The sequence below is a fragment of the Platichthys flesus genome, chromosome 8 (assembly GCF_949316205.1).
Source record: "Platichthys flesus chromosome 8, fPlaFle2.1, whole genome shotgun sequence".
Classification (NCBI taxonomy): Eukaryota; Metazoa; Chordata; class Actinopteri; order Pleuronectiformes; family Pleuronectidae; genus Platichthys; species Platichthys flesus.
In genome coordinates, this window is record NC_084952.1 from 8,489,353 (window position 1) to 8,742,178 (window position 252,826).

Consider the following 252,826-nt stretch of genomic DNA (forward strand, 5'->3'; position numbering starts at 1 on the left):
GGTGCAATTGTTGAGATAACAATCCAGAATGGTAAGGAATCATTAGACTCAGAGATCTGAAGCCTCAAGATTTGGTATAATAAGTTAAATAGCAATGGCTTCGGCCAGAATTTGCTTGATTTTCCTTTCATCTCCTTTATTAATATGAATTTGATTGTTGCTTGGCAACAACTGCAGCTGTGCACTTTTTTGTATTATTTGTAACATGTGTTACTTGGAAACATTGTGACATAAATTGAAAGTATAAACAGAAAATAGTATCACTCTGCACTTGTCTGGCTCAGTGTTTCTGAGCAAATCTAAATTTACGTGGTTACATATCTGTTATCCAGGGGAAGTGCTTAGATTTGTAATCAGCTCTGCAGGGCCTCTGCTATGGCACGGTAAACAAAGGCAGCTCGCACACTGTAAGTGATTGACCCCAACATGGCCGCTTGTTGTTTACTTTATACAGAGACTGACAGCAGCGTGCAGGACGGCAGAGTGCTTACGTGACTCAGGTCACAAAAGCCTTGCTTGGACTGTGTAATAGGACAGGGCTGCGACTAATTAACTTACTTTCCTCTTCTTAGTTTTCAGGCCTGCTTCTCAGTCCTCATTATCTTTCACTGTATATGACCCATTGTCCCTCCGTAGACCACATTAGAAAGACTGGGGGCTCTGGAGGCTGGTGTCCACTGCCTGGAGCAGTTCTACTGATTTATATCCAGTTGATAACTCTGAATATCCACAGCAACTATTATGGTCACTTTAAAAATATTATCCTCTCCCCGGGATACAGGAGTATGTACAGTTCAACCACAAGTACACCCCACCAACCCCAGAGCAGCTATTTCCACAGATGTTTACTGTTCTGTAATCCCTCACATTGTTCAGAGCATTCAAACACTCCAGCACAAGTCATTAACTGTAATCTCTTTGTTTTACAGCGCTGTGTGTTTAAAATGACTGAAATCAAACAAAGCTCATCCCTGAATGACAAACAACTAAAATGATGCCTTTGCTCTGAGAGCTCACTGAGTTGAGGATTTCATGTTGAATTATTATAATTCAGTTTGTCCTCGAACTCTTGTTGGGCACAGATGTGACATTGGTGATGAGCCAGGCTCTGAGGTGGTGTCTCTCTGAGAAGCATCCATGTTCGGCCATGGTGCCCTGCCTTCCCCTCTGCCTGAGCTCCTCTGACTCACACACTGAACACTGTTGCCAGGGCTACCATTTATTAATATTGGTCCACAACTTTGAGCCTCATCACGGGGCTACGACATGGCCGAAGGTTGTCACCGGCACTAAATCACCTGACACACACACAGACGCTCACACATACACATGAATGGTTTGTGTCCAATTGATGAAGATTGTAAATCAGTGCACCTTTGATAAAACAAGATTTCCTGAGTAACAGGGTAGAGGGTGTTCACAGAGATTGGAGAGAGAGGAGATGGAATACATTGAACACTAGCCACCCCTGGTGGTCGTGTTTGGTGAGGAGGGCACTTTGTCTGTAGTTTGCGTCTTGGCACTGCTCAGCACGTTGTTCTGTAAATCCCAAATCGACACCACGTACTTCTGGTCAAGTGTGATAAATATTTATTCAATCTATCAATTACATTTATTGGTAAAAAGAGTTAGTGACAGCATATTAATGAATCATTATGGGATGACTGGTATATTCATATAATGAATTACTATCAATTAGTAAATTAGTAACTTATTATTTAAACAGTAGTTTATGTAATTAGTAATTAGTTTATCTTTTTTAAGTAAATCTTTAAATCAATTTTGTAAAGTTTAGCTGACAGTGATCTTCTTAAGATATGTGTTAATCGCAATGAAGTGAGATTTGTACATAAACACACAAATAGTTTATCCTCACAAGAAGTACCAATGGAGCACTTACACCCCCAGCTGGTCACTTGGTGTTACTGAACGCTAATTCAGACACTGTTTCAACATTTATATATTCAGTATTCTCTTTCTCACTGTCTGTTACGCCTACACTGTGGTTTGACACCGTGGAAGGACAACACTACACTGAAGGTCAATTTAGATCCAAGGCCTACAGGTGGATGTTGGGTTGGAGTTGGTGTTTTAAAATGTTTATATGTGGTTGTGCTAAAGAACCCAGTGTATCATGCAACGTAGTGGGTATAGAGTCATTTGCATTAAGTATATTGACAGGAAATTAATTGAGGAATAACATATAGTAAATAGTACCGGGACCTGCTGTTCATGTTGTATGCTCACAAATGAACCAGCATGGGAAGAGGGAGAGGAGAGGTTTTCAATTTGTTGCAGTCTGTAACCTCACCACTAGGTGCTGCTAAATCTTATACACTGATCCTGTGAATAAACCAGTCTATGGAATAGACCCGTGTAAAGAGGCAAAACAAGCCAGTGAAGAAAAAAACATTAATTGGACAATATTTCTCAAATATAGAAAACACACGTAAATACAGACTCACAGAACACAATAGAAATTAGTTTAAAAAAACAATTGATTTACTTAGTAGAAATAAAGTTTGTAGATTTTTCATTTAACTAAAACATTCTGATTCCATGATTCTGAAATTATGTTCCATCATTTGAATGATGAACTAAATCTAAAACTATCTGTGTGAATGTGCTTTGTGTCTTTACAGTTGTTTTGAGCTTTCAGAGCCAGTGGCATCATTTTATCAGAATAGCAGAGAATATTAATCCATATATTTATCTAACATATCGCCCAAATTTGTGGATGTTCAGAACATGCTTACCATGTTGGAAAAAGGAGTCAGGGAATACGCTGCAGGAAACGTCCGCGATTTTTCAGTGGAATTTTTTTTTATTTCTGCTGTCAAACCGAGTCATCTTTGAGATTCATGTGAACACCATGAAATCCAAGGTGACCACAGCTTCCTTTCGTGGGTGAATGTCACCTGTCATGATTCACCACACGTTGCTTCTTGACGGAGCACTCACTTTGTGAACAGGGTGCGCTGGATAAATGTTGCAAAGAATTTGACCACGAGCCCCTGAAGGTTCTCACACACTTTATGAAATGAAATGAAATAAAACTCTGTTTCCTACAAGTCCCTCTGGGGCCCAGACACCAACCATTTCCTAACAGTTTATAACCTGAGAGTTAAAGTTGCATAATCACTTTTACAGTCAATCTACGTCTCTCTTTGTTCTGTGTTATCAAACAGGAAACTTTATGACAATACTGACCCATGTGCAGTTTCAGTGTTCAATAACAGATGGTGGCCAAACATTAACAGCTGTATATCATAGTCCCCTCTCTCTCCTATGTAATACAGGTTATTTTGGTTCAAGGTCGAAGCAGCAGAGCAGATTTACTGAGCTCATTGTTTAGTGTGGTTGCAAAACAAAGGAATATTTTTCCTATTTTTATGTACTGGAATATATTTATCTATTGTATTGCTTCATAGCCCCGCTACTATCTCTGTTTACTGACTATTGACTGCTTGTAACTCAGGATTTGTAATACAGCAATGTAGGTGTATTCTATCACAGTGCTGGTTGTAAGCTGTATGAAAAACTGGCTCAGTGTTACGAAGGAGAAAGAGAAGCCAAGTTCAAGATCCAACAATTTTTATTGATTTTCAAACACTGGCCAAGACCTGAATATACTTCATACTGCAGAGAAAACCGGCAGTAACATGAAAGAGGCGTCCATTCAAACCCTAATTCATACATTGTCAGTCTAATTTGCTCCTGTTTTAGTTTGGATCTTCTTCTCCATTGCATTCATTTCATCAGCACATTACGTATATCAAACCCATCGCACTGCTGCCCCTCTGTTTTTGAAGCTCCTTCCAGCAAGAAAGCCTGCAGTGATTCCTCCTCTGTGGACCATGAGCAACTTGACCAAATTCCATGGCAAATCCTCCTATAAGTGTTGGGATATTTTAGTCAGAACAATGATAGATGCTCCTTGTTTTCCCTTAATGGGAAAAAGTCACTAGTGCATTTCAAGAGAAGGTTTAAGGATTACAACAGGTGATTCACTGTAGACGTTGCAACAAGGTGAATCTACGTAAATCTGTCATCATTCCTCTCTTTGTTTGCAGCACCGTCTCTCTATACAAAACAAATGCTGCAAATAAGAACCAGACAAAAATTATTCACAATGCAGTTGAACCCAGACTATGAAAAACTACAGATTACAGTTGCAATTATTGTCATTTAAATCAGCATTTTAACCGTTTTTCCTGGGGTTGATAGTTAAACCACTGTAATTGGTATTTTAGTAACACATTATTAAATTAAACCCTTTCATAAAGGATCCATGCAGTGATGAGCTTTCCTCCGAATCTGCAGCTTTATGTAGATAAAGCTGTTGAGGTCAACAGTTGGACTTTACAATTCAGTCAAGAATAGCTGGTAAAGTGAGACCTGAGAACACAGACACATACACAAAACAATATCGAGACAAGTAAGTCACACAAAACAATCATCAAACATGCAGTGACACCTCTTAAAGTAATCACACGTATTACTTACACCCCTTGACCTTTAATCCTTATGCCTTAAAGAACAGTTTGTGTACAGTAGGTCCAGGATGAATGTGTCCGTCTGTCTGAGCAGAGACACAAATCACAGGTTTATGTTCAGATATGCTCTCTACTTAAGATGCTGTTGGATCTAAGGCCTTGTTCAGGGAACGTGTCGAGTTCATCACCTGCTGCTTTTATCACATCTGTGCCTGTCACTGAGACATAAACCTGACACTCGACTGTTAACTCACAGTTTAATTGTAGATGAAAAAACTGTGTTCATGTACTTTGCAGATATATTTTTTAAAGTTTAGATGGCTCAATGTAATCTGAGTCTGTCAACTACACATGCAGCGTTTTTAGAAATGATCTACAAATGTAAATTTTTCTTACCGGTGATTTTAAATGTGACTCGAAAGAAGGACCTTTTCCTTTTCCTTTTAAAAGCTTCTGGTTAAGCCAATTGAACAATCTCCCCCAGTTCACAGTCAAAGTGAATCAGGCGTCTGTCAAAATGTAATTTCTCTCTTTGGATTTCTTAAACATTAGCTACACTGAGCCCGACAGATTTTTTTGAAGCTTTTGGGGGTTTTCACGCTGATTAAACTCATCATGTTTTACAGATTGTATTCATGCCATTTTATTGAATGAGATCTGGGTCACTTCAGATCTAAACATATACTGTGAGCAGCAACATAGCAGGTTTTATTTTGAAAGCTAACATTATTAATCTTTGACAGATTTATTCTTTTCTGTTATCTTCCCACAACATTAACTTCATTCTGTTTCTAAAATGTAATGGTTTATTTTCCCTTTACAAGAAAAAAATCTCACACTGCATCAAATAAAATGTTCATAATCCCCAGTGAATTGACATTCTTCCGACGTTTCACGTAGCGCCACCTGCAGGTTGTCATTTATGGTTTGAGTTTTTTCCATTGAATCTGGTGCAGGTTATGTATCCAGGTAAACGCTTTGATGTAGAGGTGCAAAGATTTGTCAATTAAGAGATTAATCAATAGTCTGACATCTGCACCCTGATGAGATGAAAGAGGAGCCGGGCATTATACTTCTCTCCGCTACCTTTTTCTTTGATTCCCTTACATCTGAGAACAGCCGAGTACAACACCATGAACGTCTTCTAGGAGGGACTGAACAAATGTCCCAGAATCCCTGTCTTTAAATGACACAGCCTCCTCCTGTGCCGTTATACATTTGGTTTGAAGACAAGAATTTAAAAATACCCAAAGCACAAACGTCCTCCATGGAAGTCTCTGCAGGATTACAGGCACTTGCCTATAATCTGTGGATCTGCCAAGATAACAAATTCTCTCAAAATTCAACATCTGTCCACAGACAAACACTCTCTGCTCATACATTATCATTCATGTTTTGTATTTGAACAGCCTTGGCCGTGTTGTTCAGTATATTCCTCCGTGTTTGAAATAAGAACTGGAACCTCTAATCCTCATCCTAAATAAAAATAGTTATAAATAAAACTATTGTATGAAAAGGTTTTTACTTAAGAAAAAACACATGTGCTGGATGTTTGTGCATCGTAGTGGGAATTTCTAACTCGCTGCCTCTGAGTTACTCCATGAAACAAAAACATGTTGAGCAATTTGCTCAGATGATGGGAAAAGTGGGCGGCCAGTGTGGCGTTACACAAAGTTATTTAAGGTCATTTTTAAGGAAAGAAATGTTTCCCAAGTCCAAAAATCCCTCAAAGCGGATGCACATGATTCCTATCAGAGGGCCGCAGGGAGAGGAGATAGTGAGTGGTGGCAGAGGAGGAGGAGAGGGAGAGAGAGAGGGGAGAGGGAGAGGGAAAGAGATAAAGAGAGAGAGAGAGGACAGTCGTACTTACGAGCAGACACCCACACACAATTTCTCACAAGACACCCACACACACTTTCTCACACACGCTGCATACGCATCGGGGCACCTGCTTTGTAGCCGCTCTGAGTGTGTGCATCTGTTCCTGAAGCCAAGATGCCGTCCTGCGGCTGGCTGTTGGCTCTGTGTGTGGCAGCGCTGGCAGGTGAGAAGTTCCTCTTTATCCTCACTGGCATGTGTGAAGACTTTGATCCAGCTGATCTGATCTCTAATTAGGATATTGTGTGAAATAATTTTTTATTGTTTTTTTTTGTATCCTGTATCCTGTTCTGTGATACTGCTTTGCAATTCCAACCAGTTCTATAGCGTGTACTCCAAATCCTGTGTCATGCTGTCTCATGAAAACACTTGCAAAGTGGGCATAAGAAATTGCCATCTGTTCTTTGCGTGCCTGTAGGTTAACTAATCAGGATTTTTTTGCATGAAATGTGTCTTGGACGACGACATGTAATCTGTTTGTCCCTTTATTCCATGTATAACAGATCATCGGGTGACTCTTGTTGGGCTACACAAGTTATTTTGTCCTTTTCACTTTGTCGGCCGGATGTTTTTGTCCACAGATTGCTCTGACTGTAACTGTGGCTAAACTTGGACCTTAAGTTTACACTGTTGTAAAAATGTGCTTGCGTAGCTCCGGCTTGCTCACCACTTTGTGTCACTTCCCGAGGTCTTTTACCGCTGTGTGTTTGTCATGCCAGGAGACTCTGCTGGTGCTGCTGCCTACGAGCGAACTGAGAGGAACTGCTCTCTGTCCCCGCCGGTGAGACCTGCTCGTCAATGAAAACATTATGACTCTGACAATAATTGACAGTCGTTATTGACTTTATCCATAAAATAATAAAAAACAAGTTATAAAAATTGACATCAAAGAAGTCACTCTGTATTGTCCTCTAATTTAACATTTAGCGTGTTTTTTATACAGTTACAGTTAATGATTAGTGCACATGCTCCATGGTTAATGATTACAGTGAGAGATACAGAAAGGGATGATTCAGCAGTTGCTTGGGTTTTAATTAAATGGAAAGACTTTTTCACACTCTGTGTCTCTCTCTCCCTTTGTGTGTGTGTTGTTGTGTGTGTGTATGTGTGTGTGTGTCTGTGTGTGTGTGTGTGTGTGTGTGTGTGTGTGTATGTGCATGTGTGTGTTACAGTACCACCGAGGCTCAAATACCACCCTCCAACTGCAGAAGTTACGAGCGCTAATGCTTCCCCTGAATATCAATGCGTATATTATCCCTGGCACCGATGCTCACCTGGTACAGCTGCTGTCCATCATATTTATTTCATCTGTGTCTAAACCATGGGTGTGTGCGTGTGCATGTTTTTAATCTACTCTGTTTCTGTGCCAGAGTGAATATATCGCACAACGGGATGCTAGGAGGGCGTTCATGACCGGTTTTACAGGCTCCGCAGGTACAATCCTTTTCTGCCTCCCCCTCTCCGTCTTCCTCCTTATCCTGGTGACTCAACTCCCCCACCTGAGTGCCGCGGCCACGCAGCTTCTCTACTTTCATCGCACATCTTCACCGTGAAGCCTATACCTACCTCTTTGTTCATTTGGTTTCATTGCCTTGACTCACTGCATCACTGCGTCCTCTCATTCTTCTGCAGTCCCCCTTTGCACAGTACAAGACCATTAAATCATGAGATCTGTTTTCACGCAATGATCGTTAACAAAATTAACTATCGTGCATATTTCTTCGCTTAGCTGTTGCAAGGATGAAGGGATGAGGCGATAGATGAAAGCTCAGTAATGTGCTGTTTGCGACCAACTCATAGAAAAAAAGTCACATTCCGTGGGCCTCTATAAAGGAGGTCTCATTTAGATTTGAAGATCTACTCATATGTTGCTACTGACGTTTATGTATCTCATGTGAGGGCACAACAGTGGAATGATAATGTAGGCCGGCCCTCATTATATATCCACCACACATCGGCACTTTGCTATCTCCTCGCTGTCTCTTCTCATTTTTCAATATTAGCTGGCCCATCACGCATTGTTGTAAGTCAACACAGACATTTATAGTCGTTTGTAATTCACAGTCACTGCTGCTCTCCATAACCCAGCTGCCGTCCTGCCTCTCTCCCCAGGCACTGCTGTAGTTACTCAGACCAAGGCTGCCCTGTGGACGGACAGCCGCTACTGGATTCAAGCGGAGAGAGAGATGGACTGCAACTGGGTGCTGGAAAAAGATGGTAAGGAGCAATGATACTGTGACTTCTTGTTATGACAACGCAGGGCAAACAGATTCAAATCTAAGATTTGTGGGTTTGATGATCTGGGCTAAAAATAGCCTGACAAATGCTGCAGCTATTATTGATAAAAATAGCTCAGGAACAAACAGAAATAAGTGCATGCATTGTCCTGCAGAATCAGAACATATGGTGCTGATGTTCACACATTTGTAAAAAGAATACTTAACAGAGCAGATTTTCTAATATTCGAAAAGGCAATTCAGCTTTTATGACTTGCTTAGTTGGCTGTTTTTTTATCTATAGTGGCCACAAAGTGATGGATCATTGTGTATTTTATGTCATGATTTTTGGTATAGGAAGTTTCTATAACTCATCATTAGTTTTCTTAAACACAACAACCACATCAATAGTAACTATATTATGTGAACTTGGTGAAACCGTCATACTGTCTAACCTTTTGGTTATTTTTGTTGTCTCCATTTTGTGTTTAATACATTTCTAACTGACAATAACATTTTGAATATCACTGTGATTTATATCTATATATATATATATATATATATATATATTCTCCGCAGGTATGCCACTAGATTTATTCTGTCAATTCTCCAAAGTCAGTAACGATTCCAGTCTGTCATGTGTGATTTCCTCCAGTGTCCATCATGAACATGGCCGAGTGGCTCATCTCCGAGGTTCCATCGGGCGGCAGCATTGGCTTCGATCCCTTCCTCTTCTCCCTCAGTGAGTCTCTCTCCTCCAATCCCTCCTGTCAGTCCAGGTTCACATCAATAAACTGCATAAGTAGATGGAAAATTATCAGCGGAGCCACCAGACGCCGCACAGACTGTTTACTTGTGATTGATTCACTTCGTTGAGTGTAATCATCTGCAATTTCCTCCATTAGAAACACAGGAGGACTACAGCATCAATCTGCAGTCGAGCAATCGCACCCTCAAGTCCATCCCTGGTAACCTGGTCGACAAAGTGTGGGAAGCCAGACCGCCCGTCCCACCTCACAACCTCACGCACCTGCCAGACAGGGTCATACGTGAGTTTCCTTCCTTATATGTGCGTGTGTCTGTAAGTGTGTCTGCACTGCACACACATAGGCCTACACACTGCAGTCTGTGGTGCCGTTTATCTTTGTGCTGACAAATACCTGCAAACTGAACAGAGGGCAATAAGTGGCTCCACAATCAGCCATAAACACAGGCTCATGTTGCAGGTCTGGTTGACAGATCAAATACAAACTGAGAGAATGGAGGAGCCTCTAGATAAGGAAGTTGTCTGGACGCCCATGAGCCTTATTCTTCTTTATGGTCAGACGAAGAGCATCATAAACCTAATGGTTAATGTGTGTGTGTGTGTGTGTTGGTTAATGTGTGTGTGTGTGTGTGTGTGTTTTAATGTGTGTGTTAATGTGTGTGTTTGTGTGTTTATATTTGACAGCAATCTTGTAAAAAGCATTCCATACAGGGGTTTCAGAAAGTCTTTTATAAATGCTGTCTCATGGCGTGGAAAGCTTTCTGTGTCAGTCTGAGGAGAGGTGAGCAGTTTTTCAGATGATAGAAGTGTCAAAGAAAGAGGCGAAGTTAATGGAAAAGCATTGATGTGCCTTCACTTAGTCAGAAGCATCAACAACACTGCTGAACACATCCTATGAGCGGCACTGATCAATTTTTTTTAATGCAAAATTGGTGAGATGCTGTTCAAAGTGACAAATCCACACAGAAATATCACCTGACTCTACAGTTTCAAACAACTCTGAAACATTTGAGCATCTTTTATTCAACTTGATTTTGTTCTGTGAATTTTGAACTGAGCTCAAAGACCTTCTAACAAGAAATATGAACAGTTGCTTCATAGAGAAGCTCTTGATTAGCAAGCAGACCAACGGGCACAGGTCCAGGTGTCACAAGAGGTCAGGAGGCCTGTGACTGTTTTGAATGCAAACGAGTGTCAAGTGTTTATTGGTTTGTGGGTGCAAAGAAAATCAAATATGTGTTTTTGCAGAAAGGTCTTGGCAGATGAAAGTGGATCATATACGGAATCAGATGAGGGACAATCCATACCAGCCCACAGCTCTTCTGCTTTCAGCGCTGGATGAAACTGCCTGTAAGTAACGCTGTAGGTTTCAGTCCAAAATGACTGAATTATTTGAATCTATAAGAGAAATATAAAAATACATTTCATCTAGACTAGAATTTGACTGTTGCTCTTCACCAACACAGAATTAGAATTTAATATTGCCCTCAAGACAATTGATTAAAAGTTTTAATTAACTTAATTTAAATTTGCTGTACTACATTTGACTATTAAGATAACTAAATGAAGAAGAATTTTAAACAATGCAATTACAACAATAATGCAAAAAGAAAACCAGTATTGAGAAGAATCTGGACGGATCATGTTTGTGAGATCAATGAAACTAATAATGTTTCAAAACTAAATAACAATAATAGATACTATCAGAATAGGATACTGTTTTCATATAAATGTGAAATGAATAGCCATTTAAGCCTCTGGCTGAATATCCAGTATACTTTATGATAACAAACAACAAAACAAAGTGCATGAAAGATTATGACAGACGCTCAGACAAACAAGGGTTTCTAAAAAAAAATAGTATTTGAACTTCAAACTTTTAAATAACTAATAATAAACTGATAATAATGCAGGATTGACGCAGTGTGACTAATCAGCTCAGCATCTGATAAATGAACAGTGTATTATTAAAAAGCATTCTCCTCATCCTCACACCGCTCCAGACTCCTGAGTTCAGAATTAACAAATCTGTTCCCAATGTCGGGGGCTCAGAGAAAGTCACGTATATTCGACACTAACAGAAGATACAGAATGTGTGTCTGTGCTCAGGTGGATATGTCAGATAATGTAAATGGATGCGTGAGCTGCTGCTGCCACTGACAGTCAGTGTTGTTGTGTATTTGTGTCTTTTTTTAGGGCTATTTAATCTGCGCGGCAACGACATCCCATACAATCCCTTTTTCTACTCCTACACTCTGCTCACAATGGATAAGATCTGGCAAGTGCTGTCTCATGGATTATATGCAAACACATCAGATTCAGTTTTTTCCCCTTATGTCTCTGTTGCTGTAATTTCCACCACAAACACTACAAACAAACCAATAATCCAATTTTTGTATATTCAGTATCAGGACTTACTGTACTTCCCCTTCTCCAGGCTCTTCCTCCACACAGAGAGAGTACCGGAGGAGTTGAAGTTGTACCTGAACGCCTCGTGCAACGGCTCCATGTGTGTGCAGCTGAAAAGCTACGAAACTGTTCGAGACCATTTAAAGACGTATGTGGCCGAGCCGGGAGTTAAAGTGTGGATCGGCACAGAGTACACAAACTATGCACTTTATGAGGTCATCTCACCAGAGGTTTGAAGACATCTTAAATCTTAAATCGTACAATTGCACTGCATATTTCAATATAATGATTATCATTATCATTATTTGAATTAATGTTGTTTCCCTGCGTTAATTAGGACAAACTGATGACAACCTCCTACTCTCCTGTGTTAACGACTAAAGCCATTAAGGATGACACTGAGCAGCAAATCCTGAGGGACGCTCACGTACGTAAACTGTGCAGAGACATACTCAGGTTATACATGATCAAACCACAATGGACATTAGACTGTAAATAAAGATGGATGACACACAGTGAAGCCAAAGCATCTTGATTGCCCCCTGGTGGCTGGCTGTAGTAAAGGTCACAAACTCTGCCTCCTCCATGTTAGCAGATGGGACCAAACTCAATGTCACAGTACACATCAAATACATTTTTCTCGAAGATGGTTTCTGTCATTTTAGGTGGTTATTGCTGCTCTAAACCTGGGCTGAAACGTCATGATTGATAGCTGTGACAGACTGATGATCAACGTCTCAAACACTGCTGCTTAGATTCTGGCTCCAGATTATGTCACTGGCACAAGATGGCAGCGTTTGCATCGGAAAAATGTTTGTTTAATTTGTAGATAGTTGGACGAAGTGGAGACGCGTCATCCATCTTTATAAACAGCCCATGATATACATGCAGTCACTGTATAATCACTGATAAAGACACATTGTGGTTGGTTACTTATGATGCTTTTAATTTTACTGTGAGACCATTATCTTTACAGGGTAATGCTCTCCCTGACTCCGATAACACTGATAGCTGAGCACTCGCCTTGATTTATTTTTATTACCTTGTCCAATGACGTCTGAACAGCTTTGTCACACGTGCGGTTTGATCCCGTGTGTCACTGGGGCTCTGTGCAGGTCAGGGATGCAGTCGCAGTCATCCAGCTGCTGATATGGCTGGAGAAGGCTGTGCCCGAGGGGAAGGAGACCGAGGTGACGGCTGCAGATTACGTCAACAAGTGTCGCAGGTGAATGATCAAGAGCCCAGAGGGAACACACAGCTGTAATGACCCTGAGGTTCAAACTCAGACAGATGTCCAGTAATTGAAATGAAAAACATGAAGTCCAGACATTGGATAGTTGAACATACAAGTTTTCACAGCTAATGTGAACATCATTACAGCAAACAGAAGGACAGCAGAGGCCCAAGCTTTGACACCATCTCAGCAAGTGGACCCAACGCTGCTCTGGCCCATTACAGGTAAGATTTACTTTTGGCTTTTTAATGCTCTTGTTTTTGACAAACAAGAGCATCTGAGGGTCAAGGAATCAATCTACACTTTTATAACATTTAGAAAATTGACTATTCAGTCTTGTCAAAGACTGACATGGTCCTTATTTTCCTGATACCATTTCCTGTTTGTTGCAGTCCATCAGCAGACACCAGCAGGAGGTTGACGGTAGATGAGATGTATCTGGTCGACTCAGGAGGACAGTATCTGTGAGTAAAAACAAACTCTGCTCACACTCTTTCTCCAGTTTCACTTACCCACACCCACATGTGAAATCAGTCATCCCGTCTCTCACTGCTGATACTGATACAAATACTACCTCCACTAGAGACGGGACCACTGACATCACTCGGACTGTTCACTGGGGAACCCCCACACCGATGCAGAAGGTAACAGTTTGAATTAAAACATGAAAGTGTGAATCTTTGATAAGATATTAACATTTTCTCTGTGAAATATCATCCACATCATTCCTGCCGTCATGTTTATGATAAATTGGCACTTTAATGATCCTCTGACGTCATTATGTGTTCGAGCAGTAAATCAACACTAAAATAAAACTGTACAGAACAAGCAGACAAAAAATTGTGTAATGAAGGGATTTAGAAATACATGACATAGAGGGAGAAAGTGTGTTGAGTTATAGCTCAGCATCATGTAAACTCAGGTTTCTCAAACAGTCTCACTCCTGTCTCACTTCGCAGGAGGCCTACACGCGAGTGCTCATGGGAAACATCGAGATTTCCCGAACCATATTTCCTTCAGGGACAAGAGGTGGGGATGGAAAACACTTTAAAATGAGATTAACGATTCTACTCTGACACTTTTCTCTGGTTCACCATGAGGGAGCGCTGTTTCTCCACTCGTCATCATCGTCTTTGCGACTGAGGCAGGATGTTTGATTTGAGCATCTCTGTGTTTTGTTCCTCAACAGGCGTGAACATAGAGATGCTCGGCCGCCGGGCATTGTGGGAGGTAGGCCTGAACTACGGTCACGGCACAGGTCACGGTGTTGGAAACTACTTTGGAGTTCATGAGTGTACGGCTCCTTTTACCTTTTATATGATCTTCAGTTTTACTCAGATTACTGTATTTAGCAGTGACGTCTTTATTGACCAATCAACTGTAAATTAAACAGAGCAGATTTTTTTTTTTTTTTTTTTTTTTCAGAATGGAGAACAAAAGTGATCCGAGTGTTGATCCCTGTGGAACACCGTATTTCATGTATTCAACCGTATTCAACTTCAGATAAATCTGGGTTATTTTGTGATGTTTTTACTTGTTATCCAGTGTTTCAACTCAAGTCCTTCCAATTCATCGGTGCTATTAAACAAAGCTGCGCTGTGTCCACACGTCAGCAGAGTAAATCAGAAAATAACCCTGTTGCCCCATGAAAACAACAGATCATTTTTTCTCAAGTTAATGCATAATGCTTCAGTCGTAGTTTAAAGATGTAATATTGTGATATTTCTGCTGCAGGGCCGGTGGGTTTTCAGGGCAACAACATTCCCTTCAGAGCAGGAATGTTCACATCGATAGGTGAGACTTTAAAAACCAATATCATGATGGTAAAGAGAATTAACTTCACATGCACATTTCATGGCTCAAATGCTAAACGCCAAAGTGTCAACGGTTCTCTTTCAGAACCTGGATATTACAAGGACAACGACTTCGGGATCCGAATCGAGGACGTTGCTGTGGTCGTACCCGCCCAAACGAAGGCAGATGAATTTAATGACAATATGTGACATCAGCAGACTGAGATCAGTTCTTAGTAAATAACCTCTACCTCCATGTTTTCTGTTCCCCCTCAGTATGGTCACAACTTTCTGACCTTCGACACCGTGTCACTGGTTCCATACGACAGGAAGCTAATAGACACGTCCCTCCTCAGCTCAGAGCAGGTAAGACCAGGGGTTGACGGCATCGTCCACTTCATAAAAAAAAACTGTTAAGAACTTACTAAACGTGCACATTCATTATTTTTAAACGAGTGACTAAAAAAATCGGACTAATTATATAAGCTCAAGTTTTCTTCTGCAGTTATAAAACTCTTGCAATTTGTATAAATGACTCTTTTTATAAAATGTTACTTCCTGCCTTAAAAGCAGGTTTCCTCTTCTAAAACTTCCCCTTTAACATGACACCATAGCTTCTCTGCAGCTCAGCGATCAAAACAAAACCACGTGTGGGGTTTTACATCTGCACTTTTGTTCCTGTTAATCGGAAGAGAAGATATTTTTAGTAAAATCATGGAACAGTAAAGAAAAAAGGTCGTTTTCTGAAACAAGGAGGAACTGTCTCATCTTTGGGCCAAAAAAAGTTAATTTAGTGAACATCAACCAACTGGTTTGAAGGTTTTGGTCTTGAAGTATTTCAACTTCCTGCTTAATGAGTACATGTACTTTTCATCATTATTGGAGAAAACTGTATAACTGTAAATTGTACTTGAGTAGAAGTTTGAATGTAGAACCTGTACTTTTGAGTATTCTTGCTTCTTGTTTTGTGCTATGTTGGCATTATGTCTTCAGGTTGTCCATCTTTCAGTCTGTCTGTCTTTCCCATTCTTATGAAAACAAAATCTGAAGAGCACATGGAGGGAATTTCTCCAAATTGAGTACAAACGTTAACTTAAATTTAAAGGATAAACTGATTCTATTTTGTTCGTCATGGTGATTTTGTATGAATCTGACAAAACCTGCATGTAGACTGAACTGCTATGTTTAGCAGAGCCATACAACCACAATGATTCTTGTTGTGAAGGTAAACCATCAGGACTTCAGAATGGAGAACAAAAGAGATCCAAGTGTCGATCCCTGTGGAACACCATATTTAATGTATTCAACTGTATTCAACTTCAGATAAATATGGATTATGTGTGTTATTTTTACTTGTTATCCAATGTTTCCACTCAAGTCCTTCCAATTCATCGGTGCTATTAAACAAAGCTGTAAATCTTTCATCCAGAGTTCTTCTGTGTGTCTCCAGCTTCAGTGGCTGAACAACTACTACGAGACGATCCGGAGGCTGTTGGGTCCGGAGCTGGACCGACAGAATCTCCATGAAGAGAAGGACTGGATGCTGAGAAACACCGAGCCCTTCACCGCATCCGGATCATCTGCGTCCGTCTGCTCCTCCTCGCTGACGCTCATCTCTCTGGCCGTCGCTCTCCTCCACAGCTTCACCTAAGCTTCTTCTAACGCTCACTCCATCCTCTGCAGACTTGCTCACTGACCTTAACCTCCTATGCAGTCTCTATTTAGCAGCTATGTCAGGTTGAGAGATGCACTGCCATGTAGTTTGTTTAATAATTTAACTCTGTGAATAAATTTCTGATATTTTCACGTTCAAGATTTAAAAATAAGCTTTTGTGTGATTTTTGTTTTAGTTTTTTGGTTTTTAAACTGGACATTTGTATGACCAGCTCATTGAATAAACAAGTATTTTTTAACGTGAAGTATTGATACTTTTACGTGAGTGGAGGATCTAAATACGTCTCCACCGCTGCCTCTTGGTTTCAGGTCTTCTCACGCATTGTTTATGGTTTTCACGGCTTCGTGATCTGCAGACACATCAGACTGTTGCCTCTCAAACAACAGGAAATTGAAATAGGGCACCGTCTTCTCGCGTGGTTTACTACCCCACCAAAATAACAAGCGTTGGACTTCCCTCTCTCCTTTAGTGTAGATACATAAGCACAGACATTTCTATGATGTCCTCAGCTAGTAGTGTGTGTAGAGGCTGCGTGTGTTAGACCTCACAACTCAATTGTGTCTGAAACCATTCCGTGTCTACCCATCCTCTGTGATGCTATGGCCTCTTGAAGCTGCACCTGTCACACTTCAGTTTCTAAATGTGTCGTCTCTGGAGGTCTTTCACTTCCACTCTTAAGCCATCCACCCCCAGCTCACTTCATCACTCCATATCAGCACACTTAGGATACCACTCATTAACTTCTCTCAGGTTCATGCAGCTGAAAACATCACCTCCTCCCTGTTGTATTTGTTTGTTTATTCCTTTCTTTATTTCTTTCTCAGCGGGATTATGCACAAAAAAAACGAGGGAACGGATTTGCATGAAACCAGATCAGGCCGAGACAGAAACCATTGGTTTTAGTCACGCGTCCAGAAAAAAGGTTCAGATCCAGGAAAATGTTTCCATTGTCACCTTTCACCATTTGTGAATCTTGATGCCTGAATCGGGGGAAATCTAGGGAACTGATGTGTATGAGTGTGTGGTGTGGAGTTAGCAGAGGTCTGAGCTCCTGTTGCTGTTTTAGTTCCAGCTGAGTGACACTGCATCATGAGGTTTGTCATCCATGAACCTTTGGGGCTTTTATCAGACTGGATGTGTTAAATATGACCAATCAGAGTCTGATTATTCACAATATGAAGAACCAGTGTTGATCATTTTCTTTTTGACCATCAGAAGTGACAGGTTCACTGTCAGTTCAGCTTTGACCCACAGTGAACTTCAGTTTCTCACACATGAGCCTGAAAAACACACATGTAACAAACCCGATGCTCTGGGTGTGTAAACCTGAGCCACACAAGGGTTTGCCTCTTCAGTTCTCTGTGTGAACATGTGACTTCCTCTCAGCTTGTGCAGCTTGGCTGCAGCTTCCTCTGAGTGTTTTCAATCTCTTGGCACAGCGACACAAACTCGGAGCGATTGACACCGGTGCAGATTTCCCTCCCGACCGTTTGTCCTGACAGACCTGACGAGCACGGAGCAAGATGTTGAGGCGAAAGCCTTCAAATGCATCCGAGAAGGAGCAGGTGCAGCCGAAGAAGAAGGTGAGCTGAGAGTTTCATCACTTTCTTTTTCTTTTAAACTTGAGGAAGAGAAGTTTGTCAGGTTTTTATAAATGTAAATATCTGTGATTATGAAGAGGGACCTGTCACAGATCAGGACGTCACCTCAAGACAAACACGCTCCAAACAAGTCCAGGAGGATCTTTTGTCTAAAACTGAGGAGTTTCATGTGCAGTCAAACCACCCTCCACTTATCCTTTGTGCTCTTTTGGTTCCTGTATTCTGGAGGATGAATCATTGCTGCAGATGTAGTTTGAGTCAGAAAAGGCTTTGTGGCTTCTGCTGCCGGCATGAAGCCTATCCTCCTACGCCCAACACCGGCACCTCTAGTTTCCATCCACATCTCCTCTGGTTGGATTCACACCTCCTCATTACGTATCTCACCGGCTTTGTTCTTCGCGGTCGTCTCCAAATGTGGTTTTCAGAAATAAAAAATGTAGGCTGGAGGAAGTCAGCATTTCATCATTTATCACAAAGCTTTATTAAGGGAGGCAGAAGAAAAACCTGACATTTAACCAAAGCTTCTGCTTCCTATTAGATGTTGTTTGCACTGTTGGTTTGATTCTTCAGGTGAGTCACAGACAGACCATCAGCCACCAGCTCTGACTGCATGGGTGCAATGATTGGCTGTTGGCAGCTGCTGGAGCTTTGCCCGTTTCCTGTGGTTTCAGAATCAAGAATCAACCACGATCATAACAAGCTCAGAGATGTGCAGAAAGTTTTTTAACAATTTACAACTGAACTTCAATGTATATATGTAGTGCAGATGCAGGATCCAGGATTTAACTTGAAATAGTTCACTGTTTGATTTCTTATTAACTAGTATCTATTTTCATGATGAGATAATAGTTTGTCCTTTTTCCAGCAAATCTCCATTTTCCTTGTCATTAATGAGGATTTTTTTTTTTATGTCGATGAATCAAGAAAACAATCTGTAGATGTATCTATAATGAAAATAATAATCACTCCTTAGCCTTATATCAAACTTTCCAACTCAGAAAAGAGGATTACATGTTTTCATCCGTCCCTTTTTCAAATTAAGAGTAGAAACGTGTTCCTGTCTCGTGAAATCAAACTCACATGTCACCAAACATCATTTCTTTTGTGTGTTCCACTAAACTGCTCAGCTACGTTTATAAACATGTTTCAGATGCAGCTTCACACAGGATTCACGAGTGTTTCTGTGATAACCGGTTAAGAAGAAACGGGCAGTTGCTTGTTCTGAGAAACAAACACATTCAGTCTGTTCACACATCCGAGGAGATAAGGATGTGTTTCATGTTGCAGCCAACAACCAACTGATGTGACACTTTCCTGCTGACGGCCCCCGAGGCTCTTTCACTGTCGACTGTTTGAGATCCAGAACGTTCTATCTAGAACCTCTTTGTAACACATTCGCCCTGTAACGCTTCTCCGAGCTGTTGTCATTTCTGATTTCCAGCTAACGCAGTTTCCTGTGTGTTTGCAGCTCACCCTGCAGAGGTCCAGCAGCTTCAAGGACTTCATGAAGCACAAGCCCACCTCTCCTGTTGTGTCGGAGAAGGAGTTCACACTGGAGGAGAATGTAAGCTGCACGTCTTTATACTCTTCAACAGACTCATTAAAACACACAAAATCACAATCAGTCGCAGCACGGAAGTCGTTCTTTACAGTAGAAGTTGATTGCCTTTAAACTTTGTATTTTAAGTTCCTGGAAGACAAGTATTTGATGTGATTGTCCCTCATTCGCCCTGAATCGACTCTGCATCCAGAAGAACTGGAGTTGCACAGAGGCCGAGCAGGAGCAGCTTCCTGATTTAACGCCCGGCTGCACATGTGTGTTCAAACTGTTTTTTGATCGACAGAACTTTGATAACTTCCCGGTAACGTTATTTGCGCTGTGCCTGGAAGTTGACAGACAAATTAGACAAGAGATGTAAAAGAGGAGAGGAAGTAAGAAAGAGAAGTGTTGCACAGGAGCAGATGACAGCAGCGGGCAGACAGGATGTCCTGCAGCGCTAGTTAGTCGAGCATAGAGCCTCTGAGTCAGACAGACAGAAGCTGTGAGTGTGTGAGTATGAGTGTGTGTGTGTGTGTGTCACTGTAGTTTTTGCATGTTGAAAATAAACAGCATCTCCCTCCACTCCAAAAAAGTGTATTTCCATTACGTACTTAATGTTCATGTTACAGTTTCACATGGGTCACATTTAACAAAGTGTTTTCTGTGGTAAATTACTGAGAATAAATCAAATAACTTAACAGTGATTTTGTGTGAATAAAGTTAAACTTATACATAAACATAAACATTGATTCACACGATTATGTTTATATTTAATAAATAAACACGGCCATTGAATCTGTAATTGAAATACACAAAGTCACTGTTTCAGGCATAATTTTTGCTTCATCAAGAAAACGTTCACAAAAAACTTGAAAACGTCGGGTTTGACGAGATAATTTCAGATTAGATTTCTGAATTAGAATCACAGAAGATAAGAGCTTTGGTAAATTCCCCTCTAGCTGTTTTGTGTCTCTAACTTTTCTTTAGTAGAAGCTGAAGTAGAGTTCAGCCGACACTAAATCATTTCCTGAGTTTATGTTGTAACAGCATTTCGATTGTATTTCCCTTCTGACCAAAACATTTTCTAGACATCAACTACCTCATAGCAATATTCAAAACGTCATTAGCTTCCATTAAGGAGCTCAGGGCCGTGCACCCTGCAGACAGAGTCATGTCAGGTAGCGTTCTCATAAACTGTGCGGCCACAAAGACGTGCAGGTGTGTGTATTTGTGTGTCTGTGTGTGGTGTGTGTGTTTTGCATTTGTAAATGTGGCTGTGTGGGATTCAGCAGTTTGTTTATGCAAACCTCACGACCACAAAGGTTTTCTCGTGTGAGAAGTGCCAGTGAGGCCACTGTGAGCCACCGAGACTGAGTTTATGTCATTGACACAGTTCTGGTATTTTTCTTTTTAAATAATCAAAAACTGTACTTGTGTGTATTTGTCAACAAGTTATTCGAATAGTTTTTCTTCGTTATTCTCCTCCCAGGTCACAGAGGATTTTCCACCAGAGGAAGCCGTGAAAAGTGGCAGCAAACTGGGGAAGAAATGGCGAAACGTCATCTCACGCACGATGACCCGCAAGACGTCCAAGATGGTGCAGAAGGCTCTGGCTGAGGAGGGGGTGAGGACATTTCATATTTACCTGAATGACATGTCAAAATGTATATATATATATATAAACCTATACGTTTACAACCAGAGGTTTTTTATGGTAGATATCTGGATGATTGTTACTGATACTACAACACACTTGAGTAGTGATGTTGTTCTCACAGGAAGATCAAACTTGTCTCCATCTAGTGGACAAGAGTTTGAGTCAAAGGCAGGAAACTCCCTTTGTGTGATTCTCTGCATTAGGAAATGTGCATTTACTCTAAAAATCTAGTACTAGTACAAAATGTAGCCGCTTACATGAGTAATTCCATATACATGCCACTTTATACTTTTACTCCACTACAATTATTTTACGGTTTCGAACTTACCAGTTACTTTACCAAGATTTACAATAGAGTCATAGAGAACTGACAGATGCAACTAGGCAACAGCATATCAAGTAACTTATCTGCACCTCGCCCAACTGTTATGTGACTTACACATTAAAGCAGCTCTTATAATAAATATTGAAGCATATAGCACACACAGGGGTATTTTCTGTTTTGATTATTTTTCTTTTGATACTTAAAGACACTTATAATTTTGACTCAAGTATCATTTTCAGTGCAGTACTTTTATTTATATTGGAATATTCTCCAGGAATGTTGCTACTTTTACTTATTACTACATTTAGATGTTGAACCTGATTTATTCCTGCTCACTCGTTTGTTCTGCACTGACAGAATTCATTAAGCTAGTTTAGGATTGTTGCTCTCCTGGTGTGACCTTGTTGCTCCCATTCACCACTGACCAGATAGAGAGAATTTCAATATTTCAATAATAAACTAATAAGGCTTTTTTCTTCATTGAATGTTTGTGTGTTATTACATTATATCTGAGTGTGCTGTTGCTTTTCCCACTGTGATAAACTTCTACTCGATGAACTGAGGGTGAATCAATAAAACTTCTGACCCTCTCTGTGTCTCCAGGGGGAGTCCGGAGAGGAGACGTCTCCCATCTCTGATTGGCTTCCGGTTCTGAGCGCAGGACAGAGGACGTCTGTTTGCTCCTCGGGGTCAGAGGACACCCTGCCCAGTCCCGTCTCCCGCCAGCTCTCAGGCAGTGAGTGAACATCTGTGTCCCTGTGAGGCAGAGGTCCCTTCAACACTGATCCAGGAACCTGTGGGTTTGAGAAGCCCTCTTGTAAACCGTGCTTTTGTCTGTCCCGGTCAGGTAGTGACAGACAGAGCCTGGACAGTGGATACTGTCAGAGGGACAGCATGAGGCTGGAGGAGAGCGGCGTCTCTTACACCGGGCCGTTCTGTGGTCGAGCTGTGGTTCACACTGACTTCACCCCCAGCCCCTACGACATGGAGTCACTGAAACTCCAGGTGAGGCTCAGAGGAAGCTCCTCGTCTTCCTCAGCTCTGATTCGTCCCTCGGCCCTCTGACGTTTCCCTGTGATCTTGTAAACCAAATGAGACAAGACGGGACATTGTGATTCATTTTTACCTGGTATTTAAAATATTCAAAGTTAGTCATCCTGTCTTCTGCTTCTCTAAGTTTTCCGTGCATGTGATCATAACAGTATTTTGAGTTTGTAAAAAGTAACTGGACAGATGATGGGTCAGGTTTTTAAACCAAAAATGTGAGATTCGCTAAAGAATTGTTTCTCTCGGGTTCTTTTAGTCCGTCCTTTCATCTGTGTCCTTATATCTCCTGCTCCGAGCTGAGACGTTCATGCATCATGTCTCTTACAGAAAGGAGACATCATCTACATCATCGAGAAGCCCCCTGTAGGGACTTGGACCGGGAAGCTCAACAACAAGATGGGCTCCTTCAAGTTCATCTACGTCAACCTCCTGCCTGACGAGAGCCCCCCGGTCAGGAGGAGACGCTGCGGCAGCAAAAGCCAACGAGTCAGGTCCAAACCCAAAACCCTGGAGGAGGTGCTGGACAGCATGGGCCTGACGGTACGAGACACCGTCTGATAGCAGAGCGAAGAACTGACAGTTTGTGTATCTCAGTCTAACACTTTAATTGTTTCTCTCACAGGAGCTGAGTTCTTTACTGTCCATGCACGGGTTCCAGAGTCTGGAGGACTTTGCAGGACTGAAGGAGTCTCACCTGAACGAGCTGAACATCACTGATCCAGAGCAGCGCTCCAAGATCCTGAGCGCCAGCGAGCTGCTCAGAGACTGTAGGTTCACACCATCTACAGTCTATGGTTCACACACTGTGAAGCTGCAAAGATCAGGATCTTTCACAATGACACAATAACAAAATATCTAATATAATTTCAATAAAATCAGGAGGAAACATCCCTATGAAAGTCAATGAGGCACTAATGGTCCCAGTACAGATTTCAGTCACATTCAGTCTGTGTAGAAATGTATTTCTGGGGAGTTTATGATGCCACCATCATATTTTTCTGCCTCAGCTCCATTATTAGATGAGCTCCATCGTTTCATTGCTCAGATGGCAGCATTAAACTCAAAGTTTGCAGTTCGTCGCTTGTGAGAAACTCGACCCGGTTCTAATATCTCGGCTCGTTTCTCGTCCAAATCATTAGACATGATTTAATCACTTTCTCCTGCAGCAACAGATACAGGGTTTTAAAAACAGCTCGTGGTTTTCAGTCCTCTATCGTGTCGAGACCATCTCTGCACCTACATATTCCATCAGTACCGGGACTGACCCCCAGGGGGCACCTGACATGAATTTATTACTCTTGAGGCACATTTAAATTTGATGATATGTCAATTTCACAGCCGCTGCCCCCAAGTGGCCAAACAGATCTGTTACCGCAGCTTTAGTGTTTATCTGACCAGGATGAAAAGGCCTGTTGGAGTCCAGCATTATTACAAAGGGATTATATTGAGACACTCTGTATTAAAACATGTTTGTCTTTGTCTCATGTAGCTGAAGATGAGTCGGAGGCAGAGGAGGAGGAGTACAGATCTGCAGAGGAGGCCAAGGAGCCCAGGGACTCGGGCTGTTTTGAGATCTTGGAGAACCTGGACAGTGGACGTGAGGAGGTGAAAAGAGAGGAGGAGCTGCAGAATGGACTTGAGGATGTGAAGAGTGTGGAGGAGCTGCAGATTGAAGCATCGGAGGAGCAGATGGATGAAGGAGCAGAGAAACACGAGCAGGAGGAAGTGGAAGAGGAGACACAGACAGAGCAGATGGAGGAGGTTCAGCTGGAGGGGGTTCAGGAGCATCCAGAGGAAGTTCAGGAGCAGCTTGAGAAGGTTCAGGAGCAGCTGGAGGAGGTTCAGCTTGAGGAGGTTCAGGAGCATGCTGCGGAGGTTCAGGAGCAGCTTGAGGAGGTTCAGGAGCAGCTGGAGGAGGTTGAGGAGCAGCTTGAGGAGGTTCAGGAGCAGCTGGAGCAGGTTGAGGAGCAGCTGGAGGAGGTTCAGGAGCAGCTGGAGGAGGTTCAGCTTGAGGAAGTTCAGGAGAATGCAGAGGAGGTTCAGGAGCAGCTGGAGGAGCTGACCCTGGATGAAGGATGTTGAGACGAAATGGAAAAATACTCCGACTGGTTTTATTCCTGCTTCTCTGAGACTCTGATGGAGATTTAACAACGTGACTGTAGCAGAGTTGGACTGACGAGAGCAACATGATGATGAAGATTAAAATACTCTGTTCTCCTCAGTTTGATGTTTAGTAAACTGTAATTTGTCTTTTTGTTATCACTCTTTTATATTGTGTGAGGTTTATAATGGTACAAATCCCTCGTTTCTCTTCTCTTCACTATTTCCTTGTCTCATGTTTTCATAAGGTGACTGTAAATGTGATGAATGTTAAATATTTTCTGTTTAATGTGAAAGTTCAGTTTTAAGTTTTGTCAGAGACTTTGCAGTGATTTTCTCTGACGTTTCTAAAGATGCTGTAAATAGAATGTGAATAAAACAGTGACGTGATGTCTGTCTCGTTCTTGTTGCTACTTATGTTTTTTCATCTCTGGCATAAAAACACAATTTAACCAATTGAATTAAAGTGTTATCTACATGATGACTCTTTTAAAAAAAGTAGGTAATTTATCTAAATCTATACTCAAGATCCTGTCATCATCACCTCTGAAGTTGAAGATGGACTGGAAAGCTCTGGAAAAATCCAAGAAACCAATCCTGAGTCAAGATTATTTTTTCCAGCTACTATTTACAAAGTTTAAGATTAAAGTTTACTTTGTATTATACTTATTATACTATACTTTACAGTATATGTGGTCACAATCAGGAGTGTCTGTGTATTATATCTGTTCAGTTATAACCGCTGCTCTAAAGGCAGATATCATTGTTTTTCCATCACCTTAGAATGAGTCTTTATATCTACACCAGGAGCAGGACCTTCTCCACAGAAGCCTCCGTGTTCCATTGGGCCTTTTGGTGCCTGTTCATTACCTGAAGGCCTCTAGGGTTTCTCCTTCATGATGGGAAGAGGAGGTCTAGGCCAGGGGAAATCGATTTGTTGTAGTAGCCTTTTTCACCGCTAGATGTCACTAAATCTCACACACTGAACTCTCTCAGGGCTCCACCCCAGAATGATGGGATGCATTCTTACTAACATGTTAACACGTGTATCTAATGACAGATTAGGAGATGCTGGCTGCAGGAAGTCAGTCTTTGTACCTCGTTGAGTCAAATCTTCATCTCACACAAACACTGTGATGGTTCCAAACAGATAACACTCAATTGTTCTGCCATATTTAAAAAAGAGAGAGGGTAGGTTTCCTGTTCTAAACACTAATTTCTAAATACCTTTTTTTATATTAGATATTAATATTAACGAGGAACTTTGGGTCACACCGATATCATGGCTAAAAAACATTCAACATTTGTGAGCAAAGCAAAAAAGTAAGTGATCCACCATATAAACTATATTGTTTTCATCCAGATGTTTCTTCTTCTTTCACAAGACGCCTCCTCCCAGTATAACAGCAAGAACTCCCAGCGAGGCCCAACAGTCCCATTGAATTTAATCAGGCTGCATCAAACATTACACTCATAAAAAAAAATCCCCTAAATGTGCCAGATCAAGATCCATGCATCCATTATTGCGAAATTCATAAAAATGAAAATGCCTGGATGTGCTGCCTTAATCAAATTACAACCATAAAAGGTTATGGGTTGTTCTGTGGCCCAACCCCGCCCTACCACCAAGCTCCAATAAAATCAGTTCAGTAGTTTTTGTAAAATCCTGCAAACATACAGAGACAACAAAATCAAGATCCTACAACTGTTTGTGTCTCATCCAGTCGCACAATCATACTCACATACACTACATGTGATTGTAGTGGATAAACTGAGAGAACAGAGTCACACAGGGAATCAAACAATAAAACATAATTAGACAAATAATAATAAGACAATATTGTTTATTTACCAGACACATTGATCATGTAAAAAGAAGTGAAGTAAATCAAATGAAACACGTCGAATCACAGTGTTGATACTAAAAGTGAACATAAATAAGAGCTCGTTCTGTGTCTGTTTACAGGATTCAACACATGGACCAGAGCTTGGTTCAGGTCTGATCCCAGGTCAGGTCATTTCAACACAGTAGCCACAGGGACGACAGTTTCGCTCGTCAGCCTGCAAAATTTGCACAGCTAAAAATAAAACAAGTTCAACTTTCCCTTTAAAATCTGCTTCAACACAAACGTCCCTTCTTCTATCGGTCACATACATTCTTGTTCTCGGTGACAGCGACTCGAAGCCATCGGTACAAACAGTCCTCAAACACCTTCGATGACAAATCTACCAAAGTGCTCTTGGTTTTTTCTTTTGGATTTCTGGAGGGAAACAAAATATTCAGTAATTACATTTACTTCACAGAAACAATACTGCCACAGACGTTACAGCATCTCCCAGTGGTCACGTCACCCATCCCTGCTAAAAGACAACACAAATAAATAAAAGGAAGTATCCAGAGCTGGAAGAGTGAGTTGATTATCAACAGAAAATGTGTCGACGAGTATTCTAATGATCAATTGTTTGTTTAGCAATTTTCCAACAAAATTATTTTTTACAAAATGCCCTTCCAGTTGTTTTTTTTTTCTAACTGTGAGTATTTGCTTATTTTCTCATAATAAAATGTGTTTTGGGGGGTTTGGACATTCACTATTATTTCACCATTATACAGAGCAAACAATCATTTCATCAAGAAAACCATCCACAGATGACTCAGTAATGAAAGACATGGTACTTTCAGGCCTATAATCATTTTTTTTAGAAGTATCTATCAGTCATGAGCTTCAAACGGCTCCATGAAAAATCTTCCTCCAGCTGCCGACGATCCCTTCTTCTCTAAATGCTTCTTCCTCGCTCGTGTGTCTGGAGTTAGTTCTTCAGGAGATTGAGGAGGACTTGTGACCGGGGCTCTGATCATAAATCCTCCCGGGCAGGTTTCAGAGTCCCACACGACGCCGTTGAACACACTAAGGATTTCTACACAGGTATATTTCACAAACACCAACTCTGTCTTGCATATAAACACAATCACTATAAGACAAACTCTCGCTATCTGCTAAAATCATTTAAATACTAAGAATTTCACTTTCTCTCAGTTTGCCTTGAGTGGATTTTCTTCTCCCCCCCCCCCCCCCCCCCCTCGAGCGAAACAAAAACGATTTCTCGATTCTCGCACCAAAGGCTGCGCTCCGTCTGAAAGACACAGATGTGTGAAAGGAGAGAATGTGTGCGCGTCTGCCAGAGACAGCTGCCGTGGAAGGAGTTCACTGTCACAGCGCAGATGTGTGAAGACGAGTATGAAAAGGCAGGGGGGGGAGAGAGAGAGAGAGAGAGAGAGAGAGAGAGAGAGAGAGAGAGAGAGAGAGAGAGAGAGAGAGAGAGAGAGAGAGCGAGAGAGAGAGAGGACTCAGATCGGCTCTGATGTGATGCAGGAGGAGGCGCTCGAGCTCACAGGCACAATAATTAACACTTGGCCACAATTCAGCTTCAAATAGGTAAAAAAACAACAACAACAACAACAACCTGCTGATGTGGCTCGTCTTCTCTCGTCAGCTGAGAAGCTTCCGGACACTTCAATCTACAATTCAAGCGTTTCATTTCTCTAAAATCAGTGATTCTCAACCGTGAGGACTGGCAGGATTACACACACACACACACACACACACACACACACACACACACACACACACACACACACACACACACACACACACACACACACACACACACACACACACACACACACACACACACACACACACACACACACACACACACACACACACACACACACACAGACAGACACACATACACACATACACACAACTTTATCTACTGGTCACAGGTGGAATTTTATCTTCCAGTTGTGAATTTCTCCTCGTTAAGATTTTTATCTTTCTAATACTTTCCCGGAAGAAACCTAATTCGTTTTTCATTATCGGGGGGGAAATAATCGTTTTAACAGTTTTGCTGAGATGATTCTGCATTTAAGTGCCAGCACCTCTCACTGTTTGTTTGAGTTGTGCAAATAATGAAATGTTAGAGAGTCAAGATAGAGCTCCAGTTGGTGAAACAACACATTGTAGTTTGTTGTTGATGTTTTACCAAGTAAAGAGTGTTTCCCCCACCCCAAAAAATATGAAACTTTCCCTTTAATCTCCTCATGATCTTAGATGTGTCTCCGGCCCCCCTGGTTGAGAAGCACACGACTGATCTGCGTATGAGCGGCTCTGACCTGTGAAGGGCGTCTCTGCTGCTCGACCCAAGTTGCATTTCGTAGTGCAACTGTTGCGATAAGGCACTGTTACTACAAGTGTCTACGATCACCAGAGGTCAGACCTTTCACTCAGCAGCTCCCGGGGACGAGAGCGTCGCTGTGCACGCAGCAGCCGCCTCACCCAGAGCACCGGTGTCACACTGAAGCCTCAGTTATAGAAAAAGTGGAAGGACAGGAGTTGGCCTGGATCAGATCACGTAAAAAAAAAAAAAGAAAAAGATAAGATAAGTAATAACAGTACTGATGCAGCAGAATCGGACTGGAAAGGTCGATTTACATTTGCCTGGAAGGAGCCTTTAGGAACAGATCAGCTGAGGACTGGCCTGCCCCCCCCCCCCCCTGCACGGACGTCCCGTCCACTCACACACCTTCAGCGGTAGCCTGTCCTGCCTCCTCATGGTTTGCATAGGACATGTAATGTGCACACAATGAAAGCCGACAGTATGTTTGGTGTTTACATGTCCAGAAGTATTATTGTCCTGCCAGACACTTGCAAGGAGTATATATATGAACTGGCCTCTCACGATAAATGTCAATATGCAACTTTAAATAAAGAAGAGAAGAGTCTGACAGAGGAGCCCACAGGGGAGCCACAGGGAAAGTCATTCGCTTTAGGAGTGTTCTTGTTTTTTTGCAGATTTCCCAGCGGCGTCTCCACCTGTGTGTCTTTTGCATGCAATGTTCCGGACTCAACATGAAATCCCCCCCCCCCCCCCCCCCCCTCTTGCAGGGGGTCAGTCAAACAGCTCTGCAGCTCCTGCTGAGGGAGGAGGGGCGAGGAGGGGCCGCAGCAGAGACCCTTCTGGTTGGATGTGGGGCCAGAGAGTAACTGAGTCACCCGCACAGTAACAGACATTGATTATTAATGTTCCACTTCCTGTCCAGGCAGGTTTATGGGGGAGGGGGAGTGGCCGCAATCAGGGCCCGCCCCCCCTCACACAGCTAATGGGACTTGTCCTTGATGTTGGGCGCCTCCACGTCGGGCTCTGGAGAAGCCAGGGGCGGGACCTTGGACGGCGGAGGGTGCTCCTCTTTGGGCGAGGGGCTCTTCTGGTCCGGGGCACCGAGGCTCGGCTTGGCGTCCTCGGGCGTGTGCTCGTTGAGGATGAGCGGAGCCGTGGTTTTCTGTAGGCAGAGGACAGCATGCTGAAAAGACGCAGACACACAGTGAGCCAAGGACCACAAACCGAATAAACATGAATATATCAAGTGTTTTATTTATGATATAACTCTATAATATGACATCAAATGTTACTTCCACCAATAATATCATGAGACTGAAATCAAACGGATGATCGGACAGAGATTTGAGATGCAGTGAAATAAACCAGATCAAAATGTGTGAGGCCCCAGAAGACTGGGAATTAAAGAGGGTTGAAAAGGCTCAAGGAATCAAAACTTCTTTGTTACGACTCCTGAATACATCCTGGATTCTTGCAAACCAATCAGTTCAAGTTCAAATGTTCTTTGGCTTCAACAAACAGAATTAACATATTAAAGTAAATATGTCACAAACAACCAGTGATGTAGTTCTTAATGCTTCAGAATAAAAATACACGCACACCAAACTGCCTCTGTAATGTATTTAGACTGAAGTTAAATTATATTTCTGCTGTGCATTCACTGATCTGCTTTGTAGCCACTTTAGAGCAAACCGGGTGAACATGGAGGATAGAGTGTGTGTGTTCTTGTGTGTGTGTGTGTGTGTGTGTGTTCACCATGGCTTGTGGCTCCGGGCTGCTGCTGCTGCTGTTGTTGCTGTTGTTCGGTGCAGCAGCCGACACAGGAACTGGCGAGTCCTCCTGCAGTCCTCTTCTGTCCAAGACGCTGGGAGGCGAGACAAGGCGATCAGTCACTAAGTGCATCCTGCTCGTGATTCGTTATTCAGCCGAACGAGTCGGAGGAGAAGGAGACTAATCTATCACAGCATCTCAGGCACAGATACAGAACTCCCCGATAAGCAAAAGAAGAAAGCACCACGATGAATACAACAAGGGAGATTCGGATTCAAAACAGACATTTCAGACTAAATCACTCAGGCCTGTGTGAGTCTGTGCGTGTTCCCTGCTTTACCTGGGGTAGGCCGGCCCACACAGAACCTCACAGCAGTTCTTGAAGATGTTCTTGTGGCTGTATGGGTTCTGGACTCGGTTCTTTCCAGACCACGACCCTTTAATCTGGAAAAAAAATAAAATACAGTGCATAAAACACATGGAGTCTTCTCAAGCCATCAGCCGACTCCCCGAACACACCCCGACTTCTTTACCCCCTCGCTCAGTTCTCCTTCAAACAGATTTTCCCTGGGCTTATACCTTATTCAAAAGCAGAGCTCCATTTTTAGATGTTATTCCCACAGGCTTGGCTTTGACCCAGTAAAAGGATCTAGTCAGGGATTTTAATGATTCCTGGTTTAATGGGGAGTCTATGTGCTGATGAGAGTGTGTGATGTGTGTTTCCTCTCAGTCAAACGCAGGCAGCTGACGAAACATCAGATGGTTCTTCTCCATCGCTTGATTTTCATCCTTCTGCATTATTCCCTTTAAAAATCATCTTTTTTTGACTTCCTGTTTTTGGCCTTTGGTTTGTTTATTTGTTTGTTTTGTGAGTTTATTCAAAAACTACTAAGTAGATTTCTAGTAAACTCTGCAGCAGGATGGGACATGAACCAAGAATCAACCCATTAAATTTCGGGGTTGTTAACATTGTGTTTAATCGACAATGTCCCTGATTTCTCAGAGATTAATTCCTGGATCTTTTACTAATACTATTTGTAATGCTGTAATAATGCAAATGGCCCAGTTGTTGCTCTTATTAAGGATAATCTTATCTTATATGATATTTTTAATTATCGCAAAAACTATTAAGAAGAAGAGAAATTAAGTTGATATCGGTGCAAATGTAACAGATATAATGATGCAGACACATTTTCATTTTCACAGCATCTGAATGGACTGACTGACCTTCCTGCAAGTCAGAGAAAAAAAGCAGTATATGTAGATGTAGGTCAGCGCTGCAGTGTGTGTGTGTGTGTGTGTGTGTGTGTGTGTGTGTGTGTATGTGTGTGTGTGTGTGTGTGTGTGTGTATGTGTGTGTGTGTTTGGAGACACAGCTGACAGACCATGTGGGAGACCAGAAGAGCTACAACACTCAAGGTGCCTTCTCTTGTTCTGCCTTATTCCACCGTTTCTATCCTCTTCACACTCTCTCCCTCCTCCTCACCCGAATCCACCCACCCTCACCCCCCTCCCGCCTCTGCCACAGCAGCATCTCTGGCAGCGGGCCCGGGCCCTGCAGGTATCGATGCATCTATTATTAGGCCAATCACAGATATTGAAACGGCCGGGCTGACAGCCATTGTTTCTCCTCCCGGAGCAACGTTACAGTGTAGAGCTGCATTTCTGTACGGGCGGGGGGGGGGGGAAATGAGGCCAAAACATCCCACAGGAGAGAAGAAGGAGAATAATAAATTAATCATAACAACAAAGTACGAGTGCACTCGCTTGCTTTCCGCCATCTACATCTCCCAACGTCTCCAGCAGCGCTTCTCGTCAGAGCCTCTGCTGTCAGATCTGGGCCAAACAAAGTCCCCGATAGAGTACACACACTTTTAATGCTGCACAGACACACACACACACACACACACACACACACACACACACTGCGAACTGGATTCACCTGCATCACCACCACTCATCATCTGCTTCACGTCGGCCCAGTGTGTGTGTGATGACTAAATAATGACTCAACGGGAACGCGCCCAAGCAATCAATACTTCATTTGGCATCAAAAAGCGGAGATTCAGAAAATCCAGCTGCTCTCGTTCGTTCTGATCTCAGCTCAGTTCCAACACTGATTCTTATTAATAGCAGCAGTTTTCAGAGGATTAGTTTGCGGCGTGCTGCGGTGAGAAGAGCCTGGATGCTGCGTTCAAATCATTTACCAGCTCGTTGATTGTGAGGCTTCAAACTCTATTCGCCACCTTTCCCTTGAAGAGAGACTCTGGGGCTGAACCGGATAAAAAAGAACAGGGTGAATCAATGTTTAAACCACAGCAGGAAATATTGGACACACCCAGCATGTGCTTCATTCTGCGTCACGTCTGATTTAGAAATAAAAACGTGTTAGAAACATGTGACATGACATGTTGTTTCAGCTGTTATAAATAATCTCTAGTAGTTTCAGTTAAGATCTTGTTTTATTCTTTTCCTTTGCTTATATTTGAGAGCTTTAATTTGTTTAGTTATTTCGCTTCCCGACATAATAACCTTGTTTAACAAGCAGCAGCGTTAACAACCCTCCAGTCCTCCCAGTCCTCCCAGTGCTCCGGTGCAGAGCGAGGTTGTCAAGGAAACAGCGCGGCGCTCCGAGGAGCTGTAGTGTTTACACCGCAGCCGTGTATGTTTAACTTTCCGGCCACGTGAGCCCAGGCTGACTGATCACAACGTTCACAGACGTTTAAAGCGACTCTTTATATTCACTATGTGCTGAACTTTGTCAAACGCGTGGATCTGAAAACAGATTTTAAAACAACTTACACCAGTGTCTGCATTTCATTGTCATTCCTACACGTGTGAGGGCTGGAAACCGAATCTGCACTCAGGAGGATCTCTGTAAATTTTTACATATGTGAACTATAAACATACATTTTTGTAAATATATTTACATCTAGTGTTTACCGCTAAGGCTGAAATAATTCCCACTAGAGTTGAGAAAATGTGGGCAGGTGATAAAATGGTGAAAACCAGTCAACAGCGCCAAAGGAGACCGGGGAACTTTTCAGTTATCTCCTAATTATACTTTGCCATTTTATTTGAACTGCACATGTTTATCTTTTGGTGACGTCTTCAGCTTCTGGTGCACAATCACCAACCATTGAGCTCAAGTGGGATCCACCCAAACGTGCACGTGGGCCACGCAGGCTGTATGTAAAGATGGACGAGGCCAAAGGTGGTGGTTTATGTACACGTGGGGCCAGGTGCAGTATATGTTATAAACCTCACTTCCCCCACGTTAGTGGATGGAACATGGACAGAAGTAAAAAGTCAAAGTACAGGTCCAATACAATTTTCTCAAAAATGTTTTGTGTGTGTTATTTTAGGTAATTGTTGTTATTATTGCGGGTAAGTTTGTTTTTTAATTAGTCTTTTGATGCTATAAAGAGACAGACTCATGATTGGTCGAGGATGCTACTGTGGGTCCAAGTCTCTGATCACTACGGCTCTAAATGTTCAAGATGGCGAGATGTTTCTGCTTTATTCCTGCATGGGGGAGGAAGAGGAGACGTGACGTCCATCTTTACACACAGTCTATTATAGGCTACATGACAACAGATGCATGCACGTGTCTAAATGTGAATCTATTTTAAATTAAGAGCGGATTAAATCACATCTGGATGTTGTGGTGTAAACATGGCCGAGGTTCACAATAAATTTGTGGAGAGAGCTCAACATGGGCCACCCTCAGCATTTAAGTATAATAATTAATATTCACATATTAGTAAACAAAGTGCAGATGTTGACACCATCATTCGTGTGGAGTCGTGTGTGAGGCAGCATGCAGTTCGGTGCACTTACGTCCTCGTTGGTGGTCTGGTTGAGGGAGATCAGGTAGGTGTGGAAGCCGGTCAGTCCCACCACTGACCACAGGGTGAAGAAACACACCAGCACCTCCAGCACAGTGGACACCAGTTAAGAGAAGAGTAACAGATGTTTGGTGCCAGACACTCGGTCACTGAGTAAACAGCAGGAGACGGCAAAGTGGAGGAGGAGTTATGCAACATGATGAAAGACTAATTAGCAAAGACTAATGAAGAGAACAAAGTCAGAGACGAGAAGCTTCTACTCTTCTAACTGCAAAAAATAAACAATGAGCTGGAGTTTACTTAATAAATAGTAAAATAATTAATCATTAAGTAAACTTTCCTTATTTACTTTTACTACATCTGTAAAATGTTCTACTCTTGCTAATTATGCTTCGTGACTCGATTAAAAATGTCTCCTCCTGTGTTTTAATGTCTCAAGCTAATATTTTAAATTAACAATCCTGTAAAACAGATTTTATTGCACTCTGGCTGCAGACATGTTTTCATCCTGGAGAACTGAGGCTGAAGATACACACCCAAGGCCGAAAGAAAAACAACCCACTTCCTAAGTGGTTGATATTTAAGTGGAGCACAACAAATAAACTGCATAACGCTTCCATGGGAGTGTGGAGGATATTACTCTGAGTATAAGAAGTAGCCTTTATTAAAAAAACATTTAAGTAGTACTATATTTTGCCTGGCTGTTTGGCAAACATATTGTACATATTGTTTATATTGTATATATTCTCTGGAAGCTCTAAATTCATGAGTTGCTGACAAATGCCATGGAAGTGAATTTTTTGTTGAATAAAAAGATAATATATTTAAATTTTACTCACATATAGATTTTCTTTGTAAATGTTATTAGTTAATATTCTCAAAAGTCTCATCACATGTCTGCAGTAATGTTAATTTGAGGTTCCATGTTGCCATTGCTTAGCAGCGGTGTTCTCACGACTTAAACACCAAGCACAACTTTCTATATCATAACTACTATGAGCTGCGTCCAAAGCAGTTTTGAAAGGATATGTTCCAGGTGTTTCTTTCAAAGTGTTCAGAAAGCCATTATGCACCGAGCCTGTGAACAGACAGAGAGGACAGTTGCTGTTTCATTGTATTCTCCTGAAAAGGAACAGATCTCACATATTACACAGTGTAAAGGGAGCAGAGCTAATCATCCCAATGAGAAACGTGTGTCTGTGTCCTGTTGGGTTTAGAACAAGGAAGCAGGAGAATGAGAACAGAAGAGGACTTGTGTCGAGCTGTCAGTTGCTGTTGTGCGTCGTGTCACGTATCAGGAGGAGCCTGGTCTGGATTAGGTTATGCTTATAGAACATGTGCCTGCACTTGCATCAACCCTGGGAGTCGCTGCTGACGAGCGGGTTTCACAGCTCGCTCGCCCTGTTCTGCCACATTCTTGCAGCTTGACACACGTCACTCTCTGCACGTTGCTTCTGATTGGACGGTCGGTACTTACGCATGACCACATGGACGATGTCGAAGGTGAAGATGTAAATGGTGAGCAGGGAGAGCGACAGGGTGAACAGGTAGAAGTATCGGTAGTTCCTCTTGCCCACACAGTTGCCCACCCAGGGACAGTGGTGATCGAAACGGTCTGTGAAAAAGAGAAGAAAAAAAAACAGGGTATAAAAATCTGTAAATCTGTATAAATATGTGAAATGTGGACTTTATTAGAAAACAAACTATTTTTGAAATCAAACAAAGTGTTAAAAATACACCGGTATCAGCTGCAGTCTTTACGTCGCTTTGTGCTTCAGCTTCTGTAAACCTGATGTCTAAATATAGTGATCCCTTCCTGTTCTATCAAACAGAGCAGAGCCAGATGGAAGTTAGGCCGGGAGAGAGGTAAACAGAGGTGAACGTCTTTTTTCTACTTTTCTCTGAACTTCCTGGATGGAGTTTCACAACAAGAGCGAACAGACTCACAAACTTGAGACAAGAAGAGGTTTGTAGAAAATGTCAAATGAATGGATCATTTTTGGATTTGCAGAACAAAGATACTGCATGTTTTATATTGTTTTAGAATTCAATTTGTTCACTGTACACTCGATCTGGAATGAGTCAGCTGTATAGGAAGTATGCTTAGTCTTGTTAATGGCAGTGAGATGGTGATGGTGACCAATTTGTGCACCACACTAACAATATTGTGGCTGCTCTATGCTGTTTGCTAAGTGTGGATATAAAAACCATTGAATTAGAGCTAAAAATATAAACACTTTAGCTACTAGACAATAAAACTGATTTGCCACTTTCCCAAATTGAATCCCATATCAGTGACACGTGCAGCGCTTCAAACATGTTAAACCAGTACCTTTAGTTTTGTATGAATAACCCAATAAAACAAACATACAGACTACTTTGAAATTCTAATAAGTCATTATACATGTACCACAAAATACTGTGTGTATAAGCAAATATTACTGTTATATAAGCTTTTCTGTGCCGTGTATTTGGACTTTCACCACTGAGAATGATGTTAAGCTGAGGAGGTAAAGATATGACTGCAGTAAAACAGGGGAGTGAGGCGTGTGTGTGTGTGTGTGTGTGTGTGTGTGTGTGTGTGTGTATGTGTGCGTGTGTGTGTAGCAGGTGCACACAGATGAACCAGTGTTCACAATGACGGAGCACTTATTCCCTCTCTTAGCCTCCACTGTCTACTCTCATATCGCCTGTGAGTCTATGCTGCGTTCAAACACATTCCTCAATCATCAGCAGCCAAATGACTGCAAGACACTGCGGGACTGAGAGACACAACAGCCAAACACACACCACACAGACACACACATAGACACACACATGGCAACACACAAACAAACACACTGCCTTCAAAATTCAAAGCACGTTCTAAAAAAGTCCACCCTGTGATGTTTTTCGTGAGTTTGTCTCAGTTTTCTAAAACCTTCTGTACCATGTTTGCTTTGTCTGACATTTATTTATAAATCTGTTTCAAATAATGTCATCACCGTGACAAATGAATCCAGGCAGAATATGAAGGTCAATACTCTGGTAACAATCAAGTCAGGAAGCTATTCTAACATTTCTAACCTTTTACTTCTGAAAAAAAGTCTCATGAACCATAATCCAATGAGAACAACGGGTAGGAAGTGATGTCTCACCGACACAGTTGTCGCAGATGCTGCAGTGAGACGCTCGAGGAGGTCTGAAGATCTTGCAGGTGTAACAATACTTGAGCTTGACGATCTGGTTGTTGATCTGGACGTTGCGGATCCGCGGTGGCGGCCGCTGACCCGCGGGAACGTTCCCGTTGGCGGCCTCTGCGGAAACAAAAGAGAACAACACTCATGAGAAGGCGTTTTAAAAGAATTATTATTATTAACTCTCTCACATCTTTAGTGCCGGCAGGAAGAATAAGCTTCGCAAAAGGTGCGATTATTAAGAGCGCTCTTGCACAGGAATGCATTGGATGTTGTAGCTGTTCACAATATTACATTCACCTGCAGTATTTCTCAAAGAGACCGGTAGAAATGTGACATCAAGTGACAAGGACGAAGAAAAAGCCAGATATAAATCTTGATAGTTGAACCTTGAGAAAATCATTGGATGACAACATTGGCTTGGTATTGATGCTGGTGGATTTATGTGTAATGACCGCTGAGCTGTTAATCTTATATATTAGCAACACTATGGTGCACAGTGTCCAGTTCTATGGGAGCATGAGCTAACCTTCCACACACCGGAGTGACTGTATTTCACAGTCGTATCATGGACGTGACGCAGCCTCTCTTTAGCACAGCAGTCGGCAACCAAATGAAATTCTCTTTTTCTAAGCAGCTCCGATTTTTCTTATTATGTTGCACTGCAGGAGCCATTAGAGAGGCTGGTTTATGACCAGAGGGCTGCTGGCAGGAGTCTGTCATGGGAAAAGCTGTAAGGGAGAAATCTACATGCTGCCTGTGGCCCAATGTGAATGTTGGACTCTCGGTTGGACACATTAAGATAAGGAAAATGTGCCAAACGTGGAAATTAGATTATCAGGGATTGAGAGAGTGCTTAGGGATGAGTGGAGGAAGAATTCTGCATTAGCTAAATTGCATACTTATCCTTATTATATTGCTCTAAATGACCAGTCTCTGTTATGTAAAAGCATATTAATAAATCATTGAAACACATCCACAATAGAAACTATCCATAATAAATCTACAGAGATGAAGATTTAGAAATGTATTTTATCTGACGGCACAAAATGTTCAACGTAATATTCATCTAAAGAATTCTGGGATAAGCGGCTTTCAGGATAAAGCAGTGGTAAGCGAATGAATGAGTCATCACTCACGGGGAATGATGCCACTCCCTCGGGTAGCAGAGCCCTGTCTGCGAGGGGCATTCAATATTCCAAGAGGAAGCCTCTCCTCGTATTAGCATTCCCCCCGGGACCAGTCGCTAACAGGCGGAGGGGACGGAGCGCAGGGGCTGTGGCGGCTTCATCAACATGCCGGCCTCGGCTTCAGAATGAAAGCAAACGCCCCATGCCTGCCTCCTGTGTCGTCGCACACACACTTATAACAACAACAACAAACCAGCCGTCCAAACACAAATACCGGCTCTTAGCTCTAAGTGCGGGATGGGAGTCGTTAAATCGAGAGCTTTGTTTGAGCTGCTGCAGTGAATTTTCTGCCTTTTTAGAATTTATGTAACGGATGTTTTACTTCTTTGGAGGTTGTGTAAAGTGGATAAAAAAGAAAGAAAGCACAGAGTGAAAGTGATTAATCAGTGAAAGGTTCTGGAAACTGCATGCTACTAGAGATTTATTCTTTGTTTGTAGTTTGCAGGGAAATCCTAAAATCTCCTGAGGTTAAGAGACTTGGAGAAGTTGGAAAATTCAGGAGACCATGATGAATACCTCGGCGTTAATAGTTTTTTAATGTGTTCCATATACTGTGTCCTGCAGTTAGACTATACTGTAGCTTCTGCCTTTAACTGAGGAAGCATTTCGGTCTATAAATGCTGTACAAACTGTAGACATATTGATTCCGCAGTTACATTTCAACTAATTCCCTCCAAGTAAATAATTAAAAGACCTCAATGAATGTGGTATTCATGTTTGTGTTAATGTGAATAAGAGCAGTTTTTAATAGTTTAACTTCCTTTATCAACTGGAAGTGTATCGATAAGTTGATCAACAGAAATTATTATTGCAAATATTCTCTAAAGGTCTCTAGTTTCAAACATTTGATTTGATTTTTGTGTTCCTGTGTTTGCCAACATATTCTGTATAATTGGGTTTTATACCATGTGAGTTCTGGGAACTCTTAAACAATCAAAACAAAATCATCACTGAAATCCAAACCTGTGTCAATACTGAAAAATAATCATTAGTTGCAGCTGTATTCACATGTATCATTTCCTCATATAAACTACAGGCAGGTGCCTGTGTCATCACAGCCAAACATGGTTCATCCAGCGAGCAGAAGGAGTCACATGATGAGAGCAGCACTGGCTCACCCACTCTCAGAGGAGCGAGCGCCTCAGCATCCCTCTCACAGTCCACCTCTGTCATGAGCAGAGACCAGTCTCCACCCAGGACTCCTGTGTGTAGTGGGAGAGCGATGGCTGAAGGACGCCATGAATCTTACACCGAGACAAAGGGTGAACACGGAGCAGCCACGAGAGGGAGGGAGGGAATGAGGGAGGGAGGGTGAGGATGCAGAGTGAGCTGTTGCAGTAATATCACAGAATGACTTATCATCCAGACATAAAGAGTCTGAAGAGCAACCGGAGCAGACGGGGAAACAAATGAATTTCTGATGAAGACAATGAGAGTTTGTCGTCATTAGTAGACAAAGCGAAGTATTTGTTTTGTATAATGAAACACAGACTCCTCTGAATGAATAAGTGTTAGACCGAGCTCTACATCCACCGCCGAGCGAGTCCAACCTTTAGAAACATAAAGTATAACGAACATGAATAAACCAGCAGGACCGAGGCCGTCTGCTCACAGCTTCCTGCCGACACTAAACTATTAATGCTTCCAAATACTGTCCCTTCCTCAACTTCCACAGAATCCACTGAACAAATCCCCGATGTGGTTTTTATACGAGACAAAGAGACGTGCTCCGCCGAGATGACGACAGCCTATCAGATCATGAGCTGTAACAACCGTTTGTTCTGCTGTTGACTTAACATTTGAATGGATGTAGATAAGAGACGTGTCTGTCGGCATTATGAGCACTGACTGTGAATTATAACTGTACACACACTTTAAGGACAGAAGGCCGACTGTCACCAAGGACGACTCGCTTCCTCAAACCTTCAGGAGTCAGAGCATCATCAGTAAACATGGACTTTACTTTCTCTTTTCTACTATTATCACGAATAAATTGACTTTTCGGTGGATCAGAACTCAAGACAACACATTTCATGCAAAATCATATGAATGCGTTTATTAATTTTGTTCATAACCTACCTATTTCCATCTCGATGAATGTGGCCTCCTCTTGGAGGGCCCGTGGCAGAACCCCAGGGTCACTGAAGCTGGTCCTCAACAACATGGCCATGACGAAGAGGAAGAGCACGATAGCGAAGACTGGGATCAAGGGAGACAGATGCAGAGCCAGGTATGGACATCTGCAGGAGGGGAGACAAAAGCAATATGAATGAAGAGAGATAGTGATTTTACTAATTGATACATCTTTTTATACAATTTTGAAGACAGAAAATGTCGAGACAATCTCTGGTTCTTGATTCTGTAAAACAAATGATATATTTCTGAACAAAGTAATTAATAAGTGATGTTATAGGATCAGTTAGAGGGCAGGTCTGTAAAACCACTTGTGGAGTCTGCCGGGTTAAGCGATCATTAGCTATGGCTGAAAAGGGACGACATCACCTGGTCAATTAACTTATCTCAGTAAGAAAAGGGCCGGAGTGGAGCTCCTGTAGGAACAGGTAACCGTCAAAAGGCCAGTAATTATGGGACACACCCCCGGGTCTGATCAGCCTGTGGTGGGGGGGGCCTGCCTCAGGACAGGGTGTCCTGTGAGGAAAAGGCCGAAACACCTAAGGACACTGAGGAAAACAACTGAAGATGTGTCCTAATATGCATTCTCTTGTTGCCCTTCATCAGAATATCCAGTCAGAGTTCTGATCCACAGGGATTGTAACACCCAGTTCCAACAACCAATAAAACATTCATGATCATTAGTTGCAGCCCTTCTCTCTTTGATTTAAAGAGTGGAAGAAATATTTATATAGATGTGACAAGCTTAATCGTGAGAGCCCTCTGAAAGAGAGCACGGAGGACATGACACAACAACACGATACACATTCTGAACTGTTGTTCTGAGCACAAGGTCGTGACCTGCCCTTTCTCTGGATCGTGCAAGAGTCCCGGCCATGAATAAACAACACCACGCCACACTCCCCTCACCTTCTGGAAGAGTGGAGCAATATTAGCATAACTGCGATTGCCAGGCCTTTGAGATTAGAGCCAGCGGGGCTCCACCGAGCAGGCCTGCTGCTCAACACGATAACAGATGTGAGCTGCGACAGGGAAGAGCGCAGCAGCAGAAAACGCTCCCGCATGCTGATATTAATAGTTTAACTGCACGGCCTCAGCTCCCTCCCATGTGGCCGGGATCATCTATTCAAAATGCAAAACTACTGTTGCACTACAGGGTTGCAGGTTGTTATGCCATATCCTGTACATGACTAACTTCCCCACCATGTTATTCAAAAAGAAGCTGCACACAGAGCTGACACACTCTGCTTTATTATGAGGAAGAAGAACTTTAGAGCTCTGATAATCCACTGATGTACATCATCTTTTTGTTAAAGTCAAAGTATAAAGTTGAAGTGTTCAGGAAATCCACTTGAGCAAACCTTAAATCTCAATGTATAAACAATTAACCATGTAAGTAATAAGTTTTAAACAATTCCATTTAACATCCTTGGGTTTACGACAAAACGTCATCTTGAAAAAATATCAAAAAGAAAATCATCAGATAAACAGTTAAAAAAATAATCTTTCAATGCAGCCCGAAGTTATTACAAAAAGATATACCAGCCACATGCATGTACTGTAACACAAGTACATATAAATGTGTGCTTTTTTTGGTGATCAAAACTGCTTAACCGCACAAACACATAGTATTTTGTATAACTATGTGGATGTAGCTGGTTTATTGGGATTTGTTCATTAGAAACAAAATGAATTGGTGTTTAATCAACAGAATTTGACAACCCTTGAAATACAAATGTTTTTGAAAAAGTAATTTGACCGTGAGAGAGTTTTGTTCGGGTTTCTTTGGCTGGTATTTCCTCCACTGTCTCCACACACAGCTGAAAGGAAGTTTAAAAACAGAGGAGAGTATCTGAGTGAACAACTGTCAGTCGGCAAAACATGGCAGTGAACAGAGTCCTGATAACTCTGTTGTACCTGGCTCATGATGTAAGCAAGGTACATCAACATACCTGAGCACTGACACACACAGACACACACACACACACACACACACACCTGCAGGACTGGCCTGAGCAGTTTCCCTGCATAGCCTCTTTTTCACACTAATGGAAATCCAGAGCAGATATCAAATCAATAGAACTTTCCACTGGAGGAAGCCTGTGAAGTCGCTCTGTCCCATTGGTAGTGCGGGGGGGGGGGGGGGGGGGGCAGTGGATTCGGACTGAGGGGAGGCAGTCTGTCGATGAAGTGTAATTCCCGTAATGATGACTGGTCGGTATTCGAGGCACACTCTATCATCGCTTCCCATCAAGCCTGCACGTCCTTCCTGGATGTGACCATTTCCTGTGCTGTTGAGGAGCCGGGTGGTGCTGGCACAGTGACGCTGGCTTTTCATCAGTCAGCACGGAGGCAGCAGAAAAACAGGACTTAATCCATGAGGAGAAAAATGTTTTCATCATCAACAAGTTGATCGATCAGACCGCCCAATGCCACAAAGCCCCCCCCCCCCCCGCCCCGCCAATACGCTCCCTGTAACCTCCCTGTCTGTGGGTAGCACATTATAAACGACTTCAAGTGGTGGGAAGTAACAAGTACATTCAAATACAACCCTGAGGTACTTGTACTTATACTTCACAACATTTAAATCTCTATGAGAGAGGGGATCAATACCAGTCTCATGTTCGTGCAGTAAATACGAGTCTGGAGTGGGTTAGCTCAGCACTAGGACTGGAAACAGCTAATGAAGAACAGTAACATAAACACAACAATCTGCTTTAGCTTCAGATTTACAGTAAAAAATATGAGACTGCAATCAATCCTCAGATCGTGTGTGTGTGTGTATTTGTGTGTGTGTCTGTGTGTGTGTATTAGATGCATCAGGGTGTGTCTACCCCACGTTGATCCAAAGGATTTCCCTTCTTAGCTGAGAACGAGATGAGAAGCTTCTAAAGTAGAAGTAATAAAGTAGAGTCAAATCATTTAAGTCTTCAGTAATAAAACCAGGATTAATATGTCAATGTGTCATTCCTTAGGTGACTCATGACATTTTACTTTTGTAAACATTTAAAGACCTTCCTTTATTAATACTTAGTGTGTGTAAGCTGTTGCCGAGCTGCATGAATCATACTACAAATGAATAATGGACGTGATGTGCAGGCAGATCCACAGTGGGCCTCAGTAACAGCCCTCTGTGATACATACGTCTGGAGACTGAGATCAGGCCTGTTTCTGGGGCAGTGATGAAGAAAACAAAAGCTCTCCTTCTCTGTCTGCTTTCTCTCCTCTTCCACACACTGATAGAACGATACTCCATGACTGAAATTTGTACATATTCAGATTAGAGGGGGTTTTTCAAAGGAGCCTCCACACACCCTTAAATTTCATCACATGACTTTCTAGGCTTTTCCAACATCGTCAGAATGTTCTTTTCTTTTCAGGAAACAAACGTTTAAGTCTAGGAATGGAACACAATGGTAAAACAGGAAGCTTAGACCTTAACAATGGACAACCGAGATAACTGTGAGGAAACATGTCATTCAAACCTCTTTGTGAGGTTGAGTTTAAAAAAGGTTACTCTGAACTTCAGTGGGTAAGGTCTGTTGTCTGGGTTAAATCAGTCGTCCTCGTTATGCAACATTTAAATACCATATGAGTGAGATGAAACATTAGAGCCGGGGTCGTGACCATTTCCCTCAGATTACAGCTCGGATTACAGATGTTGCATCATAGAATATTCACTAAGTGAAATGAATGCTAACGGTGTATGTGATGATTTAATTTCAGCAGCAAGAAAAACCACACTTGTACTTCAACAGCATAATTGAAGGAGAATCTATGTATATACACGTCTTCAATTCGTGCATCTTCATCAAACCGAACAGATAACGAACACAGATAAAATCCCCTCCCTGTGTGACAGAGGGAGGGGAAGAAATCTGCACTCTCCTCCTGCCACGGAAGCCGCCGGAGAACAAAGCCTGCGGATCACCGTTACTGTAAATGGAGCATGTACTCTGAGTAGAGCATAAATCATGTTATTGCTCATTTAGCCTGGGCAGGGAGCTGCTTTCTAATTGGCTAGCATGGAGACAGGGCGGGGTTAGAAATGCTGCGGGAGCCTCAAGGGTCGGTTACGAGATTTCTTCTGAATACAAATGCTCTGAGACCACTTGCCCATTCACTTGTAATGGGGAAATGGTCGACAGTGGGCCTGTGTGTACAAACCCATGGGAAAAGGATGAGTCTCTTTATATGCACATATGCCTCTCTAGCTTCAGGCCAGCGTCCTGGGTGGACACACAGATGACACAATGTCCTTGTGTTCCAGTTTCTTATTCCCTCATCCAAGCTCTATAGGTGGCTATCCACATTCACACATGCATGCATGCACAAACACACACACTGACACAAATGTGCAAAAGGGAACCAAACCAGCAAACATCCGACTGTGAGGAAGCTTTGTGACGTGGAAACAAACATGTCAGGCAGTTAACTTCCACAGCCTTTCACAAATCACCTCTCATAACAGAGTCTATCAATTCCAACAGGGTAAGGGACATGTCGTCCAAAAATTAATTCTGCCCGTAGAAGGGAAAGATAAGCCAGGCCCACATCCTCTGTGAATAATTTGTTTAGTTGTTCCTAATGAGTCTTTTCATTTGTGTAGTCAACCGGTTGTTTCCTCAATTTAGTACAAATTAAAGCACAAGGTGGTTTCCCTGCACGCGGTGCTGATGGCTGGTGATAAAAGTGAGAGGTCTGCTCAGAGGATATGAGACAGTCTGCACAAGGACGTGTCCCTGTCTGTCCTCCCGTCAACGCCACAGTGCAGCTCCCAAACACAATGAAGAACAAAAAAGAACAAACAAACAAACAAACAAACAATTAAGGAAACTAAACCTGCAAAGACTGAACGATAAACTAAAGCAAAATGCTAAAGAATCAGCCGCCACAAAAGGCTTTGTTTCAAATAATTAGATTATCTCATGCGTCAACTAACCGAAAATTAATCTGTGACTATTAAGATAACAACGTTTATTTCATGCATCTCTAGAAGAAGATGTGTGAAAGTTTGACATGGATTTATTATTAGACAGAGATCATTTGAGCGATAGACAAAAGGTCAAGAGATCACCAAGGTCATTATAATCAATACTGACTGGGGCCTGTGTGTGTGTACCAAATTTCATGGCAATCTATCCAAAAGACCTGGAGACATTTCACAAAGAAACTGAAATATAAACCTACTGGTGTTGTCAGAAGAAAAGCAGGATAGAGGAGGTATTTTTGTACTAAATGTCATGATATCCATCCAATATCTTTTTTCAGGAAACTCATTTCTGGATCCAAATGGTGGACGGACCAACAGAAGGATATTGCCGTCAATAGAGACACATTTCATGCTCCGTGTCTTTGTCACATATGATGGTAAACTTATTTTTTGGGGGATTCAAGACTGTTGCTGGGTCAAAACAAGCAACTTAAATAAATCACCTTGGTCTTTTAGAAATAATAATGGGATTTTGTTTCACCATTTTTTGACATTTTAAATAAAAAAGCTCGTTTAGGAAATTGTGTTGCACCTCTGACACCAGCTGAGCATATTCTACGAGGCTATAACACCAAAGTCTGGACTTATTGTTTTTATGCTCAATTAAATGTAATGTAATTGTGCAATTTGTGAATGCAATAAACTTCAGAGCCTGTGTTTCAGAAGGATATTGCCTCTGCCACAGATTTAAATCACATATGTATCAACAGGCCGTGTAATGCTGTGTTTGAAAATTTCCCTCATGTCGTTTGGGCCTCTCCAAATTAATATCCCCCCCTCCCCCTCCCCACGAGAGATAATTATGTTTCACTGTAATATGAACATAGCATGCTAACAACCCTCCAGCCATTAGGCACTGCAATGCCTCCTCTGGGCTCAGGATGTTTAGCTTGAGAAGCATCGTCTCTCTCTCTCTCTCTCTCTCCCTCTCTCTCTCTCACTGCGCTCCGAGCCAGACAACATCTCCTTCTGTCCGGACTCAGAGGGAAGAAGCAGGAGGCCATTAAAGTGCAGAGCAGATCGAGATGGGAAGGCCCTGGCATGAGTGAAAGCAGCTACCTCTCCACTATAGGCTCCAAATCCATTTGGCCTGGTCGACTACATACACGCCCACAGAGAGAGAGAGAGAGAGAGAGAGAGAGAGAGAGAGAGAGAGAGAGAGAGAGAGAGAGAGAGAGAGAGAGAGAGAGAGAGAGAGAGAGAGACTGTGCTGCACGATTTGTGCCTCATCATCATGTCTATAATCTGTCACTCCAAAAAACTGGAGAGAAAGCAGAGACGGGGGAATTTAAAAAAGGACAAAGACAGAAAGTGGGCGTACTCTGACTGAAGAGCGGCACCGCTCCATGATGATTTTTCACAGTCATGGTCTTCATTTTTTAAAAACAATCCTCTGCACAGCCTTGGCTGGCAGGATTTGGGTTCACAGGCAGCACCCGAGCCAGACGGCATCGTTCTCAGGGCTAATGAGTCCGCGGGGTTGTTTGAGTGCTGGATTGAGACCGAACTGCTGAGAAAACAAAAATGGCAGCTTTCCTTTCTAAAACCCTGAAGCTGGACAGCGAGGGTTATCAAATATTAAACACCTCTGTGTGTGGTCAATCATAAACCTCTTCTCTGTCAGAGCAGAGGAACATGAATGCAAAGTGTGTTCGGGAAGAACAGAAATAGCTTCATTACAAAGAAGAAGACAATATAACAAGTGAAATACGATAGAAACATGTGAGATGAGTCAAAATGCCTGAGAGATATTTATTTGAGTGTTTTTATAATCAATAAAAAATTAAATCTGATTTTCTGTTATCATTTTTCCTGTCATATATCATACTGTACACAATATATATTTGCGTTGGTTACATAAATCAGGATATTTCTATGCACAAGCTTGGATTCACTTCATTGACGAGTCTGTGTTTTCATAAAGATTCCAATGATCGTTGGGTTTATAAATAGCTAGAAAGACGACAGAACCTAAAGTGACATCTTCAAATGTTTTGGTTTGTTAACGCAAATATCCAAAGGAATTTAGTCAAGGAAGATAATTATTAGTCTACAAAAAACTAAATAATAATAACATTGGAGAACCTGGAACCACAGGACTTTTACATCATCTCTTAAACAGTGTCATTTACGTCATGTTTTTAGCATAAATATCCTTGGTGTAAATGACACAGTTTCGAGCCAAAATTAGAAAATCGGGCTTACAGACACTTGATGACACCACAGGAGCAGTATGGAGACATTTTGAGTTTTCTTTCTGTGGTTTTTCGACGTTTGGAGAAGTGGTCACCATTTACTTCTGTACTGGTGTACTGATTTGACTGCAACACTATTTACCCCTGCAACTCCAAAAGTGATTGTGGACTCACCCACCCCTCCATCGCCTTATGAGTAGATAATGAGGTAAACAACATATTTTGGGGTGACCTATCCCTTTAACTATCAAAATGGCTCTAAAAGAATCTCCTTTACATGAACTAATCTGTTGATGAACTTGGTTTTGCCGGACAGGGACCCTCACTGAGACACAGGCCCACTGCCAGCTGCTCTACGGGGATGTGAGGGTGCTGGGTGGAGGCACATGCGTCCTGAGGTGACTTATGGATTCAGATACAGTGGATATGAGGACCATCAGGATTCAGAGAGAGAGAGAGAGAGAAAGAGAGAGAGAACAGGACTTACTCGAAGGCGAAGAAGAGGGAGCAGGTCCCAACGATGAGGAACAGGGTCAGGTAGAAGACTCCTTTCTGCCGGGCCATCATCACCCGGCCGTCGCAGCAGAACGTGTTCTTCCCCGGGAGCTTCTCCCATTTTCGCACCTTTCGCGTGATCATCACCGCCGACATGGTGTCCTCTCGTCGGATCCGATCTCTGGGTGAACGTCAGCTGTTAAACTGTAGAGAAACAACAACAACAACACAAATCAGACAATGAGGGTGAACAGGGATCGGGTGTATCATTAGAAACACAATCCACAGCGCTGTGTTGCGCACAGATAGAAAAAGCAAGCAGGGCACTCACTGAGTGGTGTGACAGATTTCTGCACGGGAGGACCGACCAGCATGTTCCTTCCTCAAGTGTCGCAGTCACATCATCAGTGTCTCCGAATCCATATTATTCCCAGTTTCCAGCTTTTACCGCAGCATGTCATCCCCAGTGTGGAGCTCCCACGCTGCTCAAACAATCCGTTTCCCCCCCACACGCACCGTCCACACGGGGTCACACGGGATTATTATCAAGGATTATTATTGAATATTGATCAGGAGGAATTCACCCAAACGCGTGAGGAAGACGCAGAAGAAGGAGCCTGAGAATCCGGCGGATCGGACCTTGACCGGTTGACATTCATATCATATCTGGTTGAATCATAAACGATGGTTCGCTCCGGCCGCTTCTCGTTCCTCGGGAATCACACTACGACCCGGACGCCGTCAAATAAATAGTAATAATCAGGAATAACCGCGGTTCGAGCGGAGGAGGAACGTGGATGTGTCAGATGAGCAGGTTTTTCTTCTCCTCCTCTCTCTCTCCCTCCCGCAGGATCCAGCTCCTCCGTCAATGGCAGCAGGAAACACGCCTAGATTGAAACGTCCAACCTTAAAGGGGCAGGACAGGTGAAAAGAGAGGAACAAAGGAGCCACATCTCGGCTCCGCTCACGTCATGTTCTTATCTTAAAGATGCTGGAGATACTGGAGCCTCTGTGTGACCCGAGGAAGAGGCTGTGAGGAAGAGGATTCACGATTTGAATCCCTCTGCTCTTCCTCCATGTGTCATCTTCAGGCGCCACAGGGGAACACTGCAGAGGAAAATCACTGGATCACTTTACTTTTCTACTTTATAATTTTTCAGTTCATTTTTGCACAGCTGTACATTTGCTTTTGTATATTTGTCATGTAAACATTATTAACTATGTATATTTTTCTGATACTTTTAAGGTTACATATTTTTCTGTATCTATTTTGAAGATTACATATTTTTAATAGATATATATTTTGTATTGTTTTGTGTATTATGCATGTTTTTGTAGGTAAATATACAAACGGTAGCACCTGAATATTCAGTATCTTTTTTCTTAATCCCAGCAGAAATACAGATTTGACATTCTCACTTCTCATAATCTACAGTTTGTCATATGATGAATATTAACATGTGAAAATAAACTCGCATCTGAGGTAAACCATCAAGTTGGTTAGTTATACAACACAACACAACAATGTGACACAAATAAACATGAGAAATTTGGAGGTTTGATAACAGTTTGTGATGCTATCCTAGTGGTCAGGGTACTTAATACATACTGTATTTCTAAATTGAAATAATTGTTGAACAGAAGATTATATTTATTGATCTTTTCTTGACAATATCTGGTCCAACTCCATTGTTTAGAAACACTGCAGTCATCTTATGCATTTGTGTAACTGTTGTGACTTTAAAGTCTGCAGGAGCTTTTGATTTAAAGTCTGTGTGGTTATGTATGCATGGCCAGTAATAAAAACAGCACTTATATCGACCGGACAAGATGTATAATGGTCCCTCTAAGTCTTTTTGAGTACTGGCATGCATAAAGTGTTACTCTATAGTTCAGTATTGGCTCAACTCAGATGTGTGGCCATTAAAGCCTCCTTGTTTCTACACAGATGAGGGGAGATGGCACTTTATGAGATGCATGTGGTCGGGCCGGACGCTGAACAACCCAAAATGAACCAAACATCCTCACTCTCAGTCCGTCCTTGAGTTATTAATCTGAGGTGGAAAAAATGCTCTGGAACCTCATCAGTCGGGAGCCCTGCTGTTTTATACCCGGTCCAGAGGAGGACATTATTTATACATGACCTCTCAGGTGCCGCTTTGATGAACCTGCCAAGGCAGCTTCAAATGAACTCATGGCTGCAGACAACTTCAAAAAGTCATTATCAAATTCTGGTGCCACTTTTCATCACAGTGGAGAAAACCGGAAGAAGGATGTTTTATCTCGGGGTGAGAGGAAAAACTTCAGGATGTGACCGGTCTAATGTGTCTGAAAGCAAACAGATGGATAACTTCATCCCCAGTGGTTTCACACATGAAATACACAAAAACACAGCTCAGCATTCCACTAACAACGGAGAGACAACAAGGAAGAGACAAAAATGCCATCAAATCATTGTAAAACGAATAAAAATGTACACTATATTATCTACAATTCACTGTGTCCAGGCTGTGAGAGTTATATAATAATACTGTGGGTATTAGTCCAACTGAAGTTTGTCAAATCTCTTGTTCTAAATCTGAAACTGCTCCTATAAAAAAAAAAAAGTACTCTTAAAATGAAGGTGCTACTGGCTTTGATTTACCCTCATGATGTCATCAGGGGTATTCGGATCAAACCTGTCAACTGAGTTCATGCACATCTTCCTCCATTTAATATTAATTATTAAAAGGAAAAGCTAATTTTAAAGCACTGACAGGACACTTCTGACAATAGTCTCTGCCTTCATTTAACTATTTCTGATTCAAGTTGACCTTATTCACTGTGACTCACCGCCCTGACTTTTGTCTCCATCTGTTGACATCAGTTGGAAACTGGTCCAAACCAAACTGATGCTTTTCTACAAATTTAGCCCGAAACTGTCCATCACCGATTGAAATGTGGCACAAATTCAGTCTTAGCTATTATCGTGACAATTAGGGCCCGATGTCTCATGATCAGAGTCCAAGCATGAACAGCTCTATGTGTCAATATTTCCTCAGTCATTATTTATTTTTGCATGCAGCCCTTCAAAATGCATTTGCTCTGGCCCGCTCAGTGCTGCTTGGCAGTCCTAGAAATGTTAAAAATTAACATTTTATATATATATTTTTTTTTTTCAAGCAAGTGAATAGGCTTCTATAGGGCTTTAACGTGCTCAAATGCTCACCTCCTGCGCAGAAGTGGACTGCGCAGGATTTATTTAATTTATTTAATTTATTTAATTTATTTAATTTATTTAATTTATCTACATAGTGTAATATATTTTGCAATGAATAGGTGGTTGCACATATTTATTTTTTTACAATTTGTTCTCTTTTCCCACTCAAATATGTATCATATGATATAACGCCACTGTTTAATTTAACATAAGTCCGCAGCGGGAAATCTTTAATCAACAAAATCACGAACAATCCGCCGTTTGTCGTTACAATAAAGTTCGATGGGTTCAAATGTCCGTCGCGTTTAATGATCCGACTGGAAACACGTTCTTGTTTATGGTTATGGAGCAGCTACGATCCCTGCAGCTGATTCGTCGCTCCTGATCCTATGAAACCGAAACCCAGAGGAGTCCGATGTGTGCTTGTAAATGGACGGTTCGCCGTGCCTTCGTGTGTCTCAGTGTCACACACAACAGTTCAGGTAGATATTTATTGAGGGATTCGACTCTTTAAGCTAAGTTAGGTGCTAGTCACCATGGGAACCTTTGCACAGAGACAGTGTTTTGATTCATATTTTAGTGTAAAAACAATATATATATGTTAAGGTCCAGTGTGTAATATTTAGATGAAAGGGATCTATTGGTAGAAACTGAATACAAAATAATCCTATCGCTGTTTTCACTAGTGTGTTATCATGTAAATTGTTCAAGTTGTTGTTTTCTTTACCCTAGAATGAGTCTTTTATATTTAAATACTCATATTTACATCAGGAGTGGGTCCTCTCTAAGGCGGCTGCCATGTTTTTTACAGTAGCCCAGACTGGACAACTAAACCCTTTTGAGTTGTTATGACAACTGAAGGCTACCACAGGCTCTCTCTCATGTTTGAAAGGGGAGGGTGAGGTGTGTGTGTGTAGGGGGGGGGGGACTTGTGGTGGATGGGTTAGGGTTCACATGTTTATAAGACATAAAACTTCACAGCTCCACCTAATCTTTAAAATTAATATTTTTTGACAGGAGGTGTCTCCAGTCCATAGGAGCTCTAGATCTGAGGATGCGTCTGTTGAAAGACTCAGATGGAACCGTCCTCTTACCCATATCCCCTTCCTGTGTGTCACAGCTGGATCTGCACTCTCTCAGAAGCATGGTGGCCTCAGACAGCTTGTGTGAACTAGTCTGGAGACAGGTAAATAAAAAAGTGTTGGAGTTGAAATACTGTTTGCAACAGACAGAATTACACTGTCGTCCAGGTCCTTGTTTATGTCTCCTGTTGTCTATGTTCTCCGCAGGTAAATAAAGAGAAGGGAAAGACGAGTGGAGGTCAACTCGAACAAATCCTCCAGGATCTGCTGGAGTCTTATGGTGAAAGATGGACAGAGGAGATGAGGGCGGACCTCCCTCGCAGCTTCCAGAGGCACGGAGACCTGGTCCTGCTGGGGGACGGCTGTTTCTCCCTCCATCTGTGGAAGAAAATGGGTACAGTCCCACAATGTACCACACCTTTGTTTAGTTCTATATCTATACTGTCTAATCACATGGCTGTAGTGAAATGCATATGATCATGATAACGCAGGTCAGGAGCTTAAGTTAATGTTCACGTCACAGATCAGGATGTGGGAAAAAGGGGATTTCAGTGATTATGGCAGGATTGATGGTGACAGAGGAGCTGGTCTGAGTGTTTTCTGAAGCTGCTGATTTCACAACAGTCCAGGATGGTGAGAAAAACATAACACATCCTGTCAGCCAAGAACTGAAAGTTGAGGCTGCAGTGGAGACACAAACTCTGGAGAGTTGAAAGTTGTAAAAACACAGTCCAGGTCTACAGTCCAGGCTGCTCATTGTGGTGTGATGTTGTGGGGAATATTTTCTTGGCAAATTTTGGGCCCTGTAATGCCGACATATCGTGGTTAAAATACCAAAGGCTATCTTGGTATTGTTGCTGACCATATGCATCCATTTGTGGCCACAATATATAAATATATATATATGAGGTCAGAGTACTCCAGTGGTCTACAAGTCACCAGATCATTATCCAGTAGAACACACAATGTGCTGCTGAAAAATCTGCAGGTGTAAATATTGTCAACGTGGAGCAGAATCTTAAACAAATGTTCACAACCTATTTTGGAATCGAGGAAAAAAAGAAGTGAGGCCCTACCCAGTGAGCTGTTTCAAACAAAGCTCTTGGTGGGTGTAGGTTTCCAAAAGAATTAATTTGGGACATGTATTAATTTCCTCCTACTTGTTTAGATGGACGGCTGTGGAGAGCAGTGGCCGAAGGTCTGGGGGCAACGCGTTTGGCAAAGATCAGTCGAATTTCCAGTGATGGATTTAGGTCTCCGGCGGTGACGATGCTGCTGGGAGAGCACAGCTGGGTCAAACATGTGGACAATGGTATCAGGTAGGTGTCGGGAGTAATCGGTCTTGCACACCGGCTAATACCTGTGTGAAACTCATAACGTCCTCTTCACCTTTGTCTCAGGTATGAGTTCGATGTCACCAAATCTATGTTTTCAGCCGGAAACATAACGGAGAAGCTGCGCGTGGCTGGATTTGACTGCACAGGAGAGACGGTGGTGGATTTATATGCAGGTAGTTAAACAGCATCATGTGGATATTTTGAAATTTGTCTTTGGTCCAGGTTTAATAATAATTGTCAACTATGTTGCTTTTATTGCATCTCGTAATTAAAGAAATCCTGAAATCATTGTCAGGTATCGGATACTTCACTCTCCCACTACTGGTCCATGCTGGGGCCAGCCATGTTCACGCGTGCGAGTGGAACCCTGATGCTGTTGAAGCTTTACAGAAAAACCTGGAGGCCAACGAGGTGTCTGACCGCTGCACAATCCACCGAGGAGACAACCGAGAGGTAACATGTGCCTCTGCTACATGTGTTGTTTGACACACAAAAAAACATTAGCTGTGTCTGAGTGGAAGTGTTGACTTACGCTCTCTAGTGGTTGAAAAGGGAACCAGAGATACATTTGGACTCTCATGTCAACTGATCAATGAAAAATGATTATGGATATAAATATTGTAGCTGCAATCGAAATTGTATGTTTACAGGGGGATGAGCACTGGATCACACTGTCACAAAAAAGTGTTGTAACAGGAACTGCAGCCACATTTTGTCAGTTGAGAAATGTTGTTACAACACAACGATGATGAGATTGTTTTAACAAATTAATTTTATTTCAAAACTAAGTTCAACTTGTTTCAAAAGTGAAGTGTCGTAAATTCAGCTAATGGAACTTTCTAACAGGGTCATATACCATGATGGCATGCTATCATCTTAAGTTACTTGATTCAGAAATTTCAGGCTTTGTAAGTGCTATTTCATGTTTTGGGGTTATTTCTCCCCCTCCTTGGAATGATCTTTGACCTATGGGATAGTATCTGACCAGCTAAGGGAGGGGCAAAGATCTAGCAGGTGACTTCAACTTGAAGTTACTAAAAACATGTCCAAATTTAGGCATAGACCCTATGTGCTACGTCATTTGATCTATAGTTTTGTTTGGAACACCTCCTCTTTAAAAGGTCTTGCCTTGCAGAGGCGAGCCAGATCTTCACTATCTGGCCTGTGTGATTTCTCCGGGCATACCATGGTGTCCGTCTGACCTGTATACTCTTGTGTAATAAATATTATACTTGAGTCCTTTGAGAATTCATTCAACACCGACTTCGACAAGACTCTGCTGCCTGAAAGATTACGACAGATGTTCAACAACTAGAAATATTCTCCCCAAGTGGCACACTCATTGCTGGTAACATATAACATAAACTCCTCATATTTGTGATGAAAATGAAAAATCTTGATATTTAATATAAAATGAAATATTCAGTGAGCAATACAGTGTGAAGGAGTTTTGTTATTTAGTTTTCATTCAAGTGTTACGGCCTATCCTTATGATTATCATAACTGGTTTTAACTATACCAGCCAATCCTGACATGTCCCAAACTGTACTTTTCAACCCTATGAAAGCTATTTTGTCCACATTTAAAGATATTGGGTAAAATCCTAAGGATTTGTATCTTTCAAAAGGAGTATTTTGTGTCAATAGTGCATACTGTTGTACACAGAGGCAAAACAAAGACTAATCTGCATCAGTACGGGAATAAAAAACTGGCTTTTCATCTGTCTCTCATTTCTCCAGCTCCGGCTGTGTGACATTGCTGACCGCGTCAACCTGGGTCTCATACCGAGCTCGGAGGACGGCTGGCCTGTCGCCTGTCGCCTGCTGAAGAGGACCACAGGTGGCATTTTGCACATTCACCAGAACGTCACCTCACCATTACCGACCACTGAGGCCATTCCAGCAATCGATGATGCCGCCCACAGGGTTTCTGGGAAGAAGGCCGACAGAGAGGCGTGGCAGGCCTGGGCTGAGGATACAGCTAACCTCATTGCTTCTCTTCTGAGGGACATCAGCGGTGTATCCTGGTTCACAAACGTCCAGCACATAGAGCATGTGAAGTCATACGCACCTCATGTCCACCATGTTGTCCTGGACCTGGAGTGCAGACCTGTGTGAGCTGAAGAACACAGATGCATTGAGGACACAGGGACTCTGAACTTTTAATGCACTGAAGTTGCTTTTTTTAGAAGAAGAAATAGGTTGAGGATTCAAAGAGAACAACTCCCGCTTGTTTCTGTGATTACTTTTACTCTGCTGATGCAGTGTTTTTCTAAAGCCTCGGGCAGGTTGAGCATTAATGCAGTTTTTTGGTGCAATTTTAATTACATGGAAGCTGCCCAGCTTTACCCATCCACAGCCTTAACTGCCTCATCTGCCTTATCTGCTGACCGGAGAACTTAACTGGAGCATGAGTAGGTAAAGGTTTAAAGGAAAAACACTCACACACTCGTGAGAATTGGCTACGATGTGAATCATATGATCTGGTCTCTTCACGCATCAGATTTTAACCCAGTTGAACAGCTAAAGCAGATATTGGAATCCAAATAAGGGAAAATCTTCCGGTTGAGCGGCGTTCATCCTTCCAGTAGTGATCTATGCCAATGAGCACTGAGGCTCTGAAAATGACTTGTGGTGGAGTCACATGTTTTTTAAGACAGTTGATGCAGTTTTTCTTGTGTCATCCTTCTGCATCTGCTGTGGGGGAATCAGGAGCTCAATGTAGATCCATATTAGACTGATAGGGTTTGATTTATGAGTGTTATCAGTCTTATGGAAATACAGAGTCTCCAGGAATATCCAGGGCTATGTCTTTTTATAATGTCTGTATATTAGGGCGAGGCAATATGGCAAAAAATGGAAAGATATAGATTTTCCTATCTGTCCATTACGATAATTCTCACTATTAATGTCACTTTATTATTTCTTTTACGTTAAAAGGCTGTTTTTTTGCTCCTGAGTTAATGTTATAGTTTCTTCTTTATGGGCAGAGAATAACACTGTATAAGCATATATATTGTTATATTTCTATTGATGAAAATTATATTGTGATAATTCCTGTTATTGTTGTACTGCTTAGCCTTCTACGTTAGCAACTTGTAAAAGCTTTACAATGACGAGAAGGAACAATGTGGAAGAGAGTAGCTAATTTATAATTTTTGGGGAAGAATATATTTTGGGGTTTGACAAGCACTTAATTTAGACTTTAAGACTGTTGTGACTACAGGTATGGTGGCCCTGACGAGCCAGTCACAAAGGCAAACAAGAAAATACAAATATGATTTGACAAATAAGGACTCCGCCAATAAAGCAAACAATAATCCATGACGGCAAAACACAACAGTAAACGAGCCATCGAGGCAAAACACAACAGAAGGCAAGAAAACAATGATAAATAAGAAAACTATTTGTGTTGTGTTTTTTGATTTGTTGTGTTTTTTTGATGTGTTGTGTCTGCTGGTGTGTGTTCTCCTTTGTGGTTTGCACTTCGGGGCCACCATACATTGATGGAGAAGTGATCCTTGCTGCACTTGTCTGACTTTTGAGGAAAGAGAGAAATAAAAAAAACCTGCACTTCTCTATCTTTGCGTGTTTCCTGAACTCCCAGTGAGTCTCTGCTGAGGCAAACTGGGCTCACACGGGGAAGCACCTGTCATGGAAACTGTGGAAAGGCGCTCCTGACTCAGTGAGTGTGTGTGTTTGTGTGCGTGTGTGTGTCTGCTGCAAACTTTCCTGATCTTCCGGTAGCAGAGAGTCTCTCAGTCAACACAGCAGCAGGAGACGAGAGGAGGGAAGCAGCTGACTCGCACTGGACGAGCGGACACGTTTATTACACAGGTAAAGGAATTAGCTTGTGTTAGCAGTTAGCTCGTTATGCTACTTTTAACCTGTTTGTGTTTAATGTCGCAGTGACGCAAACTGAGTAGCGGTGCGACCACGACTCTAACAACAGGTGTGTGTGGTTGTGGGTGTGTGGGTGTGTGTTTTCTTTAATGCACTAATGTCCTGACTTCGTTTTATTTACGTGTCAAACTTTTAACTTTAACGCAAACTGGTTTCTATAGATACGGCAAAAGTAACGTTAATTATCCGCTGGCTGCGTGACGTCAGGCGACGCGTCGCCAAGTTATTTACACGCGTTAAAAGGGAGTTGCGTGTCTTTGTGTCTCTGCCGACATGTTTGTCAGGATCAAGTTGTGTAAACGTACACAAACCTGTGGTTTTTAAAGTTGCATTCAAACAACAGCATCTGAATCTGAATTGCGACTGACTCATCTCTCATTATTCGAGTTTGATATTCTTGTTTGATTAGTGTTATATAATTACAGATAATGGGGATTATTATATATATAAGTGGTAGTGATAGAAGTTGTCATATTATTAGTTATATTCACTGTTAACCCTCTGGAGGATGTTTTGTTTGTTAATCAAGGAAAGCGTTTAATTTACAAAACGTAAAGACAAAAAAAAACTGTTAAAAGTGCTTATGTGCGACTGTAAATCTGAAATCTACATGAAAGACTGTAAATATACATCATCATAGCTTTACTGGACTATAAGTAGTGTCTATAAGTAGTAGAAGTACAGCTACTAACTGCTTTGTACTTTCTTAAACAGACAAAATAGAAAATTTGACATTTAGATGAGTTTGTGTGGAAAAAAGGAAACTTTTTTCAAATGTGACATAAACCTGGATTACTGCTGAGGAAATTAACCAAAATGAAGCTCAAGCTCAAAGAATTAATGTCACCTACAGTTAACACAAACCGAGACAACTACCTCCACTATGTGACCTCACCTTCTCAGCTCAATGTGCTTTTAAAAAAGAAACACCATTTCCTCTTAAATGCCCTTTATATGTTTTCCAGTTCCAGCTGTATCTCTGGGTCATCTTGAACAGACGCACGCTCCGTTTCCTTAAAGGTTCCTCAGACAAGTAACCCAGCAGGTATTAGTGAACACTTGCTGGAGTTTGTTTGCCTCAGGCATTCAAACAATGAGGAAAAGAAGCTCTCAGTGTGTTTTTTGCGTTTAGAAGTGCAGCTTTCCTTCTAATTAGCTTCTTCACATGCATATTTTCCCTCTCACTTAATTCTCTTTGAGGCTGTTGGAAAATAAATGGAGCATGAAGTTCCAGATGGGAAAGTGACAGATGATAAGCTTAATGTCGGGCTTAAACAAATGCTTGAGCTACTGAACTCCACCCGTCCCTCTGTATCCTTAGAGGGTGGGAACCCAGTTGGTGTTGTTTTTGCCCGTCCCACTCAAAACAACCTTTCACCCGGGCAGAGGCCTTCTGTGGGATTTCTTAAATTCTCTGGCAGCCTGGTTCCTTTCTAGTCATTTATCATTTTTGGAAAACTTTATTCCCTAGATTTTATGACTGATTCCTGACCTCTTGTGATGGAAAACATGTTTCAATGTTTAATGTGCCGTTTACTATAAGTGACTATTTTTGTGTGTGTCTGTGTGTGTGCGAGTGCGTGTGCGTGCGTGCGTGCGTGTGTGTGTGTGTGTGTGTAAAAAAAAATTTGAATACAAGAAGGAACAAAGTTGCTCCATATTGTGTGAAGTGACATTTAGATAGTCAAATGAGGCAACTCCAGCATGGCGGAGTGGGGCTCCCACATTGGCGGCTGAGGCCTCACACAATGGTGGCCAACAGGAAGAGGGAGAGGTTGCTCACTCATCTGCCAGGCGCTTGATAAAGACCTTGCAGCTCTCTCTGCACTTGTATCCCTGCACGGCATCAAGTCACGGCTAAGACTTTCTTGTATTTGCTGCAGTTATTGTCATTATAGCAACACGTCAGACAGTTCTCACACACACCAGTGTACACAACTGGCCAAAGCTCTGCGTGTCTTCCATGGAATCATAAGAAAACAGGCTCTGCCTTAGTTAAGTCAAGAGTCCTTCTCACCTCTGTCATCTGTTTTTATGTTAACGTTCAGTTTTTAAAATGCAGTTCGTTTTGGTATGAATTCCAACTTTTCTTGCAGTGACACAGTCAAGAGTAAATTCCCGTCTGAGTCCACTGCTGACGTTGTGTTTGTCTCCAGGGGATCTTCTCGATGCGGCCGTCAGTTAGCTGGCGCTGAGGGTTTGTTGTGGAAGGCACGATGCCCCAGGCGGCTGACATGATCAGCCTCAGCTTCCTGTCTGACTCCGAGCGGGAGCGGATCCTGGAGGTGCTGCAGCGGGACGAGGAGCTGAGGCAGGGGGAGGAGCAGCGTGTGCGGTGAGAAGAGAACATTTTCCTCTTAATTGGGCACAATTGGGCAACTTGCTTTACTTTTTTCTTCATGAGAGTTAAGGTATCGCGAGTGTCGTTGCTTCAGAAAAAACTTAAACTTCATTGACGTGACAGTATCTCAATATCCAGTCGGCAAAGAGGAAGTCAATGATTAACAAGTTCATTATAATAAATACACATTAAGTGAATATAAATATGTGGAAATGCAAGTCTGCCAGCAGTTCCTCTTTTATTTGGTTGAGCTGCAGGTGGTTCAGCTCACACAACCCATAATACTCTCCACTACCCTCATATTTTTATGGGGAACGTAAGCTGAATGGTGTTAAAGGCACCAGCACAGTAGAGCCCAAGTTCAGCCAAATACAAATTTATACTGGTGCTCATATAGTGGACAACAAATATATCTTCTCTTAATATTCACATTTTTGTGTGGCCAGCCGTGTGCACAATATCTGGAGTTAAGGCTGGACCACAATTCAGTATAATCATTGATTGCATGGTCATCATGATGTGAAATTTATTAGTAATGTCAAGCTCCTCTCTTTGCTCTCAAAACAAACTCAATTCGTGGAGGTTGTAAACATGTCTATTAGTTTCTGCTTCACATGAGTTCATCACATCAGCTTCACATTCCACATCAAATGTGTGTTCTGTTGGACTCAGGTGTGGCTGTTTCTTAATTGATTGATTAGGTTTATGCAACAGAACCACTTGATAACTTTGTGACGGAACACAAAACCCATTATAATAATGGAAGTAGCCTTTAGAAGACGGTCACAAATGGATGCACTTGGCTACTCATGTTCGTCTGTTGACACCTGGCATTGAAATGCCCCTGTGACCACATCTGTGCTCTATATGCAAATACACACATCCCAAAAAAAATTCTGTTTATGAAACCTCACTCTGTTTTTACCCTGTCTGAGTTTACAGATGTGTCCATTGTCAATGTGTTTGTGTGGCTGCATAGTATCTGCATCATTTCATGCAGGTGTACAGGTTCCTCACATCAAAGTGAAACTCAGTCTCACTGGTCAAACCAAGTCCTTGGTTTAGACATATTTTTTAACACCAAATCTAACATGTAACATTTCCCCCTGGTGAGAAGATGAAGTGTACAGTGTGTTTCTGTGTCTGGTAATGCTTGATTCACCTGTTGTATATACGTAACCCAAAACTCACTGGATGATGTCATGATTGTCACAGGAAGTTGAAGACAGAGTTGCTGGACGTGAAGAGGAAAGGGGCCAAACGTGGCAGTGGAAAATACAGTCAGCGTATTTGTGGCCGATGCCTGGAGCCTCTGAGTCGACTGACTTTTTTCTCCACTCAGTGCAAGACGTGTAATCACCACGTGTGCAGCAACTGCCGAACGACCCTCCCCAATGGATCCTGGCTGTGCTCTGTGTGCGCCAAAGAATCGTGAGACACCATTTTCTACTTGCTGCTCCTCAGACCCCCCCCCCCCCTCCTCTCCTCCTATGACTAGATTCCTGGTTTGTTTATCTTGTGCACACACATGGTTTGTTGGTCTCACTGTGGTTTCGCACTATTCCAAACAAGGATGTGAATGACACCGGATTGAAATAGTCACAAACAAAAAAAAGTTGTAAGGAGAGAAATGTATTTTATAGAATATTTGATACGGTTGTTTCTATTATTTTGTCCTACATAATTATACAAATGAGAAAAGAGTAAATGATAGGAATGCCTCTCTGTATAATGTAATGAGATGAATGGAGATTTTAAAATATTTGGCAGCCTTTAACAATCCCAAATGTATCTGTCACTATATCAACATGTCAGTAATGTTAATAACAGTAATGCTCAGCATGTTGAAACACACTGATGAGCTCACAGTGTGTGGGGTAAACATTAACTCCAGTGGCATTCAGTTGTTGAATGTATGTTCATCCAGTTTCCTTTAAACCTTTAAAATGTGTTTGTTTCTTCCAGGGATCTGAAGAAAAGGACGGGTGACTGGTTTTACGATCAGAGGGTCAACCGGTTCTCTGAAACGCCAGGACACAACCTGGTGAAGGTCTCGCTCAAAAAGAAACCCCTGTGTGAGTACAGGAAGAGGAAGTGGGTATCAACGGTCCAACTAGGAATGTAAACAGCTTTCAGCCGAGCCCACGGTCACAGATATCTTTAGTTCAAGAGTGGAAGGAGAGAGATGTTGAAAAATGCATTACCATGAGAGCATTGTGTTTGACTGGTATGTGTGTGTGTGGTTTTATTCTGTGTTAAAGTGAAGAAGCGTGAGACGACCGGAGAACAGCTGCTGAGAAATACAGAAATTAACCCAGATCCTACCTTTCCCGTGCCTCTGCCCAGGCAGAAAAATCCAACGGACAACAAAGGGTTTGTCCTCATTCTTTAGTTTTATCAGTATTAAAAAAATTAAGATATTTCTGAAACACTTCTCATCATTTTGTCAAATGTTCTCTGTCAGACATTCAAACAAGAATTCAGGTGCTTCGAAGGAATCGTTTGAATCCAAGGAGGACATTGCGTCAAAGTTGACGTGCAGTGATACAGAGTCTGCAGAAAATGCCAGTTTGAGCAGCAATAAAACTGAGCCTGAGTCCGGCCGTATGACCCCTGAGCAGCCAAGGTAAACTAATCTACAGTTATTCTGAAATGAACAAACACTGCTAACCAACTTCAAACAACGTGTGAGGTGAAGATAATGCAGAGATTAGCCTCCCCCCCACGGCTGGTCTCAGTCCGGCCTGCTCCAGTGTAGGACTGGAAACCTTTAGTCTCTACTCTAATCATTTGAAATACGGTAAGGTTGATGACTAAACAAGTTACATTTTAAATTTATATATAATGCTTTCAATTATCAAATGATTTGCAGAGTAACAACAATACTTTTTTACACATTATTAATATTGGCTTGGAATTCTAAATGTCATAGTTTCCATTAAAAGGTGTTGTATTTGATGATGTTGAAAATGTTGAATCTTTTATTGAAGTTCTAATAAAAAAATCTGCAATATCAGTGGCCAAAAATATAAGTCATTTATTTAAAATGATGTCCTGTCATCTGATATTAATGATATCAACAAGCATAATTATTAAATAGACTCCACATATGATTTAAAGATATGCTGCGATTTCCAAATATTATAATGTGAATGAGGGGTGACATCTACGCTGTAAAGTTAAAGGCTGCCTGTTTTAACTGTTTTTGATTTAACTGTATTTGATTTTACCGTATGTTGTCAACAAGGAAAGGGAAGCAGTCTCTCCAGTCCAGTCCAACAGGCTCCACTGTTTCCAGTCTGACCATCCCAGTCAAAACACATGTCATCACCGTCGACACCAACACAGAAGAGAACACCGTGAGATGCTTTTAAATTAACGTGCTCTCAAATTATTGTATCTTTTTTCTCTTCTGACTGTGTCTCCCATTTTTCTGTCCCCACAGGCCCCAGAAGTAAAACCCGTCAGTCCGAGCCCGGAGTTGGACGTTGACAGACTTTTCAAGAAGAGCCTCAAACGAGGCTCTATTCCTCCTGGTTAGTATCTTCATCTCACCATGTGCAGTGCAGTTGATTTTATTCCTGAATCAAATGACAAACAACGTCTCTATACATGTGTAAAACTCACTGTCTTCACATTTAGAGTCCGTGTCGACAATCGACTTGCGCGAAGCAATCGAGGCACCTGACGCCTCGATGGGCAACAGGAGTCGCTCTGTACCAGGCTTAGAAGTTAAGGTGAGTTGTTTACTGAAAGCATATCTAGATTTTGATATTCTTATGCACTGCTTTTATATATTACATTAAAAGTTAATGTCTGGCATTTAGTTAAACATTGGCCTCGGTTATTCTTTCTTTTGTGAAAGAACCAGAATGAAAAACCTCAGTGTAGGGACACAAAACTGATCCTTGCGTGTTTAACATTTACAACCTCTCCGACACCACAACTTCTGAAGGATATTTGTGTTCAGATATTTGCAGGATTGTAATTATTGTTCTGGCAGTTACCTTATCATTACAATGACAGTAAATGAATGTATGTGTTTTGAATGTACTTGCATACTTTATTGTATTTCTTTTATTTATATTTAACATTTCAATTGATTCATGGAATGGACTCTGCAAGAAAAGACCAATACAGTTAAAAGTGAGCAAAACAAACCAACTACAGAAAGATTCTTATTAAAACGTTTTGTAGACACATTTATTCGTGGTCCACTGAGGCTTGTGCACTTGTTGAAATTCTCTGGATGAGGAGAGAAACCCTCAAACTTGGCCTTTACATTTGATGTTTCATATATCTCAACATTTTCCAACTATTTCACCACATGTCCACATGTCCACGAAAACAGTTGACTAAATTTCCATTCATGATAAACTAATAAAAAATAGGAGAAAAGGTCAAATATCCTGGGAAATGTTGCATTTTACATTATTTTCACAACTTAAGTTCCTCAAATATGTGAGTGACCGTTCAAATATGAATCACTGCAGCTGTTTTTTGGGGGGTTTAGAGATCAGCGATGCTTTCTATCCAGCTTGTGGTAAGCGGTTGTATGAGCTTCATTGGTTTGCATGTGTGGTTTTGTTCCACTATCTCCCAGTGGGTGCTGAATTCTCCACTTACTATTACTAGTTAAGTGTGATGAAGCGTATGATGAGGCCCAGTGGAAGTTAATCATCCAAAAATACTCAACTGTAACTTTGGAATTTCACATTGACCTGTATCAAAATGTATGAGTGGATGAGTAGAGTTCTAGAGGTTTAAAAAAAAAACTGAATAATGTATAAAGGACTATTATATGAATATTAAAACAGAGTATTAAAACAAGGAGACTGTTGTAAAAGACAACAATTGGTGGTAAATTACCAGATACATTTCTGGTAATCCATTATCTTAGATGTCGTAGAATCCTGGGTAAAACTAGTCCCACTGTGTGTGTATAATTTTAAATGTCCGTTATCTCACCACAGGAAGCTGAAGAGGAAGATGAAGATATTGACAGCCTGGTCAGCTTTCACAAAAGGTCAATGGCGTCCAGCTCCTCCAGCCTGCACAGCTCAAAGGTGAAGCATTGACGTTTCTCCCAGCTCTCGTTTACTCGACTGAAGGCTCCTTGAGGAAAAACCATTTCAGACCAAAGCTGATGTTGGATCATCTGAATGAGCATCTACAGGCTCAGGGAACTTCCAGCACATAAGAAAGTGTGAAATCGATGTGTACAGTCGACCAACATGTCTCCACAGTAATTAAAGCTGAGGCCAGGATGACTCCTGTTGTCACTCTGGATTAAGATATTGACAGAAACCTTCTCTCTGTTTGTCCCTGACTCATTTTCTCCACCCTCCAGTGTCTCTTATGTTACATATCATTTATTTGTTTTATGTGTTATTTCTCTTTGTTCTGCAGCATTAATCATTTAAAACACGTCTGTGCAATCGTAATCTAAATGTCAATATTTCGTGCTAATGAAACAGGAATTCTTCATGATTATCCACGTGTGTGTGTGTGTGTGTGTGTGTGTGTGTGTGTGTGTTTCCACAGAGCGCGCTGGGCAGCACGATGAGTATTTACAGTGAGGCAGGAGACTTTGACAGCGTGGAGGTGAGCGGGAACATCGTCTTCTCTATGAGCTACGACGAAGACAGCCAGAGCCTCCACGTCTTCATCAAGGAGTGCCACGGGCTGGCTTACGCCGATGCCTCACGGCAGCTTTCAAACCCGTAACTATCAAACTTATTGACTTAGCGTGGCTGTTGTGTGAATCTCCGCTTGGCCGAACGCGTCGTTTGGTTAGCACAGTTTGCTCAAGACTCAAAACTCTGCAGCAGCTGTGGCCAAACCCTGACTCTGAGAGAATCTTTTCCACTGAACACACACCCCTCAGTGATGTTAGCAAAGCTTTGATCAGTGTGGAAAAGAGGTGGCCATGTTTACAAAGTCGCGATAATCACGTCCCAGATGTGATTCCTGCGAGATTTCCAAGGGAATTGAATGTCAACAAATATCTTTTCAGCAGCTTTGAATCAGGAAATTTCATCAGAACACGGACGTGGTGCTCAGGAGGAAAAGCAGGTTGACCTACTTGGTTGATTTTTGTCTTTCAGTTATGTCAAGTGCTATCTGCTCCCCGACAAATCTCGCCAGAGCAAAAGGAAGACCACCATCAAGAGAAACACCATCGACCCCGTCTATAAAGAAACACTTAAGGTGGGGGTTTATATCTGGCACCTCTCAAACGGCACCGCAGCTGCTGACCTTATCCTGTTTACTGAATGACACTCCCTGATTAGTGACCTTGCGCCGTGCCTGCTGCAAACAACGACCACACCTACAGGGCCCTTACGATTGATATTGACATTGCAGATTAGAATAACTCTTGTCAAATATTGATTTTTGTCTTGGCCTCTAATGTAGAGTCAGCTTGAATCAAGGGGCAAAGAAAAGGGCTAGATATGCTAGATCCATTTGTAATTTTATATGTTTAGCTTAGTTTCTTCAGGAGAATTTAACTACAACTTCCAATAAACTCTATTCTTGTGTTAATCAATGTTACATGATTTAATTAAAACTCCCTCAGCTCCAGAGCATTATATTATAAACAGTGAGACTTCTCCATCACTGTATCATCTCTGAATCATCCACTCTTCTCCTTCTCCTCCTCCTCCTCCTCCTCCTCCTCCTCCTCCTCCTCCAGTACTCCATTAGCCGCTCTCAGCTGTTCACCCGCTCCATGTTAATATCAGTGTGGCATCACGGTCGCCTCAGCCGCAACGCCTTCCTGGGAGAAGTGGAGATCCCTCTGGACTCCAGAGACCTCGACTCCCCAGACGAGGAGAATGTGGCTCTGATGTCAAAGGTAGAACAGAACTTTGGTTTCTGTCTCATACTATGTGTAAGAGGTGTCCAATGGAGGGGCCCTAGTGTGTTTACAATCCAATGCATTGTGTGTATCTATGTGGTCCACACTATGATGTTGAGGGATTTAGTAATCAGATCCATTTCTCATAATTTAGTGTCCCAAGCAGAACTGACTCATATACTCATTATATTTTTTGATTTGGTAGAAATAAATGGTAAATTTGGTTTAGTATTAATTGTTATGGTTAATGGAATTTTTCCCCACCCTGTACCAGCCTTATGTTTACTGTGTTGTTGTGTGCGATCCTTGTGTGTCCTGATTCTCATGTACTGGTATCAAACAGGCAGCCTCCACTGCACAGACTTCAGCTTTCGCTCAGTATAAAGGAGAGTTGGTGATCTCCTTGAAGTACGTCACACCTAAAAAGCCGGCGACTGAGAAAACCAAAGGTAAAAGTCAGATAAGAAAACTGTGTTTGTTTCTGACTGTCTCATTCGCTCAGCCTCAAATATATCAGAGTGTCTTCTCTTCTTCAGTCAAGAAGAGAGAAGCGGCAACGGAACCCAGGGGAGAACTGCACGTCTTAATCAAAGAGGCAAATAATTTGATGGCAATGCAACCAGGAGGGACATCAGATAGCTTTGTGAAGGGGTTAGTGATCATCTCTCAACTCTCACAACCCCACTCACTGTATTTTCATTAAAGCATTTTTAAACCCACTCTGTGTTTTTGGTTCTCCAGATACTTGTTCCCTACGAAGGGGAAGAGCACAAAGAGGAAGACTCCCGTCGTGAAGAAGAACCTGGACCCCCACTACGACCACACGTTCGTGTACAAGGACCTGGCTCTGGAGCAGCTGAGGGAGATGTGTCTGGAGCTGACTGTGTGGGACAAGGAGGCCATGCTGAGCAATGAGTTCCTAGGAGGGGTCCGCCTCAGCTCGGTTAAAGGTAGGAAACTGAAAGATCTTGTTGACCTAGTGCTCTGGCAGATTAACCGTATCGTATTTGTATTGTGCCACAATAATACACCTTTTGTCCATATAAATATTGAAACTGTTTTATTCTTGCTACTCACGCTGGCTTTGATAAGATCCTTCTCTAACGCAATTTGAGTGTCTTGTGATGGGGACAGAGTTTCTTCTCCTTTCATTAAAAAGAAACTGTATTTAAAGCTGATGATGTTCTTTAAGCAGTCTGACTTAAATCAATGAAGTGCACATGTTCCAAAGTTGCAACTGTTTTAGCTGAAAACTCCCACAAATACAGTGGAACACAAACTTGGGAATATATGTGTGCACAAAACAAGGACTGGATTTTTCTTGAATCATTGACATTAGAAGCACATAAGGAAGTGGTCTTTGAATGACAATATGAAACAGGGGGAATGATCCCAGCAATAAAAGGTTTTGGTTTTGTCTTGAAGAACTGTGAAGCCGGCCTTTAATTCTAGTTCAGTGTTCAGATCCTGTTTTGGAACCAGTGTAGGAACAACTCTTTGACTTTGTTCAGCCCATTACAAAATAACAGTGGAATGAAGGTTGAAAAAAAAGTCTCCATGAAAAGAGAAAGTAACACTTTCTTTCCTAATTTGATTAGTTTTATTACATAAGCTTAAATTGCCTTTACGAGAAGGACATGCTTAATTTTGTTTTACTGCCGAAGCCCCTCCCCAGTGTGACAATTAAGAGCGTTAAAGGAGTTTGGCCTCGTTATTAATAACGGCTAACTCTGCACTAATGCTGCACTTATCTTCACCCCTGCAGGCACTGTAAAAATAAGCAAGGAGGAAGTGGAAATGGACTCGGTCGGCGAGGAGGTCAGTATGTGGGAGAAGATGATGCAGTACCCTGACTCGTGGGCAGAGGGAACTCTTCCACTGCGATCCAGTATGCGGAAGGAGGAGGGCGACTGAGGACGGCAGCGCAGCCCCGGACCTTCAAGGAAAAGAGACTGAAAGAGGAGACGCTGTGACCTCTGAGACGAAAGTGAGATAAATGAGGAATGTGGATTTGTTGTATTTCATCCGACTCATCAGTTTACTGGCCTCCTGAACAACAGACATCTGTTCACACCCCCTCACACACACACACACACACTGCAGACTGGTGCTACTGTAGGGCCAAAGCATACAAAACTGTCTTTAATCCAAGAGCATTGACACAGGCGTTTTATATTTTTTAAATTCAGGCTTCATACATTAAAATCATGCACAGCACTTAGCACAGAGACGGTGTCACAAATGTGTTTCTTTATAGCTGTATACAGAATGTGTGTTGTTGCATTCTACAAATTGTGGTAAGTTTAATCTGCAACATTTTATTTTGCACAAATATTATCAAATAAAATTATATTTATATAAAACGAATAAAGTCTAACTTGAAATTGTTACATTTGTTATTTATCTCAATTATATATGTTCAATATATATGTTTATATATCCTCAAGGTTGCCTTAAAAGTTTTGTCCCCCCCCCCCCCCCAGAGAAACCCAGGACAACAGCTCTGCATTTCACCTCAACACCTGCTGGATGTTCCTGAGTAGTCTTCTGTCGCATTGGTTATTATTCGTGTTAAAGTTCTAGTTAAATAATAGTTTAAATGATTTTAAAGTGGTGGCCTCCATGCCTTCAGCTGATGACTTGATAAAGAGGAAACTGTGCTATCTCTTCAGTGGAGTATAACCATCACATGTAAACAGGAGGAACGGCCTCCTCGTCCTGTTTTTCCCTCCTTCATGTTCCGCTGGCTTCTGGGTGTTTGTCCTTCCTTGTGTCGTTAGAGTTCTACTGATGAGTTTATCCCTGTGGCAACCGGAGGGACTGATTGAGTTAATCGCAGAAGTCTCTGTGGAGCTCGAGCCTCTCGCGCTCCTCCTCGTCCAGCAGGAAGCCGTCGATGTAGGAGAACAGCTCGTCGGACGCCATCGGGGTGATGAAGCGCTCTCGGTCCCGCCCGAGCTTGTCCAGCAGCAACATGCTGAAGTAGGACCTGGAGATTCTGAAAACTTGTCTGCAGGGAAACGTGAGGCAGCACTTATAGGGACAGTCCACCGGTTCATACTGTGATGTTAAAGTGGTTGTAGTTATTAATAAGTAATTGTACCATGAGTTTTATTTATTTAAGTTTTCTTTTGACAGCAAGGACCAAAAATGTCCTTGTTCAGTTACTGACTCATGTCTACTCCTCTCTACATTTCCCAGAGTGCTTAGCACTATACTGAAAGAATGTGCCTGGTGTGCAGCTCTCACTCAGCTGTGGGGTTTGTGTGTCAGTGCAGAGACCGAAGGGAGAAACTCTGGGAGAGATTTTCCAGAGTCTGGAAAAAGTGAGCAGTGCCCCTTACTCAAATTTCACAGTTGCTGGAAAGAAGCTGTATCTTTGCCTCTTGTTAAATGGATCGGTGCCGACATGGTTGTGTCTCCTGTCTGGTGCAGAGTGGATTTTAAAAGTCCCTGATTCTCATAGGAACTGAATCCAGATGTCTGCTGTTGATGTTGATGTGTCGGTTCTGTCAAAATCCCATTACGGTGACCCTGGAATGACTGTGCTACTAACACTGTTAATCTTTACAGTGGAGTTTTTCCTTTTAACCTCAAACTAACAAAGACTCACTTTATGTTAGGAGGCTCCTGACATTTAAATAGAGCGGTGGTTTTCAAGCTGAGGGGGGGGGGGGGAATATGAATCATGTGGGGAAATAAACCAAGAAGAGTTTACTGATGATGTAACGATTTCACTAAAAACTATCATCAGTTGCTTCCTTATCATTATTAATGATTGTGGGAGGGAGGGGTTGATCTTGAACTCTGCCAGAAACTGAGTTAAATGTTCTACTAAATTTACATTTCCCCCCAGAATGTACCATAAACCTCCTGAATGACTAACTGGTGAAGTATCTGACCATTACCTCAATCCCTCGATGACTTCAGAGCCGAGCAGACTTTCTTTAATGCGCCCGGTCTCTCGAGGCGGGGAGTCCAGCAGCTCGATCACCGTCACCTGTCGCAGGTCTAATCCACAGTCGGATTTCTGGTGGAAAACATAGAAATCAGGTGTTTTTTTTGGGTTTCTTGATGTTTGTTTAAACTTCCTCAGAAACTCTCAGCATTGTTGGGAGATGAATGTTAAGTCAACAGCAGGTTCCCTCACTTGAATCATGATGTTCTGCAGTTTGTAGTCGGTGTCAGAGATGTTGGGCGCAGACAAGATCAGCAGCCTCCTCTTCTCATAGAACTGATCCAGAAGAGCTGAAGCTGTTTTCACATCCGATTTAATCTCCATCGCTACGAACACACAATGAAATCCTGTATTTAAACCTTAGTATACACACCAAGAATACTGTTGTGTATCGTTTATGTCAGTGGTAGAAAGTAAATCAACTTTAAGGTTTTATACGTCTACGATTCAGAGGGAAATATTTAAGTTTTTACACCACTACATTTGTTTCATAGCTAAATACTGTTAACACTTAACTTTTTCAAATGCAGATTGATTGATTGATTGTAGTGGTGTATCGTATTTTCCCTTTGCTGCACTAATAGCAGTGTTGCATGTTAAAGGACCTGAGTGCTTCTTCCACCAATCGTACACACACAGTATTAGCATTGTTACACACCAACACACTCGGCTGGATTTCCGTCCCAGTTGCGGCTGAACTTGCAGACGCGACTCCGCACCCCCCTCAGCTCATACCCTCCGTCGCAGCTGTATTCACATGTTGCACCGTAGTTATTCCCGTCGGAGGAACAGGTGAGGTAACCATGCAGGGGTGCAGGAAGTACTGTACATCGTCTCACTGGGAGGAGAACATCATGGTCACAAAACAAAGATCCAACTGACATCCTGCAAGTTATAAAGCTGCCTCCAGTTTATCTGTTGGGTTTAAATTGGTACGGCAGCAAATCACAGTATCATATTATCTCAAGGCTTTTTTTCCATGAACTGTCTCATGAGTTTCAAGGTTTGTGATCTCACCCTCAACTCGGACAAGGAACTTGCAGGCGGCTCTGTTCCTGGCTTGATCGAACACTTTGTAGCGGATAACACTCACTCCTTCTTTAAAGTCAGAGCCCGACACCTGGTCCACTAATATTACTCTGCAGAGACACAAGTGAAGACCAAAAGGTTCAACTCCATTTTAAACGAGAGACGGAGATAAAAGGAACTTAGTGACCTACTCAAGGGATTTATCAGCGGTATCTTTGGCAGTGGGGGGGTCCCAGGTGACCCTGGCAGTGAGTTTCCCCGGATCAGCGACCTTGAGTCTGGACGGAGGACACTTGATCTTCGGGGGATCGGTATCTGATAGGAACAGTTTGAAAGGGAAGAATAACACTGGAGATATTAGAGGAAGGAAATTGGAACACATGGAAGCTCAGAGCAGCCTGTGAAGAGACATCAGAGAACAGGTTGAATAGAATAGAGAGAACAGAGGAGCAGGAAATAGGCTTGTTATTATGAGAGTGGACACTGGGACGTGCAGCTTGTGAAGGACTGATGGGAAACTGCACAGCAAAGCACATGGACTCAATTTAGGTCCATGTTATGACGGCGAGTTAAAACACAAGTCGACCGTTTGACAAAATATTCACACAGAGTTTCACGTGCACAGTAGCGGTGTCGTACCTATACAGTCCGGTTGCCCCCCGCTCCACGACCCCCCGTGCTGACAGGTGCGTGAGTACTCCCCCTGGATCCGATAGCCGGGGTCGCAGGTGAATTCACACCTGGAGTCCACCACAAAGCCCTGAGTGCAGGAGTATCTGCCTTGTGGGATGAGGGGCAGCACGTGGCAACGCATTTCTGAAGAAGAGCAGAAGTCAAAACTGTCAGTGAATCGGGGGGGGGGGGGGGGGTGAGGCTGCGTCAACAAATCCCATAAAAGAACAAAATCAACAATGTGTGGGTCCAACTCTATACTTCCAACTTCCCCTGTTTCAACCACACACCCTAAGAAATACAAAAAATCTAACTGCTATGTTTTGGCCAAGTAATGCCCAAAGTAAAAAACCCAAGAAAAATGTGGGAGATACTTTCAATGTAAAATAACAGCCATATACTTTATTTGTGGTATGTGCTTAATCTGTAATTTTATGGTTTTTAAATGTTACAGTATTCTGTTCTCTGCAGGTTACATTTTAGCATTCTTTGACCTGATTTTCTTTTACAGTGCAGGTCCAAGTCATTCCTACTGAGGATGTAAATCTTTATCAACTAGAATTTAATATAAAATGTTTCTAAAAGGATAGATACTTCCTAATTTCCTGGCCACTGTAGGTTTGACCAGATGTTACATAACCCATGTGATGCAGTTGTTATGTCTTTCCTCAAGGCAATGGTGGTAGATGCAGTGACACAATGTGGCTCACAGATGCCTTTATAATGGAGTTTTAGCATTAATGGAGTTCCATGGTGCAGAGCAATAAACTTTAATAGGCTTTGAAACCACAGACAGTTCTTCAGCAGCCTCACTTCACTGTTGCTTTTGGTCTTTACGTTTTGTGATGATAACAAAACACAAAACATCCCATAATGTGTCCCCATGTGTGAAGGTGAGGTCTCCACATACTGCGGCAGTAGGCGGTCCCCGACCAGCGGCGGCTGGCGAGGCACTGGAGGGAGCTCCTCCCCACCAGCCTGTAGCCCCGGTCGCAGCTCATCTCACAGCGGGTGCCCAGCGTGCTCCTGTAGGCGGGGCCCCGAGGAGAGTGGCAGGTCACCTCCCCATTGGTCAGACCCGGAGAATGGCACCAGTACGGTTCTGATAATTTGGCAAATAAAATGTCTGATTTTATCACAATGATCCACACGTTAAATAAAAATACTGACATCTATATGTATGTTTTAAACACATAAACCTACACAACATATTTCCATTTTTCACCACTTTCCCAGAAATGAATTCATGGATCTTGATGAAAACATCAGGCACACTAAGGTGACTGATACCCTCGGGTGTGTGAAATTTGGAGCAGCCTGACAGAATTGGACGGGGCCGTTGGGCCTTGGTGGAGGTCAAACTTGGTTACATTCTATAAAAGCCTAACACAACATGATGAAATTGCAAAAACAAATTCCAAATTGAGGTCACATATGTTCAAATTCAAGCTAGAGGGGTAAAGATAATACCAGGACTGTGCCGTTATATATTGATATTATTCTGATCCATGACCTGTATCCAAGAACTATCACACATATCACTTTATTACAGCTGCATGAATACCAATACGTGGACACCACTTCTGAAGGTTATATAGCCTAAATTAATATATGTCCTAATATAAATAGCTGTATTTATCACAATTTTTGTGTCTTAATTATAACAATAAAAAGAATAATAGTAACAGTACAGTTTGCCAGTCATCAATTCGCACACATACAATGCACAATCTGCAGCACTTTTCTCTAACACACTTCAGTCACACACCAGTGAAACAGCAATCAGTGATATCTTGGTCACATCCGCATGCATTGGGGGGGGGAAACACGCACCTTTGTAGTCTAGTTGCGGACCGTACTCGTCCTCTGTAAAGTCATTGTAGCCGTCATACACTGTTGTAGTGGAGCCAGCTGAAACAGAACAAAGACATGTGGGAAGAGGAAGCTTCTGTACCCAGAGTGTTGTGTGATTCTCCCCCTGCAACACAATCTCATTTCCATAGCTTTCCTCTCAGGTTTCCTCTCACACACACACACGCTCAGTAGCATTCCAGTGCACACACACCTGGATTTGTAATCTGGGACTCTGAGGGGAAGCTCCTGCAAGTTCACAACCTGAGAGGTAGACTGAGAAAACAAGTAACTCTCGCAAATGGGGGAAAGATTGTGGTTGTTTTCTTGAAGGGGAACAGAAAATAATGTGGATGTGAGTCGAGAAAGTGTGCAAGACGACTATTGTAGTGGTTTTCTGGCCCCCGCTTTATTGTGAAATGTAACTGGACACAGTCTTCACCACAAATTAGGACAAACTGCTTGTTTTGATTACTCTCTTGGCGACGCTCCCGCTCACTCATCTCTTTCCATGTAAAAAGAAGAGTTTTGTCTGAATCAGTCTTTCAGCACAATAAACCCTTGTCTCTGCCATCCCCCGCTCTCCGCTGCTGTGTTTCAGGCATTCTATTTTTTGCGATATCCTGAAAATGACTCTGTGTTTAAAGCCAAGAGCCAAATTTTCCAGTGTGTCGACCTCCACCCTCGTCTCCAGTCAGTTCCTGTGCTGCTTCCTTTGCTCCGGCTCTGTTTTTGCATGTTTTGTGGCACAATTGCCCTCAAACAAATCAAGTCCCCACAGGTTAACGCTGTGTTTCATTAATAATGATGCTTCATTTTACTATTCTGCTCTGGAGGGCTGCCCTGGGTTGTTCCAGTGACGTGTGGGTTAAAACTTCCATCAGCGTTTTGCTCATAATGAGCCCAGTGTTCCACTCAGAAAGCTCGTTCATAGAATTATTCACAGAGGAAATAAACAGACGCAGCCCATCACTGGGATGCTCTGCACTGCAGGGCTGAGGCACAGACGCTGATTGACCTGCACCAGCATGCATACAAATATTCAAATGCAGGTCAAACTACTGCAGAGATGGAGATAAATACTTGTACTTTACTAGACTATTTCATGTAACATAATATTTCTACTCCACATTGCAGAGGAGAATATTGTTCTTAATAAAACACTATTTAATTCGCAGCTTTAGCTACTTGTATCTTTTCAGATTAAGATTCTACCTGAAATATGATAAAACCAATGCACAGTTAAATATGAAGTTGTTGTATGGGATCATTGAACAGCCAACCAGACATATGTATATATGTCCAAGATATAAGAGCCTTCGTGCGGAGTGACCATTAATATTTCTTGTTTGACAATAGTAAAACTCATGAAGACGCACAAAGACACCCAAAATGACACAAGACAACATGTCTCTGTCATGGTGTTGCTTTCCTGAAGTTCAAATCACAACAACAAATAGGAAAACACAACAGCAAATAAAAAAGTAAACAAAAACACAGTGCAGCAAGTAAGAAAACAAATTGTCTAATTACATCCTGTATGTTTTCTTATTTGTTTTTGTTTTTCTATTTGTTGTGATGTGTCATTCTTTCAATAGCTCCCACTTTGATTTGACTTGTAGGGCCTCAACTAGCAACTATTTTTCATTCATATTTTGGTTCTGCACATTATTTATCAGTTTATCTTCATATCTACAACATTTCAGACAAAGCTCACACCTTCTTCAGATGTCTCGTGTCGTCCAAACCACAGTTCAAACCCATAGATGTGAAGCGTCCCCAAAGCAACCAATCCAAAATATGTCAAAACTAAATGGTGCAGAATACCACGACACTGACACACACACTGTGCATCAGACACCACTCAGAGAACTCCCACACATGACTCACACCAGAGGAAGGTGTGGAGTGGGTTTCATCTGTCCGTGATGACAGAGCAGAGATAATAACCTGCATCTTTTCTCCTCCATTCATCATCTGAACCTTGTGGGCGGATCTCAGGTCCCACCGTTGTCTTGCAGGATTAGATGGAGGCTGGAGCGTGCTCGGCCCAGGGGGGGGGGGGGACTCCTCAGTAATTAACTGCCACTGATTGGAGCCGAGCTGTAATTAAAGCGCCTGGTCTGAGTCTAAAGAGGGGCTCAGCTGCAGCCACGGCTTATTTCTGATTCTCCATGGCTGGAGTGTGGCCAGTTGCGTGTTGGGAGATGTTGTGAACGAGCTGCATCCCAGCTCCTCATTCCTGAAGGGATGAGTGTGTCCGTCTGCTTTCACCCAGTCACCTCAAACATTCTGCACATCTGCATCTCATCCAGTTGTTATTACAGCCGGGATGAAAGCAGGTCCCCAGAGGCCGGGATGTCACATGACTTTCTTCAACTGTCTCCAGTGAAACATCATACAATAGAGAAATGTACACCATCAAAGTACATTGAATACTTAACTTGTGTATTTATATGTCAAGCTAAGACTTTTGTTTGAGTATCCTTTGTCATGTTCTATCAGTTTATTTTTGTTTTTTAATGATTGTTGTTGTTTAAATAGATACTTTATAAATTCTGATTTTTGCATTTGAAGAGTTTATAGACTATGATTTATCCAGATTAACTTTAGGCCTATATCAAACTGAAACTAATAGGTTGTCCAAAGGAAATTAATTAATATTGTGTTCAGATTTAATGACTTCACCTTTTGAATTGTGATCATTTTCTGCTTTAGTCATTTTAAATTAAATTGATCGATAACAATGAACAAAATAATAATAATCCATTGCAGCCTTACATGAAAAACTGTAGTTAAAACCTCAACCAACACAATGATGCCACTACTTCATCCACATAACAAACCAATCATATGATACTGTAAAGTCCAAGTAGCCTATCACATCAGTAGTATATTTACTTTTTTACTTATATAAACATTTTTAACGTTTTGTACTTTTACTTAATTTAAGAATCTGGGTACTTTTTTCCACGATGTTACACTGTTATTGTTATTGAATAACGTGATGACTTGACTAAAGGGATTTTTCTTTGACTCACCTGTGAGGAATAAACTGAACACAGCAACAAAGCAGCTGAGGATCATGTCAGAAGCACAAAGATGAAACTTCTCCCGCTGAACCAAAGTTTCCCCTGAGGTCTGAGCTTCAGATTCCAGAGTCCCACAGATAATGGAAGGACCGAAAACAAAGATACGATCCACGGAAAGTTCACAAGTGAAACCAGACGCGTCTTTTTCTACAAACTTCACTTCTCATCGCTGAAGACAATGAGCGTCTGGTCACTGCAGAGTCTCCGCAGCTTTTAAAGAAAACGATCCTTCTAGGTCACGATGACGGTGAACACCCGCTGGGGGGCGCTACCGGACTTCTCATGTGTCTGTTTTCTCCTGACGTCTGAGAGAAGGGCTGAAGAAAAGAAAGGAAAAGAAAGATCAACACAGAACTTTAAATAATTTCTAGAAAGTGAAGATAGACAAACAATCTAAGATCCAATAAAGGTTGTGAGTCATCCAGGAGAAGTTTTCTGTAATATTTATTTTTATTTTATAGAAGCCAGAGTCAACAATATTGTCTATTCTGCCACATATACAGGACATGGACAGGATTACAATGCCATTTCTCTGTAGTGCCCGGTGTAAAACATATAAACATATAAGTACGCAATGATATTAGAAGGAATTGACTTTAAAAAGATACATTGGTGTGTTAAAATAAAGTGTTTTTAGTTCATGTTTTCATTTATAATCTGATTTGAAATGATTCAAATGTTTCTGCAGACTTTACTCTGAGGATCTGGGTCTGATTCTGAATCCGGTGTGAAAGTGTGGATCTGATTCTAGTGTGGATCCGGGTCTGATTCTGAATCCGGTGTGAAAGTGTGGATCTGGGTCTGATTCTGGTGTGCAAGTGTGGATCTGATTCTAGTGCGGATCCGGGTCTGATTCTGAATCTGGTGTGAAAGTGTGGATCTGATTCTAGTGTGGATCCGGGTCTGATTCTGAATCCGGTGTGAAAGTGTGGATCTGGGTCTGATTCTGAATCTGGTGTGAAAGTGTGGATCTGATCCTAGTTTGGATCCGGGTCTGATTCTGAATCCGGAGTGAAAGTGTGTATCTGGATCAAGTAGGGATCAGGATCTGGATCTTGTGTGTATCTGGATGTGGTGTGTATCTGGGTCAGGATGTTGCATGGATCTGGATCAGGGTCCGAATCGGGATGTGGATCTGGATGTGGTGTGGGTCCGGATCAGGATGTTGTGTGGACGTAGATCTAGTGTGGATTTCGGTCTGATTCTGAATCTGGTGTGAAAGTGTGGCCCTGGATCTAGTGGGGATCAGGATCTGGATCTTTTGTGGATCTTGATGTGGTGTGTATCTGGGTCAGGATGTGGTGTGGATCAGGATCAGGATCTGGTCTGAGTCTGGATGTGGTTTGGATCAGGATCTAGTGTGGATGTTGATCTGATTCTAGTGTGGATCCGCGTCTGATTCTGAATCTGGTGTGAAAGTGTGTACCTGGATCTAGTAGGGATTAGGATCTGGATCTTGTGTGGATCTGGATGTGGTGTAAATCTGGTTCAGGATGTGGTGTGGATCAGGATCAGAATCGGGATCTGGATCAGGATCAGAATCAGTATGTGGATCTGTCAGGATCAGGATCTGGTCTGGATGTGGTGTGGATCTGGATCAGGGTCCGAATCGGGATGTGGATCTGGATGTGGTGTGGGTCCGGATCAGGATGTTGTGTGGACGTAGATCTAGTGTGGATTTCGGTCTGATTCTGAATCTGGTGTGAAAGTGTGGCCCTGGATCTAGTGGGGATCAGGATCTGGATCTTTTGTGGATCTTGATGTGGTGTGTATCTGGGTCAGGATGTGGTGTGGATCAGGATCAGGATCTGGTCTGAGTCTGGATGTGGTTTGGATCAGGATCTAGTGTGGATGTTGATCTGATTCTAGTGTGGATCCGCGTCTGATTCTGAATCTGGTGTGAAAGTGTGTACCTGGATCTAGTAGGGATCAGGATCTGGATCTTGTGTGGATCTGGATGTGGTGTAAATCTGGTTCAGGATGTGGTGTGGATCAGGATCAGAATCGGGATCTGGATCAGGATCAGAATCAGTATGTGGATCTGTCAGGATCAGGATCTGGTCTGGATGTGGTGTGGATCGGGATCAGGATCAGAATCGGGATTTGGATCTGTCAGGATCTGGTCTGAATCTGGATGTGGTGTGGATCGGGATCTGGTGTGGATGTGGATCCGAGTGGAGGAGGGACGTTGCCCCCTGCAGGAAAGTGAATGTGGGTCAGTGACGACACTTCCCCCCCCCCCTCCCGGTCTCCTCTCTCTGTTTTCCTTTCCAACTTTTGTCCTCCTCTCCTCCGGGGCGCAGAGAAGAAGCCAACCCGTCCCCTCGTCTCTTTGTTGTCCTGAATCTCAGCCTCCGCCATGTCTCCTCCGTCCCGGCGGCTCCAGACCAAGCCGGTGATCACCTGCCTGAAAACCTTCCTCATCTCCTACAGCCTCATTTTCTGGGTGAGTCGCGAACTCGTGGAAGTTTGCGGGACGACGAGCTAAAGCAGCAACGAGCTAACAGGAGAAGCTGCGGGGCGAACACACGGTTCCCCTCAAATCACGACCCGCACCGGAGAGGACCCGTGTCCTCACCGTGTCCTCCGGTCCCGTGTTGACACCGTGTCCTCCGGTCCCAGCGGCTGAGCTCACACGGAACCACTTGTTGAAAACGTCGAAGCAGATGTTTGTTGTTCGGTCGCAGAGGAAAAAAAAAAAGCATCAACGTGTCATTTACAAGCAGCGGCTCGTGGACCTGTTGTGTGTTTCTCTGACTCACAGTTTAACTCGCAGTGTTGTTGCACTTCACACGTCATCCGTTCAAAGCTACATTCAACATGATCTGCATCTGTTGTGCTACTTAGTAACAAAGAGCTGTGGTCGATTAATCGGTCCACGTCGACTGACCGGAGGACCGTTTGGTTTGATCGCTGTGTCCGATCGTGGATTCAGTTTGTGAATCTGTTTTTGAAGCAGTTTGTGTGTGATTGACTTGCTCTGTAAGTAACAGTCAGTTTGAAGCTGTGAGGTCCAGCTCGCAGATCATCGCATCGACAGAAAGTTGATCAACTTTGACCGAATATTTGATGTATTTCTTTGAGTATAAATCCTCTGTTTCCGACTTTCGATGAATGACATTAGTTGGCAAGAGGTTGCCCTAGTTCAGTTTACTGTTACCATCTTAGTATAAAAGCAGTTGATGGTCAATTCTTGTGCTCTCCTAAACTATGAAAAGTGGTTTAAGATTTTTTTTACACTATTAATGAATATGCTGATTATTTATGTGATAAGTACATTTTTTTGGTTTGAAAAGTCAGAATTCGGTGAAACTGCCAGTACAGTCTCCAGTAGCTCAAGTGTCAAATGTCTTGTTTTCCTACAAGCAGATCTAAAACAAAGGATTCAGTCCAGTTTATTACATAAGACAAAATATTATAAAAGCTGGAACAAGCAAACGTTTGATATTTTAACAGTGTAAAGGTTATTTCGTCCTTATCAAAATAGTTGCAGATCCTCCTTTTGATAAATGTTTCACTTAGATAACAAGGATTAACTTTTCCATGCCATGTTTATTAAACGGGATATCATGAGGACATGAGCTTGGACTGTGGGAACTTTGAACAAGCATTTATTACGTTTTTCTAAAACTTTAATTACAACAACACGGTTAATCCAGACAGTAATCAGCAGGGTAACAGTTGGTTGAAGCATCTGCTGGCTGCAGCCCCCCCCGTTACACGTTGGTAAAATGTAAACACGAGGTGGCATCGAGAAGAAAATGAGCACTTAACGTCGCTCCGCCTGTTAATCTTTGTACCTGAGCAAACAGCCGTCTCAGGCTGCTGCTGCAAACACAAAGTTCAGGTCAGTGATTTTATCTGACGGTATATTGGTCTTGGCTGGTTGAGCTGATGTCTCGCCTCAGGCTAATGACGTGTGAGAGCAGCGGTGAAGGGAAAGATCCTGAGATGACTGAATCACAGGCCGGGGCCGTGGTCCCAGGTGCCTTTTGTTTTTATGTAAAATACTGACGGTAAATAGACAAACTGCTGCTCATCAAACATCTGTCTTTTACCGATACAGGAGAGTTCACTGAAGATGTGTTGACTGTAAACAATTCTGTAGACTAAATACTAACGACCCTGATACAGACGAAACCACAATACACTAACCATTCATTATCACATATGACTTCAATTAAAGCACATTTGCACAGTTCAGATGTGAGAAATATTTGGCAGTTTTGTTAGAAAAAAATATCTTTCACATTGAATTAAAGTAGTTTTTTGTTTATTGCCTGATTGATTATCATTCAGCTCATTATTTTCATCATCGCTTGATCTGCTTTACTTATGTTAGCAGAAAAATGGCTAAATATGTTCATCAAATCCATGAGATTGCTTATTTAGATTGATCCATGGTCCGATGACTCTTTATTTTATCAACTCAAAACAATTCAGCGTAAATGTGATAATTACAAATCCCTCATGTGTGATAGATTGTTACATATTCAGGGGGGGAGTGCCTTGGAGGCTTTAACCTCAGGTTCTGTGTCCGACCCTCCTCATCTTACTGTGTGGTTCTTTGATGCCCTGCTGTCTCCTGCAGTTCACAGGCGTGATCCTGCTGGCGGTCGGGGTGTGGGGGAAGGTGAGCCTCGAGGACTATCTCGCCCTGGCTTCTGAGGAGAGCACCAATGCACCATATGTCCTCATTGGGACCGGAGCCACCATCGTCATTTTCGGGCTGTTCGGTTGCTTCGCTACATGCCGCGGCAGCCCATGGATGCTCAAACTGGTCAGTGAAGGAGCAGCTCTCCTGAAAACATACCCCCCCCCCCCCCCCCCCCCCCCCCCCCCCATCCTTCTCAGGTGTGACCACATATAACGGTCCCCCCCCCCCCCTTGTGTTGGTTCCACAGTATGCCATGTTTCTGATCTGGGTGTTCCTGGCTGAGCTTGTGGCCGGTATCTCAGGCTTCATCTTCAGACACGAGGTGAGTCACTGGTGCCAAACATGGAAATGTTTCACAGACGGGTCACATCAGCTCAAATTAAATAAATTCTACCTTTTTTGATTTAATTTCACCAGATTAAAGCTAAATTGGGCTCGGCCTATGAAAATGCGGTGAAGAACTACAACAGCACCGACGGCGGCAGCAGCAGCAAAGCAGTGGACGCCATCCAGATGACTGTAAGTGACACGCACATGGTCGACTTTGTTACCGTCTCCATGGCCAATCAGAGAAGTTGAGCTTATGTCAGGATATTTTAAATCAAATCTAATATTACATCATGCTTTTTCATTTTTTCTTTTCTTTGTTATGTTTTATAGTTTTCTCTCTGTGTGTAAAGTTCTGCAAAGTTAAAGTTGAAAGACCGTGTCATTGTGACCTACATCTACAATGATGCACGCCTCAAGGCTTTTCTGGCCTTCTCCCCCTTCCATAGCCAGGGGCACGTTCCATCTTAAAATGGACCATTGCATAAGCAGTGTTTCTTCAGCAGTGACATGAATGTAAACCATTCTATGTATTCAAAAGACAGTGTACACAATGGAGTCTATATTACTATGCAAATGTGGCAGCTACTGCTCGGTGAAGACGGCACAGGCGGGGACTTTAACGTCGAATCTTAAAATGTCGAAAGTGTATTTCGGAGGAAACCTTCAACCTGGTGGGGTTTTTTTACTTTTTGTTAAGTAAAAAAATGTTTTGTTCCTTGTAGCTGCATTGCTGCGGGGTGAAAAATTTCACAGACTGGAAAGACACGGCTTACTTCCAAGAGAAGGGCGTCCCTGCCAGCTGCTGCAAAGACAACACCAAGTGCTCACCTGAGACCCTGAAAGACCTCGACAAGGCCGAGAGTGAAGTGTACACAACGGTGAGTTCACTGCCCACAGCATATAGCTTCAAATCAGTGATGCATTCAAATGATTTAAACATCTGTGGACGACAGGCAACGGCCACTGGTGAAAATCAAAAGCTGTCACTTCCTACGCCGCTCTGTAAATCTTTCTTCCTCCGCTCTGTAGGGCTGCTTCGCTAAAGTGACGAGTACAATGGAGGCCAACCTGGGAATCATCGCAGGGATCTCCTTTGGGATTGCATTCTTCCAGGTACATCCCACGTTCTCTCAGATGTATTTAAGAACGCAGAACAAATGAAGCTGCTATGGGCCTCTGGTGGGTTTATGTACAAATATATACTTTTTCCAGAATCAAGTATAATGCTTATATCTTTGGCCATGATACCTTTCGGTTATGGGAACAAGATCTGGGGATCCGGCGACAGACAGAAGTCCACAAGGGAAACATCTGGACAGATGACTTTGTAACATATGTCCAGGGACTACAAAATAAAATGTCTGACACATTTACACTGGTGTTTATTAATCTGTTCTGTCCCTGCAGAATAAACCAATAAATAAAACGAGAACAGTCGGATATCAGTGATTTTCCTGTTGGACGAGGGGTTCAAGACACTGTTACTGACCAACATGTGTGTGTGTTAACTCTATTGTTTCAACCTATTTCCTCTCAGCTCATTGGGATTTTCCTGGCTTGCTGCTTGTCCCGATACATCACCAACAACCAGTATGAGATGGTCTAACTGGGACCTGTCGCAGGTGAGACTTAAGTGTCGAAGAGATGAAATATTGGAGAAGTGAACGCTGCACTTCTTTGTCGGGAAAATTAATCGTGCGTCATTCAAATCAGCACAGATTTAAACCGAGACGCAGCGATTTAATGTTCGAATACAAATGAGCTGCTTTTATTACAAACTTTCTGTTGTGCGTTTGCAGGTCACTGATGTGCCGCTCCTGGTGAAAACGGACTAAAACGAATCTCCTGTGATTTTTTTTTTTATATTGAACGTGTGTGTATGTGTGCTAGGTATTACCATTTTAGCAAGGGAAAAACACTTCCTGTATTCGGTGTCATCTATGACAAACAAGCAGAAGGGAAAAATGTAATGGGAGAATCAGAACGGGACAAAACCTGCGGCGTTTGACGAAAGAGAAAAGGGACCTGGACATGTTTCGGAGGTCAGCGATACTCCTCGGACTGAATTACGGAATTTTCATTAAGATATAGATTATCCTTTTTTTTTCTTTGAGTTAATGAACTCAACCAGTTTCTCTCTGTGTGTTGCAGCTGCCTTATTTTGTAATGTTTCTATATTTAGTCTGTAGCAAATCCAATGTAGATGATGAGCTGATAAATGTTCAGGTTCTCTCAACACTAAGTGAATTTGTCTGTGAAACCGATTTAGCCCGGCAGATGGACAAGAGGTCGCCACTCTGAAATCAAATACGTGCGACTTGCAGTAAGGTCTGAGGGGAGAAGGGGGTGGGGGGGTGGAAAACAGGCCTTGCTAATGGTTGTGAAGGCCAGTATTGTTGAGAGCCTGTATTCTTTATTCATGTGTACCCAGCCACCTTCATTTCAAAGTTCTCAGTGTTTCAGTTGTTCTTCGTCTGTTGATGCATGTGAAATACTTGAAAAAAAATAAAATAAAGATGAAATCCAGGATCTTCACCAAACATTTTCAGCTCAGGATGCGACTGCTCCACGGCTGAAGGCGGTGTTTTGGCAGATGACTCGGTTAGTCTGGGCTTTGTTAAGGATTCAAATTACAAGATGTGAAAAGCATCTAGTTTTTTTTTTTATATGCAGGACGACTTTTAATTAAACATCAGCTTTATGCTTATAATACCTTAGAGCAGTGTGTGGTTGAAGTTGTGGTTATTGAATTATTTTTGGCATACTTTTTGATCTATTCAAGTAATTGTATAATAATTCTTAAATTATATAAATATATTCGAGATTTTTTATTTCTGTCTGATATTTGACAGAAATATGAGTGTATTCAGATATCTATAAACTATACTCTTTATGATCAAATAGCAATTCTCTGTCCGTTTATCTCAGTTACAGCAGAGCTAAGAAACAGCAAAGTAAGATTATACAAATGTAGAACAGACCATGAATCCCACAAGATATGGTCGATTACCATATTTACAAATCAACAGCTTTAATCCTATTGTGCCACAGCCGGAAATAATATAATTCATACCAAATAAAGGTTTTCTCACGAGTCTTCACACCGTTACTCTGATTTAATTCAGCTCAAACATTGATAGGAAAATGAATGGCCTCTCACCAGCGCCTGTGTTCACTCAAGTTGTATTTTCCTTTTATATCATTAAATATATCGTATTAAAATGTGTCAGCCATGTTAATACATTTCAGTGTTCAAGGCTGAATCACCGTCAGCTCCTGCTCAGGCCTTTAGCACATGTTGCTCATTTACAGTGTGTTACATAAAGATACCTGATGATCCACAGTGAAGGTTCTAAATAATAGCCTATCATAAAACATCACTCATATTCCCATTACACTTAAACAGGTTTTACTGGCTCCAATTGTTCATATTGTTCACACAGTTCTTTAAAAGATCGACTAAAATATATTTCCAAATTATTTTTCTTTTCTGACTAAAGGATTTATTCAGGAGTTTATCTGGTGTTAATATGAGGCCACAGCAGCTTTAGTAAATCAGAGGAATATCATCCAAATTATTTCACATTAAAATCCTGCAATTTATGAATAAATCGTCTTGAGTAACTCCTGAGTGCTGAGACCTCACAATAGTTTCACATAATCTCCAACACATTATGAAGTATTTCCTCCCATGTTTATTCAAGAGAGTGCTCTTTCAGTTTGTGCTCAGTCTGCCTGCACTTAAGCTTCAGCTCCAGCTCTTCTCCTTGCACTCACCCCGCTGCTGTGCACACATGAAACGTCTGCTCTTCTGTTCTCTTCCTATGTAAAGTCAATAGTATTTGCACAAACCAGACCTTTGTGTCCTATGATTACATTTTTTGCAGCTAAACACAAATTAACATGAGCAGTCTCTGTGAATCCAGGATGACAATGATTACTGAATGGACTTTAAGTTACAGAAAGACATAAGTGTTGTGATTTTCTTCTGATGTTGCAGATTTCCATGAAGTTGTCTCACCAACAGCAAAAGCACTGTTTCCTAAATCAGTGTTGGTTTGGTGTTTGTGAAGCATCAACCAACCATAGTGTAACGTGTTGATCCGCAGTGTCACGTTCCACTAACAGCTTCTCAGAAAAGTAAATACCAATGTCCCTCACGTCTCCAGAGAATAACAACCTACTTTATCAAAGAGAAAACAAAGGTGAGTGTTCTAATGACCCTGTGTAACTCACTTATACCGAGTTCAGACAATCTGTAAACACTGTGTCTATTTTTAGAGCAGGTCAGAGCTGCTGTGACCCTGCAACATGCAGCCTCACAGGGAGACACCTGCATCGATGAGGTACTCGTCAATGAGACACTTTCTACCTGCTGCTCTTGGCTTTAAAATACATCAGATTTACAAAAGTATTTCTTCTTGATAGGTGATTCGTTTTTACTGCAGCTTAAGACTCAAAGTTTACACACATTTTAAAAAGGCAAATTTGGGTTGTTTGAGATATCCACCTTTAAATCTGTACGTTGTGTTATACTGCTATGAGATAGATATAGACAGATAGATAGATAGAACAAAAATAGAACCAAAGGCCAATATTGTTAAGATTAAAACAAACAAGACAAGACAGATCACAAAAACGAATAGAATAATTTGTATTGTTGTTTAAAGTGACTAAAGAATATATTGAATAATAAAAAATATCTATATTTATTTAGATTCAGTAATTAAATAGAAAAGGATTTCCATGAACGACAGCTGTCCACCAGGGGGCAGTACTGGTGCACTAATAAACTGAGACAGCTGTAGAAACAGTTTGACTCTATTGAAATGATGAAATACAAGCGGAATAAAAAAAGAGCTCAAAATCTACTTTCTGACGCAATAAAACGAAAGATCGAAAGATTAAACTGTAAAAGAAAAAAACCTGTAAAATATAATAACTGCGTACTTTCATCGTTTGCCTTCAGGCAACAAACGGAACCGGAAGACAGAAGCAGCCAATCACCACACACCTTGGAGAAAAGCCCGTTTGACTGACAGCTGCCATGCGCGTTGCCATTGGTCGGATACGGATGAGGTGCTCGCCTGGAAACGCCCATCCTTCTCCGCGCTGGCCAATTGGCTCTGCGGGGAAAACAACACGAAGGGCGGGGCTGGTCGCTTCCTTTCTTCCGCCCCAGCCCCGGTGCGTGTGGTATAAAAGCCGCGTCCAGCTGAGAGGAAGCCGGGGAGATAACTGTGTTGCTTCCCGGCGGATGATGCGCAGAGTCTGAGAAGATTCGGTCTGATTTTCCCTCAGCTCCACTTCGTGGTTCAGGTCAGTTCTGTTTTCACTCGAAGCCCCAGCGGCGAGTTCTCACTGCTCCGTCCGGGCGGAGGAATCCAAGGTCACGTTGTTTGACGGATCCGAGGCCACACAATGTGGATGGAGAAGTGATCCAGATGTGGTGGTGCTGCTGTTTTGTGTTATCAGATATTAACTGATGATGAGAAACAAACTGCATCTGTTTTGTCATATTTCCTGGTGTGTGGGCGCGTGTGGGGATGTGTGTGTCGGGGTGGGGGTGTGTGTCCAGGGTGAAGACACTCGATGCCATTTTCTATATCACGGTGGTGAGAAATTACAGAAACTTCAAATTGGAATAAATGGTTAGAGCAACAGCATCAGGTTATGTCCAGTTGCTGGTTGACTTTCCTCAGCTTCAATCCGGGACTTCAGGAGAAACAAATACATTTTCAGACAAACAATTGTGTTTCCTGTTAAATGAATACTGTCTTTTAACGTTACAGACGCGCAGGACAGACTGTTCCAGTCCAGCCCCCACGTTAATGTTGGGCCTTTTATTATCGGCCGCTAGCCTTATGATAAACTGAATGCTAAAGTAGCTGTTTGCTAATATTAAACCCGTTAACCTTTCTATGATTTAATACTTAAGTGTTAGAACATCGTCCAGGGACTTTCCCTGCTCGTGTGCCTCGTATTTAAAATGCTTCCAATCCGTCACTGTAGTTTATTTTCATTTTCTACTCTACCTGTTGGTGAAGGCTCTTCAGCTGCAGCACCTTGCATGGGAAAGTTAGTTTAATGCTGCAGACTCTAGATCTGTGTGTGAACATCAACTAGCCTTCATGTGCTCAGCTGCTAGTTAGAGGTTGTGTCTAAAAGACCTGTTAGCAAGGGCCAGCTTTCACAACTGGGGACTAAAGCTGTGGATCCAATTGGGGAAACAACATTTTTGTGTTGGTTACATTCGGGTTGTTTATAAACAGTGGTTGCAGTTGGGTGTAAACATTGAGGAATTGAAACTAAGTCTAAATATTCATGTAAGTGACCCATGATGATTTGTGTAGCTTGTTTTTGCAGCCTGCTCACATTTCCTCTCCTCCTCCTCTTGCAGATCAGCCACCTCTAAATTGCCCCAGCATCCCCCCCTGCCTCGAACAACCCCATCTTTCCACTTTTCCACCGTAACTACGCCCAACTCAAAGCCTTCAAAATGATGCAGATTATCAACGACTCCGCCAGCAACAAGCACTCCCTCATCAACGTCATGCACCGCTTCATAGCGGCCGCCAACAACATGGACGAGACCATCATGGTGCCCAGCCTGCTGCGAGACATGCCGCTAGAGGAGCAGGCGGCCAGCGAGGTGGAGGCCAACAACAACGTGCCGCAGTGTCCCAACAAGCAGAGGGACATGTACGAGCACTACCTGCTCCTCAAGTCCATAAAGAACGACATGGAGTGGGGCATGCTCAAGAGGGAGATGAGCAGCGGCGCCAGCTTCCTGGAGATGGCGGTGAAGCAGGAGGAGCAGCAGCCGGTCACCGGGGCTCTGCAGACGGACGAGCACACGGCCCTGGAGCATCAGTTTCATTTTCACCTCCGAGGACTGTTTGGCGTCCTGTCCAAGCTCACGTTGCAGGCGGACAATCTCACCAACAGATACAAGAGAGAAATCGGAGGAGGAAACTTCATCAGATAGAAGTTGCCACTGTTTTCTCTTTCTTTCTGTTTTAACTCCCCCTCCCACTTCAGCCGGACTGCTTGACTTGAACTAGTTGGATGTGTTGAAGGGGCCCCCCCACCCCTTTCTTCTGAATAGATCTCAATGGACAGTGAACTGACCAGGGCAATCACTTAGTGACCTCTCACTCCTGTGTAGTGACACTCCCAGAATTCTTCTTCTTCTACTTCTTCTTCTTCTTCTACTTCCCCATGTTAAACATACCTGAACCAATGACGCCTGCACGTGTCAGCCTGGGCCTGCTTGTCAGTGCGGGGGTTGACACTTTGTGCTCGGGTGGAGGTTTACTGAATCCGTACTCGAGTCCAAATGAAGCACAGCTCCGGTTTATGCAGAAACTTGCACTTCCCCTCTTGTCTTCACTTTCACAATTTTAACATGATTTTGTGGCCAGATCGATGTGTCTAGTTTTTGAATAAAAGGTTCGACTGTAGGAGATATTGAATGCTGGTTATTCGTCCCTCCTTTTTTTTTTTTAAAGATCTGACGTGGTTCTAATGCTGAGCTGAAGGGCTCTTACCAGCAGAGGTTTTTAAATCTTTCCACTCTGTGTGACTGTAACATGGTGTGCCTTGACTTTTGTATTCTCTCGTGCCCTGTTCAGTTAACTCCCCATTGTCTCTGTGCTTGAATGGTTCAAGGTGTTTATAATGCAACGGCTCATTTAAGTGTCCTAGGATATTTCAAAACCAATTTTATATTGACGCAGTAAAAACTAAATAAATAATTTGAACTTATTCTGTGGCTCAGTTTCTTTTTGTCAACAGGAAGTGTGCAAGAGGCATTGATACCTGTTTCCTGTAACGGCTCATTCAGCGACACGCTGTTTCTGTTTCTTCTTTTGCTGCTCGAGGCCTGTCCGGGCACGATGGTGAGGCATTTGACACAACACGGTAATGAAACGAGACATGACTTGGTTCCTGGTTCTGTACCGGGCAAGTCATGCAAGCTTAGTTAAGGGGCTTTGCACAGGATTTACCTAAAGGAGATGTAAAGAGCTCACGGCTCTCCTCAAACACAACACATTCTGACCGTTGGCTTCGAACAGACCTTTAGGCTGATAGGCAAATATCCTGCAGTGGGGTTTTGGTTGCTTGTGAAAACAGGTGTGGTTTAAGCATTTTTTTTCTTTATAAACCTCACTTCAGAAAATGGTATACTGAATTCTAGGCAGCGTTGGATTCCGCATGTACTTCCTTCTATTTTTTTGCTATCGCTTCTAACCTAGAAATTGACAGTCCACTAATCTCAAACGGTGGGAACGTTGGCTTGAAACGGGGCCATAAAACGCAGATAAGTGCATTGACCGATCAGAAGTGATAAGACTTTGTTGCTGAGACAATAAGTGGCACCCTGGTGACACAGAAACCATGATCTTTAAAACCTCTGGAGGATATGATCAGGATATCAGTCACCGGTTCCTGCTGGTTTGTCACATAGAACACGACGGCAGTGGAGTATAAATGAAACCTCAAATTAATGTACACGTTGCTCACAGTGGTTGCCGCCACATCTGTCCATCACTGAGCCAAGCCCTCCCCTTAGCAACAGCTCTGCCAGGAGCAGCCAATCCGTTCGCAAAGCCCCCCCCCCCCCCCCCCCTCTCAAAGGCACAGCAGTGATTAAGAGATGGTCGTCTGATGAAGGGCATCCAGGAAGCGAGCGGTGGCCCATGGTCAAACAAACTGGTGCTCCCCGACCAGCAGGAGCCACGAGGACGCAGAGGGCACCGGGTTTGCACAGGGAAAGAGCTCCATGAGCCACAGTCCTCCTCTGTTCCCACTCACAATGGGCCTTACAAATGGCTGCAAATCAAAATGGCTGTACTGGCCAGTGTGCCTCAGCCCACTCGGATAAACTGGGTCAACCAAGCTTGTGACAGCTGGCCAGACAGTGCATGGGAACCAAAAGTGGGTTTGTGGTCCTTTTCTTTACAGCAGACAAATCTACATTGAATCGATTACTGAGTCCACATTTGAACCGGCTTGAATCAATATCATTTAGAAGTACAACATGAACACCATGTGACGAGTTGAGAGTCGCATGTCAGTATGAAAGTGAACCTGCAGTTTCAAAGCCAGTATTATCTCTTTGTTTAGCTGTCTGCTCCCCAACAGGATTTCCTCTCAGCGCTCAAAGCTGAAGAGCTGCAGCTGATCGCAGTGACTCTAAAATAAACTCAGTTAGATGACTGACGGCTTGACGTAGAGCATTTAGCAGCTCGTCAGACACCAAACTGGTGGAGACCAAAAGCGGAGCTAAAAGACAAGTGAATGTTTGGTTTAGTAATTGGACAGAAACACGACACCAAACGATCAAAGCCTCTGCATCTATGGAAATATCTATGTCCGTGAGAGTATGTTTGAAGATCGCATAACTGACCCAATAGCCAGCAGGAAGTTAGCTTAGCACAAACACTGAAAATATGCATAGTACACAAATTTGTATTGGTCTTTCAATGAGTAAGCAAATGATGCGAGGGAGTGTGGGAGTGCAAAGAGCACAATATAACACCAGATTAACTGGTTTACTGGCAGATATGGTGACAGCTGGCCAGACAGTGCATGTGAACCACAAGTTCACATGCATATATATATATTATTGGCACTATCACAAATCTCTGCACCTTAGCACCGCACGTGCCCATAACTCTGGTACTGTATATATTTTGTTCAATATTGTTGTTTTATGTTGTTTTTATATTGTTGTTTTTATATTGTTGTTTTATGTTCAGTGCACCAATGAACGACACCAAGGCAATTTCCAGTATGTGCAATCATACTTGGCAAATAAAAGAATTCTGATTCTGATATTATGCTGCTCTCAAAGAGTGATATCTCGTCTCTTCAGTCTTATGGCTTAGATTTGTACTTTCCATTGCACAGAGTCACCAAGCAACTCTCAAAGGGCTTGAACTGCGACAGTGATATTCTGTAATCGAGGTCTGACCGAACCCGCACGCGTCCCCCCCATGCTCACGTCCATGTCTTGAGAAACCTGAGAGCAAACGCTTGCAACTTCTCAGTCTGTGCGTTGCAGACTTGACTCAGCTCCGGGGTTGTGAGTGAGATGGTTTCATCACTCTTACATTGATGACATTTAGGAAAAACCGAGATCGAAGCCTCACACTGGTTCAATAGGATCGTGTGTGCATCTGCGAGCGAGATATTTCAATGCCAAGTTTGAGTTCAGTGTAATGTCACTGACATTGGCAGATATTTGGTGTTGAAAGGTCTGTTGGATCTCTGAGGTTGGCAGGTCTTTGCCCCGCTCGGCCTGCCAGCCATGCAGAGGCTGCGTGATACAGACTTGGCAGACAATGGCAGCATCTGCGTGCTGTCCCTCTTTCGGTGGAGCTGTAAAAGCTTGTGCCACACAGGCACCTAAACCTGCAGACAAGCAGACAGAACAGAGATTAGGACTTTATGAGGCGCAGATAAAGTCAGCATGTCTGATGCTGATGTCTAAGGGTCACTGTAACAATGATGTAAGTCACTTTGGATTAAAGCGTCAGCTAAATGAAATGTAATGTGATTCTAGAGAAAGAGACACCTCCACCCTCTCCGCTCTTATCGCTGGGACTGCCCTTATTCTGCTGCTCCCTGAGTAAACACCTGCACGCATGCACGGTTTTGTTTGCTTTAAATGTCACGTTAAGTCAAACAGCAGAGACCAGATATGAGAACTTGGAACTGCCAGTGAATTTGGCCTGAACAACAATAACATTTGATTATTTACCAGAGGCCTCCTGCAGGGTTTCAAATCACTGGAGGTGGCGGAAGGAAGATGGAGAACTCTAGATATACAAACTTTCAGCTTGACAGAATCGGATAGTTCATAGTTCTAGCAGCTAGTGAGAAAACCAGCAGCAGGAAATGGCTGAGTAAAGAATCTGAGGCAGGCAACCGCAAATGTTTTTTTATTTGTTTATTTTTTTTGATTTCCATTAATGTTTATATTTATTTTGCATCAACATAATGAACTTAAGTTAGGATTGAGAGGAAGACCCCCTCATCCACTTTCTTAAACTCTGGAGACTATATAAAAATATATTGGATCATTCAAACCTGATGACCCCCCCCCCCCCCCCCCTCGGACTTTGAAATGTGATTGTAATGCAGCTATGTCGTTCATTTCCTGCTTTATACCTCAGCCATTAAACGGAAGTTAAAATGTTTTTGAAAACAACAACAACATTGAGCATATGATACTTTAAGTAGGCTAACAATTTGAATGGAGTATTCAGTGGATTGCACTTTTCTTAACCTAAACAAATCATTCATGATATGGGAGCTGTTTGTGTAACATTTTAAAATGAAGAAAATCCTGCTAAACCATTAATAGCTAGTGGCACTTTCGAATTAATCATTAATAAAGTCTGCAGATGTAAATTTTTTAAATCTGTTTATGAAAGGATTTTAATCCGGACATCCTGCAGCCTTGATTCCAGAGGACAGGGGATCGACAGCAGAGGATGAATCAAAGATCTCTGATCTGTGGAGCGTTAGTAAATGTGTAATTAACCACTAATACATCCCCTGATCACAGTTTATAAACACTTCATAAAAGGTCCAATTCTAACAATATAGAACCTGCTAGAAGGGACCTCGAGTGTCTTACACGGCTCCAAGGAGACTGTTGCTTCACTGCGTTGTAAACCACTCTGTTGTCTCGGGATGTGATGCAGTTGTTGCTAGGCACTGCCTCTGCAGACGAGTCGACTCATGTGGAAGACGGCGGAGGCCACATACATCGCTGCTGTGCCCCCCCCCCCACCCCCTCACAATGTGCTGCCTTGTGCGGCACACGTAATTAGAACCGGCACGCTCGCTGATGCTGTTAACATTCCTGTGTGTTCGATGTTCTCCCGACGGCACAGGAGCAGCACGGTCACAGAAAAACCTGTGAGGAGGAGACGACTGAGATCATTCCAAACCGTTTCTCCTTTAGAATTCTGTTATGTCACAAGAAAAATGCAGCTGTCAGCAAGTGAATGGATGTTTTCTGGAGAATAATAACATATTGATGTGTTACCGCATGTCTGAAGTTCAGCCGACCCCTACTCACCTCTCACACAGGAGAAAAACAGGGTATAGACAAACAGAGCTGGGTCGTTTGTTATGGATTTGTGTTTCGTTGGTTATGTTGTGTTCATTTTCCCCTCTGTTTTGTCTCTTTGCAGTTATTTGATCCACAAGGGTCCTACTCTCAATAGACGTTGCATTTAATAGGTTTACTTACTATCAATCTATTGTTTTTTTGTATTGTCTCATGTTGCTTTTACAATTTCTCACGAGGCTTCTTTATATTTGTATTGTTTTAATGGAGTGTTGTTCCAAGGATTAGGCCATTTCCTCCACCGCTGATTCTGCAGAGCGTCATGCTGATGCCGATGTTCTCTACGGGATAATTTCCTTTCATGTTCACTTTTAAACAAAGCCTTTTAAGGCACAGTAACACAAACTATAATCGTCAGTTGAGGGACAAAAAGTTTCTGTCCCGCGTCTCAGCCACAGCTTCAGTCTCAGGTCTTTTGTCTTGTCAGCACATGAGACGCATCTGTGAAGCCGGGAACATGATGTTCCCTTTAAGCCGAGGCTTTCCCACCGAACCCCAACACCACAGAGGCACAACCCCTCCACACCCCCCCACCCACCCTCGCCCTGTTTGTTCCTTGACTCTATGATAACCTGTCACCTCTGTATTCTCTGCTGTTTGGGCTGCACGGGCTTAAAACACACAATGGTTATTTAGATTTTTCTTGCAAACCCCAGAGCGTGTGTCACTGGAAAGCACCACAGTGGGATCAGTATGTGCTGGTTCAGTGTGGAACATATAGAGGAGGCATGCATGAGGTTATGTAAGAGGCGAGTGGGGGCGTGGAGTCCAGCTGGAGCAGCTTACAGCCTGACACACAGTGACTCTCTGGGAGCGAGCAATCCTCTCAGCTCAGGCTTGTTTATATCTTATAAACCCTCTCACTTTATGTGAAGCTCAGGTACAGTAGGTCACCTCTATCCCCTATCATGCACATGATGTACAAACGTGTAGAGGCATCGGGGAGATGAACGTGTCACCGCTTCATACCACATCACACGTGTTCGTTCATGTAGCTCAGCATCTCTGTGGTGCTGGAAACATCACCAGATCTTTTACTGCAGTAATAATAGTTACACTTCCTTCCCTCACATGTAAAAGTCTTCATGGGAGTTTTTACTTACATGAAAGTCCAGAAGTTCTTCATTAGCTCTGCAGAGGAAGTTTTAATATTGTTGTCATGGCTGTTTGTGTGTCTGTGAGAAGGATAACACAAAAACAAAGCAAAATGTCCCAATTCAAAGTGTTGCTCCTGGTAGTATACGTGTAATTGTACATATTGTTTTGTATTTGAAATGACATTTTACAAAGTAACACACAGGAGTACTGTATTTACCACTGGTGAAAGCCTTAACTCGAGTACACTGCTCGGGTAAATTATACATAAAATGCATTTCAATTATCAACAGCTCAAATTATTCAAATGTCTCCTCTCTGAATGTCTTTCATATCTTTAATTATTAGATTAATATCAATATTGATGCATTATAGGCAGCGTTCATGTTGAAGCTGTTTAGTTTATGTATTATTGTCAAGTTTGACAGATAAGACCCATCATATTTTATACTGTTCACACTGTGCAGTCATATATGTAGTTAATCAGCAAACCAAACTTTATTAGTATAGCACCTTTCATACAGCTTCACGGTGCTTACAATTCACTGATGAGCAAAGATGTAGATTGTCTGCAAAATAAAATGCCTTTAAAACAGATTTTGAAAGCAATGAATATATATTTAAAGACAAAATAAATAAAGGGTGGGGGGGGGTCAATAGAAGGGGATAAAAACATAATCTCATAACAATAGCAGGAGGTGAAATGTACTTCAATTTCCTCTAATTATCCGGTGAGCATGTGAAGAAGGGTCATCTCTGGCAGTGCCGAGGTCACAGTGAGATAAAAGACACCAGGTCTCCGCGTCCGTCTCTGGACGACCACTGGGTTTAATGTAATCTGCAAGGAGGGGCTGAGACAATGCACCGGCTTCATGTGAGAGTGTCCACCGACATGAAGTCCGCCATTGTCAGCCGTGATCCTGGCAACCCACACAGACAATCCACAGAAAACACACAGATCTGATTTCAATAACCGGGTGTGTGTCCTCAGCACTTTTTTTTATCTGTGAACAAGAGGTTTTTACTGGTTATCGAGTGTTTTTGTTCAGTGGGAGGAGACCAACATGAGCTCTTGCTCCATGTGGGACTTTCAGAGACTGTTTGTTACGACCACAAGGAGGATGTGTTTTCACATGTTCGTTGGTTTGTTTGTCAACAGGATCACGCAGAAGCTACCGCGCAGATTGAGATCAAACTTCTTGGAATTCATTTTAACTTTCTTTATTATCACGAGATAGTGCGTTTGTTTTGTTTTTTTCACAGATTTCTATGCATGTATCTGGATTTTAAAAACCTGGCATATTTAGGGAAGTGATATCCATGAGTGTGAGCACGATGGTGCACAGATTTAGATGTGCTTTCAACATGGGGGCAGGATTCTTTGAGCTGCTGTGCGGTTATACATTTTGGCTCATATCAAGACAAGTGGGCAGATCTAGGAATATATGAAAGTGTATTTTAAAACACGAGGTATATCGGGCTGATTTCTATAAGTGGGTTCAATTGGGTTCATATAAGAATGCGGATCTGGATGTGGTTTCATGAGGGCGGAGGCTTTACTCAGCCGCTGACACGTTTTTTTTCTATCACATTGCGAGACATGGCCCTTGGCAGAGGTACGGGCTCTACTGATGTGATTAAACTAAAGTCTTTTTTTTTCAAACTTAAAGATTTCAAGTCCCCTGACATCCCACTGACAGTTTAACTCCTTTAACATTTCTGAGTCCTTCAACATTTCAGCTCTTTTCAGTGCTTCAACTTCAACCTCCTCTACTTCTCATGACCTTCACTGAGTTTCCAAACAGTAGCCAGATCTCAGAGTGTGTCTGGGTGACTGGGTTGGCGGCCTGAGCGTTGGCTGCACACAGAGGCTATCTCAGATGACTGGAGAAGGTCAGCATCCCTTGCCACATAGCGAGGGCCGAGGGGCAATGCATGACTGTGTAATTTTCCCCTGGTGTTTTATATTTAGAGCAGCGGCAGCTGCGGCATAAAACCAAAAGCTGCAGCGGATGAATCACCGTTGGAAATCTTCACATTAACATGGACGAAAGAGATTTCATGCTTGTGTGCAGCATGATATTTCAAAGGGGGATGATTTATCATAATGATTTCATACACACTGACAAACTGCAGACTCCTGCAGACATGTGGGGAGAGAACACCTCCATCTGACTCGTCCTGAGATCTCTGCGAAGTCTCACAGAGACACTCCAATGTTTCCCATGCGTCCAGAGAACCATTCTGCCAGGTTACATCACTTATCCCTGTGTTTAGCATTCTGATCAACCCTCTGCTTTCAACAAGAGCTGACAGAGGAAAAGGAAGTGTCCAGACCCAGCTTTAGATGCAAGTGAAGTGAGCAGGACTTCTCCTTTCTGTGAGGACTGTTGCATAAGCACAGCCAAACTCCGTTAACAACAGATGTTCCCAGAGAAACCAAAGGCAAAGGAGGAGGCGTTCAGACGAGCTCGAAATAATCAACGAGAACCTGAGAATCCTGTTGTAGGAGATGGGGCGACATCAGGGTTTGGTTTTAATAAAGGTTAATTAAAAAGAAGGATCATTTTTATTTTTGGTGTTTGGTTAAATGAGAGACTACACATCCCTCTCACTCACACATAACTTCATTTAATGTACCGTGTGTGTATCATGTCCTTTTGTTCTATTGTCTCTGTCCCTCTTTTCAATGTGTGTCTCCACACAGGAACAATGCAAATCTCTCTGGCCGTGCTTCCTCTTTCCATGTCAGTCAGTCAGTAGGTCGTGTGCAGACTTGCCCTCGTTTTAAACCAATCACAGCCCATTGGCCCACAACAGGAGTCCAATGAGCGGTGGGGCTCGACAGGGGCTTGGAGAAGTGGGCGGAGGATCCCAGAGCTAAACTCCATGTATGATGTAATAAAAGCTGGATTTACAGGACAGTCAGAATTTCCCAAAACTCCCCACAACCCTGAGACATGTGATCATATCTCTGGGAAACAGATCGAACCACATAAAGAGTACGAAAACACTGAACACGTAAAGCTTCAATTTCACTCTTTTTAAAAAGTATTAAGACTAAAATCTTTGTGTGCAACAAGTGTGTAATAAACCCTTCTGTGCATGTACGTGCCACAGGCTCATACCTGCAGCGGCAACATGTAATCACAGCTCAGGAGATAAAGACCAGACACAGCAGCGAGCGGCTGAACTGGAGTAACCTCATGGGGCCTGCACAGGCTGCACAGTGGTTTGGACCATCTGTGCCATGGGGCCCCGCGCAGGGCGACTACTGGCGTGTCACATCACAGGACAATAAAACATCTCTACACGTCACCGACACGCAGCGGCATCACACAGAGGGACCATGTGCTCCCAGGAAAATGTCTGATTACCGTGGAACCAACTGACTAACACCGGTTTCTATCAGCTTATCATTGATTTAGGTTCAGAACAGTGGATGCACTTTTTTTATTGCATTTTAACAACTACAAACTAAATACGAGATTAAAAAACAAGATAGGCTTCAGCTGAATGTGGTTTGTAGCCACTTTTATTATTGTTGTCACATGCGCAGTCATTGTAAGGGGTAACATTGCTATATTTGTTTAATTATTATGCCGGGTGCATATATCATTTTTCCGGGTTGTAGTCACTGAGGTCAGAATGTCCCAACCCCAGCAGCTGCCCTGCATGCTCAACAGAAGTCACAACATGTCTCACATGATGCCAGCTCCTGGTATTTGGCCCAGTTCCGTCTCCAGCAGCGACGTCAGAACAGGAGAGATGCAGTTAAAACACTGACAACAAACTGAAGAGCCTGTAAACTGAGGAGCTGACTGGAGCCTCGGAGGTGCAGAGGGAATAACATGTCTCAAACGAGGGAGAAGAACAGTCTCTCCTGCCTGTGGCTCCGGGTTGGTATCAGGGTATGGTGGTGGAGCATGTGTCCATCTGGAAGAACCAGAGGAATCATGGTGCCTCTGACTATAGGGTCAGTTTTGGACGATACCTCAGGCCGACTGAGAACTTCACTTTCAAACCACCAAAGGCCATCCACCCAGTCTGATCAATACATTAGCATCACATCCAGTCTCCTTCTTAATGGTGTGGATTTCACCACCACAGAATAACCAAGCACATGCTCGAGCTTCTAAAGATTGTTTTTAATGGTTGAGGAGAAGCAGACAGATGAAAAGGAAAACTGAACATTGTTGCCGCAGGAACACTGAAGAGTCACTTTATGTCATATGGCAGGAAACAGTGGGTGAAACCACAGCTCTTGTATTGTGAGATCTGTGAGTTCAAACAAACTCTTGACAACAAAAGATCCAGATCCCGAGCAAAGAGCTGGAGCTCGGTCGTATCTGCGTGTTTCCCACGTTTGGTCCGCTCCATCACATCTTAATGACGTTTTCAATGCTGATTTGGGAACGTGAGAAAAATTATGGGACTGACTAATAATGTGACTCATATCCTGATGAAGGGAGATATGATCAGTCAAAGTCACAGAGTGTTTCTGAAAATGGTTACAAATGTGTCAGCTCATTTCCCAGACACATGATTTTCCAGTTCCACAAATCCACATGACAAATTTGGATCTGTAACCGTGTGGCCCAATAGTTTGAGGATTCCCCACATCACGAGGCCTCTGTAGTTTAATGCAGTTTGACTCTGTGTGTGTGTGTATTCCACTGAAGCAAAACAATCATCTCATGTGACGTGAAAGAGTCGAAGTCATCAGCAACGTTTCATGCTCAGTGAGATCAGATGAAGAAACGTTCAGTCCTGGTTCCCTCTAGTGGATGAAATCAAACCATCAAACTGACAGTTTCCTGCCTAACTGAGCTGCTGTTGTATTTAGTCATTTAATAATAATTTGTATTATGATGGTTAATGTTTCTTTTTGAGTAGTTCAAGCTGCTTCCGCAATAGAAATTAAACTTTTGAATTCAAACAAAAGCCCCATCAACTCAGTGTGATCGAGATTAGAGACAGGTCACTGAGGTCAAAACACTCAAGTTGATTTTTTCGTAAAAAGACCTTGTTCAATAACTATATATATATGTGTTTTCTTCATAATTAAGTGCATGGTTAAACTGTAAAATATCAAAACTCAAATATTAATAACACATTTTATTTGTATGGCGCTTTTCAAGAAACCCAGACACAGTTAGATCGTTGTCCTGCTGCTGACATTTAGTGAAGTCCATTTTTGCCTCTAGTTCCATCCATTGTTCGATTAATCACAAAAACCAAGAGACAATTGTTCCCACCCAATGATTAACAGTTGTAACGATGCTGTGCTCTTCTGCTTTTTTTTGTCTCAAAACACCTTTGTGACTTCAGAGAAACTCAACTACAGTCGATTCCTAATCATCAGAGATGTTTTCTGTGCAGACTTTAGATGCAGTTTCCTGTAACAAGGTTGAATGTTGGGTTTCCATTTCCACGCCGACAGTGATGGAGCTGCTGCAGAGGAGCAGTGCACCATCGCTCCTGTGTCAGCGGAACCCTCCTGCAGCTCCTGTGCTCTCACTCGGTTCTCGGTTCTTTCCACGTCTCGTCTCGACTTTCCACAGTTCCCCCTGATCTGTGATTTCTTAATGAGATTTCAGGCAGTGTAAATTTAAACCTGGAAGCACCAGGAATTATATTTATAGCCTCCCCTGCTCTGTCGGCTTTAATCAGCTTCACCTCAGTCGGTTGCTAAATGGAGCCAGAGGTCGCTGAACGTAACCACGAGGATTATTAAGGAATAAGAAAACCTATCAGCACTGGAAATGTCACAAGAAGATCATTCATTCTGGTCTCACATGTCCCAAAGAGATAATGAGGTTGGACATCAGTGTTAGACATGTAGGGGCCTCAGATTTGTATACATATGCCATAATAACAATTTTAATTTTATGCTTTAAATACATGTTCTATCATCTGCTTACTTTAGTTGATCTATTTCACTCAGAAAATCCACAAACATGAGCAGTTAACTCAAACGTTTGCACACAAGTACATTTATTCTGTACATATTGACCAAGATGTCTGTTTGAATAAGATATATATTGAGTTTTACTTTTCGCAACTATGATTATCATTGTGGCAGATTAAGCTTTATTCAATATCTTGAGGGTGGGGACAGATTGGAGGAGAGCAGAGGGGATGATGGGAAACTGGAGGCCTCATGACTTTACATATGAGCCCTGAACTACGGCACCATGGCGAAGCCGATTTATAGTATTTGTTTATCATCCTTCTGATTCAGAAGTGTTAAAAATACAGTGAAATACTTCATGAATATACCTATTCGCAAAAATTCGGCCAGAGAGATATTCTGGAAAAACGTGTGAGGAAGCTTTACACCATGAACACTTGAATTCATTATGGTAAACGGACAGAACAAAGAGATTAAACTGATTCACAATCATGCTTTATTCTTGTTGATTTCTTATAAAAGAATCAAATAAAAGTATTTCAGTCTCGCCGTGTCCTGCTGCTCTTTAACTAAACTATACTTTTCTTTACACCGTAAGTCTCTTCATCTTAAATATCTTTTTATTAGTTTGTGACTTCAAACCAAAAACTTCATTGATTGTCAACACAAAATCTATCATAGCACCAGTACAATAAAACTGTACTCCTGCGGTTTTGAAATACTGTTTTTGAACCAGGGAGGAAAATCTCAGAATAAAGGGATCCTAATAAGTACATTTTCAAAATGAAGCACCAACCATACAAAGCAACTTTTTTTTTTTTTTTCATAGATAAGCTTGTCAGATACACAAGAGGTCAAATATATTAATGACTATTAAATAAAGCACAACAAACAGTGTAGAGAAAATACTGCAACACAAAGCACTCTAGGATCAACAGCACGTGGGGACGTGGGAGGCGGACGTGGCTGCAGATACGGGGGCGTGTCAGCTCCTTGGATCCAACGCTTCCTCTGAGAGATCCACAGGATTCTGTTTCAGTTCAGGAGAGAGTGGAGAACACTACATCTGTTTCTGTCCGGCTCTGGAAACAAACTTAATCTCAAAAGGTCCTGGGACAGTTGACCCAGGTTTCCTCAGTGAAATGTGGAGGAAAGATGAAGCAACCTCTTAGGTCCATCCAGTGACGATATCTGGAGCGTGATGAAGTCGAAAAAGAAGAAAGAAAGAAAATGGAAAGCATGGCTGTAATTGATGATTATGTGCCGTGGTCGCTCCTCTGCAGGTCTCCAGGTCTCACAGGTCGACAGATGTCCGTTCCTCCCTGACTCGAGAGTCTGAGCTTTAAACAAGAGTTCATCAAGATCAAAGTCTCCCATCAAAAAAATATCGCTTTCCCCTCAGGAACAAACTCAGAACAAAAAGTGAAACGTAATTCGGTCCTTGCCACAAAAATCTGTTTTTATAATCAAATGAGTTTTTCCCCTGATGGCAAGATATACATATACACTACCATGTACATACATTATCCATAAAAAACGGTTTGCTCAATAGTTCTCATTTATTCAAATATACCTATAGATAGGAACCTGAAAGCTGCTTTCCTGCACAGACCACTCCTGTGTGGTGCTCTCTTAGTCACCTTCTGTCTGAGGTCAAAGGTTATCGGTGGAGTGTCGAGCTGTTGCCGTAGCTGGAATTCAAATCACTGACGCTCGCTACAATGGACGGAAAGGTTTCCTCTGAGCTGCTGCCTGCACAAAGTACTTGATGGAGAAGTGCGATGCAGCGGAGGCTACCGGCTGTGAGGCTTCCCTGTGTTTGTCAGTGTCTTTTCCTCCTCTTCCTCCTCCTCCTCTTCGTCATCTTCTTGCAGGATGTGAATGGAAGAGCCCAGTAGTCTCTGGATTTCCGGGACACAGCGCACCAGTTCAACTAGTCCTTCCTCCTCCTCCTCCTCCTCCTCCTTCTCCTCCTTGTCTTCCTCATCTTTGTTCTTGCCTCTGTAGGGTGAAGCCAAAGCCGAGCTCACCTGGCTGACCGACACCTGTTTCCAGAGCTCGGCTCGCGGCAAAGTCACCACCTCCAGGTGAGGGTAACGCGCCCGGAAGATCCGCGCAGACATCTTCAGGCGCTTCAGGACGTCTGTCAGGAGGAACCAGTTGCAAAAGCTGCGTGAGAGAGAAATGACAACATAAGGTTATTGGGGGAGAGAACCAAAACAGAAAAGATTTGGTGAAACATTAACAGAGTTAAATACTACGGCCCAATACTGTTTGTTTGTGTAAAAGTCTGGGAATCTTTGGGTACCATGACATGTATCTATCTAATTTCTTTATTCTAACTCAAAGAAAATCAAAGAACATGTGTGCTCCTGCATATTCTATTAAAACCAAGCAGATGCTTTCTGTCTCCTAAACATCCTGAAAAATCTTGTTTGTCGATCTGAGCTGCGGTTTTTTGTTTAACAGTGTTACTGTTGTTTTTATGATTCTTGTGTAAACTACATAACCACAACAAACTCCATGAAAAGTAATGTAGGCAGCAAAAACAATGTTGTACAATACAGGTAATGCAAAGCACAGATGAGTCAGTGCGATCAGTATCTACTCTCATCTTCAATAACTTAAAATTGGTCCCATATCTGAAAACATTGTGATATTACATCAAAACTGAGAATACAAAAATGTATATGGGGAGTGTCACAGCATCATGCTAAATGTAAACAGTCTTAACTCCAGTTAAAAATATCAGACTCACTTTAACACAATTCATAAAGTTATCAGGTTCCAAAAATCAGCAATTACTGCACGACTGGACGCAGATGTTGATTGGAATCTTATTAAATTAACTTGTTATAAGGAATTGGTTTGAATTGATTGTACTAACGATGACTGGACTCACCCCTGTGTCAGTGACACCTGGACGTGAAAGCAGGGAAGCAGCGGCTCAGACGAGAACTCGAACAGGAGACAGTCTCTGTCCGAGTCGTGCTCGGTCTTCACTGGCAGATTCTCCTCCAGCTCCTGGTTCTGCTCCGACAGCAGGAAGTCCCAACATGGCTCCTTGTCCGTCTCTGTGGAGAGAAACTCTGAGGTGAGGAGAGATGGAGCGGACACACGGCTGCGCTGCTGTGATGCTCATGGAAAGGACGCCCCCTAGTGGACTTTAAAGTCACACCAACTATAATGAAGCCTCCGTGATTCTGGCGATGCTGATCAGTTATGGAAAACAAACTCTGAGTTGAAGTTAAGTGCATCCTACGCAGAGACATAAAACAAGACACATATTCTGCGTCTCATTAACTTGTGGAAGTTATTTTTCATTCAAGAAAAAAGTGATAGACCTTTAAGTGCAGAAGAAGCGTTAACTGTAAAACCTGCAAACACTCGACATGAGAGGAAATAGATTTTCTTTCATGACTTAATGTACTTTGGTGGAGATTTGTTCTTCTTTTCTACTTTAGGTTAAATATTTAGGTGTAACTTTAATATTTTAGTAGTTCAAGAAGTTTTGACAAAGAATAAAAGATTATTTGTCCTAAATTTTTCTAGTTGTAATTAAAAACATTGAACCTTTTGATTCTACACCATATTAACCTCCTCTCTATAGCTGCTTTCAAACAGAAAACTGCAGAACCTCTGTATTTTCTCCGGAGGAGGTGCATGTGTGAAAGAAAATGTCAGAGGGAGACCCTCCGCAGTTTCTACAGAGTTTCTCCGCCTGGCCTCCAGGTATAAAATCTATAGAAAGTCAGGGGAATTCTATGTGAGGAAACAGCGGGGGATCCCCCAGTGGATTCACTCCACTGGGGGATTGGAGTGGGGATTGTTGTGACAGGCACATGTGACAGGGGCAAAAATTAGAAAAAAAAGAAAAAAAGATAACAAATATCTCCCAGTGAAAAAGCCGTGAGAAGCACATTCAAGAAACCGACAAAGACAATTTGTGACTTTAAGAGCTGAAGAAGGTGATCGGGTGTGTAAACATGATCACGATGAATACGTCACTTCCTGCCTCTGTCTGCTCCACCCGGCTGCTCCACCTCTCACCAGAATAACGTGGAGGATTTGTTGCTGTTGTAAACGTGTGTGTGTGTGTGCAGAGAACCTCCAGCTGTGTTGTGGATGTGTTAAGTCAAAGTTTGAGTAAAGTCCGGAGAACTCGGTCCAGACTTTACCTGAACTTTGCCTTTCATGTCTGAAAACAGTGAACGTCTCCTTCTCTTCCTCCACTCAGATGGAATCTTGCTTTTCTTCCCCTGGTTCCCTGTGGCTGTTGCAAGAGGCAAACCGAGCCCAAGCCCAGCCTTCAAACTAACTTCTCCGACAAGCCTCAACTCGTCGGGCTCACTGACGGTTGAGGAATGAGCTAACAACCGCCTTTCAAACACCACATTTAAATATTCAAACAGAGATTTTGATTGACAAAGACAAACAGAGAGACAATCAGATCAGATAAATTAACATGTGTGAAGGTTTCTTACCAAACAGTGAGCTGCTGTAGAAATCCCAGAGTAAACTGGAGTCCTGTTCAGTTCGACCTTCAAGTTCTGTGAAATATTCTGGAAAAGAAACAGTCTTGTATTAAACGCTGACCCAAGTTAAGTATGCATGTTTTTACTGATACTGAATTCATGATCGTCATAATCCTAATGCTTGTGTATCTTTCAGAGCCAAGAAGAAATTCATGATGAGAAAAGTGAGAAGACGTATGTGAAAGTAACAAATCAGATTGTTTTTCAAAGAGATAAAAACATAAAGAAGGATGTTGGAAACAATGAAACAGCCACACAATGTGACTTGAGCTGTAGATGTGAAGTCATTCAAGCCTCATGAAGGTGAGCTCCACCTTTTACTCTGCTGTCGTCTCAAATCGTTAATGTCAAGTTCAACGTGGATGGAAGATTTTACGACTCACTGTTGTTAATGTGTTGTGATGGGAATGTTCACAGTTTATTTATGTGTTGAGACACTGCCTGAATTGTGATAATGAAACAATTCAAGAAGCTTTGTCCCAGCCTGTTGTGAACAGTGTCTTAAGTGACTGCTGATGATGGGAGGAATGACTTTAGTGTGTTTTAACTTAAATACCCTAATGAGGAGGGGGAATGTTTCAATTTATCCAAAGATAAGTTCCAATGATTACGTCACATTACATCCAATGATGGAAAAAAGAGGAAAATAATAGTTGTACCTGTGAGGAAAGTCTTCATGCCGAGACTATGTGCCAGTTTGACTGGTGTGTGTCCAGAGTAGGTGGCCAGAGTCGGGTCTGCTCCGTGGTTTAGAAGCAACCAGACTATTGGAAGGTTGTCACTCGCAACTGCATCATGAAGAGGCCTAGTGGAAGGAACAACGAGACATGAACATACAGCCTCCCACTGAGGATGTGAGTATTCATAATTTTTTGTGCTAAACAACTACTCTATAACCCCCAAAGAAAAAGGAAGGAATTTAGATATTAAAATAAATGAACAACCTCTGTTTCAGACAGAAAACGCAACAGGAACCAAACAGACCTGGGTATTTGATCTTTGATAATTTCTGATGTTAATAAATATAAAATATATAAGGATATTAAACGTACATTGTTTACAAATAACCAATGGCTCTCTTAACATGTATACATTATTTTATAAATCTATCTATTTATCACAACCATAACGCTGAATCATGCATCCTGTGATCTCACCGTGTTCCGTCCTGGGCGCTGCAGTTCACGTCGGCTCCATGTCTCAGCAGGATCTGGACTATCTGAGTCCAGCCTCTGGAGGACGCCTCATGCAGAGCTGTGTAACCAGCGTTGTCGCGGCGATTCACCTCCCTGATGTCCTTCTCCAGACAGTACTGAACCACATCCTGCGGACAGAGGAAGGACACGCGGACAGTGTCATAAGTCTCGAAGACGTACAGTGGCTACTGGAGATAAATGTTTTAAAAAAGTGGGATTTTACCTGATAGCCCAAGCGAGCGGCGCGTTGCAGCAAAGTCTCCCCAGCGTTTTTATTGACGATAAGTCGTCGAACCTCTGGAGGAATCACTCTCTTGGGAGGAGACTCTGAACCACTGCTTCTTCCTGATGAGGCTTTCTTATTGGATGGCGATGCTGGCAAAGTTTTGGGAGTGGGAGGGGGGCTTTCCGTCCTTTTTACATCAACACCACGATCACCCAGGGCGAGTGAGGCACCTCGCTTGCCCAAGCTGCTGCGTTTGGTCTTAATCTTAATCTGAAATAATGATTCATTGATTAGGACACGGTGAAGTAGAAGCTCTTGTGATGCTGGGATATGGCAACAGGTTCCACTTGTCAAAGACCTGTGCTGTAACAAAGAAGCTGCCATTACATATGTGACACAAATGGCATATGTCTAGCCACAGGGGGGCACTGTAAGCTTATATATACGTGGTACACCCTGTCATACATCAATCAACACTGTATGAGTTCTAATGAACTGTTATCCATCAGGAAGCATCAGCAGGTGACTTACCTTCGGCTCTTCGTTGTCACCTAAATGCTTGCTTTTGAACTTTCTCTTCCCTGCAGGTTTATCGCTGCGCTCCGGAGACACCTCGCCCTCGTGGTAGCGGACCGATCCTGAGCGGGTGAAGGAGGATTTACGTGGAGGAGGCTCCGGGCTGCAGTCAGTGGGACTCGGACACTGATCCCCTTGTGGATCTGTGATGACAAAACATTATAGGAGTTTGTGCCGAAGTGGCATCAGACGGTACTTCCTGCACCAATCATCGTCATCTAAGAACATGGAAACTCTCTTGATATACACCGCATTTGTCATACAGTGTTTCTCATTCATCACCTACACTGTGACAGCCTGCTTTAGTCCAATCTGTCCTACCACAGCGTCATATTGAACTTATGAGATCTCTAAATTTGAGTTTAGTATCATTACTTCATTGTAGAGTCACTCTCTTCCATATGATGACTCATTTGTCATTGTTATTCGGACTGGCCATCAGCAGCACAAGGAGAAATCCCACCACGGGTCATTAAATTATCAATAAAGTTATTACTGTCCACGATAGACAGACAGGCCTCATCATAATACCAGTTCTTTCCTCTGGCAACGGGCATTCAGTTCTCAGCGAGCGGGTCGACCTCGGTCTGACAGCTGCCTCCTCTGTGTACGTGTGACTTGGATCTGAGAGTTTAATGCATGTATGTTCACTTCATGTTCACTGCATACTCTGTAACTCAGCCTGTTATCATACGCTTATGTATGTATATGTATACTCTAGTTTCAAAGGGTCTAACAATGTTCTTTTAAACCCTTTCCAATGTAATTTTATGAAGATGTATATGCTCATAAAAAAAATGTGTTAGTGTCTATTTAATTACAGAGGCTACGCTTTCGTTTTGACTAACCGAAAGTCTGAACTGATATTTTTATGAACACACTCTGGGCCCAGAAATCCCTAATGATCCGAGGCTTATGCAAATTATATAATTATTAAAAATATCAATCAATTTTGTTTTGATATTTATCTAATCAAACATTCAGGCATTTTAGGCCACACAAACTGTGAGCATCTGAGCTTTTAAGCTTAGTCATCTTTGGTCTGATTTAAAAAAGTAATAATGTTTGAACGTGTACACAAACCTGGTAAATGGGTCAATGCGTTATTTCTAGTTCCGAAGACTCAGTGACACCAAATATCATGTGGCTTAAGTTGATTAAATCAGGAAATTATTAATTTCTTAAGGAAATAGTTAGTCAACAGACTTGAACAGGGCTGCAGCTTTTGCCAGTACAGACCCATTCATTAGATAATTTTTCCAAGAATGAATAATCACTAAGTCTATTAAAAGTCAGAAATTATGAGAAATGCCCATCATGAGGCAGCAGAGCCAAATGTTTTGTCACTTAGTCTGGTCAGCGGCCAAAGGAGGATTAGTATATAACAGTTATAGAGGAGAACAACTCAGGCTTATTTGTGAAACTGTTACAAGCTAATGCTACCAACTGTGTGTTTAAAGGATTATAACCATTATTTTGTCATTACGAAATGCAGTAATTTTTAATATAACTAATCAGCTTTTCTTTTTTTACAATGAACAGATTGAACGTTGTCTCTAAAATGACAGAATTCATGAAGAACATCCACCACCTGCTGTTCAGTCCCAGTCTGAGCAGCAGTCCAAAACTCGTCATGTTTATTTTAAAGTTATTTGAAACAAGAGATATTTCTTACCAGATAACTCAAACCACTGATCAATTAACTAAATAGCTGCAAGTAAATAATAATTGTGTTTTCCTGAAGAGCTGTTTAATGGTGACGTTGGCTCTGTAACGATTTGCAAAAACATACACATCACCCATTTAATAATCAATAATTAAACCAACTTATCATTGAGGCTCTAATTAAACTTTTGTGACAATTAGTTGCTCAATTACATTTTTATTTCAGCCCTGCATCGTTCAAAGATAAAAATAAGAATCCATGTTGAAATGTTATGATTCGCACTATAATTTTGTAAATACTTTTCATCTGTTACCAACAGACTTGATGAAAACTTGGGCCAGAAACAATTCATTAAATCTTTACTGATCTTTGGAGAGAAACTGAGAGGCCGTACCTGCTGGAGTTCCACTATCCCGCCTCAGGGAGTCAGATTCCTCAGGGTGATCTCCATCTTCCATCTTGTCTTTCTCAGTGATGTAGTCTCCAGTCTGATACTTTGTGCTCCGACATCGCCGGCGTTTCTTATGAGCAGGGGTGTAGCCCTCTGCACTACATGACTTGACCTTGCCCTGATGCACTCGCTCCGGCAGCGGGTTCGAGCGGGGCCTTCCTCTCGGACGGCGGACGGGTTGAGCAGGAGTCACAGGGGGTGATGGGGAAGTTGGAGGTGGAAGAGGCATCGGTGGGGGTGGGGGTGGAGGGGAAGGTGTCGCAAAGCCCCAGAGGTCGAGTCGAGCCTCATCGGCTCGCCGTCTTCCTCTCCTCAGTCTCGGGAAGGAGCTCTCTGTAACGTCGGTGTCCTTCCGGGAAATGGTGGAGCTTTTGAGAGAGACTGGAGTCTCCACACTAGGAGGACTGCTGCCACTATCTGTAACTGATTAAATCACAGTGGATTGTTTCACTCACACCAGTGTTTATGCGTAGAATCATGAGAGAGACATGAAAAACAGGCCTTTCAGAGACTGTGAGACATTTTCTAACTGCTAAATACACGTCGGGCTGCAGGCTGTTATCTCCAGAGCTAAAACTCTGAGAAGGTAGAGTTATCAAACACAAGCTTAATGATCTGCGGGAAATAACAGACATTGTTGCTGCTGCTGTGAGATTTTTCAGAGCCTTAAATGTCACGATAACAAAAACAAAGACTGTACCTGTTTTTTTCGGGGTTGGTTGCTCAAGCTTGCTGGGACTGGTCTTGTCCTTTGGAATCGACCCTTTACTCTGTGGGGAAAGTTCTCTCGCCGATAGACTCTGCTCCAACACAGGTGCAGGTTGTTTCTTCTGCTGAAATACACAGGAGACTGGGTGAGTGTGCTGTATTGGACACTATTGATCAGAGAGCTTTCATGAGATGGAGCATCTGACAGACTCAAAATAAACACTCATTACATACATCATTTTTTGTGGATTAATGTTATTAAAAGGGATCGCTGTATGGCAGATTCAACAGCTAAGGGCTTTAAAAGGTGATTGCTACCTTAATTATTTTTCCTACAATTCTATCAAAGGGAGATTGTGAGAAATGAAGGCAGATATTAAACATATAGATACTTCACCTTCTTTGCGCTGGGCACTTTGGTCGGAGTATTTTCTGCGTCTTGCTTCTTCTTTCCTGCCGCCTTCTTCGACGGCAGCTCTGTGGGCGACTTCTCCTTCACTGGTTTCTTAGGACTCGTCTTCTTTTGCTTGATGGCAGAAGCTTTTGCTTTGGCTGGCGACTCCTCTTTGGTTCCATTTGTTTTTTTCTCAAACTTGTCGCATCCCCTCGCAAACTGGCCTGTAAGAATAGATGCCACCATGCCCTCCAATTTGTCTCTGGGAGCTCTGTCTTCTGCCCCACTTTCTTTCTTCACTGTCTCCCCTTCTAACACCTGGGCTAGTTTGCTCTCCATCCTGTTCTTGTTTGTTGATGCCTTGCTCCCGAAGAGAGGAGACTGGCCAGCAGGCTTTGAAGAGCCTTTCTTCATTTGTAGTCCCGTCTGTTCCCCTTGACTGGTGCGTAACTCTGTATTATTCTCCAGAGGCTCAGTGGCGTTCGCCTTCTCGTGTCTTTTCATTGTGTGAGTTAAATCCTCTGGAGATGGTACACCCGGCCATTTATCCACAGACCAGTAAGGTGGGAATTTAGCCTGTGTATCTTGACTCCCCGCGATTGGTTTGAGAACATCAGCTTTTCTGGATGCAACAGGTGAAGCTTGAGTATTAGCCTCAGCGCTCAGAGCTGTCGTTTCCAGCGCTTGCTGCTTCACGATGGACGTGAGGTTCGACAGCGGAGACTTCATTCTCTCCCTCTTCTCCTCCTCCTGACTAGACGGGCTGTGATGACCGCTCTGCAACCTGGATCCCTCGGTACCTGTGCTGCCCTTTGTCTTTGTGGATCCGTGGGTGATTTTTCTCTGAGCAGAGGAGGCTTTAGGATGATGAGACGGCTGCTGCCAGGCTGGACTGACAACAGTGGTCGAGCATGGCACTGCTGTTTTGCCCGGTGCAGACTTCTGGGCGTTGGCAGAGCTTGACAGGGTAGTCGTTAGGGCTGCTTTAGACGGACAGTTCTTAGTTATGGTTGTGCTGGTGTTTTTAACATGCTTGGCGCTGTGAGCATGCTGGTTGCCCTTCATCAGACTGGATGGCTTCTTTCCTCCTGAGGCCAGATGTTCTCCTTGGTCTATTATAGATATAAACTCCTGCTTCGCAAAACTCTGACAGTCATCCGCAAAAGTCCCCTTTCCGTCTTTGCCCCGCAGAGTAGAAGCCAGTATGGGGCTTGCCACACCAACATAAGTCCCAGGGATGTTTTTGATGGGGTCTTGTGCAGATCCCTTACCCCAGGTTGGTTTGGACTCTGGGACCTGGTGATTCTGAGGCCTATTTATTTGCTTTTGATGGGACCCATTTCTGTGGGTATTGGGTAGGATAGGGTATTGCACGGCAGAGCTGTAAGTTGAAGGATGAGTCCTCTTTGAGTTCAGAAAATCTCGCTGATTTGACTCAGTGCTATGAGGCTCCATCAGAGAAACTGGAGGGTCATTTATGCATTTTGGACGTTTGGATTTCGCGGACAAATCAAGAGGCACATCTCTTGACTCAATGGAACAAGCTGTGTGGTCCTCTGACGCGGAGGGAAGTGCGGTTTTAAGAGAGCCCATCGTCGTCTTGTCTATGCTGTTGCCTTTCTCCACATGGTTCAGAAGTCTGCTTTGAGAGGTGATGCTGGCAAGTGCAGAGCCACAGCAAATGGCAGCAGTGGGAGATAGCGTGTAGTGGGTGGGTGCTGCAGAGGTTAATGACGGGTGCTGCAACGGTAGTGCAATAGCTGGTGAGGCTACCACTGAGGCTAAGGATTTATGCTCTCCTGCAGATTTGGTGTTCTTACTCGATGAATGGTTGGATTTAAGTTTTGAGGTTGATGTGCCTGCTTTTTTATCTTTAGCTGGTGACCGGCCCACAGAGAACTGGTAGGGATAGGTCCGAATGAGCGACGTCCCTCCGACACCTGAACTTTGAGGCTGAATTCCTTTCTGAAACTGATTGGCTGTGGCTTCTCTCAGCGCTGCAATCTGACCCAATGCTGGTGGAAGAGTGATTTTACAAAGTGGCGAGGCGAAATTAGTGGAAGGAAGAAAGGCAACAGGCTGGGCTGGTTTAAACATGGCGGAGCACTGAAACCCAGGGGAAACACTTTGCACCGATTGTGTTTGCGGGTGTGACTTCTTACTGGATGTCAGATTGCTGTGACAGGGGGTGAGTGAGTCCTCCCGGCCGACTTTCACTCCACTTGACCACTGAGAAGTAGGGAAAACGGCCGCAGCGTCAGCCTTGAGTTTAGGGGCCTCTGCCCTTTTGTCTGCTCTCTTCTCTGAGCCTGACACTGGCGCATTGTTGGGCTGCTGAGGTGAAGAAAGCTCCGGGCTGTGGTTGTAATTGATAGTGTCCAGGCAGGCTTTCGCTGTCTTACAGTCTGTTGCTGGAGTGGTCTTGTTTTGCTGACTGAGGGTAACATCTCCTCTAAACTCAGAGGGTAACGTCTGGGGGGGATTTCCCACCATAGTAGTGGACGCTTTACTTGGAGCACTGATCTCTCTGCTCACCGTGCCTCCATCCACTACATTCATTAGTGTAGGATCCACCTGAGCAATAAAAGAAGTTAATTAGGCCAGTGTCAATTAGATAAGAGGACCGAATGCTGTAATCTAGCAAACTAACTGCAAAAATGATAATAAATCAATTACCTGCATAGGTGTTTTTTTAACACAACATGCCTTGGGGGTAGCTGAGTCAGTCGGGCGAGTTTTTCTCAAAATTCTGTAATACGCTGCAAAACAAAAGAGAAAAAGAACACATAATGTAATCACTGTTAGTGCTGTTGTCGTTTCAATTATAGAGAAGACATTTATTTAAGCCCTCGTGAAGGAATAAGCCGTGTCCTATGCAACAGTAATTGGTTCAGGGTAACCTACATTGGGTAATTGAAAACTTCCTGTCTTTGAGACACGCAGGCAGATTTGCGACAATTTCCTCGGAGCACTGATGTGATATGGGTTAACAGAGAGAAGTGTGATGGACTTAGGAACGTGTTTGTTCTGTTAGTTTTATTTTGCTTCACACAGGAAAGGGACACATTCAAACTAGCTGTGTTCAAAATCCATAATGTGAAACGTCTTTACTAAAAATGAGATATTCAATAGATGAAATGAGACCTAATGCATCATGGAGGCATCATGAGTCAACGAGCTGGGGTAGAAACATGTGAATTTCTGTCGTTTATTGAAACCATTTCTTTCACAGTCTAAATCCTCTTCAAACATTCCTGCCACGACAGATCCACTCTGATTTCTCTTTGTAGAAATCACACACTCTAACATATGATACAAGATAATAAAAATAACTGTATAAAACAGATCGGTGATATAAGTTATTTTTTGTCGAGTAGGGATTAATCTGCTTTCAAAGATATTTTAACGTCCCCTCCTGGCGGCTTTTAGGAAACAAGAATACACTGCTTTCAACGATTATGAGTCTGATATGACCAAAGAGATCAAGTCACTAGTTAAGAATTGATGACACCACATGCACCTTGTCCCATTAATATGCTAATATTGTTCATTTCAAGTGTTGGACGCAAGCTGCCTCTCACTTCAATGAGAAGCCCATAAATTTTCTATTTAAGTGCATTGGAGGCGACATGTTTCCACATCACATAAGTTGCACGTTTGACCGTGATTGGCTCCAAGTAGTGTTGATGTCACAAATCATGCTGGTGCATGAATGTCTCAGACTTATGAAGTGAAAAAAGAAACAGTGAAACTTTCCCTTTCAGCAGATTAATGAGAAAACAGAGTTCTGGTGCCAAACTCTGCACATACATTATTCTGCACAGTGAAGGTCAAACTTTCAAATCAAGGAACAATAAGCCGATCACGTTTTTGAGTGGAGGGGGAATTTAAATGGCTTCAATAACTTTAATGCAGGTTTACTGTCGCTGAACTATGCCACGGGAAAAAATTAGCAAAGAGATAATAAATTAATACGAGATCGGTCTCTGTATCAGCAGATTCTCGATGTTAGAGTGTCAGGATTAAAAACACAACTGGAGCATCCTTAGCTTTGAATCAGCCCTGTGATTTCTCAATGAGAAACGCTTGCAGCAGACTTCAGACCGAAGCTCGTGCTTCAGGGGCCCTCGACCGCCTGGGACCCGGGTCTGATAGGCTCATTCAGTAACCCATCCATGACACAATCAACCATGATCGCTCAAATCATCTTTTTTACGAGTGAGTGGCAGCTTCAATAATAGAAACCTGAACACTCTCGTGAAAAGTGGGTGACTGACAGCGAGCAAAGATTTTGTTACTTGCTTATACAATTAAGGATTATCTATCAGTGGACAGATAACAATTCATGAGCACATCCACCTCTGTTACATGCAGGTTTAATATTGGGGGGGGTCATATAATGTTAAGTGCTCATCATTCTTATCTCAAATTAGACACGAATCCCCACACATTACTTGTGAAACTCAAACAAAGGGCTTCTTCACCACAGCGGAATGAAAACCTCAATGGAAACCGTGTAATGACTGACATCAGTTTGATGCCATGTGAAAACAAACATTTGCATCACTCTCATACACACGGGGCACAGCAGCGGAGTATGTGAGCAAGAGGTGAGCGCAGGGTGAGCGTATGCAAGGAAATGAGACGAAAGGGGAAGAGCCGAGGCACAAAATCTATATCGGAGCTTTGATGGGGGGAATGAAATCACGTTTCAGCCTCAACGGAGACGATGCACATGATGACTGACACACCGATCTGTGCTGGTATCTGCGAGTGTGGACTGGAGGGGGTGGGGGGGGGGGGTGCATTCATCACCGTGTACAACAGTTCTTTCAGCCATAGTTTGTCTTTGTGCTACGATCTGCTCCAGAACAACATGTGAATTCATCCTCCGCTCTGCGTGGTGTAGGCCGGTGGATGTGTATGTGTGCAGCGGCAGCAGCGGAACAAAGTGGAGCCCGATGAAAGAGCAAACGACCCCCCCTCCGGGTCTGATCTCCGTCTATCCAGCACAACAGACACACGTCCCAATGTCAAATCTGAGAAGTGCACGGTGAACCCAAATTGTGCTTGGACATCGGGACACTCGCGAAAGACAACACGTCTCTCCCCGGTGCACAGCATCAGCACGGAGAAACTCTGGATAGCTCCGGGTGCTCCGTGGAGATGGCGGCGTGTGGCACCCAGGTGATCCCGTCCCTCCACGGGCAAACGCGGCCACAAGGCCGGGTACAGGCTCCGTCTAATCCTCGAATAAAAACCACGGAGGTGTTGGGGGTTGATTTGAAGTGTGTCGCGGTGAATGGCAGATGTTTGAAGGGGGTTCTCCCACCGAGAGGCTGCGTCCGCGGAGTCCCGAGTGTCACCTCTCCACCGCCGGATGAGGTGAGTCAACACGGGTTCAAACTAACTCCGGACCACGGCTGTCCCGGTTCATCTGCCTTCCCCGACAAGTCACATCTACTCCGCCTGGTTTAACATACACACAATACTGGGTGTGAACCAATGGAGCAACGAGTTTCCCCACAAACATGGAGAAAGTAGCCATGCTGGACAACCACACCGCGGGGAGGGCGACAACTTATTGCTTGTGCTGCCGGGGCGGCCGCGACAAAGAGGGCGAAACACTGACCACCATCACCGCGGGTCCAGGCTCCCAGCTCCCAGCCTCCCTGCGCAGCGGAGTGTCCGCGGATCCCTCGCGTGGCTCCCGGTGGTTTGGACATGTTGAGGCGGGCACTGTTATTTATCCCCGGCCGACCTGACGTAAAGTGCTCGCCCGTGTCCGGCCCCTTTCGGACGGACTGAAACACTTCGGCGTTGGACGGCATTCACGGAACCCCCTCGCCGCCACCACCGACCCGCCGAGCCTCTCCGCCTCCCCACCTCCCGCTCCCCTGGACGACCCTCTCCTCTCCCTCTCTGGGAATTACTGAATAATCTGCCGGCGAGGTGAAAATAAAAGATGTCTCATGACACAAACACTTACGGAGCCGCTCGTCCAGATGGCATGTTGGAAACGACAATGCAGCCGCGACTCGGTTACGGCCGAGTCCACCCTCTTCGCCTCCGCCGATCTCGACGGTTCTCAAAAGTCCAGGAGGGGGAGAAAGGGAGGAGGAGGGGAGGGCATGGAGGGGGGGGGGGTCGCCAAGACAGTCCGTTCCGTATCTCCGGTCTCCCAGTCTGCTGGGAGAGCGAGCGAGGGGCAGGAGGGTGCACGGGGCCAGCATGGGAGATGTAGTGCTCGGGTATCCACGCCCAGGATTACACGCTAGAGAGGCTGGGAGGGGGGAGGACTGCAGGTACCGGCATGCAACGCGGGCCTCCAGCCGCTCAAGGGGAATTGGGGATCGCGACCAAAAAAAAAGAAGAGTGTAACGGTGCGCTAAACTGATAACAGAGGGGTGGTGTGGGCAAAGGAGGAAGGAGCTGCAGCGGGGTTTATGAAGCAAGGAAGGCTGCGAGTGTCACACAGCCCGGGGTTGTGCGCCGGTGTCAGGCGGGGCAGCTCGCAGTCAGCACCCGTGGGTGATGGTCGCTCAACGGGATGTCTGAGAGACAGAGACCCGGAGGAGGAAGAGAGATGTTATGGGTCCGCTGCAGGGAAGTTAACACGAGGAAGTCCGGGTGTGTGAGGGATTGAGCTCAGCCTGCGGAGGGCTGCGGACACACGGAGCTGCTTCCAGTAGATGGAGGGAAACACTACAAAACCTTGACTGGGGGATTTTTGTGCAGGATTTTCCAAACTGGCAACGATGTTATCTTTAAATAAGTTAGTGATCTGTGCAGATGCCATCGGTTTAACTTCACTGACTTCCCATGAGGCTCACAGGCCCCATGCATGCACTGACCTCCATCACTTCATTGACATTCAAACACATTCGCTTACAAGGTGACAACAAGCAGCCTGAACATCCCCCCCTCTGTTTCCTCTGGCTGATACTAAATGGACGCACACGTATTTGTACATGCCCCTGCAAACCTGAAGCGATTTTATAGGAATCTGTAAATTCTGGATCATTATCTAAGCCCTCAAATTGTTATTGTCCTTCACAAAAATACTACGGCCCACAATTTGTCCAAAATAGATGAAATGAGACAATTTGTGTAGACACATGACATCCCTTCTCCTTCGGATTTCATGATTCATGATTGACAACCACATCCCAACTGCACCATGTGATCCCTTTTCACCATTTCCTGGGTTTGGCCTGCACAGAGTTTTGACAGCATGAGGGGCAAAAAGAGAGAAACTCACTCACTCTGCACTAGATGTTAAGTTCAACACCATTCGCTATAGTGTTAGTGCAGTGTGTCAAAATCACATTTCCTGGTCAGTTCAGATTTGAACTGAACTCATACTGATGGGTTTCTAAAGACAAGATGACTGAATTTCAGTTGTAACCCATAGTCCTGGGGCAGACTTACCACACATTAAGACAAGGTGAGCCACTCAGGGACGAAAGCGTTCAGCCTATATAAAAGACAATAATCCATGTTCTACATCTGCATTTAACGCAACTGAAGACAGACAGGCTACTTTATAAAGCCACAACACAAAGAGCCAAGGGAAAGAAACAAGTCTCAATGATGTACAGAGGAACCTCCGCTGAGGTCAAACCATGTTCATATTATGTCTGAATAAAACCTTTTACTTCTAACTTTTCCCTCCATCTTCACTTTGAATAGATTCCCAGTCTTTTCCTTCATTGCCTGGCTGTCACAGGGAGAGAGGAGCAGAGGACAGTTGAGGTGCAACAGCTCATGTGTGTAGTTTTGAGGGGAATGACAACACATCTGCAATGTCCAGTCAGACCCAGGCGAACCGATAAAAGTTTTACCACACCAGTCCTCTTGGCACAGGATGCTCCCCCCAAAGACAAACAACCTCAGGATCCCGAGCTCCCCTGCTCCATAATCACACTGTGGCTCTGTAGTTAAGCAGCATGCAGGTTACTCTGCTGTAATTAGGCCACTTGTCCTACCTGGATCCAGAGAGCGGTGCGGGCCTGCTGTTTACACCGGGTATCCAGCGCTTTCGGGCCAACACATTTCCTACTTTTCTCAACACTTGTGGTGCTGAGGAAATAACCGTCCGCACGCAGCGAGGCAGACGAAGCCGTGTGCCCGAGAAGAGTTTGTTTACCACCGGGGGCTCGATCCAGGTCGATCCTCCTCACCAGCGAGGCGGTGCGGAGGGGCAGCGAGCCCCGTCCATCCAGCCGAGAGCAGCTCGGGCACAAACTACTTCGCCGCTTCGCTCTCGGGGAGTGGATCGGCGTGCGAGAGCCTCCGACGTGCCCTTCGCCGTTCGCGCAGTAATGGCTGCGTGCGAGCGGGGAAATCGTTGACAGATGGCCAAACGTGAAATGTGGGGAAGCCGAGGGAGAAACGCCGATCAAGTTCACACGCAGCGCAGGACGCGGAGGATCCGTGTCCGCACGAAGCAGGAGTCTCGAGAAGTCGGCGACTGACACATCGCATTGTGTCTGAGCCGGGGGTAACCCGGGGACCTCGGCGATCCCGGTAGTGACCGGCTGCTCGGGGTCTTCGCCGATCTGATACGAGTTTGCTCCACATCGCACCACTGAAGCTGTGGGGGGTTTAAATAACTTGTTATGCTTTCAATCATACATTAGTCGAGCAGGGATGCGGTATTCGACACATGCACTCAGATGAATGCGATAGCTCACATGGAGGCACACTGTTTATTTCGAAGGCCTGCCCCCCCCCCTGAAGTATGTCGTCCTTAAAGTGGGCACATACATGGTCCATCTATCTGCGAGCCACACTGGAGATTATCGACCCTATTTAGGCCGCCATGGTTTCCGGCGGCGAAAGGATGTCCCGTCTAAGTTGGTGGTTCACCTGGTCACTGCTGGGGGAGGACGGCGGAGTGGGAACCGAGCGCATTATCCTTCCATCTTGGCAGAAGTGATGAATTATTCTCCAACAAATCCGCAGGCAGGATGGCAGCCCTGCCGCGGGAGCAGTCCGGTGTCTGTGTGTGTGTGTGGTGTGGAGGGGGGGGGGGGGGGGGGGGGGCGGCTCTGTATTTGCCAGGTTAACGCGATGCTCCGTGCGGATGGTTTCAAAAGGGGGAAATGCATCACTTGCATGCTGTGGCGACCGTGTCCGCGTTCACACCGCATCCACAGCCGCCACAGCGTGGACAGAGGACCCGCACAGGCTGTGTCATCTCCGCGCACAACTTGGCTACATGTGACACGAGCCGACATGATAATGCCGCGGGAGAGCGGAGCGAGACGTGCACCGCGAGTCCTGCGAGACACCGACCGCTGGAAAAATACCAATAATCCAGGTCAAAGTTTGGCAGAGTTTTCGCTCGCCCTCGATCGCGTTGTGCAATGCCCCCTTTAATGCCCCCTGCTCGCCCGTAACGCCTTTGTTATTAGTAATCGCGTGGTATTGCACCGTCTTACCTTGCGCTCCGAGCCCGTCTCCGGCCACACAGCGCCCGCACACAGCGCAACAAGCTATTGTTGTCTGCTCGCAGGTTTCCGCGAGGGGCCGGGGATGTGATTTTGAAGTAGAATGAATTCACTGTGCAATCTTGGCTTGTCCTCGCGATCTTCCCTTATTGCCAGTTTTCGGTCTGCAGCAGCTGGAGATGAGAATCGCGCACCCTGGGTCCTAGCGCCGGATTGAAGCCCTACAGGTGAATAACAAAGCAGAGCCGTGCTCGGTGGGCTGGAGGCTGTCACTGAGGCAGGTTCACACGAAGAGTCCCACACTCCACCGGAGACCAACACATGCTGCCTGCACTACACTTAAAGGTTCAGTGTGTAGCATTTAGGTGAAAGGGATCTATTGGCAGAAATGGAATTTAAAATAATCCTAGTGATGTTTTCACTGGTGTGTTTCGTCTAAATTGTGCGAATTGTAGTTTTCTTTACCCTAGAAAGGGCCCTTTACATTTAAATACTTTATATTTTACATCGGGAGCAGGTCCTCTCCAAGGAGGCTGCCATGTTTTTTACAGTAGCCCAGACTGGACAAACTAAACACCTTTTGAGTTTTTATGACAACGAAAGGCTACCAAATGTTTTCTTTCGTGTTTGGAAGGGAAGGGTGGGATGAGTGGTATTCAGTGCAACATGCAACCTCACCACAAGAGGTCACTAAATTCCACACACTGAACCTTTAAACGTGTGTCGAATAAATGGAAGTGTATTCAAGTCCAATAACATTGGCCACATATTACTTCAAAGGGATAGTTCAGTGATTTAAATTCACTCACGTACCACTATGCTGATGGAGGGGTGGGTGAAGTGTTTGAATCCACAAAACGCTTTAGGAGTTTCAGTGGTAAAGAGCATTGTGGCCAAATCCAACACAATATAAGTAAAGGGTGACCACTTCTTTAATTTGAATAAACAACAGCAAAATAACGTAAAATGCCTCCGTTCTGCTCCTGTTGTGTCATCCAACTGTCAATAAGCTCAGACATTCAAATTCCACTTGAAACTGTGTCTTTTACACCATGTCTACGCTCTGTTATCCTAGACATGGTGAAATATGTTGTACATGACGTTTTGAGTGGAATTTGAATGTTGAGGATTACGGACACTTGGATGACACCACAGGAGCAGCATGGAGACATTTTATGTTTTTCTTACGTTTGAAGAATCGGTAACCATTTATTTCAATTGTAATTGATTTGGCTACAACGCTGTTTACCCCTGAAACTAAGGGACTAAAGTGAATTTTTTCTGTGAACTATCCCTTTAACTATATATTCACGCTAAATATGATCATTTAAACACTGTTTAAAATCCACAAACTACAACCTTTAGTCTTCCATTACATCCTCTATAAACAACTTATCACAGCCTTTTTCTGAATTCCCCAAAACGCGTTTAAGTTCCGTGTTCTGCTATTGGTAGGTAAAGCCAACTGGTTCATTAAAGCTGAACATAGGCAACGATTAGATCTGTGTTTCATATTTTATGGCTGCATTACTGATTGGAGCTGCCAAGTATATCAAAGGGGCCCAATAGGTCAGGGCCAACAGAGCCACAGCATCTATTTAAGCAGTCAAAATTATAAAAGTATAGATCTCATCTCTGAATGTGATTATCTTTATACCTAACCATGGTAATGACCAGCCTTTGCTAATTCTCAAGCAGTTTACATTTGACAGCTGAGTAACTCTGCTCCAGGAAAACATATCAGGAATCAGAGGTTTCTGCCGCATTTGTCCTATAGTATCATGTACGGTTCGTTTTGGAGGAGGTGTGAGTGAATTCGCTGCGACAGGAAGCTTTGAACAGGGGTTAAAGCGTCTCTCCTCAATTCCAGTGAGAAAAAAATAGTGAAGTTCAGGTGCAGCTTTTACCAAAAGGCCCTTCAGAGTTGTATTTCACCTGCAGAAATGGCACAAGCAGCATGGGTGTGTGTTGGTACATGTGAGGAAGGCCATTTCCCATATTCGTGAGCAGGGAACCATTTTATCATTGTCAGTCTCACCACCTAAGCTTCAAATAATGTCACAAGTGTCCACCTGCCTGTTGTGACATTTAAAACATGAAGTGTCTATACTAATGGATGTGTATATTTCATTTAATAAATAATAGATCTTAAATGTTTTTGAGGGGAGCTCATACGGCACAGTTCAAAAATAGCTTTTGCTTGTTCTCTTGGCAACATGACAGAGACGAAGTAGATGGGACAAACGAGATGTTCCAAAAGTACCGATATAGAAAATGGCCAAAACACGGACGTTTGGGCAAAGTCAATGAACAAATCAGAGCTGCTGATTGTGAAGTAAAGGACCAGGTTTTGCCAGGATATAAACCTCTTGATGACACAGGGCCGATGGTGTCACAATACCCTACATCATTTCCTGAAAATTTCCTGGAGGCACTGTGTGGTGTTGACTTCCTATCAACAAAACACAGGAATTCCACAGCAAAATTGTATTAATCATGTCCTGCCTCCTGCCAGCTCTACCAAGGCCCCACCATTCATCTGAATGTTCCAGAAAGGCTCCTTTTGTTGCCCATGCGTCTGACCCACACAATCTGCTACTGCGTGTTTCACATGTGTAAAACAAACCTCAATAAATACCTGGACAAAAGTTTCTGGAGTTAATGTCTGAAAACAGCTTTTCTGTGCCAGTAAACATTTTCCTCAAGCTGGAATTGAGGTAAAGATAATTTACCTGCAGATAATTTTCAGTTAATGTGGCCAGGTTTTGAGACTTCTGTTTCTCCCAATACAATGAGGTGAATTTAATTTTTCAGAAGCAATACTCCAGCCACTCAGGTTAATCAAAAGTTACTGTGAGAAATTTTCATTTAAAGTAATGAATTTTCCATGAGGCGACTGTTAACAGTGAGGTCTGTAGATTGTCAAATTGACCTGTGCTCACCTGTGGTGGATTCAGAATTCTCAGTTTTCAGTCTGAGGGCCAGTCAGTCGCTGGATGCCCATGATGGAGATATGGTGTTGACATATATATACAGAGGCTCTCAGGGCAGCCTCTCTGCATGGGGTTTACAGTTAGAGCCCCGTTTATCCATATCCACAGTTACTTGCAAAGATATTTCTTCTTCCCTGCCTTTGCTTATGCATTGCTGCTTTTCTAACATGTCTGCCACCCAGAGTCTGGTTGGGAACGTGATGGGTTACCCGCAAAAAATAACCAAAAGCAGTCTGGGCAGCGGCTGAAATATGACAAGGATAAATGGACCGAGATGGTTAAACTGGTTATCTGTGGTACATTGCATTGCATCAACAGAGATGTCTTGCACACTTGTTTGGTTCAGTATACCATGCAAAATGACCTCAGGGCCAGCCGTGATGTAAACTCTGTACAAAGTGACTGAAGACTAGGCCCGATGTGTTTTCATCTTTCAGAATGGGTCAGGTCATGGCACTTACAGGTACTGGTTGAATCAGGTCTGCCTATACTTAGAGATAATTGCAGGGAACATGTCGGTTCAATGCCAACTGCTGTGGTTGCAGGTAGGGTGCGGGTTTGCAGAGGACTTGTGTTTGCCTCTGCCGCCACCTTTAGATCAAAGGAATTGTTTAAAACTGTGGACAGGAATATGGATTGTGGGTGAAACCAGCCCCCCCCCCCCCCCCCCCCCCGCAAATTGTAATTGATCAAGCAAGGTTAGTGATGAGATTATATCACATTTGCTTTGCCGTCACATTCATTTGAAATGTTTACTTGACATGCCAAATATGACATGGGAGACCAGAAGATAATCATCACAGCTTTCTACCATTACGTGCACATGTTGTACGTCAGTTAAGTGCAGCGCCTGTGGAATAGATCTCACACATCTTGGATTTTGATCCTGCCCACATATGAATCTGCCTTGTATATTAATTCTGGCTGACTGCGCAGGAGCCAGGATCAGTGAGAATGCGAGCGCTGGCTGCCTCTCAAGGTGTGCTATTGTACCCCACATGATAAACAGATGCAGCTGTCATCCCCACATTTTCCAACGCGCCTCATGGCCCTTCCCTTACTGGCATCTAAGGAAGCTTCAGAGCTCCACACAAAACGGCTATAAATGGAAGAATGTGGCTCAGGGCAAAAACCTAGTAATGTGATGGATATTACTTAATAGAGCCAGACGGATTTATCTGGTGAATGATAGAAATTAAGCGATATGAGCCTTTCACAGACAAACCGGCATCAATGTTTGTTGGCTCACATAAAAACTTTTTTTTACAGAATGAGCAATGCAGAAAGATTGTGCATTATATTTTACATATTCTTTTATTGTCTTAATTCAAGTTCTATATATTTGTGTTTTATTTTTTCTATAGTTTTATTTAATAAACATTATTCTCAAGCTGCAATTACATTTCATTGCCACCCGGGTTTGATAATGACATCTAATGGAGTCATTGCTATATTTACAAATATTTTATAGACTCACTGCTCAAAAAAATTACATTGATAATTTCGTGATAACAAAATTATGTAACAACGCTCGATTTTAACCAAAATCATCAACCCAACAAGTGCTGGATTCAAAATCAGTACCAATGAATATAATGTTCCATAGGTGGTCAATTGGTTTTAGGTCAGGGCTAGTCAATTGCATCAATGCCTACATCATCCAGGAACTGCCTACACACTCTGGCCACATAAGGTCGGGCATATTCCTGTCCCAGGAGGAACTCAGGTTCCACTGCACCAGGGTAAAGTCTGACAATTGCTCTGAGGATTTCATCCCGGTACCTAACAGCAGTCAGGGTACCGTTAGGAGATGGAGGACTGTGTAACCCTCCAAGGATACGCCTAGCCAGACCATCACAGACCCACCGCAAAACCTGTCATGCTGGATGATGTTACAGGGAGCGTAACGTTCACCACGGCATCTCCAGACTGTTTCACGCCTGTCACATGTGCTCAGTGTGAACCTGCTCTCATCTGTGAAGAGAACGGGGCGCGAGCGGCCGACCTGCCAATTCTAGAGTTTTTTGAGGAATGCCAATCGAGCTGCACAGTGCTGGGCTGTGAGCACAGGTCCCTCTAGAGGACGTCAGGCCCTCATGCCACCCTCCTTGAATCTATTTCTGACAGATCGGTCAGAAACATGCACACGAGTGGACTGCTGGAGGTCATTCTGTAGAGCTCAGGCAGTGCTCCTCCTGTTCCTCCTCGCAAAATGGAGCAGATACCGGTCCGGCTAATGGGTTGATGCGCTTCTACGGCCCTGTTCAGCTCTCCTTTGTGCAACGTGCGGTCTCCTGGTATCTCCTCCATGTTCTTGAGACTGTGCTGGGAGACACAGCAAAGCTTGGATGTGCCCTCCTGGAGGAGCTGGACCCCCTGATTGGGCTGCAGATCCAATCTAATGCTACCAGTAGCGACAAAGACACTAGCAGAACACAAAACTAGAGAAGAATCAGTCAGAACGGATAAGGAGAGCATATGACTGTGGCCACCACAGCTCCCCTTTTCAGGGTTGTCGTGCTTTTGCCTCCATTGCACCTGTTGTCACTTTAATTCACACCAAAGCAATTGAAGTTGATTCACAATCACTTGTGCTCATGAAACGGACAGATTGATGTCTCTGAACCTTAACTGATTTGTACCCTTTATATTCAGCAGTGTATAGACCTATATATCGGTATCTGAGTAGTTTTAACTCCCTTATAACGGTATAGGCCAGGGCTACAAAAATCCATATCAGTATTGCTCAAGTGCTAAAGATTCAAATATATATATTCATCAACTAAATCCACTTTCCATAGTATTCCTTTTACTCCAAGTAACACTAAAGACCTTGTATGTAAAAAAGCTGACAAGTGGCCGATGGACGACGTGTAGGTCAGAAAACATCTGGGTCAATACGGGTCACAAGCAACAAGACGTTAGAGCTGTTGATGCATCAGCCTACACATTCCTTCACATGATATGTAAACTCAATGAAATACTACGTGTCGCGTTATGTTGTTTCTCTCCACCATGTTGTCTTGCTCGACTAAAGACCACACACACAGTGGTGTGTAATGTTTAAACCTCTGAGGTGGGCTGTGTCTCAGCTGTAAAATATCAAACATTAACAAACAACACGAACTAAACAGCACAGTAGCAGTTTTTGTCAACCACTTTGTGGGAAACGTAAAAGTTTAAATGGGGTCAAATCTTAACTGGATCCAGTCTTCAACTTCCACACTGAGGTGTCATCCTGTGTTTAACTATCTATCTCCAGTCGTAAATGGCCTATAAGCTGATAAAGATGCATCACAGTGTCTCCACCAGTTCATAATGATAAAATCAAAACGTGTGCACACTTGCTTTATGCTAAGAGGATAAACCAGGTCGCTTTTTAAAAAAGAGACACGGACACGTGCAGGCGACTCGTCCGCTGAGGTGAGTTCAGTTGCTGGGGTATTTTCGATGTTGGCTGCCGGGGGCCGAGTGATCGGTCCGCTGCAAAAGCGAAAACGTGGACGATGACCTCGTCTCCGCTGAAGGTAACTCACCGGCAGCTTTAGGGTGAAGGGAAAAGGTGAATAACCGAGCGACGTGACTCACTGGAGCTTGTTTCTGTGGATCGCAGCCGTCAGACGGGGAGGTGAGTCCGGGGTGGCGCTGCGACTGTCGGTGTTTTCTGCGTTCAGCGAATCGGAAACACGGAATCTGGTCGTATGCGAAAATACCCTGCATCTCCAGCACACGTCTTATATTTATAAAGGGAATCACACCCATCATTGCCATCATCTGGTTCCATAGTGTAGCGGTTATCACGTCTGCTTTACACGCAGAAGGTCCTGGGTTCGAGCCCCAGTGGAACCAGTATTTTTTCTTCCGTCCTGAAACGTCTACACTACTGACATAGTTATTTCGTATGTTCATTTAGATTTTAAATAAATATAACATAGATAGATACTTTTGTGAACCCGATGGAAATGTGGACATCGAGTAGCAAATATAACGTTCGAACGAAGAGCACAAGAGGATAACAACTCAATCAAATCCAGAATAAGTTCACTGCATTGGGATGAAAGTCTCGTCACTGTAAAGAAGAGTTTGCTAATAATTTACATTGCAAATATTTAAAGATTTAATTCAATGAATATGATATTAATGCAATACTGTTTTGATCTGCTACATATGTTAGAATATAGTACAAGGTGGTGAACATCCCTCGTATGTTTCCCTATTATTCTTGTACTGTACATACTTGTACAATATAAGTTCTACAAATATTATTGTATTTTGGTAAAGGACACAAACTCAAGATTCATGTTTCTAATTTAGGTTGTTAATGTTCAGAAAATGAAAGATTGATCAATGAATGGATTTGTGATTAATTACAAGGGGGGGGGGGGGTATTGTTATTAATCAGATACGCATTCATTTATTAAATTAGCACATTTAGATTGTATGAATAACACCTGGGTTTGAAAACACCTGCAGCAAATTGACTTTTTAATTGTTTTCAACTTCAAACGTTAAAGCACAGTTAGCAAACTAAACACAGAGTAAACTAACTTAACACTGACTTAATAACAATGTATTTACTTGTTCTATCTTTATCGTCCATGTTGACGAGAGAAAAGAAGAGAGTTGATGAAGAACTTTAGAAGAACTCCCCTCAGACCAACAGACAACCGGCCCCCGTCGCCTCCTCTCAGAGAGCGAGTGAACCACGGGAGATAGTAAACACGTTACAGATGATTAACTCGTGAGGAAACACTCACCAGCTCTTCACCAGGAGCCATTTGTCTGGTTCGAGCACCGCAGCCGCGTCAGTCCGTCGACACCAGGTCCGCGGGCTCCACTCGAGCGGGACAACAGCGCCATCTACATTCCTACCGCTCGAACTCTTTCCTTTGACTTTTTGAACGACCACCATCGATTTTTATTTCATCTTAAATATTAAATATTCAATCTTAAAACACAATTAGCGGATAATGTCCACTCTGATGCTGTTTTCGTTTTAAATAAATCTGACCCGTTTCCTCCCGCACTGACGGACATCGTCCCCTTCCCACTTCCTGGTGTCGCATCGTTTACTGTCCCCCTCAAAATGGCGAACGTCGCCGCTGCAGCTGCCGCCGCCGCAGCCGCCGCTATCGCCGCCAACAGAGACCCAGCCGTCGACCGGTCGTTACGGTCCGTGTTTGGTGAGTCCCCCGGCCCCGGTGCTCCCTCCGGTTCCTCCTGTTCAATCCATTAAACACTTAACAAGTCGATAAAGAAGCGGCTGATGAATGGACGCTTGCTAACGAAGCTAGTGTCGCCGTTAGCCGAAAACAACGAGGAGTCAAAACTTTACACTGCCATGGAAATAAAAACTGGAAAGTTGTATTTTATTTATTGTCACGTCTTTGTGAATTTAACTTATAATTCTGTATGTATTTTTTAGTGGGGAACATCCCGTATGAAGCCACAGAGGAGCAGCTCAAAGACATATTTTCTGAAGTGGGACTCGTTGTCAGCTTCAGGTGAGTGAAAGAGAAGCATCATCCAAACACTGGGCACTTAAACCTCAATTCATAAATAATAATATACTCGATCAAAGTGTCGAATATCAATATCACGTGTATTCCTTTGTGTTTCCCTGGACATTTTGTGTTTTCTCCTCACATAGCACGATTCATGATTTTTATCTATACACTCAGTTATCAGTTTATTAAGTACACAAAGCGTTAACTATAATAACAATAAATTGTATTTATACAGCACCTCTCATACATAAAGTGCTTTACATTAAAATTACATAAAACAGATCAATAAGAACAGGTTAGCAATAAAACAAAGACTTAAGGAATTAACGCTTAAATCTAGCAAAGGGTATAAAACAAGTTAAAAAAATAAACAAAAGCAATGGTTGTCAAAAAATTATATTATTTATTCAAAGCAAGATCATAGAGACAGGTCTTGAGTTGCATCTTAAAACTATCAACAGAAAATGCTTGTCTGATGTGTGGTGGTTATCCTGGAGTCACTGTTTCTATTGGTGTGCACAGTATAATAGGAACACCATGCAACAGCACCACTGACTGAAGATCCTGCTGAAGTATCACATATTTTACCTAATACTTCTTTATGGCAGTTTTACACAATAGAAGATTCATGAAAGTAGATCTACTTACAGGACTGTTTTATTAGAACACATTAGTTTGAGTTACCTTTCAATGCTATGTGTTACATGCTATATTCAATGTGAACAATTTCAGTGTGTGTCATCCTCTTCTTTTCCTTTTAGAAGTCTAATCTGCCTTATAACCAGAGTCCAACTATGAACCAGTGTTCTCTTTTTAATGTCAGACCTTTCTCGGTCAAATCGCCAGTTCAAGCTCCTAAGATTTTGTATTTCAAAGTTGAAGAAGAACCTTGCCAGCTCATGTTGGTACACTTTCAGCAAAGTGGCGATTGACCTCATTGTCATCGTCACTCTGGGTTTCAGGTTAGTATATGACAGGGAGACAGGCAAGCCGAAGGGATATGGCTTCTGTGAATATCAGGACCAGGAGACGGCCCTCAGTGCCATGCGGAACCTGAACGGGAGAGAGTTCAGCGGTCGGGCTCTCCGTGTTGACAATGCAGCCAGTGAGAAAAACAAGGAGGAGCTCAAAAGTATGTGTGCGTATGATTTTTTTTTTTTTACACTTTTTCAATCAGAGGTGCTGATTTCCTTTCAAATAGAAGATTTCTGTAAAATATCTACAGTGCTCTGAAATTTTTTTCATGCTCAGGTTTGGGGACAGGAACCCCTATTATTGAGTCGCCTTATGGAGAACATGTGCAGACAGAGGAGGCCCCGGAGTCCATCAGCAGAGCCGTGGCCAGTCTGCCTCCAGAGCAGATGTTTGAACTCATGAAACAGATGAAGGTTGGTTTGCTTTGCTTGCTTTCTCTTGCATTTTGTCAGGATAATACTGGTCTCACAGTAATGGAGACAGTTTCCTTTCCATTCATTTTCTTCTATACAATTTCAATTGATTAATTTAGCAATTTCCAAGCTCTAAATAAGATGGTAAGAGGTTCACTTACCAGTTCAGTTAGGTATGACCCAACCTCTGGAGCTGGCCCATCTGTGGCATTTATATATATTATAATGTCGCTATTATGCAAAATGTTTGTATAAACAACATATCTAATGAGGACTCACGGTCAAGCTATTGTAATCTTCCTTTTCACAAATGCACATTCTCAGGCTGCATGTTTCCTGCTGCTTGCTCTCTTTTATTTTTCAAGAAAAGATGTGCACAAGCATTTCTCTCTGTTTGAATCACCTGCAGGATGACAACATTATGGAAATGCTCTTCCTTCGCTTTCATTAACAGAGGCTGTGCAGAGCCTGTCTCTCTCAGCTCTGCCAGAGAGGCCTTATCTTTGCACAGCTGGCAGTCTGCTTCATTAAGCTCAAAGAAACAACACACTGCAGACATTTTTCTCCTGACTGGAAAAAGTGTTTGGTGCACCGAAGCCTGTGTCAGTCGGACCGCACCACATGCTGATCAGAGTGCGGGTGTTTGAGCTCCTGATCATAATGCGACCGATATTGTTGCCTTTGTCTAATGTTCTGTGCGGTTGCAGCACCTGTCCACAAACAACTTAAGTCTAAAGAGATTGTTTTCAACCTGTCAAGAAGTAAAACATCTCTCGTGGCAATGATGTTTATTTTTCTTCTGCCAGTTTTGATGTTTTCCATTTTGATTATAACATCATTTTACCAGATTCTGTTTGGTGACAATGTGGTTTTGTCTCTCTCCAGCTGTGTGTGCAGAACAGTCCCCAGGAGGCAAGGAACATGCTGCTGCAGAACCCTCAGCTGTCTTACGCTCTGCTGCAGGCCCAGGTGGTCATGAGGATCGTCGACCCTGAGATAGCCTTGGTGAGAGAAGCCAGATTGAGAATGAAGAGATTAGTTAAATCCTACTTTTATTCAACTGCGACTTTGTCATTCGACAGTAGCGATAAATGTTAGCGATAAATGTTAGTTGTCCATTTGCTCCGTATACAGAAAATGCTCCACCGTCAAACCCAAGTCCAGTCTCTGGCTCCCAGCGGACAGAGTGGAGGAGGGCCGCCGATCAATCCCCCTCCTATACAACCCAGCATGCCATTGCCACAGCCCCAGCCTCTGGTGAGTAGTCACTTTCATGCAGTTTCACACGTTCACAAAACTTCCCTGAACTTGGCCCGAAAATATGACACGTCACAGTTCTGTGCTGGGTAATAAATAGTACATTTGATCACAAACTGAAAATGGTGTTGGACAGTGATGCTACTGTTTGTCGTGTTTGTGTTATAATTTACTCAACATGTTGATGAAATAAAGTTGATCAAAGGTAAACTTTGCCTTGTAATTTTTTTTGTGTCGTGTCAAATCACAACATTAAGGATTGTTTCTGTAAAAATGGCTCTGATAAGGAATATATGTTCATTTATTGCTGTGTACTATGATATTTCTATTCTTTTTTTCTTTTCTTAAATTTTTGGAATATTATCAGCCTGGAATGCATGTTAATGGAGCCCCTCAGATGATGCAACCCCCCAACATGGGTGCTGTCCCAGGACCAATTCCTGGACCGGGTCCGGGACCTGGAACAGGACCAGTCGGACCTCCAGGTAAACATCAAGCTGCATCAGCAACTCAACTGGTTGTGAAAGCATCATCCTTATGTTCCAGATATCATTCACTGAGCTCATTGATAAGTGTGCAGCGTGTTTCATTGCATCTGTCTCACTTGACCACAAACTGATCATTGGTCCGTTTTAATTTTCCCTTTATTGATTTATTGTCTCTGATAAGAAGTAAAAGGTTTATAAGAATTGTAGGTTGAAGATAAGTTTTTCTTACTAATATAAAAAAGGCGACGCTGTATATTTTTGGTCAAATTAAACTTCAGACTTGTTGAGATTCAACATTTGATACCCTGTTAGTGTCAAATAATGATAATGATGAATATGGAAAAAGTCCGGTTTGTGATCTGGGAAATCACCATCATGGATTCTCAGAATTATTTTAAACAAAGGTACAGTCATCCATTGCAGTGGTTACAACTTCTCTTTAATTAAGTAGTTACATCTTTAAAAGTCCATGTTTTTAAAACACATTCGCAACTGAAGTTCACCCAAAAAATATAGGTAAAATACAGAAAAATATTCTTTTGCCATAGTTGATGCATAATTTTACCTCATTTTATATTGTAATGTCTCACTGGAGTCACTAGGTGTCACCAGAGGCCTGCGATTAGTAGATGTACTGTCAAATCAACTCTTGAGGATCTAGAACAGAAACTTTCTATTTTCCCTAAAAATTTGGTTTTATATTGTCTAATGTCAAGTTCCCCTCTTCAAGTGTGTGTGTGTGTGTGTGTAGCTGAATATGTTTGTTTGTGTATGTTCTTGTAGTTCTTTGTGAGGACTAATTTAACTATAGACCCAACAGAGGGAGGACATTTTTGCTAGTCCTCACTTGGGCTGTTATAGGGTTAGAGTTTTAATGAGGTTTAGGTAAGTGTTTGGGTTAAGCACTTAGTTTGGATGGTAAGGGGGCTAGGGAATATATTATGTCAATGAGTGTCCTCACCAAGATAGAAATACAACCCTGTGTGTGCATGTGTGTTAAATGAGCATGCTTCAAACTTGTCAGTGTTGCTTTGCTTTCTTGAGTTTTGTGTCTCCTGTTCTTTTCACTTTACTGCTGGCTCAGGAAACCTTCAGCATTCTCCCACAGGATCTTCTGGCCAGGCGGCCATCGAGCGTCCTCCAGGTATCACTATCCTCCCTCAGTTCAGTCCGGTCGTAGGACGGTTATTGAGCGGCCACTGTCTAAACATACAGCACATCTGAAATTAGGATGTACAGGTTTTTAGAATGCACGTCCACTTTATCTCATATGAACCCTTAAGACATTTAAGCCGTTATCGAGCCTGTTTATACAAAGGTAATGAAGAGTATTAGCGTAGCTGCAGCAGAATGTCATGGTTGTATGCGATGCAACAAATACAACTTTGGGCTGGGAGTGTCTTTGCATGATTTAGTTTGTGTTGCTGTTGAAGCCAAACGCTTTTATTTTAAATGGGTGTTACTGACATGCAGTGATTAGTGGATGATTAATCGCTTTGTTCTAAATTCACATGACTTTTAGTTCATTGTAAAGTGATACTTGTTTATCTTGTCCCGTTTCGTGCAACTAGATTCATGTGGAACATCAGTTAGTCTGTACTATCACATAGGAAATACAAATATACAACAGATTCCTCAGACAATAGTACTGCAATTAGTTGATGGGGAGCTGTCAATCGAGAAGTGCAAGAAACATGATTTAATTAGCACAGACAGTTCTCTGACAAGAGATGGATATGCAGTGTAATTGAAACAAGAAAATACAAACTTCTAATAGATACTTGAGGTAAATATTCTATGATTTAAATATTTAGCCAGGGTTGATATCAGAACTGTCGCCGTTGACGGACCGTAGACAGACAAAGTGCACACGTATATGTCACGTGCAGAAATAGCTCCTTAAGGATGCAAGCCAGTCGGTGCAGACGGAGCAGGTTTCGCTTGGAGCACTCCACAGGTCGGACTGCATTGTACGGCCTGAAGGTCGCCAGTTAAAGAGAGCACTTCACCTCGGTCCACGTCTGCACCTTAGGATTTTGTGAAGGAGGCTGAAAATTCCCCAGGGGGCCTCATCAGCTCAGCACAGCAGGTTGTCCACTCGGGCTGATAGTTGATTGTCCCTGTCCCTCTGCAGTGCTTGTGAAGGGATGACTCCTGTTTTCTCCCCAGGCAGGAGCATGTGGTGATTTTGATTCCCCTCTGTCTGTACTAGTTTCTGCCAGATTTTGGCGTTTTTTCATGAAAGATGGATTTTGCTGCAGTGATGAATCACATCCTGAAAAGTCTGTCTCTGCATCTTATAAAATCAAACTTCATGGCTATTTTCCTGTGATGTTGTTTGTAATCACCAGATTAATATTCATGTCAGATTCTGTGGGGGGATAGTTTTTACACCATGAGATACGTGATATGAAACTTTTCCTCCCTTTAATTTGACAGTCGACACAATTTCCTTCTTTCTTCTGCCCTGTTGCTCCTCCTCATGTCTCCTGTTGTGTTGTCGGGCTGTGGCAGTTTGCTATTTTTACTGTTCCCTACTTATCACGATTGTTCTAAACCATATATCTCCATCCTTGGCAAACACTCACCTCTTTATAATTTTCTGTGTGGTTTCACTTGCTCGGAATTCCAGCCCATTTAATGGATTAGTCATCAATCATTTCCTGGTCAGTGAATAGAGACGTGCCTTTTAACTTTGTGTATTCGTGTTGTTGAATATGTGTTTTGATCTGCTCTCAGGACCAGGCGGAATCCCCCCCAGAGGCCTGCTGGGTGATGGTCCTAATGACCCCAGAGGGGGAACTCTGCTGTCTGTCACTGGAGAGGTCATAGAACCCAAGTAAGAATTTAAATTAACCTCACATTTCATTGATAACTCAACTGGTTGTGTTGATTGTTGGAGTAGAGACAATTTGACTTGTCTTGAATATAAGTGCCTCAGAGTACAGACAATACCGTCCCGGCTCTTTGCCACATGTCTCCCTCACTGTCTCCCTCTTTCAGGATTTGGATCTGTCACATCCATAAATGCCACATTGCCTGAAAAACGTTTTGAGTATTAAATTCAGTGTTGGCCTCAGAAACCCTGTATCAGTTGCAGTGTATGTCCTGGCAGCAGCAGAAGGAAATGCTCCATTTCCAGTAACTTAATTCAGCTCTCAGTGACTCGCCGGCTTTGTTTTTCACAAAAATGATTGTCGTTATTTTTTTGCGTGCCCGTTTAGCCGCGGCTACATGGCTGCTCCGCCACAACACCAAGCCCCACCTGTACACATGTCCCCGATGGCAAGTGGCCCCCCTCCAGATATGAGAGGACCCCCGATGGACATGAGGGGCCCACCCATGGGTGAACCCCGGAACATGATCGGTGACCCAAGAGGGCCCCCGATGATGGAGCAACGGGGACCTCCGATGGAAACCAGAGGTAACTGCTCTGCAAACGCGCCAAGCCCAAACCTATTGGAGTTTAAATTATTTTCAGATGCAGTTTCAGACCTAATTTTCTCTTCCTGCCACTATGGTTACGCTTCAACGAAGACTAGTCTATTTCTTTGAATTCACTTCTTCCCTCATTTATCTTTATTGACATTGACGTCTACATGTGTGTAGAAGCAGATCACATATTCAGTTCTTCATGTACAGACCAGTGGTTCACTCAGTATTCAACCAGGTGGGGTTTTGTTTCATTCTGCAGGTCGCGACCCAAGGGCGATGGACACGCGTGGGCCAGTTGCTGCGCAGAGGGTTCCCATGGCAGGGCCAATGCAAGGCCCCCCCTCTCACAGCATGGGTCCTAACGCTCCTCCACCTGCAAGACCGGTAACAGCAACTCCCCGTGTCTCAGTCTGCCATGGCTGTTTTTTAATGTTTGCCGCTAATGTGATTCAAAAGTTTTGCTGTGAAGAGGATTCAGAGCCATTCAAGTCTTGATTGTTACAAAATAATCTCTTGGACCAACTGTAGGTTAAGCACAGCCTCTACAACACAAGTCAGATGAATCTTCACATCACTTATGTTTCTGTGGTTATTCTATATTTATTATTTAAATTTGATGAGGAACTACACTGCCTTTAATTACTTCTATTGTCTTATTGTCGAAATGTATTCTTCCTGTGTATTTGCAGTAGACAAATTCTATATTTAATTTCTTACAGCGAATCCTAATCTTTCCTCACTTGACCCTTAAATCTTCAGATCCCGGTTGAATAAACAGTAACTTCACATACAATTTAAAACATTGTGAAAATCATAGAGTTCTTGAGGGAAGAAAGATGTTTGAGGTAATTGTCCCCCTCCTGATGAAGAGTGCAGACTGACTGTGTGTGTTCTGCAGGGTTCTGGTGCTCCTCCATCGGGCGGCGGCGGCTTCAGTCCGGGTCAGAGTCAGGTCTCCACACAGGACCAGGAGAAGGTGGGTGTCACAACCCAACTCCCTAGCTTTCTGACAAACTGCTCCAAGACTCACTTACCTTCATCATCATATCCAAATATCTTATGTCTAAAACTAAAGAAAGGACAAAGGCATTGTAACACAAATATCAATAACCAGCAGGTAAACATCATCTGTGTCCATCTGCAGCTTGTTGAATCCCCTCAGAGGGATTCAACAAGGCGGTTTGTCATCCTGTGAACCTGAAGGACAAAACAGGGCTTGTGTAATCGAAGCTGGAATTTTCTGGTGTTACAAAACAACAAAAGGAATTCTGACTTTTCCTGTTTCCAAAGAATATAAAGAGGAAGTTTTCCTTTTCTTCTGGTTGTGTATAAACTAGGTGTGGACTGATTTTGTAAAGAAGATAACGTGACGCAAATTCATATTGTGATGCATGAAGTTAAATGAGCCGCGACGTCCTGACAAAAGACGAGCTAATCTTCCTTCACTTATATAACAAAACTCATTTTTCATTTCAGAATTATCACTGCAACGCATGTAAATTACTAAATTATTATTGTAGTTCAAACGTAAGCTGTATATTTTGTAAATATTAGAAAAGAGGTTCTTACTGAACTAAAAAATAAAATCTAAACCCAGTAGTGCATTTGGATTATTATCTCACCGCTGATTGAACGGTTCGTACAACTTTCACCTCCTAAAAGTGTCCCTTGTTTTCTAGGCCGCCCTGATCATGCAGGTACTGCAGCTGACCCCCGAACAGATCGCCATGTTGCCCCCAGAGCAGCGGCAGAGCATTCTCATCCTCAAAGAGCAGATTCAGAAGACTGCGGGGGGTGCACCATGAAGACCCGACGTACAAAGACCCACGTCAGGTGGAGTTTCTAATTATAATTTTTTTCGTGTCACTCAAACGTTAACCTTTTGGAAACGTTCTTGAATCCTCTCTGAGTAACTCATGATTTCTGTTTTCCTTCCTTTATAATCTCAGGGCTCCACACGAACCCTGTCCCCTGCAGCTTCAACACATCTGAAGAATCCTTTTCTTACAGTCTGGGACGTTGTATAGTTTTTTTTATCATATGGTTTGTTTTCTGTATGAAAGAGTCAAGTTGGAGCTTTTGGATTAAAAAATAAGCAAAACTTGTGAGCGGATAATGTTGAAAAGTAAGTTTCATTCGTTTCCCCCCCCGAAAGCTGTTTTGTCAATAAAAACAAAAAAATACTAGGATCTCTTGATTTGAATTTTTTTTATTAAACATGATTCAACAAAGGCAATAAATGAATCACATCAGTATTTATAACTTACCCCCACAACTTCCTTCTGGTTCACTTTCTGTTAATAAGGAAACGGCAGCCAGCGTCACCGGTTATAATCAACCATTGTTTCGAAACAAGAAAGCTTGCCCCATTTAGGGTTAATGATAGAGTGAGATTACAGGTGTAATTGACAGCACAGAGTCTGAAGTCAAGTGCACATTGAGGTCAGGATTCATAGTTTCATCATTTCCTGGACGCTGCAGAAATGAGGTCACGCCGCGCCTCAACATCATCATCGTGCTGAAACACACCCAGTGCCCTGTGTCCGGCAGCTCCGTCACCAGTACTCGTCTTCATTTAATCCACAGCAAACGAAATGCTTCTCTCCTGGCGGCTCTCTGCTCAGAAGTTCTCCTTGTTGAAGTAGAACTTGGTCTTCCGAGGATCCACGTCTGAGTATTTGGCACATTTCTTGTCCAGGATGGAAGCCAGAGCTGGAGGGCCACAGAGGAAAGTCCCCACCACGGACCTGAGGACGTCGGCCAGACAAACAGAGGGACAGTTCAATCTCAGAGGCCAAACTTTTAATGGGGAAAATTTCATCAATAGCAGCGATGGAAACATTTAAGTTCCTTTTATTTAATGTTTTAAGTTCAATTCTAAGTTTGATTTTATCCAAACTAATTCTTATATCAAAGATTATATTTGTGGCTGTCCATCTTTTGTGTTTACGAAAAAGCTGCTGTGACCCTTCGTTGTTGTTTCTTCATAACTCCGAACATTTTCCTTTAAGTTTTGGCAAATATAAAATGTCCAAGTGAGCCCACCCCTCGAACGCTCTCCTGCTGCCTTCTTCACATGTGAAATACAAACGTCAAGTTTTCCAACAACTTCAACTTCACTGTCTACTTTTATTTCCTTTCAAGACATCAACTGGCTAACCTGAGATGAAGGTTAGCCGAGTGTCCCACCTCTATACAAAGCTTTGTTACAGGGCAGGAAGGATCCAACATCGGACACAATTCTATAACAATTTAAAAAGGTATATAAATCTCTTACGTGGGGTTCTCTTTGCGGACTTGTTCGAACTCCTTGTCCCAGTTGGGTCTGCCGTACTGAGTCTTCTGTTTGAGTCCGGTCACCGCGTCTGTGTCCTCGTCGAAGCGAACCTTTACGTGATAGGCCTGGGACGACGTGGAGAGAAGAATAAGAGTTACAGACATTACTTATCTGGACTTTGCTCTTTAACTGTGGGGGGGGGGTGAATCCACTGATCCTGACATGCACCTGTTTCTTCATTATTTTTTAAATAATCTTGTCACATACTTGCAGTACTGACAATATTTCCTAAGGAGAAGTTATGTTTTGGGGGTTTTCCAGCTGTCCCATTCCTGTGGACGCAATATATTAAGAATGCCGGAAGGGGATTTCCACCAAATTTCCACAAATGTTCACTTGGACTCAAGGATGATGTCATTAGATTGTAAAGGTCATGTGTGTCTTAGCTCAAAGCTGTGGAGCAAACATTGACCAGTGCACCTTACAGATTCGGGAATTGCGCAGGGATGTTGGACATTTGATTTATGGCCCCCGGGTTAAGAAGAATTCCTTTGGACTTGAGTAACGTGACGTGTGGCTCGTGAACTCACGGTGCTCTGGTCCCATCCGGTCAGAAAGAGCTTGTAGGTGAGGAACTGCCCCATCCCTCTCTCCTCCATCTCTCTCTCCAGCACCTGCAGCAGGTCGGCGAACCACTCGAAGGCGTGTGTCTCTCGGCACAGCCAGTAGAAGTAGATCTGGAAAGAGAAAGCAGGACAGTTGAACAATGAGCCTCTTAGTTAAAAAGAAAAGGTTTTCACAGAGCTGCTGGTGACTCATCCTCCGACGTGGGCGTGTGTTGACAGACACACTTTGTACTGGAGACAATAACAGGCGAACGCTAGTCAGTCTCAGCCGTGTGTTGTTGTGAAATCGATGCTCAGGTGTAAATGTCAGTATCAGGTGACGCCACGAGGAAGTCTTTACCTTCCTGGTGCGCAGTTTAGGGTTGGAGTCCTTGAACTTGTACCAGATGGACTTGAGGATGGAGGCGAAGGGGGTGACTCCGATGCCGGCGCCGACCAGCATGCTGACCTCATAGGCGAAGACGTCCTCGCTGGCTGTGCCGAAGGGACCGTCCACAGCCATCCTGAGGACAGACGATGAAGGACATGATGAGATAACTTGGGGGGGGTGGGAAGAACTAGAGACTAAACCATGAACGAGTCTATGAAACACAAGGAAGTTGCAGGAAGGGAAACACAGTGAAGTGAAGTGAAGAAACTGGATGGTCTATTATTTTGATTTAAGATATATATATACATAAATATTTTAAAATGCATATAATGAACCACAATAGTTAATCTAGAAAACATTGATTAAAAAGTCTTTATCCTTTTTTTTGTTGAAAAAAAACAGTGAATTTTGGTGAAGATCCAGCCAAGGGGGCAGATATATCTTTCTTTCTGTAACATTCACAGATTTTCAAGGGAATATATCCTGGATCTTGAAGGGAACAAATTCCATCTGTCTGTATAATCAGCAGCTATATTAAAAAATGTCTATATTAATTGTGTATATTTATCGGGACAGATCTGCAGAATTTCACTTTACTGCCACAAACAAACATGAACAGTCTGAGCTGGTTCACGGAGCTCATCCCTTCACCGGCTTTTATTACACACAAGCTGTGATACAATCATCTTGAGGATCATTAAGTCGCTGCAGCTCGGCAGCTTTCGACCGTATCGTGGAAACATCCCTTCTTAACGCCGATAACAAGTCTTTAAGTTCCCCGGAATACAAACAAAGAAAAATTCCATAACAATTTGGACAAAGTGTGACACTGTGTGATGCGATCTAAAGCCGCACTTCACTGATCTTGTGTCGCTGTTGTTTTTTTCTGAGCTGACATTTGCAGCGGTGGCTTGAAATGATGAGACATTTTCACTGAAGGTGTCAATATTATTTTAACATTAAAAACATTAATGTAATTTCTGTGGATCATTATGCAAACTAATGAATCAACGTGATTTCACTTAAATCTGTGCAGGAGCCTGAAATGAATCAAGAGATTTAGATTGAAAAGTTTAAAGCACAACCAGAGAGTTGTTTGTGAGAAATGTTTGTTTTAGTAGTTACAAAAAGGGGCATTGTGTTAAAAATAAAAATAAAAAAACAGAGCTGGTGGAGTCCCGAGTTTAATGTTGTTCATTTACGGCATTTTTAACGGGAATTTCATCACTCGAACGCTGTAGGAATGAAGATAAATCCACTTTATTAAAAAATGCATGTGTTTTCTTTTCACATTTGTTTGTGTTCTGTGTAAGAACAACAGGGCCTCAAGAAAGATCTCCTGTAATTCCCCAAAAAGTTTCAAACTTTATCTTTGTTGGTTTTATTTGTTTAATTGTACTGTGTTAACATGGCCTCCTCCTCGTGGAACCCTGCAGGATCATCGTTTGAGCGTCTGCGGAATTATCTGATTTATAATGATCTCAGAACAACCAAATTTATTTTTGTGAATGTGTAAATCGTTCTCTCTTAAAAAGTGCACAAAAAAGGACAGAGCTGCCTCCAAACACGATCCCAAGGTAAAGAGTATTGATTTCCAACCTCAGCGGCTGCATAGTGAAGACATGTCTCTTCTTTGTACTCACTTTGGCCCCTGAGCTCCCTCTGGCAGCTTCTGCATGATGTCGATGAGCTTGTCGGTCCAGTCTCCGGCCGAGCGGATGTGCACGCTGAAGAAGTCCTCCTCGGGGGCGGAGGTCATGGTGAACGGGTGCCACTCCAGCTGAGAAATGGCCGGGCAGTTGAGGAAGACGTACTGACCCACCTCCATCTTGAAGCCGCTCTTCACCAGCTGCAGCTCCAGCACCTTGGACGGCCGCATCACGATCTGTGGAGCGGAGGGAGCGGAGTTAGAGAACTCGAAGCTGCAGAGTAACCCAGCGAACCGGCAGGCGTGTCGCGAATCGAACGCACCTTCCTGTACTCGACTCTCTGCATGTAGCGGATGAAACGCAGCAGACGTTCACATAGATACAGGATCATCGGACCAATCACCCACTTCCAGGTCTGAAAAAACAGACAGAAAAATTTGATTAAATAACCTACTGTTATCATGTGATGCTTTTCTTGTGCTTAGTTAAAAAACACAAACCCCAGGTTCTCCTCCTGCAAACTGAGGGACAGGACACTCAGGAATCAGTCCCCATTCGTCACTGCGGTCCTTACAAAAGGTGGCGTTGTGCGCTGTCGAGTTATGGCTCCTCACGATGCGTCTGCGGAGGAGACGAAGGAGTCAGACCAGCTCGCAAAAACAACAACAACAACAACAACAGCTCTCAAAACCACGTCTCCCCCCCCCCTCCCTTACCCGGCTCCGTGGAAGACGAGACCAGCGAAGAAGATGATGAAGAGATGATGTGTGTACCAGAAGACCTCAAAGTAGCTGCGTCTGATGACCTCCATGGAGGAGGTGATGATGAGGATGAGGGCCAGCGTGATGATGACGCCTGTGAGGCCGGCGATGGTGGTGAAGACAAAGTAGGTCGGGATCTGCTGCGGATTCTGAGACACGAGAGGAAGAAGAAGATGAAGACAGAGAAGAACTTGGACATGTGGACTTTTGTTTACATGATGAAGAGGAAGACCAAGATTACTGAAAGACTACTGGACAGATTACCGTGCAACTTAATGGAAGGAGGCAGTGTGGGTCAGGGGAGAACCAGTAACATTCTGGTGCGGATCCAGGAGTTTTTATTATTTCTCTAACATTGCAAGATAAGCTGTTATTCAATATCTTCAATGTCAGCTTGTCCACCACTTTAATCCAGAATGAAATATCTTAACTATTAGATAAATTGGTAAAAAAAATTCTCAGACATACAGTGTTATCCTGATTGTTTATTCCAGTTCCACCCTGAGGTTGAACATTTTGGTCAAAAGATAAATTACTTTCTAATTTAATTCCACAAAAGAACAAAAAATGCTATTTTCACTCCATTACAATTCTCTCATGGCTGTTTTCTGGTTACAGCTTGTTTTTATTTACCATCCGTGTGGGATAAATAAAGATTTTGTGATGTCAACATTTTTATACATGGGTAAAACTGTAAAAATGTCTTTACGCAAATATAAGAAACGAGAAAAAGCAAGAAAATATGAGATTATAATTTAGATTTTCCACATTTGAGAGTTGGTTGTATTTCATTGGGATAGTTTGACTATAATAAGAGGATGAAACTTACCTCTGTGTAGCGGATCGGGTTCAGGTAGGTGGTGTTTCCTGCGTCCTCCAGGTTGGACAGAGCCGTGCTGAGTTTGTCGTAAATACCTTGTCGGCTGCTGGTGAACCACTCCACGTTCAACAAATGTGCAATCACATGAACAGCTGCAGGAGCACAGGGAGGAGATGTGTTACATGGTCAGTCCTTTGCACAGATGCCATTTTTTAATGACAGTCGTATGAAATTGAAAAATAGAAATCCCTAGCCTTGTATTTTCCCAGATAAAAATGTGCACTTGCAGAACTCAAGGTCCAGATTTCCTCTTATCTTTGGCAAGAAATAAGCGGAAATTAGCTTAAATACACCCTGGGACAATATTTATTTTATGGTTCCACATTACACAGGGGTAGAATCATTGAAACAGATTCATGTCTTATAATCTAATAATAGTCATAACTCATCAACATGAGCGCCATCTCAAACAAAACTTTTATTTTATCTTTTCCAATTTCCTCCTCAGGTTTGAATTTTACACTCTTAAACAGTCATGTACTGTATGGTGTTCCTCAGGGAACGAGTCTGGGGTCACTTTTGGTTTGGCCGTACTGTATTTCCTTCCCGTAATCCTTGCATACTTTATAGTTTTATTTTCAATGTTATGCAGGTGAATCACAGTTTTACATCTGTGTGACGTTACAAATTTCCTGGTGTCCCGTTTTATAGCAGTTCATGTTTAGAGCAGCTTGTCACATGTCAAATTTTTTGTTTTTGAATCTCCTTTTTTTAAATCTCCAGAAGCAGTTTTACCTGATTTTATTTTCTTATTTCTTGACTATTACAAAAGTCCAACAACCTTTTTTGTGTCGTAAGCAACACACTTTGAAACAACAACAGAGTGTTCTCAACTCAGCTGCTCGGCTTCCAGCTGAATTCACATCACACTTTTTTTTTTACCTCTGTAAAGTGGCTCATTATCTGTTTTAGAATTTTAAGATCACATCTGAGGCCTTCAGGACCCTTCTAACTCAAGAGCCTCGGCCTGAGGTATGTCTCACTGAGACCAGGTTATCAACCAGAGGGGACACTTTGCACTCAGGGACCTGAAGCTGTGGAATGAGCTGCCCGAGGGAAACCAAGCTGGTGTGAGCCACTGTCATATTTTTCAACTAAGAATTTCTGTTTACCAGAGCTGTTTGTCTATTTCCCATTTCATTTTAACTGTTTGTTTTTCTTAGTCAAGCACTTTGTAAGTGTGTTTGAAAAGTTTCATATTAATAGTTATTATTAGTTTTTGGTTAAATCTAACCATGAGCCTTTTTGGCATTTTGACCGGGTTTTTTCCCGCCTAGCGTGGGTAGGAGAATGCGGAAAGAAAAGGTCAATCTGTTTCACATCTCAAACAATAAACATGGTCTCACCTGTCATCAGTGCTATCATGTACGCCACCAACTTGTGAAAACTGATGTTCTTGTCCAGTTGCTTCCTCATTGTTCTGCCGCAGCACTGATGAGATAAAAGAAGTGAGGAAAGTGGAAAGTCAGACATTGAGCAAGGAACACCAAGACCCACCGACACTGCGTCCAACACAAAGGTGGTTCTTATGAGACGTGAGGTGACTCAACCCGGAGGGGATTTTACAGTCGTATACCGTTAACTGGTTATTAATTAAGCTGATGATCTTGTGGTGAAATATCACAGAATAGCTCTTAAAGCCTCCCACACTGGGATTGCATGTTAATGACAGTAGCGTCTAATATTGAAAAAATGTAATATATAGTAACATTCAAATGAACCTAACCCTATTCAAACATTAGAATGAAACATGGCTTATGAAATGTATAAATACAAAAGAAAGACAGGGAGTGTCACTGTGGAATCATCACAGTTGTGTTTCAGGCACAGCGGTCAAACTAGTTTGTGGGTCAAATTTACTAATCAGGGCGTCGCTCCGTGGTTTGATATGTTATTACATGATGTTACCATGAAGGAGCCGCGGAGCAGAGACAGCAGGTTCCTGCACACCGGCAGCAGGATCAGCGTGCAGTTAAAGTTGAGCACGGCTGCAGGAGCTCTGGCCCAGGCCAAGGCGGACTGAAAGAAATCACACATATGATCCATAAATCAAGTAAAATTGTGGTCTCACACTATTTTTGGTTTGTCTCTCAGAATTCTGATTTGTTCCACCAAAGAGAGATAAACACCTAGTTTAATTTGAATAAACCTGAAAGGCAACAAGATTGAACTTTTAAGAGGAAAAACAGATACTAGAGAAAAATGCAGAGAACAGAACTTTTCCAAATGATCATCATGTCCCTCCAGAATTAAATTATTTTAAACTGGTTTCTAACAATTGAAATATAATCATATTATACAGCACAACAGTATCTATTAATCATATATCATAACTTCTCTGCAGAACACTAAGTAGTAATACTTTAAGGGGCATTTTTCCTGATACTTCAATATCTGTAGAAAGCAGGACTTGTAATATTGCTTTATTGAATTAGCACTATTGCTTCAGTAAAACCTCTGAGCACACAATGAACCACATCTGACCCGGTTCCTCTGCAGGCCGAGCTGCGGGTTTCCCCCGGACTCACCCCTAACAGGTGCCGCGTGTAGTAGAAGTCATCCCCCAAATCATAGAAGAAGTAGAACCAGAGGAACAGGAAGATGTTGATGGCCATCCAGACCACCTGCACACACAAACCACAACACAACATCAACACAGACTCACACAAGGTTGGGGAATGCTAATCCTACATGAAGAAGATTTGGCACTGACGCTCACAGATTATTTGGACACTTGGACATTTTTCCCCCGAGCGTAAAGATCAACTGTGCGCAAAGAAGGACTGTGGGTAAATTCTCGCTAATGCTTCAAACACGGAGACTCCTGACGCGTGAGTGCAGATAACTCACCATTATGAAGGAGGTGAGACCATGGTTGATGATGCAGTTCGCCATGATGCGCACGTTGTGTTTACCAACAGCCTCGTCGCCGCATCTTCCACCTGCCTGCGCGTGATTTCTTATTTTAACCCCTCGTGTCGGGACTCCGCCCCCGTGCACAGGTGACGTGGGACGTGGAGCAGCACGATCATAAAGGAGCTGAAGAACCAGATTCCTTCCTCCTGGAGCTGCAGGAATGAGGAAGTAGGCGTCACATCCCCACTCCTCTGCCCGGTAATGCAATTATCATTAATCTTACGGGAAAAGATATCAATGCAGTCGTGTTGTACTCGTACAATAAGGAAACACAATAAGGCTTTTAGACATTTCATTTTATTTTAGTTTCAAGTAACACAGGAGTAGTCAAATCACGAACGAACATGTGACAAAACGTACAAATTCAGCAAAAAAGTGAAATCGCTTCAGTAGAGAAGAAGCAGCTCATTCAGTGTCACTCTTCTTAAGGCCTCACCTAATGTAACTTTCATATTCCCTTTAGACAGAATATTTTTACAATGACCCGTCATTTTTTTTTTTTTCTCAATAAAACCTTAAAACCAGACCGGACAATGAACAACACAAGGCATTCATCGCAGCAGGTTTATGCAGTTGTCGGGCATGAGGAAGAAAAGGATTGTTGTGACCTTTCCCTGCCTTTCCGGCTTTTTGTTTGTAGTGCACATGCAGCCGTGTGCGAGGAGGAGACGGGAGGCAAAGTGGGGCTCGTGACCGTCCGTCTCTTCGGGCACTTGGATCACACTTGGCACGTTTCCCTACACACCTGGCTCGGGCCTGGACCTGACACGCTGCTGCTCTCTCAAGGCAGCCTTTGTGCATTGCTGCTTACCTCAACACATTACATTCTTTGGTAAACCGGGGCCTTCGTGGGGCCCTAAGGTGAATGTAATCATTCTTAATAAAGACATCAGGCATCGACCTCAATCCCGCACAGAGAACCATGCGTGACTGGGGGAAGTTTTTGTTTTTGCACTTAAAAGAATAAAAAAGGCAAAAGTTTGTTCTCTGACAACTCATTTACACAAAGACACAAACTCATTCTGGTTTTTGTGGGAGACTACTCGAGGTCTTGTTCGGGGGTATAGACCCCGCAGCGCCGCCGTCATGCCGTGCTATTCCCAGGATGCAGTTCTACATTAGAGAGGTTGAGTTCCGTACATGTGATTTAGCAGAAAGCCCCTCTCAGGCTGCTTCCGTCATGTCGTCAACAATCCCAGCATCCCGCTGCCCGACCAGGTGCTCCAGCGGCCCCTCCGACACCAGCACCATGGTGGCAGCGGTGGAGTAAGAGGACGGCATCCTCCCCGTCCCCGTCTCCCTGCCACTCCCCGAACGGCAGCAGACCCAGTGCAGCCCGTCGTGGATGTTGTGCTTGAAGAGGCGCCTGCAGGGGTGGCAGAACTGATAGAAGATCAGCATGAAGAGCACGGCCATGCTGTAGCAGACCAGCAGCTGGACACACAGCAGCGGGGCGCACACGTACTCGTAGAAGTCCGACTTGAAGAAGTACCAGAGCGCCACGAGGAGGAAGTTCTCGAGAAAGCGTCCGAAGTAGTACATGGCCAGCCGCTCCCAGTGCTGCTTCCTCTCGATGAGCTCTCGATGGGAGAGGTCCAGCTGCACCGCCGACCAGCAGAAGATGTTGATGCAGGCGTAGAGCAACGTGAACATGCACAGCACCACGGTGGTGCCCAGCTTAGAGAAGTTCTTCTCCACATCCTCGGTCAGCGAGCCCTTCTTGGCCCAGAACTCCCCCCAGGGCAGGAAGAAGAAGAACAGCAGGTTGGCCCCGACCACGAGGATCACCCAGTGCGTGAGCGCCGAGCTGAAGAGAACCAGGGCGGTGATCCGCACGGCGATCTCCAGGCCTCTCCACACGATCATGCACAGGTAGGCCAGGGGACGCAGCCGCACCTTGTAGTCGTCGTAGCGGATCTGGATGGCCAGCACGCTGCAGACGAGGGCCCCGTACGTGATGGAGATGAGGGTGATGATCATCAGGGCCACTGTGAACAGAGAGGGACATCACCTGTTAACCCTTCAATAGCAATAACAGAAGCACATTCAAGAATATGTTAATGAATGAAACCTCTGCTGAAGAGTGAATGCAGGGATTAGTGACCCCAAAAAAGGTCAGGTGGCTCCGGTTGGTCTAAAGTAAGAATACTCCTCATGAAGTAAAGAATATACTGCTCAAGATTAAATTCAAGACAATCAAATGTTAAACCTCGAAACAGAAAAGAAATTATGAAAAATCCAGGAGATCAGGAACGTCCATTTTCATGCATTTTAACAGAGGCTTACAAAAAGTGTGCTGAGGCTCAGGAGGTAAAGGGGGTTGTCCACTATAAAGACAGTCGGTGGTTCAATACCCAGCCCCTCCAGCCTGCATCCTGAAGAGTCCTTGCACAAATTACTGAACCCTAAATTGCCCCTGGACAGTGTATAAATGGTGGGCGGTAGAAAAAGCGTATAGTGCCACTGTGTCGGTGGGTGATTACACTGCAAAGCGCTTTGGAGCAGAAATAAAAGTGAGTCCATTTACCGGTTCTAAATACTTCCTGACTGCTTTGCACAGAGCACTATCGTGTCTCAGTTCACTATGATGCATCTGTCTCTACTTTATTATCTGATCAACAAAAAGCCACTGCAGACCCCGGCTTCCTAAGAGCTGCGGACAGAGATCCATAAAATAAATAGGGGTAACCTTATTATGAGGTAATATTAAGCTTTATGCAGTTTTGGAGGCTTTTCCACCGTAACAGTGGAGCAGTGGCACCTCAGCCCCTCAGTCGTCCTTACGTCTCGTGGGGAGGAAGTATTTCTCCTGGATGCTGGCGTACAGCTGCAGGGTCAGCTGAGGCGTGGAGCCCAGGAAGGCCTGGATGACGGCGGTGCGTTTGAAGGCGTTCCGGTGAGCGGCCAGGTTGCGCTCCGACTGGCCAATCTCCCACTCGATGGGCATCCTCTGGCCCTTCTTCAGGCTGATCTTCCTGGAGATGGTGACGTAGGGCTCCTCGTGCTTACCCGCCTTGAAGTAGACCAGGAGAGCCTCGAAACACCTGAGGGCGAGAGAGAGGAGCACCGGTTAAGCACCAACAGGGGGCAGTACAACGCCATGTTTCAGTTATCGGCAGAGAGGACTGGATGGGAGGATGTCTGGATGTTATCATCATGGGGATGATGCTGCGATTTGTGTAAAAACAAAAAGGGAAATGTTTTGAATTAACTCTACGACAAATGGGTTTGTGCGACTGTGAATGATGTGAGAGCAGTAAAGTTTACGGGAACAATTCCTGACTTTTTATTATTCGTATACTCTTGTGTTTTACTGTTTCATATTAGATGCTTTCATTTCCCTCGGGATCAATAATGTATCTCCCCCCCCCCCGTCCATCTAGAACAAAGCTAAAGATCAGGATGAACACATCAGCAGTTTGGTGTCGCAGCATGTTTTCAGTCTAAAAACCTAAAACATGATATTTCTAAATAAGTACATTTCTCATGAACACAATGTTTAAGTTGGAACCCCCCCCCCCCCACACACACACACGCACACACTGTTCTCTGTGAATCTCAGCAAAGCAAACACGAGCTGGGAAACGAGGCTCCAGCAGGGGGCAGTGAGAAGAAAGAAACCCCTGTTCCCTCAGGCCTATAGAGTAGATGAAGTGAAAAAAGCACTGGGTGTGGTTCTCCTAACATTTGAAAGGTAAATGAGGTGAACGCTCAGACGGAGGTTAAACGTGTTTTTCCTCCACAGCTGAGTAAAGAGAGTCAGTTTAAGAGGGACAAAGAAGAAAGAGACGGAATCCTAAAGAAATATAGGATCTATGGAGTTATTCCTACAGTTTGAACTTAAATTCTAAATTCACGCCCCCATTCCCAAGGAGCAACGAGGGAAACTATCTAAACTGGAAGTGCAAGCATTTCACCTGCCAACGACAACAGGGCAGCGTCCTAATCCCTTCGTAATACACGTCCTGCACATCTGCATTCAACACACACACACTCCCAGTCCTCTGAGGATTCCCACTTCTGTACAACATCTCACATCGCCGTGCTGGAATGTTTTTCCTTTTACCCAACAATCTCCAACTTTGGTCCCACATTAATCTGCTTCTCCGTGTGCTGTCCTGAACCCTATGGAGCAAGGGCTCAGACCCCCCCCCCCCCTTTGCTGCTTCAGCTGCTACTCACTGCTCTTTTTACTCCCAGTGCACAAAAACAGCACGGTGCCAAGCTTCCTCACCCTGAGACTGCAAATCTTCTTGTATTGTAAGCAGGGGCTTAATCGCTACACAAACTTATTCTCTGTCCCAGGCTGATAACAGACGGATGAGAGCAGTTTCAGTGGGCAAGGTTTATAACAGAGAGAAGGAGAAAGATCACAAAACCCTGATATGCTCACATCTTTCCCTGGATATGTGGCTGCATAACAGCCTGAGGTGGAAATACCAGGGTGCAGGCCTTGAGCATTTTTCTGAGAGGCAGACTGAATTTCACTTAGTGGAAGAAAAAAAAAAGAACAGCATGACTTGATGAATGCATTAGCTCAACAGAATCAATACGCTCGCTTCCAAGGCAGCATCCTATGGATTTATAAGAAGGGAACACGTCGTCTGCTGCTCTGCATTAGCCGTTTGAACCTGCAGCCTGTTTCCTCTTTGTGAAACAGAGACGTATGGACAAAGAGGAACTGAGACAACAGAGATGCTGAGATTCTCTGAGTCGAGGTCAGCATTCAGGAAATTCTTTTTGACAGCTCTTCAGCAAGATCATCCTGTTTTGGTCACCTGGGACTAAACCTCATCAGAGAACTCAGTGACACGGCCTCGACAGACAGTGGAGTCACGGAGTCGCAAAACAAGACACTGCGCATGTCGAGACTGGTTCGAGCTGGGCAGAGTAATTATATCGTTTCTGTCCCTGCTTGAGGAAGCGTGATGTTACACACAGAGCAGTCAAGTCAAGACAAGGTCCACCCTGTGGCACCCCTCCCCCCCCACACACACACCTTGAGTTTTCACAATGTCTGCAGGTAACATTATTACAATTGTAATCTTTAGAACCCATTTCAAGATTCGTTTGCTGACTGTTCAGGCTTGTTCCTCAACAAATGTCTGATCCTCAAATTTGTTTTAATTGTTTCCTATTATTTGTCTTCATTTTTCATTTAGTAACTTGTTAAACATGTCTACGAGCAGTTGTCTCCAAAAAGTGTGACTCAAGATTCCGCTTCTTGATGTCAGATGTGGTTTGTTTGGCTGTGAAGCCACAAGATCAGCAATTACACCACCACTCAGCCACCCAGGAAAACTCCCATCTGAGCCAAAGAGGAGCAGAGGTGACTTGTTTAAAAGAAGAAGCGGAAAAGAGGAAGAGCAGGGAATAAAATAGGAGAACAGAATGAAATGGACGGTAAACACAGTCTGGGAAACATGGAGTCTCTTCTTTCAGTTTCCATTTAAGTCCAGAGTGACATATTGACAGATATTCACATTCCTTTTTCTTCTTCCTCAAGTCGGAGTTGAACGAGTCTGAGGAGACAGCACTCTCGGTAAAAGGCCTCGAGCTTGTGTTTGACATTCAGGAGGACTGTACTTTCAGATCTGGTTGAACTAGAAACATTCATACCAATATATGCTGGAGTTCTTTAGACTTTTATAATGAACTTACTATTTATTCATCTTTTCTTTTGTCCTTCTTTGTCGTCTTTGTCTCTTATTTTTTCTCTCTCTCTGTTATGTCTTGGTTTTTTCTTGTGTTGTTGCTCTTAGTGTATTATTCTACTTCTGTTCAATCACTTACAAGTGCCGTTATTTTTGCTGATGTCAGTTCTACTGCAAGCTTACATTAAGAAAATCGTCCAGCCTCAGAGACGTTACGGATCAGTCGAACTCACGATAACATGTCATTGTCCTGGCTGATTTAAGACCCTGGCACTAGCAAAGCATTCTTCAAGTGTGCAGAGACGTGAGCAGGATCCAACACCAGCGTTCACGTCTGACACAAGCAGCTGCTTCTGGTTTTGGACGCTCACATTATTCAGCTGGACCTGAATCCTTGATATTAGAGTTTGTTCACGCTCCTTCAGCAACTGAGACTAAACTTTCTGGTTGAAATCTTTAAACGAGCTCTTGGTTATAGAAAATCTGGATTTCCACAAAGCAGCAGGTTGGAAACTGGTTAGAAGCAACTGTTAGTCTCATTGGGTTGAGTTTCACTGTTTCCTACTTGTTTGACAGCAGAAACAGAAAAACATGTAAATGAGAGCAACAGATTAAGGCCTGAAGCCAGATGATATAAGACTGAGTGCAAATATGAAGCAATGATGTAACGGCATTGACATGCTAACCTGTGCTTTGTCAACCGCTTCTTAAACAGGTTTTACCTACTTCCCACCCGCTGTCTACACGTTTCCAACTACATCCTCCGTTCTAACCTTGTTACTCTTAAATGTTGTTTTTTAAAACATCTTTAGTTTGACAAGCACTGGCCCTGTATCTCTGTATCGTCTGACCAGAGATAACTGATAACAGATTGACAATATATCTACCACTAGTGTTGTTCATCAAGTTTCCTCATATTCAAAGTCTGACATAAATACAAATACATTCCAGAAAGAGCAGAAGGCTTCATACTTGAGGATGAAATTGACCCCAGAGCGGCACACAGGTTTATCTGAATGACTTTCCACTGGGTGGAGGGAGGGGTCATGGGCGGAGAATGAACCCATTAAATGTCATGTTGATCCAGGGTGGACCCAGTTTGTTCTTTAGCTGTTACCATTGTGAGGGAAGATGGTTATTTTTTTTTCATTTTCACAGATTTTTAAAAAGGACTGATATCTATGAGTGTGTGCGAATTCAAATAAAAAACGTGGACCGACTAGGGACTGTTAGGTGGGAGGCTGCGCTCTACTGAGTTTCTAATGTGTTAATTTCTAATGTTCCAGGGCTAAATCCCCCTACTACCCTGACCTTGGTCCAGATATAGCAGGAACTGTAGATGTGTAGAGCATCTGACAGGAGAGTAAATACTCTGAACGTGCTGAAAAAAGCAGGAATTGCACAGACACAACCACACACACACGTTTCGATACTTGACACAACAATAAACTCAGATCAAAACTGCAGCTCAGCACTTAGATAGGGGACTTCCTGCCCTTTGAGAGGAATCACAAAGAGCTGTTGTGTTTCTTCTGTAGCACTCAGGAAGCTTATCTACATCTTTATTTCTACGGCTGATAGCAGCTGTTAAAATATTTTCAACTGGTATATTTTAAGATGCAATGACAAGAGTTATTCGTGTGCCTTTTAGCAACACTTTGTCCTGCACAGTATTTCTCCTGTGGCAATTAAACTGCAACTGAAGACAAGGCTGAAGCTGTTTTTTTTTTATTTTTTTTGCCCTATAAAAGAACACACCCTTCAGGTCGCTCGGTTATTGGCTCTGTGAAATCAGAGCAGCACCTCTGGGCGTACTGTTGACGAATCGAAGTTCAGAGAGAAGGTGTCAGGTCCTCGCCTACGTCTTCCTACGTGAGTCACGGTTCACCAAACCGGTCTCTCAGCTGAGATCACGTGAAGCCGGGGGTGTTCACACAAACACCCTCCTGGGACACAACGTAAACTTCTTCTTTAAACACACACCTATTGCGACTTTTCCCACACATTTGCCGATGCATCGCATTTGTGTTTCCACATTGTGGCCTTTCAGACAATATCAATGACCTCTTTTTGACCCCACTCCCCCTGACCGGCCTGTAGCAGCCAAGGCCTTCGGGTGCCATTATCCTCCGATGAGGTCATACAACTGAGTGGTGCACAAGCTATAAATATGAAGGATGTGTTTACTAGGACAGAAGGCATTTGACGGACTGATTGTGAGTCTCGACTGCGAGGAGCTCCGCTGTGATCAAGACGACGTGATTGGGGAAACTTCAAATTAAAAGCAGAATATTACTGCCTGCTCTGAGGTCGATCCATATCTCGACGCTTGTGATGTGTGGGAGGCTGTGACGTTCAGTATCCCTCCTGTTCTACACAGTCGACTAGACTTCCATCTGGACTGTGATTGAGCTCAGCTGCAGTGTTCATTCAGACCAAGAACATTTGTTCAACCAAAGATATGGTGGAAAATTACAGAAAGATAAAACGCCATCCACAGCTTGGCAGAGCCAAAGCTGATGGTGAGATGAGATCTAAGACATCAGCAATAACTCAGTAAACATAAGGCAATATAAGTATTATATACAAAGTAAATAACAAGGATTAGTGGTGATTACTACTGAAGCATCATGTTAGCACCATCTAAAGCTCTTAGCTGAGATGGTCAGTTTGTATCCCATTGAGTGTGCGACACTGTAAACTGAAAACTGGAAGCTCCATAGAGACACACTGACACAATCTGAGGAAGGGCTGTAACTGAGGATTGTTCTCATTGAACTGAATCGGTCAGTTATTCTCTCATTTTCCTACGTTGTCTCCAACACATCAGCGAATAGTTAAGTGATGCAGATTTCTGAGAATTCAAGGTGACGCCCTGAAATTCCCCATATCCAAAGATATTAATCAATGTAGTTTGCTGCCCTGCACAACGTTGGATATATTGTTTGAAAAATGACAACAGTTACCAACAAAAGTAGCTGGCTCATTGATTAATCTTCTGATTGTTGCAGCTCTACTATCCCATATATTGATGAAATGCTGCAGTATCATAATCACAATTCAGAGTTAACTGTGGCTCTTTAATCCACTCAGCCCAGACGGCCAAGTTTGTAGCCCATTAGCCGTCCTGCGCTGTGAATGGAAAATGGAAACATCAGCTCCGGTAAGTGGGACAGAAAAGCACAGATGCATCAGTGAGATACAGTGCAGGAGTAATAAACATTTATAGGGAAAATTCAAGTCAGTCAGTAGGGACTAATACTTAGTGAAGTTTGGAGATTCTTGGACTGAAAAAAGAAAAGAAAAATCCTAATGTATTGGTATAGGCTGAGATAAGATTAACTGAGTACTGAAAATCAAACCAACCTTCACTAACTGCAACATTAATGTGAGGGAAACATTAATAGGCCTAATTCCTATCTTATTGTTTGATATACTGTGAATCACTGATCTGAGACTTATATAAGACATCTGTCTGATACCAGCTCTGTTCAACTCGATTCAATAGATTTATTTGAAGCATCCTCCTAAAGGTGTTTGGTAAATACTGTATGTGGTTTTGCATGATGAGTGCTTTTGTTATTGTTATTTTAAGTATATGTTGGTGCAGATACTTGTATTGTGCGTGCACATGTTTTATCACTTCAGTAAAACTGGGAATGTAGGACTGGCAGCAGAGCTCTGGTATTCGTTAAGTAACCGTTCTTCTCACCGCCTCGATTCGAATGTATAAACTGCTGCGTGAAATGTAAACACACTGAGGAAGAACACAACAATCTGAGGAAATGACTGATCATTTAAAGGTTCAGTGTGTAGAATCTAGAGGTGAAGTTGCAGCTGAAGACCCCTCACCTCAGCCTCTCCTTCCAAACAGGATAGGGAACCTGTGGCTTCAGTTGTCATAAAAACTCAAAAAAGGTGTTTAGTTTGTCCGGTTTGAGCTACTGTAAAAAAATGACATGGCAGCCTCTGTAGGCTAGAGAGGTACAGCTACTGATGTAAATATAAAGTATATAAATGCAAAGGGCCCATTCAAGGCTAAAGAAAAACAAATATTTATACACATCAGTGAAAACATAACTCATATTATTTTATATTCAAATTCTGCAGAAATATATTCCATTTCACCTAAATCTGAACACACTGGAACTTTAACATGCAAAACCCGAGCCTGTGTTTGTGTCGCACCCACCCGACCCCCCACGCACCTGATGACCGGGCCGAGCAGCAGCAGGTGCAGGAAGAGCACCAGGGGCCGGTCCCGACCCAGGTCCCTGTGGATGAAGGTGAGGGTGAGCTGGATGAGCACGGCGGGCAGCAGCATGAACACGATGGTGAAGCTCATCCAGGCCACGTCGTGGGACTTGCGGTACACGCTGCACAGCCAGGCGGCCGAGATGAACTCGGCGCAGTAGAGGAGGGTGGCCAGCACCACGCTGAACGGAGGCCGGATCCGGCTGTGGTTGACCACCAGGATGACCCCGTTCCCCGTGATCGAGGAGCCGTCCTGCTGCTCCAGGTCCGAGATCTCCCGCTCCTGCTCCACGGACACCTCGCACATGATGTTATTATTTGTAACTCAGGTTTCTGCGCGGAGAGAAAAGTTTGGACGTCGTCGTTAACGTGTCCCGATCCCCAAAAACCCACTTTTGGCGTTTGTTCCCTGCGCTGCGTCGTTACTCCGCAGCTTCCCACCGAGTGGATCACGGCTGGTTTATCGTTGAATTCATCTCCACCGTTCGGCTGTGTCACTGCTCCTCTGCAGGCTCTCCCTCTCGCCCCCGCGGCCACTTGTTGTGTGACACCAGCCGCTGTGGCCCCGGTTAAGCCCGGAGGAATCCGCCGCACGGACCCCGGCGCCGCTGCCGCACAGGGATCCGGATCGGGAAAGTTCAGGCTCGTTCACGGAGTCAAGTCAGGACACAAATAAACCACCGTCCTGACCGTCATCGATTGGGCTGAGCTTAAGTTTGAATACGTGCGTTGTTGCGTGTTTGAAAAAAAAAGAGCGAGGACGAGCGCTGTAGCGGCTGGTGGGTGGTGGCTGTGCGGGGTTAGGGTGCCTCCGTGTCGGGAGTAAGATAACAAATCATAGCAGCTCCAGCTCGGAGAGGCACTTCCGGTGTCAACAGAAACTGCCTTGACACGGTGTGTCAACAAAGGCACCACAGGCCGCTGCCTCCAGACATCAGTGGCAGTTTCAGGCTGTGTTGTTACACTGTCTGGGAGAAACTCAAGCTACTTGTGGTTTATTTAATGATATATATATATGTATACACTGGATTATGAAAGTTTACTAGAGTTTGACAGCTGGGGTTGGATTTCAAATGAATCAAGAAAAGTTGACCATGCATATGGATCTGATAGATGTGAAATCCAACTGGTTTATGAAAGTGTATTAGATAGTTTGTTAGCTGGGGTTGGATTTCAAATTAATAAAGAAAAGCTCCACATCTATCAGATCCATATGCATGATCAACTTTTCTTGATTCATGGATGTGATTCATGGTCTATGGATAGGTAAGAACTCACCGAAAGAACCATTCAAAGGATTATCCTTCAATTCCACATAAGATGGTGAATAACTCAAAGATGCACAGAGATGTAGCAATTTATTAACTGCACCAAAGTAGATGGAAATACCTCAAAGGAACAAAGTCTTAGTAAAGGCAGGACCAGGCACACTCTCCATTTATATGTATGTTCTCTGTGGGCTGAATAAATGTATTCAGTGATTGTGTGTAACAAGACCGCAAAGAGAGACTAACAACATTTTACTTTCCAATTGCATATAAACCATTTACAGTTTTATTTACTCTCATAAGTTGACTTTGGCCCAAATGTTTTTCCTTATGCTGGGATCTCATAGGCAATCTCCAAGGACTCTTAAAACTCTAAAACACACTAACATCCATACGAACATATAAAATAGACTCATTGTTACTCCTTCAACTTCAAAATATTTTAATATAGCATTGTCTCTTGTAATGGCATATTGTGTCATTGATGGTAAATGTTAATTGAACCTTAAATAGGGCGACAGAGCTGCAATAACAGACACAAACAGGTTTTACATGTGTCAAAGAGAGCAAAGGTATTGTAGTAAGGACAAGGTTAAAGTGACTTTAATATTAAAACATATTTGAAGTTCTCAAGGCACGAACACTAATTTGCTAATGATACATGAATAACAGCTTCTCGTGATCACGATCTCTTGATGTTTTTTTTAGTTGTAATATAGCCAACACATATCCAACACTAATATCACTTCATTTTTAAATGCAGTTCAAAAAACACAATGACAAAGCAATATGAGGAACAATAACAAGTTAGTAAACGTTTTCAAACTATAGTCCAAATCTCCCTGAATAAGTCCCAAATCTCGGCAGCTGCCTTCACATACCAGTGGCAGTTTTTTTCTATTGCCACCGGAAGTGCCTTTACGAGCAGCCGCTGCCACGATGCGAGCTCGCTGCCTCTCCGGGTCGGTCCTGCAGCCGCTGCCTGGGCGTCTCGTTTCCACTAAACCGTTTTCAACTTCAAAAGGCTACGTATACTCAAACATAAACAAGCAGCGATACCGGAAATGATGGGCGCCGGTTTCAGAGGTAAAAGAGAGCAGAGATACAAATGAGGGTTAATTCATCCTTAAAATAATATAATCTGATAAAACCTTCTTATTTATGATGGTTTACATCTTTGTATATCACCAAATCCATGGTAAGACAAGATGCACTTTATTTAGAGTTTGCTGTTAAGACTTTATTAGTCACACTATTGGGAATTGTACCAAGTTAAATGGAATAGTGAGCTAAACACTGAGGAAATGAAAATGAAAATGAAAAATACAGTATAAACACAAGGAGCTGTATGAGATCCAGAAACATGTTTCAGTATGAGATTTAACTTCTCTGGACTCAGAGGTTTAAGCCAAATACAGACTGATATCCAACATCCCCTTGCTGCCGATCAGCTAAGCATTGCACATCCATAATATGGAAATTGTGCAGATGGAACACTAGTATTGCACAGTTAAATCAGTTGAAACACCAAGTGAGTTATAAATCAAATGCATGTTAGATTAGATAGAACTTTATTGATCCACACATCAGGGAAATCTACTTGTTTACAGCATCAGGCAGGTCAGAATGAGGAGTACCTGCTGTGTACTCAACACATAGCAATGCAGCTATACTCAACACTAAACCACCAACGCTCACCACTATACCACCGACTCTCACCACTATACCACCAAAGCTGGTTGACAGAGCATCAGGAAGGAAGGAAGGAGCTCAGTCTCCTCAGCAGATACAGTGTTCTCTGGCTCTTTTTGTAAATTACAGTGGGATCATCATCAAACAGGTGCTTTTCAAGATAATCCGCTGATCTCAAACTTCAAATGAAGGGTTAGCTAAATAGTTTTGGCCCAGATTTGGCCCACATCCCACGTGTCACACATCCTGACCCCATAGCCTGTGGAATGACAGCAGTTGGGTGGTCCGCTCCTGTTCACCAGACCTGGGCATGAGCCATAGTAATACCACATGTCAAGGTGCCAAAGATAGCCTGAATTATATATATATATATATATATATATATATATATATATATATATTCACCATTTACCACTTTAGGTTAAAAAACATTGGACCTACTCTAGAACGCATTTTTGCCAAAAAAGCCAGAATTTGTTTTGGGATGTTTGGGCTACATTTGCTATTTTACAAGTTTAGGCCCACATCCATTTTGTTCGGATCACAACAAGGCCAGAGGTGCCGCATCATTGCCTGAAGTGGCCCACATCCGTATGCTGTCTGGGGAGTCTGTAATGATGTGTCTCATTAACCTAGTGCACACAATGTTACACACTCATCTATGGGCACACTCACAATGATAAATCATGGTAAACACATTTATCTACAGAGATGTTGGTTTTCTCACCAGTTCAGTTGTCAAACAGCTTTGAAGTTGTGACTCCAGCTGCAGGAAACATCACAAGTAAACGGAAAACACCTCAATCAATATTTGTTGTCACCACCCTTCGGCTTAAGAGCAGCACCACTCCTTGGTAAAGTTTTTAAAGGATTCTCTGCAGGTGGTTTGTTCAACACATGTTGGATAACTTAGCTCAGTTGTTCAGTCTCTTCATGTGATCCCAGGCTGACTCCATGAGGCCTCACCATCATTAGAGCTCCTTGTTCATTATGAGTCCTGCTGTATGTTTGGGGTTATGGTTGTTGTGCTGCAGTGTGGTGATCCATTCTCCATGCCCTTAAAAACTCCCACTTCAAGACCCTGGAATTTTGTAATTCATTGTTTTTAATCTAAACATTTGAAGTTCCCTAAAACGTTGTCACACTAATGCACAAGTGTACTGAGATGAAATATACACGTGAAAATAAAGATGTATATATCGGACGATGACGTTTAACCTAGTACATTAACCGAAGTACTAATCTTGATTAAAAAAGTACTGTACATGCTATTTCCATGGAGATATTGAGTCTCACAGTCTATATTTATTTGTAGTTATTAGTAAATACTAGTCAGATTCACACATGATAGAAAATAACATAATAACCAACTGAACAAAATTAGATTGAAAAATCAATTCTGATGTATCATGTGGCATATTAAATAAATAAACCTTTGCACCTACCATACAAAAATAAAGTGATGTACCTATTAATGCAGCAATAATTATCATCCAATATATTTTATTCACTTTGGTCATTGAGTATGTTCACATTTGGTACTTTAGGTACTTTTTGCCGCTAATACATTTGTACTTCTACTCAAGTAAAATCATGAATGCAGTACTTTTGCTTTGCATTTGAATGTATGAGCTACAATATCACGTTAAAACAAATTAATTGTAATGAGAGGAGAATCTGGGTTACAGAGTTGAGAATATTCCAAAGTGCAGAAATAGTATTGGACATACCTACAGCAAGAATAGAAACAACATATTAAGACTGTGTGGACCAGTTTATTTTTACTTTCAGCAGCTCAAGATGTGGCAGCTTGTACACACCACTGCGGCTTCGAGGACAACAACAACTATAACTACTGCTACTTTTAGAGGTCAGAGTTTTAAAATCTCATGTGCTCCTGAGTCCAATTCAAATTATCAGCAAAAAGAAGATAGAAAATTGAATAAATAATCTATTGTGAATTGATTAGAGCACTTGGAAAACTGTGTTTTCTCACAGCATATTCTCCGATTCCTCAACATCAGTAATTCAGTGTAGTGTTATCACATACAGTGTTCGTCCTGTCCGAATGGAAACACTGTAGTGGGCCAGCGAAAGGATATCAGTTGCACTGCACATCCATTTTTAGTTTCCAGAAGCAGAGTGGACTTGGTCTTGTTAAAGTGACCTGCAGGCCTGTGAGAGAAGCAGCTTCATGAACAGGTGCAGGACACAAACCACACACACACACACTCACTCACTCACAAACAAACCCACTGAATCAGCCCTTCAAATTCACTCAATCATCTCATTCACTTTTTTACACCATCAGTTCCTCCTTATGAGATGATCCGTCACGGCTACATGATCCGGGAGAACAGAACTAGTTTGTTCAGCTCCTAATGCAAACACAGATCGTCTGTTTGTAAAGTGCATGAGAAGGAAACGTTCTGCGGTGGCATACGCAACGTTTCCATTTCAAAACACTGTGTTGCGTGGATCAATATCAACATGACCTTTCACCATCAACCATTGCCTGTGCTATTTTTTTAACTGGAGAAGAAGAATTGATTTCTGAAGAGCTCACGGGGCGACAACAAAACTGCATAAATAACTTTTTCCTGTTCATCTCACTGCGGATGGTTGCATAGCGTCGCCACAGCTCGCCACAAACCTCCCGGCCCCCTCCTGTCTAATCACATCTCATCTGAGTCAGTCACAGGAGCGAGACGTTGTGAAGGGGGTAGATGAATCCCTACGAAGGCTTGTCATTACTAATGCATGTGGCATGGGTCGCTGACTTCAGTCTGCAGAGGCTGAATGCTCTGAGGAGATATGTGGAGATCCGGGAGGAAAGGGAAGACGATAACCTCATTACAAAGCACCAGGCACGTCCTGTACTCTCCGGAACCGAGCCAGTGAAAGGAGCTGGATGTCAACAAGGCTGAAATAAACAATTTGTCCTTGATTTGATTGGTTTTTAAAGGAGTGGTTCCAAGTTTTTGGGGCGTATGTTTTTGCATCCGTGCCAAGAATGAGATAATATGCCACTCTCATGTCTGTAGGACAAATATGGAGCTGCAGCTGGTTAGCGTAGCTTAGCATAAAGACTTGAGGAACAAGAAGGTGCACGATCACAGACTGTATATAAAGATGGACGACTTCCCCAAAAGTGAAGCCAAAGTGTCTCAATCACCACCTGGTGGCTGGCTGCAGTATAGGTCGTAAATCCGTCCGTCTCAATGTTAGTGGATGGGGCATGCACCAAACTGAAAGGTTTAGGTACAGCTCTCAAAGATGATTTCTGTAATTTACGATAGTTCTTATCAATGTGATAATGTAAATTTAGTTTGAATTAGTTATTTTACGCTATAGAAACAGAAGATATAACATCTGAATCAATTAGCTTTAAAGGGTTTGCCACTGTTTCAGCTTAAACTCACATGAGTGTGGTTTTCATCCTCTCATGTATAAAGCTGCAACTGCTCATTATCCATTAACTACACAGTAGACCAAAAATTAGATTAAAACAGAAATATCCAACAGAGATATGCAGGAAATCGACATATAAAAGAGGCTAAAACAATTAATTTGCAGAGAGTCACTCATACGGGACAAGCTTGACAAGTGACGACCAAAATAGTTGGTAATTCCTGTATAGATCATTACAAACAGAGGCAGATCCAACTCGAGGGAAGACAGTGAAAATGTGTACGTTTCTTTCTGGTCAAGAAGCTGTTCAGGAGTCGGAATGTAACTAAGATTGCACAGTCAGCAGTCGGGGGTCTCTGAAACACATTCGTAATGTGGAGAACATGAGCAGATGGTGGTGTGGTTCTCAGCTGCTGCTGTTTTTCTCTGTGTGTGTGGGTGTGTGTGTCTGTGTCCTCGCAAAACCTTAAACTTATAGACTAGTTTGAGTCTATAACCTACGGAGTGAGGACATTTTGGGAAAGTGAGGCCCTTTTGCTCGGTCCTCACTTTGTGACCTCCCTTTAATTGACTGTTTGGGGGTTAACACTTAGTTTTTAGGGTTAGAAGTAGGTTCAGGTTAGGTTAAGGGTTAGAGTCAGGCATTTAGTTTGGATGGTTAGGGTTAGGGTAAGGGGCTAGGGAAAGCATTATACCGATGTCCTCACTAAGACAGCTGTACAAACGTGTGTGTGTGTGTGTGTGTGTGTGTGTGTCAGCTGCCAATGGGCGGTGGTCAGACTCTGGGATGAGTCGACTCAGCAGAGAAGGGCCGAGCCTCATTGGACGTTGGTTTAATGACATAACAAGATAACGTGTGCTCACCAACCGCTGCCCCTGCTCTCTGAACACTGTCACCAATCAGGTTTATCAGTATATAAATTATTTTCAGCTGCAGAAACTCGAAGAACTGTCTCTTTGAGCCCTATTTCCAAACATGGACATGAAGAAAATAAATCTTAAATCTTAAAAGCAAAACCAACAAGCATATCTTTAAAAAGTGTGTATGTGTGCGTATATTGTAATAATATATAAAACTATAACTTATATGTAATAGTATAATGGGTAAAAAAAGAGGGGGGGGGGGGGGTCATACGAGCTTGTCTCGTCACCGACATTATTTAATCCACAGAGACCATTTGATGCACACTGAGAATACATCCTGTGACTGCAGAGCCATCTAGTGGCTGATCCTGTATGTCAACGTGTGTTGAAATGAATTAATTGAATTAACGTTACATTATACAGCAGGTTGATCCTTCGTAAGATATTACTACAGCATCCTTGTTCTGCAGCTCCTTGAGCAGTGTTTTTTTTTTTCTGTTTTCCATCTCATCACTTCATGTAGATATTCATTAAGGTACTAATCCCTGGTTCCACATGTCAGGTTTCAGCTCGTAGTTTTTTGTTTGTTTTCTCTTTATTGATTGTGTTTTTTAAGTGAAGACAGTCAGGTCATCTCTTACTTATATCTTTTATGTAGAGGACTCTGAAATGTCTCTGTGTATTAGTTCTAAATACGGAAACACGCCAGGCTGAATCAAAAGTTTCTTTAAATCAAGATTATAAAACTTATTGGTATCCCACCGACACCGCATTCCCTGATTTTATCTAAATCTAGTTTTTATTATTGTATTGTCAGGTCATTTCTGTCATATGTTTAGTATTTTCAGTATTAGGGCCCGAGCACTGAAAGGCGCTGACAGACAGTGAGTTTTTTTGTTTATTAATTAATTTTTTTTAGTTTTATTTACCTGCTGCTCAGAAGTGGACATCGCATCTCCTGCGCACCTCATTCATTACATTTTATTTTATTTCATTTCATTTATGTTTTTATTCGTTTTTATGTTTATTTGTATTTGTTCACTTGTGTTTGTTTTGTTATATTTGGAGCATTTTTTTATGTTGTTTTGGGACATTATTAATATTATTATTATAATAAATGTACCATATAAGCATGGCTGGTCATGTTCTTATCCATATACTCATCCATACTGAGCAATATGGATATTGTTATTTGTGAATGTACCTGGTAGGGCGAGTGTAAGCTTTAGTTCTAATCAGTCTCATCTACATCGTTGTGTGACAGCCCCTTGCCATCACCGTGGTTATGATGTCACTTTCTCCCTGGTGACTAATGTTCAATGCCCAAATCCGTCCGAACTGCTCCCCTGTCCAGCCCTTGGCGTGGAAACAGAGATTCCCTCACGTCACACATCACACCACACCACACATTCAGTTCTGCTGGCTGGATAAATGTGCACCTTTGTTTGGACTATTTAAAGAAGACCACCCAATCATCCAATAGGATCACTGAGTAACACAGAGGCTTCAGGTATTGGCTGAAACACCAATACAACATGGGGTGACCTAAGGCTTAGTGTGAGCCTGATTATTTCTGTGGCTACTGGGCACAAGATGTTGTTAGAGTTGAGCATCCAAACAAATGCATGGATATAGACTTACTTCTGTGAGTATACTTTCAACTTCTCATGGCTTTTTAGAGTTTGAACCTTTCACACATCAGTTTTCTCACGAACAAGTCATTTAGTGATCAGAGAATTTCAATTCTAAGTGTTAATTGACGGATTCACTGCATTTTACTGCTCATGGACGGTTGTTTGTGAGTATTTATGACCAGCGTACCTGTTGTGCATAGCATTATATAGAATTTATTTAGTTATAAGAGATATATAAATATAAAAATAGCATTGTTTATATTAGAGGTGAGCACAACGTAAATTCATTTGTAGATTAACAGTTTAAATTAATATGGTTGTTTTTACCGCTTTTTAGATTTTCCATTTGTTTATTTTCTTTCGGAGATCATACATCAATTTACTTTGTATAATATAAATTGATTAACTATGGACCAAAACAAAAACAAATATTTAAAGAAAAACAAAGCATGATTTCTATATTTCATATAACACACAACATCCATCATTAAATCTTCATTAATTTAGCAAACACATGGATCTTTTAATTCAGACCTTCTGAGCACACACAATGTATACATTCAGTCCTGTAACCAATTCATATTGTTCTTTAAACATTAATGTGTATTTAATAATGAATATCAATCCATATCGACACTGTTATTCTTACTTGCTCTGAATGTCCAAACGCTGCGATTTCAGGTGTCTGTAAATATTATGAAACGATGTTGCTTACACTGTAGTGGACAAGGTGGTGACCTAATGTGGGTCAGCTTGTTAACAACTCTTTAAGAAGTAGTCACTCTGAACTGGCTTTAGCAGATTACTGAGCCTGAACAGATGCACAAAGGTCTGAATGATCTGCTGGTCTTTTTTAGTGCATGACGACAGACACCTGCTGCGTGTGTGTTACCTTGACTTGGAGGAAAGCTCACACACTATCAGACTGGATAATACAGGCTGATGACAAAACGGATTTTTTAAAGAATTGAGCTTAAAGTTCAAGTTCTGATTATTTTTGATTTAAGATCCTGTAGAAAATAAGCTTTTAATTTAAAGATAGCTGAAGAAAGCAAGAGCTAATTTTAGAATGTCCTGGGGTAGAGAGACGTTTACCATCTGTAACAGTCTCCAAAGCTCAAAGGAGACACACACAAAGCATCTTTGGGCGGGCCCCCGCTCTGCGTGAGTGTGTGTATCTGTGAGTGAGCCATACTCAGGTTAACGTCTCTTTGCAGGTACCAGTTCCAGAAAAGATGGTGGCCTCTGTGCTCACCTTCCTCATCTCGAGTAAACATGTTCAACCTGATGAGCAACTGCTGCAACTGGGTGTCCAAGATACAGGAGCCAATCAGGTACAAACAACCAAAAAAGAAGACTGAATGAGTAGAAAAAAGTGAAGTGATACATGTGCTACAATAGACACAACTTCTGTTTAATAAAGTTGTGTTTACAGCCACAATGACACCTCCTGAATTCACATATTGCCAGATATTACTCCCACTATTTATATTTGTATGATTTTATTCCAAATGAGTTCCACTGAGACTTGAACTCAAAGTCTGTTCTCTGTGTTTTTCTCTGCAGGAAAGTGACTATTGCTGTGGTCGGTCTTGACAGAGCAGGAAAAACCTCCTCCATCAGGGGGATGTTTAAATGTAATCCAACACTCACTGATTCATAGTACTGTGCAATGTCAAATATGACAAATATTCAACCTGTACATTACCGTGTGTGTCCTACAGTGAACCATGTCGTGGACGTAGGACCCACCATTGGCTTCGTGCGAAACGAGCTGCGAGTGGATAACTACCTGGTCTCCCTGCTGGATGTGGGAGGATCAGCGGAGTCGAGAGGGGGCTGGAGGGAGCTGTACCCCGAGGCCCACGGGATCATCTTCGTGGTGGACTCCAGTGACAGGCAGAGGATAAAGGAGGTCAAGGAGGTTCTGGCTGACCTGCTGAAACAACCCCGGGTGGCAGGGAAACCGATATTAGTGTAAATACACTCAACATACCTGAATATGAAAAGTCCAGTGTGTAAGATTTAGGTGAAAGGGATCTATTGGCAGAAATTGAATATAAAATAATCCAAGTGATGTTTTCACTAGTGTTTGATCACCTAAATTGTACGAATTATTGTCTTCTTTACTTTCTTGTCTTCTTTGGGCCCTTTATATACTTTATCTTATTTGTCTGGAGTGGGTCCTTTCCACGCAGGCCACCATGTTGTTTTTTTAAAGATCATCACGCACAGGTGCAAACAGTGCTCTCTGGTGGCTGAGGAGAAAAATACAGTGAAAACGAAGACACTCAGGCCTGACGTGAAACGTTGATGTTTCAGGTTGGCAAACAAACAGGACAAGATGAACGCTTTGCTGGGAAGTGAGCTGATTGAGATTCTGTCTCTTGAGAAGCTGGTGAACCAGAGCCGCTCTCTGTGCCATATTGTGAGTACTGCTCTAAAATTCACCATTGCAGGTCACACTAGAGTACATGTGACCTCCTGTTAGAGAATTGCAGAGATACATGTTGACACACACTTTAAACATCAAGACAAACTGACCTCTACCCTCTCCCCCTCAGGAGCCTTGTTCAGCCTTAATTGACATGCGACGTTGGTCGGAAAGAAAGACTCTGCGAGGCCTCCGCTGGCTGCTGCGCGCCGTTTGTATGGATTATCCTGAGCTGTGCACCCGAGTAGCCCAGGACAGCAAGAGGCCTCTGGAGACAAAAGAGAGGGAGAAGAACGGGAAAACTGAGAAGGTCCGCAGGAAAAACAAAGGGGAACGGTGAGAAAAACCTTTGTGTTCAGAGGATTAACGACACCACCACTGCTTAGTTCATGAAGAAAAACATTGGAGCTACACTCTGACCTTTTATATGCAATATCCTCTCGCCTCAGGATGCGATCCAGCAAGTCCGATCTTCGTCAGGTTCATCGGCCCAAAGTCAAGGAGGGGAAGAGCAAGGGTGAAGGAAAACTGCAGCCCATTCGAAACATGCTGCAGAAGGTCAGAGAAACATCATTTTCTCCACTGTTAACATGATATGATGTCTGTCTGTCTTGTGTGTCCTTCATTACCTTATATCTCTACATTGTCATAATTGTGAAATCTTCCATTATTATAAAATAAAAGTCGCAAACAATAAATACTTGTTGACTTAAGCTCTTGTGTATTTTCCCAGGAGTCCACATTGAAAAAGACGCTGAAGACAAAGAAGAAGAAGACGGTTAAGGTCAAGAAGGGTGAAAAGGGCCAAGAGGAGGTGATTGATGCCAAGGAGGAGGAGGAGGAAGAGGAGGCTGAGGTTAATGAAGGGGAGCAAGAGAACTCCAGTCACAGAGAGAAAGCCAGCAGTGCCCTGATCACGCCCAAAAAAATCAAAAAAATCAAACGCAAAGCAAAAGTAAAAGTAAAAGAAGAACCTCTGGACCTGCAAGAATCTCTGGACAATGAAGAGAAGCCGCTGAAAGGTTGGAATCACATGCTAATGGCCTATATTTATTTTGTAACAAGCTGTTGAGAATAGAAATCTGATGTTTCTTCTATGTTGTGTTTAGCTAAAGGGGAGAGGAAGAAGAAGAAGAAAGCTGTGAAAGTGAAAAGAAAGAACAAGATCAACACAGAGGAGATGTCTGAAGCCTACTCTCAACCCGTGGACCTCTCTGCGACCTTTGGTGAGCCTCATCAACTTCTTCCTTCTGCCAATCTCGAACGATAACAAGTTGGACTCGAAACATGACAAAGTATGCTTAAAAAGACGATGACCATGTCTCCTGATAGATCTTTACCGGAAAGCGATACTGGCTCTGAAGGAACGTCAGGGCCAGGAACAGTGAGTCCTGGGTGTGTTCTTCCACCTGCAGGATGAGGACGTAGTGCACTGTGGCAGTTTCCAGCCGCTCCACATCACTTCACGGACTGCTACACCCTTCCCACCAGTGGAAAGACAGTCTGAGATTAACATCCATCTTGAGGGATCCCACAACCAGTGGACAGATGCATCAAGGACCCGTTTGAGGTGTGATCACTCGGACCCCATTCTGAGGGGGTCTAGGACACATGTAGCCAAATTGTCTGAGCTGAAATGCATTCTGGGCCATATATTAAGTGATCAGCGCTGACGTTCTCTCTCCCACTAAAGTTTCATACTGAACCAAAAGTATTTTTACATTTCCATTGAACTGTCATGTCTTTACCACTTCAGACCTGATCCCTGAACCTTTGAGAAGCTTAAATTCCAGTGTGTTGTGAAGGGGCAGGTCTGTATAAACATGTTATCATAGAAAAATAACATTACAATAGAAAATATTTGTGAGTGCTTGGCCAAATTGTGAAATGAGATTTGATTCTACTTAATTTAAAGGGAAAAATTATTTTTCAACCGAATCCTTTTTTATGATGATTTTAAAAATGATAGCAAAGTGACCAACACCTCTTTGAAATTGTATAATAAACATTTTATCAGTACGTGTGCAGTGTATTTTGTGTTTACATTAGAGCAGCCGCAAAAAGTGTTGTCACAGCAGCAAACATTACAACAGTGTATATCCTGCAAGCTATTTAAACATATGATATACACACCAAATGAAGAACATTAACTTGATTTATAAGAAGGATTCTGTTTCAGTCTTCCTTCCTCAGATCCAAGTCAACCTGTCTCTCATCCATAATCCAAAAATATTTCCTATATCTGAAAACTAAAAAACTATATTCACTGGGTATTTACTGCTGCAGCTTCTGGAATGAACAGAGGTATTTTTTAGCTTCATCAATACCATCCAAGCCAAAGCAATGACAAATATTGTTAAATTAAATAAAGATGGAGGGTTAAACGAGGGTATATGAAGTCAAATTGAAAACAATGTGGCTCAAGTGATAACTGGTGATTTTCTGACCTTATTTTAGAAAACAGTATAAAGTGTAGTTATCCTACAGATCAACGTAAAGGTTTGGTTGGTAATGTGTGGAGTATCATTTTGAACTGTGACACAGGGAAACCATTGAGGTGTTGTGTAAAATTAGATTAGATAAGGATGAAGGAGCAGAGGATGTTGGAGCAGAGGATGATGGAACAGAGGATGATGGAGGAGAGGATGATGGAGCAAAGGATGAAAGAGAATGATGGAGCAGAGGATGATGGAACATGGGATGATGGAGCAGAGGATGATGGAGGAGAGGATGATGGAACATGGGATGATGGAGCAGAGGGTGATGGAGGAGAAGATGATGGAGCAGAGGATGATGGAGCAGAGGATGATGGAGTAGAGGATGTTGGAGCAGAGTATGAAGGTGCAGATGATGTTGAAGCAGAGGATGAAGGAGAAGAAGATGAGGAGAATGATGGAGCAGAGGATGAATGATCAGAAGATGATGTAGCAGAAGCTACACCCCTCCTCCTCCTCTTCCTCCTCCTCCTCCTCCTCCCCCTCCTCCTCCTCCTCTTGCTGGATACGCGCAGGGCGACATCCAGCGCGGCGCCATTTCTGCAGTTCATCCTCCGGAAGCTCCTCCCCCTGGCGGCGGTGTTAGTGGTGCACCTCTAGCGGGAGAACCGACCGACAGACGCTCATCCAGTCCGGTGAGGGAAAGCGCCCTGAGCTGCTGCAAGCCCCGGTCCAGAAACATGGCTTCGCCGAGGACAGTCACCATCGTGGCCCTTTCCATCGCCCTGGGCCTGTTCTTCGTGTTCATGGGAACCATCAAACTCACACCGAGGCTCAGCAAAGACGCCTACAGTGAAATGGTGAGTACGCGGCCGCGGCGAGAGGCCATTGTTCTCGGGGGAGGATGGAGGCTCTCAGGCTCGGGTAACGCGGGGAGACGTTGACCTTAATATGAGGAGAGACGGTAACGTGAGCGCGTGTGTGTGAAGGCTTTGTCTCCCCTGAACGTGAAAGAATCAGACCTGAGGTCGGTTAGCTCACAGGTTAGGCCTCTGTGTTACAGGATACACCTTTTTTAAATGTGTCTGGATCAACACACGAATCAGCATCGATGCATACATTTCCCACAGCAGCTGGTCAATGCAAAAACACTAAGAATTTACCAGGGTTCATTCATTCCCATATTCAAGCTAAATACCAGAATAACACATTCCGTTATTTAGCTTCAATTTCCCAATATGTGTTCCGGGTATAAATAACAGATTTCAGAGTTTCTTTAATGTCTGTCAAATGTGTATAAGTTGTTAAACTACTCGTTTAAAGGTGGAAAGCAAGTTAAGGATTTTAATGGCGGCATATTTGAGCAATTTCTTTTATGCACCTGATGGGTCCTGAGTGGGGGATGCTAGCTGTCCTGCTACAGCCCAACGAACATGCTAACAGGCCAGCTTCCTGTTCATTCAAATAGGTTCAATATTAACTGTGGCAACTGATAAAGTTAATGGATTTGTTTTAAGAATGGAGTACTAACAATTCCTCGTGGGTGTTTGCATAACCTTATATAAAAGTTGGAGGTATCTCAAGCAGATCTCTGAATTCTTCTCCCCTGCAGAAAAGGGCCTACAAGAGTTACGCCAAGGCACTGCCGGGCCTGAAGAAGATCGGGATCAGCTCAGTCCTGCTCCGCAAGATCATCGGCTCTCTGGAGGTGGGCTGCGGTGTGGTGCTCACCCTGGTGCCGGGCCGGCCGAAGGACGTGGCCAACTTTTTGCTGCTGCTGGTCATGCTGGCCGTCCTGTTCTTCCACCAGCTAGTGGGAGACCCCCTGAAGCGGTACGCCCACGCTCTGGTCTTTGGCATCCTGCTCACCTGCCGGCTGCTCATCGCCCGCCAGACCGACGACCGGCCGGAGAGAGAGGACAGCAGAGAGGAACAGCAGGTGAACGACCAGGAAAAGAACAAGGTCAAGCAGTCCTAAGATCACTCTGCCACTCTGGTCCAAGCCACAGCAAAGGGAAACTGAAGCGCCTTTATGGATTGTAGTCATTTGAATTTTGAAGGAAACAGTCACTCCCAGTAATAAAAGCCCTCACACATCCCCCCGTCTCATCCAGCTGGCTGACTGAATACCCTCACCCACTCCTCTGCACCATTAATGTGAAACCAAGAACCCCTGATCCATACGTCCTCTACATAAACATGGACAATCTTACCTTTGGAAACTCTGAAGAGCTCAGCTCGCTGTAACAATAGTCTATCCCATGTTCCCTATTTATTTCAGTCCTACACTGTGTTAAAGTTACTAGTATTTTTTTCTTTCTTTTTTTTGAATGAAGTGTAAGTTTCTTTAATGTGACAAGTTGATTTGAGAATGCTGTTTTTCATGAAAGAATCTTTGTAGCTTGTTTTTTCTAATTTGTTTTTATACTGTATGTAGGAGAGACTGGTAATTTATGAATTTTAATATTTCAAGCATGTTTCATCTGGTCAAGACAACAGAACATAAAGCAAACCGAGCACTGCTGAAAGGGTTTTGTACTAACCAACCATACATTAGGAAGTATTACTAAGCCGCATCTGACTTTGATGCAATGTGAACAGAAGGCTATTTTAAAATGAAAAAAATATATACATCTTCATTCATTGTTCCTCTCTACAGGTTTTTGCAGATGTACAAATGAAAGCCATTCTCCTAAGGTCAAATACGCTGAATTCCCCTTTTCTCCTTTTAGTTCAGTGAACACAGTGAAGTTGTTAAGCCGGGGAAGGACAGCAGCTTCTGCCTCAGGTGTCTGCTGCCTACTCGTACAGCTGAACATCCAGCCCAGTCTTTTTGTCCGTTAAAATTGAGCTTGAATTTTGGTTTTTTTAATTCACAGTTTTAGGATTATTCTCTGTCTCGAAACGGCTCTGCTCAACCCTTTGGTTTTAACGTTTTCCTCTGTAAAGATTTTAATATCCTCAGGTTTGGGGATGAAATGTCATCTAAATATTCTGTCAGATTTGAGATTCAAAATATTTCTGTAAATGATATACTTCAAATAAAGAATTGGAAGTATGACTGGCTAAACATTGTTTGTTTATTAGCACTCTTGCGTAGCTCCACTCAAAACACAAAATACTGAGGTGGGATTTTTGTGTTGGAATCTTATTATATAAAGTCACTCAGTCCCTGTCACATTCCTTCTCATTAACACTGTTTCAAGAGCCCAAATATGCATAGCTAGCCTCTATGCACCTTAAGGGATGTGTTTCTTATATTATAACTGGTTCATCATCATCACATGAAATTAATGTAGTCACAAGGAAATTATAAGAGAAATGACCTGATCTGTGACCGGAAATCCCCTTATTCTGTAAATATAAGCTGAAAAACAAAAAACACAACACAGAGAAACCACCAATCTTTATCAGAACTATATGATTAGAAAAAAACAGGCCCTAACACTGGTTGTGAGGGAACAGGCATCACAACTCAGACAGTAAGGGGCTCTGAAGAGACACTAAAGACACAGTGAGGTGATTTTGCTCCTGCTCAGACCATTTGTATTTGCAGGGTTTGGATATGTCATAAAGTCTTTCTAATTACAATAAACAATAATTTTAAGGCGAAGGCTGATGTCAGACAAAACATTTAATTTACTTTAATGGGCATATCGTAAATATTTTAAAATTCTTCGATTCTATGGACCAAAGTATTAATAATTTTAGAATATAACTAGATTAATGATAATATAAATAGTCTGGCCGCCCTATATATGTATTTAACCACAGCTACATTGGGGTTAATGGAATTTATTCAGTCCTCACTGTGAACAGTTACTTTTTATTTAATAATAACATTTAATAACCTGACAAGTTTATGTTCTCTGTGTAAAAATCCAAGTATATTTTTATACACATTTTTTTAATGACGTGCTTACCATCTATTGCCGTGTTAACACAACTTGCTAATACCGCTTAATAAAGGAATCTTAATATACTGTTTTTCTATGGTTGGAGCTATGGGTGTGAGGTGGACTACAACCTGACTACAACTCCCAGGAAGCCCGCGGACGGAAGCGGTGAAGTGCGCACGCGCAGAGCAAACGGTCGGGCGGTGGATTTGATTTCGGTTTGAATGGCCGCGGCGGAACTCAGTGTTTTCAAGTGTTAGCGATGCAGAAATGGCAGCGAAACAAAACGCGTCGGGGTCCGAGGAGTCAGACCAGTCGTCTCTAGCCGAGCAGCAGACGAGCCGGAGCTTTAACCGGAGTGTTCGGGTGGCGGAGAAGGAGCGGAGGAAGACCGAGGCGGAGGACCCGTTCGTCCCGGCCCTCAAGTACTTCTCTGACGGTAGGAGGTGGCCCGGTTGCTCCTAGGCAAACTGTGACGTTAGCTCAGTTAGCAACCGTGCTAACCGTCCAGGATTCAAACAACAAAGCTTTAACTCGTGTTACCTTCTTATGTGAAGTTTACTGGTGGCTAATGTTTGCTAAGTTACAGTTAGCTGCTGAATTAGATGATGCCACAGTCCCAGGCAGAGCTGGTGTTGTATCAGTAGCTTTATTTACTGAACACAGACACCATCTGTTTTTCAAATAGACTGAACCAAAAGTTCCCTTGCAATGACGATGTAACGATTAATCGATTACATGATCAGAAACTAAATACTCGTTAATAGTGGTCGAGTATTTATTAGAAAAACACCAAACATCTGATGTTTACAGCTTCTTAAATGGGATGATTTGCTTTTATTTTCTTTGTCATGTTTATTATTTAGGACTCGAAGTCACAACAAAACAAGATTAATCGACAGTGCAATTCGTGGATGCTTGTGTAGGTTTAGTCTGATTCTGTAAGAATGTTAACGTATAGATTTTGACATTGGAGGTAACGTTTACTTGAAGAATGATATTGAATATTTGTTATTACTGTCATATTCTTATGTGAATTATGTGGGAATGGTAATTTACACAGGCACATCCCTACCCTTTATATACAGTTTACATATACTGTTGGGTAAATGTAACCAGGAAGGATGCTCACCAGTTCGAACATCTCCTACATATGCAATTCTTTGGAAAAGTATTAATTTAGTGTGAAGTATTAACTCAGCTTTCCTTGCCTGGCCTGAAAACACTGAAAACACTTTTCTTTTTGACACACAATAATATCCTGTGTTAAGATTTCTATTTTGAATAAATTATCATCAAATTCTGTTTATTTGGTGTTCAAAAAAGAGAATAATTTCAATTTCATTCTACATTTGTGATATATGACGTCCCCTCTCCTTCCTGTAGTTGAAGCAGGAACTCCATTGCAAGGGAACGATGAGTTTGAGAGGAACCTGGTGCTGGTGGAGAAGGTGGCCTACGCTAGAGGACTTTCCCCGGAGGCCATCTCTATCATGCTGGAGTTTGCCATGAGCCTCCGTATGGGTAAGAAGATGATTCACACAGTCTCTGTTTCTCAGGGCAAGTGAAAAACCCACAGGAAACAACCAACTCCACACAGAAGCATTCAAACTGACTCTCACAATGGGGGTGGCAATGTTATACACTGAGACACTGTGCTGTCCAAAATGCATACTAACATTATTTATGTTGTAGATATGGTGTTATACTTATCAATCTAATGTGAATACACTTTTCAAAAGGCAGTGTCACATTATAGCAGAAATATTGTTTATGCAAAGGAATTGCGTTCTGTTAATGTACTGGGCAGTTAATTGAGTTTTCTGCACCCATCTCGATGTAGGGACGAGTCCATGTGTCCGGATACTGAAGTGTCTGATTCCTGCCACCGTGGTGCCACAGGAGGCTGTGGTTCGAGCGGTGGTTTGGCTGGGTGTTGGCAAAATACCCATCAGCACCCAAGTAAGTGCAATTCATATTGCTCGCACTTATAAATTGGCAGACTTTAAAGACAAAGTTTATTTTGTGTAGGCGGTAGTTACTTTTTAACTTCATGATGGTGGGCAGTAAATGTTCATATCATTTTTTTAACCTTTTTTCTGTCCATGAGTAATTTTCAAGGATGTTGAATTCAGGGAGATGCATTACTACCTCGTAAAGATTAATTAATTAATTATATTATAGTTTAGTTGGTAAGATGCAGTTTTTGAGACAAGCTTTGTTTACCTGATTGTTATTATGTTTTCTCATATTGCTGACATTGCTCCACAGTGAATACATTTTTGCATTTTTCTACTATATTCAGATTCTCTTTATAAAGTGGGTGTTGACTGTCTTTGACATGATTGACTCAAAAGAGCAACTTCGAGCTGTCTATGGCTTCATCTTCAGCTTTGTCACGGAGGAGAATCTGGTAAGTGTACTCATAATATGCGTTGTTGTAATAAACATTAAGCAAAATTTGCTAGCATGAATTCAGATTTTCCAGTGTACTATTAATTTACATCTATTTTTGATAAACACAAATTAATTTATGTCGGATACATTACAGTTCATGTTTTAAGGAACAACATGTCAGGACCCTGTTTCCAAAAGCAAGTCCACAGAATCATCTGTATAATACTTTTAATGTATTAAAAGATGCAAAATAACAGATCTGTAACTGAAAGGGATGTAATACATTCAGGGTTTGACACTGGCTCCTTTCCAGTGTTCTGAAATAACCAATCTGGGATCCACTCAACAGCTGTTGTCATTATGTCTTGTCCCATTTTTTTCCCAGTGTCCCTTCATCTGCCATCTTTTGTACCTTTTGACCAGAAAGGAAAGTGGTGAGTCTTTTCACATTTTCACTCCTGAAATATGATCCACGTTTGTACTGTGCTCTCCTCAATTTTCTCTGGTTTACTCCATGGTTTGCTCTTTTCAGTATTCTCATCACTTCTCTGAGTGTTATTGATTGCTTGATTTACTTTCTCATTGTAGTGCGAGTGTTCAGAGTGCGGAAGCTATTGGAGCTTCAGTCTAAACTGGTAAATATGCTGCTAATTAAATATGATCTCTAGAGCCATTTATCACGGCCGATTGAATATTTCCTTACTGACTTTGAAAATCGGTTTGATGATAAATTGCATAAATAGTTGTTTTTTTTTGTGGTTCACACATTGTTCCTATAAAAAGTTCCCCATACCTTACTATATGTTGTTGTGGTTTATTTCATTAGAGGGAAACTACAGAAAAGTCATGAACAGGGTGCATCATCCTGAGTGTGTTGACATTTGCTCTTGTGTTCTCAGGGAAGGCAGCCATTCCTCCTGCACCTACTGTCCCTTTACAAAGTGTTTTGTCCTGAACTTGTGACTCTATCCATTTCTTCACGAATGCGGGTTTGTACATGGACTGTGAAGTTAATGCTCATGCTGCTGTTAGAATACCAGATGACCATTATCTCCAATCATCAGTTAAATTACATATTTTTCGGTCCCACTACAGAGTGGGTTTAGGAACCACAACTCCCCCTGGAAGTCATCATTGATTGCTGTACAGAAGAGGAATGGTTCCCTGCTGGCCTCCAGCGACAGTCTGCCGCTCACAATAAAAGATAAGCCCAACTCTCGGAAAAGGGTATGAAAGTCTTTTTAAGTTGTCAGCCGCACTGTTTACTCAGTTTGCAATCAGTCCTGCCACACTGCTGTTACTGCTGCAGTTTGCAAAGGCCCTTCCAGCCATTAATTTGGCCCACATCCACCCTAACATCCACCTGTACGCTTTGTGGGTTCTCTCCAGGGGTGAAACTGTTCGGTTATCATGCTTGTTTATCGTGTGAAATAATGTATTAGTTTGTTTGATGTTTTATTATTGTTATTATTAGTTTTTCTCAATTAAATCCTTGAGATGTTTAATTGATCGTTAAATTCAAATCAGAGAATTTGGTATCTGTAATGGAAAAATTATCATAATTGATAGTTACCAATTATAATTTTTTCTCGATAAAGTAACCAATTACTCAACTAATTGTTGCATCTCTAGCCAAGTAACAGTTTTTTACTGTTCTTTATTTTTCAGAAATACGGTCACCTGGAGTTGCCAGTTTTGAATTCGCTCGTCAATAAACAGGCTCAGGCTGAGTCGCCCTTCAGCAGAAAGTTGGTTCCCCTGGTGCAGCTCAGCTCTTTTACTCAACTCCTGGAAAATATACATCGAATAGAGGTAACACCTCAGAAAAGAGCTCAGATTCTCTACACCTACTGGGTGCTGACACTGCAACTGCTTCATTTACAGTGTCACTTCTTCTGTGTCTTTCTATGTTTCACTATTCAGCTGTTGGTCTCATAACACCAGCACCACCAGAGTTATTTAAGGATTAAGCATGGGGATAATTTATTATTTAAGCAACAGAATAAAATGTATGCCAGTTTGTCCATGCCATTAGGATGCTTAACCACAGTCTGTGATGTCTCCTCACAGCCACTGGGTGGTGCTGCATCACTGTTAAAATGTTGTCTCTTTATAGTTTTAGGCCATTAAGAACTTAAGTCCTACAGACAGCCCAGCAGAGGTAGCCTCAGGCTGTAATTTGTTTATTAGATTAGAGCATAAACCAGTTTCATGAGCAACCGTGCTCGTCGTTTGTCTTCTAAACAGATTGTGGCTACTTTTACAGATGTCATCAGTTGTTTATCTATCCTATATGAACAATGAACACTGGAAAGAGACGTATCAGAGTAATGCATTGGACAAAGTCACAAAGCAAATGGTTGTTTAAAGAGCCCCCTCCATAAATGTCTATTTGCCCTGTAGATTCAGTGACCTGATAAAGTTAATATGGGGCCTTTTAAATGGCCTGCAGACTTTTATGTTTCTTGCCACATAAATCTACCTCTTTCCTTTCCCACAAAACCAACATGAGCAGTCAGGATTTTCGACGGCCTCAACTGTGTTGATTATTGAGAAAGCTCCCCTCTGCTGTGTGTTAGGAAAGACAGCCGAGACCAGTCAATCCAACCGTAGAGCAGAGGCATTGACAGCAGCATTGATTAGTTCCCTCATCTCCTGTTGTCTGAAGGAAAATAGGGCTTTTCTCAGTTTAATGATACAATTGTTCCATAATTATTAAGGAGCTGTGCTGTGTCCGTCTTCTTAGTTTAATGTATTTATTATACTAAGCCCGTATCCACATTGAGAGGAAGCTGCTCATGCACAATAAAGAAGGATATGACGGAAGACATGTCCCAGTGCTGAAATTATGGAGATTAGTGGAAACTGAAGAATCGGCTCAGTATCCCCTCTTTGAATTTATGAATATTTGGTTATTTCAGCCGCTCAATTATACTGTTTCCCATTTCTTCATTGTACCTCCACCAGCTGCCGGCTCAGATGGGCTCACTGCTGGGCTCCAGTCTGGCCCTGCAGTACCTTGACTGTGTTCAGGATGAGTCTGCTCTCCTACGCCTCAACTTCTGGCTTGGCTACGCTCTCCACGAAGGTACGCGCGTGTGTGTGTTACCTAGCTGGCATATCAAAGAGCTTCTTTCAGAGATGGGTTTAAGAGGGACTGGGGGGGATTTTACTGTGTCAAGCTGCATCACATTTGAAAACTTATGCTGTTTTCTTTTTGATTCCTTTGGCTTTTTCACTCAGTAAATACCCTTTTTTGCTATTGCTGTTAAGAATTTCTCTTCTGTGGGGATGGAAGAGCCTCCCAGAATTCAGATGAAGCTCTGCAATTTCTGGACAAGTTGCTGTCCACACAGCACTTTCTGCAGGTGAGCCTCACCACTCAAGCCCTGATAGCTACCTCTCTTTCTGACAGCCATCACTCACTTTCTCTGCAACATGTATAGTTGACTCCTGCCGCAAAACCCCAGCAGGTTACATGAATGTTCTCAATTCACATTTCTCCAACAGGAAGCATTTTCCAGTTCAGAGGCTTTCCTGTACAAGTTTCTCAGCGTGTGGGATGGTTCCCTCCTCCGCCCACAGATCCTCAGCCTCCTAAGCAACATTCCTGTTGTCCCCAGTTCCCGTAAGTTGTGCTTCCGCAGCCTCTCTCATTGACCACTACCACTCTTTAGTTTGCCTACCTTCTCACTCTTCCTAAATGTATGATATAATCGTGTTGTTTAAGGAAAAAACACATTTGATTAGATTCTTGGGGGGAAAAAGCAGCACTGTCACTGCAGTCTCCCTCGGAGTTCTCCCCTCGGCCTTGGCTGCTGCACACAATGCACCGCGTGACAGACAGGGGTCACACAACGTCACTTTCATTGATTGAAAATGAAATGTAATCTGTCAAACTGAAATGAACAATCCGTTGTAGTGTAACCTTGTTGTAACGGTGGCAGAGAGTTCACAATTCAACCTGGCTACAGAGAGCATGACCTGTACTCTGACGAAGCGAATCGCCCTTGTTTGGAAATACTGGTAAATGGTCAATTTGTGGAACCTGGAGATAAAATATCTAAGTGCTATAAGACTACCATGACCTGTTCGAGGGCACATCTCGAATATATTCACCAAAATAAGCAGCGCTGATTGGTAACTCCACCTAAACAAAAGTTGTGTGTCATTCCCTTTAATTGTGGTGCTTTTATTTATCTGCCGGAGCTGTAACCTTTTACTCCCCCACTGCAGAAATCGGAAGGCTTCTCTTTGAGCCCCTCATGCAGCTCTTCTTCACATCCTCCCTGTTTTTCAAGGTAGGCTTTCCTCAGAGGCTCAAGAAGAATAATCTTGGTACCGCTGCTGTGTTTAAATTACCAAACATCCTGCTATTAGTATGAATAAAACACTCACTATGTGTCCTTTATGGTGTTTAAGCAACTGTATGCTTAGTGCTTTTCCACTTTTTCGTGTGTGTGTGTCTGCAGTGTGGACTCATGGAGTGCCTGAACAATATGCTGTTGAAGTGGCTTACCTGGCATTCAGTGTACGCTCTGGAGGACGACTTAGACATCAGCCTCAACAGCCACACCTCTATGTGAGTCTCACAACTTCTTCTCTCTTTGTGTTTATGCCCTGAGCATAAACAAGCAAAAGACCTGAAACCAATAATTTACTTAAGAGCGTAAGAGTTGTGGTTCTTTTAAGTTTTTACCCTCAATCCCAAAAAATCCTCACACGTAGGTTGTAATGAACGTCCTCAGTTGCTGCCTCAGTTTTACTTACTTCAACTCAGTGTAATAAAAAGACTTACTCCATTATAGAAGTCCCAGTTGACACTTTTTTCAAATTAAATGTTGTATTGATTATAGCAGCATGTTGGACTATTTCATATATCAAAGTTTGAGAGAAACTCAACATTTATCAGCTAAGGCAGAAATGTGTGTGGACATGTATTCATATTTTATAATCGAAATTAGTTTTGAGACAGAAACACTCGATATCCAGTTAAATGATTTTCCAGCTTTCAGATTAGTAGGCGGAGTTGGTGTCGGTTATGTTTGAATATCTGCGTCATCCCACAATAAATAATCCAATAAGTGGAGAGAACCAATTTTCATTCACTGCCATTCCCAAACTCACCCAATGTAAAAATAATCGATTATGTGTTTGTGCACTCGTTCTCATGTCAGAGCTGATTCAGTGTTAGTTGTTTTGGAAATGTAGTGAACTGCCACTTTGACTGATGCAGGAGCTTTTTTCTATCAGAGAGCTCAGTCACAGAATAATGAGTGACCTGAGTCACAGAGTATTGCTCCACGGGCAAATCAGCGGACCGATGTTACACAAGAGTGTCATTTCCAAATGTTAGTAGTCTCTGGGTCTGACTCTGCTCTTCCTTCTGTCCCAGAAACATGACCCTGTCAGGGTTCAAAGACTCTGTGATGGAGCTGGTTCACTTTGTGGGTCGTCTGGCGTCCGTGGGCCTCCAGCTCGAAGGCTCTCACTCACTCCTCCTCAGCTTCATCCTGGACTTCTACGAGACGGTAAACTAAGCTGATCTCATTAAACCAAAGATGTATTTTTTTTATCATTACAACACTTAGAAGTTTGACTTTTACTGTAAAAAATAACATGCATGTATTTTGACAGTAGACTGACATTTTCACATCTATCTAATGATGGGGAACAGATTCTCTGTCCTCATTATAACTATTTTAAAGCATTAACAAGTTAACAACTATCTAAGACAAAGTAAGTAGACAGCAATCAAAATTGACACGGGCAACAGGACAATGTAAGACTGATGAAATAGCAGCAACAAACACACTATAATAAGGATTATAGACACAGATATGCAGTGGATACAAATCATGATAAATACATGACATTGACAGGTAGACTGCTTCGCTTCCAAATCAAGGAAATTTGATTGAAAGGAATAGTTTGACACTTTGGGAAATTTTGTTGGGAGTAAGATTAGAAGATTGATTTCTCTCTCATACCTGTAATAATATGGAGCAGGCGCCATTAGCTTAGCTTAAAGACTGTAAACAGGGGGAACCACTTGCCTGGCTCTGTCTGACTGTAACAAAATCGGCCTCACAGCACATCTGAAGTTCACCAACTAACACAAAACTAAAGCATAAAAAACATCCATTTGCTGTTTTATGTTAGCCAAACTGTTTATTTGAACAACTGGCCTGAAGCCACATGACCATATGGCCAACCCATCTTTGTCGAAGCCCCTTTGACACGTATGTGGATTCACATGATCTGTAGGTCTGTTGTCAGCCTCCTACCCACCCTCTTAAAATGCTTGTGAGCATAGTTTATGATGATCCTGATGCAGTCTCAACAAAATGCATCATCCCAAGTTCAGTCTAGTTATATGCTTAGTTAAAGCTATTTACTGCAACTGCTGCTGGGGTTTCGACCTCTGCCGAACAGTTTCTCTGCCAGGACAAATAACTTCCCGCTGTCTCTTCTGATTGCTTGGCAACTTTTCATCAAGTCTTATGTCAGACTGACGCAGGTTTCAATCAGACGGAGCAGCATACAGAGACTCTTCTTTTTTTATTATCGCAGTACACCACTTAAAAACTCAAAACTTTTGCTGCACTGCATGAGCAGTAGTTCTTGGCCTTATTTGACTCAAAATATTCCATAAAGAAGAAGATAAGATCCCAAGAGCAGCAACATAGATCAGCGTGTACCAACTGTTCCCAAAGCTCAGTCCTATTTAACGCTTTAGAGGGGAGATCTACTCCATGTGGTTGGAGTATCCACGTTTCACTTGTATCTCCTGTGGGTGGGTGTTAACTGTCTATTTCTCTCCTCCTCCAGGTGTGTGACACATTTCTGAAGTATGGGCTCCCCTTGGTGGTGATGCCCCCTCCAGGAGTGTTTTACCCAGCCCTGTTTTCTCCCGACCCCATCAGCGTGGACCGACTGGCCTTCATCATGTACAGGTGCGGACTCCTGGTCTCAGTGTTGCAGCCTGCCATCAGCTAATTTAGATGCATATGTTAGCTATACGCTTAATGTGGTATGTCACATACTTATGCATATTTGATGACTTAAGAGAACTTGAATCAAATGGCTGCATTGCACTAATGTACATGTTAATGTATGATTTATGATAATGAGAGGCAAAGGGGTGACATACTTAAACCCTCTTCTCTTCTTGATGTAGAATTCCAGCATCATTCATAGCTCCAGCCTCTGATAACAACAAATCCTTACAGTGCCGGCTAATTGACTACACCTCAGGGTTCTGAAATAATTTTACCAATGCATAAAAATGTCACGGGCAAAGAAAATTGGAGAGTTAATAGCATGAATTTCTTCTGATGGGCTACAGAGAGTTTTTACAGAGAGTCACTGTTTCTTTTTTATCCAGGTACAAGGTGAACCTGACCTCCGCCAAGAGTCAAGAGAAAGTCACAGAGGTAAAAAGAAAACACTTGGTTCTTGTTGCACACATATGTAAATGGAACATACTCAGATTTTCTTTGCAATGCTACTGTAAGAGTATATTTTCCCCTCTATTTGACAGAGGGGATGTGGTGCTTTCATACACCCACACGCATGCATTTCATATATACACTTATAATTAGTTCTTATTGTAGGTTTGATGTTCCTGCTCTCCTCTCACATTTCTTGCTATTTGTGCACCTTTTGTTACACTTCAGTAGCTTTTATAGATTTTACACGTCTCAGTCTTCCTCTTTAGGAATCCAGCAGCGTCAACTCACCCTTAATACCCTCTCAGATGAGGACTTGATAAGTTGTTGATTTGAAGGCAGCTTCCACTGCGAGCTGTGAATTTACATATCAGGCAGCCAGCACTCTCCCCCTGAAAATGTCAGCGGCAAGTTTTTATTAGGAAAAATGGACTTGGTAAATGGCATGAAAATGTATCCGCACAACAAATATCAGATGTGAAAGTCTGAGGATGTAGAGTGAGGTTTAGTTTGACTCTCGTTCTTCATCTCAATCTGTTTCTCCCTTTTGATTCTGTTTTCCAGCAGGCCTTTCACATCAGCCGCCAAACGTTTCGTGAGTTCAACAACTACGTGGTCGTCATGGTCAACTGCCTGTGGAACTCCAAAATGTTTCATCCTGGAATGGGAGTGCAGCTGGGAGAGGAGCTCCTCCTCAAGAGCAACGTACCGCAATACGGCACGAGTTTTGACCTGGTCCACCACCCTGCTTTCCTGAGCTACGCTGTGGACTTCCACCTGAGGGTGAGTGTGAATCATCTCGGGCGTCTTGATTTGTGTCTTACAGGGAGATGTGAGTAGGATGTACCTGCTGCAGCCAACAAAATGCTTCTTCTACTGAGCACGTCAACGAACAAAACCTACTTCAAAGCTTTGGCTCATTTTCAAACTGTAAGAGGCACGTGATTTATCCGCGTGTGGCCGATCTGTAGAGTTTAGGTAATGTACTTCAAGCTAAGTCAAGGATACAAATGTGTTATTAATGTAACTTTCAAATAAGATACATTAATACGGAAATACATTTTATTATTAATGGCTGCAGCATGAGCCGTGGTTCTCATCATGTTTAATAATACACACACACACTCTTTTTTGGTACGGTTCAACTGCTCCATTCAGCAGAAATCTTGAGGGATCTAACAGGGTGCTCTGAAAATTAATATTAATGTTCTCTCTTTATCAGTGCTGGCCCGGGAGAAAGGACGTGGACCTCAATTCCATAAAGGTATACAGGGGTCTCCTTTTCATAATAGAGTTCACATGTAGTTTGATGTGCATCAGTCGTATGTGAAAGATTGAGAGATATTGCTTTGATCATATCAATCCTCAGATGTTGTCCATGTGTTTCAGCATTCCAAGCCATGGAGCTGGTACCTGGAGTACTTGTACAGTCAAGGATACGACGGCCTCAAACAGTTTGTTCCAGCCCTGTAGTCGGAGGAGACAGTGTGGACATGCATTTTACTTCCCCAGACAATTCCTTTTTTGCGTTCACTGCAAATTGAAATCTACAAGAACTAAATGAAATAAGGTCAATATATCGATTTCATTTCAGCAGTGCTGTTGGATGGAATTCAGAGATATATTGATGATCTCCTGGTTTTCATGTAACTCCTGTGAGAGGCTGCATAACCTGTTGCATTGTGATCCTTTTGCAGGGCTCACAATATATTTGTCAGTGGTGGTCTTCTTGCAATATCAGTTTCTACATACAGTGGATTTTTAACTTGGCTAAAACTAAAACTTTGTGCCAATGCATGGCCAACATAGTAAATCACATCTAGTTAAGATGAAATCTGAGTCATTGCTCACGACAAAAGTGCTGTTGTTTGTTAAAAGCTGAATTTGAAATTTATGAATCCAGTCCAAACACTCCTGCCACAACCAATTAACAGACCACATGTCGGGCACTTTACAAAGTAAATGTATGAAAACAAATGATTTTGTGGACGGCAGGGACTCTAAGAGTGGGGGTGCAATGGGCGTTTCTGCAGCAGCCTCACCACCACAGGTTCTCGCTTCTTTGAATGAGTGCGACGACTCGACTCTGCAGCTCTGCCTCACGTGCAGCTTCATCGATCCACGCTCCTCAGTGCACCAAGACTTTAAAACATCGCAGTGGACGCGCCAAATTTTAATTGGCCTCTTTTTTTCTGAAATCTTTTTGCAAATTAACTTTTGTGGATGGAGGTGGCAGTTAGAGGGTGGACAATCCACCCCATAACTGCTGGAATCAGTGGAGAGGAAAACAACCACTTGCATCTTACTCATTTTTTAAAAGACTTGTACATATTTTATCTCCTCTCTTCCAAGTGAGCTACTTGCAAGCGCTCTGAATTTGTTTTCTGTACATAGACTTATCTGTGATTACTGTGCTTTTCTCATAGTCTCAGCAGCACTGCCCTGGTGGACATTTGGTAGAAGCAGTGACCGTAGGTCTGAACACAATGAAAACACGTGTTACAGAGAAAATGTGTTTAACACAAACAATAGAGAATAAAGTGAAAGTGTCTCTTTTTTTGTGCCAATTCAATCAGGACCAACCCAAACTCTGTTTGATTTGACCACAGTGACCTGGAACCTGTTGTTCTGTTCAAAATGCATTGTAGCTTCCTGTTGTGTTTTATTCTTGTGCAGCTTAACGTCTGCAAGAACCTGACTCTAGCACAGTGCTGAAAATAAACAAGTGTGAGACTTTTACTTTCCAAGCTATTAAAATCAACCTGTGGAGTCTTTTGAATTATACTGCAGCATGTCACTGTTAACAGAGCAAATAGCCTGGACTTGTGTCCAACCTGAGTCTTTGGCATCAATTGCTTGAGAAGCTTTTATACAGATAGATGTTCTTGGTCATTGTCAGTTTGCTGAACCATCTGGGAAACAACATTCAGTTTTAATAGAGGGACCCATCTGGATGATTAATAGGCCCCTGGCTTTGTGATTGCTTTTGATGTCTGGTTGAAATCACTGCGTACACACAGTGACCAGTTTTCTCCTCGATGTAATCTCATGATCAAGAACATATCAAACATGTAATTTATGTCGTGCCTGTGCTTGTATTTTGGCCAGATTTAATAATTTCAGTGTAATTTGGAGGAAAAACAAGAGAGGGCCTCACTTCAAATAAAGTTCAATGACCCCACAGATATCTGGAACAACAGACCTGTAGTGCAATGTCAGCGTGCCATAGATGTACTAATAATTTATCCTGTCAAGTAAATTATTGAGTATTTTTCAAGTAATTGATTCATTTTCAAAATTGTCACATAGCAAACATATTGGACAGATGTTATGGGGCAAAACACAAAGATACTCAATTTAAAATGATTTAAACTATTTGAATAATGTAATGAAATGTTATTACAATTACTTTGCTTAGTTAAACCACTCGAACAATTTGTATATTTTCCTCGACTAGTTGCTGAAAATACTCTAAATCTAAGTCTGTAAATTCGTTTTTTAGCCATTTTTACATGTATGTTATTAAATGTCATTCTCAGGCATAAATTGGCTTCTTGTCATTTGGGGATGGTTTGATAAGTAGGATAAGGACTAACTTTGCACAAAAAAAAAAAATGAAGAGAGTGGACAGCTAGCTTTATTTTTGACGTGTTCTAGATTCGACATAGTCCTTCTCCCCACTGTCAGATGATGTCGAGCATTGAAGGAGCTGCTCTCTCAGCCTCGAGCCAAATATCATCCTGACAGCTTTTTGGACGTCTCCCCGTAGAGCTCTGACTCCAGATCCTCTCTCCTCCTCCTCCTCCTCCTCCTGCTGCAGCATCCCAGCCTGCACGGAACTTTTCCTCCTGCTGTGTGATCCTCGACTCTGACCGGTGACACAGTAGAAACCAGTGAAATCCCGAGCAGACGCGGAGCCGGTCTCCATCCTGTGTTGTGTGATCGAGCGGAGCCACCTTAAAGGAGGCTGCGCTCTGATGTCACAGACTCCGCCGCCGGTCCAGCGCTGCGCCGCGTCGCCGCCGCCGCTTCAAACCTTCATCTGCTGCTCCTCTCCTCTCTCCTCCTCTTCCCTCTCCTCACTTTCTCCAGCCCGTGTCTCGTCCACATCCACTGGAGTAGCTGCTTTCCGCCAACAACACGTCCAACCGAGCCGCGCCGGTGCTACCTGAGCCAAATCCTCGCCTTAGGGAGAGAGAAGAGGTAAGATAGTGCTGCTTGTTTTTATTGTGTGAAGTGTGCTTGCGGGAGGTGTGTTTGGGCAAAAGCCGGGTAAACCTCACACGCGTCCAGGGACAAGCACCGGGACAAGGTGTGACAGTGCTCCGGACTCCGGCGCTCGGTCAGACCGAGGAGCTGCTGGATTCTGCAGTTGTGCGTCGCTCTGCACAGTTTTGAAGCTGGATTTTATTTTTTATTTTATACAGACGCTGTGGTTGTGATGGATGTGTTTGTGCCCGCTGAGCCCCTGGAGAACTATTGTGTCTATCTGTGTGTGTGTGTGTGATCGTGCCGTGTCCGTGCGCGCCTCCAGTCTGGCCGGTGGAGACGTCGGAACAAAAGGTGCCCAACAGGACGTTTTTGGCCCCGCTTGGCAGCAGCGTGTTCCCCGCGCACTTCATCCTGATGTTCCCCTCGTTCGGACCAACTCCGCGCACAGCGAAGTGACACGCACACACGTCACAGCTTCTCCTTCCACTAATTGCGGATCAGAGGGAGTGAATTTCCCAGTCACTGATGAAGTGTGCGCCCCGGTGTGCGCTGCGTGTCTGGAGGAAGAGCTGTCCTCCGCAAGTTCCACCGCAACTCTCATCCCCTGCAGAGAGAAAAGAAATAGTGTTTCTGTGAGGTTGTCTTCCTCCTCCGTGTGTCTGTTTGTGTGCGTGTGTGGGTGTGTGTGAGTGTGTGTGTGTGTGATGGCAGACTGAGCTGATGAGTAATTATAGCCTGTGCTCACTGTTACGCACCGTGCCTCTCATGACTCCTCGTTTTTTTTGAGGGCCCCAAGGATGCAGCACTCTGTGGGATAAGTCATCCTGTCTGCTGCTGTGGATGTCACCTCTTTAATCCATTTAGCACGATCCTTGATTTAAAAACATGATCCGAACCAAAAGATATATTTGAATCAGCCTTACATTTTTCTTTCAGTGAGTTGAGTTGGAACTGATTGCCCCCCCCCCCCCCATAGATCCTCACTGAAAGGCCGGCGTGATATTTGTGCGGTGACAAATGATTTCCACGAAATGCATCAGTGCTAGTGGCACATTTGTCAGTGTTGTTGTGTCCCAATGCCGACAGTATGTTTATGTTTAGAAGAATCAATCCCATGCACAGTCATAAATCCCCTTCATGAAGATGCAATCAGTTTGGTGTGGAGCATTGGGAAGGCCCCCTGTCTTCCTCTGCCTCGGATTCTTCCCAGGCTTGTTTTGTGTCTCGTCATCGTGGTAGAGTGGTGACACTTCAGTCCAGGATGGAGCTCTGGTTCTGTGGCAGCACCGAATGGTTTACTTTGCTTTTCTTTACAAAGCAGCCGAATGCTTCTCGGAGGAGGTTTAAACAGACAAATCCTGCCTCGCACGGGAATTACTCCGAAAATGACTTGTATTGCCACTCTGACCTTTTCACTGTCGCCAATCTGCGTCCGTCAGGAAGTCATTTCCGTGGAGGGTAATTTCTCTGTACCTAGAAATCACTTTCCTCGGAACAGGAGCACGTCTTCGGGCGCTCCGGTCTGATTTGGCGATAGGATCACATTTCTTTAAACTGGAGGACTGCAACAGAACATCTGTAGGACATGAGAGGAATCATTAAGTGCAGCTCGGTGGCCATGATAGCATACAGTGGCTTCCTTTACGATCAGATTTGGCATTTATAGGGAAGGAGCGTTTTTCAAGGCTCCGAACGATTATTGCGAAAGACACTTAAAGGATTACGAGGATGTTTTTATGCCACTGCCTATCTCCGTCTATGCCCCCCCCCCCCCCCCCCGTCCTCTTTTATGTTATGCATCTTCAACTCTCTCCCTCCAGCTGTGCTTTGGAGGAGATGCTATAGATTAAATTGTACAGCGGTCCTCCCAGTTTAATGTTCTTTATTAATTCTCAACAGGAGAATATACGGTCGCTTGTGTCAGATAAAGAGGAGGCGGATGCTTTCTGAAGGAACCACCCAGTTGACCTAAGATAACCTTTTATTGACACAACAACCACTTTACAGAAGGGCTGGTTTGAATCCATGGATAGCATTGACCTCATGTCAAAATGAATATTGTACTTTCAGGTCGAATTTAACACCTGTAGCGTCAGTGGAAAAAGTTTAATCCATTCAGCTGTCATATCCAACAATATCTTTTACTTTTAGCAAACTATGTTGTTTTCCATGTTACATTTAGTCAACCATGTCAACTCTTGACTTTGTGTTGTACTGCGTTCTGAGTACTTAATATGTTGCGTTCTTATATTTTCTGTCTACTTATTTGTTTACACCGGGGATCAGAGAGAAACTTTTAATTGAATCCAGTGTGTCTCCTGCACTAATCACGGAATTGACAATAAAGTTTACATTCACTTCTCTTGTTAAATAGAAATCAATTTGAAACTTTAGCTTTAAATTTAACCCAGCTGTTTGAAACATGAATTCCTTCCTTTTAGCGTTTGTTACTTTTTAGCCAGTTGACGAAACGTTTCTCTGCTTCCCTGCTAATTCAAACACTCTCAGCTGCAACAACGATTCTTGTATCGTATATATTTAGAGCAAATAAAAATAAAAATGTGTTGCTCTACATCACGACAGTTGTGCAGTCGTTTAAAAATGTTTTAATCTTTTAACCTTTAGCTTATTATCGTAACTTTTTAACAATTAATCCCAGTGGGTTTAATTAACCATTTTATCCAATTAAACTAGACTAGAACTGTTTATAACCTTAATTGATTTCTTTAAGCTTGAACTAACTTACAGCCATTTGATGAACGTTAGACTTCCTTACTAACTCGTCTTGTTCAAGTGTTACAGCTTGTTACGGTATTTAGTTGAACAGGTAAACTACCTGTGTGACTCTGTTTGTAGGCTTTTCACAGTTCTGAGAGTGTAATGTCGATCTTGAATACTTCATGCAGGGAGCTGGTCGTTATTTAAACTGTTATGTAGGGAGCAAGCTGCGTTAAAGAGCGTCTCGGGCATGTTTTTCCTTCCCTCCACCCCTTTATCTTTTAATTCAGGAGAGTGATCTGAAAATGTCATCCTCTATTAAAGTCTGCCCGGGGTCTTCAGTAACTGTAGCGAAGCGTTAAGAATTAGCAACCGACCGGTGACATCACATATTCTTACTGACAGGATTCTTCTGTTATTCACAGTGAAAAGGTGAGGGCCGTTCAGGGGCAGTGATTTCACGGAAGCCCTGAGATCATCAACAGTTCGTCTGGTGCGATGTTTTTCTTTTTCGGGGAAAACAGCGATGAATTTAAAAGTCGCGACCTCGGTCATCAAACTGCTCCAGTGATTCGATAACAGCTGACCTCGGCTCTGACCTCATTGATTTGTTCCAGGGGGCAGAGACTCTGTGTTTCCTTTTTGCTTATTGCACGACTGAATGTTTACATTATAAGAGCGTCTGTGACTCAATTTTTCTGTGCAAAGGATAATTGTTGCTTTTGACATTCGTCCGATCTGCCCTTCATCTTTATGGTGTCATTAGCGATAGTGTTGTATTCCTGCTGGAGTCCCTACACAGTCAACACAGCTGGAGATATCAGCGCTCATTTTAAAACCCTTTTAACATTTATATCTATTTACTCTTTCACAGATCTTCCACCAACCTATTAAATACAATTGAGTTTTAGGAAGGAGGTTTATTCAAAGTTTCTCTGTCGCGTTTCATAATCTCATGCTGGTTTGATGTTCCGAATCCTAACTATGCATGCAGAGAGTTCGATCACATCAGACCGACTTGGTAAATCGGCCTTTGTGGAAACATAGAAGTTAGAAACGCATAATTCGGTGTCTGCATCATTTGTGGTTAAATTGGACTAACACTGACAAATTGAAGTAGTTAAGATCTCTAGTAGTTTTCTCTAATCTCTTCTTATTGTTATTGAGACTAGTTTGCGGCAGGTTTTACTTTAAATTGTTACTTTAATTAACCAAAGCTGAATCCATCGCATTGACGAGTGTCTGAAAAGCCAAAGCTTGAGACAACTTCGGCCTCTGTCATTGACTTCCACTGTTAAAGGAATTTTATAAAGAGATGAAATGCTGTTGCTCTGGATGACATGTTCCTCTGGTCACTCTAGTTTATTTTGGGTTGGTCTCAAACACTTTGTCCTGCTGATGTTAATTGAAGAAACAAAACCTACAACCACACATTGCGGTGATGTCACAGGGTCCTGGAGAGCACGTGTCAGATCACTGCAGCAAGATAAGATGATAAACCACTGGAGGTCAGCAACAGCAAGATAAAAGTCAGAATATTAACTAACTATATAATATTAGGTGTTTAGTTTCACTTTCACAAACTTGTACTGTGTCACGTTTTCTTCTTTAATAATCAAAACAATGAATTGGAAATTGTTTCAAAAAATGACTACTGATCCCCCAGTGTTTTCTACACATTCAGGCTAGAGAGCAGTTTAATGGGGCAGTTTTCAACATTGCTGACCACAGACCAGCTGTCTCTTGTGCATCCTCTCTCCCTGTCCAACCAAAGTGCCACCAGTCACATCTCCACACCCGTGGCCCGGCTGGAACCGAAATATCTCGGTGTCCTGTCAAGTGGCTGCTGCTCCTGAGACCCAGATGTACGGCTGGTTGCTGTGCACCTTGAGGTTTCCTCAGCTCCAGCTCTGAGGCTGTGGGACAGGTGTGCTCAGTCAAGCCGGCTGCAACGGGCCCATCATCTCCCCGCACCCCTCCATCATCCCCACCCCGTGCTGAAAGATGGCACAACCGACAAATGGGGATAGAAAAGCAATTTGCTAACTCCATAAATTCCTGCGCTCGCGGTACCGATGCTCGACCGTGGCGACTCCGAGCTATTATTTAGAATCTGGTAAACGATGCTTTCCTATTAACATTAAATGGGTCGGCGTCTGCGGGTTGTCTCCCACGACACGTTTATGCTGGTTATTTACTGCGCGGTCAGGCAGGCCTTGCTCTGGGAGCCACTCTGAGGGCCAGCTCACAGCATGGACCCATGTGGCGACTCATTCATAATGTGGCAGGATGGGAGGGTGTGTGTGTGTGTGTGTGTGTGGGTGGGTAGCCTGGAGCAACCAGTTGTGTAATTTACAGTTTGTTATTAAGGGCGGATGAGGGAATGCTGTTGTTGTTAGAAAAGAGGATGACACAGAAATAAAGAAGCATGTGAGTGATGGATATTTAATTCTGAATGTCAGCCTGTGTTTTTAACCCCTCTGAGGGATGGAAACAGCATCACTTCACCCATTTGATCCATATTAAAATATCTCAACAATCATGGATGGATCACAATGAATGTTCATTTGTACCAAGTGGCAACCCGCTGTGAAATCACCCATTGGGTTAGAATTAGAAATTTTAAAATCTTGAGTTTGGTGGAGCCGGGGGGGGGGGGGGGGGGGGGATGACAACGACGATGACGACGACAACGACCCAACTGAGAGCTTAACAACAGGGCACACCCACCTACACCTGCGACCTGCACCCATTGGATGATACTTGCTGTCAATCATATGAGTGCCCCAATGGCTCCAGTGCTTTATCGTCCAATGTCGCAATGGCTTCATTTAAAGGACCCAAAGTCTGCATCCATTTTTAGTGTGTGATATCTGTATATTCATCTTCCCCAGACAATTAAATTCTACTGATGTCCCAGTTTCCTCTAAAATCCCCATCAAGTCCGAGTTTTCACTCATCCAGTGAAAGATGGAACATTTGATATGTATATATTCGTGGTTGCTGTGAATCCTAATGACTGTGGTGGTCAAAGTGAGCAGATTAGCTCGCTGACAAGCTCACTGAGCCCAAAACACGGCACTAGACTTTTTTTTCCTCTTTTTGAATTCTCCCCGTTGAAAGGAAAGAGATCAAACATTTCACCCTGAACCAGGCAGCGGTGCAGCGAGCTACAAATGTGGAAGTCGGTGTTTTATCTCAATCCTGTCATCCGGTGCACTAAAGATGCTGGCTTTCGTTTGTTTTGCTTTTATCTGCGTTTTGGTATTTGTGTTTACAGATCGTTTTTGTGTGTCTTTGTGGCGTCAGGGATGCTTCACCAGTCAATTCCAGCACAGAATTAACAACACATCTAATCAGTTCTTTCAGGTTGAATCTTCAGCCTGTTGAAAACACTCTGGTCAACAACCTTACATCAGCACCGTCCCCTGAAACCTTTAATCGGAGTTAAAGGCTCCTACACTGAGCTGGACATTGTTCTTACAGCTGCAGCTGACTTTGTTCCCCTGGATGCAGCTTCTTCTCCAAATTGTTTTCCGAACGACTAAACTGCTGCTTGACGGTTTCCAGTAAATTCTGTTTGCATGTGAGCCGATCCCTCTGGTGTGTATGTGTGTGTGTGTGTGTGTAAGGTCTGGTTGGGCTAATGCAGTGTGCGCTCTGTGCCGGTCACCCGTCGACTTCCACACTTGTGCTGACGTGGTCCAATTAAAGGTGACATGTTCTGATCAGCACGCTGTCATGTCTGGCTCTGTGACCTCGGGCTGGGTTCGGCTGTCCTCCCGCTCATTCAGTGCCATCTGTTTTTCGGTGGAAGAAATTGTTGCACTGGTTACTTTTTCTCGATTCAGGAAATTGTCTTGTGTAATTTGGAAGACGGCAGTGAGTCTTCTGGCTTCAGGTCATGTTAAAAGACATAATGAAGTATTTATGGCAATTCAAAATCCCTCCATGCCATATACAAGGTGATGAACTAATTAGAAATGACTTCCAATCCTCCCCCTCCACAGTCTAACCTTCAAGCTATGAAAGACGGGAGAGAGCACTGCCAGGGAGCATTTTCTGGCAAGTCTTCAAAGCAGATCTGAATCAAACCTTTTCTATGAATTGCTCACTGGTAGATGATGTGTAGTGTCATCGTCTGTGTAGTTGAAGGTGACGTCCTGCCTCTGCTTCCTGCGTTGCACAGAAATAAAGTTAAAGTATCCGGGGAAAGGCTCCTGGCATCCAGCACCTCTGTGGTATCAAGGCCGCTAGACGTGCTCATCCAATCCCAAGCTAGTGTCAGATGTATTTTTTTTCCCAAGCATCAAATAAATAATTAGACCCTAACTCCTCAGATAATTTAATTTGATACATCATCTGGTTCCATAGTGTAGTGGTTATCACGTCTGCTTTACACGCAGAAGGTCCTGGGTTCGAGCCCCAGTGGAACCAGTATTTAAAAATCCATTTTAAAAACCCATCAACTAACGTGGAGAAGGCAAACCTCCCTCTTTCATTACCTGCCCTGCAGCCAGCCACCAGGGGGCGATCAAATGATTTGGCTTCACGTCATCCGTCTTCTTATGCAGCTGGAACATTGTGATGTATTATATCTTTACTTTTGGTTTTGTTAACATTTTTTGGACCCATGTGGCGACTCATTCATAATGTGGCAGGATTTTTTTGTCATTTGATCAACAACATTCATTCTCTGGTGCCGTGATTACCCAGGGAGCACATCATTTTCTGTTTGATATGATCTTTCTACAATGGTTGTTGTCATATTTCTCCCAGAACTGATTCTCACTGTACGGCCCCAGGCTTCTCTTTATGTACAGCGTCTATAGGATCATCGTCTGTTTCCTCTCTTTTGATTTAGGCTCTTTGTGTTCGAGTTCAATCAAACGCGGGCGATGTGGAGGGGAAATTATGTGCAGAAAGCCTCATATTGATTCTGATATGTTGTGTAATCAGCCGCTGCTGCAGGGTCTTCTGTGATCTGAACTGTACAAAGCAAAAGTGAGACACACAATAAAGCTAACAACAACACTAACAATGCAACATGTCTCCCTAGGGACAGAGATCACTTGGAACCGAGTCATTGTTGTGTCTTTTATCCTTCACTCACTGTACAACCACAACCATGTGCTCCTCATAGTTACCACCACAGCAGAGGTCACTCTCCTCTGGGTTGGAACCCGGGTTGTTATTGAAGTTGGAGGATGTGTTGAAGTACGTGAACATTTTAGCCTTCAGCTGCTGTGACGGAGCCACTTCACACACACACGAGTTCATAACCTCATATTCGACACTATTAAATAGCTAATGAACGCTTACTGCTTTGTCATGATGAAATAACTTGGAAATCACCTTTGACTCTGCAGCCCCCCGTTTCACCTTGGATATAATTGCTCTTCTCTAAATCTGCGATGTGTTGTCTGGCTCCTGATTGCTCACCACGTGAATTTTTTTTGCATTCACAAGCTGCAGATGAATAATTGAGCGTGAACTACCTGCTTCGTTCGAAAGCCTCTGCCCCGACATTGTCCTGCAAAGCAGACGAAATGTGGTTTCCTCTTAGAATGAACCAGAAGAGAGACTAATGACTGTCTACCTTATTCACAGACCAGGGACCAGTGTGGCGGGTGGCGCTTAATTGAGCACCGCGGGAATGCTCCTCTTTACTGAATGATGATAGGAATTTGATTCTACTCAGACAATGGAGCTCCGGTGTCTCTCCTATTTCAAGCGGAACAGGACAGAATAAAACAGGCCTCTCTGTGTGTGTGTGTGTCTGTGTGTGTGTGTGTGTGTGTGTGTGTGTGTGTGTGTGTGTGTGTGTGTGTGTGTGTGTGTGTGTGTGTGTGTGTGTGTGTGTGTGTGTGTGTGTGTGTGTGTGTGTGTGTGTGTGTGTGTGTGTGTGTGTGTGTGTGTGTGTGTGTGTGTGTGTGTGTGTGTGTGTGTGTGTGTGTGTGTGTGTGTGTGTGTGTGTGTGTGCCGCGAGCACAGACCGGCCAGGTCGATATGGCTCTAGATCCTGAGATCTGACATCATTCCTCAAAGCTGAATATTTCCCATCTACAAGGCTAATGCCAGTCTCTTAGGCTTTATGATTTATCATACAGCAAAGGTCACCATGGCAGGCTGCAATTAATCCTGTCTGCTTTTATTTGGCGCTGCTCAGGAGTGCTCGCTCCATTAGTGACATATGTCATTACAGTGCCTGTCTCCAGGACGGGAGCAGAGCAAGCAGTGGTATTTATATACAATAACATTGTTCTATGCTAGGGGCTGAATGCTCATGAGTGCTTGGAGCTCATTTACACTCGATAAGTTTACAAAGAGAGCAGACGGTGCCTTCCCTCCATGATCTGCGTTTATTGTGCGTGAGTTCTCCACGTCTGCTGAAAGCTACAAATGAAACCGAGCAGTACCACTGGACACCATGAGGGGCAGTAAAGCTAATTATTAAGCGAGAAATTCAGGACAAAATTTCACTAATGTCGGAAGCTTTTGAGCAGAAACTTTTCACAGAAACAGGAACAGCCCTTTGCGTCTTTCTTAACCGGCACATTATCGTAACTTCCTCCACCATCAATATGTTTTCAGGAACTCAACTCTGCGCTGCCCTCTAGTGGATGTATTGCTTAACAACCATGTGATCGCAAAGGACGCATGGAAGTATGTGGTGAGTGAAGGTCACATCATTAAAAAAAGCCACATCTCTTTTTCTACATTTTACTCTAGCTGTTTGATGACCTGCTGATACGCCGGAGAGCAGCCTTGACAAAGAGTGAATTATTCCTTTTAAACCTGATGAACTGAATTTCCAAACAGCTTAGCATCAGTTTTGAAATAGATATAAAATCCAACTGATGATGATAGAAAAAAGGGTGAAACAATGGTTGTAGGACAGAAAAAGAGATTTGGTTTCCTTTGAGAAATTAAAAAAGACCAGGAGTCCATACAGCAAGAGGGGGGGGGGGGGGGGGCAGGGACAGTGTTCTCTTCAAGGGCTATTTCCATACGCGACTCACAGCTGCTTTTAGCCAAAATCACTGGAACCAATCCCAGCCGACAGTGGACCAGAGGAAAAGATTCAAGCGATAGAATAATAAATGATTCAAATACGTTAAGTAGAAAAACAGAATATGGCCGGAGACACTGTTCCTCTAATGTGACCCTCCTCAGAGGAAACAGACAGAGAATAACACGACTCAAATAAACGTTCCTACACAAAAGTCAAGTAAGTTAACTTGCCCGTGGTTGATTCCACCCCCCAGCAAATACAGCAGCCACATTCTTCTGCTTCTTCTCATTTCACTGTTCTGTTTTGTGATGGCAAAGACTTTCCATCTTAGATTAGGCCCCGTGCCTCAGGCAGTGTTTATTTTTGTGATGTTTGCGCTGTAGAAATAGCTTGCATGATGAAAAAACCTCAAGTTATTTCAACATGTTTCATAAATCTAGGTTATAATCCCTCATAATTAATGCCCAAATCTTTCTTTTGTGCCCGGTGGCTGTGTTCCGAACATAAACAGTCTTGCTCGTGCACTTAAAGCGTCTCATCAGTCTGCCTTGATAGCCTCCGTACTTAGTTCCTATGGAAACTGCAGTGTTAAGAGTTCAAACTTATTGCTATGCAGACCCATCCAGTAGTCGGTGAATGGTACAATGGTTCTCCCCGGCAGACTGTGCTTCTTTATATTAAATCCTGCTTTTTGACATAGGGCAGCAGGTCACTCGACTGAGAGCAGCAACTCTTAGCAAGCACTTTCACTTTTTTCCCTAAAGATCCTCGAGATGCGGAAATAAACATCGACCATATGATTCCTACAGCGGATCATTTTACTGGCTTGACCTTTTCGGACTCTCTCCAATCTCGTTGACCTTTCCGTTTGCTGGTGGATGCTGCTGGAAGCCTCGTGCTCTTAAAAATGTAAATCCTGACACGCACAGAGATCCTTGTTCACGTCGATCAGATCCTCTCCTCATGTTGCTCTCCACGTTCCTCAGGTCATTCTGGCTGGTTCTTTGTGAACGACACCTCGGCGGCCGGGTCGAGACGCACAGTGAAATGCTGATGGTGCTCTGTGCTTTTTATTTTTAGAGTCAATCTCCTGTTGGTGCTCGGTGTTTGTGAAGAGGCTGAACAATATAACCAATGAATGTGAAATGCCAAACCCCGTGCGATGATATATATGGCTCGGTTGCATTTATACGCTTTCTCTTTCCCTATGTGTGATACCATACGTGTGTTTGATGATCAGTAAACATCCCGGTGGATTCTGCGCCGGCTTTGATTTACGGTGTTTTGCCGTGCCGTGACTATCGGTACGGACTAAATCACTGGGCTTCTTTTGGCTTCTGCATCACAGATGAGTTGCGGCAGATTGTTCGCTTAACCCTTGAGACGCCCACTCGTTCATCAAACTGGTTTCGCCTGTTGACTCATGTTTGCCTCTCACCATGCAAGTGTTGTTAATGTCAATATATTTAAATCACACACTTAAGAGGTCTTTTGTGTGAGATTTAGGTGAAAAGGATCCTTTGGCAGAAATTGGATACAAAATAATCCTGGCGATGTTTTCACTGGTGTGTTTCTTCTAAATTGCAAATTGTTGTTTTCAGATGTTTTACAGATGTTAGCAGGCGTTTGTGGGTTTTACGACCAGTGGAAAACAGGCTTTACACTCAGGAATGAACAAATTAGATAGAGGTGAATTATGAATACAAAGATGAATGAAAATTGTGGTATTAGTCTCGATGAGATGTTAATTTCTGTGGGGGAGGTGGTGTGCTGTTTATATTAATGATCCTGGTAATGTGTCCTGAGTGTTACCTGGTAAGATGATCACCTTTGGCCATCAGCTTGATATTGGACAGACTCAACTCACCTAAATCTCAGCCATCGAATAAGTTGAGTTGAATAAGTCCATTTCAGAAACAACCACATCAAGACACAAAAGCAGCCACTGGTACAACGGCAAGAATCTTATGGGAATTCCTGTTCTAACAAGGTTCAGTAAAATGAATCCATATTATGTTCCTTAGTTGCTTGAACCACTACTGATCTTTTCTCAGAAGCACATGTAGAAAACCGCAAAAAAACAAACAGTCCAATCGATTTTTCTGTCAGAAATCTCTGCTCCGGGTTTTCAGTCTGATCAATTTTAAGATATGCTTCTCATTTACGAACCACTTGTGGTTTCGAACAAAACTAAAATCTCTAATGCAATAAGAAGACAAGGCCGTCTCATTTCGGTCGACACAGTTCACGACTGAATTGAATTGTAGCTGACTCTTGGGCTTGGTGGAGGTGTGTGTGCTCTTCTGAATGCCATTACACTTGCTCATAATTTTGCAAACTCACTTACATCAAAATACATCAGGTCTATAAATATTTTGTGCTGTTCTACCCCCTCGATTTGTTTGCTTTGACAATCTCCTGCTGTTTGATTAATTTTTGCTATTCTCTATCTCACGCACTTTGAACGACACTGTGATGAAAGCTTCTGTACAACTGAAGTCGTCTCATCTTTTCTCCGATGAGAAATAATAGTAATGAACTTGAAACTCTTCACAGCTGGCCCTGGTTGTGTGTCCCTGTGTGGTGTTCGTGCGAAACGTCTGTTAACAGAATGCACTCAAGGTTTTAACTCTGCGTCTGATACATCGCAAGAACTGAGTGAATGTGTCAAAGAGTCATTTGTTCTTACATCTCGGTCTATGTGCAAATGAGGCGTGCAAAAACAAAATACTTAAACTTTGGGTTTGGGCATCGATCAATCACGGCTGTTTAATCGGCTGAGTGCTGCGGGAGCTGAACGCAGACGGACGGATGACGGACTGAAGCAGGTGCTGAGACACTGACCTCAACGCTACCCGGCTGTTTATCTGGGGCTGTGGAGGGTTGCCGTTTTTCCTGTATGCCAGCCTCGTCTTTGTTGCGTCGTCCGAAACTCTGATTGCGTCTTCCTCCGACACAACCTTAACATCAAGACTTATCTCTGGAACTCAGACTGGCAGTCCTTATCCCTGCACTCTTTCATGCTCTGATTCAAAACACAGGGGATTTGGCGAGGCTTGTTTCCCTCCTGCTCTTTAATATGGTCCTGGGAGGGAATTCAAAGAAATGCGCGAGTGCCTTTGTGTCATCCTTTTGAGTAAGAGTTATTTTGTGCCCAAGCATGCATCATCTGCAGAAAGAGAAGAAGGAAGGAAGAGGAGACAGGGACAATCCTGGATTTATGCAGCTCAGGAGATGGGGTCGGTTTGCTTTCTGATTTCGAGGCTGCCTGCGTCGGGTCTGGTTAGACTCAGATGCACTTGTGAGAGTTTGTATGCAAGTGTTTTCACTGTGGCGTGAGGAAGCTCATCATCTGGGTCGGGGGGGGGGGGGGGGGGGAGCCTCTGGCTGTCCAGGTGAAAGATAAAGTTTCGGAATGAGGTCGTCCAGAGGAGGAGGAGATAAAATGTGAGGCTGCAGTGTGGAAGATATTAGTTATTAGTACTCACCGTGCATGCTCACACATTTATAAACTTCTAATTACATTTGGATTACTTCTACGCTTCAGAAGGTATAGCCGGAAAACGCAATGTCAATTTCCAGACTATTATTTGGATTATTTGGCTCCATATTTCACAGACTGGTGGATGGTTGATGTTGTTGATTTCAGCGAGCGGAGAGGAAAAGCTGTTATTTGCATATATTCCTGGAATTTAGTGGGATCTGGTAGACGACTGCGGTCACAGTCCTAATTACCTGAAAATCCATCCATTCATCCTTCCATTCATTCATTTATCCATCCATCCATCCACATGTAGATAAAGATAGACAACCGTAACAACATTAGCCAAAATGTCCCTGTCGCCCCCTGTTGGCCAGCTGCAGAGTCACTAATGCTCAGTTGAAGATAAACAGGAGAAGCCTGAATTAACCACAGGGAACACAAAGAAAGTAACACCCTCAGTAAATACACAATGAAATAAATATGATGTAGCTCTTCTCAAAGCATTTAATACAAGATATAAACCCAAAGGCTGTAAACCAAGTCATATCAATATTAGTTTTTGTATTTATCATAAATCACTACAAGCTGTAGGTATCAGAGGACAACATGCTGAGGAAAACAGGAATCGAAAAGAGCTTCTTGTTTAAGAAAATAAAATCATATTGACCTCAAGTTTCAGTGCAAGTCAGATGTAGAATATCTTAAAGGAATGTGGTTGAGGGGATTTATCGACCGCCGTCCTGTGATGGAAGTTTTTATGATGAGTATAAATCCAAGTTAAAGGGTCTGAACAACCCGGTTAAAGAGGTGATAATTCTTAAGGGTTTTAACTTAAGCTTAGGCTGACAGGAAGTGGACGAGTATTCTGGAATGAAGCAGAAAGGATAATAAAATATAATTTTTATTACAGGGTTCTCTGATCATAGTTTGATTGTAAACTGACTAGAAAAACACTTTATTTTTAAACATAGGTACAAACTTGAACATTTTATAAGATCCAAAACTTCCCGGCAAACTGAGCAGATATGGCCCCCTATGAGAAATAAGGACTTTCTTAAAAAACAGCTAGATCTCTATAAAAATCTATGATATAGCTATGATTTAAATCTTGTCAATCCTATCTCAATATCCTTTCTTTGGACATTCCTTAATGACTCCTTTAAAATCAGTTCAAGACTCTGCAACAACTTTCAGACCAAGTGCTGCTGTAATGAAACCAGCAGACTTTAAACCTGATCCGTTCTTTGACTGGGTTGAGTGAACGAGACAAAATGGAAATAACAGCCTATCTTAAAAGCTCTGGAGCTGAAAATGTCCTAATACTTGAGCAACTTTATGCTTTAATCTAAAAATGTTATTTGCGCAATATTTTATTTTCATCACAACATCAGTTTTTAATTACAGTTTTCATGACCTGAGTTTCTACCAGATCCCATGAGGGGATTTTGGTACCGGGTGTGAATGCCCCTCTGGCTGCCTCCCTCTGCTTTTCAAGCCCAGTGACAGGGAGTCGACTCCAGGGCACACCCACAACACGCTGCAGGGACGACAACTCTCTCCTCTGACTTTTAATCACTTGAGATGCAGCTGAAGAAAAGTGTCTTTGGTTTGCTCTGCTTTATATTTCACCGCTGAGGCTGAGAACCGGAGAAATTGGATAAAATTGATCAAAGAAAATTCTAGCTTTCTAGTGTGTTTTGAGCTTTAGGACTTTGTGTGTGGAAAAGCCCAAAGAAGCACGGAAACAGTACCCCAAGAAAAGACTGCTTCTGAATGCCTCGTCGTCATGTGACATTACAATATCCCACATTTTATTGATGCACAATAGCGGGTAGTTTGACCCCCCCCGCTCCTAACAAAGCCAGGTAGAGCTAGAATGAAGGTCGACTTTTCCTACGAGTGATGGAAGTCGTTGACCAATCAGTACTGAGTGGGAGAGCTGGTCAATCACAGCTTAACAAGAGGGGCCACTTAAAGAGACGGGAGCTAAGAGCAGGCGTTAGAGACAGAGGCTGAAAAGAGGAGCTGCAGCGATGGACAGTTTGGGGAAATGCGTTTTCTGAACATTAGAGCATTACAACCTTTTTCAACTAATAACCCAAATTGTAATTATGAACCTAAAAATAAGAACATGATATGAGTCCTTTAATTAATATTTTTTAGTAAACACGTTTCCACCAACCTCAAATCATCTCACTGGTTAAATTATATGTAACTGTTGTATTTGTCGCAATTACCAGTGCTGAATTATGATTTCCAATGGCTCACAGTTGTCATTTATCTAGTGAAAAGCACTTTTAATCTTACGTGTGTTTAATGCACAGACGCAATCACTCGCTGCTTTCTGTTCACACCTCTGTCTGGAAGCTGCAAGTGGCGAGAGCAGCATCACAGCAATTATGAAGTCATATAAAGTATAAAGGTCATCGTCAGTGCTCAGGTTGCTCAATTTAAATGTAATTGAGGTGTATGAAGAGGTTTCTCCCTCTCTCCTATTTCCCACCTCGTTAATGTATCATCATAACCTGCATGGCTGCGCTTCCTTCACCTCACCTTTTGAGCCCTGAACCTGGACGTGGAGATGTGTTTTTCTGTTCCAGCTCCTTGTTGCTGATATGGTAAGTGAGAACAGGGCAGACTGAACTGGGGGGGGGGGGGGGGGGGGGGTTGTGTGTGTGTTTGCTCTCCAGGCGAAATGAGGCATCACACATCTTTTCATCCTGGTACCTAGCAGGTGCAGCAGGGCCGAGAATGGATGATTAAATCAACACGCAGGCAGCAGATGAAATGAAAACCGTTGGAGGGAAATGCCAATGACAAATCTAAGGGGTGGAGTTGAGAAAGATGGAGCTCTGGGTCTGCAGTGTTTGAGATTTCAACCCACGGGTCCCAAACTCACACACTCCTCATTTACCAGCTCTTGACGTCTTTGCACTCACTGTTGGTTTAAACAGATGTAGGCTCACCGCCATCGATCCAGCAGCTGCTTGGACAACAGGTCATTGTTAGGGGTCGTTGTAATAGAATGTGCATCTTCCTTTTTTCTGACCTGATTTCTAGGTAATGTAACATAGTCACTTGATAATTCTGATGAAAACAGATATTGGTGAGTAACAAACATTTTCAGCCCAAGGTCTTGAATCTTGTTTCGCTTCCCGCTTGCCCCTCAGGGTCATTGCTTCAAATCACATTTAGCGTGTGGAAAACCACCTCATCATTAGAGTAGTTCTCTCAATCAGCCCGAACATGGACACAAATCAGTTTCCATGGTAGCATTTTTTTAACCTTCGGATTGCATCAGTATAATTTCAGCCCCCTCGCTGCTTCTTGAGGAGGCAGCTGCGTGATGGGAGGGAGCTGCCGAGGATGAGGAGGCACAGAGGCGCAGAAGGAGGATGATACGAGGTCTTGAGTGGGGTGCATGTGCCCTTATCAAAGTCTTGTCGCGTTTCGAGGAAGAAAGCGGTGGAGACGAAGCTCCAATGGTGCTGAGTGCTCCCCATGTGTCCTTTTCATCAGCCCCCTCCTCTCCCCGCCTCCCGCCCTTCCTTCTCCCAGTGGTCTGTGAGTAATGAGCCTTGGGCCAGTTTGGCTAATTGAACCTGACATCATACCACAACTCGCTCACCGTGGGTCCTCTGCTCTTCTTGACCCATTTAGATATTCATCGACACACAAACACACATGCAGAGCCAACGCATGGACACACAAGCACGTGTGGGCGCCTGTCAGGTACGCCAACACCTCCTCATGTTTCTGTGAGTGTGTCGGACCCCGTGCTCCTCAGAGCGCAGCTTTCGTCTGAGTGTTAAACACTCGTGTGACTCTTTTCTCATCTCCCTGAACTGTCTTCAGTGGTAACCGCCATGCGAGCCACCCGCAGAGGGCCGCCAGGAAAGGCGGGGGAGGCAAGGATCAGAACTCTGAGCTTAGAAAGTGCGAAACTTGTCTCGGAGCTGAGGAGTATTCAACAATAACTAATTGGTGCAACTTAGTCGGAGGGTAAAAATCCTTTTAGAGCAGCCGTCAACACCAACATGTAGAAAAATAACCCATTATAGAGACACATTTATGGGCGTAACACTGAAAACGTTCCCCAGCTCCTCTCTTCTGGAAAACATGTATAATGTTGCACTTGTCGGTTCATATAAAAAGTGATGAAAGTAGTTAAAGAATGAAAAGAGCTTTCAAAGCTGATTTTCTCACCTACCTGCTGAGTGGCGATGTGAGATTGTTGTTTTTGAAGAGTTACAGAAATCCTTGGATGCAGTGCCTCCAGATAGTGAAGCCGGAGTGGGAAGATATCAGACTTATTTTGGAACATACTGGTATCGATGGTTATGTCCTGTATGATCACCATAATTAGAGCAGTGTCACATTAATATAGCTGCTTTCAGACATTCACTGAAGATTTCCTGGAGGGGATTTATGTGCGCACACAAACGTCCATGTCAGTCGCTCTGGAAATGTTCCTGACACCCCATGAATGTCCGAGTGAGCCCATGTGAGAATGTTCAGCTGGAAAATTCAAATCAAGTGAGAGTGGCCTGTTTCCAAAACAAGACAGACCCAAAACTGGATGAGTACAAATATGTCTCCCTGAGCCGGAATATTTCTCTTGCTGTGTTGTGGAAAACTGTGGATATTTTCTTGATTTTTACCTTTAGCATCTAGAATGGAATACTTCAGAAACGCTGTTGGCCGTATTTCAGTTTGAAACCTCAGGGGCGGCGTTTCAGTGTGGACGGGCAGAAACAGAGAGGACCTTCGGAACGATAACGCAGTCGCCCATGTTCTCTCCCGAACACCGTGACCAGTGGTGAATGCAAAGTGTTGCCAACACTAACGCTGACTAACACTTTGTCATTCTTAGTATTTTCTGCAAAAAACAACAACAAGGGAATAGACAATCTGCTTCCTGTTTCTCCTAAAATCCTTTGAAACTACAACGTACCAGCGTTGACGTAGCTTCCGTGGCTGCAGACTGTGCACTGAACTGAAGTCACCAAGAATGACGTCCATGTTTTCTGCATGCTGCTGTAATGCAGTTTAAAGCTATGCAGAGTGACACACCATCTGGTTCGGAAGCGAGGAGGACACACCTTTTAGAGAGTTCATCTTTGGGTGAGGGGGAACTGAAATGTTCGGCCTGCAGGGACCGTTGTCGAGTTGTTGTGACAGGTTGTGTGGAGGCTTGGAGCTTATTTGAATCAGCCGTTGCAGAGCTACTTAGACACGTGTTGTACACTGGAGACTTGACTGTTCAATCCGATGCAGGGGAATCTCGAGCGCACGCATCTGTTTGGAACAGGTGATGTTCCATAAACCCATGAGTACGCCCCTTCGTCTGTATATTACCTGATTTATTCTCCAATCCAAATGTTTACAGTGGGGAAAAATAGGACTAGTGAGGATTATTGCTGGAAAAAGGCTTCCGGGATTTTCTTCATTAAGACACTGATATCATTTAGTGGCAGTGCTGTAGGGATTTCATAACGTGGACACTTTCATCACTGGTGTTACCGACTACCATGTACAGTTTACCAATAAGATGTGTCGGCAGTGTTACCTCCAGATCTACCTTTACCTTCATCAGACAATTTAATAAATTTGATCGTTATTATTGACGAGCTTCCTGTTCCTGAGTTTTGGGGAAATCAGGAAATGATGATGCCAGATATATTTTCATTTTGTCACTAAATCCTCTGCCCTGCTGGTCGACTCTCCTCTCCTGCATGAAGACTCTCTCCACTGAGACCACTCTGTGATGGGATTGTGTCCGACTCCTCGACTTTATATAAAAATGGACGATGACTCTTTGTCCAACAAGTGACACCGATGTGGACGTGCCTGAAACCTGACTGACAGATGGCCACTCCACTGGTTGCAAAAATAAGTCAGTTTCTATAAAAGTCATCTGATCATTTTAGGATTGAATTTAGAGTAAAATGGGCTCTCAGTCAGGCTCAACCTCTCCTCCATATATGGCTTCTTCTAGTTTCAATAAACCAAGATGACTCTGGACAAAACTACAAACTTAAGGCTTCTAAACATCAGCTCAGGACCCAATGGGTGACGTCACAGTGGGTTGCTACTTGGTCCGACTGAGTGTTGATAAACCAGTATTTTACAAATTTAACTTTTGTTTTTATTGATACATTTGATCTCGAATTTACTGAATTGGTTCTAAGGCGCAAATTATCACAGCAACTCTACAATCCTGTAGGAAGTTCAGTGCACAAAGATAGACTGTAGAAAGATGGACGACATAACAGCTTCCCAAAAGTGAAGCCAAATGGCCTTGACTGCCACCTGGTGGTTGGCTGCTGTATAGGTCATAAACACCACGACTGTGTTATTGAATGGAACATGGACCAAACTAAAAAGGCATTTTACAAGTCAAATACATTTTTCAAAGATGGTTTAATATCACGCACACATATCGATGGGAACTTGCTCCATTCCCTAAAGGCTACTGCACAGACTCTGGCCCCAAATGCACAAGATGACGATGCATATATCAGCACTATTTTAGCTTGACGTCTGGATAGTGGGAGGAAGTGGAGACGTGTTGTCCATTTTTTATTTACAGCTCCAGACACACCGTTGAACCTACAGTGGGAAGGCAGGTTGTTTTCCGTGTGAAAAAAAAAGTCATCCCACACAGTACTCACACAACACTTAGTGAGAAGTTAAACTGTGGAAAGTTGCTTTTTAAGGTCGGGTTTTGTGATTGGACTGAACCAGTTTGTACAACATGTGTTGTTCAGAACGACTTCACTCAGAGGCAGAGTGCAAAGCCGGCTGTTGTTTGCATGAACCCTGGAAGATATAGTGCTGTGAAAGAATGAAAGCTGGAGAGAAAACCCTGGATCGTCTCTCGGCTGTGCACGAGCTTTCGTGAATAATCTTAGAAAATAACTGAAGTTAGTGTAAAATGAATTGAACTCTGCACTAGTGAACTCTGACCGCACCCTTTGACTCACAGCATGAAGAACGCAGCAGGAGATCATCTAGGTCAGACACATACACCATGATGGTGAAAACTATTCTGGAACATCCAGATGAGGATTCCGCTGCAGAAATCACAGGTTTTGGTTTAGAGACCCATCATCCCTGCCGTCGGCTCAAAAGCTCTTGAGTCTTATCGTCTTTCCAAGTTTACATCTTCGGCTCCATCTTCTATGTGTATGTCACCTCTTTTCTATCCTTTGATATTTATATTCTTCAGGAGAATTCCCTGAGCATTCAGGCGAGAAACGGTGGTGCCTTGGTAGAGCATTCAGGAGGCAGGACATGATACTTTTCTGCCCAGGATATTATCTAAATAGCAAAAAAAAAGCGGTTGACTCTCATCTTTCGCTGGTCTCTTCCACGTCGGGCTCTTCTTTTTATCCTGAGATATTTCTATTCTCCGAGGTAAAAGAAACGTCATCAACACGTCTACTTATTTTCTGGGAATCTACCTGATGTATTCTCACATGGGCTCACTCGGACATTATACCTAGGGGGTTGGCAGACAAAGTCAATGAAAATGTGAGGAGCAAATTTCAGGAAAATGTCCTGACTTCAGGGCATTAAAGTTGCTACCTCTGGTTTTAATGGCGCCGAACTGACAGCTTCTGTAAACCCGTGGTTTTTTTGTGTTTCTTGGTAATCTTGGTTTCATTAATCACAAACAAGATCACAGACAGCAGCTTTATGGTCGTCATGAATACTGATCGCTGGCTTTTATTTTGCACTCGTAACTCTCTCGCTTGTTCATAAATTTATTGTGAAAAGTTGCTCTCTCTTAACGAGCTTCATCAAACAAAAGGTCTGGCTTCAGCAAGTCTGAATTTGGAATTGGGACTTGCTGTGATATTTTTTTCCTTTCATCAAGAATCAAAGCCTGACGGTCCCTGAGCCTCAGGAAGGAGACTTTGTGTTTTAAAAGTTATTTTCTGTATCTTGTGCTTCGAGCTGTTCCAGAGGTGATGTGGTGAATGTACTCTCTCTGCTCACCAGGTGGTAAGCAGCCATGTCTAAGCCGAGGACTATGACAACGCTGAAGCATTACACTGTGGATTCCGCATGACATGACGACCTGTCCCTGTAATATCTGTGACCTCCATTCTGCCAGCTGCCACCCGCTGGATATTACAGCTATTGATTTATAAAGTACAGACTAAATCACTGGTAGAAGTGTGTCTCAGCATCTTGAACGCACCACCCCTGGAAGAACAGTAACTTGCAGTAAAACAGCACATGAGGTTCTAGCTAATGAAGAGGGGGAGGGCCAACATGTCGGTGAGAGATAATGTGTTGTCCCGGTGACTTTGCTCTTTGAGCGTCTCAGGATAATTGATCTGCACCGAGGAGCCGGAATGCAGTTCATTCTTCCATCAGAAAAGGGAATCTAATGACTGTGACAGTGGCCATCGCAGCGCCATTGATTTCTGCTGTGCTGTCTACAAAGACCCAATCAAGAAGGCGAAGGGGAGGTGTGTGTGTGTGTGTGTGTGTGTGTGTGTGTGTGTGTTATTCTACCGTTATTCTATCGTGCAGTACTCATTCTGAACCTGTGGGGGAGGGGGGGGGGGGGGGGGTGTGGGGAGAGAAGACGCCTACGGGAGCATCAGCAGCTCCGGGACACAGGCAGGAGGGAAGGAGGTCGGTTCAGGCAGGGAGAGAGGGGGAGGAAAGGGGAGGAGAGGGGAGTAGCTTCTGCTCCCGGTGATAAAGGTGCACCTCCTGGGGCCTGTATCTGTGAAAGAGGCTGGTACCTGGTGGAATAGTGTGCTTGTCGCTGGTGGTGTTGCAGGCTGAGCTACACAGGATGTGGCAGTTTATGCACAGGTTTGAACATTTTCATGTATCTACAACACAAAATGATAAACAGGCGGTCTTGTGCTTGTTTGCATATCATGGTTTTGTTTGTGTGTGCGTGTGCGTGTGTGTGTGTGTGTGTGAGTTCTCGGCTCACCGCTCTGAAGCATTTCCAAGCACAGCTCAGCCGTGGTCATCTCTATAGCAACTCTCTGCTCCCGTCAGGACTCCTCGATGTGCTCAATGTAATTAAATTGTGGCATGTAGGAGGGAAGACACTCAAGTGTTTTTAAATGAAACTAAATGTTCTAATTGCGCCCTATGCTTTTAAACACAACAGGGGGAGATTTAATTAGAGGGAGAGGCCTGTGCTGTCCGGGGGGAACGCGCTGTGGAACTTGAAAGCGATGTGTTCTCGCTCTTCCTTCATTCCTCAACCTTGACACGACTCTGATAAGGCAATGAAATTAACGTTTGGAATAAATGTTGGTGGAATTTAATAAAGACTACCCCTTCCCTCTTTCTCCACCCCCCCCCCCACCCCCCAGCCCCTACCACCTTTGTCCTTTCCTCTTACATACACTTTCTATTTATTCCTCCGCACTACAACCCCCCCCCACCATCCCTCGCTCAGTTTTAAAACTGTGACATTAGGTTTGTTGGTTCCTGCTTCACTTCGGAGATTACTCTCTCCGCTGTGTGACTAAGACAAGTCATTGTTCAGCATTTTTCTTTGTTTGTGTGTGTGTGTGTGTGTGTGTGTGTGTGTGTGTGTGTGTGTGTGTGTGTGTGTGTGTGTGTGTGTGTGTGTGTGTGTGTGTGTGTGTGTGTGTGTGTGTGTGTGTGTGTGTGTGTGTGTGTGTGTGTGTGTGTGTGTGTGTGTGTGTGTGTGTGTGTGTGGCCGGGAGTGAAGATGAGTTTCAAGTTCCATTTTCATAAGCCCCAAACCTTGTCATCTCACGGAGCTGTGAATGAGCTATGGTGGCCGATGGGGGAGCTGCCAGGCAATGGGGGGGCTGCAGTCTCCTGCTGTACATTTACAACAACAACACAAAGCGCCTGCTTCTCGCTGCTTTATTGAGAACTTTGAAGTTGAGATATAGTGGCTTATCAAATGTGAATGTCACACGCCTGCTGCAGCGGAATTGCATTTTTCATTAGGAAATTAGAGTTAATTTACGGCGCGCTCATTTGCTCAACTGGGACGTGACGCTGGGATTCGCTCCAGGAGAAACCGATCGACTGGCAAAACATCTTAAACGGGAGAGAGGAGGAAAGAAAAAAACAAGACAAAACAAAAGCGCACGTGGCTGCAGGGCTGAACAGAAACACACTGCAGATAAAATTCAGTTCATGTTATCGTAACGCAATTACTTGAATTCTGAATTCTCTGCTCCCAGTCAGGGCTGAGTTCGTTCCAGTTACTTCCCCATTAGACATTCTCGTCATTTCACCGAGACAAATGTAATTAAAAAAGGATCCATCACCTTGTAATAGGAGCTGAGGAATTGAATCCAAACATTGGCAAAACCTTTTCCCATTGCACCACCGCAAAACACTAACACAAGAACTGAATGATGTTTAATCTGATAACATGACAATTAATAAATATTAAATCCAGTCCATTAAAACCAGTTTTATCACATTTTAAAGTGTTATTCCATCACGATCAGTCTATTTTACTCACTGCACAAATGTTTGCAGATGATTATGTAACAATACTCTGTGTAGATCATTAATATTAATGTATTGCTGTTAAAAAGGCCGCAAATGCAGACTTCCTCGTGGGATCCCACTTGTAGTTGGGTTGTCCTCATATCTTCAGACAGTTTCCCTCTGGATCTCTGGATCTCTCTCTCACAGGATTATTTGTAACAGTGCGACTTTATTATTTTGAGCCTTTGTGCGATGGACTTTTTGACATTTCATTCTTTACCCTGTCACAGGCATATTTGACAAATTGTGGTTTTCTCTCAACCAAGTCCAAATTCTCTCCATCGAGAGACGTATGAGCCGTCACTGCATCTTCTATCAAAAAGAAAGCTAAAGAAAAGGTTGCTCCATGGTCTGTCATCACTTCATCAATTCGGGGGTTTCACTGTCTCATCCTGCTAAAGTTCATCGTCTTTTGTGATCTCTGTCTGTCTGTAGTGGTTGGTTTTCACAGCTCAATCGTTCATCTTATCACCTTCAAACTTGGAGTGTGAACTGTTTAAATCCCAAGGATTTGCAGTTTCTGCTTCTGGGTTGAGCTTTACCCGACTTTGACTACAACAGGTGAACAGCTTTTTGTGTGGCAGCTTCAGGGTTCTGCAGCTTGCGCTCTGCAGCCGGACTTTACTTGTCCTGCCTCAATTACTGCAGGTCACCTCTACATGAAAGAAAACTGCAGCCAGCGCCGCCACAGGCCAAACAACCCATTACAAACAGACAGGTTCAGAACGAGGACTGCACAAGGTAGAATAACACAACTTTGGCCATCATCCAACTTTCCCCTTAAAAAAAAACAACCAAGATGTTCTCCACGGGGTTACAAGGATGGCCCGCGGTGCCGGCTAATTCGTCAAATGCTGTATGTGTGATGGCTGAAAATGTCACCTTCCATGTTCTGCCTTCCCCGTCCCCTCCCCCTACATGGCTCTCCTCCTCAATCCCACCCTCAGGTCACTGTGGCACCAGAAGCCCCTGCTAATGAACAAATCAGGGCCCCGTGTGCAGTGTGCCGCAAAAAACAAAATAACGCATAAAAATGTGATAAAAAGAAAAAACGTTGCTGCCTGGAGCTGTGAAAATGTAAGCTAAGTGCTGACCTTGGTGGCCTAATGGCTCTAAATAGCATCTGAATGTCAGCGTGGTCCAGAATAGGGCAGCTCCTGCCCAAGGGTAATGGGAAGAGCAGCGCTTTGAAGTTGTGAGAGGGAGGACAAGGCGGTGGGGTGGTCGCTGTAGATGTATTAGGGAGAATGGAGCTGACTGCGGTGGGTGTGGAGCCAGCAGGGTGGTGGTGCTGGTGGTGATGGTAGCACTGGTTGTCGCCTTCAGGAGAGCTACAGATCCACCGCTCTGCCTCAGAGAAGAATCAAATCATAGCATTAAAGCAACACAAAGGCAGAAATAAAGTGTTTGTGGATATAATTTCGACTGCGGCACAAAATCACTTGTTCCATTAACCCTGCTATTATATAGAGAAGTGCTCAGCAATGTTTTATAGCGCGACCGTATTTCTTTTATCCTGCCACATATTAAATTCTCCATCCTGTTGCTACTAAAGAAATACAAAATTGTTTTCACCTGGCACAGGAGGAGAATTGAGTTTCTGGTAAGATTGTGGCAACACCATCACCATCAGTGTCCAGAGGCATCATGTTCACAGGTAGTTTATCCTCCGTCCTTCCCAATCCTTTGAACAGGATAGCTCAGGAACACCTTGTGGGAATTTCTCAAAATTTGGTACAATGCTCTTACCGGTTCGAATGTTCAATTGGAAGATGAAGTGGTTTGATTTTAGTGTCCCAAGGTCAGAGGTTAAAGTCGCTTTGATTCCACAAAACATGATTTTGGCCTTGTGAATGCGATATCTCAGGAAGACCTACGGGTATTCCATTCAAATTTTTTACAAACATTCACTTTGATGCGAAAATTAACTGATTTGATTTTGGGAGTCAATGGTCAAAGTTCAAGTGCAGGGTAACCTCGCGAAACCATTTTATGCTGCGAGAATGCGCTTCATCTTGAAGACACCTTTTGAAAATGATATCTTAGGTCTTTTGGGAATTTGCTCAAAATTGACTAGTTGTCATATTAACTGATTATATTTCATAGTCTGTGGTTAAAGGTCACATGACTTTTTTAATGTTGTGCCTTGAAATCATAGCTGATCCTCTTAATTAAGTTATGATCAGATGACCACTGCTCAGGTGAGGGGTTCAGTGATCAGAGGGAAATCAGTACAAGATAAAAAACATTCCTGTCTTTACTTTGTTGTTGTATTCACTGTTTACCTGTTTTAATGAGCCTTTGTCGGGATTTGGCTCGACACCTAAACTGGGTTTGGAGACGACTTCCCAAAGTGCCTTTTAATTAAACAACCTTTCATATCAGTCCTGAGATGGCTAGCGAGGGAAATGGTCTACAAACCACAGCTTGTGAATTTATTCCGGGCTCTGGCAGTAAACATGATGCCTGCACTGGATACATGATGAGGTTTGCAGATGTAAAATCTTAATCAGAGGGAAGGCATTTCAGGAAAACACAATGAGGTGGAGGCCCGGTGTGATATATGGGACTCTCTCTCAGTAATCCATCTCATTTTCCCCTCGCATGAGGCAGTAAAATCAATCTTTTATTCCACAACAAAGAGCTTGAGTGAGACATGGAAATGAAGTGAGCCACCTTCATTGACAGAAATTGAGTGGGGTGTGCACTGGAGAGCGACAGGTGCAGGGTCGGGTGCCATTGTGCCAGATCCTCTTCACAATCCTTAATAGACCCGCTCACAAACAGTGCTCAGGAAAGTGATGCTCCCACGGTGCAAGCGATTCTTTTTTTTGAAAGCCAAAGTACAGTCAGATAATCATTCGGGCTTCAGCCGCGCACGCAGGCGGTTTGTTTGAAGTGTGTGTGGGTGTTTGATGCTGCAGCTCTTGTTTGGCATTTTATGTTCCGCGGCTAGTTGGACTTGGTTGTATTCGGGACATTGATGAAAAGGAAGTGGAACAAAACGTGCCTCTTCCCTGTCTGAAGGCATTGTCTGTGTCATGGTGCTTTTCAAAGTGTTTTATCAGCAGAGCGCAAAATGCTTGTGTGAAATTTGCTGCGCAGGCTTTACTCAACAGGCCGTCCAAGAAGTGTATTCTTCTCCAGATGTCTGGCTCAGGGGCGTGGAATTATCCCAAATGCACTTTGCTTTGCTATGTATTTCTTATTTAAATGAAAAAACCTATTGATGTGGATCTCATTGGGCCTTCAGACATGGAAGGCTTGTTTCATGCTTTGTGTCTATCTGACTCCTCACTGAGGACTTTGAAGTGTGACATTAATATGTAAATCGGCTGCCAGGACCTATTTATGAGCAGGATAGTTTCTCATGGTGAATTGCAAAGTCATATTACACGAGTATCACAGTGAGATTGAACAGGTGTAGTTGTTTAAAGCCTGAGGAAAATAGCTCGGCATTCTGGGAAACATGTCCAATTGATATCAAACTGAAAGGCCATTGTCCATTAACCCAGTAAGATCAAAAGGTTTCTTCAGAACAAATATTCTTAAATTGTTCAGAAACAACTTTCAAAAACCTGCGGCTTTCCTGAAAAAACCTGACATTCAGTAAAACCTTTATTTCTGAAATGAAATGAAAATTATTTCAGAGTTGAAACCTTCGGCCTTTATTGGATATTTTTGCCCCAGCCTTGGAGACTGGATATGACTGAACGCAACAAGCACATTTGCTTTCATTTTGATTTGTTGAACTTTATACTGCAACGGAGGGAGTTGGGTACAAACTTACAAATACATGTGTGTTCATGGGTTAAGACAAGATACAGAAATATAAAGACGTAAATAATGACAAGGTAGTTATTTCCAGATGTTGACATTGTCTCTTAAAAGATATCAGTTCCCCTGCAGGGAGAAGCATTCAAATAAAACATCTGTCAAACTCACCACAGGTGGGAAATCAGATAAACGATAGAATTTTTTCTTTGTAAAGCGAATAGGGTCCAATATTATTCCTCCATCTGGAACCTGCTTTTTCTTCTGGAGGGCGATAGATACATTTTCCCTCTGATCATTCATTTTGGGACTGCTGTCCATTTCCATTTGTAATTTAATTAAATCTGGAAAACACCTACCTTGAAATATGTACGACATATGTGGAAACTACTGATAAGCAGGATAACAACATACAAACACACACATTGATTGAGAAGCATCAGACACAAACGTGCACTGAGAGGCCAGAGTGGCTCATAATGTATCTGAGTCTGAATAAGAAGTAACCAGGTCCTAATGGACTATGTTGAATATATATATATATATATATATATATATATATATATATATATACATGTATAATATAAGCAATATACCCTACTCCGAAAGTGGTTGAGAAAAGTCTCCACACTGACAAATACCTGCCGCACAACTGGTCCCCATGGTAATAGGAGCATCGGGGAACATTATCTTGTCTCACCATTTCTATGTGATGGCTGAGAAGGTTTTATTGTCATATATAAGATAATATATAATGATAATTTAAAGCAAAAAGTTGATTGTCCCTTTATGTGATAATCAAAGGACAGCAATGCTTTATTAAGGCTGATGGCTCCAAGCTCCTTTATTTATGGTCTTCTTTAAAAGCTCCAAATCAATTTCTGCATCAAAATAAAAGCTCCTAAATATGTTTCATGTTGGAATATCACTTTGTTTCGTGGGGGTGTAGGTGGATCTCAGGGAGCCTTGTGCACTGTGTCTGTCAACATAACTCAGCTGCATTTGGCCCAAACACAGTCTGTTTCTGAACTCTGGCATTTCAAGGACCCAGGTGTAAAAGTGGAGGCATTGGGAAACATATGACGGGTTGCGAGGGGGAGATAACCTGGTGATTTGTGCAGGGAGCAGCCTGCAGGAAGTCTGGTAACAGCAGTGCTTTAGTGATAGCGAGCACATTTAGCACAAGGACGAGGTGAGGCAACTGTGTTTGTCCTGAGCCCGACTCCTGACAGGCTCAGGTGGGAGGTGGTGGGAGGAGGTGCAGCGGCCTGATAAGGAGCAGCTCATTTCAGATTCAACATGACAGCCATGATTGGATTTAGACGTTAGAAAGTAAATGTAAGATGAGGACTGTAAATCCCACATAGCAAACATTCTCTGTGTGTGTGTGTGTGTACGGTGTGTGTGTGCATGTGTGTGGGTGTTTAAAAATGAACCATGTGCTAAGATTGCCCCTGTTTCATTTCGCCAGCTTTTGAAGGAGAGCAGTGGAGGTTGATGGATGGAGGATTACTTTTTATTTGTAGTTCTTTCTCATGCACACAGTCTGAGGATGTGACCAAACTCAGGAATAGGTGATGAAAACGTAACTGTGCTTTCTAAAGTAATTAAAGAGTTATTCCGGATAATTATTCTGTTCTAGTCTTTTGTCAAGGGGGCATACATTAGATTTTAAAAAGCCAGAAGCAGGGCCGTTGCAACAGGGAAGGCTAGACAGGGCAATAGCCAGGTCCCCCCCCCCACCACCTGAGACTGGCTGATCCACAGAAACAACAGTTCTGTGAAAACCCCCTTAAATTCTATAGCTGTCTATGTACAGGAGACTGCATCTATACCGTGGTCTGAAATCCCCAAATGAGGCACCATTCTGTTGGATTTCTTGCTTTGTATTTTTTGAAGTTTGGTTGAAGACTAGAATGTCTATCATGTGTTTGTTTGAGCTCAGTTTGGTTTGAAATAGGGCCCCCCCTAGGTTTGTTTGCCGGAGGCCCCAAAAGTCCCTTGAAACGACCCTGCCCCAGAAGAACATCTCGATGTATTGCTCACTGTAAAGTGAACTCTGAAGCGTGTGCTATGTAGGAGGCTGTGGATGAGGGAATGACAGACCTAGATGCTGCTCCTTGAAGACTGAATTGCTTTTCGCATTAATATAATACAAACAGATTCATCATAAGGCATCAACAGTATATATCTGCATAAGTTTTAATATTTCTGCATTCCTGATGTGCATTACTAGGATTTTACATACTATTACTCAGAAAATTACCGAGGACATTAGCGCTGTGTGTGTGTGGTGGGGGCTGTTTACTGAACTCTGATCAAATCTCTCCAAAAGACGTCACAACTGTGCGGTCAAAAGATGAAATGTGAAAGGATTTGAGGACTTTGATGGTTTTGTAGCTGCTCCTCGTTCCACAGTTTCCTCAGCAATACGATTGCATTACTTTACATCCCTCCTTCTGCCCTTGTCTGGTGAGGAGGAGGCCGTCTCTGCCCTGGATTCCTCCAACACGGTGCAACAACACTTCCTACATCTTGTTCTGTCATTTATTACATTCTGTGGAGGAGGAAGATGACTGATTTTCTGCATCTAATTCTTGGAATCAGGACAAGCTTTTCTCACTGGCTTGTTTCCTCTCTCTGGGGTTGAGGAGTGTGTCCTGCATAAATCAGGCTCTTCTACTTATTGCCCGGTGACCATTATAATAAATGAACGTGGCCTGCTGGTTCGTAGCAAACACAAACAATGGACACAGTGAGGGAGCTCCCTTCCATTTTCAACAACAACTAATACCAACAGTAAGTGGTTCGCTGACATATATCTGCCGCATATTGTGGGTAATGTGGCTATTAGCGACAGTGGAGTGGTGCTGAGACCAAGTGTGAAAACAAATAGGAACAGCACAGATGGTTTCGGTCGTGGCGCTTGCTTGAATCCTGCTCTACACTTGTCAGGTGGTTAATGTTGTAGCTAATGATTCAGGTTGTGACACATGCCAGTTGTGTCAATGATATGAATCGTGTGATATTTTAAAATGGTTTGCAGTAGCAACTATTGAAAAATATGTTTATTTATTGTTTGTGTGGCCACCGGGAGAGGGTTGTGGTTGTTTTATAAGATTATGAAGCAATCTTATTACCAAAAATGAAAGTTGATACTGGACAACTCTGCAAAATGTCTTATTATGGCCTGGGGAAACTGGTGAAAATGTTAGTGTTAATGTTGTCCGACTCCACACTAAACCAACCAACCACATTACACAGGTCCTGGCAATGCTTGACCTATATTCTTTCTCTGCTCCTGGGAGAATTGAAGTCACTTTTAGAGGAGTGATTTGGTTTTCCAGTCTGCAAAGTCCATTCTCCGACATTTGACCCTGTTTTAAAAGCATCAAATAACTGATTAGAACCAAACTTACTGAAAATATGAACACTTGAAGAAAATGTCAGTGAGATGAGAACAGAAACCATCTTTGAAACATTGCCCCGTCTCCGCTTTGTCAGCAGAAATCTTTCAGGCTCCTTGGCAGCTACTTACTCTATTTGTCGGTCAGCTGTTAGCTACTGGGCAGGTAATGTCCAGTCATTTTAAAATTGATTTTCCTTTTTTTTTGCTGAAAACACTTCACCTGCCACAGTAAACTAGGTCGGAGAATGGACTTTGCAGACTGGAAAAAAAAAACCACCACTCCTCTAAAAGTGGCTGCAATTCTCCCAGTAGCTGAGAAAGAATATATTGGATGATTCTGCAAAAACCTGATTTACATTTGAAACCAGATGTCTGATGCCAATGATAGTAAAATACTCACTTTCCACAAGTTATCGTTTGATATATAGTGGGGCCGGGAAAAAGAGACTGTGGTTATCTTCTGTCCCTTGTATGAATGACCATCACACACCGTGACCTCGACAACTGTCTGACCTTGTATATTTAGGTCATAGGCCTTCATCAGTGAGCACTGAACCTTGGTAATGGACATAATTCATGAAGTGCAGAATCTGTCTGATGTGAAAGTGCCTCCTGGATATATATTGATTTCTACTTAGCTCTAAGTATCTAAGTATCAAAAGGTGTATGTCAGTTTCTACTTTAGCTGTGGGGAAGAAGGTCATTTTGGTTTTGTTTGGATTTTTGCATTTGACGACTTAATCCTCTTAAAACCTGAAGCTGTTTTGTCCTGTGTCCTTCCCTCTTGGACAAGGGTGGTGATTAGCTATAGTGAAGCTAGATTTGTTCTTGATGTAAGGCCTTGTTGCTTTATGTTTTTTTTTTTTTTGCTCCATTTGCCCTCGATTTGGGAAAACACAAGAATCCGTATTAACCCCTTTCCTCTCAGGTCGATACAGCCTTGGGATAGCACTGCACGTTGTAACCCATCAACCAGAGCGAGATAACAGTCTACCAGAGTCAACAGAAAGCCCATTACAGCAGCATGCTCGCTGATAATAAGAGAAGATAGGGGGGTCTTAAAGAAAGGAGTTCTCCTCCAGTTTCTCAGTGTGATCATCCCGGTGCAGCATGATGTTGACCTGCGGGGGTAATAGACCTGGATGACCTCCATGGATGAGCGGAAGACGACCTCACACAAAGCTGGGACTTCTCCTAGAACTGAAAACCTTCTCATGGATTAAACACTGCACGCTTATATATGAGCTTCATAAAAAAACAATTACATCTAATGGCTTTTACGGTATAGGCATGAATTATGCTGACATGGGCAGCTTATCTGTGTCAAGGTTTGTGTAGTGCACCGTTAGAACTTACCTCTAAACCGGGTTTTTTCAGCTCATTTAAGGTGCATGGTAAGGGAGTCCATGTATACAGAGCACAAAGGCCGGATGGGAGAACATAAAAGGCTCTCCCTGATGGTTAATGAAGAGATGTAGGCAAGGTGAGCTGATACTGGAACGCCGCCTGAGGCCAACATCTTCCCGAGGCTCACGGTGGGGAGGGAGCGGTTCCCCGTGTTGGCCAGGAGAAAACACAGTGTTCAAGTGAAAGCCATTAAACGAGAGTTAAAAGAAGAGGTGACGAGAGGGATTCACTCCATGCTTTCAGCGAGCTTGGCAACTTTACTATACACCTGCCACTGGGGTACATTGTTATTCAGCTGCTGTGTATCAGGGGCCTTTTATTGTGGTTGAAAGCAGATTTAACGGTCCTACTTATCGGCCGAGGTATCATGGGTTGGACTCTCAGTGGGTGCAACGACACATGGAGTCATCATAGTTATTCATGAGGAGCTGTAAAGTTTTGTGGTTGTGTGGCAGAAGTGGAATAAAAAATGTATTTGAGACGGACAATCAGCATGAGGAAGCTTCCTGTGGATCCTGCGCCCCTGGGGGCTGCTCGGTACTCAGACAGGGTTCATTACCAGAGAAGATGGCCTGTGAGTGATCTCTACACTTAACCCTCTGGAGAGCCCCAGTTGCCACACACTCAAGGGCAAAAGCCTCATGTCTGAATGGACACATGCGCCGCATGTAATATCCTCACATTTGGAAGCTTAAAATGCTCAAGAGTTCAGGCACAGTGTGGCGGCAGAGCCAGGGCTCAGTCAACGTATTCCCAGAGGCCTCTGGTACCGAGACGACAACTGAAGGAGCGGAGGCACACCTTAAATAGTTCTACCTGTAGGCGCCAAGCTCAAAATCACAAATACGCTCCTTTAGAGTTTATAGCAGTTGTCGGACATTAACCTTTCTTTGTTGCCTTTCACATATGAACAACGCAGCAGGAGAGTGTCCTTCTGTATAAGCACAAGGTTTTGGTTTATAGAACAATCCTAAGATATTGTTATTATTTCGCAAATTAAAAATGTCATCGACACGCCCACTCTCTCACGGTGAAGCCTGTTGTATTCTCACATTCACTCAGGGGGCTGGCAGGAGAAACTCTGGAGAATGTCCACAGCAGCTCACATGCTGCCCCTTTACAGATAATTTCAGGAGATTATCTGGAATGCAGTGCATGTTTGAAAACAGTTTATGATCGGCTGTATAATTCCACTATTCAAAACATCTTTATCCAGAAATTGAGTTGTTCCTTTTTCAAAAATTCAGTGAAATCATCTTCAAGTCATATGACCAGATGACAGGTTTCAGACATGAATTATCTGATGATTGTTTTTTGCTCCACTGCCAATTGAATATGTGACAATAACACTAATGAGACCGAAATTTTAGAGAACGATGAAATCAAGCTAAAAACCAGAAAATCTCAGAAGAAACTGGCATTAATGATCAAGTGGATGACTGACTCACCGGAGCTGAGGGTGGGTGGAAATACACATTCAACCTTCCTTTCTCTGTGTTCTTGCTATAGCAGCTTCCAATGACGTCTCCCCATATACACTCTAAAGAAACATTTTCCTCTTATTGCACCAAGCATGTGTTTTTGAATTTTGAAGAAACTGAGCTCCTGAACACCAGACACTCACAGCGTCGCGGCTGGATTCAACTCTCTGCTGGTGAGCTTAATGTGTAGAGCATAACGCCGAAGGTTGTGATTCTGAATCACACCGCGGCCATCCATGCTGAAGTCTGTGCACCATATACTGCCGTTATTCATCAGGCTCTGTAACCAGAGGGCAGACCCCCTCCCCCCCGCTCCTATATGGCTTCAGCAGCACCGAGCAACTCTGAGGCCGTCTTGTCTTTACCTTCGGACGACTTTAAGCCATGCCGGAGTATGAATAATAGAGAGGCAGCAATGTGAGTGCAAGGGCAGAGAAATGGAGAGGACGAGCTCAGAGATGGTGACTGTGCGCGGCTCGCCACCTCTGCTGGGCACCAAGCTGTTAGACTGGTGGGGGCAGATATTTATTAGATTCTCTGCCAGTGGTCTGAGCGCTCTGTGGAAGTGGTGCTGTTGATGAGCTGCTTCATTGTGCTGAGTGACCTCAGGATTTCCTTTACATACTGTATGTTGCAGATACAATGTTGATAGTAAACGTGGATTCTGCTCATGGGCGACGAGGTTACCGCTGTCTGTGATTACTCCACATTTCTGCTGCCTGGCAGGACTGACGACTCGGCAACTGTAGAAATTGATTGACGCTGATACCAGAGAAGGGAATTTCACATCTGAGTGCCACGAGAGAACAAAGCGTCCACAGCCCATCACTGGCTCTGGGCTGCTTTGTTTACGATGGTCGAATTCGTAGTTTAGCGTGTTAGGATGGTAATATTAGGTATTTTAACACGAATCAGGAAGTACAAGAATATCATCAGTTTAGGTATTTGGCATTGATGAAATATGAAAATGAATGGGACATGGAAGAAATTACCTTGACGCCACCCACAGCCCCACACCACCATCACCTCTGCACAAACTCAAAATTAGTTTTAAAGTGCAAGATGGTGGCATCTGTATCCAGGATGTTTTGGCTTCATTTTCATACAACGGGAGGAAGTGGAATCTCGGTGTCCATCTTTATGAAGTCTATGATATTTGGTCATAAACCAAATTATGAGCCACCAAACAATGGTTGTTGCTTACATAAAATATATTTCTATTTGCAGAACTTTATATTAACAAAGGTATGATGCTCTTCAGTTGTTACTATGCAGTTTACAGACTGTTTCGCCATGTAGACACTGAAATGCTGGGTATTGTTTTCCAAAACCCAAACTGCTGGAACTGAGTCCACTCCAGATGTTCCTGTTCAGCTCCGTCTCTCTAGGGCTGTGTGGTCTGCATAAACTCAGAAAAGCATTTCTCTACAAACCACGCTTTGTGTAGTGTTGTCATATTAATAGAGCTTTTTCGCCACACACTTAAATATCTAAAAATACCACCATTGTAGAGCAACATTCATATTTTCTTTCATTAAAACTATAATGTTAACACGCCACCAGCGATGACACAGTCCTGCACAACTAGCTCTATTAAGTCCACAACATCAATACAACAGTGTTATCTTTACAACCGAATTACAGTGAAAGGAAGAAACAAAAAAACATAGACCTGAAGTTACTCTCAGCAGATTTGTATTTATTATTTGTTTTGGTCATCGTGCTGTGTAGCTCCACGGCTCTGTTGTGTTTATCATGTGGAGAAGAGTTTGGTTCCAGTGCTCCTGGGCCGGGCTGCTGTGTAATGGTAAAGATAGTTCTCATTCCGAGCAGCGACTGCAGGGATCTGCTTTGGGATCGCTGACACACTTCTGAAATGAGCGAGAGTGACAGCGAGTCCTCCCAGCATTTCACTTCACATTCCATACACCTTCGCTTAATAGGAAGTGTTGGACCAAGACTGCTGCCATGTTCCTGGGATCTCTTGTTGGATTTGCTCAGCAATTCTCTGTCTCTTACTCCCGCTCCCAGAATATAGGATATCCGGCCTTTTCATTTGTCATGCTCTTTATCCCTGATTCTCCATTCCCTATTTCCACTTCCAGAATAATGCCACCATTTCTCCGCTCCTGCCCAAGCACGAAACTTTCTTTCTTTAGGATTTCATTCTCTTTTTGGATTGATCTCTTTATCATCCTCTGCACTGGGCTGCACCAGCTGTGTGACAATTAATTTGAGTTGTGTTGAAAATCTCAGGAATAAACAATGTATATCTCTAGGCTTAGGGTTAGGGTTACAGAGAACAGTTGGTTTTGTCTTTGTCCCCAAACTGAATTTAACTTTGACACACATCAATAAGAACAGCAGCAAACCCTCAGATCCAGAGAGTCCTAAAAATGTCCCACCCCCCTAAAACTGTAGTAGTGTGTGATTGGTCCTGTCTAATTCAGTGTGTAAATGCATTTTCTGTATAGTTTCCTAAAAAATTCCACAGTGTATTGAAAAAGAGTAGATTTCTTTCAACAAAACAACCTCACGTATAAATATTTTGTAATTTAAATCTTTTACACGGAATGATTAGTGTCTGAAATGTCAATTTCCTGCTCATTTCTGAGAAAGATCCAGTGTTTTATCTGGAAAGTAGTGAATGAGAGAGAGAGAGAGAGAGAGCGAGAGAGAGAGAGTGACTCATGTAACACAAGTGCCAAGAATAACAACAAGAGGTCATCTGACAAATGAGTCCTATGTCATTTTTACAGTAAATATAGAGAAGAAGGAAGTGTTGAGTGAGAAGACTAAACTGCTACCACTGGTAAATGTCACTGCCCTGGTTTCATTATTAAGCAGCATTTTTACAAACTGTTATATCAGATATGTCACCCATGACTTGATTTTATTCAAAAAGACGTTTGTTTTTTTGATTAAAGTTACATCATTTTAATTGGAAATATTTAAAAAGAACTACACTGCGTATCAGCTATTTTGTGTGGTGCCTGTAACGACTTGTGTGTAAAATGTATCTTTGAACATACAAACTGTAAATGTGAGCAACTCGTTGACCGTCCTTGTTTTAATTTTCTCTCCGTCCTCGACCTTTTGCTTTCCGTCCTCCCTCCTCTTCCTTCTGCTATTCACCACTTTAAATTCTGCTCTTTTCTGAGGGAAGAAAGTCCACGATTACCCCCATGTGTAAATGGCCCTTCCTCCTTGAAGACAGGCTGCCCCCCCCGATCGCTTCGGACCAACAACCAGATCTTAATCTGTTGCACATTTCCATACATTTCATTCAATTAAGTCAAACCAACCCAAAAAGCTATTTCATGCTTCTGAAACATTACTGAGACTTTTCTGTTTGAGTGCACACTCATTCCAAATGACAAAATGCTTCATTATCTGGCCAGCGTGAATGTGACAGAGAGAGAGGGGGGGGCAACACTTTGGATGATGAATTGTGTTGTTGAAGTGCACTTCACTGTGCTGTCCTATTTAAATTGACAAGCAGCTGCTGCAGCTATATGACTAAACGCTTGTACCCTTATCCTGGGAGGGGAAAGCTGGAGGATGTATGTGAATTGCTCGGAGCGACGAGTGCCCTCTGGAGAGGGACACGCTTTGACAACCTGCTGTCCTCCATGAAACGCCTGGACAGACCCAGATCCCTTTTGAAATGTTGTTGTTTGAGGCTGCTAAACACTAAGGGTCACTCGGTGGCCACGGGGGAAGTGAGGAGGAAACAGAGGGAGAAAGTTGGTATTCAGTAACACTTCACGTTAGTGTCAGTGTTGTGTGTCGGCGAAGGAGTGACAGAGCTGCACTTAAGGTCTCACCATCGTTCTGTGTGCCTGTCTGTTCGTCTCCCTGTCTGTCAACACAAATCTGTCAAGGACACAACATTTGGCTTGCCCACGTTCCTGAGGCAAAAGGTTTCCTGGATTCCAGAAAAAATTAGGAATAAACTTTCAGAAACTTTTTCCAGAAATAAGGGCAGTGATACTCACTTTCTGTTGAAGTGGGTTTTGCAGGATTCTGCTCAGTTTGTTACGATATTTTTCAGAACAAAATACATTTCCATCCAGATTTGGTAGAAAAAAAAGAAAAATTGGCCGGAAATGTTCATTAATAAGTTTTCCCACCCACTGCTCAGTGAGGTCACTGAGGTCGCACACACACACAGAAACACAAACATACACACAGACACACACACACACACGTTGAGCCCTTTACAGATTTTTCATCTTTACCAGTGTACTTCCAAACTTTATCTCCCACGATTCTACGAGACAAGGATTTTTCGAAATTTGACTATACAGCTCATTAACACTGGAAAAGTTCAAGTGAGAAGAAGCAATGAAACAAACGTCGGAGCTGCAGCTGCTTAATAAACAAACATCATCTTGGATAGTTGATTGAAATGTCAAGATCACAGATTGCTACATAAATAGATACTCAATTATTTAAGGAAAGTGGCTTGAAGACACAGAGACATTAAAAAAACAAATTGTTGTTTGACCAAATAAAATGATCGTTCATTGGAAAACTGACCCAATATTTAAACCAGTATGAAGGAGTGGATCAGTTTCAATCAAGGTCAAATAATGAGTTAATTACTTATTCATTTAATAACTCATCCATAAATCATGTTGATTACAATCTAGCTTCCAAGTACTTAAAAGGATATTAGACAAAGACGGCCAAACACTTTAGAAACGTGCTCTAAACTCAGCTGAGTTCAGGGCCGGCTCTGAAGCCAGGAAAACAGCAGAGAGGTATAAAGTATTAAGTGCTTCAGTGGATGACGCTGCGTTGCGCTTCAGTAAAACTGGAGCCAGACGATCCAGAATTGTTTTCCTTGAGTCGGTGCACCAACAATCTGGCTCCATTCAAATGAATCAGAGGGCTGTTTTTTTGATTGAGAGCTTCTGTGAGTCTGAACGCAGTCTCTGAAAAGCCTCGTATACAGTATGAGTCAAAACAACACGGCTGGTGATATAGGATCACCTGGTAACAGAATACAACAGGAAAACCCAGATAAACAAAACTATTCAGTCCCTAGATGGAAGACTTGTGTGTGAGTGTTTGTGTTCAGTTAAATCTGTGTTTTTGTGAATTGTTTTTTATACGAGACACTACACATCTCAGTTTTTTAAATCAAACTCAACAGAACACAACACTTCCATTCACATTCGGAGCAGCGCAGCGTATATACAAATAAGCCCGGCTGAAGATTGAAATCCTCCTTGACTTTTTAGTACTTTATTTGCTCTGGGGTTTTTATTATCAGCTCCGTCTTATCATGGAAGATACACAAATCAAATGTTAAACAAAAGCTATTTGCTGCCATCTGTGTATTATAATGGAAACCTCAGGGATCTCTTGTGGTTTTATTGTCTGATTCAGTAAAGTGGACATTGGGTCTATCTATTTTCTTTACTGTGGTTATGATTTAATGTTCCTGTTTGTATTTGAAACGAAGGAAGTAGCAGGAGATTCTCTGATCTGCGTTCTCACATACAGCCTCTCTGGACCATGTCAGGAGAAGGTCGGGAGTTCAGTGCAGATCTGAATGGTAACTTTGCGTTGACACACTTTAGAGATGCTTGCTGCATCAAATGTATACATCTGTGTGCCTATGAAATCTAGCAGTTCTTAGATATTTACCTCCGCCAATGGGATAATGTTTTATCAGTGTTTGTTTGTTTGTCGATGGGACAGGTTACCACTGAACTCGGTTGAATATGGTCCAGGAAAGGAGCCATTTCAAATGTTGGCTCGTGTCCGGATCGCGATGCCGACCCAGGGCTGTTTTTTCCCTTTCTCTAACATTGCAAGATTTTACCATTTTCACTGTTTTTCCAGAGAATAATTCATGAATATAGAGGAAAAACATCGAGCTTATCAAGGGACCTGATGTCGTTTGGTGCAGCTTGTTTGAATTTAAAGAGACTGCTGGTGTGAGCGCTAATGATTTGTATTCTAGTTTCATATTTGATTCATTTCTCTTTGTCTGGACAGTTTTTTGCATTTGAGACAAACAATGATGTAATGGCTCAGTGTATCTTCCTGTTTCCCACCTTGTCCGGACATATCTGTGTCTCACATGTGCAGGACATCCTGATGCAACGCTTGATTTCACACTGTGTCTTCTCTCTTTCTCTTTCTCTTGTGCCCCCTGCTGTTTCCCCCCCGCTGGGTGGTCCGGCTATAACTAAATGAATATCTATAGCAACCTTTGATCATGTTAATATCCGCACATTATTTCAGCTCTTTATGAGCCGTGAACAAGAAGATTTGGTTCATTGAGTCTGGAATAGTTGTGCTGGGTTTGTCTGTCTGGTTTTGGAAATGAAAAGCTTCTCACACTTTGCCTGCTGCTGTTGTCGCTGACGTAACGTCAGGCTGTTCCATTTCGATTTCATTCTGAAACCCTCACAGGCTGCCGCTTGAAATTCTTGCATATTCAGTCTGTTAAATAAATGAAACATTCTGTCTTTCATAGGAATGTAAATACACACACGCACATACACACACACACACACACACACACATACACACACACTCAAACGCAGCTCAGCCGCCAGTGCTGCACATTGTCACAGGCAGTGTACAACACAGAGGAACAAGACAATGAGTAATAAGGACCCTTTTATTTGCTCATATAAACCTATAATGTGAATAATGAATGCAACTTACTACTCTATACTCTAGTTCAGCTCATTTCCTTTCTGTCGGCGGCTTGCTGCTAGCTCGGCATTAAACTTTTATATCTGTTTTGAACTGTTAAGGAACCCTCTCGCTTTTTATATTCTTTTTTTTTTCTCTCCTGCAAACCTCTGCAGTGCACCCCCAGATTTATCGGATGTGTAACAGATCTCTGAGTCAACCTGTTTGCGGACTAACTTCATTTTCTTCGAGCCCTTGTTCCCAAGCCCCATCTGTGCTCGATCTGCCGCTGCAGACTGCCCGGACGGGCCGTATCAACACGCATTAATGTGGTTATTGGTGTTGGTTAATGATCGGGATTACAAGCTCGGAACCAGAGAATAGACTCCAGTTGCCTCTAACATGGCTATCGCACCAGAGGCCAGGATAGAGACGCTTTGCAGGGGCAGCATTGTTCATAGGAGTGGCACATGAAACCGGTGGGAGGAAAAAGGGGGACACTCATTGGCATTCCTCCTGCATGGTCTCGCTCCCCCTGTTTCCTCCCAGCGGCCAGCACCCAGTGTGTCAGCAGTCAACAGACAGCACATATTCCAGTGTGCTGTCTGTTGATAATAAACAGCCCAACAATCGGGGCCAGAGTCAAAGAAGGTTTGCGGTTGGATTCTGGCCGCCGTGCTCCGTCTATCTGCCAGGACGGTCTGGGCAAAACCGTTTGCTTTATGCTCAATGTCAGCGCACTGTTACCGCTCTGCTGCCGGGTTCTGAATGTCACTGGGCTCGCAGGGAGGAAGGGGAGCTGAGGAGGGACTGGGGTTTAATAAAGGATTAAACTCCAGAAGACAGCTGTTAAACGGTGTGCCATTTTCCGCCTCTTATCAAATCTCCCTCAGTTCACCAGGGAGGAGTCTCTGACCCTGTTCCCTCTGTTGTAGGTCCCCCCCACACTTTGAGGGGGTTGCTGCTGCCGCCGCTGCCACCGCCACCGTTCCTCCACATCCAGGCCTCCCCAGCCCCTCCTCCCCCTCCAGTGCAGGGCAGCCACAGAAGCGTCGGCTCGATTCCAGGGAAGCTTGGATCCTGCAGCCACGTCAATCACGTCTTCACCGCTGGGTAACTATCAGGCTGGCAAACACATGGCTCGTACCTTTTGAATCTCTTTGAGTGTGAGACACAAAGACCTTTGAGATTAGGCATTGTTGTTTTTGGGAGAATTTTATGGTTGTTTGTTACTTCTGGGCTCACTCATGTGTACGTTTTCCATGTTAAAAGAGGCATTTTCTCCAGCCACGCATGCAGCACTTCTCTCTCTATCTTCAAAACACACACACACACACACACACACCCACACACACACACACACACACAGAGAGATGCTACAGGGCTCATGCAGGAGGAATCTCGAGGGGCTCGATCAGAGCTGCTGTGTCTTTGTCTTTTCATCGACGAGTTCGACTCCAGGTGTCGTCCACTGAAGTATGTCAAACTCGGCAGCTGCTTTTCAAATCACGGGTTGACTGAGGTGAATAAAAGAAGAACACAAACCGGCACCGGCGTGTGAAATCTCCCTCCGCCTGAAGAGAATATAAAGTAACGCCACAGTCCTACAAGCCTCGTACACTGTTGGGCTGAGTCTTCAAAGACAATCGATCAGTTGTCCATTTGCAGTGTGAGAGAAATTTCAACCCGACAGTTCAGCTCTACGGAGCAATTATAGGGTTTTTAGTGACTCAATTTTATATGACACTGGGCGACTGTTGCTCGGGATGTGGAGCGGGTTGTCCACTGGCAAGGGTTCAATCCCCACCTTCCGCATTCAGAATGCTGAAGTGTCCTTAGGCAAGACACTAACCTCAAAATTGCTCTTGACGGCTGTGCCTGCAGTGCTTGAATGTGTGGTGAATGTTAAATCTGAACTGTAAGGCACCATCTAAATACAGACCATTTCTAACGGTTAAGTTTTGTATTTACTGTAGTTACGAACTTTAATTTACCGTGGATATACCACGTCCATAACCTTCCTGTAGAAAAGCCCAATCTTCTTGAAAACAAACCATCCAGTGACCTCTTAATTAACTTGTATTTTAACTGGCATAAGTTCTCACTGGCCCCAGACCATCATTTATATCAGACCCTTTGCTGAAAGTTAAAAATCTGTTTCAAACTTGTGCTCATCCATTCCTAGACAGTTTGAGTGCAGGGTCCAGTGGAGACTGAAATGTCCTACTGACCCTAATGTCCTGACTCCTTAGCTCATTTCCACTGGAGGATGAGACACTAGACTCCAATTTCCATCTAGTATTTTAATGAAATTTCGTTCTCTATTTTTTTCTACCCTAATTTACTACCACCTTTTGCCCGTTTCCTATTTCTAGGAAGACCTTAAATGACCTTGGTGATGTTAGGCCCCTGTGGGTTTATTAAGTATTTTTTTAAGCTCACATGAGCTCAAAGAGTAATGCAGCCATGACATCCTCTTGTTTCCCTCTGTGCTCTCCCCTCCAGCTATGGTGCATTTCATCATCAGGTCCGCCTACACTGAGCTATTGCTGTTGGCCCGTCGTCCAAGGCTCCTCGGAGTCAAATGAATGCGTCCTGGGTTTCCCGCCGAGTTGTCATTTAGGTGTGTTTGACCATCTGGAGCGAATTCAATCACTGTCTACTCACAAGTCATCTCCTCCGCCTGCCCTTATCTGGGGCTGCAAATGACTGAGCTTCAGGCCCGGTCTTTACGTCAGAGGGTGAACGAGGACAGAGCTAAGAGGAGGTCGTGAAAGGTAGACGTTGGCCAGAAAGAGAAGTCAGGCGCTCGTGTATACATACACGATGAGGCTGCAGCGATTCTGTGGTTGCGGGTCCAGCTCAGTGCGTCGAGTTTGTTAGGTCGGAAATTAGTGCTGTGCAGTGCTCACTCAGTCGTCCAACTGGTGTGGCACGAGGGGAACGGTCCCTCGCTTCGACCTCTGCACATAAGAGATCGGGCTTTAGAGTTGCGGCCTGTTAAAACGTTTGTAGCTCCAAGGCATCTGAGGGTTCACTCTTTGTTGGCGGCGAGGGAGATTTTCTCAACTCTTCGCTCCGCTCTTATCAGTGGGCCGCTGCAAATGTAGTCCACGCTCCTTTTTAATTTCTTGAAACCATTGCAGCGTCTGCACCATAGGCTCACGGCCTGACGTGTTCATCTGTGTTCATCAGCCCCTCCCCTTGCTCCTGCTGCACTCCTCTGTCACAGAACATCCCCAGCCGAGTGTGCACGACCATAAGCGAACGTGGCAGCACCCACGCCGCTGTATTCCTATATGCTAATCAACAACAGTGTAGCATGAACAGCAAACATCAACATGTCTCCCGGAGGTTTATCCCCCTTCAAAGCTCCCAGCCTCTAATTCCCCTGTCTGTACTCTTTCCCACGTTTTTACCATATAACCTTATTTTTTCTGCTTTGTATCATAATCTGCGTGTTAATAACGTATAAGCCACATATACAAGTGGCTAAATACATCAACGTCACATTAGTGCTTTAGGTGCCGCAGGGCTCAGTGTAAACATCCCAGTCCTGTGGCTCGGCGCTGATCTTCGTTCCAGGCAGCTAAGCCTGCTCTCCCACCCTCAGCATCCCTGAGTGTGTCACAGTGTCAAAGACCCCACATGGTGGCTGCTGGGAGAAACATCTCCCACATCCCATGATCTTCCTCCACTTCTCTCCCTTCTTCCTCCATGGATCTGTATTTCTCCTCCAGATATCGATTCCTTTACCTGGACTTTGCTTATTGGCTGATATTAGCTGTTTCTTAATTCAGGGGGAGGACGCGGCCCACCCATCCCAAGAAGACCTCCTCCTTCATGGGTAGACCACGGAGAAATTAGAACATCTGGTCCACTGAGACTTCTCCTGCAAAGCCATGACAGGAATTAGTTTTAGTTGCCTCCTCGTTCTCACTGATTGGACGTTAATGAAAGTTCGGCACTGAAACGTGTGTGTGACTGGGCCCTTATCTCTGGGAAACTACGATACATACATTTAGGAAGTCATCGATATGCATCCTCGCATTTTCACCATCTATACTTCTTTCATATTTTCATTAATTTGAATCGTATGTGTCCCTCTTTCATTTGTTTGGTTCTCCCTGCCTCCCCTGGTTTCCCGTGCTCTGTGCGCCTGCAACATGCTCGATGCTGCCGTGCATGCGTGTTGTCCTCCAGAGGACAGCCTCCTGGTGTGTAGCAGGGCCTTAGGATGAGCACGTGTGGCCCTCTCCTATCATCCTCTCCCTCTTTTCGCTGTCCCATCTCCCACTCCTCGTCTTCACTCCTTTATTACCCATTTCACTTAGCATGTATCTCCCTCACTCTCTTTGCCTGTCACCTCTGAGGCGAAGGAAAAGAGATGTAGCATCTCGACGGAGTCAGCTCTACCATTTTGTTCTTCTTCTTCTTCTGATGTGTGTGTGTGTGTGTGTGTTTATAGTTGTGTGTTTTACTGAAGTGTAAATGGGTAAATGGATGGTGGTTAGTATTTACGGTGGTGTGGGAATATGTGGGAGGTAAAGATGTGTTGTTGATGTTTGCTGCATCTCAATGATCCCATTTGAGGAAATGAGAATTTATGTTGTGTTTCCACGGGTTGAGTGATGAGCTGTGGGGTCATTGGCGTGTGAGGAAGCGGGTTTTGCATATGTTTTCCTGCAGATGTGGCCCCGAGGTGAAAAGCACAACAACACATTACAGAAAACCAAGTGCTTCAGATAATGCATTTTTTGTTTTTATAGATTTTGTGAAGTCGTTACGAAAAGCTGTTATGTCTACCATTTATTATATTTTTTTATTTGTGGTTCTTATGTTTTCTAATTTATGAACGTATTTTTTCCCCCATTCCTTTATTGTTTTTTGTTTAGTTTTTTTTACCAATGGCAGGGAAGATGTTTTCAACCCTTTTTGTTTGTTTGTTAGCAGTATAACATAAAAAACTATTAGACAGATTAACAAGACGAATGGTGGAAAGAAGCTTTACGTGTCAGGGAAGAACCCATTAAATTCTGCTGCAGATGTGAATCAGGGGACGGATCCAGGAATTTATTTTCTTTTTTCCTTCACATCTTATTTTAAGCTTTTCCTTGGATTTCTCAGAGAATAATAAAGTTCTGGTTGAATGTGGTTTCATAAGGTCACAGTTTGCAGAGGTATGGGCTCGACTGAGTGTCCTTCTGGCTTTGATTGTGTTTTCCTGTGAAATGTTACAGCGTTTAACGCTGCATGTGCTATAAATGCATATGCATGTGTGCGTACAGTCTGTCTGGTGCTTGCTCACACATGCACTCGTGTAAAATTAAGTCCACGTCAGCAGGCAGCCGTTCAGATAAGATTAACAGGACCTGACGTCTCCTTGGTTGGAGACAGATGCTTGCTCCAGTTCCTCACGACGTTCCCCCCTCTCCTCACCAGCCTCATTCCAAATTACCTTTCATCTCTGTCCGAGGATGCCCCCCCACACGACTACCCTGCCTGCCCACCGTTCATTTGATTTCTGATATTGTTGGCCAGTGTGATTAGAGGAGCATGAGTCAGATTAAAGGCTTGTAGTATTGGAGCCAATTAGCTACCGAGTTCACACTTTCCCCTCAGTAGACCGCAAACGCTGATATTATGTGCGCTGGTTTAACTGATTTCTTTCCAGCTGAGGCCCGAGGGGGAGGCCGGTATCTTTGTCGTTGCAGTGTTTACACAAATCTCCATGAAGGTGGATGAGATTAAAACTCATCTGGCGGGAGTTTAATGGACGTCCCTGAGAATCACACAGTGCTTTGTCAGTTAACTCTGAAATTGCAATACTATTACCTCGGCCTTACCTGAAGTACAACCGCTATGATTGGATTTTAAAAATGGATTATGTTACTGTACAAGAGGCCCCTCGATGAAGCTATGATTGAGTCAAAGAATTACACACAAATATTAAATGCCTGGGCATGTTTAGCCCTCTGTAAAGTGATAGAAAGATTTATGCAGATATGCAGTAGATGAGGAGGCCATACTGTGGGTTGATGAGTAACACTTAAATAGATGTGGACATCATTTATACATAAGCACAGTAGATGTCACAGGGATGTCACAGAGGGCCACAGTGAGGAAATGTGATTATCATTTATGCATAAGGACTATTATTGTGTGGGAGCAGCATTCGGTGGGGGGGGGGGGGGGGGGGGGGGGAGTAATAACATAAGTGTTTTAAAGCAGTCGGAGCAGGAGCAGTTCGTTCATGTCTCTTCTGATAAAGCTTCTTCAAACTATATATTTTGGACATTTGCGTGTTTGTGAAGTGGAGCTGAGGTCGGGAAGTGACAAGTAACTGAGGACATTAGCTGCTGTGCTTGTCATTTAACTGTGATCAATTAACGATCTACACGCTTTCTTATTGCTTCGGGAAATTGTGCATTGAATTTCTGCTTATTTACTGGTAACAGTTAAAGTATAATTTCAAAATTCTTTGCAATTTCACCTAACACAACCCCTTAATGAATAAAACACAACCAAGCTACAATATATAAACACTAAATAAGAGTTTAAGTGATTAATAAACAAAATACTCTCTGCTCCAGTCTCTGCAAACACATCAAACACAAATTTGTCGGTTCGGAAATGCTTTGTTGAATTTTGTTGATTACTTGACTTGTTGACTTAACCGATATTTCCCCAAATAAACAAAGATAAGAGTCATGTACAGAAAGTGAATACAAATTATTAGATTTCTCTTCTGTGCACAGCGTTAATCATGTGTTATATATGTGGATATGATTTTGTGTCTCCATAGTGTCACTGGCCGTTAGTGGGGCTGTGAAACCGGAGCTCAGAGGGAGCAGTCATTTTGTGTATGTGTGGGTTTCTGTGTTTCATACATGTGCTCCTATAAGAAGACACGTGCAGTTGTTTAACCTCTGCAGCTGTCAGGCTATATGATGGTGGGTGTTGCTCCGCCTGGTTGTACATGTGCGTAGTCATTATCACACCGTCAGTGCTAATCCCGGAGCCCAGTAATTGTGAGGGTGAGGGACATTGGGTTTTCTTTTGGTCCTAATACCGGCAGTGAATTTTCCCGTCATTAGAAAGAAGTTAATCCCTGCTTACAGTGGTGGAGGCAGACTCAGAAGAGCGCTCTGCTGAAGACAACACATTGATTACTGCCTAACCTCTGCTGCAGAAGGGCATTTCAATGAGGTGGTGAGGACAAGTCGGCTGTTTTCAGTCGGAGGTCAACAGCAAGGTTTTTCATTCCAGAGGCGTAGCTCCTCGCTTTGCGCTGCAGGTCAACAGTTTTTAAAACAGCCATTTTTCCAAGCTCGAATTGAGTGAATAATCTTAAATGGTAAAAAGGTAAACGTTAAACTGCCTGGGGTAAAAGGGGAAAATAAAGATTAGGTCACAGGAAACTGAAGAAAACAAAGGCTTGTTTTCGTGGAGAAATACTAGTAAATTCAGCTCAGCTTTCTCCTGCTTAAACTGTAGCAGCTGAAGCCTTGAAAGATTATGCAAACAATTCCTGCAGGAGCCACAACTATTGTTGATGACTCGGTTCAAAGGGGAGTGTGGCAACAAAACGTGTTACCACATCCTCTGATGCAATAAGGACAGGGTTGTACCCCGGAACTTGTCTGGAGGGAATTTAGACAAGTCATCTGGACTCAGGAATAAACTGATTTAGAATTCGATGGTGGAAGGTCGTCACTGTGACCTCACAAAATATATTGTATAGCACTTAACTGGTGAAGGATAAGTAGCTCTGGGAATTTATTCATATTTCATCTGTAGCTTTCACATTTGAGTTGTTTTCTACCATCACGGCTACAACTTTGTGTTCAACCAGAATCAGCTCAATGTGAACACTGTGGAATATTCAGTTCCTTTACAACATATATTATGTGGGTCATGTTCAGTGTGTATGTTACCTTCAGCCTCACTGGTAGGAGAGGCTACAACAATTGGTGAATTTAATCTCTTTATCAATGTTACATAGTTTTTTTTAATGAGATAAATACATCTGGTTGTCATCATCTACAGGCACCTTTCACACCTGGTAGTCTGGTTCAGACTAAACTGAAAGGTTTGAGGATCCAGACCAAACGGGGAACGTGTGAAACTGCCCTGAAACCTTTGTCTGATTTTTCTTTTCTCGTTTCCATGAGGCCTGAAGTCCAGACCCTCTCTCAGCAGTGAAACACTACAGGCTGCTTGCCAGTTAATCACAGCGCTAATGCGCAGCATAAAACATATTCACATTCATATCGTTCCTGTAGGTGAACCGGAGCCTCTAAACTGAACCTATAAACCTGAGAAAGCTCATATTTAAATTCCTGCAAACCCACACACACACACACACTGCTGTGCACAGATATAACAAACAGTGCAAACATTTAGTAGCAATATATAAACTGAAAGGTTTACAAAAATTATGAAGTCTATTTGTGGGGAGTTGGGAATTACGTTTTTTTTTTCTTTATCGGTTTACTTCATCTGTTTACATGGTCGGGCAGGTCAAGAAATCCCTCTTTCAGCACATAGACAAGCAGGAACTAATGGACCTCTGCCAATCTAAAAACTAGAACAAAAACCAACCTGTTGATTTCAGCACCTACTGCAGGAAACGAGATGTTTATCTCTTTGTATCGTCTCAGCTCGAGCACCAGCAAAATGTCAAGGTGCGATGAAACATGGATGAATCTCTTCCATCTCCCCCAAAATTAGTGAGATGATTTGTCATGTCTTGTGATACAGAGAGGGATTTGTTGGTGTTCTAAAAGGCACTTCAAGTCTGGGACCCCTTTCCACCATGTTACAGGAAGGAGAGCTGAACATGTTCCCACTCACAGGAGCGGAAAGAGATAATCAGCGATATCTGAATGCATTGAAGAGACATCCGGAAATCTACTCGTCTCCAAGTATCACTTAGAAAGACCTGCATCTCCTCATCACTAATTAATATACTGCAGATTTTCATCTCAAAATTACAGAATATAGTTTTTTTCACCCCAACAGTGTCAGCCATTCTTTAGCACCACCGCCAAATTTCTCATTATGTTCACACAGATTATCCACCGCTGACTGGATAATCTGAGTCCCAGCGTTTTGTACGCGGCTCCAGTCCCAACGCCCAGTGAGGTAATACAGTGAATCAGTGATTTGAGTGGTATCACGCTGTGGGAGGCCCGGCGCTCACGTTACCCACAGCATCAGAGAGGCAGAGTCCTGAATAAGGCAACATTGGGTGAGTGACGGCTCACCGTGGCTCCCTCTAACGTCAGATTAAACGGGGAGCGCTGGCGGTGGGGCAGCTGCGAGGGGTCACATGTAAATCCATCAGCCCTGGTTGCACCAGGTAAACAGCCTCGCAGACCCCCCCCCCCCCCCCCCCCCCTCCACTGTGTCAGCAGAACGCCGTCGCACTGGAATTCACTCGTCGCCCTGAAGGATGAGGGGACGCATCTGAGTGGAAACGCACGTCCCCCCCCCCCCCGCCTCACAGGCTCTGCTGCTTCGAGGAGTCCTGTGTTTGTATGTGTGATGGCGGCAGGAGTTATGTGGCTCTGTGAAATTGAACAAACAAGTTAAAAAAATCCCCTGGCTCTCTGTTACCCAGGAGTGTGCTGGGGCTGACAGGCGTGAGCTGCTATGTGTGGCACGGGTCGTTATTTGTGTGGCGGACGTCTCGGACCCCTCCGGCTTTCGTCCAGAGCGCTGAGCCGCCAAGGAGCAGGGACTCCCGGTGACTTAATGTCTGGATTGACTGGTGAATGGATGCCTCATCGGGGCCTCAGTTGGACAGTGGGTTTGCCCGTGTCGCGGTGGGGTCGGAGGAGCAGACGGCGCGGGCGGCTGTGATGGAGAGCGCTGTCACAGCACCTGAGGTCACGGCCTCTGACGAACTCCACCGGGGGCATGAATAATGTGCACAGTGGGCCTGAGTGATGGCAGTGTAACAGCGCCAGGCAGAATAGCGTGACCGGAAAACTCTGGTGACGGCCAACATCTTTACCAGCCCGCCAGCCAACACACACACAAACACACACATGCCTACCAGGGGAGAGATGACTTTAACTCGCAGTCTGCTTCTGCGCAGTCTCGAGAGTGCGGCTTTTAGAGTGAAACTGTTTTGCTTTCCTTTAACATCTGAAATTTTTATGATGGTTTAGAAACATAGCCAAGCGGCTCAGACGAGTTGGGTCTTAGAGTTGTTAGGTTTGATGAAGTGGAACCCGGGAAAGCAAGACTCCTGGGATGAGGCAGCTTTTGCAAAAGAAACAGGGACTTTTTATCAGATGTTGGTCAGCGCAGGTAAACAAGTGTGGAAGGATAAAGACACACAAACCACAACACCAGAAAGTGTTACACGAGATGCTGCAAACATTCAGGATTCACCACAACGGGGGAAAACAGACAATTTGGCAAAGAAACCAAGAGACTCAAGGAAAGCTCAGAAGAAAACAGGTTTGTACGGTGCAGTCACCACATCTGAGGCAGAAATGTCTTTATAGCTGCTGTTCACGTCCTTGGTGGAGGTGGAGTGAAAAGCCTCAAGTCTCAGAAAAGGGCAAAGACGCGTTGGATGGTACAAACAGGGATGTGGTTGAAACAGCCTCTGTTCAATGTCACTTCCACAAGCAAAATATGTCTCTCCACCGCTCAGTCACACATTTTAAAACGGAGAAACACATTCAATCCAAAGACGTGTTCAACCTCGAGCTTCTGTGAAACTTAAAGACGACACTGGTTACCAGTGGCTGCTCGCATCCGGTTCAAAACACTAGTACTTGCGTACCATGCTGTGAACGGATCCGGTCCAGTCTACATCCAGGACATGGTCAAACGTTACACCCCACCCCGTTCACTCCGCTCTGCTTCGGCCAATCAGCTCGTTGCTCCCTCACTGCGAGCTAAACACTCATCAAAAACACGACTGTTTTTCGTCCTGGCTCCTAAATGGTGGAATGAGCTCCCCATTGACATCCGGACATCAGAAAGTTTACACATCTTCCGCCGAAGACTAAAAACAAACCTCTTCCGACTTTACCTTGAAGTCGGAAGAGGTATGTCGGAAGTGCTACTAACCTTTAGTAGCACTTAAATGGCACTTACTTATAGCACTTTGTAGTTTTGCTTTATTTGAAGAAATTGTATTTGCTTGATTCTTGTCGTCCTTGGTATGTACCCTCGGGTTTGAATGCACTTATTGTAAGTCGCTTTGGATAAAAGCGTCAGCTAAATGAAATGTAATGTAATGTAATGTAATGTAATGTAACAATGAGATGAAATCATCAGATTCATCTTAAGAGATAAGGACACTACTGCCTTCCATGAATGCAACATTTCTATCATGTTTTTCTAAGTTGGATTCTTTCATATCTTCGTCCTGTTCTTCATATTCTGCACGTTTGATAATGGACCCATACTGAAAAAACATCACCAGCAGGAATTTATAACCAACCATCTGTAACTAGCTCTTCATATTCATATAAAAGCTGTGGAAGTCAATTTTTTTTTTTTTTTTAAATCGAATTGGGTTAAATTGCAACGCATTTGCTAAAAACCTTCCTCTCTGAGGTGTTTTTCCCCAGTGGACATTTTGGCTCATGAAGGTAAAAGGAAAGCGGTGGCTCTGCTCGGCAGGACCCTGAAACTGAGGTTTGCTGAATGGAAATCCTCCATCGATTTTATTCTCACACCTGTGCTTTTCCTTTTTCATCAAACATACCTTTGCTAAAGGCTTATTGACATGTTGGAGTCTGCATCACATGACCTTGTTTTTCAGTGTCAGTGCTGAATGGGAAACATTCCACCGGAGATATTTTACTTCAGCTGATATGAATAACACAAATGGTTTAAGGCCTCCAGTTTCAAGACCCTGGTATTGTAATGGCAGAGGTTTTGACAAGTCGTAGTGAGACCTCAGTAATGTATAATGTGGAAGAGTTATGAAACCGGTGTGTCGGAGAAAGACTGGAGATTAAACAAAATACTGGGGAAAAAAGCGAGATAAGAGAAACTAGGAAAGTCAGAGAGAGATGTGACGCCAGTTTGTTTTATGTGACTTCCTGTCTCAGAGAACTAAGGATACAACATTGTTTTTGTAACAACACTTAAATAACGTGTGTTTCTTTGCTTAATTTTCATTCTCTCTTTCTTGTATCATCGTATGATCTCTTTCATTCTCCTCCTCCTCTTCCTCCTCTATCATCCTTATAAAAAAGGCTTTGTGTAAGTGAGTCATTTTCCTGGATATGTTGATCTGTTTCTTCAGAGAACGTGCATCCTCCAGTGGGGCTTGCTCTGGTTGATTACTGATAAGCTCTTTTTTGCTCAGTTCCTCGTCTCTCATCGACTGTTTCGCTGTCGTTTCCATCCTCTCCTCTCTCGTCGACTCCCCCCCCATGTCCCTGTCACTCATTGTCTTTGTGATACTTATTTTCCCACTCTGTGCAGCAAACAGTCAGGCTGATGTCAGGTAGTTTGCGACAACCCCAGGCTAATGGGAATTAAAAAAGGATTTCGAGAATGACGAGAAAACCGTCCTCCCTAACGTCTTCCATCTTCCTGGGAAGTGAGTAAAAGATCAGGAGGTAATGAAGGAGAAGAAAAAAGGAAGTGGTGCAGATAACTGAAGGAGGACGGCGTCTTTTTTTTCAGGGGTGTTGATGGCAAAGCAAGCTCTTTGCTTGATGGCAGCAGTGGGATCTTCAAAGCCTCCTCTCCCGCAGTCCCTCCTCACTCCCTCGCTCCCATGTTGTCTCTCTAGAGAGAGGCGATATATCTGCTGGCTGCAGGTGTCAAGCTGTAGCTTTACACTTCTGATCCTTTCATTACACCATAACCTTCACTTTGTCACTTTGTTAACAATGTCCCTGTTCTCTTTTGCTTAATTTTCCTCCATAATAGTAAATGGGACACTTGGAGAGCCCACACATCCACCAAGGCTGTGTGTTGAGATCAGATACATTTATCTACACCAACATGTTCTGCTAACTGCCTCCAACTTCACTTGTTTGTAGATATTAGCGCTGCATATGTCTGATGCTAATTTCTATATAGTATGTTGAGAAATTGGGAAAAAAGTGACAAACAAAAAATCCTGGATTCCACTGTCTTAACGGAATCCACGGAAATAGTTGATGGGTTATTTCTTGGCCCAGCCCCCACCATTCAAACAAGATACAAGAAAATACTTTTGAGTAGTCTTTGCTTAATCCTGGTGAAGGTAACTAGAACGCTAGTCAGTGGATTGCGTACTTCAGTCCTTGTCAATTCTGAATAAAATCTGCAAGGTTTGTTTGGCCAAAGTCCTAAAACGATTGGAGATGCGGTGGTCTAGTGGCAGAAACTTGGACTATGGGCAGAGAAGGTCTCTGGTTCTCTGGATTGATCTGTCCAAAAATCCAAGAGTCTCCCTACCCTTTCTAGTGCCCCTGAGCAAGGCACCTTACTCCCCCAACGTCTTCTCCCCGAGCGCCGTACATGGTTGCTCACTGCTTGGTGTGTCCTGCACCAGATGGGTCAAAAGCAGAAGTTAAATTTCCCTACCTGCATGAGTGTGCATTTGCATGTCTGTGCATGTGTTTGGGACTAATAAATGCATCTTAAAACTTAATCTTAATATAAACTGATGCCCAAACTGCAATGTTAGAGAAAGTAATGAAAACATTTCTGGAGCCGCCCTTTGTCCTGATATATGCCAAAATGCAATGGGCTCTTTTTTGGCTTATGTCCCATCCTCCCACTACGTTTTGTGGAAGAGTTCAGTCGGATTTGCGTAAACCAACCAACAAACAGACTTGAATTGCACTCAGCTGAGAACTCCTATGGTCCAATAGTCCAACAGGAAAACAGTGAAAATGTTAATGTTAGAAGGTGATAAATGAGAAATGTGAAAATTCTAGAACTTTCTTTGTGCCAAAATAGAATGGTTTCTTTCTTGGCGAGTGTCCCAACCGTTCACCATGTTTTATGGAAATTCGTTTAGCTTTTGCGTAATCCTGCTGAGAATCAAACAAGTCGAACTGGGGCTGAAAACACAACCTTAAACAATATCAAGGTCATGTTGTTTTTACTCACAAGCACAATGGTGGCCTTTGCTGAAAAGATAGAGTTTCATTCATTAATGTCTCCATGCCAACCGTCACAGCACGTTGCTCCCTCACTTCTTCATGGCTCAGACCTGTCTCCCACAGGCCAGCGCTTTAAAAAGAACGAGACATGTCTCCATGCACCAGCTCCCTTTTCACCTCTTCTTCACTGACGTCTGGCCCATAGAAGCCAGATGTGCCACTGTGGCCAATGCTCACATCCAAAGCAGGGCCACTGCCTCGGTTTGTCAGAGAGGAGCGAGGACTTGCTTTGAAGGCTGTTTGGCTATTTCTGTGCTCCGCAGATACCTTCCAGTTCCATTTTCAGCTTTGAAAATCCTCTCGTTTTAATCCAGTTACCGCTCACTGCAGGGGAAAATAAAACAGGAAGCAGCATTCCTCACAGAGGTGTCACTCAATATTTATTTAATCAAAATGAAATATTGTTCCAGGCCTGTGTACAAATGTTAATTGCATGCATGCGGTAATATCTTAATTCGGGATCTTGGCAGAGTGATGGTATTGTTTACCCAGCAAGGTGCCTAAGGGAGGCCTCTCAGGATGTTTTATGAGTCTGCTTAGACACTTGATTAAGGACGTGCTTTCCACTGGGGCGCCGTCCCCGGTGAAACGCACAAAAGACACAGTGAGATTAAAGTCCTTCATCCATCATTTGAGTGTGCAATAGTTACAGGGCCTAAATTTGCATGAAAAGGTGGGAAAGCACAGGATTGAACAGCATAATCTGACAAGTGAAGAATGCGTTTGTGTCCATTGCTTACAGTCGGTTCCCGTTAGATGCTGGAGAGGAAACACCGTGATGCAGTGAGCCACAGCTTAGTGTTTAAGCGATCTTTACAGGCGGGCAGTGTCTGTCATGTTTTCACTCTAAGAGCCACTAGTCAAAGTCGTAAACCTTTTATCCCTCCCTCCCTCAGCCTGGAGAACCGTGATCAAACTCCAGAACAGAGCTCCTAACAGAATCCGTTTGCACCGCTGTTAAGACGCCGGGGTGGATAAATAAGAAAGTACCTGGGTGGATTCCCTGTCCTGCTTGAGCTCTGTCTAGGTTTGGCCCTGGAATCGGAGCATAATTATTTCATGAGGACTTGTCAGTGTCGACCCTAATGTGCTCCGTGTGTGTTAAGACTTCAGGATGAGCTGGCACTGAGAGGGCAAAGTGTACTGTTCAGAAAAAGAGCAGCGAGTGTGTATGTATTTCAACAGTGATTGGTTCCTTCACTGTCAGGTTGCATTTAAAAGAGCTCCTGTCACCGGCGTGGCGTTAACGAGCAGTGGGAGGTATAGATTAGAACTGGCACCTTAGTGCTGCACAGGTCATCTGGGCTGTCACCGGACACAGTGTGCTTAATGTACCTGTTGAGGTTGTTCAGGCCACCGCTTCGCTCCACACTGAAATACAGTATCTCAACAGCTACTGGATGGATCGCCATTAAATGCCAAACAGACGTTCATGGTTCCCAGAGGAAGAGTCTCACTGACATGATCCTGTGACTCGTCCTTGAGGGAATACGCGAGGTGGATATTTGTGGGTTTGGGTGAAATACCACAACGGCTGCCGGTTGAAACCGCTGTGACATTTACAGTAGCCGTAACTATGTTTTATGCCTGTTTGCAGTGTGCTTGTCGGAGCGTTGTTATTGGGGTAATGGGCTCGTTTTTCAAATTCACAAAGCAACGATCTGTGCGGTCACTGCGAAGTCATCCCGTCGTAAACCTGCCAGGTTTGAAGTGTGCCAGGGTGAGCGGCTGTCGATGAAACTGAAGGACAGACGCACAGCAAGATGGAGATTTTCTAGTTTCATCAGTCGTCTATCCAATTCAGAGTCACAAGTCTTTTCTTTGACTTTTCATCCCAGCGCCGTAAGATAATGTCTATAATGTTGGTTCATGTCCAAAAACTGTTTTTATCCGCTCCAGATTATTGTCACAGTTCCTCTGTCACTTGCAGTGGGTGCATATGGGGGGAGGGGAGGGGGGGGGGGGGGGGGGGGAGCACTTGTTGTGACCCGTGTCTGTACTTTGTTTCCGTGCTGTCTGCTGTATTGTGTTGATGTCTGTTTGTGAGTGTTTGTTTTTTTCCGATGAATTGACAAGGTTGTGTTGTCCTATTTTTAACTAATTGTTGTATTGTGGTCTGTTTCCATGGATTGCTGTTCCCTGTCTGCACAAACAATTTACCCTTGGGTACGAATAAAGAAACCTAACCTAGCCTAACCCACTCACACAGCAACATCACTCAATAGAAGAAACTACTAATACAATCAGTCCGATAAAGAATTGGTACAACTGGCCTGTTTACAACCCTTCTGATAGCCTCTTTGTGTCAGTTATATTAATCCTCAAACGTTGTACTTTCTACTCTGCAACATCTAACTATTCATTTTATTTCTAGGGTTATTCAAAAACGAGGCGAGACAGAGGACACTCACAAAGATCTGTCAGTATCTTGACCTGCTTTGTTCATTCAGCTTGTTTTGTGTAACACAACTAACCATCTGATAACTGAGCCCAGAGAGGTGAGAGTCCGTGAATCCATTATTATTGGTAGTAGCAGATTCCTTGTTGTTTGAAATGCAACTGTTCAACAAAGAAAAATAGTGAACCCACGTTGACTTCACTCACTAATGAGACCTTGTTAACGTCTCACATTGTTTTCATCAGATATTACATGGCAGCGTGCAGCACACATACAATCCAGCTAAGAGTGAGGATTGAGACCATGTTGGAAACAACAGTGGACGCCCATCTCTTCACTACAATGTGTTGTGGAACAGAAAATCATGACGACCCGCTCACGCCTTTTATATAGTCTGAATATGAATGAGTTCCTTCTGGTAGACGTTTCAGAGCCACTGTGTATAACAGTAATCGCTTTAAGCGTTCCTCTCTCTCGACGTCCATTAAATGACTGAACAAACAACCAGATGTGTGGTTCTATACTGGGCCATCATAATTTCAAGGTGTACAAATTCGAGTGTATGCCTCTTGTAGTCCATTTCTCTATGACTCCATTGTGGTGTGACTGAACAGTATGTACTATATGTATGACGTGTCAGCGGCGATGGCCTGGCATGCTGTTAACGTTCGAGGACGTTCTCGGATGAATCAGACAATGAAAACTATTGATTTTGCAAAGGGGATAAACAGCGCTCTCCTCTGTGAATGTCCCATGTTTTGTTGACCACCTAATGGCTCTTTATATTTCGTCGACTAACTCTGTCCTCTGCTCGTGTCGTACACGGCTGCTGGAGGTCACCCAACAATAAAACACAGCTATGGGTCGTAATAAGCAGCTCGCACAGATGACCGTTTTTTTTTTTTTATAGGAGGACGACGTCTTTATGCACCAAACTTCTCTCAAATAGTGAGAAATAATTCTTTCCCGAGTTTAGTCCCTCTATGCAAGAGTATTTTCAATTGCTTTAAATGTCAGGTCAGTTGTCTCCAGTCCAGCTCTCTGCCTACTGCCCTTCACTGAAAGGACAGTTTGTTTAGGATCGCGTTTGCAAGGCCGGCTCAGCGTTTTTCTTTCCGACCATGATTTGCAATCCTGTCCCACGTGTAAGGACATACCGCAGACGTTGTGTGGGTCTCAAACAGGATTCACTTCCCTTGAAGTTGACTCTCAGGAATAATCAGAGGAGTCCGTATGAGTCGAACCTTGAGTCAAGGCCATACCGTGCAGGTATGTTAATGCATGTCTCAGAGTATCAGCACAGAGGAGTGCTACCTGAATATTTAAAACTCTCCTATCATAAGCTTATCATAAGCTTCATCTAATGGAAACAAATTCATCTCTCATTTTCTCTCCACCCTACCTGCAATGTACTTCCAAATACTCAGCCACATAAAAGGCATAGGCATTGATTTTATTCACGTTTGATTTGCTATTCAGGGTTTAAAAAACGACAAGGTTCAGCTCTTTGCTCTTTCACTGGTGTTTATTCGCTGTCCCAATTTCATCACAGTGTTTTTCCATTGAGTCCGTCCAGTTTCCTTGCATGTAAATGATTTTTGAATCCTTTTCCTTTTTTTCGGAATTTATTTGTGTTCACTGAGAGGAAAACAGACATGACCCTGTTTACAAAAACAGCTGCTTTCACGCTGGATTTGTGCCTGTTCCAATTACATAGTTAGTCAGCCATGGAGTTAATGTCCCAGTGTTTTGTGACACAGGCAAAGCATTAATGTTGCATTTTCTATTTCTGTTGCAATGTTTGTTGGCTTTGTTCGTCTCCTGTGTGCTTGGCGTCTCCTCCTCTGTTTGGCACTCCGCTACTCTTTCTTAGTCAAACTCTGATTTATGCTGTAGCTGCAGCTCATGCTGGAGACTGCAGATATTCTGTGGAATTCGTTTGTCACCTTTTTAATGGACAGCAAGCTGTCAAGCAGATTCCCCGTCTACTGGAACCTCTATGGCTCCCTCAGCAAATAGGAAGTGACAGGTTTGACAGGCCAGTGAAAGTGGACAGTTGAGCAGAGAGCCAAGTGTCACACCATTCCCTGTCAAACGCCTTTTTCTTGCTGTTATAATGAGATTTGTGCTTTCAAACGAGCCTCGCTGGAGTGTTGCATCCATTAAGGTGCCTTCCCTGTTGATTTGTCCTCTCTGCTGCTTTTATTTCCGCACATATTTATCATTAGCACTTACCAGCATTCTGTGCACAGTTGCTGGGAATGTTCAGTAATTATACCTTAATATTTCATCATTTTAAAGAATAATTTTTAATAATTTCACAGTTCTTGAAATGGGATGTTCTGTAATATCTCACACATTTATATCTGCCGCCCCCCCTGTCAATCTTTCTGCCTTCACTTTACTGAACATGCAGGTGCCCATGCAGCCATTCAGGATGCTGAACACACCACTTACCAGTTTACTTTTTAAGCTGTTGCTTGAAGAAGTTGTGAAATATATACAAAACAATACTTGACAACAATTTGAATGGTAGTGATCACAAATTCAGTGAAATATAAGACACAGAAACAAGTATTTTACATTATATTGTAAATAATCCAACGTCAGATAAATAGGATTCGGAAAAGCTGTTTTGTTTTGTTTGCTCATGCCAGGGAGACAAATTCAACTATCACAAGTGAAGGATCAACATTAGATATTGATAGGAAGTAAAACATTGAAAATTACAACATATCTGATCGGAGTCTGTCCACCATCCACAACACCAGCTCGTGGACCCCTCCCTCTGGAATTCTCTTCCAACAAAGATTTGCAGTCCAACATCCATCTGGACATAAAAAAAACCCTTCTATTTAAAACTGCATATGATCTGACTTAATGCAATCTGTCCAGAATCCCTCCCACTACTGTCCTCTACTATGCCTTCATCTTTGTCCCCTTTAATATGTCCTTGTCCCTTGTGTGCAATGTCCATGGGGCCCTTGAAAGGTGCAATAAAAATGTTTTTATCATTATTATTAATATATACAGCATGTTACCTCCATCTCTGGCATGAAAACCTTTAACATTATTATTCAGACTATGCTCAGCTCTATCTAGCTAATTATAATATGTGTCTGAATGTATTAATTGATATTTCTAAGCTGAAGCCCAGTTTGTATTACACCAAATCAGAATCAGATTTATGGCCAAGTAGGTTTCTCAACATTAAGTCGTTAGCGATAAGCAAGTACTGAAGTACCAAACTGAGCAATCTCATTAAATATCTAAAAATAAAAGCAAAAAACATAAAGTATGTTCACTGTGAGAATATGTGCAATATGTGTGAGTGTGAATGTAAACAAAGCTGTTATCTGTGAAAAACGTTGCAAATGCATTACGTGGAACCAGAGTCGGGTTAATGGTAAGTGATTTGGTGAGTGATTTAAGACCCTGTGATAGTGAAATGAAAATATTTATTTTATTATCACCTTTAATGTGTATTTTCAACATGTTTTCCTTTCCATTATTATTAAAAACTTGGTTTGGAAACTGCTCACTTTCATTTCAAGAGAAGGCCAGCTGTGTTATACATGCGCTGTTAATCTCAAATGCTACAGGAGGCTATTACAAAACCCTGGCTTTTAATTTGCATCATTTTTATGTGTTGCTGGCCACCGTGCCGTCGCTAAACCAAATTACTTGTGACTGTTTTTGCGGATGGATGGAAGAACGGATTTATGGACTGATAACAGAAGCATTTCATCCAGCCCATAGGTCACAGTGTTACTGCACTAAATGCTCATGTCTAGGGAAGTGCAGAACTCAGTGTTTGTCAATGGCGACTTGAATTAACTTGCAAGGTGGTAAATTATACTGTTTACAAGGAATGATGATCATCTTGTTGTGAGGGCACTTTGGAAGAAAAGTGACAGATAAACCAGAAAATGTATAAAGGAGAGAAACTACCAGAAAGAGGAAAGTAGCTCCTTCATTCCAAACTGATTACTTCATCTCCTTCGTTTTTTTGCAGTGAAAGAATCTCGTGTTAATTAGCAGGGACTTTGACTGTGGTTTGGTAAATTACCTCTTCTCTGAACCAGGCGTTTCCTCTCCTCACATTACTGCGTGTTAGGAAGCAGTGCCGGGGTTTGCTTTTAATCAGCACTGCTTGCTCTGTAATTGTAAGGCGGTGCGGGTGCTTCTTTCTGTTAATTGTCTTTAATTAAGTCCAAACAGATGCACTTGTAAAACACAAAACACTGATTTCATTCATTGACTTTGTGGAATTTGAATTGTTTTTCTTTTCTTCCTGCGACACTCTAAAATGCAGCCGGGGCCACGATATGAACTCCTCTGAGATTAATCTTCTTCTCTTTTTTTTTGTTGTCTCGGCTAATCCCTGAAATGCCTTTAGATATAGTTACAAAGGACTTACTAAATAATCTGTTTAAGATGCGGACTGATATGATTTAAATCCTCTTTGGGTGGTGCTCGGCTTTGTTTTTGTGCTTCAGTTCTTTGCCAGTCGCCTTGTCGCATTCTGCATATATTACTCCACTGTAGACCACAGATTGTTAAACATCCTCAGCGCAACATGGCATTACTAAACACTTTCTTTTGCAGGGCGCACACTTGGAAAATGACATTGTAGGGCACTTGATTTCCGTTATGCGGTGGCTGGATATCACTAGTTCTGTCATATTTAAAAACGCACTGCAGGATTGGATTTCTGAGGCTGCTCGGTCCCAGAGCCGTTCCCCCAGCTCTCTCAGTCCCGTGTATTTCTGGAAATTGCTGAAGGTGTGGAAGCCTTTCACCCGGGAAAAAACGAATCCCAATCTGCAGAGCTAATCACAGTTTTTCGCTTTTGCTTAAGTAATGAGCTCGAACATCCCTAAAGTGAGCCGAGTTAATTTTTCTTAATTCTTCACTGGTAATTTCAAGCCCTGTGGTCTTCTGTTCTAATTTGTAACTTTGATGCACGTCTCCCTGCGATTCTCAGGAACTGGTTTACAGTGAAGGAGACGTTTGATGCAAAATGAGAAACATCAGCTGTCGTTACTTCATAAAAACAGATTCAAGACTAGAAAGAGCTCCTTGAACCTTAATTCCACTCTGTTCATTAGTTATTCACATAATTGAACGGATGACACATGAATCTCAAGGTGGCTACACACACACACACGGATTTGAATACATTACAGTTAAATAAGCTATACGTGAAATTGCAGCTTTCATTAAGGTTGCACAGCTTTAAATCCAATTTTCTTCAAACAAAAAACAGACAGACGGCAGCAGCACCCGGATTGACTGTATGAAATACTAGTGAAAAGTGTTCACAGTGAGCTCATTAGGATTCTGTCTCTACCGGTGGCATCAACCAAACAGGGTTAGGGTTAGAGTAAAGAGTAAAGAGTAAAGTGGACATTTGCTTGTGATCTAAATATTTTCAACCTACCAAGACGTCCTAGTTCGCTATTGAGTCCAGAAATACTTGATTTGACACTGGTGAATCATTTCATGTTAGTGAATTGAAAATATTTCAGCTTGTTTCCAAACCAAATGTACTGGTTTTCTGTAAAGCAGCATCGCTGCACTTGTTTTACTGGTATTTGAATCACTTACAATGGGCATGAAACTTTGCTTGTTAAAGGTCCAGTGTGTAAGTTTGGCTGAAAGGGGTCTATTGGCAGAAATTGAATATAAAAGAATCCTATTTGTTTCACTACTGTGTTTCATCTGAATTGTACGATTTGGTAGTTTTTTGTTAACCCTAGAATGGCACCTTTACATTTAAATACTTTATGTTAACATTGGGATGTGGGTCCTCTCCACGGAGGCCACCTAATTTTATCACAGTAGCCCAGACTGGACAAACTAAACACCTTTTGCGTTTTTATGACAACTGAAGGCTACCACAGGTTCTCCTTCATGTTTGGAAGGGGAGGGTGAGGTGAGGGGGATTCAGCTGCAACATGAACTTCACCACTAGGGGTCACTAAATTCTACACACTGAACCTTAATCATCATTAGAAAATATTTGGAGGTTTAATGATAAGCCAAAACTATTACTCTGATTACATGCAAAATTTAAAGCTGCTGTGAAAAAAAGATTTGTGGATCAAATGTCTATGTGTAATGTGATTGATGTTCCATGTATTGTCAAAGTGAGAGTACTATTGTTTTGGTTTCATGGCTAACCCTAACCCTAACTCTAACCCTAACCCACTCTAAGCATTTATTTTTCTAAAGGTTTTAAAACTCATATAAACTTGATTTGCCTTATCTGTCAATCACTAAACCACAGACAAACCAGTTGGCGAATGGCTGGTGAACACGTTTGAGCATTTAGCAACGACAGAGCCAGATATTCACCTCAAGAGTCGGTGGAGACCATAACAGAGCTAAAACTGGAAAGGATGGTGAGAATCACCTGGAACTTGACTCTAAACAAATCGTCATGTTGTTCTGTGTTAGTAAATAGGAAGTTGTAGGTTAACATGCCTCCTCAAATGTATAAGATCTGAATAGATAATATAAATGAAATAGTGTGAGGCCAACTATTAGAATTTCAAAATGAAACATCCAAATCAACAAGGTTACAATTCTGTTTCATGCACGATATGAGTTTAATTCTCTTTGCAAAAGCACGACAATTAATTCATAGCACTTTTAGATAATGCGACTCTAGTGCAGTATTTATGCAATGACAAAGTTTGCTAGAGCTCTTTTTCGCTTATCACAGTATTTAAAAATTGTAAGTATAATTATGTGAAAACTCAATTATCCACAAATGAAACCTAAATGAGATGGTGATTATTTTTTTTTTCAGTGCACATTTTCATGGAAGCTACTTGGCAACTGCAGGGCTCCAACAGTCCGACACTATCAACACTGGGCCGGGCCAAAGGATGACACAATGAGGACAGCACACACACTGTAGCCTGCATCAATACAAACACACACACCCACACACGCACGCACACGCACACAAACACACACACACAGATAATTAAAGAGTAATATTAGTTAGTTTATACTTCACTTCAGCTTTAACACCTCTATTCATATAGTTTATGAAAAGCATAGACTTCACTCACCTGATGCTACAATGAACTTCCAAAAGAGTATTCAAATAACTTTCCAGCGCCTCCACCCCCGGGAATAATAATGTTAATGTCAGCTGCATGTCTTCTCGTGAAAAAGAAAAAGAAGCAGAGAAAAAGAAAATCTGGCACCATGTAAATATAAGTGAGTGCGCGGATAACATGTTTTCTCCAGAGGGA

General features: G+C 43.0%; 15 protein-coding genes, 1 long non-coding RNA gene and 2 other non-coding genes across 26 annotated transcripts; 12 read left to right on the plus strand and 6 right to left on the minus strand.

The window, feature by feature from the left end:
- Nucleotides 1–6,287: 6,287 nt before the first annotated feature.
- xpnpep2 (X-prolyl aminopeptidase (aminopeptidase P) 2, membrane-bound) lies at nucleotides 6,288–16,618 on the plus strand (the record flags this gene model as incomplete). Its single annotated transcript, XM_062393863.1, is given in 21 exon segments — nucleotides 6,288–6,540; nucleotides 7,094–7,155; nucleotides 7,547–7,651; nucleotides 7,745–7,808; nucleotides 8,487–8,591; nucleotides 9,246–9,332; nucleotides 9,496–9,639; nucleotides 10,605–10,706; nucleotides 11,553–11,634; nucleotides 11,794–11,995; nucleotides 12,103–12,192; nucleotides 12,881–12,990; nucleotides 13,146–13,223; nucleotides 13,392–13,463; nucleotides 13,583–13,643; nucleotides 13,959–14,028; nucleotides 14,189–14,293; nucleotides 14,734–14,793; nucleotides 14,899–14,975; nucleotides 15,069–15,158; nucleotides 16,243–16,618. Coding segments are annotated over 21 exon segments (2,016 nt in total). The 3' UTR covers nucleotides 16,444–16,618.
- Nucleotides 16,619–16,681: 63 nt separating this feature from the next.
- Nucleotides 16,682–25,127, plus strand: sash3 (SAM and SH3 domain containing 3). 2 transcript variants are annotated; one of them, XM_062393865.1, is made up of 9 exons: nucleotides 16,682–18,050; nucleotides 19,537–19,632; nucleotides 21,098–21,232; nucleotides 22,194–22,326; nucleotides 22,438–22,595; nucleotides 22,965–23,177; nucleotides 23,260–23,404; nucleotides 24,127–24,554; nucleotides 24,597–25,127. In XM_062393865.1, exons 1-9 carry the CDS (start codon nucleotides 17,991–17,993, stop codon nucleotides 24,717–24,719), a joined length of 1,491 nt encoding a protein of 496 aa, XP_062249849.1. In that variant the 5' UTR covers nucleotides 16,682–17,990; the 3' UTR covers nucleotides 24,720–25,127. The 2 variants fall into 2 exon arrangements, with proteins under 2 accessions (XP_062249849.1, XP_062249848.1); XM_062393864.1 differs by having other exon boundaries at nucleotides 24,127–25,127.
- Nucleotides 25,128–26,564: 1,437 nt separating this feature from the next.
- Nucleotides 26,565–29,639, minus strand: LOC133958936 (uncharacterized). Its single transcript, XR_009921746.1, has 2 exons — nucleotides 29,231–29,639; nucleotides 26,565–29,136 (listed from the first exon to the last, which is right to left on the minus strand). It is a non-coding gene; the product is annotated as an uncharacterized LOC133958936 (long non-coding RNA).
- A 22-nt stretch (nucleotides 29,640–29,661) lies between these two features.
- Nucleotides 29,662–49,577, minus strand: zdhhc9 (zinc finger DHHC-type palmitoyltransferase 9). 2 transcript variants are annotated; one of them, XM_062393970.1, is made up of 10 exons: nucleotides 49,048–49,577; nucleotides 48,709–48,920; nucleotides 40,980–41,140; nucleotides 37,672–37,830; nucleotides 36,012–36,149; nucleotides 35,564–35,612; nucleotides 34,527–34,629; nucleotides 31,027–31,130; nucleotides 30,672–30,780; nucleotides 29,662–30,078 (listed from the first exon to the last, which is right to left on the minus strand). In XM_062393970.1, exons 2-10 carry the CDS (start codon nucleotides 48,870–48,872, stop codon nucleotides 29,896–29,898), a joined length of 1,170 nt encoding a protein of 389 aa, XP_062249954.1. In that variant the 5' UTR covers nucleotides 48,873–48,920; nucleotides 49,048–49,577; the 3' UTR covers nucleotides 29,662–29,895. The 2 variants fall into 2 exon arrangements, with proteins under 2 accessions (XP_062249954.1, XP_062249953.1); XM_062393969.1 differs by having other exon boundaries at nucleotides 29,662–30,099.
- Nucleotides 49,578–52,224: 2,647 nt separating this feature from the next.
- Nucleotides 52,225–57,912, plus strand: trmt12 (tRNA methyltransferase 12 homolog). 2 transcript variants are annotated; one of them, XM_062393074.1, is made up of 7 exons: nucleotides 52,225–52,397; nucleotides 52,933–53,101; nucleotides 53,205–53,391; nucleotides 54,166–54,316; nucleotides 54,398–54,507; nucleotides 54,630–54,787; nucleotides 56,074–57,912. In XM_062393074.1, the coding sequence occupies exons 1-7, from the start codon at nucleotides 52,345–52,347 to the stop codon at nucleotides 56,449–56,451; spliced, it is 1,206 nt and encodes a 401-aa protein (XP_062249058.1). In that variant the 5' UTR covers nucleotides 52,225–52,344; the 3' UTR covers nucleotides 56,452–57,912. The 2 variants fall into 2 exon arrangements, with proteins under 2 accessions (XP_062249058.1, XP_062249060.1); XM_062393076.1 differs by having other exon boundaries at nucleotides 53,036–53,101.
- Nucleotides 57,913–58,033: 121 nt separating this feature from the next.
- On the plus strand, nucleotides 58,034–69,826 carry sytl4 (synaptotagmin-like 4). Its single transcript, XM_062393071.1, has 17 exons — nucleotides 58,034–58,170; nucleotides 60,393–60,571; nucleotides 61,793–62,008; nucleotides 62,543–62,652; nucleotides 62,839–62,950; nucleotides 63,042–63,203; nucleotides 63,825–63,936; nucleotides 64,023–64,113; nucleotides 64,220–64,314; nucleotides 65,551–65,643; nucleotides 66,122–66,300; nucleotides 66,685–66,787; nucleotides 67,275–67,436; nucleotides 67,783–67,888; nucleotides 67,976–68,090; nucleotides 68,181–68,389; nucleotides 69,205–69,826. Exons 2-17 carry the CDS (start codon nucleotides 60,453–60,455, stop codon nucleotides 69,351–69,353), a joined length of 2,133 nt encoding a protein of 710 aa, XP_062249055.1. The 5' UTR covers nucleotides 58,034–58,170; nucleotides 60,393–60,452; the 3' UTR covers nucleotides 69,354–69,826.
- Nucleotides 69,551–80,284, minus strand: srpx2 (sushi-repeat containing protein X-linked 2). 2 transcript variants are annotated; one of them, XM_062393073.1, is made up of 11 exons: nucleotides 79,955–80,284; nucleotides 77,991–78,358; nucleotides 74,932–75,009; nucleotides 74,009–74,200; nucleotides 73,066–73,242; nucleotides 72,618–72,741; nucleotides 72,415–72,536; nucleotides 72,056–72,235; nucleotides 71,590–71,723; nucleotides 71,348–71,469; nucleotides 69,551–70,449 (listed from the first exon to the last, which is right to left on the minus strand). In XM_062393073.1, the coding sequence occupies exons 2-11, from the start codon at nucleotides 78,034–78,036 to the stop codon at nucleotides 70,269–70,271; spliced, it is 1,356 nt and encodes a 451-aa protein (XP_062249057.1). In that variant the 5' UTR covers nucleotides 78,037–78,358; nucleotides 79,955–80,284; the 3' UTR covers nucleotides 69,551–70,268. The 2 variants fall into 2 exon arrangements, with proteins under 2 accessions (XP_062249057.1, XP_062249056.1); XM_062393072.1 differs by lacking the exon at nucleotides 79,955–80,284 and adding an exon at nucleotides 79,468–79,545.
- An 8-nt stretch (nucleotides 80,285–80,292) lies between these two features.
- On the plus strand, nucleotides 80,293–85,555 carry tspan7 (tetraspanin 7). Its single transcript, XM_062393077.1, has 8 exons — nucleotides 80,293–80,487; nucleotides 82,633–82,821; nucleotides 82,946–83,020; nucleotides 83,116–83,217; nucleotides 83,751–83,906; nucleotides 84,058–84,141; nucleotides 84,566–84,650; nucleotides 84,828–85,555. The coding sequence occupies exons 1-7, from the start codon at nucleotides 80,401–80,403 to the stop codon at nucleotides 84,632–84,634; spliced, it is 762 nt and encodes a 253-aa protein (XP_062249061.1). The 5' UTR covers nucleotides 80,293–80,400; the 3' UTR covers nucleotides 84,635–84,650; nucleotides 84,828–85,555.
- A 2,632-nt stretch (nucleotides 85,556–88,187) lies between these two features.
- mid1ip1l (MID1 interacting protein 1, like) lies at nucleotides 88,188–90,795 on the plus strand. Its single transcript, XM_062393779.1, has 2 exons — nucleotides 88,188–88,347; nucleotides 89,429–90,795. Exon 2 carries the CDS (start codon nucleotides 89,528–89,530, stop codon nucleotides 90,014–90,016), a length of 489 nt encoding a protein of 162 aa, XP_062249763.1. The 5' UTR covers nucleotides 88,188–88,347; nucleotides 89,429–89,527; the 3' UTR covers nucleotides 90,017–90,795.
- Nucleotides 90,796–102,663: 11,868 nt separating this feature from the next.
- Nucleotides 102,664–121,514, minus strand: bcorl1 (BCL6 corepressor-like 1). Of its 3 annotated transcripts, none has more exons than XM_062394042.1 (12): nucleotides 121,384–121,514; nucleotides 114,614–114,696; nucleotides 111,941–114,511; nucleotides 111,536–111,668; nucleotides 110,779–111,258; nucleotides 108,674–108,861; nucleotides 108,140–108,412; nucleotides 107,878–108,044; nucleotides 107,380–107,525; nucleotides 106,670–106,747; nucleotides 105,088–105,259; nucleotides 102,664–104,354 (listed from the first exon to the last, which is right to left on the minus strand). In XM_062394042.1, exons 2-12 carry the CDS (start codon nucleotides 114,617–114,619, stop codon nucleotides 103,979–103,981), a joined length of 4,590 nt encoding a protein of 1,529 aa, XP_062250026.1. In that variant the 5' UTR covers nucleotides 114,620–114,696; nucleotides 121,384–121,514; the 3' UTR covers nucleotides 102,664–103,978. The 3 variants fall into 3 exon arrangements, with proteins under 3 accessions (XP_062250026.1, XP_062250024.1, XP_062250025.1); XM_062394040.1 differs by lacking the exon at nucleotides 121,384–121,514 and adding an exon at nucleotides 117,927–118,238; XM_062394041.1 differs by lacking the exon at nucleotides 121,384–121,514 and adding an exon at nucleotides 117,927–118,237 and having other exon boundaries at nucleotides 111,536–111,665.
- Nucleotides 121,515–128,161: 6,647 nt separating this feature from the next.
- Nucleotides 128,162–128,234, plus strand: trnav-uac (transfer RNA valine (anticodon UAC)). The gene has a single exon. It is a non-coding gene; the product is annotated as a tRNA-Val (tRNA).
- A 1,044-nt stretch (nucleotides 128,235–129,278) lies between these two features.
- On the plus strand, nucleotides 129,279–138,649 carry cstf2 (cleavage stimulation factor, 3' pre-RNA, subunit 2). Of its 3 annotated transcripts, none has more exons than XM_062393793.1 (14): nucleotides 129,279–129,568; nucleotides 129,811–129,889; nucleotides 130,855–131,024; nucleotides 131,144–131,280; nucleotides 132,166–132,285; nucleotides 132,415–132,537; nucleotides 132,905–133,022; nucleotides 134,110–134,169; nucleotides 135,765–135,864; nucleotides 136,250–136,449; nucleotides 136,720–136,844; nucleotides 137,359–137,436; nucleotides 138,140–138,293; nucleotides 138,410–138,649. In XM_062393793.1, the coding sequence occupies exons 1-13, from the start codon at nucleotides 129,472–129,474 to the stop codon at nucleotides 138,263–138,265; spliced, it is 1,533 nt and encodes a 510-aa protein (XP_062249777.1). In that variant the 5' UTR covers nucleotides 129,279–129,471; the 3' UTR covers nucleotides 138,266–138,293; nucleotides 138,410–138,649. The 3 variants fall into 3 exon arrangements, with proteins under 3 accessions (XP_062249777.1, XP_062249776.1, XP_062249778.1); XM_062393792.1 differs by having other exon boundaries at nucleotides 129,396–129,568; nucleotides 130,855–131,030; XM_062393794.1 differs by lacking the exon at nucleotides 134,110–134,169 and having other exon boundaries at nucleotides 129,408–129,568; nucleotides 130,855–131,030.
- Nucleotides 138,650–138,651: 2 nt separating this feature from the next.
- Nucleotides 138,652–146,992, minus strand: nox1 (NADPH oxidase 1). The gene is made up of 13 exons (XM_062393791.1): nucleotides 146,874–146,992; nucleotides 146,552–146,647; nucleotides 145,932–146,042; nucleotides 145,370–145,454; nucleotides 143,973–144,115; nucleotides 143,099–143,292; nucleotides 142,883–143,003; nucleotides 142,705–142,797; nucleotides 142,377–142,618; nucleotides 140,704–140,866; nucleotides 140,328–140,474; nucleotides 139,738–139,862; nucleotides 138,652–139,207 (listed from the first exon to the last, which is right to left on the minus strand). The coding sequence occupies exons 1-13, from the start codon at nucleotides 146,916–146,918 to the stop codon at nucleotides 139,081–139,083; spliced, it is 1,692 nt and encodes a 563-aa protein (XP_062249775.1). The 5' UTR covers nucleotides 146,919–146,992; the 3' UTR covers nucleotides 138,652–139,080.
- A 222-nt stretch (nucleotides 146,993–147,214) lies between these two features.
- xkrx (XK related X-linked) lies at nucleotides 147,215–157,687 on the minus strand. The gene is made up of 3 exons (XM_062393883.1): nucleotides 156,802–157,687; nucleotides 149,724–149,983; nucleotides 147,215–148,927 (listed from the first exon to the last, which is right to left on the minus strand). The coding sequence occupies exons 1-3, from the start codon at nucleotides 157,152–157,154 to the stop codon at nucleotides 148,104–148,106; spliced, it is 1,437 nt and encodes a 478-aa protein (XP_062249867.1). The 5' UTR covers nucleotides 157,155–157,687; the 3' UTR covers nucleotides 147,215–148,103.
- A 7,976-nt stretch (nucleotides 157,688–165,663) lies between these two features.
- On the plus strand, nucleotides 165,664–169,654 carry arl13a (ADP-ribosylation factor-like 13A). Its single transcript, XM_062393979.1, has 10 exons — nucleotides 165,664–165,727; nucleotides 166,934–167,050; nucleotides 167,283–167,353; nucleotides 167,441–167,693; nucleotides 168,039–168,144; nucleotides 168,281–168,486; nucleotides 168,600–168,708; nucleotides 168,884–169,172; nucleotides 169,260–169,376; nucleotides 169,483–169,654. The coding sequence occupies exons 1-10, from the start codon at nucleotides 165,708–165,710 to the stop codon at nucleotides 169,536–169,538; spliced, it is 1,344 nt and encodes a 447-aa protein (XP_062249963.1). The 5' UTR covers nucleotides 165,664–165,707; the 3' UTR covers nucleotides 169,539–169,654.
- Nucleotides 169,655–171,186: 1,532 nt separating this feature from the next.
- On the plus strand, nucleotides 171,187–173,644 carry tmem35 (transmembrane protein 35). Its single transcript, XM_062393093.1, has 2 exons — nucleotides 171,187–171,445; nucleotides 172,198–173,644. Exons 1-2 carry the CDS (start codon nucleotides 171,326–171,328, stop codon nucleotides 172,561–172,563), a joined length of 486 nt encoding a protein of 161 aa, XP_062249077.1. The 5' UTR covers nucleotides 171,187–171,325; the 3' UTR covers nucleotides 172,564–173,644.
- Nucleotides 173,645–174,677: 1,033 nt separating this feature from the next.
- On the plus strand, nucleotides 174,678–186,595 carry cenpi (centromere protein I). The gene is made up of 20 exons (XM_062393099.1): nucleotides 174,678–174,920; nucleotides 175,868–176,005; nucleotides 176,325–176,443; nucleotides 176,787–176,894; nucleotides 177,264–177,312; nucleotides 177,467–177,513; nucleotides 177,778–177,867; nucleotides 177,974–178,105; nucleotides 178,547–178,690; nucleotides 179,846–179,966; nucleotides 180,152–180,246; nucleotides 180,389–180,506; nucleotides 181,115–181,179; nucleotides 181,351–181,460; nucleotides 182,274–182,409; nucleotides 183,710–183,834; nucleotides 184,266–184,314; nucleotides 184,894–185,112; nucleotides 185,552–185,593; nucleotides 185,719–186,595. Exons 1-20 carry the CDS (start codon nucleotides 174,752–174,754, stop codon nucleotides 185,800–185,802), a joined length of 2,160 nt encoding a protein of 719 aa, XP_062249083.1. The 5' UTR covers nucleotides 174,678–174,751; the 3' UTR covers nucleotides 185,803–186,595.
- Nucleotides 186,596–195,623: 9,028 nt separating this feature from the next.
- Nucleotides 195,624–195,696, plus strand: trnav-uac (transfer RNA valine (anticodon UAC)). Its single transcript has one exon. It is a non-coding gene; the product is annotated as a tRNA-Val (tRNA).
- Nucleotides 195,697–252,826: the final 57,130 nt, after the last annotated feature.

Excerpts from the sequence above, each read along its gene's own strand:
- sash3 (XM_062393864.1), top strand. The coding sequence starts at position 17,991 with ATGTTGAGGCGAAAGCCTTCAAATGCATCCGAGAAGGAGCAGGTGCAG. Across the intron at positions 19,633-21,097 it reads AGTTCACACTGGAGGAGAAT|GTCACAGAGGATTTTCCACC; the intron begins GTAAGCTGCACG and ends TTCTCCTCCCAG. Across the intron at positions 23,405-24,126 it reads CAGCGAGCTGCTCAGAGACT|CTGAAGATGAGTCGGAGGCA; the intron begins GTAGGTTCACAC and ends TGTCTCATGTAG.
- zdhhc9 (XM_062393969.1), bottom strand. The coding sequence starts at position 48,872 with ATGTCGGCGGTGATGATCACGCGAAAGGTGCGAAAATGGGAGAAGCTC. Across the intron at positions 35,613-36,011 it reads CATCGTCCATGTGGTCATGC|GCTCGGTGCATAATGGCTTT; the intron begins GTAAGTACCGAC and ends GTCTGTTCACAG. Across the intron at positions 30,100-30,671 it reads GCCCGGAGCCACAAGCCATG|CATGCTGTCCTCTGCCTACA; the intron begins GTGAACACACAC and ends GCGTCTTTTCAG.
- trmt12 (XM_062393074.1), top strand. The coding sequence starts at position 52,345 with ATGGACGGTTCGCCGTGCCTTCGTGTGTCTCAGTGTCACACACAACAG. Across the intron at positions 52,398-52,932 it reads TGTCACACACAACAGTTCAG|GAGGTGTCTCCAGTCCATAG; the intron begins GTAGATATTTAT and ends ATTTTTTGACAG. Across the intron at positions 54,317-54,397 it reads CATGTGGACAATGGTATCAG|GTATGAGTTCGATGTCACCA; the intron begins GTAGGTGTCGGG and ends CCTTTGTCTCAG.
- sytl4 (XM_062393071.1), top strand. The coding sequence starts at position 60,453 with ATGCCCCAGGCGGCTGACATGATCAGCCTCAGCTTCCTGTCTGACTCC. Across the intron at positions 62,009-62,542 it reads TCTGTGTGCGCCAAAGAATC|GGATCTGAAGAAAAGGACGG; the intron begins GTGAGACACCAT and ends TGTTTCTTCCAG. Across the intron at positions 68,390-69,204 it reads CCGCCTCAGCTCGGTTAAAG|GCACTGTAAAAATAAGCAAG; the intron begins GTAGGAAACTGA and ends TCACCCCTGCAG.
- srpx2 (XM_062393073.1), bottom strand. The coding sequence starts at position 78,036 with ATGATCCTCAGCTGCTTTGTTGCTGTGTTCAGTTTATTCCTCACAG. Across the intron at positions 74,201-74,931 it reads TCCGCAACTAGACTACAAAG|AACCGTACTGGTGCCATTCT; the intron begins GTGCGTGTTTCC and ends CCAAATTATCAG. Across the intron at positions 73,243-74,008 it reads GGGGACCGCCTACTGCCGCA|AAATGCGTTGCCACGTGCTG; the intron begins GTATGTGGAGAC and ends GCTCTTCTTCAG.
- tspan7 (XM_062393077.1), top strand. The coding sequence starts at position 80,401 with ATGTCTCCTCCGTCCCGGCGGCTCCAGACCAAGCCGGTGATCACCTGC. Across the intron at positions 82,822-82,945 it reads GCCCATGGATGCTCAAACTG|TATGCCATGTTTCTGATCTG; the intron begins GTCAGTGAAGGA and ends TTGGTTCCACAG. Across the intron at positions 84,142-84,565 it reads TTGGGATTGCATTCTTCCAG|CTCATTGGGATTTTCCTGGC; the intron begins GTACATCCCACG and ends ATTTCCTCTCAG.
- mid1ip1l (XM_062393779.1), top strand. The coding sequence starts at position 89,528 with ATGATGCAGATTATCAACGACTCCGCCAGCAACAAGCACTCCCTCATC.
- bcorl1 (XM_062394040.1), bottom strand. The coding sequence starts at position 118,170 with ATGCTGGCCCCGTGCACCCTCCTGCCCCTCGCTCGCTCTCCCAGCAGA. Across the intron at positions 111,669-111,940 it reads AAGTGCCCAGCGCAAAGAAG|CAGAAGAAACAACCTGCACC; the intron begins GTGAAGTATCTA and ends TGTGTATTTCAG. Across the intron at positions 108,413-108,673 it reads GTGACAACGAAGAGCCGAAG|ATTAAGATTAAGACCAAACG; the intron begins GTAAGTCACCTG and ends TCATTATTTCAG.
- cstf2 (XM_062393792.1), top strand. The coding sequence starts at position 129,472 with ATGGCGAACGTCGCCGCTGCAGCTGCCGCCGCCGCAGCCGCCGCTATC. Across the intron at positions 136,450-136,719 it reads ACCTCCGATGGAAACCAGAG|GTCGCGACCCAAGGGCGATG; the intron begins GTAACTGCTCTG and ends TTCATTCTGCAG. Across the intron at positions 137,437-138,139 it reads CCACACAGGACCAGGAGAAG|GCCGCCCTGATCATGCAGGT; the intron begins GTGGGTGTCACA and ends CTTGTTTTCTAG.
- nox1 (XM_062393791.1), bottom strand. The coding sequence starts at position 146,918 with ATGGCGAACTGCATCATCAACCATGGTCTCACCTCCTTCATAATG. Across the intron at positions 146,043-146,551 it reads ACACGCGGCACCTGTTAGGG|TCCGCCTTGGCCTGGGCCAG; the intron begins GTGAGTCCGGGG and ends GATTTCTTTCAG. Across the intron at positions 143,004-143,098 it reads CTCGTCTTCCACGGAGCCGG|ACGCATCGTGAGGAGCCATA; the intron begins GTAAGGGAGGGG and ends TCTCCTCCGCAG.
- xkrx (XM_062393883.1), bottom strand. The coding sequence starts at position 157,154 with ATGTGCGAGGTGTCCGTGGAGCAGGAGCGGGAGATCTCGGACCTGGAG. Across the intron at positions 149,984-156,801 it reads CTGCTCGGCCCGGTCATCAG|GTGTTTCGAGGCTCTCCTGG; the intron begins GTGCGTGGGGGG and ends TCTCGCCCTCAG. Across the intron at positions 148,928-149,723 it reads ATACTTCCTCCCCACGAGAC|TGGCCCTGATGATCATCACC; the intron begins GTAAGGACGACT and ends CTCTGTTCACAG.
- arl13a (XM_062393979.1), top strand. The coding sequence starts at position 165,708 with ATGGATATAGACTTACTTCT. Across the intron at positions 167,051-167,282 it reads AAGATACAGGAGCCAATCAG|GAAAGTGACTATTGCTGTGG; the intron begins GTACAAACAACC and ends TTTTCTCTGCAG. Across the intron at positions 168,145-168,280 it reads GCCGCTCTCTGTGCCATATT|GAGCCTTGTTCAGCCTTAAT; the intron begins GTGAGTACTGCT and ends TCTCCCCCTCAG.
- tmem35 (XM_062393093.1), top strand. The coding sequence starts at position 171,326 with ATGGCTTCGCCGAGGACAGTCACCATCGTGGCCCTTTCCATCGCCCTG. Across the intron at positions 171,446-172,197 it reads AAGACGCCTACAGTGAAATG|AAAAGGGCCTACAAGAGTTA; the intron begins GTGAGTACGCGG and ends TCTCCCCTGCAG.
- cenpi (XM_062393099.1), top strand. The coding sequence starts at position 174,752 with ATGGCAGCGAAACAAAACGCGTCGGGGTCCGAGGAGTCAGACCAGTCG. Across the intron at positions 174,921-175,867 it reads CCTCAAGTACTTCTCTGACG|TTGAAGCAGGAACTCCATTG; the intron begins GTAGGAGGTGGC and ends TCCTTCCTGTAG. Across the intron at positions 178,691-179,845 it reads AAAATATACATCGAATAGAG|CTGCCGGCTCAGATGGGCTC; the intron begins GTAACACCTCAG and ends TACCTCCACCAG.